A 288,358-nucleotide genomic window follows, 5' to 3' on the forward strand; every position below is an offset into this window, starting at 1 on the left:
CGGACCTTTCTGATGGTATGGATAATGAATGTGTTGCAGCAGCTTTAGATGCAGTCAAAGAGGGTTCTCTTATATCAGAGAAGTCTTGGCTGACAGCTTCTGACAAAGACAACAATTTAAAATAAGTCAAGGAGTTAATCATAAAGGGTTGGCCGGAAAGTAGGATGCTGACTGGAGAATTAAAAGCTTTCGCTATGGTTGCCTCAGAGTTGTCACTTGTCAATGACATGGTCATGCGTCATGACTTGTTTGTCCCTCCAGAAAGTCTTAGGAGAGACATTATCAAGTCAGCACATTGTGGCCATCTAGGTATTTCTAAAAAGTCCCAACTTATCAAATCGTATTATTGGTGACCCTCTTTAGAGGCTCAAGTCAAATTTTGTTTAAATTCCATTGCAGAATGTCTTCTTTCTGATAAAAAGTGGAAACTGATGGATACACCCTTGCATCCTGTTCCTTTTCCAGTCGAACCTTGGATCAAGGTTGGTCTGGATTTTTCAGGTCCTTATAATGTTTTGCCTAGGAATATCAGGTTCCTAATTTTGATGATTGATTATCATTCAAAATGGATATATCACACATTTTTGACTCACCAAGTACGGATAGTGCAATCAAGTTTATGAAGAGGGTTTTCACGATTGAAGGCTCACCCTGCATTATTGTTACTGATAACGACACACATTTTGGTGCCAATTACGATCCTGTAAAAAAATTCCCCGAACGACTTGTATCCGGTCTTTTTACCGTACGAATCGTACAAGTGCCGTACAAACTGCCAACTACGATTTGCGTGGGAAAAAGACCATACGAATCGCATTGGGAATTATTCCCCACACGTCCTCGGGTCGGAAAATGTGTCCGACACGTCCTCGGACGATTTACCGTACAAATGTGAAAAGTGAAGTCCGACCGCGGAAGTACGATCCATCCCGTGCGTCCCATGTTACAACCGTATGGAAAAAACACCGTCCGCACCGAACTCACATAGCAACCATGGAGACATGTGCCCGCATACGTGCCCAACACTCACCCCAGCCCTCCTATGTACGAGTCGAATCCCCACCCGTGTATGTACACCCGTGTATGTACGAGACGTACCCCCACCCGTGAATGTATGGAGCGTACCCCCACCCCAACCGTGTATGTACGACCCGTACCCTCACCCACGTACGTATGGAGCGTACCCCCACCCCAACAGTGTATGTACGACCCGTACCCCCACCCGCGTATGCATGGAGCGTACCCCCACCCCAACCGTGTATGTACGACCCGTACCCTCACCCATGTACGTATGGAGCGTACCCCCACCCCAACAGTGTATGTACGACCCGTACCCTCACCCACGTACATATGGAGCGTACCACCACCCCAACAGTGTATGTACGACCCGTACCCCCACCCCAACCGTGTATGTACGACACGTACCCCCACCCCAACCGTGTATGTACGACACGTACCCTCACCCGCGTATGCATGGAGCGCACCCCCACCCCAACCGTATATGTACGGACCGTACACCCACCCCAACCGTGTATGTACGACTCGTACCCTCACCCGCGTATGTATGGAGCGCACCCCCACCCCAACCGTGTATGTACGGACCGTACCCCCACCCCAACCGTGTATGTACAACACATACCCTCACCCGCGTATGCATGGAGCGTACCCCCACCCCAACCGTGTATGTACGACCCGTACCCTCACCCGCGTACGTATGGAGAGTACCCCCACCCCAACAGTGTATGTACAACCCGTACCCTCACCCGCGTACCCATGGAGCGTACCCCCACCCCAACCGTGTATGTACGACCCGTACCCTCACCCACGTACGTATGGAGCGTACCCCCACACCAACAGTGTATGTACGACCCGTACCCTCACCCGCGTATGCATGGAGCGTACCCCCACCCCAACTCTGTATGTACGACCCGTACCCCCACCCCAACCGTGTATGTACGACACGTACCCTCACCCGCGTATGCATGGAGCGTACCCCCACCCCAACAGTGTATGTACGGACCGTACCCCCACCCCAACAGTGTATGTACGGACCATACCCCCACCCCAACCGTGTATGTACGACACGTACCCTCACCCGCGTACATTTGGAGCGTACCCCCACCCCAACATTCTAAGTACGGAGCGCACCCCAGGCCCCAACACCAGCACCATCACACAACATCGCGCATGTACGAGTCGTACCAAGCCAGACACAAGGACAGCACTGTACAACAAAATTCCCGAAGTACACACCGTACACACGCTAAAAACGCACGTACACAACCAGGACAAAGCAAAACAACATAAGAATACACCATTCGAATGGCACAAAGCCACAAAACATGTCCAACAAGCACAAAAACAACACATTCACTGACCTGCAACTGCCAAAATCCCAAACAGAGGCCCAAAACACAACCACTCCTTATAACACACCCACCCAAACTTCAAACACAGCCACACCCACCAATGGACCAATAAAAAGGGCCCACACACACAAACCATGAGCCTTTGCAACAGACTCACTGCTGCCAGACCCCACACACAACTCACAGCACCATACTTGAACCTTTACTACACCTTACACTTGCACACCTTCACACACACACCTTCACAAACACCCCCTCATCACATTCACACACACACCTGCACAACCACACCCACACACCCACACACCCACAACCATCCACACCCCCCCCCCAACCATCCACACCCACACCCCTCACCATGCCCACTAACAAGAATCCAAAGTTCACTAGCCGAGAATTGGAGGTCTTGTCGACGAAATCCTCCGAGTCGAGCCACACCTCTTTGGAACATTGGTCAGACAGACCTGCATGTCTAAAAAAACAGCCATGTGGCAGAGGATTGTCGATGCTGTGAATGCTGTTGCGGCCACCAGAAGGACCAGGCATGAATGCCAAGCCAGGTGGTACGATCTGCGGAGGAGAGTCCGAGCCAAAATGTCCGACGACCACAACCAGGCCAACGTCACTGGAGGAGGGCCGCCCCGCAGACCCGTACCCTACCATCCCTGGGAGGAGAGGGTGATGGCCATACTGCCGGTGGTGTCAGTGGACGGATTAGAAGGACTCCGAGACCCGGGTGAGTACACAAACAACTCACCTCACATGGGGGGAACGTCATCCACAACCAAACTCACAAACAGGCACGCAACCACCCCAAGCTATCGCATGACTCAACCACACTCCATGAACACGTACATGCCACTGGCGCCACCATGCCCCATGCACCCAGCTGGACAATGCAAAGTCACAGGCCACAGAAAACACCAACACAAGACACGGTAAGCCGGATGGCGGGAGTGTGGGCCCCAAAAATCACATAGTGCAACTCAGAAGCAGACAACAATGCCCCCTGCCCATATGGCCCAGGTCACAGCCAGACAAACAGTGTGTCCCCACACAGGAAAGACTTGCCAGCAAATGGCGGACGCCTTGCATTAACACATGGGGGTGACGGCACGTTTTTGCACATGACAGCAGCTAATGAACAGCCAACACTGTGAAAGAGTGGCAGCACACACTACCACAGCAGCAGCGCAGACACAGACACTACACCCAATGGGTGCCTGGAGATCACAAACAAACTCACATCAACAAGCCAAGGGCCATTCAAAGATCTGCAAAAAGTGTGTGCCTAGGAAGCTGGGCTGAGGTGACAGAGGGTGACACACAGAGGGAGGGAGAGGGGGAGAGAGAGGGAGGGAGACACAGGGAGACGGACAGAGGGAGGAGGCTGACACACAGAGGGAGGGAGAGGGGGACAGAGAGGGAGTGAGAAAGGGACACACAGGGAGCCCAATTCAGCCTTGGGGGGTGTGGGAATGTCTGCTCGTCAGCAGGTGGACTGCGTGCATGTAGACAAGGGTGGCCCGTGCCTGAACCCCCCCTCTTCTCCATGGCAAAACACAGGGCCATGTCTCAACCTGTGCACGAGCACAACGCCAGCTACCTGTATTATCTAAGTGTGTGGAACAACTCCATGTGCCCACGTACAGTGCAACACGGAAGGCACCAATGCATGGCTCGCCACACCTGCTCACTCCACTGCTGACTGCAGTCACAATTGATGCAGCAAGTAAGACTGTGCCACACATAGGTAAAGTCGCAAAAGCTGTGGCCAAGGGACATACCCATGCACAAGTGCACTGTGAGTGGAATGCAAGACATATCCAAATTCCCAGAGGAAATGTGCCAACTTAGAAACGAATGAAACATGGATGTTGCATGGAACAAAATTAACATTGTCTCTCTCACACACAGGTCAATGTCGTGGATCACCCCCCAACACTGGGGGGGAAGACTCACAGGACCCGGCTCTGCGGGATGACGGAGCCACCGGCAGCGACGACTCTCACCACTCTGTGGACGAACCCGACCCCGGCCAACCTGGCCCCTCTGGTGTCCAACCACCTGCAGCACCTGCGTCAGGTACGACTGGGCCAACCACCACCCCCACTCCTGCCACATCCCAGGAGACACCCAGGATCCCTGCCCCACCACCACAATGCAGCCAGGCTGGCCAGGAGGGACACGGTGTACCGGGCACCCAGGAGGAGGCAGGCGACAACGCCAATGCCACCCCTCAGGGGTCCCGGAGACCCGATGTGCCCACAAGGGCAGGCCAGGTGCAAGTGGGCAGGGGTGGTGGGAGTGGAGGACGGCGGAGGCGCGAGCCTGACCAGTTGGCTGCGGAACCGGTATATTCCCATGTCAGAAACATCCTGGACACATACCGGCAGGACACCACGGGCATGGCCCAGGTTGTGTCCATCCTCGAGGAGATCAAGATCCAGCAGGCCCAGCAACATGCGGAGCAACATGCCTGTCTACTGCGACACCAAGGGCGGATGGAGGACAGACAGGCTGAGCTCGTGACGGTGTTCACGGGAATTCACAGTACACTCCGTCGGATAGCCGACAACATGGTCAACCCTCCCTGTGCCACCAGGCGTAGAACATCACCACCCACAGGGAGGGATGAGGAGGAGGAGGAGACATCCGACGGAGCATCCCAAACATCGTCACGGCCTGCTTCTGAGGGTCCCCGCAGGAGGGCGGGTCGTCCACGGAAAAGACCGTGAGGGTCAGCGCAACAGCACCATCTCCCAGGACACCTGGCATGGCACCTGGCCCACTGGACCAACAGCAGCACAGCAGCAAAAGACATTCTCTGCCACATGGACTTGCTGGTCACTGTCTGACCAATGTTGACAAAGACTGTGGCATGGACTCTGAGGATTTCCAATAGCAAGGACACCAACTCCCCTAGTGAACTTTGGATTCCACACACCCGGAAAGCCCCTCATGTCATACCCCCCCATGTACCCCAACCAAAATAAAAAGTTACACCATAAAGAGAAGATGCCTACATTTTGCATTATTACCTTACATGTGTCTTGTAAAGTCTAACCATGCCTGAGTTCTCATTTGACTTCAACCATCCACACCCTGGGGCCTGAGTCTGGCACAGGACACACATGGGTCACATTGTATTAGGCAAGACAGACATGGAGCACCATACACACCTGTGATGGGCCCACCCAGCTGAGGGGGTGGCCGCACAACCGTGCCGACAGACATATTGAGTACAGCGACAGCCATGCGCAGAGGTCAGGGATCATGTGGAGTGTCCTGTGGGGCACCCAGTATGTGTGGACAGGTTGCAGAACCATGTCCTGCAAGCTTGAGTCAGGTGGATGCAGAGAATGGTGGCCTGGCCAACGTTGGATGCATGGGGATGGCACATGTCACAATACACACACAGTCATGGACATCATGCACAATACACAGTCTAATCCCACACAAACAGCTTGCATCTTGCTACTCTACACATAGACACATAGCCACTATCACGGAAAACCATGCCAGACATGCCGGATGCACCGTGGCAACACACCAGCATTGACTGAGAAGAGGCACCTTGGAGGCATAGGGACACCTTTATTATTCATGTATTCGGGAATGCAGAGGCAACTCGGAGTACACATGAACAGGTCATGTGGAGTAACATGTGGGTCCAACACTGGCACCCCCCTTCTGCAGCACAAATGCGTGATAGCCATGGAACTGGCACACAAGTGTCGGCTAACAGCTAAACACCCCCTGCTGCTCACGGAGAGGCTGCCATACACCATTGATCCTCTGATGTGGAAGTCCCACACCATGTCAAGCAAATGCAAACCGTATGTGTCCAAGGGCAGTGTAACACACATTGATGCCATCATCACAATCCACAATCCCATCACTGATGACTGTCAACAAGTCTGACCATCTATTCAGGTGTACCCAGCTGCATGTCATGTGTCCCATGGTGATGCGACATGTCTGCAGAGGAACCAAACATCGACAGGGGCAGTGTGCACACATCGTAAACAACTGCCACACCCAATACACCCCTGATGCATCCCTTACCCCAAGGAGACTTCCAAACTTGTCCGTGCGTGTAACGCTGAGTCAGCACACGATGACGTGTCCATGAGGAATAGCAGTGCCACAACAATGCAACCAGTAGACGGCATGCGCAAGTACCTGGGGATGAGAGACACACAAGAAGTCAGCCACAAAAAGCACAGCCACTTGCATGTGCATGTACTCGACACATGTAAGGATGACAACATGCTAGGTCACAATTATGACTGGGGAAATACACTCATCACTGGCACCATCACTCCAGTGACACATCCACACACACCTCTGACTCACGTGCCATACATGCAGATGGACACACACATCGCAACACATGCCACACGGGGACCAATGCGTGCACACACAGACACTGGTACTCACCACTAAGCAAAGAAGTCGCGTATGAGCCGACTCCGGATGTCCTCTTGCGGAACCACATCCTCCACATCACTAGCCCCATTGCCAAGACCTTCGTCCTCCACGGGTGGATGGTCCTGATCATCTTGATCCAGGATGAGTGGCACAGCTTTCTCAACTGCCATGTTGTGCAGCATGCAGCAGACCATGAAGATTTTGCAGACCTTCGCCGGGGCATATGGGAGGGCGCCGCCGGTCTTGTGGAGGCATCTGAATCAGCTCTTCAGGAGGCCAAATGTCCTCTCTATCACTCGCCTTGTCCGGCCATGGGCGGTGTTGTAGCGGAGCTGGGCCGGCGTGATGGGGTTGCGGAGAGGTGTGATCAGCCATGGCATGTTGGGATAGCCAGCGTCCCCTACATGGAAAGCACATGGACATAAGTAGGACAGGAGAAGCGGTCGTGCTGGAAGTCTACGCAAAATACAGGACAGACAGAGTGTAGCCACCAACAACATATGCTCGTTCGTTGCACAGCTGCATCATCATTTCAGGCACCCTGCTACGCCTCATGATGTAGGCATCGTGTGCTGATCCTGGAAAACAAGCACAGACATGTGAAATCACCATGTTGGACAGACACACCACAAGGGCATTGATGGAGTGGTAGTGCTTGCGATTCCTGTACGCTACCTCCTGTGCCTGTGGTGGTACCAAAGCCACATGTGTCCCATCTATGGACCCAATGACATGGGGCATCCCTCCCAGGGCATAGAATCCACGCTTGACCCCAGTCAACATTTCAGGAGTTGGGAAATGGATGAACTCATCCAGGTGAAGCAACATGGCCTCTAAGAAATCATGCAGCACACGGCTGAACATGCTCTGGGACATGCCACCAACATGAGCTATGGTATATTGAAAGGTACCCGTGGCAAGAAAATGTAGGGCTGCCATTACCTTCAGCTTGGGTGTCAGTGCCGTAGGATACCTGTGCAGCGGTTGCAGGTGTGGTGCCAGCCTCGCCGTCAACTCCTCAATCAACGGTTGGGGGAAGCGGTAGCACTGGATACAGTCATTCTCGCGCATGTCAGCCAAGTCTGGAATTGGTCGGGGAAGAGGCGGCGCTCTGCAGTAATTGGGAAGTGACAAGGAAGAGTGAGTGCACTACAACAACAATTTATTTGTACTGAGCACATGTTAATCTGTCAATACACATATGCGACATACGGAGTCAGGTATGTGCCACATGCCCTGGACACGTATGGCTGCCAGGTGACACTCCTACCAAGACCCAGCTACACACGGAGATTGTGAACCTCCACATGCCATGGCATGGGATTAGCTGTGTCCCAGTGTAAGTGAACAGCCAGATGCAACACAGGAGTGACATACATCAACACATCAGCAGAAGTAGGATGTCGATTTCAGAGACTGGTAGCGGAACACTAGAGCCACAGGTCACATGACATGACACTAGGACAGCCCACACACCTTGCCAATAAGGTGTACATGTAATGACTCACCACACATTCATTGAGAGGATGCAGACATGTCCTTGTTACGCTACTCCGTGTCCCATGCATACATACGCACCTCACATCGGATACCACATGTGGCCTGGTGTGCGTAACAGTGTGCCATGTCCATCTACACACAGACACATGTTGGTTGCTGCAACAGCTGATGCTTTTGAGGGAGCACCAACATCAAGATAATGGAAACACCCCACACATACATGACATAGACACATCGTGCACCGTGGGTAGTCACATGTCTGGTGTGGTAACCCCTGTAGCGGGCATCAGGGGACACTTGCGTGTGTTGTTGACTGTGCCATGCCAGTGACGCTCATCCCAAGTGTGCAGTACGACATGCACACATGTCAAAGGAGTTAAGGGCATGCCTGGCACACATTGCACCGTCACACATAACATCTGTACACATCTCATCATACATCTGGTGCCTTCTCGACTCAGGAGTAATGTGCCACATCACAGCCTTTCACACCTGTGCCCCACACATGTAGTACTGCCCAGACAATGCCTTGATGTCCATCCATGGACAAGTATGTCAGCCCTATTCCTTCCTGTGTGCTGCCTGTCACCACTGTGATGTGTGAAAGGCACCGTACATTCGCTCAGAGGGCCTGTGTACGTTCCCTATCACTATGGGAGTGCTGCCGTATGTGTACCTATAGTGATAGTGAGCGTACGCACGCGTGTACGGTCCGTATCACTATGGGTACGCATACGCGAGAACACCCATAGTGATAGTGAGCGTACGCACGCGTGTACGGTCCATATCACTTTGGGTACGCATACGCGAGAACACCCATAGTGATAGTGAGCGTACGCACGCGAGTACGGTCCGTATCACTATGGGTACGCATACGCGAGAACACCCATAGTGATAGTGAGCGTACAGGCGTGTGTACGGTCCGTATCACTATGGGAACGCATACGCGAGAACACCCATAGTGATAGTGAGCATACAGGTGTGTGTACGGTCCGTACCACTATGGGTGTTCTCGCGTATGCGTACCCATAGTGATACGGACCGTACACGCGTGCGGACGCTCACTTTCACTATGGGTGTTCTCGCGTATCCGTACTCATAGTGGTACGGACCGTACACGCGTGCGTACGCTCACTTACACTATGGGTGTTCTCGCGTATGCGTACTCATAGTGGTACGGAGCGTACACGCGTGCGTACGCTCACTTACACTATGGGTGTTCTCGCGTATGCGTACTCATAGTGGTACGGACCGTACACGCGTGCATACGCTCACTATCACTATGGGTACGCATACGCGAGCACACCCATAGTGATACGGACCGTACACACGCCTGTACGGGCCGTTGCTATGCATTTGGGGTGCCCTAGGGCCCCGGTACGCACCGTACCTGTGTGTGAAACTCAAAATAACATAGGGGACACATGAGGGACAAGTATAAAGGCCTACATGCATGCTGGTTGTCATGGAGACCAAGTTTAAAGTTTGAATTTTTTTCAGCAGGTGCACAGCAGTAGTCAGTTTGAATGAATCTACTTTGTTGCAATGTGGTTCTGGAGTTGACATCATGCTCAAGAAAAAAACACAATAAGAACCCACTGACTGTGCTAGGTTTGAAGGGATTGGAGGAAACATAGGATGCAAATGTGAGTGACCAATCACTATGTACTCCTGTGCATGAAACAGGCCAGCAAGGCAGATATAAGGCAGCCAGGTCCCATGAGGGAGCACTTGCCTGCACATCTTTGGATTCTACGACCCAGCTGCTGCTACTGATTCCCTGGAACCATGTCAAGGTCTGTGGAGAAGTCACAGCCTTTCACCCTGGAGGAGAACCTGGCTTTGCTGGATGTGATCCTCCCACAGTACCCCCTGCTGTATGGGCGACCAGGGTATCAGGTGAGTGCAGAGTCCACTAGCACAGACTGTGTCCCTTGTTTGTGACTGTGACTTCTGGCATTGTGTCTAGGTGTGACACACATGCTATGTACTGTAGGGGGGTCCCAGGGGGGGGGGAATGCCTGATGTCTCCCAGCCAGTGCATGCTGTGGTGCATGTCTGCCGTCCTCACTTGCATTGTGTTTACTGTGACAATCACTGCATGGTGCATGCCACATTCTGCCTGTCTTGTCCTCCTGGGAATGTAGCCTCTACAGTCCACATTTTATTATGTGGTCAGCCCAGTGTGACAGGTGACTTTACCCACAGATGTGTGTTAGTTCTGTGTACCTGTGCTGAGAGTGTCCACATGATGTGTTCGTACCCTGGACATCGGTCTGTGTGTAAGTCCCCTGTCATGTGGGTGGGTGCATATGTGGAGTGTGGCACCCGGGCTGCATGAGGGATGGATATACCCTGCCCATGTGATGTGAGCAGGGAGCAGTGCTGTGTGTCTGACGTGCAGAGCCAGCCCCACACCTGTGAGCCCCCCCCCGTCTAGTGGCACATGTGCAGAGTGAGGTTTGTCGCCTCATTTGGCAATGGCAGGTGAATGTCCTGTGCCTGTGTGTGTCTGTGCACTCTGCTGCGGTAGCGTCAGTGGCCTGTGGCATGTGACTGCTTAGAGGTGCTGCACATTATCCTGGTGTAGCTTGTGATGCACAGTGTGAGCCTGGATCATTGATTGTGTCGTTGCCCTCATTCCACCTGTGTACTTTCAATGGCACGTACTGCTTTTGCCCTTCCCCAGAGGATCATGTCCCTATGACAAAGGTGCAATGCGTTGGATGCATACTATGCCTTGTTGTAAACAGAAAATTTGTTCTAATATGTGTCTCTGTGACATGTGCCAGGTGTATTAATGTAGTGTCACTTGTTCATCCTCACAGGTAGGCGCCTCTGCCAAGAAGCAGATATGGATGAACGCCGTCAGTGCCGTGAGGAGGACAGAGGGTCGCAAGCGGCGCCTGGCCCAGGTGAGGAAACGCTGGCAGGATATCCGGTGCTGGGCGCGGAGGCTCGCACGGGTCCTACTGGGGGACTCACCTGAGACCCATAAGAACCGCGGGCGCCGCCGTCTGACCCACATCCACAAGCGTGTGCTGGCGGTGGTATTTCCAGACTTGGACAGGCGCTTACAGGAGAAGCAGCAGCAGGAAGGGGGTAGGTACATGTGTGTTTGTTGTGTGTCACCAGCATTTGTAAGTGCACAGTTGCATGGATACACTGCCAGGGTTAAAGGTGCTGTGCAGATCCAGTTACCCACAGTATAGCGGTGCTCTCCTGCCTCCCTTCCCCTCCTTGCAATGTGTTCCCTGGTCTGTGTGTAGTCACTCCTTCACAAGGTTATGTAGGCTGGCACTTTCTCCATGTGAACTATGCCTGTAGCATCATGTGTGGGGGTGGTGTGTAACAGGTTTTGGGACCTTGCCTGTGCCCTGTCCAGTTCAGTACATGTGGGTTCCATGTCAGTTGGCACTGATGCTGAGTCCAGACATGGGAGTTAGTCTCTCAAGTGTCATGCCTTACAGCACGCATGTCCTATGTTGTGGCCTGTGACATGATGTGCATGAGTGTGCGATACGCATAGTGCAGGGATGGTGGGGTGTGTTGCAGTCATTCCCATTCAGGACCATGGAGTTGTGTGGCCACTACTGTCCCCTGGGGCATATTTTCCTAGGTGTCATGTGTGTCATCACAAAACGTGGACACTCTCAGTGTCTACAGCATAGGTTGTGCTCTGTGCCATTGTCCCCTGGCACCATGTATATTGACGTAAAATGTAGTACAAGTGTCCACTGTACAGCCTGACCTGATTTTCCTTGTTCATACTCACGGTGGCCAGTGCCTGTGTGTCTTGTTACAATCATCTGATGATGACCATTTGTACATGATTATTTAGACAGGCGCACCTTGGGTATTTGGTGTCCAATCTTGCATTTATGCAGCCCCTGTGTATTTCACCCAGACTAAGAGATGTAAGTGCTTCCTGTGTCTCAACAAATTGTCTCATGTAGGGGGTGGTTGGTGCGGGCAAAGCCTACATGTCAAATCCTGATGTCTCCTTGCTAGGTCTGGCCAATGTGTGATGTTTGTCTGGACATACACTCAAGGTGCAGTGAGCCAGTCATGGTGGGCATGTTTTCAGTATTACCTATGCAGCATGTGCCTCAAGTTCATGGATATGGTCCCTGCTCATCCCTATTTTCGGCAACGCTGTGTGGTGCAGATGCAGTGCTGGATTGTCCCCAGGGCCTGGCTCCTCTGTCAAACTCCATTTCTTGTCATTTGCTATTGTGTCATGCTCTCCATGGTTTTTCAGTGGCATGGTGGGTCAACCAACTGTGTGTTGCATGCCCTACATCTGTACTTTGTTTTGTAGATGTTACTGATCTTTCTTTTCAGGCTATGCACTGTAACCTATGTAGATTGGACTCATGTGACATATGTATACAGGTGTATGATTAATTGCTGTCTCTTCACCTTGCCCACAGCATCGTCGGGGGACACGGAGGGAGACATGAGCACAGACGGAGCGGAGGGACCGAGCACCAGTGCCAGCGTTGACATCGTGGCTGGCACATTAAGTGGAACTGAGGTGGAGGAGAGTGAGGCCGAGGACCTGTCCACTGGCACGACAGAATATGAAGCTGACGGGTCCGAGGATGATCTCTCCGAGTGGGCGGAGGCTGCACCAGCAGCTGACAGTGGCACAACATCTCACCCCGCCCCCTCCATTGCCATCAGCCGCCTCCCACTTGCTCGTGTCCCTTCCCAGCGTGCCCGGTCACCACATGTCTCCTTCCTGCCAGGCACCGCACCCCCTGCCCCTGTCTCCACTGCTGCCGCCAATGCCGAGTCTGTGGACATCCAGCGGCAGTTGCAGGTTGGTCAGGCTGCGATGCTTAATGTCCACCATGGCCACAGCCAAGTGCTGAACAAAGTGGAGGCATACTTGGAGGGCATTTTCTCATCGCAGGCTGACCAACGCAACTTGCTGAGGTCCATTGACTCGACACTGACTGCAGCAGTGGGTCTCCTGCAGCGCTACGTCCAACCCCCTACCCCTGACCCATCCACACTTCCCACTCCCATGCCTGTCCCACGTACACCCAGACGTCAGCATGCACCCACCACAACAGACACAGGCACCACACCAGCAGGGAAGGTCATACGCACACCTCCTGGCACGCACACACAGGGTGAAGTAGGCACACCCACTGGGTCGGGGGGCAAACGTAAGCCACACAGCCAGAGTGGGAGTCCGCATTCCACACAATCCACTCCCTCCAAATCCCCTCCCCTCAGCTCTCCTGGCCACATATCCGGCAAAGACTCCCTCATGGCCGCTCTGTCCCTGAGCCCCACTGTGACACCAACCCGCAAGCGGTCAAGGGAGTCCCCGGTCAGGGTGGTTGAGTCCCCCCCCTGTCCACACCCTCCCCCAGTGGCGCTGCGACCCATCCCTCCGCCCCCCCCTCCTTGGGGCCTGTGGTTCCTTCGGGTGCAGGGGAGTCTCTGGAGGACCTCGCTAAGGTGTGCAGCGACATCCTGGCCTCCGCCTTTGGCCCTGCCCCACCCCCTGTGGTGGAGTCCTCCATCCCTGCACCCACGACGCCTACCCTTCGCCCTCATGTCCCTGCGGTGCCTGGTCCTTCCCCCCACATGATGCCCTCCCCGCTCTGGAAGACGAAGGAGTCTGACTGTGCAGGCAAGCTAGGGGACACGCGTCCCACTGTGTCCCCCACCTGGATTCGAACTTTGGATTGCCCTATGGGCATTGTACATTTTTAACTTTCAAGGGACAAACTGATTTTTGGATGCTGAATAAAGCAATTTATTTTTCCTTAGTACACTACTGTCTGTCTGGTACTGCTGTTGGTCGACCTGCCCCATTATTTTGGGTGGTGATAATGTGTTGGGTGTGTGGGAATTGTAGTCTTGTGCTGGTCATAGGGTGGATCCTGGTATCTGTGTGCCATCACAAGCTGTTGGCTACATAACTTTGTTCATGTAAGCAGTTACTGCATGGTGACATCGTCCCAAGGTGTGTTCCTTCCTCTGTGTAACCTGACATCTTCCCTGCAGGGTCTTTCCAATATGTGGTGCTGAGCTGTGTCTACATTGGCTGGGTGTGTGACGGACTCGTTAGACTTGGGCCATGCATGCTGAGCGATGTCTCCACATCATCATTTTTGGCGTCCTTGGTGGTCACTGTACTTGTGTATGTAGACTGTTGTCATGACTTCATGTGGACATGTTTTCTTTTTGGCGCTATGCATGTGTATACTCCCAGCCTCGCACACATGTGGTACATGTACTGCAGGATCTTTGTGCACCTGACTGACATTTGTGGGCAGTGGATCTGTGGGTACTCCACCCTTTTCTTTGCAGGGGCACTGCTGGGAGTGTTGGGCACCCACCCCTCCTGTGTCTGGGCACTGCTGGGAGGACTCTGCACCCACCCCTCCTGTGTCTGGGTACTGCTGGGAGGACTCTGCACACACCCCTCCTGTGACTGGGCACTGCTGGGAGTGTTAGGCACCCACCCCTCCTGTGTCTGGGCACTGCTGGGAGTGTTAGGCACCCACCCCTCCTGTGTCTGGGCACTGCTGGGAGGACTCTGCACCCACCCCTCCTGTGTCTGGGCACTGATGGGAGGACTCTGCACACACCTCTCCTGAGACTGGGCACTGCTGGGAGTGTTAGGCACTCACCCCTCCTGTGTCTGGGCACTGCTGGGAGTGTTAGGCACCCACCCCTCCTGTGTCTGGGCACTGCTGGGAGGACTCTGCACCCACCCCTCCTGTGACTGGGCACTTCTGGAAGTGTTAGGCACCCACCCCTCCTGTGTCTGGGCACTGCTGGGAGTGTTAGGCACCCACCCCTCCTGTGTATGGGCACTGCTGGGAGGACTGTGCACACACCCCTCCTGTGACTGGGCACTGCTGGGAGTGTTAGGCACCCACCCCGCCTGTGTCTGGGCACTGCTGGGAGGACTCTGCACCCAACCCTCCTATTTCACGATATGTACGCTTAGAACATACACGGGTGTGGGTTCGCTCCATGCATACGAGGTGGGGTTACGGTCCGTACGTACACTGTTGGCATGGGGGGTACGCTCCATGCATACGCGGGTGAGGGTACGGGTCGTACTTACACTGTTGGGGTGGGGGGTACGCTCCATACGTACGCGGGTGAGGGTACGGGTCGTACATACACGGTTGGGGTGGGGGTACACTCCATGCATACGCGGGTGAGGGTACGGGTCATACTTACACTGTTGGGGTGGGGGGTACGCTCCATACGTACGTGGGTGAGGGTACGGGTCGTACATACACGGTTGGGGTGGGGGTACGCTCCATGCATACGCGGGTGAGGGTACGGGTCGTACTTACACTGTTGGGGTGGGGAGTACGCTCCATACGTACGTGGGTGAGGGTACGGGTCATACATACACGGTTGGGGTGGAGGTACGCTCCATGCATACGCGTGTGAGGGTACGGGTCGTACTTACACTGTTGGGGTGGGGGGTACGCTCCATACGTACGCGGGTGAGGGTACGGGTCGTACATACACGGTTGGGGTGGGGGTACGCTCCATGCATACGCGGGTGAGGGTACGGGTCGTACTTACACTGTTGGGGTGAGGGGTACGCTCCATACGTACGCGGGTGAGGGTACGGGTCGTACATACACGGTTGGGGTGGGGGTACGCTCCATGCATACGCGGGTGAGGGTCCGGGTTGTACTTACACTGTTGGGGTGGGGGGTACGCTCCATACGTACGCGGGTGAGGGTACGGGTCGTACATACACGGTTGGGGTGGGGGTACGCTCCATGCATAAGCGGGTGAGGGTGCGGGTCATACTTACACTGTTGGGGTGGGGGGTACGCTCCATACGTACGCGGGTGAGTGTACGGGTCGTACTTACACTGTTGGGGTGGGGGTACGCTCCATACGTACGCGGGTGAGGGTAGGGGTCGTACTTACACTGTTGGGGTGGGGGGTACGCTCCATACGTATGCGGGTGAGGGTACGGGTCGTACTTACACTGTTGGGGTGGGGGGTACGCGCCATACATATGCGGGTGAGGGTACGGGTCGTATATACACGGTTGGGGTGGGGGTACGCTCCATGCGTACGCGGGTGAGGGTACGAGTCGGACTTACACTGTTGGGGTGGGGGGTACGCTCCATGCATACGGGGGTGTTGGTACGGTCCGTACATATCCGTACCCACGCTATGGAATGCTTGTGCGGGCCGTACCCAGGCCTTTGCCATGTGGGTACAGCTGTCCCGCCATTGTTGGGGTGATGTAGGTGTGGGCGGGGTACGACTCGTACCCACGCTCTTAAGGCGTGGGTACGGGACGTACCTGTATTGTTGTGTTGCCGGTTCGCGTCGTCAAGCACTTCCGTTATGGCGGACGCTGGCTTTGCTGGACACGCCCCCCCCCCCTCGTAGTGACCAGGGCCTGGGGGTCAGGTATGTCCAGGGCATGTGTGCTGTGTGACTTTGGTGGGGGTTTTGTGGCCTGTCCCTGGTCCTGCCCCCCCCCCTTTGTTGTTCTGACCTTCTGCGGCGTCTGCGTCGTAACCTGTAGAGGAGGTCGACTGCTATGAGGGCCGGGATGACACGTAGGTTCAGGTCCATGTCTGTCCGTCGCGTGCAGGTACTCCTTGTTCGCGTCGTCCTGATTTCCCGGCAGTTTTTGGCTGCCGGAAAATATTGTCCATGCGGGATGACGTCGGTGCAAATCGTAATGCCTGGTTCGTGAATGGCAGGCTGCGTGCGTCCCGACGTCACGTCGGCGCTTTCCCGGATCACATTTGTATGTTTATTTTCGTCGGTCGGGGTTTTGTACGATTCGTACGGAAATGGTATTTCCGTGCGAATCGTACTTCCATGTTTGTATATTTTGACGACCGGGTACGCGTCGGACGGAGAATATGCTCCATCCGACGGTTCGTACCCGGTTTTTACAGGATCGTGATCGGCACCCAGGTGTCTGATAAAATGTACACGTTCCTGGCAAGCAATGACCTGACACATTTCAAAGTTGTTTTATATTCTCCATCTTCTAATGGATTAGTCGAGAAGGCAAACAGACTAGAGAAGGAAGGTATTCAAGCAGCTCTCTCATCTTGCCAGGATGTTCAGGATTTTGTTGACACCAAAGTGTGGTCATATAACATTTCACCTCATAGTACTACAGGTGTGTCACCTTTTTCTCTCTTAAGAGGAAGAAAAGTACATAAAGATGCGTGCCCTGAATGGCTTCTGAACAAACAGTGTGTGGAAAAAGCAGGTAATGAAAGTAATGGTCTTATGGCTCATGTTAAACAAAAGCAGAAGACCATGACGTTTCGGCATGATAATGGGAAAAGTTTTAAAAATACAGATTTGAATATAAATGACTGGGTCCTCATTAAAAACCCCAGGAAGGTCGCTTAAGAACTTTCGACGTTTTCCTCACCAGTTGAAGTAACAAATATAAGCAAAGGCTCCGCCATTCTTTGTGATAGGGGTTGGTGGAACAAGAAGTCGTTGGTTCGCCTCTCAGATACTCAAGATTGCTCTTTGGTGAAACTCAACAAAGGAGAGATTGATACATGTGACTGTTCCAGTTGGTTGCAGGATACAACCTCAGTTGTTTCTCAGCCCTTGAGTAGAAATAGCAATATAGTGATTACAGATTCTCAGTGCGACACTTCTCCTAGGCAACTTGATTTGTTTCCTGTTGTTGAGGGATCCGGTCAAAAGGCTTATACATCTCCTAGAAGTGTTTATTCAAATAATGATGGTGTAGGCAGTCGCCTGAGAAGAATGCCTTCCAAGTTTAATGATTATGTCCTAGGTTAAGAAAAATGTTTTAACCAGTTGGTCATTTTATGTTTATGCTTTGTGTGTCCTCATTTTGTTATTCGTGTTTTCCACTTTGTAAAGGAGGGAAAAGTTGTGGTATGGGGCATCTCGTGCCATCCCGGCATCCTTCCACAAGCCCTCTGCATTGTTCAATTGTCGTTCCACGACTGATGCTGCAACGATGGGTGCGGGAACTCTGGAAATGTTAATTGACTTTCCAGAGGTATGACAAAATATACCCCGGCACTCTAAATATTTAAATTCCAAATAAGTGACCGTGAAAAGTTATTAATAAATGGACAATGTTTCAGTGTATCACAGGAAAACCACAGAGATGTGTTCATACAAAATTGCTTCCAATTAATTTGTACAAGTGTTTTGAAAACCAATTATGATGACAATTTCTGATAGGACTGTAAGTACCACAGTATCTAAAACAAATACAGAAAGAAAGATATTCTTTCAAATGAAATGACACAGATCAGTCCTTATCAGCATTCACGAGAACAGACAACACGTGTTTCTTCACATCCAGTGACTTTCTCAAGGCTCTCAAAGTAAGTTCAATAGTCGGGTTGTTAGCCGACCATCTTTCATCAATATATATAGAAAATGCGTATGGCTTTTCATGATCCAAGTATGTTGCCCATAAAGATTCGCTCGTGGTTCAAGCAGAATCCAAAATGTCATTACATTTGAAATAATGTCTTTCTATCTGTATTTATTTTAGATACTGTGGTATCAAAACACTTGTAAAAATTAAATGGAAGCAATTTTGTATGAACATATCTCTGTTATATCCTGTGATACACTGGAACATTGTACATTTGAAAATAACTTAACAAGGTCACTTATTTGGAATTTAAATATTTAGAGTGCCGGGGTATATTTTGTCATATTTTATCTCACATTGACTCTTGTTGGTCTCTGTGTGTCTTTGCACCCAAGGTAGTAGGGTACATTCTGCCCTTAGTGGCACCGCTAGATTTTTTCCTGTTGCTGGTTATATTTGGAGAGTTTTTATGTACTTGGTAGCCCAGTCAATACCTATAATCATTGATGTGCGACACCAGTATACACTACTACCGTCTTCTGTGTTGTCAGCTTCCAGAGGTCTTCGCAGGCATTGGGAGCCTCGGTCGTGGGTGTCTGGTTATTCCTCAATAAAACTTCTCTTTAAGCTTACATGAGTTTCTGAGGACTCATTCTTCAACAGGCCGCAGCACAGTAGCGGCTCCTGAGGCTGCTGGAAAAACATGATAACTCCGAGAAAAGTGGCAGATAGTCAAGGACAGGGGGTGGGCAACGGCAACTCATGGGCACCTTCTTCTGAGCCCAGGCTCGGTGGCGGGCGGGGTGGGGCCGCAGGACTCACACAGGGTTACCGCCTGGCCATAAAGCTATTACAGAGCTACGCTGTTTACCGCTAGCACTGTTGCTGCTCCAGTGCAAGTAACCACTAGTTGACAGGAGTCGTATTGAGCCCCAATGGTAAGATCTAAACTCTTATTACAAACTGGCTATTTCTACCTATTTTGTTTTTTTTAATAAATTTAAGATAAGTCAAATAGATTTCTTGCTTTGTATTAAATGTACGCTATCGTATCATGAACTTAAAAATGTATTGTAAATTGTGCCCATAGATATATATATATATTTATATGTATATATGTTTGTGTGTATATGTATGTACGTGTGTGTGTGTGTGTGTGTGTGTATATATATATATATATATATATATATATATATATATGCACACTCATTATTCTAGCTTTTTTGTGTTTAGAGATGAAGCCGCCCCAATCCACAAAGCCTCATGCATTTTTTTCAGCAGAATGATTGTCCTGCGTGTCTGCTTGTTTAGTCCACGTCCATCACCCGCCGCCCCGTGTTTCTCTGGTGGGGGTAGACCCCACTTCTTAGGTTTTCTGTATGTGACGTTTGCAGTAACGGGAGGCAGGTGCCACTTTTCACTGTTTACAGTGATGTGGGAAACGGGTCTGCTGTGCAGCCTGGCAGGGGAGGTGTCTGACGACATAAAGCTGGCAGTTCGAGAACGGAGCGCGGTGTCCCAGAAAGATAAACGCAGCTTGTTTATCAACATAAAGCGAGTCTCGTGTGTTTTGCTCAGAAGGCGCCCATAAGCTGGAAAGGCTCCACGTGTCCCCTATCCCTCGCGCAGCTCCCCGAGGCGGAACGCTGTAATGGACATGTAATGTCACACAGCAGCAGGCGCATTAATCATGGAGTTATGTGGCCCGTCGTAGAAACACGCTGCTTTTTTGAAGTATTCGGCGCAGTCTGGACAGGAGCTCTGGGCTGCTCCAGCACGCGGCTAAGCCCCAGTGTTGTACAGCATCCTGTGGGCAAGGGACGTCTGTCTGTGACGTGCTGTGAATAAAACGGGCTCACTTGGAACGAACTGACCCTCTAGAAACGGAGTGCTCGACATTAAATCGCCTAACAAAGTTTTGCAAGAGCCGGGGGGGAAAGCGGGCTTCCTTGTTTTGGAGGGGACCCTTCATCCCCCTTCCCCCCCCCCCCCCCCCAAGCCATGCCTTCCAGAATGCGTGCGATGGCATGGACTAAGACATAGGTAAACTCTAGGGAAAGCCACTCTGCTTTCCCAATCAGGGCACCTGCAGCTTGAGGGGGTAACCCTTCAGTAGGACCCCATTGAGCCCAAAACCAATTAATACCTGTGCTACCTGAGAGATGGCGGGACCCCTCATCACATTTCCCGGGGCTGTTCCCCTTTCACTTTGTGTGATGCCCCCAGCAAGAGTCCAACTGCAAGCGGTCAATTTACCAGCAGGCAAGAATTTATTTTTCATAAATAATTTCTCATGTGTGTTTCATTGTGAATGGCAGGGCATCTTTGGTGATGTTGGGTGGCAAGGACGTCTTGTCAACACAACAAGGAGGATCGGGGGAGATGTTAGACCTGCAGGTGTTCCCTCCAATTATTATCACTAGCACACAGCAAACACCTGGATCTTAAAGAGGTAAAGAGAGAGAGTAGCCGACCTGGATGGGGATGTTCCTTTTTAAGGACAAATTCCTCTTCCACCAGAGGTGGTCTGCTTCATCATTGTGGAAACTCCCCACCCTGTGACAGCTGATCATGGTGTGGGCTACAACTCCCTCACTTAGGAGTTCTTTGTTATCAGAGAGTTTGTAGAAACCCTGTGATGAACTTAGGGGGTGGCGAGGTATGCAGAGTGTGAAGAAAGTGAAGGGGTGATTAAAACTAACTCCAGCACAAGCGTACCACTTTATTCATGCATGCCTGGGTCGGGGGTAAAGAAAATACATTCAAGAGGTGTGTCACTGGAATAGGTCGACATGTTTCTGCCTTTTTACTCTATCAGAAGTGGTGTATTGGCCTTCGTAAGGACCTGGGAGAATTGCTTCTGCTCTACAAATGTACGTATAGAAGGGAAATACAAAACTACTCAGTGTTCTGTTGTAAGGTGCAAAGCGGGTCTACTGTCACTTCACCTGTGGAGGAATACATAAACAGTTAGGTTACGGTTTATGACAAAACGTGTAATCTGATGGGTCATGCCACCAAGTACCCACATTTGTGGTGCGTAATAAACACCTCAATGTGTGCAAATTTGAAAGACATTGTGATCCTACAAGATTCACTTGGAACAAGGTGAATATTTAACACCATGATATGTACATAATATGGTTAAGCAGGGCATTCATACATGGTACAACAATTGTGGCCACAATCGTCTGGTGTTTTGCTTAAGCTCGAGGGACCCTGGTGTGGCGCTCAGGGCACGCTCTGTCCGATAGTCAAAATACAGGGGAGAGTGGATGGTCAGGCTGTTGGGTACGAAAACACTCAAAAGGTACTGTTGAGAAAGAGGAAGTAAGAGAACAAATGTGTCCCTGTTGGGGGCAGAGAATGTTAGCCCCAGTAAGATTCTGGTCATCGTAGTAATAGCCAAAGATATGATGGAAAGCCTATGTATGTGGTATGTGATTATGTGCGCAAAAGGCATGGAGCTGGTGTGCGAAAGTGTAACCTGTCAAGGCATTCAGAGTAAATGATCTACTTCTTTTAAGTCTCGAGAACCTGTCGAACTTCTTTTAAAGGGCTCAAGAACCAGTCTAAGAAACTGAGATCTGCTGAATAATACACGCAAACTTTTGGGTGTCAGTAACTTGGCTTGGGATACTACAAAAAAGTTCTATTAAAAAAATAGAACCAGGCCACCTCCTTCCTCTGTGTGCTTTGATATGTGCCCCTCCTTACACACCTGTTTGTTCATGCTTGGCTCTCAACACCCACTCACATGCTGCTTGTCCACCCTCCCTATAGCTGCACCCCTGAGAGTGCACATGTCATTTGCATGTTGGGTGGGGGTAGATGGACGGCACGAGTGGCCCACGGTGTCGTTAAAATAGATTAACGTCCCAACATTGTTCCCTATGGCTAAGTGGACAGCTGCTGCCTTGGCTCCGGCCATTCATTCCTTCTCGCTTTCTGACCAATCTATAGGATTTTACTTGGCCTGGAAACTTTGACCAAGGCACAACATGAACATTGTTTTGAAATTTTTTATTTAGAATAATCCAGTCCCCATGTTTGGCTCCCTTACTTACGTGTGACATTTCATCACATCTCGTTTAGAAGTAGTGACCATGCAGGACGGGCCCAAATACCCCAGCTAGCCCCAACACCAAAATGGGTTTATTTTCATGATCGACAGTTTACGTCTCCATATTGCTTTTTAGGACCTATTGGTGGTGTACCCTTTTTATTGGGAAACGTGGAATGGTAGAATATTTGTTATGATATACTGAGTCGCTCCCTATTTCTGGCTTCTAAATATAAGATAGCATGCAACGAAACACATTTTTGCAAAATAACCTTCAGAATCATATGGTATTATGAGTAGCCCTAAACTCAGAGTTGTACAGATAACCACTTTTCCTACACTCAGTTTCTTGGACAGACTTCAAGAATGCATGTTTCTATCATACTCATTTTTCATTCATTAGATTTTACCAAATGAATTGTTCCACGGTCAGAACATAATGAAAAATCATCATAAGCTCTTGTTGGCTCTAGATATCGCACATTTTTGGACAACCATCAAACATTATATATATCCTTGTGACCAGAAGGCTATGACTGACATACCGGTACATTTAATTTGTAAATCAGCCATGGGGGCAAAGAAAGTATGGATGACAACATCACCACATATTTCTATATTTTATTGTATATTGTTTTTGCTCTTTTTGATTTCAACAATTAGTTTCTTTGAGAAAACCATGAGGCATCTACATAAATGACCTGTTGCTAAATTCTGAAATGTGTGTACTTTTTAGAAACATATAGGTTTCAGCCACAAACTGCAATTTGGTAGAAACCACAAAAAATAGTAGAAATCAGCTCCTACTTAGAAAAAAGCAAGATCTGTGCTAAAGATTTTTTTGCCATTCATCCCTTAACTCTGCCATCCATTCATCTACCCTGCAATTCATGAATCCACTCTTCCATTTATCCATCCACTGTCACCTCTCCATTCACTCACTTACTCTGCCATCCATCTAGCCACTCTGCCAGCCCATATCCATCCTTCATCCTTCCAATCTGCCATCCATCCTTCCTTCCATTCATCAACTCTTCTATCCATCCTCTCTGCCATCTATCCACACATCCACTCTGCCATTTACCCACCCATTCTACACTCCTTCCACCTGTCCACTCTACCATCCATCCATCCATTCATCCACTCTGCCATCTATTCACTCAGCTATCCATTAGTTCACTTGCCATTTATTCATCTACTCTTCAATCCATCCATTTACTCTGCCATCCACTCATCATCCATTCATCCACCCATCTATCCACTCTGCCACTCATCCATTCTGCATTCCACCCATCCACGCTACCATTCATCCATCCACACTAGCATGTATCCATCCATTCATCCACTCTGCCATCCTTCCATTCACTTTGCCATCCTTCCATTCACTTTGCCATCCTGCCATTCATCCACTCTGTCAAGTTGGAAGTTTTTGTCCACTCTGTCAACCAGTCATCCATTCTGTCATCCATCTACGCTGCAATCCATCCACTCATTCACCCCGCCACCCAGCCACCCATCCACTCACTCTGCAATTCATTCTTCAATCCATCCACTCTGCCATGCATCCACTCTGCCATGCATCAATCTACCATTCGTCAACCCTGCCATCCATCCACCTGTTCACCCACCTACACATTCACTCATCCATCCATCAGTTGACTCTGTCATCCTCTCACATGTCCATGGACTCATCCATCCACCCATCCCTTTACTTTCCCATCCTTCAACCTTTTCATCCACCTATCATTCACTCTTCCTTTCATTCACTCATTCAACCACCCACTCATTCATCCATACTTTTCTTTTCATCCTTCCTTCCAATATTCCTTTCCCTGTTCTATTTACCCATCTTTTGTTTTTCCTTGCTTCTGCTGATCTTCTATTGATGCTATATTCCAGCTTCAATGATGAACTTCTCTCTGCCGAGTTGCAGACAAAAGAGGCCCATGAAGATCCCAACCCCCGCTGTAGCAGCTAAAGCGGAGACTCCACGACGTCCATGGCTGGACGTGGTGGGATTTAACACCTGCATCTAACGTTGGTGGGCGTGCAACGTGGCCAAGCATAACCTCGAGCTGATGGTGTATTTTACAGTACAAGTCACAATTAATGTTAAGAAAACAGTGGTTCTTAAGGATAACTTGTTAATAGCCCTAAATTTCTGATTCTCCCCTGTATTTTGGTAGGTCTACCTGCACAAAGAAAATTGAGTACATTACTTTTCTACACAATTTCCCAAAAATGTACTAAAGCATTAGTATTGCAGTTGTTTAAAAATATAGGGGCCCGATTCACAGAACTAACTTAAGACAAAATCCTAAACTTACTACCATTTTGGCATTCACAGAAGGCACTTACTCATTTTGGTATTCACAGAAGGCACTTACTCATTTCAGTATTCACAGAAGTTAGGAGTCCTAACTTTAGGACTCCTAAATGCCTTCTGTGAATACCAAAAGTCTTAAAGTTAGGATTTTTCTCAGTTTAGGAGTAGTAAAGTTAGGACTCCTAACTTTAGGATTCCTAAATGCCTTCTGTGAATACCGAAAGTCTTAAAGTTAGGATTTTTCTCAGTTTTGGAGTAGTAAAGTTAGGACTCCTAACTTCAGGACTCCTAAATGCCTTCAGTAAATACCAAAAGTCTTAAAGTTAGTGTTAGACCTGGCACCTTGGCGTGAGTTTCCCTTCCACTTTTTGCTGATGTGCCTCATTGTGTTTTGTTGGTGTTAGCTGCTCAGAGCACTGTGCCACTGCTGATCAGTGCCACAGTGCAAGTGCTCCCTTTGAAAAGTGTATACATTGATTGGTGTCCATGATTGGTTCATTTGGTTTACTGTCAGCCCCTAGTAAAGTGCACCAGGAGTACCAGGGCTTGTAAATACAAATGCTGCTGGTGGGCCTGCAGCACTGGTTGTGCCACCTACAGAAGCGGCCTAGTAAAATGTGTCTAGGGTCTGCCACTGCAGAACCTGCGCGCGGTCTGGTACCGTCGCGCTGACTGCGCAAGTGCCCCCACTTGCCAGTCCCTAAACCTTCCCTTAACTACATATTAGTCACCCCTCTGGTAGGCCCAAGGGCAGGGTGCATTGTAGGGATAAGGTAGGACATGCCCTGATGTGTGTGGCATGTCCTAATAGTGAATTGCAGCCATTTTCGTTTTTCACTATTGAAGGCTACCTGCTCTCCATAGGCCAGAATGGGCTGCTGGAATTACTACACGCTGTAATCCCAGTGGACTCATAAAGCATGGTAGAAAGTCATGTTTAGTACGCCTGAACTCAGAATAATAAAATACTTCTTTTAGTAAAGTTTATTTTAATATCCTGCGTTTGTAAATACTACTTTTAGAAAGTTAGCATATACTGACCTGGCCATTTCAGCCCGCCTCTGCTGTGTGTGTGTGTTCTGCCTAGCAACAGTAAGGAGCAGGGCTGGGAAATTCCAAGAGACAGGCTGGCTGCCAGTTGGTGGGTAGAGAGATTACACCAGGATGGGTGGGAGGAGTACACCTTGACTCTTGAATAGACCTGTGCTCTGCCAGCACAAAGCCGGCTCCGCCCCCCGTGGAGCGGCTGATGTCTCTGCCCTGCTGCTGAAAGGAAAGAGCAGAGTCACCACAACAAAGTGCTCCAAAACTGGACTGAGCCAGGCCCAGGCCCCCTGGCGCTAACAAACAAAAGAATTGCACTATAAAAGTAGGAGCCTGGCTCCTAAGAAATCAGATCCTGTTTGCGCCAAGAAGAAACTCTGCCCGAAGAGAAGGACCTGGAGAAGCTGAAGGAGGAATACTGTCTCTGACCTGTGAGACTGGCCTGCAGTGGGTGCCTTGCTGCAAGAAGGAGAGGAAAAGACTTAAGGAAAAGACTTTTGCATCAACTTGTGCTTTAAACAATCTCCAAGGGCTTGCTGGTGAACTTGCCCCCTGATCTGCGCCCCAGGAACAGTGGGCGCTACCTTCCTGAAGAAGAGGAGAAGTGCCAAGGAGTGATTCTGCAAGCTGACTCCCAGAGAACCTGTGCATCCCCTGATCTCGCTGAGCACCGCGACTTCTGCTGCTGGAGTGGCTGTGAGCAACGTAAAGGCTTGTCAGCCTGAGCAAAGTAAACTGCTGCCCCCTCGAGCCGTAGCTCGCAAAGTAAGGTGGAGATCTTTGTGCCTGAGCGCCGAGCCCCTGTGACCCCCGCCGGGTTGTAGAGGCTGCTGCCGAAGACTCAAGTGCCCTGGTTCACGTCCCCGGCCGCACGGCGCTGTGATCTCACTCCGAGGCTGCCCTCCTGCTTTTGCCCCCCCTTCGTGGCAACCTGCATCCTGCCCGAGCGCCCCATGAAGCACCGCCGTCCCCTGGACACTTGGGACGCCAGCGCGACGTGGGATACCCCTGGACTGGACCGCGAGGCCGCCACGAACCTTCCCCGTGAAGCTGCAAGGTACGGTGCCGATCGCGGTGAAAGTACGATCCGTGCTTTCCTTTAAACATATTATCTTCGAGTGTACGGTGTCTGAGCCGTACTTGCCATTGAATCCCCCCTGGGTTCGAACCGTACTGCCCTTTGTACACCCTGGGTTCGCACCGTACTGCTTCACTGTTTGCACCGCACTGCTTCACTGTTCGCACTGTACTGTCTTTACAATCTTCTGGGTTCGCACTGTACTGCCTTTAAACTACTCTGGGTTCGCACTGTACTTTGAAAGAACCCGTGTTCGCACCGTACCGGTGCTTCAATCCATGTACGGCGCGTCCCTGGCTGTCCGGACCGTACCGCATTGAAAAACATTGCCGGTGCTCACGCGAGAAGCGTGGGACTCGGCAAGCGTACTCCGGCTCACACGGGAAGTGTGAGAAACGGCAAGGTACTGTCAAAACCTTGCCCAGAGCATCCCAAAGGCGCTACGAAGTGCGCAGAAGACCTAAGAACCTGAATTTAACGAGAACTGTGCTATATTGAGATCTGTGGACTGCCCTCAAGCATTTAAAGAGTAACTGGATTGATCTTTACCAAGAGAACTGTATTTGTGCAACCTGCCTGAAAGAAAACCTTTTATATAAAGACTTCTATTTTTGATAAATACAGCCTTGTGTCTTTTGTGTGGTGGGGTGGTGATTATTGTGTGGGACAACTTGAACGCTTAACCTTATGCCCTCTGGAAATCTAGCCTGACTGCTCGCGCCACGTTACCTAGAGGGTGAGCAGGGGTTATTTTTAAAGAGGTGATCCTTTGCCCTGACTTAGAGGAAAGGGTCCCTGCTTGTCGCAAGTGCATACCTGCGCCAACCAGAGACCCCGGATTCTAACAGTTAGGATTTTTCTCAGTTTAGGAGTAGTAAAGTTCCTAAAGCCATGCAGAGCCGGGCAGACGTTTTTTCATGCTCCTACAGCTTTGCTATCACTCAGGATGTGAGCACCCTACAGGGTCATGGCACCAGACAAACGACACTACTTTTTCAAAGCTGGGATTCTTTCAATAGTAGTGGCCATTGCGCAAAAGCTGGTAAAAATATATATTTTAAAACGTCATATTTTTGTTCCAAACACCTGCTTCAATGAAAAGTCTCCCATTTTGCTGTCAAATACAGCTTTTCATTTCTGAAAAAATAAACCGAATTGCCAAGAAAAGTGTATTCTTATGAAAAACAAAGCTAAAAGCTTTTCACACTATATATATATATATGTATATATATGTGTATATATGTATATATTGCAGGTTACTCCATTGGAAAACAGAATACATCCACAAACGGACACGGACCCAGGTTCAGTGCAAAACGGTATTTATTCCTCTGTCTTCACCATTACGCATTTCGGCTCGTCCGAGCCTTGATCACATGACAATGGTGAGTTGAAAATGTGCAATATTTAAAGTGACAGTGCTTGATTACCCATAGTATCACGTGATTTCGTCTTCATGAACATAGACAAAATACATATAATTTTAAAATATGTTGACGTTTCACAAATAATCTAATATTGTCTAAATGTTTTAACTTAAATTCATTTGCATATGATAGTATTGTTAATCTCATTTAACTTATGTCTCTCTCAACAATGCCTGTAAAATATATTATACTGTCAAACTATCGAGTATGCAATCTTTTCAACAATTTTTCAAAATTTAGGGATCAATCCTCAATATTATTCTTTTTAATCATGAGTTCATGTAATTTGATTTTTTAAAAACATTAAACGTGTTACATAACCCTGAAGTGCTTAGTGCTATAAAGTGCATGGCAATTATGTGCAAAAAAGATCTTAGATGAGATTGATGTGCTGTAACATATATTTTATACATATTTTAAATGGTGGCTTAGAATGTCTTGGTCTCATTACATAAGGTAGAGGCTGCTGTCCTCCTGAGTTAAACCACATATTGATTAAAGATTCTATGACAAGCTATCAAGGTTATCAACACTTTCCATGTTTTGCCACAATTGGAAGAATCCTATACCATAGCAAGTTGACAATTCAATTTATTTCAAAGGGTAGGAATATTGGGCAAAATGATGCTGATGTGTATAATTACATGATAAGTTCACACAGGGGGAGTTTATTTTTATATTTTGTTGACTTGAGGTCAGCTTTTGATTGTGTCAACCACCAGAAGCTATGGAGTAATTTAGAAACCATGGGGGTCGATCCACCTATCCTAAATTTTTTAAAGCAGTCCAACCTAGACACCAGGGCCCGGGTACGTTATGGAAAAGGTGGCAAGCTCTGCCACAGCTTCCCTGTAAAGAAGGGGGTAAGGCAGGGGTGCGTGCTAGCACCCCTCCTGTGTGTTATATCTTAATGTTGAGTAGTCTGAATGTTACCTTAGCAACAGAACTTGTATTATTCTACTGTATCCATGGGAGTGTATTGTGGGCTTGCTTGGGGGAGAAGAGGGCTGGCAGTTGTGGGTAAAAGATGTGCCTGGGGGTTGTTCTTACTATACTTGAATAAATACCTTAATCATCAATTCGGTCTGCGTTGTCATAAAAGTGGCGACAGAGGATGGGATTAATTCAGAAGCAGACTAATTAAGAAGAAGTGTGAATCATCAACCCCCAGAAGAAGAAGAGAGAGCACTCTATGACCGGCATTGCGAGCCCTGCTGCTGAAATTTCACAGATATTTCGAGGACGTCTTATCGGTGAGAACCTTCTGACTGAGTGTGGATTCGTACATCGTGAAACTAGTGACTGTATTGCGCTGGTAAAGTGTGGAGTAGAAAGAAATTAGCTTCAACGAAGAGACTCTACAGTGCCCTACTGTAAACTATTAGGGAACGTAACCAACTGAATGGCGAGTTGTACACAAGTCATGCAGTGTCTGCGGCGCATTTTGGCATGAAACCTGGTACACTGTGAAGTCGGTCAAGAAGCGTGTATGGTTTTGGATTGAAGCGGTTGCGGTGGATTTTTGCGAAATACAGTATAAACATTGTTTTCGTTGATAAAGCGGCGGTAGCGCCAAGACGCAGTGTGATTGATGTTGCGCTTAGTGTAATCAGAAACTGCATCAATCAAACATCGGTAGTGTTGACTTTCAAAACAAATGTGTAAACAACACGCGTGCTTACTTTTAGAAGCAACAGTTGGCCGCGGTCTCGAAGAGCTACCATAGTTACACATCGCGTGCATCAGCGTAGTCGTTGTTCCTGATTCACGTAACCCATGCGCGCAATGCACCATGGGAACGACAACGCGTCATGACGCATGAGTCGTCAAAGACTTGGTGATATTAACACAGCGTTGCTATAGCGACCATCCTACGCCGTGCGAAGGGATTACAAGAGAGAGACGAAGAAGATAGATAATTACACGCGCGAAGAGGACAGAAGTAAAACAAAAGATACATTGGTGGAATATAGTCAAATCAAATTATAATTTATACATTTTCAACGGTCTATACTGCCACTTGAAGAAGGTACTAGTAGAAAACCACAGGAGACAACGGTGACTACGTCAGTTTTGTTAGTTTGTTGTTTTATAACCTATATTATAGTGAGTGACTTTCAGGAACTAAGAATAAATAGACTATTGAATTTTATTTAAAAAATAAAAAAAAATCTAAGATAACATACCTAAGTGTTCCAAATACACATAAAATATTGAAAATAATTTAGCCATAAAATCTACACAAGCAAAGATGGACATATCATCCATCATTGCTCCGCCTAAATTTTTACAAAACCCTGGTGAACCTACATTAGCTTGGGAAGATTGGATAGAATCTTTTGAAACTTACCTAGAAGCAATTGGTGGGGAGGACTTTCTAGCATCGCGGAAAGTGGCGATATTAAAACATAATTTAGGTATAGAAGGTAGAAAAGTTTTTAAAACATTACCTATTGGTGTAGTTTCAAGACAAATAGTCATTGATGTAAAAACCAATGATGATGAGAATAAAGAGGAAAGTGATGTAACAGAAATACAGTATGAGGAAACAAGTATTACTGATGAATATATCAGTGTAAAGAATGCACTAGAGGAACATTTTGGAAAAAAACGAGCATAGTAGTGGAGAGACACAAGTTTTTTTGTGTTAAGAACACTTGCATCCACATGTAAATTTAGAGATCTTCACGAAGAAATTATAAGGGACCAATTCATAAATAGAACTAGCAACATAAAAATTCAGGAGAGACTTTTAGATATGAATAACCCAACATTAAAGACAACTATAGAAACAGCCAGAAGAATAGAAAACACTTCCAAATATGTTAAAGAACTAAGTTCAGACAAGTCGGCCACGGCCACGGCCAAAGTGTGTGTAGTAGACAAGAAAAACCAACAACCAAGTGTTAAGAAAGAAAACAACAGTAGTAAAACACACATTGTTCAAAAATATAACAAAGTATGTTACAGATGTGGTAGCACAAGGCATACTGCTGACTCGGAAAAATGCTATGCAGTAAAAGAAAAATGTTACAAATGCAAAAAAGTTGGGCATCTAGCACGCATGTGTAAGGCAGGATCAGTATTTAACCCAAAATGGAAGCATCCTGTAAATGTTATAGACGAAAATGTTGAGAATGATAGTTCAGGAAACGAAGGTGAAGTAGAAATAATGGTTATATGTGACAATGTTATAAATGAAGTCTCTGAAAATTACAATCCGCCCAAATGTGATTTAGGAATTGGTGGCACCAAAATAACTGTGTGGGCGGATTCATGTTCTCCATACACTACTATAGATAAGAATGCATGGAAAAAAGTAGGAAGCCACAAATTGAGAATACCTGATGTAGAACCTGTGGGATACTGCGGAGTCAAGCTTCCATTGTTAGGATATTTTGAATGTACACTATCCCACAAAGGTAGGACAGCTAAAAGTAAAGTATATGTGGTAGAAAAAGGAAGAGCGTTGTTAGGATGGTGTGAACAAAGGAAATTGGGTATTACATTGAATCCCAATCACCCCCAACAAGTTTTAACCACTGAAGATGCGGAGACTAGCAGATGGTCTACCAAATTTCCAAAATTATTTAGTGAGAACTTAGGTTGTTTACAGAAATTTGAACACCGCATCATACTTAAGGCACATAATGAACCATGTGTACACAAAGTAAGAAGTGTACCCTTAACTTTGAGAGAAAAGTTAAAGTTAGAACTACAAAGATTATGTGAGGCCCAAGTGATAGAACCAATTGAATCATCGGAATGGCTTAGTCCAATAGTTTTGGCACAAAAACCGGACGGAAATTTGCGCATGTGCGTTGATTTGAGGGATTTAAACCGCAACATTCTTATTGATCGATATCCATTACCACAGATAAACGAAATGGTGTCCTCAGTAAACAATGCATCATATTTTTCCTTGATCGACTTATCTAATGCATATCATCAAATCAAATTAAATCCGTCTTCTAAACACCTCACATATTTTATTACACCTGAGGGAGCGTTCCAATTCATAAGAATGCCATTTGGCTTAGCATCTGCGTCAGCGGTTTTTCAGAGAGTAATATCAAGGATTTTAACAGGACTGCATAGAGTATTGGTGTTTCAGGATGATGTATTAGTTTGGGGTGCTGATCGGTCAGAACGTGATATGACATTGACTAAAACTCTAGAGAGGTTGCAACAAGCAGGTCTAACTGTAGGAATTAAAAAATGCAAATTTGGTGTGCAAGAAATTGAATATTTAGGGCATACTCTATCCAAAGATGGGGTCAAACCAAAAAAGAAATTGCTAGAGGCAATAACAAACGCGCCACCACCTCATGACAAAGAGCAATTGCGTTCATTTCTGGGTCTTGCAGAACTTTATTCCAAGTTTGTCCATCATTTTGCGGACAAAGTACATAGATTTAGAATTTTAATGAAGAAGGGAGAAAAATTCAATTGGACAGATGAATGTCAAAATTACTTCACTTTTATTAAAGAACAAATCGCTAAGTCATCCCATTTAAAACCATTCAATCCTTCACATCAAAGCATTATAGTGGTAGATGCAAGTGCTTATGGCCTAGGAGCAGCTCTAGTGCAAAAACATTTAGATCAAGAACGGGTAGTAGCATTCGCATCACGAACTTTGAAAGGAGCAGAAGCTACCAATTTGGTAATTGAGAAGGAAGCACTTGCATGTTGGTGGGGCGTAATGTATTTCAAAAATTACATATGGGGCACATGTTTTGAAATTAGATCTGACCACAAACCACTTATAGAGTTATTTACCACCAAAGGGGCTGCAAAGGCGACTCCGAGAATAGCTAAATGGTTGTATAGATTACAAGGATACGATTTTTCTCTACAAAATGTACCAGGGAAACGCAATGTTAATGCCGACTGTCTTTCACGATTACCATTGGAAGGTGATGACAATGATATAGACTCAAATGAGGATTGTGTTGTGGCAGAGGTGGTTGAATCATGTAAGGGAGCTATAAATAGTCACGAATGGAAGGTAGCTATAACCAACGACAACACTCTTAGAGACTTAATGAATGAATTAGCTAAACCATCCGTTCCTGATGCCACACTTAAGAAAAAATTTGGAGAGTTTTGGACAGTATGGACAGAACTATCTGTGGTGGAAGGGGTACTACGTAGAAATGGTAGATTGGTAGTTCCAGGAAGTTTACAAAATAGATTACTTAATTTATTGCACGAAGGCCATAGTGGCATGTCTGGGATGAAAAGGAAGGCTAGAGAAACATTTTGGTGGCCTGGTATGGACAAGAATATAGAAGAATATGTACGTGACTGCATGGAATGTATGTGTAGCGACAAAACTCACAGGGTTGAGGAGTCACCCATATCTTCAACACAATTTCCTAGCAGACCATGGGAAAAGGTTGGGATGGACATTTGTGGTCCATTTTCATCAAAGGGAATTGCTAACAAATTTGCATTAGTACTAATTGATTATCATTCTAAATGGCCAGAGGTAGCGTTTACAAGTGACATCAAAGCATGTAATATTATAGAATTTTGTGATCAAATCTTTCGCAGGGAAGGATGTCCGGACAAGTTACTCACGGACAATGGGCCGCAATTGATATCAAATGAATTCAATTCTTATCTTAACAATTTGGGCATCATACATCACACCACGGCGGTTTATAATCCGAGACAAAACGGTCTTGTAGAAAGATTTAACAGGGTATTAAAGGAGTGCATACAACTAGCTGAGGAAAGTGGTGGCGATTGCAAAGAGGCAGTAAAAGAAATGTTATGGAGCTATCGTACCACACCTCACTCAGTAACAAATGAATCACCATTCAAACTTCTGAAAGGTAGACAACCAGGAACTAAGGTTACTCCAGGGTGGATGTTCAAGGGGTTTTCAAAACCAGTGTGCACAAAGAGTTTAGAATGCAGGGTAAAGGAACAACAGAATAGGTATGTACAAAGACACAATGAGAAATTGAAAAGGAAGGTGCGTCATTTTAATATTGGGGACTGGGTGAGGACATATAGTGTGGGATCACAAAGGAGAGGATTATCAAAATGGTCTATACCAAAACAAATAACTAAGATTCGTGGGAACAGTGTGTGGTTAAATGATGGCAAGGTGTGGAATATCCGAAGTATTACTTTATGCAATAAATTGGAAGTAAGAACATGTTCACCAAAGAGTGGTGACAACAATGTCATCAAGGGACACGATGAAATGTGCAAGGATAAGCGTGTCCGGATGACTCCAAGATGGCTCAGTGATTATGTGACTTATTGAGTATTATTGTTATGTGTATTATAATGTAAATAGTGAGTATGTTTTTAGGTATCGTGGTTGATGTAGACTTAGTATTTGGTTAAAATTTATTATTGCATTGTAAATGAAGAGGATGTGTTATATCTTAATGTTGAGTAGTCTGAATGTTACCTTAGCAACAGAACTTGTATTATTCTACTGTATCCATGGGAGTGTATTGTGGGCTAGCTTGGGGGAGAAGAGGGCTGGCAGTTGTGGGTAAAAGATGTGCCTGGGGGTTGTTCTTACTATACTTGAATAAATACCTTAATCATCAATTCGGTCTGCGTTGTCATAAAACTGTGCACTCTTTATATTAACAGTCTGGGAGTAAATTTAAGTAGTGACTGTCAGGACTTACCATGTATAAACAGACGGCCAATAGGAGCATTGTTATATGCGGACGATGCTGTCCTATTGGCCTGTACCCCCTAGGCCTACAAAATGTGATCTCTAGCTTTTCTGCCTATATGTTAAATCTCGACCTACATGCAAATATAAACAAAACATTTACAATGAAATGCTGCAAGCCCAGCACTGAGTGCCGAGAATTCTTTATTTATAACAGGAAACTCGAATTTACAGCTCACTTTTCATACCTGGGCATTGTATTCGAAAGAAGGAGTCTCTGGGCTAAAGCTATAGAATCTAGAAAATTACTATTTTGTAAAACAACTGGTGCATTGATTAACTTTGCCAGGAAGTTAGGGAGGCGCCCAATCGCTGATCTATTAACAATCTACAAAGCCAAATGTACACCCATTGCCATGTATGGAGCAGGCATTTGGGGCTATGCTAATGTCGAGTGATTGCAGCTAGTTGGTTTTTAAGATACCTTCTGGCAGTCCCTAACAGTACAGCCGTATCCATATGCTACGTTGAGCTGGGTTTGCCCTATCTCTCAGATTTGATCAAATTGCAGCCTATTCTGCTGTGGCATAAGGCCTGGACCGGTATTTCTACTGGCCTGAACAGGGAATTGATTAACAATTGCCTGTCCCTTGATGGGGCAGACCGTATTTCCTGGTTGACCTACGTTAAAAACTTCTTAGAGGATCTAGGACACCCCGAGTATTTTTCCAACCCTGACAGTATGAATAATGTCACTAGAAATAATTTAAAATCATTATGCCTAGACCATCTGGAGTCTATCAATTTAGCTAGTAACATTGCAAAACCGTCAGTGAGAGCACACCAACTACTTTTGAGTCACCCAGGAATACAACTATACTTATTAAATACCATAGGAGCTTATGACAGGCTGTTATTGACCCGCTTACGCCTTGGTATCTTTCACATCAGGGTCACTTTCCCAAAGCCTAATGACTGGTCTCGCTCCTTATGTTTATGCAAATGTGATAACATCTCTGCACAGTCGACAATTCACGTTATGTTTTTTTGTAAATTTTACACAATGCCCAGGAAAAAATGGATTTGACCTATTTTAAAGAGGTATGTCCTGAGACAATGTCGATCCGCCTTCCTAAAGCTGCAATATTTGAACGATGGACCTGTGACTGATTATATCGCTAAATACTTGAAAGGGGTGGTTAGACACCGGATGACAATGGATGGTCCCCCTCTTTCCTAAATTGTCTGAGTCATATTTTTTTAATCGATTTTATTCAAATTATCTTGATGCAATGTACGTCTTTTTAACATGTACTGTGCTTTTATGGTTTAATACTTTTCTAAATCGAATAAAGCGTATTCTGATCTGATCACACAGATAAAAATAGCTGTTAAAACCATTAAATATCTGTTAATAAATATGTGAAATAAATATATAAATACATCCATACAAATTCCTAATTTTATTACCCTTGTATAAAAATTATCTAAAATTGCCATAGAATAAATAGATTCATAAAAATTGTATATCAAAAAACTAAAACTTTAAGATAGCTGTATATTATTCCCTTACTGTCCATAGATCTGTAATACATTGTTTTATGTTAAGCACGTGTGCAAATCCTCTGTGGCATTCAGTACCCCAGGATGTTTGGAATCTAGCTGTAATATATACCTAGGTTCCAGCTTTCTTAATTTGTTCTCTCTATCACCCCCTCTCCTACTGGGGGGACTGCGTCTATTACATAATACTTTAGGTGCAAGATGTTAGATTCAAGTTTTTCCCTAAAGTGACGCGCCACAGGATAAGTATTGTCCTGGTTTGTGATGGCTCTAAGATGTTGCAACACTTGCTTGTGTACCGGCAATTTTGTGCTGCCTATGTACTGCAGGCCACATGGACACAACAGCACATAGACAGCAAACTCCGTTTTGCATGTTAACAGTTTAGAAATTTTACAGACCTTATCACTGAACGGTGTATTATATGTACTTTTGTTGATGCCATGAGAACATGCTTTGCAGGTTTTGCATCTATAGAACCTTTTGTTCGATTGTATCCAGCTGCTGTTGTCTATGACGTCCGGGCTAGTTTTTACTAAAATGTCCCTCATAGATGGCTCTTTACTATAGGTAATGGACACCCTCTGCGGTAGCAGGGGTCCTATTACCGGGTCATTTCGTACCAGAGGCCAATTTTGCAGGATAATTCTATTCAATGACTTTTGCTGTTTGTTATATTTCATGATCAATCTGAAATCTTCACTGCCTTTGTCTCTTGTTCTGCCATTACTGTTGGTATCTGCATTTGAGTCTTTATTTCTCTCTTGTAATGCTTTCTCTTGTCATTAACATTGATTTAGTAATGGCCTTCTCAATTACTTTAACTGAGTAGCCTCTCTGTTCAAATCGTCTTTTACTCTCCTGTTGAGCCACCCTCAAATCATCACTATTGCTACATATGCGTCGTAGACGCAGCATTTCCCCGTAGGGCATGCTGTTGATGAGGTGTTTGGTGTGCGAACTACTCGCATGGAGAGTAGAATTACCTGCCATTTTCTTCCTAAACGGGTTTCAATGTTATTGTTGTTAATGTAAATCTGAGTATCTAAACACTCGACACTTGTTTGGCTAATTGTGGCAGTGAAATTCAGATTGATACTGTTGTCATTGATGCTATCAACAAACATGTTGGCCTGTTCTGGGGTTCCCGGCCATACCACGAACAGGTCATCTATGTAGCGTAGCCACATACTGACATTGTAATTTATGCTTTGGGAATGTTTTTCCATGAGGACCAGCTCCTCCCACATAGCCATATGTAGGCAGGCATAACTGGGTGAGAAGCTGGCCCCCATGGCTACACCTCTGGTTTGCTGATATAATTGACTATTAAACTTAAAGATGTTGTTGAATAAACAAAATCTGATCATTTCAATCAGCATGTTACTGTGCTTCTTGTATTGTACAGACCTGCGAGACAAATAATATTCAATTGCTGAGATTCCATAAGTATGTTCAATACTCGTGTAAAATGCAGTTACATCCAAACCAATTAATAACATATCGTCCTGCCAAAAAAACTCAGACATTTTTCTTAAAAAGTCACTAGTATATTTGACATATGATTTAAGGTCCTCGTCAAAACTTTGCAAAAAATAATCAATATATTTTGTAGTATCCTCTAATAGTCCATCCCTTGCTGAGATAATGGGTCGCCCTGGAGAGTTTATGACATCCTTATGGACCTTTGGGATAAAATACAAGTCGGTGTAGTAGGATTATCATTTCTCAAAAATGTATACTCATCAATGCTTAGCAAATTTGCTCTTTTCCATCTGGACAGTTTGGTATAGAACTCTCCCCAGGGCCCAAAAAGTGTTAAGTGAAGGGGGACTACACAGACCTCCTTCCAAAAAGAATACAGAAAAGAGAAGCCAGCATCTCGCCGGAGGACCTGCCCCCTCCCTGCACCACTGTGCAAACACACCTCCTGGCGCGTTCTGGTTTGGGGGATAAGTCCCCTTGATTCCTAAAGGTCCTTAGAGGCCAACTAGCCCACCAGGTACCTCTAGTAAACTCCACACAGTAGGATTGCTGAGAGGTGGTGCGAGGCCGCGCCCCTTTTTTACACCTCTTGGCGCCCTGCTGGTGGGGCAATGAGGTCCTCTTGTGTCCTGTGGACTGCAGGACTAAAGTCGATTTCATCACCCAAGCAGCAGTGCACCAGGAGGTACGTTTGCAGAGTGGTGTAAAAAGGGGCGTGGCCTCTGACCACTCTCAGCAATCCAGCTGTGTGGGGCTTACTAGAGATAACAGAGGGGCTAATTTGCCCCCAGGGACCCTCAGGAGACAAGGGGACTTCATCTCCCAACAAAGAGCATGCTAGGAGGCATGTTTACAGAGTGGTGGAGAAAGGGGGCATGGCCTGTGTCTACCTCTCAGTAATCGCACTGTGTGGGGCTTACTGGAGGTAAGAGGCAGGCTAGTTGGTCCCTAAGGACCCCCAGTAGTGAAGGGGACTTCAATCCCCATCCAAGAGTGTGACAGGGAGTACGTATGCTGAGTGGTGGGGAAAGGGGGCATGGCCTGCGATGATAACTGGGCAATCCTCCTGTGTGGGACTTCCTGGAGGTAATAGGAAGGGTCATTGGACCCCAAGGATGTCCCCAACTACCCCTCCTGTTACCTCCAGTAAGTCCAACACAGTGGGAATGCTAAAAGGTCTTCAGAGGCCACGCCCCCCCCCTTCTCCACTACTCTGCAAATGCGGCTCCTGGCACACTAATGGTTGAGGAATGATGTCCACTTTACTGCTGAAGGACTTTGGGGGCCAGTAAGCCCTCCTGGCACCTCCTGTAAGTGCTATGCAGTGGAATTCCTAAGCTCTGTTCAGAGGCCTAGCCCCCTTACTCCACCACTCTGTAAACTCGACTGCTACTTAAAGAAGCATTTGCAATATAATAGATCTCGCATTTTTGAAACTTAGGGCTATTGTCGTTGTAAATGTAAAAGTTTTTTACTAATGTTTTTGGAAATGGAGTGGATGTGCGTTGTGTGTAGTCGAATTATGTGGTATGGAAAGTAATTATGTGGTACGGTAGTCTGTGTTGTGGAGTGGTAACCTCAGGTTTAGTCTTCCATGTTTCCATAGGAGCTATACTATAAACTCAATGAGACACAAAAAGAAGGAACCACTGAGAAGCACTTTTGGACCTAGTCGGAGGTATGAACAGGGCCACTTGAATTATGTGACTGTTCGGCTGCACCAATTTTGGCATAATTATACATTTTCCACATCTGCTGCATAATCTGCAGATTTGAAGAGAAATAACCTTGTTTCTAGCTCAAATGGCTCTAACGTTACCAAAAATGCAGCAACAAGTGTTACAGCGTGGTGGAAGGCCCTTTGCAATCCTGGAATAGTCACATGTTACTTATTGCTAAAGGTGTGTGTTAAAATAGTAATAATGGTGCACAAACCACTCTTTCTTCTTTCTGCGCCTCTCTTGCCTCTTTCTGCATATCTCTTGCTTTTTTGTGTGCCTTTCTTTTTTTGCACTTCTCTTGCCTCTTTCTGAACATCTCTTCCGCTTTTTGCACCTCCCTTCTTTCTGCACCTCACCTGGTTCTTTCTGAACCTTTCTTGCTTCTTTCTTCTGCATTTCTCTTACCTCTTTCTGCACCCTCTCCCCTTTTCTGCACCCTCTTCCCTCTTTCTGTACCTCTCTTGCCTCTTTCCGCTCCTCTCTTGCCTCTTTCTGCACTTCTCTTGCCTCTTTCTGTGTTTTTGAGTTTTTGTCTCATTGAGTTTATAATTTAGCTTCTATGGAAAAGAGGAAGACTAAACCTGAGGTTTCCACTCCCCAACACAGAAAGAGGCAAGAGAAGTGCAGAAATAGGCAAGAGAAGTGCAGAAAGAGGCAAGAGAAGTGCAGAAAGAGACAAGAGATGAGCAAAAAGAGGCAAGAGGAGCTCCTCTCTTGCCCCTTTCTGCACTTCTTTTGCCATTTTCTGTACTTCTCTTGCCTCTTTCCGCACCTCACTTGCTTCTTTCTCCACCTCCCTTGCTTCTTCCTGTACTTTCCTTGCTTTTTTCTGCACCTCTCTAGCATCTTTCTGTACCCCTTTTGCCTCTTTCTGCACCTCTGTTGCTTCTTTCTGCACTTCTGTTGCTTCTTTCTCCACCTCTCTTGCTTCTTTCTGCACCTCTCTTGCTTCTCTCTGCACCCTTCTTCCCTCTTTCTGCATCCTTCTTCCCTCTTTCAGCACCTCTTTCCTCTTTCTGCAGTTCTCTTCCCTCTTTCTGCACCGCTATTGCATCTTTCTGCACTTCTGTTGCCTCTTCCTGCACCTCTGTTGGTTCTTTCCGCACTGCTTTTGCTTCTTTCAGCACCCCTCTTGCCCCTTTCTGCACCTCTCTTCCCTCTTTCTGCACCTCTCTTGCCTCTGTCTGCACCCCTGTTCTCTCTATCTGTGCCTGTTTTGCCTCTTTCTGCTCCTGTTTTGCCTCTTTCTGCAGTTCTCTTGCCTCTTTCTGCACCTCTCTTGCTTCTGTCTGCACCCCTGTTCTCTCTTTCTGCACCTGTTTTGCCTCTTACTACACCTGTTTTGCCTCTTTCTGCAGTTCTATTGCCTCTTTCTGCATCTCAGTTGCCTCTTTCTGCAGTTCTCTTGCTTCTTTCTGTACTTCTTTTCTTGTTTCTGTTTTTAAATGGGAAGTGCAAGCTGTCAAGTTTGAAGATCTGCGCGCTCTCATGACTGAGGTATCTGTCTACTTGTAAATGTGTTCTTGCGTTTTATGCAGCTGAAGATGGTAGCTTAAAAAGCGGTTAGCTTCTCTCATAGGTGGTCAAATCTTCTTAGTTCTACAATGTCATTCGGTAGCACAGGTTTTATGTATTTAGGTGTAATAGAGCCCCTCAAACATACTATTGAATTCCCATGTGCACTGTAGTACATACTCCTTTTTGTACACAAATTTACAGAGTATGCTGTTTGAAACACAGGAATTCAAGTATTTGTATGTTTATTTTTTTGTAACATGTCACTAGGTAAAAGCACAGACACACGCATTCATACATTCACAAACTTGGGGGACTTACAACAGTGATATGGTTAGGATTGCTGTTTTACGTTTGGTACACCTAACAATCTGAGCAGTCGATGAATAGTAAACTTTCAAGAGAAAAATGAGGTTTAAGACATCTTGGGAAAAGGATTAGTGATTAGACTAGTTTTTTTGAGTCTGTGGAAAGGTACAGTCAAAGTAGGCCTCTTTCTGCACCTCTGTTGCTTCTTTTTCCATCGTTCTTGCTCTTTCTGGACATCTGTTGCTTCTTTCTGCATTTTTCTTGCTTCTTTCTGCACCTTGCTTCCTCTTTCTATACCTGTTCTACCTATGTAGGCATATTTAGAAATTAGCATTTAAAAAACCTTAGAAATCCACTAACGTTATAGTTAGGGATTATCATGTAAAAAACCTTTGAAATTCATTGAAAAAACCACCGGTTTCAGGGACGTTATAGTTAGGCTGACATTTCACTCGTGCAAGACCAGAGAAATTTGGCCGTTATACTTAGCTGAGCTAACTATACACTGCTGATGACCTCTCAAATGACATCACTGATGACATCATCCACTTAATATCTGATGTACCTCCTCACCCTCTAATATAACCTTTATTACACCTACTATAAAATACAGACTACCATTCTTGAAACCATAGACACACCAATACCAGTTAGTACATACACGCTCACTGATTCATAGGTCTGCACACACACCCACTCACTAACCCAGTCACTCATACACACATTCACTCATCAATACAGCATCTGATATATGCACTTATACACCTGTACAGACACTCACACACTGCCACTCACCCATAAAGTTACTCAAACACATAGTCAGTCACCCAAAAAACTCAATTACACCGCCATTTGTTCACCTATACAGTTATATACACAGACCACCTCACTTATTCATACAGATATAAACACATACTTACTCTCTTATACAATCACTGACATAAGCACACACTCATCCATACAGCCACTCTCACAATCACTCACTTTCACATATAGTCACTTATATACTCCAACACTCACATATACTGCCTTTCACATATATAGTTACTTACACATATACCACTGAGACATCCATTCACAGCCATACGCACACTCACTCGCCCATACATCCACTTTCAGATGCACTCATGAACCCATACACCCAGTAAATCACGCACTCACACATCCATGCAGGGAGTCACACCCCCCCACCCACCCCCACAGACAGTCAGGCACCCATACAGTTACTCAGACAACCAATCATTAACCCATATAGACACTCATGTAGCTACTCACCAATTCATACAGCTACGTACACACCAACTGACAGACTGATACAGACATTCACACAGTTTAGTCATTTGCCCATGCATTCACTAAGAAACGTTTAATCACTCACTTATACAGTCAGCCACGCACCTACAAAATCATCCATTCAGACACTCATACACCCACTCATTCTTCAAGATGCCATGGCGCATATATATATATATGTATATATATATATATATATACATATATATATATATATATATATAACCTACTGGTAGTCGCCAGTAGGTAGTAATAGTTAGGACCTATTTTCCAAAGGAAATCTGCAACATTCTATTTGGAATAACGTTGGCGCCGATTGACGTTCGCAAAATTTTCCAAACTTTTGGCCAGCTCCGGTCTGCTCCTATCCTGAAAATTTCACGGTGATTCGTAAAGTGGGGGCCAAGAAAAAAGCGGGATCCCAAAACGCGTTTTCCTCATGCATTTTCCCATAGGACCTTTTGACGCCACTACAGCCCAAACTGCTGAACGGAATTACACCAAATTTGGCAAAGAGGTAGTCCTCAGTTCAGACTCGTGCCTTTTGCTTAAATGGTGTAAATCTGTTCAGTAGTTCCTGAGAAAATTAGAGTTAAAAAGATAGATATATCTGGGCGGATCCTAACCACACATCTCATTGTGAGATCTGATTGGCTGTCAATACTTCATCCAAGAAGTGTTGGCAGCCATCTTGGGACCAATATACATGATAGCACCTCATTAAAAAGCATTGCAGTTAATAGAAGGTTTTAAGACTTTAGTTACATTATAAATCATTTGTTGATGGTACCATACTCATTTTAGGAATTGTGGTGTGTTCTAAGGTGATTTTACCATGTGAAAAGCCTTCTGCTGTGATATTATGAATCATGTTTGAGAGAAAACTATTTTCTCATGCTTTTCCCACAGAGGTTTGGAAGGTGATCTATAAGCTAAACTGAGAGCATATTTTCTGTAAATTCACATTCTCTTTCTCAGTCATGTGAGAATGAAGTGTGACATTCTCAGTAAAACATGTACATCCAACAAGGGCATAGACTGTCAGTTGAATCCTTTGTGTTCTACTGCAGCTTCCCAGAGTGTTCTGAAGAACAACTAGATTGCTAACAGTCCTCCTTATGACAAACGTATTGCACACCTGAAGCCATCTTGATTGGAATAAAGTGGTAACTCTTAAAACATTTAATTTAAAAAGGAACAAAATTAGGGGGTTAATTTTGCCATAGAAAGTATGATTAGTGCTGCAGAAAGAAAAATTAGGGCACATTTTGAGTGACTTCTCAAATCCTCTTCTATTTCATTAAAACATTCTGATATGCAGACTGAAACATGCACTTTCAATACCAGCAGCAGACTTCCCTGGCGAGCAGTAGCTTTACTACAGTGATCTAATGAGCAACTAGAGTGCTAACATTCAGAATTTATGGCAAATGTGTGACACATCTGAATGCCTTCTTGATGGAACCAAGTAAAAAACTGAAAGTATTTCCTACTGAGGAGACTGCAGTAAATGAGGAAATTAGGAAACTTCATAACAAATAAATCTCCCAAGATGGCCACCAGAGACAAAAGAGCCCAAATGTCGCCCAAATATCACCCAGATGTAGCCCAAGTATAGCCCAATGACAGAATGTTCCAGAGTGTTCTAACTAACAACTAGAGCGCTAACAGTCTTACTTATGACAAAAGTATGGCACACCTGAAGCCATCTTGATTGGAATAAAGTGGTAACACTTAAAACATTTAATTTAAAAAGGAACAAAATGAGGGGGTTCATTTTGCCATAGAAATTATGATTAGTTCTGCAGAAAGAAAAATTAGGGCACATTTTGAGTGACTTCTCAAATCCTTTTCTATTTCATTAAAACATTCTGACATGCAGACTGAAACATGCACTTTCAATACTAGCAGCAGACTTCCGTGGTGAGCAGTAGCTTTACTACAGTGATCTAATGAGCAACTAGAGTGCTAACATTCAGAATTTATGGCAAATGTGTGACACATCTGAATGCCTTCTTGATGGAACCAAGTAAAAAACTGAAAGTATTTCCTACTGAGGAGACTGCAGTAAATGAGGAAACTAGGAAACTTCATAACAAATAAATCTCCCAAGATGGCCACCAGAGACAAAAGAGCCCAAATGTAGCCCAAATATCACCCAGATGTAGCCCAAGTATAGCCCAATGACAGAATGTCCCAGAGTGTTCTAACGAACAACTAGAGCGCTAACAGTCTTACTTATGGCAAAAGTATGGCACACCTGAAGCCATCTTGATTGGAATAAAGTGGTAACACTTAAAACATTTAATTTAAAAAGGAACAAAATTAGGGGGTTCATTTTTCCATAGAAATTATGATTAGTTCTGCAGAAAGAAAAATTAGGGCACATTTTGAGTGACTTCTCAAATCCTCTTCTCTTTCATTAAAAAATTCTGATATGCAAACTGAAACATGCACTTTTAATACCAGCAGCAGACTTCCGTGGTGAGCAGTAGCTTTACTACAGTGATCTAATAAGCAACTAGAGTGCTAACATTCAGAATTTATGTCAAATGTGTGACATATCTGAATACCTTCTTGATGGAATCAAAGTAAAAAACTGAAAGCATTTCCTACTGAGGAGACTGCAGTAAATGAGGAAATTAGGAAACTTCATAACAAATAAATCTCCCAAGATGGCCACCAGACACAAAAGAGCCTAAATGCAGCACAAATATCACCCATATGTAGCCCACATGTAGCCCAATGACAGAAGTGTGCAAAACACTTATTTTTTGTGTATTTGCAGTTTTATATAGTGCAGACTTGTCAGGTATTGGAGTGTTTTACATGAGCATTGGTTACATCACACAAGATCAAATTCATTTCGGTTGTAGACATGGGGAGATTAAGTGACCCTCTCATATATGTAATTTCTAAAGGAAATGCTCTAGGTATTACAGTTTTGATTACATCAAGAGGACGTCAGGCGTTCCACATTTTTGTAATAAATATAGAATGTTAGCAATCTAGTTGTTCATGGGGATACTGTTGAGAGGCAGAGGCCAGGGGCACGGACTCTGAAAATTGAAGGCAGGTAGGAGAGTGCAGAGGCAACAATTTGACCACACTGGGGAGGCAGGAGGGCAGTGGCAGCACAGCAGACTATGGAGGGCAGTGGAAAGGGGGGCAGGGGCAACAAACCAACAATACAGGACTGGCAAGAGAGGCTGTGGCAATATTATAGACGATTGTGGGCAGAAGGAAAAGGCAGTGGTAGTACAACCATACATGCCAACAGACCCATTTCAGCCAGGAAACGTCCAATGTTTTTAAGCTCAAATGGGCTTTATTTGATCTGTCTCCTGTCTACAATCTCCTCTTTTTCAATGTAACTCAAAGGGGAAAATCAATATCCCAGTTTTTTTTCAAAATCTCCCTCTTACCAAGTTCAAAATGTTCGCAAGTATGGTACATTGGATCATGGTAGGTAGGAGGAATTGGGGTAGGGACATGGACTCGGATAACAGAGGACAGGAGGGACATGGAGAGGTGCACCAAACTGACCCTACAGGGCAGGCATCAGGGTTTGCAGCAGCACAATACACCACACAGGGCATGCGGGACGGGAGTGCAGCACAACAATCCATAGAAAGCAATAGGGAGGGGACAGGACCATGCACATGGACAACAGAGAACAGAGGGGAAAGAGGCAATGGTAGCTAGCACACCATAATGGACAGACAGGAGAGAAAGCTGCAGCATAACAGACCATAAAGGGCAGGAGGGACGGATCAGGGGCATTACAATGGAACAGACAAGCCAGGAGGGAGGGAATAGGGGTCTGCACATGGAAACAGAGGGCTGGGGGCAAGGGGGCAGGGCAGGAGCAGCAAGATGACCATGGAGGTCAGGCAGGATGGGCACTAGAAACAAGACACAACATGGAGAGCAACAGTAAGACTATGATGGCATACACACAGACCATGGAGGGAAGGTGGGAGGGAGTCAGGGGCAGCTAGCTGACCACACAGGGAAGGTGGGAGGGGCCATGGCAGCACAGAAGACCATGCATGGCAAGCGGGAGGGTTAGTGGCAGCACAATGGCTATGATGGGCAAGAAGGAGGGTGCAGGGGCATGCACAAAGGACCATGGAGGATAGAAGGGAGGGTCAGGACCTGGGCACAGACAAGAGAGTTCAGGTGAAGGGGCCTCACAACAGACAGCACGGGGCACTCTGGAGGAGCAGTTGCAGCACAACAGACCAGGGAGGGCAAAAGGGTGTGGCAGTAAAATGGACCATGGAGGACAGGAGGAAGGGGTAGGGGTATGGCATGTGGACGGGCAGGGTGGAGGTGGCAGGGACAGGTTACAGTCATCTGACAATGCTAGGCAGGTGGGAGGGGAGTGGCAGCTATCAGAGTAGATAGGAGTGGCAGGTCCATGGATCATGATGGACAAAAAGGATGGAGCAGGGGAATGCACAAAGACATCGGAGGGCAGGGGGGAGGAGAATAGGGGTAGCAAGCTAAGCACAGAGGCTAAGCAGGAGGTCAATGATGGGCCATAGAATTGGGCAATGGAGGGCAGGAGGAGTGTACTGGTACATCATGCTAAATGGAGGGCAGTGGCAGCACATCACACCATGCATGGCAGGAGGGAGGAGGCTAGTCCATGGATTCAGACAACAGAGGATAGGGAGGAGGTGGATGGGGCAGCAAGCTAACTGTTCAGAGAAGGTGGGTATTAGGAACTTTATTGTTTTTAAAATGTGTGTCTGTGCGAACTACTTAAAATATGAACAAGTATGCAGCATAATCTCACTTTAATTCAGGAAGAAGAGGACGTTTGTGACTGTGACTCCGGGCTCACTTGGCAGAAACACCCCCTGACCCTCCACCCCCCATCGCAAAATGCAATGCCCATGAAAAGGGTAGGTGGATGCAGTGTTATATATGACATAGTCCTGAGAGCACGATTGAAAATGAAAACTAGATATAGTATATGGTATAAACAATGCACCAAAAAGTGTGATATAAGATGAACCGGGGCGTGAAATATGATATGCAATACATTGTGCGCAATGACAGGTTCATTGGAGAGTGCGAGATAGCACAGGCACTAGCGCGTGCTATGCGATATGCGCCTTGGAGTGTAATATGCACAGGGCAGTGTTGTGTAACCTAACTAGTCTCTAAAGTTATAATATAAAATATGTGCTGGGGAGTGTAACGTTGCATATGCACTGTGACAAAGATATGGATCCCAGATTGTAATATGTATGGCATAGCGCTGTGCGTTATAACATAGGCATCGAGGAAGGCACGTTAGATGGGGCAATATAACCCATGTGAAGTCAAGTGTGGCATGACATATTCAGGGGGTGGTGTTACAGTGGTCATGGGCTAGAGAGTGTCATAGCATACGCACTAGGTGGTGGAATACAGCACAGAGGTGTGTGGCACTCGGCGGGAACTGGTGGGTGTAACACAGCATTGGGCTCAGCCAATAGCACGCTGTGACTCTCAAGTGAGGTTCGTCTCCTTTCCAGAGAGTAAAATAAAAAGTATTACACATCCGGCGGTGGATGTGTGTTTTATTAACCGTGAGGGGGGTTTCTTGCATAGTTTGGTCGAATTTTTGTCGAATCCCCTTTGAATGGCTTGGTGTGCGTGTGTATTAAATGTGCCCGTCAATAGCTACACATGTTTGTATAAATAAACGACAAGGGTGTCTACTTGGAGAGTACCCACCGGCGGGGGTGCTGGGATTAGGCATGGTAGGGCGTCAAACATGTCAGAGCTTCACTAGCGGTGTAAATACATTCCACGTGGATTCATTGTATGCATAGCCGCCTTTTAATGAATACAAATCGTCATGGTGATAGGTACATACGGTTTGTCCAGCATGTCCTAGGTGTTTCTATAAATATATATTTTTTTAAAATAATAAAAAACAAAGAACGGCCCGGGCCATAAGTGGCCTGAGGAGGCGGGCAACGCAGCCCCCCTCCTAAAGAATAATAAAAAAAAAAGGCCATGACCCGGGGGTTGGGGTCCCGGGGCTGATTAAGGCCTTGTGAGGGGGGCCGTGCGGCCCCCTTCCAAATTAACTTTTTTCAACAAAACAAATTAGGGTGCAGGCCCTGGGGGATGGCGTCCCCAGGGCCAATAAATGAGAAAAAAAGGGGGGCCACACAGCCCTCCTTCTTAAAAAAATGAAATAAATAAAAGACCGGCATCGCGCCGGAGGCCACGCCCCCTCCTTGCAGCACTCTGCAAACGCGCCCCCTGACCAGTTGTAAGTTGGGGAATTAATTCCCCTTCAATACTGAGGGTCCCTGAGGGCCAAGTAGCACAACAGGTATCTCCAGTATGCACCAGGGAGCTGCGTTGCATACAGGTGTCCTGAGGCCACGCCCATTTCTACACCTCTATGCAACACAGCTATGTGGCGCTTACTGGAGGTACCTAGTGGGCTAGTTTGACCCTAGGGACCTTTAGGATTCAAGGGGACTTAATCTCTCAACTTAGGACGGCCACAGGGCGCGTTTACACAGTGGGGAAGGGAGGGGATGGGGCCTGAGGTGACGTGTGCAAACATGCCCTATGGTGCGTTTTAAGTTGGGGAAATAATTCCCCTTCAATCCTGAGGGCCCCTCGGGGCTAACTAGCCCACCAGGTGCTTCCAGTAAGCGCCACTGAGCTGCGTTGCAGAGAGGTGGTCCAGGCCGTGCCACTTTTTACACCTCTCTATAAATGCAGCTCTGTGGCGCTTACTGGAGGTACCTAGCAGGCTAGTTGGACCCTAGGAACCCTCAGGATTCAAATGAACTTAATCTCCCAACTAAAAACAGCCACAGGGCGTGTTGACACAGTGGTGAAGGGAGGGGACGGGGCCTGAGGTGACGTGTGCAAACACGCCCTGTGGCGCGTTTTAAATTGGGGAAATAATTCCCCTTCAATCCTGAGGGACCCTGGGGGCCAACTAGCCCACCAGGTGGCTTCTAGTAAGCGCCACCGCGCTGCGCTGCAGAGAGGTGGTCTAGGCCGTGCCCCTTTTTACATCTCTCTGCAACACAGCTCTGTGGCGCTTACTGGAGGTACCTAGTGGTCTAGTTGGACCCTAGGGACCCTCAGGATTCAAGGGGACTTAATCTCCCAACTTAAAACGCCACAGGGCATGTTTACACAGTGGGGAAGGGAGGGGACGGGGTCTGAGGTGATGTGTGCAAACACGCCCTGTGGCGCGTTTTAAGAGGTAGTTTTAATCCCCTGCCCTATTATATACTAGGGGCTTACAGAGGAGGTCATGCTAATCACAGGGGGACCCCAACACATAGTGTTCCCTAGTGTATGTAGGTGTTTTCACTGTATTCTGAGTGTCTTTTAACATAGCACTGGCTCTAGGACTGGTTAGTCAGACTCACTTACCACCAGTATCCGTCTGAAAAAGTTGAGGGTACAGGATGATTTTGCAACAAGGCTTCTTTCTGCTCTTCTGTTTGTTCTTTCTGCACGTTATCCTTCTTCCTGCACTTTTCTTCATCTTTGAGGACTTCTGTTGCTTCTTTCTGCATTTTTTTTTCATTCTGTGCGTTTTTTCTTCTTTCTTCACATGTTCTATCTCTGTAGGCATAGTTAGAAATTAGCATTTAAAAAACCTTTGAAATTCACTGAAAAAATCATAGGTTTCAGGCACGTTATAGTTAGGAATTAGCATTTAAAAAACCTTAGAAATTCACTAAAGAAACCATAGGTTTCAGGGGCGTTATAGTTAGCTGGACTTTTCGCTCGTACAAAACCATTGAAATTCCCCCGTTATAGTTAGTTCAGCTAACTCTAACTCGCGCGCCCACAATGCACTGCTGATGACGTCACATATTACATCACTCATGACATGGTCAGTGACATCACTCATGACATCACTGATGACATCTCAAATGACATCACTGATGACATCATCCTTGTGATAGAGTGGCAGACCTCCTCTCCCCCTAATATAACCTTTGATACACACATTCAAAAATAGAAACTAAAATTTTCAAAACAATGGACATACTAATACCAGTTACAACAACCTATTCAGTAATTCTAAGATCCACATCCACTCATTCACCAACGGTCCTATACAGTCACTCATACATATACTCACTCATCATATGTACTCATACACCTATACATCCGGTTACGCAACGCCACTCATCCATAGAGTTACTCACACACATAGTCACTCATGCTAATAAAAAATCAAACATCCATTTACTTGCATATACATTTATACACACACCACCACACTTACTTCTACAGAAACTTACACATACTTAGTCTTTTAAACAATCACTTATAGAAACACATACTTATTCATACAGGAACTCTTCCAATCTCTCACTCTCACATATACTCACTTATATATAGCAATAGTCACATATACTAGTTTAAAACATATGTAGTTACTCATAAAGACACTATTGAGACAGTCATTCATTCACTAACACACCCATGCACACACTCATCCACCCATACAGTCCTGCACACATGCTGTCTTCAACACATACAAACAGTGAGTCACTCATTCATGCACCTATGCACTACGTAATACCCCCCACCGAACCATACAGACACTCAGACATTCATACTGATACTCAAAAGACCAACGAATAACCTATATAGACACTCATGTGGCAACTCAACAAACAATGCAGCCACTTATACACAAAGTGAGAGACTAATACAGATATTTACATATTTAAACATTACTCACTAAGCCATGTATTCACTAAGATACACTTAATCAGTCAGTTATACAATCAATTTTTCAAAATAAAATCATCCATTTAGACACTTATATACCCATTTATTCTTCCATCGACCTTGAGATATACATATAAAAACATATGTAATTTTCAGAAAATCACACACTCACTGGATAATGTCATCAGTGATGTCATCAGTGATGTCATTTGAGATGTCATCAGGGATGTCATGAGTGATGTCACTGACCATGTCATGAGTGATGTAATATGTGACGTCATCAGCAGTGCATTGCGGGCGCGTGAGTTATAGTTAGCTGAACTAACTATAACAGGGGAATTTCAAGGGTTTTGTATGAGGGAAAAGTCCACCTAACTATAATGCCCCTGAAACCTATGGTTTATTTAGTGAAATTTCTAAGGTTTTTTAAATGCTAATTCCTCTATAACGTGCCTGAAACCTATAGTTTTTCAGTGAATATATATATATATATATATATATATATATATATATATATATAATCCACTGGCGGTCGCCAGTAGATAGTTATAGTTAGGACCGAGTTTCCATAGGAAATCTCAAAATTCTATTTTGAATAACTTTGGCGCCGGTTGAAGAATCCTTGCTAAATTTTCTAAACTAATGGGGCGCTCCGCTGAGCTCCTACCCTGAAAGTCTCGGAGTGATTCGTCAAGCGGGGGCCAAGAAAAAGGGGGGGTCCCAAAACGCATTTTCCCCATGCATTTTTCCATAGGACCTTTAGTCGCAGCTACAGCCCGAACGGCTGAACAGAATTACGTGAAATTTGGCAGAGAGGTAGCCATAAGGTCAAGGAAGTGCCTTTCGCAGGTCTGGTGTAAATCTGTTCAGTATTTCCTAAGAAAATAGCATTTAAAAGCATATCAATATCTATACGCGCGCAGGGTGCGCGCACTGTGCAAGCCCTCTGCGCGCACCCTGCCGAGCATGAGCGTAATTCTGATTGGTTGTTAGATGTCAGTAAACATTCGAATCAGTCGAAATCAGGAAGTGTCGGCCGCCATTTTGTCTGTCGCACTGAAAAGGAAAGGTGGAGAATGTGAATAGGGGGCAGAGTAGGGAGTTCTTGACCCCCTAGCCATTGTCAGGGGGTCACAGTAGGACCACGAAGGGCCAAAAAAAAGATTTTAATTTTTTTTAAAAACATGGCATGGTGCGCGCACTCTGCACGCACCTGAAAAAACAACATTAAAAAAAATAGAAATAAAAATCAAGTTTAAGTGTTTAGATATTAGGTGGCTCTAAAAAGAGCCCTTGTTTTTATTGAGTGTTTTTCGGTACCTACAAGTAAGTACCGATGCAGAGTCTAAAGTTCAAGAGGAAGACTCTGTTCCCTTCATCATTGAAATGTACACCATCTCTTTTTTAATTACTTTGCCACTCCCCTCTCTTTGTGAGGGAGTCCCTGAAGGTTTACTAAAGGTGAAAAAAATGATTATTTTTTTTAAAAAACATCATTGGGTGCGCGCAGGGTGCGCGCACCCCAAAAAAAAAATGACAAATAGATTCAAAAAACAAGTTTTTGTGTTTGGATTTTAGGTGGCTCTTAAAAGAGCCCTTGAGTTAATGTAGGGACAGAGGAAGAGAAAAACGAAAAACAAAAAAAAAAAACTATGGCTCACTGCAATAGTGCTCCTCAAATTTTCTCTGAATGAGATCAACACTGCTCTCACCCATAGTAATAAGAGTACCACAATCCATGCAGTGCGTACTCATCCTCCCAAAACAAGGACGAATATCCAGAGGTGTGTAAGAAGGTGAAGGCACCATCGCAGAAGAAGTGCTCGGCTGAGCTGCCAAAGATGTGCTCGGCTGAGCTGCTGCAGATGTCGTCGGCTTAGCAGGTGGAGGGTTTGCTCCAGAAGCTTGACGAAAAGTCACAGGATGCATTTTCTCAACGTGCCTCAACATTGTGTGAATACTAAAAGAGTACTTCTTATTAGCATTCCCACGTGATAAGGTGCGCTGACAAAGTATGCAGGTGACTTTTGGTGCATTCACCTTCTTTTGTCCCTGAGGAAAAGTGAAAAACTGCCATATAAAGAAGTCTTTCTGCTTCCTCTGCCTCTGTCTCTCAAGAGTGTCATGTTCACTCTCAGAAGGTGGCTGGTGCTCTGCCATTGTCTCACAAAAACAGAGTAGCTCCTTCTCCAAGGGAATCAGAACTAACAATGAGTGATGTTTCTTGATCACATGACTTGCCATGAGGGGATTGGGTGTGGTGTTGAAACAATCTGAAACTGAAAGTAATGACAACCAATTAAAAGTGTTGTTTTATTAATCACATAACCCGAGGTGCGCGCACGGAGCAAGCTCAGAGCGCGCACGGTGCAATTGCGCATGCACAAACGCATACGTGCGCATGCGCATAAGTATTATGCGCATATGTAACGCGCATACGCAGCACGCGCGCATGCGCGAACGTCGGCGCGCGTACTCTGCGTGTATACGCGAGTGTAGCGCGCGGAGCACGTACGAGCGCGCACTAAAACGTATGTATGCGTACGTAGATAACGTACGTCTGCATACATGAAAAATGTACGCAAACGTACTAGGTGCGCGCTCTGTGCGCGCACCCAAAAAATTTATAGAAAAAAAAAGAAGAAATAAGGTGGACATAAGTTAATAGAAGATATTAACTATGCTGTTCAACTTTATCCAAATTCAAAGTAAAAAAAAAATGAGGCACACCAAATTAAAGGATACAGATAATTTATAAATGTATACATAGGGAAATTTTTGTAAAAGAAATATATACAAAATATATTAAAAAAATTCTAAAATTAGCATTTAAAAAACCTTTGAAATTCAATGGAAAAAACCATAGGTTTCACACACGTTATAGTTAGGAATTACCATTTAAAAAACCTTGCAAATTCACTGAAAAAACCATAGGTTTCACACACGTTATAGTTAGGAAATAGCATTTAAAAAACCTTACAAATTCACTGAAAAAACTATAGGTTTCACACATGTTATAGTTAGCTGGACATTTTACTCGTAAAAAACCAATGAAATTCCCCCGTTAAAGTTAGTTCAGATAACTATAACTCGCGCGCCCGCAATCCACTGCTCATGACATCACATATTACATCACTCATGACATGGTCAGTGGCATCACTCATGACATCACTGATGACATCATCCTTTTGATAGAGTGGCGGTCGCGCGAGTTATAGTTATCTGAACTAACTTTAACGGGGGAATTTCATTGGTTTTTTATGAGTAAAATGTCCAGCTAACTAAAACATGTGTGAAACCTATGGTTTTTTCAGTGAATATATATATATATATATATTCACTGAAAAAACCATAGGTTTCACACACGTTATAGTTAGGAATTAGCATTTAAAAAACCTTGCAAATTCACTGAAAAAACCATAGGTTTCACACATGTTATACTTAGCTGGACATTTTACTCGTAAAAAACCAATGAAATTCCCCCATTATAGTTAGTTCAGCTAACTATAACTTGCGCGCCCGCAATCCACTGCTGATGACGTCACATATTACATCACTCATGACATGGTCAGTGACATCACTCATGACATCACTGATGACATCTCAAATGACATCACTGATGACATCACTGATGACGTCATCCATTGAGTGTGTGTTTCTTAACAATTTTAATATGTTTAATATATATAGGGAAAGGCCTGTTGAAGAATGAGTGGGTGTACAAGTGTGTAAATGGATGATTTTCTGTGGTGCGTAACTAACTCTATAAGTGAGTCATTAAATGTATCTTACTGCAGACTAGTGACTGAACTGTGTAAATGTCTGTATGTTTCTGTATGTTGGTGTATAAGTGGTTGCATGGTTTTGTGAATAGCTATATGAGTGTCTATATGAGTTATTGATTTCTTGTCTCAGTATCTGTATGGGTTCCTGAGTGTTTGTGTGGGTAGGGTGTGTGTGACTCTATGCATAAATGTGTGAGTGGGTGATTCTATGGGTGCATGGTTTTAAGAGTGCATCTGTGATGGACTGTATGGTTGAGTGAGTGTATGTATGGGTGTGTTAGGGATTGAATGTATATCTCAGTGGTACATTTGTGACTAACTACATATGTGAAAGGCAGTATATATGCGTGTAAGAGTATATAAGTGGGTAGATGTGAGAGTGTGTGATTGTGAGAGTGACTGTATGGATGAGTGTGTGCTTGTATCAATGATTCTATAAGAGCGTAAGAATGTGATACTATTTTTATGAGTAAGTGAACTTTAGTTTGTATAACCGCATAGGTGAGTAAATGGGAGTCTGATTATTTGCATGACTGAGTAGGTGTGAGAGTACCTCTATGGATGATTGGTAGTGTGTGAGTGTCTATATAGGTGTATAAATGCATATGATAGTTTTGTATGGAGTGACTGTAAGTATGAGTGACTGTACAGGTGAATGAGTGGAGGTGTATGTAGGCCTAAGAATTAATAAGTGGGTATGTAGTTATTGGTATTGCAGTATGTATGGTTTTGAGAATGGAACTCTTAAATTTTGAGTCGGTGTATCAAAGGTTATATTAGGGTGTGAGAAGATGTGGTAATTTATCACATGGATGACGTCATCAGTGATGTCATCAGTGATGTCATTTGAGATGTCATCAGTGATGTCATGAGTGATGTCACTGACCATGTCATGAGTGATGTAATATGTGACGTCATCAGCAGTGGATTGCGGGCGCGCAAGTTATAGTTAGCTGAACTAACTATAACGGGGGAATTTCATTGGCTTTTTATGAGTAAAATGTCCAGCTAACTATAACATGTGTGAAACCTATGGTTTTTTCAGTGAATTTGCAAGGTTTTTTAAATGCTAATTCCTAACTATAACGTGTGTGAAACCTATGGTTTTTTCAGTGAATTTCAAAGGTTTTTTAAATGCTAATTTTAGAATTTTTTAATATATTTTTTATATAATTCTTTTACAAAAATTTCCCTATGTATACATTTATAGATTATCTGTATCCTTTAATTTGGTGTGGCTCATTTTTTTTTTACTTTGAATTTGGATAAAGTTGAACAGCATAGTTAATATGTTCTATTAACTTATGTACACTTTAATTATTTTTTTTTTCTATACATTTTTAGGGTGCGTGCACTGAGCGCACACCTAGTACGCATGCGTACATTTTTCATGTACGCCTGCGTACGTTATCTACGTACGCATACATACTTTTTAGTGCGCGCTCGCAGCACGCACCTAGTACGCATGCGTACGTTTTTTGTGTACGCATGCGTACGTTATATACGTACGCATACGTACGTTTTAGTACGCGCTCGCAGCGCTCACCCAGTACGCATGCGTACGTACGCGTGCGTCGTACGTGCTCCACGCGCTACACCCGCGCATACGCACGGAGTACGCGCGCTGACGTTCACGCATGCGCGCATGCTGCGTAAGCGCGTTACGTACGCGCATAATACTTATGCGCATGCGTGCGGACACGTTCGCGCATGCGTAATTGCACTGTGCGCGCACCTCGAGTTATGTGATTAATAAAACAACACTTTGGATTGGTTTTCATTACTTTCAGTTTCAGATTGTTTCAACACCACACCCAATCCCCTCATGGCAAGTCATGTGATCAAGAAACATCACTTTTCATTGGTTCAAAGTACTTTCAGTTCCAGATTCTTCCAAAACCACACCCACTCCCCTCATTGTTAGTTCTGATTCCCTTGGAGAAGGAGCTACTCTGTTTTTGTGAGACAATGGCAGAGCACCAGCCACCTTCTTAGAGGGAACAGGACACTCTTGAGAGACAGAGGCAGAGGAAGCAGAAAGACTACTTTATATGGCAGTTTTTCACTTTTCCTGAGGGACAAAAGAAGGTGAATGCACCAAAAGTCACCTGCATACTTTGTCAGCGGACCTTATGACGTGGCAATGCTAATAAGAAAGACTCTTTTTGTATTCACACAATGTTGAGGCACGTTGAGAAAATGCATCCTGTGACTTTTCGTCAAGCTTCTGGAGCAAACCCTCCACCTGCTCAGCCGACGACATCTGCAGCAGCTCAGCCGAGCACATCTTTGGCAGCTCAGCCGAGCACTTCTTCTGCGATTGTGCCTTCACCATCTTACACACCTCTGGATATTCGTCCTTGTTTTGAGAGGATGTCTACACGGTGCATGGATTGTGGTACTCTTATTACTATGGGTGAGAGCAGCGTTGATCTCATTCAGAGAAAATTTGAGGAGCACTCTTGCACTGGGCCATAGTTTTGTTATTTTTTTTCGTTTTTCTCTTCCTCTGTCCCTACATTAACTCAAGGGCTCTTTTAGAGCCACCTAAAATCTAAACACAAAAACTTGTTTTTTTAATCTATTTGTCAATATTTTTGGGGGGTGAGCACACCCTGCGCGCACCCAATGATGTTTTTTAAAAAAAAATAATCATTTTTTTCAACTTTAGTAAACCTTCTGGGACTCCCTGACAAAGAGAGGGGAGTGGCAAAGTAATTAAAAAAGAGATGGTGTACATTTCACAGATGAAGGGAAGAGAGTCTTCCTATTAAACTTTAAACTCTGCATCAGTACTTACGTATAGGTACCCTAAACCTATCAAAAAAGATAATAGCTCATTTTAGTGCTGCGTTTGAATTGGCTGTATTTACAAGGAGAGGAAAAGACACACAGAGTGGCTTATCCTCTCCTTGTAAGTATGGAGGAGCACCCTGTGCCACTAGTACGTCAAGAAAAGTGACGTAGTGGTGGCGCAGGTGTATTGTAAATCTGCCCCAGAGATGTTAAGGAAATTAAGGGTAAAACAGACAAACAGAGAGTGACAGATACAGAGACAGAAAGCAAACAACTGAGAAGGAGTAAGGCAGTTAAAAAGACTAAGACATATGGATACAGAGAAAGAAACATGGATGAAAAATTAGTGATGGAGGTAGTAAAGGTAGGGGAGTAGTAGAGAAGGAGTGAGGGAGTTACAAAAGAGTAGTAAATCAGGAAGAGAGAGTGAGAAGAGAAATGAGAAAAGCAGAGTAAGGAGAGGTGAAGAAAAGGAAGCATGAAACAAAAGGAGTGAGACGTACAGATATTTTAAACTTACCTGACCATCAAAGTAACTTAATTAGAAATAAATGTTTTTATTTAATTGCAAGAAAACTGAATTACATTTTCTAAATTTCTTTCTAGTTCTGAAAAAATATTCAACAATACATTTTATTAAACAGTACATGTTTTTTCATATTTAGCAAAGCAATTTTTTGCCCTTTTTTGCTGTTTTCAGAATGTTTTGATTTTCACTGAAAATAGTGAAATCAATTGTATTCATCATTTAACAGCGGGCAAAAAAAAAACAATCTGAAAGATTGTTTAAAAAAGCCCCAAATGTATCCACACTAAAACATACCTTAATAGAAATCTCACATATGTATTAAAAATACGTTTTAAGTACAATAACAATTTTCAACAAATAACGTCTGTAAACCTTGTTGCAAAAGAACATATGCCAAAATAATATCTGTCAAAGAAGTCCACAATTGTTTGTTTTACCTTTCCTTGAGGCCAAATGGTAAGTTTAAAATCCTTTTTGAGTGAAATATTCAATTTTAATCCTTTATAATTTAAATAATGCTTTCTTCAGATGCTGAATTTAGTATTTAAAATTTGGATTCCAGAAAAATTAAGTAACAATTGGGTAAATCATAAGGCAAACGTTGCTTGAAAATCAATTGAGAATCATTACACAGTGTCCACCCTTTTTCACATTTAAGATAAACTGTGTAATGACCAGAAGTTATAGAAGGACCGTCATGAAAAATTATTGCAACTGCTACAAAAGTTTTTCCAGATATAGATAATTGATTACCAACAAACTTCTTTAGTAAAGTTTCCTATTTTGTTCCATCAGCTCTACAATGTTGTACCATTAAAATTACATACTGTCCATATTTCTTTAAAAATAACGTTGACAACATTTCAGATTTACATTCAGAACATTCCATGTTGTGACTAGCATCTTTAACTAATTTACTAAAAGTCACTGTTTTACTTTCTGGTAATGGTAAATATATGAACCTTTCAGAATCAACATTACTACTGCATGTGTTCATACAGTTTTCACAACAATGTTCCCATTTATAAGAGACACCAAATAAATGTTCTACTTCTACCCCTTCATCTTCCAGTACCATCAGCATATACATTAAGAATTCCTGTGCATCTTGCTGGACATTTTGTGTAAACTGTGTACATCCAGAACATATATCTAAAAGATTTCTAACATCAGAAGCACTTTCTATTTTATTTTTATCATTACTCAGCTTCTCATAAAGGAGACTCAGCAAAGAACAGAATCTTTTTCCCTGATTTACTATTATCTGCTCTTGCAAAAATTCAAGATAAAATACAACATTCAGCACTACATTTGCGTAGCAGTTGACACCAGAGCTATTTTCAAAATGACAACCAACAACCTCTTCCACACTGTCCTTTTTCTTTTTGCTTGCAGTCACATCACTGTATTTTTGTTTTCTCTTCTGTACATCCTCATTAGAGATATTCTCAAATCTCCTTTTCCGACAAACAACACGTTTTTCAAACACAGGATACTGACCTAAATGAGGAGCATAGCTTCTTCTTAATCTATTATACTCCTTTACACAGTTTGCATCAGCACTTACTTTTGAGTCATCAAAGTCTATCATGAATAAACCAGATAATTTTTTCACGCGTGACAAAGCAACATATGCCATACCTTCTTTAAACACAGTAGATCCAATGTTTACAAAAGCACTATCAACAGTTAATCCTTGAGACTTGTGAATAGTTACAGCATATGCTAGAGAAATCGGAAACTGCTTCCTACGTACATATAAGTCTTTCACTAGCAAAAAACGAACTGAACAACGACTAATGACTTGAACCTCTTCAATCTGATCAAATTTTATTTTTAAGAATTCAATTCCATCTTTTTTCTGGTACTTTACAAAACCCACAACTTTACCCATAGCTCCATTCATTAAACCTTTTTCTACATCCAAATTACGTCTTAAAATTACTCTACAGTTCATACACACATAAAGATTCTTTTCCAAACTAGCTGTTTTTGAAATGTTTTTCTCCAGAGAATCCAATTTAGTAGCCAATTTGTCTGTCAATATAATAGTTATTCGTTCATGTTGAATTTTATCCACAGCTTCCAGTTTTATGATCTCTTCATTTTCCAATTTCAAAAGTTCTTGATTGAATACAGAGCATTCATGTAGTGTTGGCATTAAGCAGATTACAGTATTTTTTTCAGCAATTTTCTTGTATATTTTCTCTGGAACTATTTCTTCTGTTGTAAACAAATTACTCAGCAATCGACTCTGTAATGCTTTTCTGCCATGTTCTGTGCGTAGTCCAATTTTTATATCTTTCAGAATACTTGCATAATCCTCATCATTGGCTTGCCTCATATTTGTAATGAGTTCCTTATACTCAAAATATGTCCAAATATTTACATTGCCTATACTTCCTAACGACTTTTTCGTGTCTTCATGTGTAAGTGTATGGAATACCGGTTGTCCTTTAACTGGAGTAAGTTGCAAAAGATCCCCAAAAACTATGACGTGTTTTCCTCCAAATAACACGTCATAGTCTGTCTTTAGTATTTGCTGCATTCTTAAGTGCACAAAGGCAAGCATTAAGTTTGATACCATGCTTACCTCATCAATAATGAGTAATTTCATTTTCTTCAATACTCTTGAAACTTCCAAGCATGCTTCTCCTGCTAGTTTGTGGTATTGTATTTTGTTCTCATGCTCTACTGGTAACATTAGCAAACGTTGTAAGGTAACTCCTTTTATGTTATACGCTGCTAACCCAGTTGGAGCAGTAACAACACAAGACAAAATGGAATCCGTTTTCTTCTGTAGGTAGCTTCTAATTACATTAATTAAGAAACTTTTTCCAGTTCCTGCTTGTCCACTTACATACATTCTCATTGGTTCAAAAGATGTGCATGAGCACTCTTTATTTTCATGTAGTAATCCGTGATCAATTTTTTTCCTGACTTCTTCATAAATTTGTTGTTGTTCATCATTCAGTTTTTCTTCCAAATTCGGTAAGTTCATTAAATCATCCTGAGCTTGATTCATAGCTGTTTCGACTTCAGTCATGGCTATTGCTGCTTCATTTTCTACGCTTGGTTGTCCTAGAGGATCTTGACTGAATGTCCCAGAACTTTGACTGTCTTGAGAACTGTCTCTAGCTACTTCAGCTGCAATTGTTGCTTCTTGTTCAATTTCTTCATTTAACATTTGAACATAAGTTGTGAAAGTACTGCATTCTATGCTGTCTTTGCTAGCATTGAAGGAATCTTCATAACTCTGGAATTCTCCAAGTAGTTCGTCCTCTGAACGCCATGGTTTAAACAGCTGCAAAAGTGCCAAGTAGTAAAATTCCTTTTTGTCAGGAGTGTCGCAACTCAGCTTCCGGTGATTTATCAAACTTCCTCTTGTTTGCTTCACCAAACATCCTTCCTCACCACTGACTTTATATTTTCCATTGTTGATATCTTCTGTGGCATTCCGTTTAAAAATGAAGTTCTGCAGCACTTCATAGAGACACATGTTCTCAAGGTGATGACTTCTTTGTGGGTAATATGTGTCCAACATGTTTGTTCTTAAAATGTCTGTACTTTCTGGTTCGAACTCTGCTAAATATTCAATTTCTCGAATAGATTTCAGTACCCGATTTCGCATTCCTGCAAGGCCTAAACTTACCCAAATTATTCTTCTTGATTTCGAGTACAGACTTGCAGATGATAACCTATCTGAGCATTCGTAGGATCCAATTTCTCGATGCGATAACATCTTTCAACTGAAACTGTATAGCTTCTTACTGACAGTCTTCTCGTGAGAAATCTCTTCCCACATTTCCTTCAATTCCGTTTTCTCTGATTTAGTGATGTAAGATGTGACATACCGAGCAACAGCAATAGAATTGTCAGCCACATACTGTATATCCATGTTAGCATTCCACATGGATAAAATGACTGGGTTGTAGTCATTTATATATTTTGACCCTTCTTTTCTTCTTAGGTTGTAGGTATTCTTAGGCGATTTTCTTGTAATAGTATGTCGCACAGCTGACATAAAACTGTTTACTCTTCCTTTTGAAAGAACAGGTCGTGGAAATCCAAATCGACATTTTGTGTAGAATTTATCTTTACTCTTGTACTTTCGTCGACAGTATTTTCCACACTGATGACTTTGGAAACGTAAAACTTTCTCTTTTAAGTTTTTCTCTTCTGTGCTTTTAGGTATAGCACACGTTGCATATCCTTCAATGAAAGATAAAACTGCTTCATCAGCATCTGTTCCAAATTTTGGGGCATCCTTGAATCACAACAGCATATGAATATGAGGAGCACCTCTTGCTTGGTACTCTTTTCTCCAAAAGAAATCCACAACTTCTCCAAGAGGTGGATTTTTTTTATTGCAGATGAAGGACATCATAGCCTCAAATCTATGATTAAAATATCTGCAAACATTAACCGGATCCAATGAGCACAATTCTCCTGCTGTCTTGTATTGTATGTTTTTAATGTTTGAATTTGCCTCTCGAAGAAAATCTAGAAGATCATCCCAAGCGTACTCAGCACAGCTTAGGGTAAGGAACCATGTAGGAGTTCCTAAATTCCGTAACATACACTTCAATTCTCCATGGCGTCGGTACCAATATTCATTAGTCCCACGCTGACAAGCCATCAAATTGATCAATTAAGATTCCAAATGATCATCTCGCTGTTGCACTTTGTTGATAAAGTCCTTTGCTGACACAATATGTAGATGTACTCCAGTTTTCAAAATGTGATTTACTGCATAAGATAGTGCAGAAAAGTCACTTTCAAATAAAAGATGGAACAAATAAGGAATACTTTGACGAAATCTGGGATCTTCTGCATATAATCTTGTAGTCCGATACTCTGAAGCAGGAATCTGTACTGGACGTTCATCATATCGTCCACCTTCTCCTGTAGGAAACAGTTGGGGAAAACAACGAGCTTCCAAGCTCTCCTCCCATACACTCACAGGAGTTCCTTTTGCTTTCTTCATCTGAAACAGATCAATAGCGTTTCCCATAACTTCTTTAGAATGAAGAGGATGTATGCTGAAATGTTCATAAATTTCTTTTTCTTTTGACTTATCCACTTTTTCAATTTGCCCAGTTGGTATTCCTGTGTCTTCTAGTAAAACTTCTTCATCTTCATCCATATAAATTGCTTCATACCATTTAATATTTTTTTTCAAATACAAATTTGCTCTTTGTACTTTTCGTAAACCCACCAGCTCCTGCCAAATTTTCTTATTCTTTGTAGGTACACCATTAACCAGAATAACTAATGGTTCAGTTTCCAAAGTATCTGTATCAATTGTTTCCATATTTTTTTTCAAATCCAATGGCAAATAGACAACTCTTCCTTTTAAACCTCTTTGTAAATCCGAAGGAGGTAATTTACCTGTTTTTGGCTCCATACGCACTATGGTCTGAAACGGATGGACACATTGAATAAGTATAGACTCATACGTATTTAAATCAGAAAGTTCTGGAGGAATATCAACCAATTCTAATTTATCATGTACAGCTCTTGCTGGCATTCTATTTTCTTCTATGGTCTATTTCTTTCCGGGTGAATTCACAGCGGACACCCGGAAAGTTCAGTGCGGGGTCCCCCAAGGTTCCTCTCTCTCTCCCCTTCTGTTTAATCTGTATATTGCCCCTTTAATTTTTTCTCTTCAACAGATGGAGGTCACCGTTTTCAATTATGCGGATGACCTCCAGCTGGTCTTTAATCTCTCTTCTCCCTCTGCTGTCCTTAACTTCCAAACTGTCATGCTTCACATCAGGGACTGGATGAACCACAACCACCTGAAACTCAACCCTGATAAAACCGAGTTGGTGCTGACGGGCGGTTCATCCAGCCCCTGGTCCCCTCTTTTCTGGCCCCCCGCCCTTGGTCCCTCTCCTGCTCCCTCTTCCTCAGTTAAAACTTTAGGCATAAAACTTAATTCTCAACTCACCCTTCACTCCCAGGTCAGCTCTGTGGTATCCTCTTCTTTCCTCTCTCTGCGCACTATACGCAGGGTGTCCCGCTTCTTCACTTTTTCTGCCCTCAAACTCATTATCTTGGCCATGGTGATGTCCCGCCTGGACTATGGGAACGCCCTGTATGCCGGTATCCCTGCATACAGTTTGCGTCGCCTACAACAGATACAAAACCAGGCGGCTCGCCTGGTCTTCAATCTCCCTAAATTTCACCATTCCACCCCACTTCTGAATTCACTACATTGGCTCCCCGTGCGAGCTAGAATTCAATTCAAGCTCGCATCCATTACCTTTTTGGCCCGATCGGGCTTGGCGCCAGCCTTCATTTCTTCTGAAATTGCCTCTTATATCCCCACCAGGACTTTACGTTCCTCCTCCCAGTTCCTCCTCACCATCCCACGCTTCCGGAGAAAGAAGTGGGGAGGATCTAAATTTGCTATCCTTGCCCCTACCCTCTGGAATTCCCTTCCCCTTGAACTTCGTTCCATCACCCTCTATTCACAGTTCCGCAAATGCCTTAAAACCCACTTATTCGCTAAATCTCTTGTATAAACACTCCCCCTTCCCTCCTTGTTTTTTAACCTCAGTTTTCCGTCAGCCATAGCGCCAAGAAACCGCTGGTATACGTGCGCTCTATAAATACTTTCAAACTCAAACTTTCAAACTCATAACAATATTTACAAATACGCTGATCTTCACCCAATTCAAAACAATTTTCCAGAAATATATATGTTGCAAAATCTTTCCACTTATAATTATCTTCATTTTCACTTTTTTTATACAGATCAACATTCCTTGTTTGAATTTTATAATGGCTTCTCCGGCAACAAATACAAGTAATATTTGGTCTTTCATTAGAGATGATAGTTAATTTTGTCATTTCATCTTCAAAATTTTTACTAACAGTAAGTTCTACATTCTCTTCCACATTTTCATCAATAACTGTGTCATTTTCTGCACTTTCTTGTTCTGGACCAAAGTAACAAAACTGAATCTCATCAGTAACCTTCACTACATCTGATACAGATCCACGGAACAGAGCATTATTCAACTCATTTAACTTTAGTGCTGGACTTTTAGCAAAATACAATGTTCTCACAAACTTTCTCATTTCAGTATGATGTACTGCCAGCATCCTAAAATGGTGAAAAACACTTTGACACACTTTCCTAGATAGACAAGCCAGAGAATGTCCTTGCAAAACAGTATTCTCTCTCACTCTGCATGGATCTAGTCTTTGAAGCACCTTAATCTTCTGTTTAACACTCTTTTTACTATATTTTCTTAGAAAGTCACGTAATTTATCAATAGATTCCTGACGCACAGTACAAATACTACTACAATTCCAAGTGTACACTGGGGCTTTAGGACGTCTCCCCATAACCTCATCAGCCATCACTTCTTCCTCATTTCTTGGAACCATTTTCTCCTTTTCCATTACACAACCATCTTTAACTTCATATGCTCTACCATTGGTGTCAACTGCATGCAACAAACTATTACTTTGAAGATAACTCTCTTCATTAAAAAATGGTTCAGTACTTGAACTATGCTTCCATTCTCCTAAGAACACTTTACAAAAGTTATTTTATTTCACTTCTCTTTTCCTTTTGCTTTGTGACTTCATTGCATTGACTAATTTATCTAATCTACGCATCCTGTTCAAAATTAAAATGAATAGTTTTTGTTTTATTTCTAAAGCCTTCGTAACAATACTTTCAATAAATTTCTTTTTCTTCTAAAATTTGGTTTTCTTCTTATATTTTTTCACATCCTTTAGCAAATTTAACATCACTCTTCTCTGAAACATTTTTCGACGAATGTTTTTAAAATCTATTTTTCGTGTTAAGTCACTCTTTCTTACTTCTGAGTCTACATTAGCATTTTGTTTTTGCTGTCGACTCTGTTGTTGTTTTGTACTTGAAACACTGCTTGAATTTATCTTTCTATCATTTTTTTTTTTTGAAGATATTTTTTAAAAATTCTTTAGTCTGCTTACCAGAAGACTTTTTCTGTTTTCTAACACGAGCTTCTCCTCCTTTTTTTTTTTACCAGTTGTCTTCAAATATAGTTGTTGTTGCTTTTCTTTTCTCTTTCTTGACTTTATAGGCATCTTTCAATTTTTTCACTGTTGCTCAGCAATACCTGCAAGAAACTAAAAAAAAATACCTTTATGTAATTTTAATTCATTACAAATTTTTTTTGAGCTTTTCAAATCCTATCACATGAGCTGACCCTTTCCTACGAGTCCCAGTCTTACAAAACAAGACAAACATGAATTAAATCTCTGACAACAATTCCTGTGTGCACACAGACTCATGGTGTGATTCTAGGCAGAAAACGATATTTGATTGGCAATTTCAAAGCACATTTACTACTGTGGAGGAGCAAGTGATAATTACTGTGACAGCCTGACACATTTTTCTTATATTTTAGAGAAGCAGAAAAGAGCACATGTCCTTACAGCTACTTGAGACCATGACCATGTGTTACAGGGTGAGTGATTAGACTAGAGCAAAGGAAATGAGCCTTGGTGACGTGGAATATGTTTGTGTTACACACTGCTATCTGAAACACCACACAGAGCTGAGTAGTACGCACGGGAGTGTAGGAGAAGCTGCTGCGTGTGCGCAAAAAGTGTGTTTCTGGAGACTGTGTATTGTCAGTTGCAAGAGAGATCTGCATGGAAACTTGCACAACTGCATGAAGACTGCAGATATGTGTGTAAGAGTACATGTGTGGTAAGGGTTAATTGGACTTTTGATCATGTAGGAACAACCTCAGCCATTGCAAGATTTGATGGAAAATTTACTCCTGTTGATTTGAAATGTGTTAGCATTTGCCTCTCATGTTTGAGATAGTGATTTCTGCTGAGTGCTAACCAACACAGTTGAAGAAAACAAGCTGGCCCTTTCCTGAAAGTGCAAGTTTTACAGAACAACAGCAACACAAATTAAATCTCTGACAACAATTCCTGTGTGCACACAGACTCATGGTGTGATTCTAGGCGGAAAGCGATATTTCCTTTAGCATTTTGAAAGCACATTTAGTACTGTGGAGGAGCAAGTGATAATTACTGTGACAGCCTGACACATGTTTCTTATATTTTAGACAAGCAAAAAAGAGCACATGTCCTAACAGCACCTTGAGACCATGACCATGTGTTACAGGGTGAGTGATTAGACTACAGCAAAGGAAATGAGCCTTGATGATGTTGAATGTGTTTGCGTTACACACTGCTATCTGAAACACAACACAGAGCTGAGTATTACACATGGGAGTGTAGGAGACGCTGCTGCATGTGCGCAAAGAGTGTGTTTCTGGAGACTGTGTATTGTCAGTTGCAAGAGAGATCTGCATGGAGACTTGCACAACTGCATGAAGACTGCAGATATGTGTGTAAGAGTACATGTGTGGTAAGGGTTAATTGGAGTTTTGAACATGTAGGAACTACCTCACCCATTACAAGATTGGAAGGAAAATCTACCCTGTTGATTTGAAATGTGTTAGCATTTGCCTCTCATTTTTGAGATAGTGATTTCTGCTGAGTGCTAACCAACACAATTGAAGAAAACAAGCTGGCCCTTTCCTGAAAGTGCAAGTTTTACAGAACAACAGCAACACAAATGAAATCTCTGACAACAATTCCTGTGTGCACACAGACTCATGGTGTGATTATAGGCAGAAAGCGATATTTCCTTTAGCAATTTGAAAGCACATTTAGTACTGTGGAGGAGCAAGTGATAATTACTGTGACAGCCTGACACATTTTTCTTATATTTTAGACAAGCAAAAAAGAGCACATGTCCTAACAGCTCCTTGAGACCATGACCATGTGTTACAGGGTGAGTGATTAGACTACAGCAAAGGAAATGAGCCTTGATGACGTTGAATGTGTTTGCGTTACACACTGCTATCTGAAACACAACACAGAGCTGAGTATTACGCATTGGAGTGTAGGAGAAGCTGCTGCATGTGTGCAATGAGTGTGTTTCTGGAGACTGTGTATTGTCAGTTGCAAGAGACATCTGCATGGAGACTTGCACAACTGCATGAAGACTGCAGATATGTGTGTAAGAGTACATGTTTGGTAAGGGTTAATTGGAGTTTTGTACATGTAGAAACTACCTCACCCATTACAAGATTGGAAGGAAAATCTACCCTGTTGATTTCAAATGTGTTAGCATTTGCCTCTCATTTGTGAGATCATGATTTCTGCTGAGTGCTAGCCATCACACTTTAAGAAAACAAGCTGCCCTTTTCCTGCGAGTGCAAGTTTTACAGAACAACAGCAAGAAAAATTAAATCTCTGACAACAATTCCTGTGTGCACACTGTCTCATGGTGTGATTCTAGGCACAAAACAGTATTCCTGGGTGATACCAGGCCCTTTCCTGAAAGTGCAAGTTTTACAGAACAACAGCAACACAAATTAAATCTCTGACAACAATTCCTATGTGCACACAGACTCATGGTGTGATTCTAGGCAGAAAGTGATATTTCCTTTAGCAATTTGAAAGCACATTTAGTACTGTGGAGGAGCAAGTGATAATTACTGTGACAGCCTGACACATTTTTCTTATATTTTAGACAAGCAAAAAAGAGCACATGTCCTAACAGCTCCTTGAGACCATGACCATGTGTTTCAGGGTGAGTGATTAGACTTCAGCATAGGAAATGAGCCTTGATGACGTTGAATGTGTTTGCGTTACACACTGCTATCTGAAACACAACACAGAGCTGAGTATTACGTTGGGAGTGTATGAGAAGCTGCTGCATGTGTGCAAAGAGTGTGTTTCTGGAGACTGTGTATTGTCAGTTGCAAGAGACATCTGCATGGAGACTTGCACAACTGCATGAAGACTGCAGATATGTGTGTAAGAGTACATGTTTGGTAAGGGTTAATTGGAGTTTTGTACATGTAGAAACTACCTCACCCATTACAAGATTGGAAGGAAAATCTACCCTGTTGATTTCAAATGTGTTAGCATTTGCCTCTCATTTGTGAGATCATGATTTCTGCTGAGTGCTAGCCATCACACTTTAAGAAAACAAGCTGCCCTTTTCCTGCGAGTGCAAGTTTTACAGAACAACAGCAAGAGAAATTAAATCTCTGACAACAATTCCTGTGTGCACACTGTCTCATGGTGTGATTCTAGGCACAAAACAGTATTCCTGGGTGATACCAGGCCCTTTCCTGAAAGTGCAAGTTTTACAGAACAACAGCAACACAAATTAAATCTCTGACAACAATTCCTATGTGCACACAGACTCATGGTGTGATTCTAGGCAGAAAGTGATATTTCCTTTAGCAATTTGAAAGCACATTTAGTACTGTGGATGAGCAAGTGATAATTACTGTGACAGCCTGACACATTTTTCTTATATTTTAGACAAGCAAAAAAGAGCACATGTCCTAACAGCTCCTTGAGACCATGACCATGTGTTTCAGGGTGAGTGATTAGACTTCAGCATAGGAAATGAGCCTTGATGACGTTGAATGTGTTTGCGTTACACACTGCTATCTGAAACACAACACAGAGCTGAGTATTACGTTGGGAGTGTATGAGAAGCTGCTGCATGTGTGCAAAGAGTGTGTTTCTGGAGACTGTGTATTGTCAGTTGCAAGAGACATCTGCATGGAGACTTGCACAACTGCATGAAGACTGCAGATATGTGTGTAAGAGTACATGTTTGGTAAGGGTTAATTGGAGTTTTGAACATGTAGGAACTACCTCACCCATTACAAGATTGGAAGGAAAATCTACCCTGTTGATTTCAAATGTGTTAGCATTTGCCTCTCATTTGTGAGATCATGATTTCTGCTGAGTGCTAGCCTTCACACTTTAAGAAAACAAACTGCCCCTTTCCTGCGAGTGCAAGTTTTACAGAACAACAGCAACACAAATTAAATCTCTGACAACAATTCCTGTGTGCACACTGTCTCATGGTATGATTCTAGGCACAAAACAGTATTCCTGGGTGATACCAGTACACCTTAACTTATGTTGAAGACATACTCCATAATATCTAACATGTTCAAGGCACTTAAATATCTTCCTTAAAATAAAATGTAAAACACAACTTTTAAAGTGGTAGGAAAATGTACCATGCTATTTTCAAATGTGTTTGCATTTGCCTCTCATTTTTTAGATAGTGATTTCTGCTGAGTGCTAACCAACACAGTTGAAGAAAAGAAGCTGGCCCTTTCTTGAAAGTGCACGTTTTACAAAACAACAGCAACACAAATTAAATCTCTGACAACAATTCCTGTGTGCACACAGACTCATGGTGTGATTCTAGGCACAAAGCGATATTTTCTTTGGCAATTTGAAAGCACATTTAGTACTGTGGTGGAGTAAGTGATAATTACTGTGACAGCCTGACACATTTTTCTTATATTTTAGACAAGCAGAAAAGAGCCCATGTCCTAACAGCTCCTTGAGACCATGACCATGTGTTACAAAAAACAAGCTGCCCCTTTTCTGCGAGTGCAAGGGTAAAAGAGCAAGAGCAACACGAATTAAATCTCTGATAACAATTCCTGTGTGCACACTGTCTCATGGTGTGATTCTAGGCAGAAAACAGTATTCCTGGGTGATACCAGTACACCTTAACTTATAGTGAAGACATACTCCATAATATCTAACATGCTCAAGGCACTTAAATATCTTCCTTAACATAAAATGTAAAACACAACTTTTAAAGTGGTAGAAAAATGTACCATGCTATTTTCAAATGTGTTTGCATTTGCCTCTCATTTGTGAGTAACTGATTTCTGCTGAATGCTAACCATCACACTTTAAGAAAACAAACTGCCCCTTTTCTGCGAGTGCAAGGCTAACAGAACAAGAGCAACACAAATTAAATCTCTGACAACAAATCCTGTGTGCAGACAGACTCATGATATGACTCTAGGCACAAAACAGTATTCCTCAGTGATACCAGTACACCTTAACTTACAGTGAAGACATACTCCATAATATCTTACAAGTTCAAGACAGTTAAATAACTCCTAAAACACAAAATGTAAAACACAACTTTAAAAGAAGAATGACAATTCTAATATTTATATCAAAAATCACCACATACATCCCCTCTCAAACTCATAACTCACCTTTAAAATTAGTTAGTTGAGAAACAAATGTGGCACTCAAACAGCAGATTATCAGAGCCAGAATCTCAGAGCTGTACACCTCTCTCCTCTCACCACAACCAGTAAATGGCAATGTTCCCTCTCTTTTTTCACACATATACATGTTAATGTAAAATCACAGTCCTTCCCACATTTTTTCAAATGGAATCACACATTTCAACCCCTTTCCAAATCATCCCTTCCCCCGCCATGACTTCTGCCTGCTACCATAGCAACAGGTCATGGAACACTGGTGTGAGCAGAGAGGTCAGAAGTTCAGCACACAATGTTTCAAATCGAAAAGAGCAAGAGTGCTTGACTTTTCAAACCTAACAGCAAATCCAAAGTAATGTTCAGTGGGAACACATTTTTCTGTACCAATCCAAAACATGCTTTTAAAAATGTAAACATACAGCCTAGTTTTAACTGTAAAATGGTTTGAATCAGCCAATCAGTTCTTTTTATTAAAAAAAAGTATGTATGCCTCCATTTTTCAACTGTCTTTCTTTTCATATTGCCATTCTACTGAAAGACACCTCCTGAGTGCATCCAGTTCTCCTTGAAAGATGTTCACAGTGTGGATTGTAGGTCACAGCTATGTCTTCTGGAGTGAAAAGTTTACAAAAAAAAGAGGTATTGTGAAAGACCTTGCTTTGCCAAATGTAGATATTAAATGGATTGGTCAGAGAGGGTTAAAGTGGCACCAAATAATGCCTTTGGTGAAAACCTTTCTACATCTCCCACAGCCTAACCTTATTATTGTGCACTGTCTTGGAAATGACCTAGGCACTTTAACTGGGGTAGGTCTGGAAATGCTTATTAAGGACACCTTTGTGCAATTGATGTCACTTTTTCCACAAACTGCCTTTGTATATTCTAATATATGCCAAAGGCAAAAGTGGAACTGGTCCAACCAACATTGTCCACAGATTGCCAAAGCAAGAAAGCACGTCAATAAGTCTGTTTCTGCTTTCCTCAGAGACTATGCTATGGGTTCTATATACCACAACAACTTGCGTTACAATATGCAAACATTTATAGAGGAGACGGTGTACATTTCAATGATGAAGGCAACAGAGTCTTCCTCTTGAACTTTAGACTCTGCATCGGTACTTACTTGTAGGTACCGAAAAACACTCAATAAACACAAGGGCTCTTTTTAGAGCCACCTAATATCTAAACACTTAAACTTGATTTTTATTTCTATTTTTTTTAATGTTGTTTTTTCAGGTGCGTGCAGAGTGCGTGCACCATGCCATGTTTTTAAAAAAAATTAAAATCTTTTTTTGGCCCTTCGTGGTCCTACTGTGACCCCCTGACAATGGCTAGGGGGTCAAGAAGTCCCTACTCTGCCCCCTATTCACGTTCTCCACCTTTCCTTTTCAGTGCGACAGACAAAATGGCGGCCGACACTTCCTTATTTTGACCGATTCGAATGTTTACTGGCATCTAACAACCAATCAGAATTACGCTCGTGCACGGCAGGGTGCGCGCACAGGGCTTGCACAGTGCGCGCACGCTGCGCGCGTATAGATATTGATATGATTTTAAATGCTATTTTCTCTGGAAATACTGAACAGATTTACACCAGACCTGCGAAAGGCACTTCCTTGACCTTATGGCTACCTCTCTGCCAAATGTCAAGTAATTCTGGTCAGCTGTTCGGGCTGTAGCTGCGACTAAAGGTCCTATGGAAAAATGCATGGGGAAAACACGTTTTGGGACCCCCCTTTTTTCTCAGCCCCCGCTTGATGAATCACCCCGAGACATTCAGGGTAGGAGCTAAGCGGAGCGCCCCATTAGTTTTGAAAATTTCGCGAGGATTCGTCAACCGGCGCCAAAGTTATTCAAAATAGAATTTTGAGATTTCCTATGGAAACACGGTCCTAATTATAACTATCTACTGGCGACCGCCAGTAGATAATATATATATATATATATATATATATATAGATATATAGATAGATAGATATATAATTGTTGGACTTTTTAAAAAGACCCAGTCACTGGATGATCTGTTCAGTGATGTAATCAGTGATGTCATTTGAGATGTCATCAGTGATGTCACTGCCCATGTCATGAGTGATGTAATACGTAAAGTCATCAGCTGTGCAGCTAACTATAATGGATGAATTTCTCTGGTTTTGTACGAGTGAAATGTCAGCCTAAATATAACGTCCCTGAAACTTGTGGTTTTTTGAATAAATATTAGGCCTGGGCAAAATTTCCGTTCCGTTCGCGGAATTTGCGATAATTTGGCATTTCCGCGTTCCGCGGAGAGCGCGGAAATGTCAAAATTTCCGCATTCCGCACCTTTGCGATAATTTGGTTCTTGCTCGCGCTGTAAAATAATACATTCTCGCGGGCGCACGATCGCCTTACCTGAATCCCCGCGTTCGCCGACAAGTTTTCCCGATCCGGTCGCGTTCTCCATGAGATGTTGTATTGTTTTAGCCATTTGCGCTGTCTCGCGACAGTTCGCGTCCGCAGTGACGTCATGCGTCGCGCGATCACGTCTTTTTTCTCGCGATCATGCACCGCGAGACAACTGAAAACAAGATGGCCGCGCCCGCAAGCAACCACATGGGTAAGTTGGCGACCCGCAACCATGCAGAAAATCTCGTGAACATGCCGGAAAAAAACTTCCGCATCTTCGCGATATTTCCGCTTGTTTGCGGAGATTTTTAACATTTTCGCGATAATTTGCGAAAGTCGCTTCCGCAAATTCCGCCCACCCCTAATAAATATATATATATATATGTGTATGTATATATGTATGTATATATATATACAAATATATATATATATTACCAACTGGCGGTCGCCAGTAGGTAGTTATAGTTAGGACCAAGTTGCCATAGGAAGAGCATTTTTGTTTTGCTTATAACTTTGGCGTCTTTTGATGAATCTTCGTGAAATTTTCCAAACTAATTCTTTGTTCATATCAGCTCCTATGTTGAAAGTCTTGGGGTGATTCGTCAAGGGCGGGCGAACAAAAAAGGGGGTCCCAAAACGTGTTTTCTCCATGTTAATTTCCAAAGGAAACCTTAGACCAGGCTACAGGTCGAACGGGTGAACCGAATTACCCCAAATTTGGCAGGGAGAAGGGTCTTGGTCTAGAAAGCACGCTTTTGTTTATTTGGTGTAAATCCGTTCAGTAGTTTTGGAGAAATATCGAAATTTGCAGATATCGATTATTTGGGAATTCTGCCATCTGATTGGCTGAGGCGTTACGATCACGAGCTTGATGCTCATTGGCTGCGAGCTGTTGCAACTAGGAAGTGTTGGCTGCCATTTTCTGATTCTGTTGAAACGAGTAAGGGCGGAAAAGAGCAAAAAGAGTAGGAAACAGGAGGATAGGAGCACTGTAACCTCTGTGGGGGAGTGCGAAGCGAAGTAGTCACTCCTACCGGACTGAAAGTGCGGTGTTGGTCAGCTGAGATGAGATGCTGCTACACTCGGGTATGAAACCAAGAGCCTAAACCGTGAGGTTTTTGCTGTAAAGTGATGTGCTCTGGTCTTTGTGGCATACCTGTGGAAGTAGTGTTAGTAGGCGTTTATACCATACAGGGAGTGGAAAGCGAACTACTGACCTCTACTGTGCGTTTATATTATACCGGAAGTGGGAAGCGAAGTACTCATGCCTACCAGTGTGAAGACTCGTGGATGAAACCATGAGCTCATTGCTGTAAAGTCATGTGCTCTGTGTAGTATTCCAATGTAAGTCATAATAGAATGTTAGTATTTAATGCTACTATAATGTAAGTATGTAATGTTAGAGTGTAGGGCTTTTATGAGGGGAATCTTGGGGAGTTTGTACATGGTGCTGGAGAAGACGGTTGCCTTGCTGTCTGGTCCTGTTGGTGGCTGTTTAAGCTGTCTTCTTTTCCTTCAATAAATCTACTTATCGGATCCACTGCTGTCTTCCTCTTCACTACATAAATTTGGCAACGAGCGGGAGAAGGTAAAAAGAAGGCAGCACTCACCAAGGTTTTGAGCTTGCTTGCGTTCTGCTGAAGAACCGTTTTCTTGGTGAAGCTGTTTCTTCTCATCCCAGGGTCGTCAGCTCATCGAACTATGTGATTCAACCTCTGGTAGGATTTATATTTTTTGATTTTGGGCTTCCTCTGCCTCTTGACTACACTCTAGTTGCTGTACTACACATGTGCAAGTAGTGTTAGTATGCGTTTATATTAATTCTGTAGTTATGCAGTAACCAATGCATCATGGCCCTATGGAGCGCTACCTCCCAGGCGCAGCTCGTACAATGTCCCGGGGTGTGCATCCGCGGGACATTTATGTTTGCTATTACAGGGCGGGAGCATGGTTTCCACCCTGTGAGAGTAAATTCTTGTTTGCCTCATTGAAGCGAGAGGAGGAAATCCTCGTATCGCTTCAATAAAGCGGATCGGGATGGTAAAAATGGAGAGCGGGGCTCACCCGTTCATTTAAGTGAGCCCACTGGTGGGTAATGTTCCGGGGCCAATCCTATTATTATATTTCGGGGTCTCTACAGCACTGGGGACCTTAATCTCACTTGTAAATTAGGCGTGGGAGGGCACAGAGACGTTTCGCAGCCTAGGGGATCGACACCTCCCCGGGTATTGTTTACGAATTGTTCGGAGGTCTTCGAGGCCAACTCAAGACCAGGGATCGGCAACCTCCGGGGCTTTACTTAAATATGCAGGGTGGGCCTCGCCAGTCCTTGGAGCCTCGGTGGCCCTAGGCAGTGCCTTATTAGTTCTGTAATCCCATGGGCAGTACTCATGGTGTTATAAAGTGATACACTCATAGAACCCTTGCCGTTGTAGAATTACCAAGGCTACATTTATGTAATAGTCTGTTGGTTTATATTTGGTAGGTGCACCTTAAAATTACAATTTTTTTACCTCATAACCTCCTATCAACCGCCGATTTTCACAATAAACTACAGACAAGTGTTCTCAGAAAAAGAAGACCCAAACACTCACTTATTTATTGGTACAAAAAAATAACTTTTATTAAAACAACACAAGTAAATGGAAACATAACTTTATTCGAACAAACAACAGTAAAACATGAAAGAAATGGGTGGGACTCCTCCGGAAGCAGCGTACAAAACCTGCAAGAGAAAAAAGAAACATAAGTATGTGTGCCATGTCCAACAGAAAAAGAAAGGTAGTCAGAATGATAGGAAGAAAGTGAGAATGGGACAGAGAGCGAGTGGGTGGAAGGGAGAAGGGGAGGGAGAGTCAAAAGAACAGAGGGAGGAGAAGACAGAGCGTTGGTCTACTGCACCCAGCCCTCACTGTTAACCTCCCGTCACCCGTATGTCTGCGATGCTGGGGTCTGCGAGAAACAGTGCGGTCCAGCAAGTCTTTAAAATGAAACAGAGATATGAATGAGGCCAGAGATTATATTATTATCTACGGCAACATCGTTTTCCTGCACCTGTGCACCCAGGCTGCTGCACCCCAGCCCCTTCCCCGCACTGTACTCAAATGCAGCTCCTGCGCACCGAGGCCTCACTGCTCACCTGCCACAACCGGGGTGTCCAACGACCTGCCGGTGCAAGCTCCAACTCCGTGGTGCCTCTCAGGGTGACACATCAGGTCTCCGGTGTGGGATGGTGTCTTGATACCACGATGGAAGGCATCAGAAAGGCCAGAGCATCATCAGCGGTTGAGCACCTGCTGCATGCTTTTTCGTGCAACTAACTCAGTGTCTGAAAAGGGAGAAATAAGATAAGGGTGGAAACGTCTTAAGGTAAATGAAAGTTTATTTCAAGCTTAAGAGAGATAACCAGTTGAGTGCATCCTTCCTTCTTGAAGTACGATCTACCAACTGTTAGTGGTAATCGTGATTGAAAGAGGAGTTGGAGTGCATGAGAATACACAAGGGTAAATAATATGTTATGCCAACGTTCACATACAAAGGAACAGAGCGCATGCTAGAAGCATAATGTGCACGTGCAATGCAGTGGCGCAAGCCTGTGTGCATGTCCACTTAGTAGTCAGCTCACTACAGTGCCCCAAAAGCCAACTCCACGTGTCTGTAGGGCAGCGCTGCCCGCTGGCTCAGGCCCACAGAACGGTCCAGCAGGTCCTTAAAATGAGACAGAGACTGACTGAGGTCAGAGATCACATCATTACGCATGGCAACATCGCTTGTTTGCACCTGTGCACCCAGGCTGATGCACCCCATCCCTCCCGCCGCAATGTGCTCAATTGCAGCCCCTTTGCACCCAGGCACCACTGCTCACCTGCTGTCATTGGTGTGTGTCCAAACATGACGGCCAGCAGGGTTCACGATTCAGATGCAGTTTTGATTGCCAGGATGATGTACACCTCATGGATCCCTTTTTTTTATTGCGCATTGTGATATGTGAGGTGGATGCGGCCATATCACCTGAAGCAGTGTAGAAGGGCTGGGCTTGCATATGCCAGCCCAGCGTAGGGGTGTGAATAATAATTTTTCCATGGACCTGGGCGTTGTTCAGTTCCTGCCTGGGCAGTAAGTGTACTTATGTGTGTGTACCTGTTGCAGTTTTGACGTCGTACAATCCGCAATTTACATTAATGTAGCATGTACCGGGAGGGCGGCAACTATCGCTAATAAGATGCTGTCTGAAAACATTGAATGAACAACATCACAAGTCGTTGTCAAGCTGGTGGATATGCGCAGACACGCATGTCAATGGTGTGCGGTATTATTGAAAATCTTGCTATCGCGAAGCGCACACATGTGAATGTGCTCGGATGGAGGGAGGATCAGCAGTGAGGTTACGTCATACACAGTGATAATGCTCATTACAGTCAAGCAATGCATGTCAAATGTGAAGTTGAAAGTCTCACATATGACACAATACTATACTGGTAAAGCCTGACAACAGAGCATACTGCAACACAAATCTACACATTACTCTTTACTGTTTGTCACATGTGATCTATGATGTGCACTATGCCCATGGCTGATGATACCCCTTCGAGCGACCAATACCCAGTCCGAAAGGCAGCACAATAATGCGCGCACACACACACACCAGGGGCATCGTGTAACACACATTTGTTTTTTGATGTAACGTTTCAAATGCATGGCTATCACACGTGGAAGGCTACTGTACAGAGCATGATTATTGATCAAGATGATAGTTGCATGTTGTGTGTACTATAAGATGTGTACACAGCAAAAAACCTTTCAAAAAAGCTCTGTAAGCAGCAGAGGTGTCTCTCATCAAACGGTGCAGAGAAAATAACTAAAATGGGTGGGGTCCTCCAACTGTTACAATGGGAAATGTTATAAACCAATAAAGGTCGCACCCGACGTGATTTTGAGAAAATATATTTACCATAATATAAGTTTATTACAGTTAGAAAGATATAAATGTGGAAAATATTTTAGATTATCGCTTGCTCTCATATACACTTTAAACCTATTTAGATATAGTATGAGACATAAAAAAATAAATGAGGGAATGGCGCAGCCGGCGCGACCCTATGCATATATTACGTAACACGCGTATTGGTACCGCGCACCCATCGCATACCAAACTAGGAGCTGGCGCGACCTTTTTACGTATATGATGTTAGGCGAACATGGTGCTACGAAGCTGTCGGATATGAAATGCGCATCCTTAACGAGTTTCACAATATGGCGGATAGGATTCGCTGGGTGATGGAGGTTGGTACACTACCAGTACAGGAGTCTAGTTTTCTAAAACAAAAAATATATATATATACATACTTTTTTTTGAAGATATAAAAAGTTACATCATTTTTCAAATTTTAAAAAAGAAGGATAATAGAGTTCCAAAATATTACAAAAAAAATTGAAAAAATATAGGTTTCATAAATATTAAAATTGAAATTACACTTTAAAAAACCTTTGAAATTCACTGAAAAAACCATAGGTTTTACAGATGTCACAGTTAGGAATTAGCATTTAAAACACCTTTGAAATTCACTGAAAAAACCATAGGTTTTACAGATGTTATAGTTAGGAATTAGCATTTAAAAAATCCTTAGAAATTCACTGAAAAAAACATAGGTTTCAGGGACGTTATAGTTAGTTGGACATTTGACTCATATGAAACCAGAGAAATTCGCCCGTTATAGTTAGTTGAGCTAACTATAACTCGAGCGCCTGCAATGCACTGAGGATGATGTCACATATTACATCACTCATGACATGGTCAGTGACATCACTCATGACATCACTGATGACATCTCAAATGACATCACTGATGACATCACTGATGACATCATCCACATGATAATCTGATGCACATATTGATGCCCTAATATAAACTTTGATACACGCACTTTAAAATGCAGACTACTATTTTTGAAACCATATACACAGATACTACAGCCAGATACTACATACCACCCACTATTTCCTAGGTCTACACACATCCAGTCACTTATACATGCAGTTAATCATCAATACAGTACTATAATATGCACTTATACACCTATACATACAGTCACACTCCGCCACTCATCCATAGTTACTCACAGTCCTAGTCAGTCATGCAAAGAATCTATCACATACCCATTTACTCATGTATATAGTTATACACACCAACTCCGTTATTTATACACACACCACATCACTTATTTATGCAGATACTAACACATAATTACTGTCCTATACAATCACTGATATAAGCAGACACTCATTTATACACCCACTCTTCAAATAATTTACTCTCACGTATAGTCATTTATATACTTCAACACTCACATATACTGTCTTAAAACATATCTAGTTACTCACACATATACCACTGCACTTTTTAATCCATACAACCAGTGAATCACCCACTGAGAAATCTATGCACATAGTCACATACACCCCCACCCACCCATACAGACACTCAGGCACCCATACAGATACTCAGACAACAGATCAATAACCCATATAGACACTCATGTAGCTACTCACCAACCCATGCAGCCACTTATACACCAACTGAGACACTAATACAGACTTTCACACAGTTTAGTCACTAACCCATACATTCAGTAACACATGTTCAATCACTCACTTATACAGTCAGTCACACACCTACTAAATAATCCATTCAGGCACTTGTAAATCCACTCTTTCTTCAATACATCTTGGCATAGATATATATAAAAAATATTTAAACTTTACAGAAACACACATTCACTGGATGATGTCATCAGTGATACAACAAACAAATGATGGACGGAATGCCGACAATGCAGACATTCTCCCCCAGTCAAGAAATCTGGGTTAAATCCATTGTTCTTTTGCCCACTATGCCACCCCAGTTCAGACATGGCCATATGCAAATCAGTCTTGACCCTGTGCCTCATGGGAACAGTCCAGCCCGAACTGCCAAGCCATGTCTTCCCTGGACCGGAATCAAGCATCCTAGGACCGGTTTCTGGCTATCAGCCGTCATCAGCCAGGATAGCTTGACTCCAGTGGCGTAGTGAGCACGGGACCCACGTCTGGGCATACCCATCCCACTTAGGGCGAAAAGCGCTACAACAAACAAATGATGGACGGAATGCTGACAATGCAGACATTCTCCCCCAGTCAAGAAATCTGGGTTAAATCCATCGTTCTTTTGCCCACTACGCCACCCCAGTTCAGACATGGCCATATGCAAATCAGTCTTGACCCTGTGCCTCATGGGAACAGTCCAGCCCGAACTGCCAAGCCATGTCTTCCCTGGACCGGAATCAAGCATCCTAGGACCGGTTTCTGGCTATCAGCCGTCATCAGCCAGGATAGCTTGACTCCAGTGGCGTAGTGAGCACGGGACCCACGTCTGGGCATACCCATCCCACTTAGGGCGAAAAGCGCTACAACAAACAAATGATGGACGGAATGCTGACAATGCAGACATTCTCCCCCAGTCAAGAAATCTGGGTTAAATCCATCGTTCTTTTGCCCACTACGCCACCCCAGTTCAGACATGGCCATATGCAAATCAGTCTTGACCCTGTGCCTCATGGGAACAGTCCAGCCCGAACTGCCAAGCCATGTCTTCCCTGGACCGGAATCAAGCATCCTAGGACCGGTTTCTGGCTATCAGCCGTCATCAGCCAGGATAGCTTGACTCCAGTGGCGTAGTGAGCACGGGACCCACGTCTGGGCATACCCATCCCACTTAGGGCGAAAAGCGCTACAACAAACAAATGATGGACGGAATGCTGACAATGCAGACATTCTCCCCCAGTCAAGAAATCTGGGTTAAATCCATCGTTCTTTTGCCCACTACGCCACCCCAGTTCAGACATGGCCATATGCAAATCAGTCTTGACCCTGTGCCTCATGGGAACAGTCCAGCCCGTACTGCCAAGCCATGTCTTCCCTGGACCGGAATCAAGCATCCTAGGACCGGTTTCTGGCTATCAGCCGTCATCAGCCAGGATAGCTTGACTCCAGTGGCGTAGTGAGCACGGGACCCACGTCTGGGCATACCCATCCCACTTAGGGCGAAAAGCGCTACAACAAACAAATGATGGACGGAATGCTGACAATGCAGACATTCTCCCCCAGTCAAGAAATCTGGGTTAAATCCATCGTTCTTTTGCCCACTACGCCACCCCAGTTCAGACATGGCCATATGCAAAACAGTCTTGACCCTGTGCCTCATGGGAACAGTCCAGCCCGAACTGCCAAGCCATGTCTTCCCTGGACCGGAATCAAGCATCCTAGGACCGGTTTCTGGCTATCAGCCGTCATCAGCCAGGATAGCTTGACTCCAGTGGCGTAGTGAGCACGGGACCCACGTCTGGGCATACCCATCCCACTTAGGGCGAAAAGCGCTACAACAAACAAATGATGGACGGAATGCTGACAATGCAGACATTCTCCCCCAGTCAAGAAATCTGGGTTAAATCCATCGTTCTTTTGCCCACTACGCCACCCCAGTTCAGACATGGCCATATGCAAATCAGTCTTGACCCTGTGCCTCATGGGAACAGTCCAGCCCGAACTGCCAAGCCATGTCTTCCCTGGACCGGAATCAAGCATCCTAGGACCGGTTTCTGGCTATCAGCCGACATCAGCCAGGATAGCTTGACTCCAGTGGCGTAGTGAGCACGGGACCCACGTCTGGGCATACCCATCCCACTTAGGGCGAAAAGCGCTACAACAAACAAATGATGGACGGAATGCTGACAATGCAGACATTCTCCCCCAGTCAAGAAATCTGGGTTAAATCCATCGTTCTTTTGCCCACTACGCCACCCCAGTTCAGACATGGCCATATGCAAATCAGTCTTGACCCTGTGCCTCATGGGAACAGTCCAGCCCGAACTGCCAAGCCATGTCTTCCCTGGACCGGAATCAAGCATCCTAGGACCGGTTTCTGGCTATCAGCCATCATCAGCCAGGATAGCTTGACTCCAGTGGCGTAGTGAGCACGGGACCCACGTCTGGGCATACCTATCCCACTTAGGGCGCAAAGCGCTACAACAAACAAATGATGGACGGAATGCTGACAATGCAGACATTCTCCCCCAGTCAAGAAATCTGGGTTAAATCCATCGTTCTTTTGCCCACTACGCCACCCCAGTTCAGACATGGCCATATGCAAATCAGTCTTGACCCTGTGCCTCATGGGAACAGTCCAGCCCGAACTGCCAAGCCATGTCTTCCCTGGACCGGAATCAAGCATCCTAGGACCGGTTTCTGGCTATCAGCCGTCATCACCCAGGATAGCTTGACTCCAGTGGCGTAGTGAGCACGGGACCCACGTCTGGGCATACCGATCCCACTTAGGGCGAAAAGCGCTACAACAAACAAATGATGGACGGAATGCTGACAATGCAGACATTCTCCCCCAGTCAAGAAATCTGGGTTAAATCCATCGTTCTTTTGCCCACTACGCCACCCCAGTTCAGACATGGCCATATGCGAATCAGTCTTGACCCTGTGCCTCATGGGAACAGTCCAGCCCGAACTGCCAAGCCATGTCTTCCCTGGACCGGAATCAAGCATCCTAGGACCGGTTTCTGGCTATCAGCCGTCATCAGCCAGGATAGCTTGACTCCAGTGGCGTAGTGAGCACGGGACCCACCTCTGGGCATACCCATCCCACTTAGGGCGAAAAGCGCTACAACAAACAAATGATGGACGGAATGCTGACAATGCAGACATTCTCCCCCAGTCAAGAAATCTGGGTTAAATCCATCGTTCTTTTGCCCACTATGCCACCCATGGGGCACAGGGTCAAGACTGATTTGCATATGGCTGGGTTCAAACTGGAATGGCATGGTGAGCAAAAAAACGATGGATTTAGGCCCAGATCTCTGTACTGGGGTGAATGTATGACATTGTTCTGCATTCTGTCCATCAATTGTTGTTTTTGCATTTGTCACCCCGAGTGGGAAGGGTATGCTCAGACGTGAGTCCCTTGCTCTCCATGCCACTGGAATCAGGCTATCCTGGCTGACGAGGGCTGAAAGCCCGAAACCGGTCCTAGGATGCTTGTTTCCAGTCCAGGGAGGACCTGGCTTGGCAGTTCGGGCTGGACTGTTCCCATGGGGCACAGGGTCAATACTGATTTGCATATGGCTGGGTTCAAACTGGAATGGCATGGTGAGCAAAAAAACGATGGATTTAGGCCCAGATCTCTGTACTGGGGTGAATGTATGACATTGTTCTGCATTCTGTCCATCAATTGTTCTTTTTTGCATTTGTCACCCCGAGTGGGAAGGGTATGCTCAGACGTGAGTCCCTTGCTCTCCATGCCACTGGAATCAGGCTATCCTGGCTGACGAGGGCTGAAAGCCCGAAACCGGTCCTAGGATGCTTGTTTCCAGTCCAGGGAGGACCTGGCTTGGCAGTTCGGGCTGGACTGTTCCCATGGGGCACAGGGTCAAGACTGATTTGCATATGGCTGGGTTCAAACTGGAATGGCATGGTGAGCAAAAAAACGATGGAATTAGGCCCAGATCTCTGTACTGGGGTGAATGTATGACATTGTTCTGCATTCTGTCCATCAATTGTTGTTTTTGCATTTGTCACCCCGAGTGGGAAGGGTATGCTCAGACGTGAGTCCCTTGCTCTCCATGCCACTGGAATCAGGCTATCCTGGCTGACGAGGGCTGAAAGCCCGAAACCGGTCCTAGGATGCTTGTTTCCAGTCCAGGGAGGACCTGGCTTGGCAGTTCGGGCTGGACTGTTCCCATGGGGCACAGGGTCAAGACTGATTTGCATATGGCTGGGTTCAAACTGGAATGGCATGGTGAGCAAAAAAACGATGGAATTAGGCCCAGATCTCTGTACTGGGGTGAATGTATGACATTGTTCTGCATTCTGTCCATCAATTGTTGTTTTTGCATTTGTCACCCCGAGTGGGAAGGGTATGCTCAGACGTGAGTCCCTTGCTCTCCATGCCACTGGAATCAGGCTATCCTGGCTGACGAGGGCTGAAAGCCCGAAACCGGTCCTAGGATGCTTGTTTCCAGTCCAGGGAGGACCTGGCTTGGCAGTTCGGGCTGGACTGTTCCCATGGGGCACAGGGTCAAGACTGATTTGCATATGGCTGGGTTCAAACTGGAATGGCATGGTGAGCAAAAAAACGATGGATTTAGGCCCAGATCTCTGTACTGGGGTGAATGTATGACATTGTTCTGCATTCTGTCCATCAATTGTTGTTTTTGCATTTGTCACCCCGAGTGGGAAGGGTATGCTCAGACGTGAGTCCCTTGCTCTCCATGCCACTGGAATCAGGCTATCCTGGCTGACGAGGGCTGAAAGCCCGAAACCGGTCCTAGGATGCTTGTTTCCAGTCCAGGGAGGACCTGGCTTGGCAGTTCGGGCTGGACTGTTCCCATGGGGCACAGGGTCAAGACTGATTTGCATATGGCTGGGTTCAAACTGGAATGGCATGGTGAGCAAAAAAACGATGGATTTAGGCCCAGATCTCTGTACTGGGGTGAATGTAAACATTGTTCTGCATTCTGTCCATCAATTGTTGTTTTTGCATTTGTCACCCCGAGTGGGAAGGGTATGCTCAGACGTGAGTCCCTTGCTCTCCATGCCACTGGAATCAGGCTATCCTGGCTGACGAGGGCTGAAAGCCCGAAACCGGTCCTAGGATGCTTGTTTCCAGTCCAGGGAGGACCTGGCTTGGCAGTTCGGGCTGGACTGTTCCCATGGTGCACAGGGTCAAGACTGATTTGCATATGGCTGGGTTCAAACTGGAATGGCATGGTGAGCAAAAAAACGATGGATTTAGGCCCAGATCTCTGTACTGGGGTGAATGTATGACATTGTTCTGCATTCTGTCCATCAATTGTTGTTTTTGCATTTGTCACCCCGAGTGGGAAGGGTATGCTCAGACGTGAGTCCCTTGCTCTCCATGCCACTGGAATCAGGCTATCCTGGCTGACGAGGGCTGAAAGCCCGAAACCGGTCCTAGGATGCTTGTTTCCAGTCCAGGGAGGACCTGGCTTGGCAGTTCGGGCTGGACTGTTCCCATGGGGCACAGGGTCAAGACTGATTTGCATATGGCTGGGTTCAAACTGGAATGGCATGGTGAGCAAAAAAACGATGGATTTAGGCCCAGATCTCTGTACTGGGGTGAATGTATGACATTGTTCTGCATTCTATCCATCAATTGTTGTTTTTGCATTTGTCACCCCGAGTGGGAAGGGTATGCTCAGACGTGAGTCCCTTGCTCTCCATGCCACTGGAATCAGGCTATCCTGGCTGACGAGGGCTGAAAGCCCGAAACCGGTCCTAGGATGCTTGTTTCCAGTCCAGGGAGGACCTGGCTTGGCAGTTTGGGCTGGACTGTTCCCATGGGGCACAGGGTCAAGACTGATTTGCATATGGCTGGGTTCAAACTGGAATGGCATGGTGAGCAAAAAAACGATGGATTTAGGCCCAGATCTCTGTACTGGGGTGAATGTATGACATTGTTCTGCATTCTGTCCATCAATTGTTGTTTTTGCATTTGTCACCCCGAGTGGGAAGGGTATGCTCAGACGTGAGTCCCTTGCTCTCCATGCCACTGGAATCAGGCTATCCTGGCTGACGAGGGCTGAAAGCCCGAAACCGGTCCTAGGATGCTTGTTTCCAGTCCAGGGAGGACCTGGCTTGGCAGTTCGGGCTGGACTGTTCCCATGGGGCACAGGGTCAAGACTGATTTGCATATGGCTGGGTTCAAACTGGAATGGCATGGTGAGCAAAAAAACGATGGATTTAGGCCCAGATCTCTGTACTGGGGTGAATGTATGACATTGTTCTGCATTCTGTCCATCAATTGTTGTTTTTGCATTTGTCACCCCGAGTGGGAAGGGTATGCTCAGACGTGAGTCCCTTGCTCTCCATGCCACTGGAATCAGGCTATCCTGGCTGACGAGGGCTGAAAGCCCGAAACCGGTCCTAGGATGCTTGTTTCCAGTCCAGGGAGGACCTGGCTTGGCAGTTCGGGCTGGACTGTTCCCATGGGGCACAGGGTCAAGACTGATTTGCATATGGCTGGGTTCAAACTGGAATGGCATGGTGAGCAAAAAAACGATGGATTTAGGCCCAGATCTCTGTACTGGGGTGAATGTATGACATTGTTCTGCATTCTGTCCATCAATTGTTGTTTTTGCATTTGTCACCCCGAGTGGGAAGGGTATGCTCAGACGTGAGTCCCTTGCTCTCCATGCCACTGGAATCAGGCTATCCTGGCTGACGAGGGCTGAAAGCCCAAAACCGGTCCTCGGATGCTTGTTTCCAGTCCAGGGAGGACCTGGCTTGGCAGTTCGGGCTGGACTGTTCCCATGGGGCACAGGGTCAAGACTGATTTGCATATGGCTGGGTTCAAACTGGAATGGCATGGTGAGCAAAAAAACGATGGATTTAGGCCCAGATCTCTGTACTGGGGTGAATGTATGACATTGTTCTGCATTCTGTCCATCAATTGTTGTTTTTGCATTTGTCACCCCGAGTGGGAAGGGTATGCTCAGACATGAGTCCCTTGCTCTCCATGCCACTGGAATCAGGCTATCCTGGCTGACGAGGGCAGAAAGCCCGAAACCGGTCCTAGGATGCTTGTTTCCAGTCCAGGGAGGACCTGGCTTGGCAGTTCGGGCTGGACTGTTCCCATGGGGCACAGGGTCAAGACTGATTTGCATATGGCTGGGTTCAAACTGGAATGGCATGGTGAGCAAAAAAACGATGGATTTAGGCCCAGATCTCTGTACTGGGGTGAATGTATGACATTGTTCTGCATTCTGTCCATCAATTGTTGTTTTTGCATTTGTCACCCCGAGTGGGAAGGGTATGCTCAGACGTGAGTCCCTTGCTCTCCATGCCACTGGAATCAGGCTATCCTGGCTGACGAGGGCTGAAAGCCCAAAACCGGTCCTAGGATGCTTGCTTCCAGTCCAGGGAGGACCTGGCTTGGCAGTTCGGGCTGGACTGTTCCCATGGGGCACAGGGTCAAGACTGATTTGCATATGGCTGGGTTCAAACTGGAATGGAATGGTGAGCAAAAAAACGATGGATTTAGGCCCAGATCTCTGTACTGGGGTGAATGTATGACATTGTTCTGCATTCTGTCCATCAATTGTTGTTTTTGCATTTGTCACCCCGAGTGGGAAGGGTATGCTCAGACGTGAGTCCCTTGCTCTCCATGTCACTGGAATCAGGCTATCCTGGCTGACGAAGGCTGAAAGCCCGAAAACGGTCCTAGGATGCTTGTTTCCAGTCCAGGGAGGACCTGGCTTGGCAGTTCGGGCTGGACTGTTCCCATGGGGCACAGGGTCAAGACTGATTTGCATATGGCTGGGTTCAAACTGGAATGGCATGGTGAGCAAAAAAACGATGGATTTAGGCCCAGATCTCTGTACTGGGGTGAATGTATGACATTGTTCTGCATTCTGTCCATCAATTGTTGTTTTTGCATTTGTCACCCCGAGTGGGAAGGGTATGCTCAGACGTGAGTCCCTTGCTCTCCATGCCACTGGAATCAGGCTATCCTGGCTGACGAGGGCTGAAAGCCCGAAACCGGTCCTAGGATGCTTGTTTCCAGTCCAGGGAGGACCTGGCTTGGCAGTTCGGGCTGGACTGTTCCCATGGGGCACAGGGTCAAGACTGATTTGCATATGGCTGGGTTCAAACTGGAATGGCATGGTGAGCAAAAAAACGATGGATTTAGGCCCAGATCTCTGTACTGGGGTGAATGTATGACATTGTTCTGCATTCTGTCCATCAATTGTTGTTTTTGCAGTCATCAGTGATGTCATCAGTGATGTCATTTGAGATGTCATCAGTGCTGTCATCAGTGATGTCACTGACCATGTCATGAGGGATGTAATATTTGACGTCATCACCAGTGCTTTGCGGGCGTGCGAGTTATAGGTAGCTCAACTAACTATAACGGGCGAGTTTGTCTGGTTTTATATTAATCAAAAGTCCAACTAACTATAACGTCCCTGAAACCTATGTTTTTTTCAGTGAAAATATATATATATATATATATATATATATATATATATATATTATTCACGTTCTCCTGCCACTAGCTTCGAACTCAGGGTGGGTGCTCTCTCCCACAGCGAGGGCAGAAACTCGCTTGCTTATCAGCAACCTCCAGGAAAAATCGGGAGCACTCACGGGGTCACTTTTGTTAAAAATCTTTATTCCGCCACAGCTATTCCCTCCACAACATGTTTCAGCATCATTGCCTTTCTCAAGTGCTGGAAATAGTCATGTCTCGGCATCATCGCGTCTTCAAATGCTGGAATTGCAGAAAAATGAAACACGGAGTCTGGTTGGCTAATAAAGGTGGAATCACTGTTACCATTGGTGGTTTGTAAACCAATGGGAGAATAGCACGGTCGGGAACTCCTACGGCTTTCATGCCGTTTGCGCACCATGTTTTCCCATCGCAAGCCATGTTTAATCCATATGGTGACAATTCAAAAATCCATTCCCCGATGGGAATATCAGGGGATCACGGCGTCCGCATCTCTTCCCGATTCAGGCCAAACCAGTCCTCCGTGAGCTGAACCCCTCGCCACAGCCCCTAGATGTAAAGCCACGACGTCCCAGCAGGTGTCCATTACATAACAGCGGCACCACAAGTTCAATAACTCGCACCCCATGGGCGACTGGGAAAGTCCTTTAGCGGCGGTTCACAAGCTTTCAAGTTACATTATTCACGTTCTCCTGCCACTAGCTTCGAACTCAGGGCGGGTGCTCTCTCCCACAGCGAGGGCAGAAACTCGCTTGCTTATCAGCAACCTCCAGGAAAAATCGGGAGCACTCACGGGGTCACTTTTGTTAAAAATCTTTATTCCGCCACAGCTATTCCCTCCACAACATGTTTCAGCATCATTGCCTTTCTCAAGTGCTGGAAATAGTCATGTCTCGGCATCATCGCGTCTTCAAATGCTGGAATTGCAGAAAAATGAAACACGGAGTCTGGTTGGCTAATAAAGGTGGAATCACTGTTACCATTGGTGGTTTGTAAACCAATGGGAGAATAGCACGGTCGGGAACTCCTACGGCTTTCATGCCGTTTGCGCACCATGTTTTCCCATCGCAAGCCATGTTTAATCCATATGGTGACAATTCAAAAATCCATTCCCCGATGGGAATATCAGGGGATCACGGCGTCCGCATCTCTTCCCGATTCAGGCCAAACCAGTCCTCCGTGAGCTGAACCCCTCGCCACAGCCCCTAGATGTAAAGCCACGACGTCCCAGCAGGTTTCCATTACATAACAGCGGCACCACAAGTTCAATAACTCGCACCCCATGGGCGACTGGGAAAGTCCTTTAGCGGCGGTTCACAAGCTTTCAAGTTACATTATTCACGTTCTCCTGCCACTAGCTTCGAACTCAGGGCGGGTGCTCTCTCCCACAGCGAGGGCAGAAACTCGCTTGCTTATCAGCAACCTCCAGGAAAAATCGGGAGCACTCACGGGGTCACTTTTGTTAAAAATCTTTATTCCGCCACAGCTATTCCCTCCACAACATGTTTCAGCATCATTGCCTTTCTCAAGTGCTGGAAATAGTCATGTCTCGGCATCATCGCGTCTTCAAATGCTGGAATTGCAGAAAAATGAAACACGGAGTCTGGTTGGCTAATAAAGGTGGAATCACTGTTACCATTGGTGGTTTGTAAACCAATGGGAGAATAGCACGGTCGGGAACTCCTACGGCTTTCATGCCGTTTGCGCACCATGTTTTCCCATCGCAAGCCATGTTTAATCCATATGGTGACAATTCAAAAATCCATTCCCATATATATATATATTCAAACCACCTCCAATTTCACCGCAGAAATCAGACTCCGACACTCGGGTGAGCTTCACCATTCAGCTTGAGTTTATTTTATCAGCTTGACGCGTTTCGGCACACTTGCCTTTCTCACACTGGGAAGTCAATGAAAAACACCAGTTTTAAACACGCCTGGAAGGTCACATGATTTGTTTGATACAATGGATATAGTGAACAGACTGCACAAATAATTATCAACATTAGCATTGCTCAGACCAACTTACAATTCATTAGTTAAAATCACTAATAAATCCACATACATAGTATTTAGAATTCCATATTACATATGTTAAAATACTCTATAAAATTGTAAGACTTAATTCATCTGAAAAAAAATTTATTATTTTTGTTTTGACATGACTAAAATCGTACAATGTCCACAAAATATAAGATTTAAAATTCACACAATTAATCGCTATTTCCTAATAGGCTCTTAGGATAACACGTAGTTTCAAATATCAATCATGATATACTATGAATTGCCTTAATTTTTCTTTTATAGAGTCAGTCCTAATATCCATTTGCAAAGGAATATCGGGCAAGTGCCCAAAGATTCAGTCATATTCAATCCATGATTCTGTTAATGAATAAAAAACAGATTGTAATTTAGTAAGAGTCATTATTAATAAAGTGCAAGTGCATTACAGTACATCTGATTTATAGTGCAACATTCTTAATTTCTGTGCAAAATAGCATTTACAGTAACAAAATCTTTTTGTTACAAGATTTTTTTAAAAAAATGCTACAAGTTAAAATATTTGTATAATTTTTCGAAATGAGTTGTATAAAAAATGCTTCAGTGCCTATAATAATAAGTATAAGTATAATTATTATCACAGTATAACTCCACGGAGTTGTATGGGACATAAATGAATACATCATACTGCTAGTGCAAATATTTATATGCTCCACTTCCGTTTTGTTGTAGGCACATAGCATTAACATTTTGAAAAAAGATTTTTATTATTTATTTTCATCAAATGACTCAATATACCACTTTAGTTTATCATGATGGTACAGACTTATTATTCAGTAAAATACAACTGTTATGTGACCTATATGTTGTTTCTAGGTGTTTACTATTTGGTGTTAAAAATTAAGAAAAAATTATAAAATTCAAGTAAAGAAATGGATAATTGACAAAATTCTTCATATCAAATGTACATGTAAATCCTCCTCAATATTTAAACCATTCGGAATTTTGGTATTAAATAAGAGTATGTACTTAGACTCTAATTTGCGCAACTTTTTCTCTCTATCGCCTCCTCTCAGATTTTTGGGAATTTGATCTATTGCGAAATAAGTCAGGTCATTGATGTTCCCCTTATGTACTTCATTAATGTGGCGAGCTACCACATAGTTTTTATCATTATTTTTAATTGCTCTCAAATGTTGAAGTATACGAATATGAACCATATGTATGGTACTTCCAACATACATTTTCGGGCATGAGCATTGTAGTAGATAAACAACATATTCACTTTTACAGTTCAGTGAGGTTCTTATCTTCCATGGACTACTCAACAGAGGAGATATTACCTGTCTTTCATTTTTGCCATGCTTACAGGCCTTACACTTAAAGCATTTGTGGAAACCTGGGGTGGTTTGTAACCAACTCTTTCCTCCCTTCTCCACACTTGGACTTATTTTAAATAAATCCTCTCTCATAGATCTTGCTTTATTAAAGGTTATCATAGGCCTTCTCGATACAATATCATATAATACCTGATCATGTTTGATTAGGTGCCAGTGCCTACACAGGCTATCTCTCACATTAGCCTGGTAGGCACTGTACCCTGTAATCATTCTGATCTGATCTTGTGTTCGTTTTTTCTTTTCAATTACCTTCACTTCATCTAGTTTTAATAGTGTTTCTCTGCATATCCTGTTTACTTTTTCTTTAGCCTGATTCAAGATTTTAGGAGTGTATCCTCGTTGTAGAAATCTCCTAGTTAGAGCTCCCTGAGCTTCTACCAGCGATTCTGTGTCACTGCAATTTCGTTTCATCCTTAGATTTTCTGCGTAAGGGATACTCATTTTAAGACTCGGAGGGTGGAAGCTCTCTGCATGCAATATCGTATTGCCTGCAGTTGGCTTACGATAAGTTTGTGTGTGTATTTTACCCTGAGAGATAAATACCTCCAAATCTAAATATGTGACACTAGTATTACTTATGTGCTCAGTAAACTTCAAATTGAGATTATTTACATTAATTTGGTCAATAAACTCATGTGCCGATTCCCTGGAGCCGTTCCATATTATAAATAGATCGTCTATGAAACGTATCCATTTAATTACATGGGTGTCCCACTCACTAATGTAGTCAACTTTGAGCACCTGCTCCTCCCACCAGCCCATATGCAAATTAGCATAGCTGGGGGCGAAGCAGGTGCCCATCGCAGTCCCTTGTAGCTGCCTATAGGTGTCGCCACCAAACAGGAAATGGTTGTTACTGAGACATAGTCTACACATTTCAATCAGCATGCTCGTGTGTTGATACATGTTGATAGGTCTTTGATTTAGAAAGTGTCTAATTGCCCTTATGCCATCATCATGGGAGAGACTGGTGTATAAACTGACCACATCCAAAGTGATCAATAAATATGACTCACTCCATTTTAGGTTTGCTATATTGTTCAAAAAATCTCTTGTATCTTGTATGTATGCGGGGAGTGCCCTCACAAAGGTCTGTAAAAACACATCGAGATATCTGGAGGTCGGTTCAAATAAGCTGCCAATCGCTGAAATGATAGGTCTCCCTGGGGGTGTATCTTTGTTCTTGTGGTCTTTTGGAATCAGATATAAAATTGGTACCACCGGATTGTCAACTTTCAAAAACAGAAACTCTGTCTTACTGATTAGGCCTAAATCTCGCCATCTGGTCAAATCCTTTACATATTTATGTTTAATCTCTATTAGGTTACTCTGTGGGACTTTCAGATAGCATTCTTTGTCGTTAAGCTGTGTCATGGCTTCACTGTTGTATGCCTCTAACGACCACAAAACAAGGTTTCCTCCCTTGTCTGCCTGTCTTACAACAATATCTTGTCTATTTTGAACCTTGGTTATCACAGCCTGATACCTCTTTTCAAACAGACTCTCATTTTTAAAAAATTCTTTACTAGACAATACCGATAGTTGCTTCAAATCCTTCACCACAAGCTCAGAGAACATGTCGATCGCATCTTTTGGGGTGTTAGGTATGAACGTGGACTTTGTTTTAAAAGTTGTAGTTGGTCTATCAAATACATTTAAACAAAATAAGTCATCAGTTTGACTAATTGAATCTACCACATCCAACCCTTCTGCTTCCCTCATCAATTGTTGATATGCAAATTGTACCTCCATATCACCGACCTCCAAATTAACTGGATCCTCATTTGGCATTTCCATATTCTCTTTACGAGTAATACTTTTCACACTAAAAAACTTTTTCAATTTTAGCTTTCTAATGTATTTAAAGAAATCAACGCGTGTCTGAGTATAATTAAAATTAGTGCGTTTGCAAAACGAAAATCCCATTGAAAGTACCTTGGTTTCATCAGGTGTTAAAATCAGGTCAGTCAAATTAATTACTGTTGCTGCTTCTTCCAATTCTTGCGTTGGTATACCTCTTTCTTCTTTTTGCCTGATCGCAGCTCCATGCCCACCCCTTCTGTTCTTCCGTTTCCGTAATTTTCTTTTCTTTGACCTTGAAAGTTCGTTCTGGCCCCTTGGGTCCGCTCTTGATATAAAAAACCAAACTCCTCAAGAATTGATGGTGGGTTGAGAGTTTCAATACCAATAGCTCCGCCATCTTCTGATGCTGTTTCAATATCTGAGCTAACCACTGAGCTTGTGTCTGATGTTTCACCATGCCCACTCGCCCCTCTCGATGGTTGCGTTGCCAAGTTACTGCTGGCTTTCGAAAGCCTTTGTTTCCTTATGTTGTCAAAGCAGCGCGCAAACGTATAAATTTGCCCTTTTTGGTAGTCTTGGCGATCCCGCTGAAATTTTATCGCTTTTCTTTCTGTTATGGATAGCTCATATTTGGTCAGGCGTGTACCTAGTTCTGTTTGAAATGTTTTCATGCCCTCATCACCCACACGTTTTTTTAAATCTTCCTCCAATAATATTATTTCAGCCAGAATTTTGTCTCGATCTTTTGAGGCATACTTTATCAGTATTCTCATCATGTTTTCAGAGGCACAAGCATTGTTCAGAGCCCATTCCCCCAACATCTCCGGATCAGGGTTTTCATATGTTGGGGCTGTTAGTACTCGTAAGCCTCGGGGGATTCTCCCTACATCAAGGTATTTCGTCAGGGATTTCACTTCCCACCACTTCGATATTTCATTGCGCCGCAGCTTTTCTAGCCTCTTTTTTAATATTGGCACATTATTTTCACCTTCTTTCGTTTTAGACTCCACTCCACGTTTTGATTCTGTTACAGTCTCGTTTTTCTCACTAAAAACTGAGTCGGCGGCTTCCTCCCGCAGTTTCATCAACGTATCCATTTCAAACTTTGTATCAATTGCAAGATATAAATGCTTCCCACATCAAAATTCCGCTTGAATAAACTATAAGCTGTGTTTAGTCTCACCCGCCGGTGAACAATGTCCCGGTATCCTCTCCCCAATGCTGCCCTCGTGTTAGCCAATGGTGTTACCTTTTGCTGTGTTGTTCCCGCGTTCCGCGTTCCGTTTTACGGAGAAAGCTCACGGTCACGATCAGCAGTCTCGGCATACCGTATTCTGGCACATTTTATCAGGAGCAGGGGGGGCCAACTTCGTAGTGCTTGCAAACACGACTCCAAAAAGCTGCCAGGAAAATCGAAGAGGCACCTAAGCGAGGTCGCGTCGAAGCTGCCACTATCCCATCGTTTAGTGGCTTAGTATTCAAACCACCTCCAATTTCACCACAGAAATCAGACTCCGACACTCGGGTGAGCTTCACCATTCAGCTTGAGTTTATTTTATCAGCTTGACGCGTTTCGGCACACTTGCCTTTCTCACACTGGGAAGTCAATGAAAAACACCAGTTTTAAACACGCCTGGAAGGTCACATGATTTGATTGATACAATGGATATAGTGAACAGACTGCACAAATAATTATCAACATTAGCATTGCTCAGACCAACTTACAATTCATTAGTTAAAATCACTAATAAATCCACATACATAGTATTTAGAATTCCATATTACATATGTTAAAATACTCTATAAAATTGTAAGACTTAATTCATCTGAAAAAAAATTATTATTTTTGTTTTGACATGACTAAAATCGTACAATGTCCACAAAATATAAGATTTAAAATTCACACAATTAATCGCTATTTCCTAATAGGCTCTTAGGATAACACGTAGTTTCAAATATCAATCATGATATACTATGAATTGCCTTAATTTTTCTTTTATAGAGTCAGTCATAATATCCATTTGCAAAGGAATATCGGGCAAGTGCCCAAAGATTCAGTCATATTCAATCCATGATTCTGTTAATGAATAAAAAACAGATTGTAATTTAGTAAGAGTCATTATTAATAAAGTGCAAGTGCATTACAGTACATCTGATTTATAGTGCAACATTCTTAATTTCTGTGCAAAATAGCATTTACAGTAAAAAAATCTTTTTGTTACAAGATTTTTTTTTTAAAATGTTACAAGTTAAAATTCCCTTCCAGTACCTGGACACCGACACAGGGACTCCGGTTTTAATTTAAAGAGATTCTCTTTTTTTTTGCTTTTTCTGGTAATGCGTTTCACCTGTATCCACAGGCTTGCTCACACCAACAACGCTGTTGCCATTTCCTCATTTTTTAATACTACAAAATCCCGATCACGTGGGTCACTGTTTCCATAGCCATGGAAGACAGACTTTATCCCACCTCCATGTTTAATCCCAGTTGGAACATATTTGAAATCATTCAAAATAATTCCAATTAGTATTTTACATTGTACAGATGTATACCCTAAGTTTGTCTAAAATTAAATAAATTGCCATAAACTGTTGTTTGCACATACTCTTTTCCATTGTTCTTGTTAAATTTGACCAAACGGATTTTTGACAAGTGTCTTCTTTATCCTCTGCCATATTTACACAACTATAAATAAAGATTGTACAAATAAATCACATATATAATCATATACCAATTCCATGCTTTAAAAATTCATATTAAATTCATACGTATTTTCAATGTTTACACTATTAAAACCTCTACAAAATCCTTTATCTTAAAGAGATTTCATGTGTGTTTCGGCAGCACATTTTATAATTCCATCAAGGTCGGTCCTTAACAATATGAAACCAATAAACAGCTATAAAAGTAAATATATACTAAAATAGACCGTCCACTGTAGAGCGCTAGTGCGTTGTGCAAAATACAATGCAGTACAGTACATTTGATAACAATGCAGTGCAAATAATAATAAAATGCAAGTGCTTTGACCGAAAGTTACTCTTAATTAGTTTCAACTTGTATAGACCATTCAATGTTTGAATAAAGTGCCAATGCATGTCGAACAAAAAAACCTAAAAAAATCCAAACGCTAAACTTACATTGTACCAATGTTGCTACATGATGCAATCTCCACATCAATATAATCTTTTTGCTTTTCTTATATATCCTAGCACCGATACATTTCTATAATTATTTTCACTGTGGATTTTGGGGACTTAATTAAAATGAGCCATTTTACTTTGGATACTGCTACTGCCTAAGGTGCAAACCATTTGCCAGTTCAAGTGCCTGTTGCTGCTATACATGGTTGGATTCTACCTATCAACCCTAGGAAGCTTGTTTCTGGTCCAGGGAAGGCATGGCTTGGCAGTTCGGGCTGGACTGTTCCCATGAGGCACAGGGTCAGACTGATTTGCATATGGCCATGTCTGAACTGGGGTGGCAGAGTGGGCTAAAGAATGGTGATGGATCAAACCCAGATCTGTTGACTGGGTGTGAGTGTTTGATTGGTTCTGATGCTCCGTCCATCACCACCCCCTTTTGTACCGCTTTGTTCGCCATAAGTTGGCAGGGTATGCTCAGACATGAGTCCCTTGCTCACTTTGCCACTGGATTCAAGCAAGCCTGGCTGAAGACGGCTGAAATGCCAGAAACTGGTCCTAGGAAGCTTGTTTCCGGTCCAGGGAAGGCATGGCTTGGCAGTTCAGACTGGATTGTTCCCATGAGGCACAGGGTCAGACTGATTTGCATATGGCCATGTCTGAACTGGGGTGGCAGAGTGGGCTAAAGAACGGTGATGGATCATACCCAGATCTGTTCACTGGGTGTGAGTGTTTCATTGGTTCTGATGCTCCGTCCATCACCACCCCCTTTTGTACCGCTTTGTTCGCCATAAGTTGGCAGGGTATGCTCAGACGTGAGTCCCTTGCTCACTTTGCCACTGGATTCAAGCAAGCCTGGCTGAAGATGGCCAAAATGCCAGAAACCGGTCCTAGGAAGCTTGTTTCCGGTCCAGGGAAGGCATGGCTTGGCAGTTCGGGCTGAACTGTTCCCATGAGGCACAGGGTCAGACTGATTTGCATATGGCCATTTCTGAACTGGGGTGGCAGAGTGGGCTAAAGAACGGTGATGGATCAAACCCAGATCTGTTGACTGGGTGTGAGTGTTTGATTGGTTCTGATGCTCCGTCCATCACCACCCCCTTTTGTACCGCTTTATCATGCCAGTTATGTCACTTAAATGCCAATACGTGCCGCTGATGAGCGCATTCATGGCTTGGCTGCCCATGGCATATCAAGAGTTTGCACATGGATGGAAGAGTTCTTCTACTGTACAAATCAATTTGTGAAGCAACAGAGTGCTATTTATGAGTCATGGGCCAACACTGCAGTTGCGGGTAGGGTTCACTAACTGCGTCTTCAGGCTTTATTTTTTAACTTTGCACACTTTGCAGGAGACCCAGAAAGTGTTGTTGGTGCCCATTGGCTCCTGCATTTTGGAAAAGTTACCTAGTCAGGAGGAAGAGGCCCTCTTGACCCCATATCACTCCCAAACTATTGACAGAGACCTGGCCAGTTAGTTAACTACCCAGGCCTGTGGTAGATGTAGAGTAGGGTTTGGCCACAAAGCAGGCAGACACCTTGGCATCGGGAATTTGTGCAGGCTAATTCTTAATACATTTGACTTTAAACCATAGCTCAAGTCGGGGCAGTAGTACTATGGTCTGTTGGGCAGGACTATGGCAATTGCCCTTTGCCCTCTGGGGTACTCCAGTTCACTGCCCTGGGATTGCTGGGAGTTGATGCTTTACACAGGGCCATGTCCCAAAGGGTGCCGGAAGTCTAGGGGTTGAACCCTCATTTGGATTGACTCTGGCATGGTTGCTTGAGGCCTCAGCATACATGTTGGCCCTGGCTCCATTCCCTGTTAGGGAGCGGATGAGTTCTCCTTGTGACGTTTGCATCTGGTGGGCCCAGAAGGTTTCGCTCGGGCCCAAGGCACTGAGCTGGTGCCAGTGTGGGCAACCACGATAAAAAAATGTTAGTTAAGAGATTGCAATGTTTAGCTTTTCCTCAATTTGTCATATTAAATGTAAACCGGAATTAATGTACACTATGTAAAAATGTGTGAAATCGCGTTACTACGGCATTTAATGAAAATATGTAATAAGTATGACCTGAGGTTTGTTTTCTCAAACCCAAAAAGTGACTGGCTCAGGTCAATTCTTGCATGCCTTGCATGACATATAGGTGGTCCTTAATTGGCTTGTAATTAAGGTTGGCTACTGTCCGGGCATCGGTGCACCCCCCAACACTACCTTTGCCAGGGCCAGTATTATAGTCTGAGTGTGCACAAGTATCCAACTAACATGTTTAGGCTCACAGACGGTCATACAGCATCAACATCTGGGGTATTTCATTTAATACATCACAGGGTGGCTGCACGTGGTCCCACACTAGCGCTGCGATTCTATCTGGCTGACGTCTTTCTCTGCCTCTGATGCTCTTCTCCGTAATTGGTGCATTTACCATGAAATGGTAGCCACTTTGCGTGAAGTCTGATTATCCAAAAAGGTCCTTCTTATGACATGCATGGCCAATCGCAGTATTGCTGTGATGCAAGGACTGCCATTGGATTTGGAGTTCTGACATGCAGTGCTCTGCTGGAGAGGAATAGGTCGTGTTTTCAGACCCTCCTCAAGAGAAGCATGCATCAGCCCTCTAAGCAGTGCCGGTTCTAGGATTTGCGGGGCCCTGGGCCAAAAGGGAATGTGTGAGGCCCCTCTAATTTACATAAGTGACCCCACTCGGAGACACTGCGGGACGCCCATTGTCCAGCATTTTAGCACCCCCACAGTTTTAATTTTCAGCCCACAAGCAATTTTTACACCTTCAACCAGATAGGTGTGAGAATTGCTTGTGTGCTAAAAGTTAAAACTGTGGGGGCGCTAAAATGCTGGACAATGGGCGTCCCGCAGTGTGTCTGAATGGTCTTCTTGCAATTGGGACAAGAGAAAGCGTCTCCCTCCCCTAAGCCTCCAGAAACCATCCCCGAGGCCCAGGGAGGGGACCCCTCCCATGGACCCTAATTGCAAGGAGACACCTTTCTTTTAGTTGGATCGGCAGGGAAACAACAGGACACATGGTCGGTGTTGGGCCCCATGCTGGTAGGCTGAGTTCGAGGCCCTGGGTAGCTGCCCACAATGCCCCTGCCCAGCACCGGCCCTGCCTCTAAGCCATACAAATGATGGGCCGAACATGGAATATCAGCTCATTGGTCCTCCAGTTTGTATTTTTCCATATCACTGTAGGGTCTTGAACTGTGTGTCTGAAGTAATACTGCACTCTTCCCCTTTTGAGTGATTTGAGGGAGCCGAGGAGTTTGTTGGCTGTGCAAACACACTGATTGACGATTCAAGCCTGTAAACAGTGCCACTTGAATTGTGCAACAGCAGCAACAAATTAGACCCCATAGATGGCTAAATGATGTGGTAAGGAGAAAGGCAATTTATGAGGTGTGCTGTGGAACATTCTGAAATAGTATTAGGTAAGTAATGTCATCATTACGCATATTAACACTGTTAGTGCAAAGGTTGTACCTCATTAGCACAGTTTAAACACTAAATACAGCAATCAGCAACTGAAAAGCGAACAGTCAGCTTTTACAAAATGCCCTTCACTGAGTGGCAACATGTGGTGTTTTTAGCAACTTTTGTTCTGTTTGAGATAGAGACGATTTTTTAAAAATGAAAATCTGCAAACTCGACAGTAGAGGGTGGATTATTTGGCAATTGCAGCAAATCCCTAATTATGTGATGAACGCTGGCACCGCAGCTCATATAATTCCAGCATATAAGAAGAGAACATCGGTTTGCAGATGTGGAAGAAGGAAAAATGAGGGTTTTTAAGAGTCTGGAGGGAACACTCTGTGTGCATCTCGAGAACACAAGCAAATAATAAAAACACACATCTGTAGTGAGCCAGCATTCATTACACAAACAGTAAACTCATCTCTGCATCCATTTCTGTCAGTCTCAGTCAAATGAGGAATTGCCTGTGCTTGAAGCACGCAGCGAACCTGCCCGTGCAAAGTATACCTTTTTTAGGTCGAGCCCTGAGCCAACGCGCAAGCGCTGCTCTGGGGTTGGTCTTGGGTAGCTCAATACGGAAGAGAAGCCCCGCCCACTACCCCACTCATATTTTTCATTGGCTTGTGTGTTTGTCGTTCTAAATGCTGTCTTCTGATTCATTATGACGCTTGTTTGCCCCTCCTTATTACAGCCATGTTGTCATCTGTACTCTCCCACGGCTACTGGCGCCTTGACTTGTTTGTTACACGGGCGTGTGCTATTTTCTTTATTGTGTTTCACTAAGTTAGGCACAAAGACATGCGTGCCGTGCGTTCTTTTTACTTTGTTAGAAGCTTCCTGCCAGATGTCTCGGCATCCGGGTATGACTGAAAAGCTCCTAAGGACTCCGCGTCCGCGAGAAGAAACCAGAGTCTAAGCTCAGGGAAGAAGAAAGGAGTTTGTGCTCTTGAAGAAAGGAAGGAAAGTGCAAGAGCGGTCGTGGAAGGTCCGCCAGAAGGGAAGGTGTGTGTGTTAATGCTGTTCACCGGACGTGCTTGCTCGCATGCTCTCCAAATGGGTCGCAGCGCAAGAGCTCCCTCGAGTGCGTGTGCGTCATTGAAAAGTGAGCACTGGCGCTTGGCTTTTTCCCTGCACTGTGGGATTATCGGGGTAACGTGGGGTGCTTGCTGACAGATAATGCAGGAAGCGCAGGCGTGACAACGCTGATTCAATGCCCTCATCCTGACATTGGATCGGGCCCTCCCACACCGGGTACCTCCTTTCTTGTTCACAGGTGGTGACAACTGCCGTCAGCACAGCTCTGTAAAACTGCTCAGCCCAATGCACCCAGTGCGCAGCTCTGAAACTGTTCCCACTGCCATTGTCCTCTATGAGGAAAGACCCTCCCACCGAGACCCGCACTCTCATGTGGAGCCTGGCCTCCTACCACACTCCTCGCTTACTGGCATCTCCCACTGAGCGAGGTTCGCTCGTCGGAGCATACAGACCCCTTGCGCTGGAAAGTTCTGGCTGCCGGCGCAAGTGGTGCGGTGGGCGCTGCTTTCCTCTACCATTGCGTGGTAGACAAGGGTGTTTTCAGACACTACTTTTTTTATTATGGCGACTACAGCAGTCATGCTTTCAAATCAAAGAATGCAGTAGAGGGTACTTTTTTTTCAAATCACGATCAATATGGAATCAAAGATCCTCACATTTCTTGCCTTTGGCATCATCACTCAGCAAAGGTTCTGTAAACGGTTGCTACATGGATAATATAGCATTCATGGCCTCTAGGACTGAGAACCACCAGCTAAGTGACACAGTTGGGACGACTTTTTCCTTGATGCCACACAAAACATAAAATGAGAAATATTTGTGTTTTAGTTTCTGTGCACAACAAAAAAGTGCACCAGAATGGACTAAAAAGTCAATTAGCATTCTTCATTAACTCTGAAGATTATAAAGATGCTTTCAGCATACCATTAAATAAGGACAAGGATCTTTTACAGGGAAGCACTTCAGCTCAAGTATCGATTTTGACAGGTCATCACACAACTTTTTCATATACGTAGCTGAATCACTGAAAATACAAATAAAATCACTCCAATCTTTGTTGAACTTGGTTAGAACTTTTTGCAGTAGCATTCCAAGTGACACAGCGTTCCATGTTTTCCAAAAGACTGGTGTAATGTTTTCACCAGTATCCCAGATGCTTCGTGACTGCACTCTTTTCACATATACGAGTCACTATACTTTGCATTGAATGTTTAAAGCCTGGTTTGTTTGGCAATTCACCTACTATCAATACTGACTCACTAGAACAGGGGGCTGGTGTATCAAGGGTTTTTACCCATTCTTTGTGGGTAAATGTGATGGTACATATTAGGAAAGATTCTTATGAAACCTACATTTTTCCTATCAGTGAAAGACTCAAACGTAGAACAAAATATCAAATATGATTTTGATATTTCCTGATTCTCTACAGTTTCTCAAATAAATAAACACCTAAAACATGCTTCTAACCGCTGTATCTTTAGACCAAAGGCCACAAAACTGAAAAAAGGAAGAAGAAACAATATTTTAGTGACATCCCTAAACAACAAAACTCAAGCAGAATAATGTTAGCCCAGTCTTTCTTACTGATACCTTATATAACAAAGATACATTGTATTGGCCCCTTCAGGAAGAAATAAAAATGACTGTTTCACTCTCCTTTTTCTTTCTTTTAATGGCATTTAGTTTGTGCTTGTGCGTTTTTTTTTTTGTGTTTCTATGCTTACACTGGTGAGGGCTATATTCCTTACGGTGGGGTTTTATCAGATATTATAGGTTTAAACCTAAAACCGGAAACCCTATGTATTGCCTATCGCCCCACAGGGTTGTCTTCAGGGCAGTTTCCTGCACTATAGGTGCAGCAGAAGCGTGTGGGTCCAATATAAGGCTCGAATAATGCACACACTCTTAGTGATTCGAAATCTATGGTAATCAAAGAATTGTACCAAACACTTAGCAACATTTTGTAATTTATTGGCAACGTGCAATAATTGAACAACATTTTGTATAATATGCTTGTACATTCCGTTTTTTTTATTTTTTTTTATTGAGCAGAGGAGAGCAGGATATATAACAATTTTTAAACACTTTTACAGTTACTTTCTGATACATGTATGAATCTGAAACAACACATCGTGACATACCAATCTGTAAATGAGAATATAGCCTTAAAAAAAGGAAAAAAAAAAAAAGCAACCCCACATAAAGTAGCGTCATGCTTTCTTAAAGTACAAGCCATAAAAATAACCTAAAACAAAGTGTAGGGCTCCTAAAGTGCAGTGTGCAATACTATGGGACTTTCTACAACACTTCAATTTTATATTGATAGCAATTTATCTAATGGCCTCCATTCCACAGTAAGAAAAGCATCTGCTTTTCCACCCCCCTCATTCCCGCCATATTTTAAACTATTTCATCGAGTCAACAATAAATTGTGCAAAAATACAAATTTTCTTAAAGTGCAATATGCTAAAGTGCTAAGTGCTAAAGTGCTATACCATTACCATACTAAAATTCTATATAGCTTGATACTGTATGCATCACTATTAGACTTTCTACACAACTTCAAATTTATATTGCTAGCAATTTATCTAATGGCCTCCAATCCACCGTAGGAAAAGCATTGCTTTTCCCCACCCTTCTTTCCCGCCATATTTTAATCTATTTCATCGGATCACAATAGATTGTGCAAAATTACAAATTTTCATAAAGTGCAGTATGCTAAAGTGCTTGGTGCTAAAGTGTTGAACCAGTCCCCTACTAAAGTTCTATATAGCTTGATACTTATCCAAAAACCTCCAAACCAAAGTAAATTTTTTTACTGCCCCTACCCGCTTGGCATATGCTTCTTCATATCTCCTTGTCCTCCACATTTTAATTAACCATTCCGAATAAGTGGGGATCTCTTCTGTTCTCCACTTTTGTAGAATCAATGACCGTGCTATTACAGTGCCAATAGCCACGAACGTTGCTTCTGCTTTATTAAGGTCAGCTCTTACTCTAGAGATCCCAAACAATGCCACCTCTGTCTCGGGATCAATATTTTTATCAATTGCATAGCTAATTAGCTGATTTTTTTTTATTCCAGAACGTTTGGAGTTTTGAGCATGTAAAACAAATATGAAGCCAGTCCCCCTCTCCCAAGGCCTGGAACCGAAAGCAGTTATTTTCAACCCCGGCATGGCGCTTGTTTAATACTGCCGGAGTATAATATGCCATCCACCTTGAAAGAAAGGCCATCCTTTTAAAATTGGCCGCTCTCAATGCTTTACTACCTAATAGTGCAATCTGCTGCCATTCTTGATGGGAGAACTTGCAATTTGTTTCTTGTGTAATCTTTCCCAAAAAAGTTTCAACTATTGGAGCTGACCTTAGTTTTAAGAGTAGAGAGTACCAGTTTCCTACACCTTTCAATCTCATCTTATAAAGTGCATTAGCAAGTCCCCCTGGTACCCGATCTGGTAAAATATCATATTTTTTAATCAGATGCGAGATCTGTAAATATTCCAAGAATCCGGGCTTCTCCAGGTTCCCACATCTGGCTACCACCTGTTCCCAGGACATAAAGGTTTGAGCTATAAAAAAACTACCCAGCTCGAAAAAACCGTTGTCCTTCCATCTTGTGAAAAGGCGAGAGTGCATCTGCAGCCCTAAAAATCTACTTTCTTCGAGATTTAGAAAAATGTAGCCAGAAGAATTAATTTGTTTAAAAAAGCATAAAAGGCGTTTGGAGAAGTCGCGTAATGTCTTATACTGGGATTTCTTTGGCAGTTTGGTTGTTTTAAGAAAAACTAATAGTTGTGTTCCAGACTCACTAAGCAATTTTTCATAGAAAAAAATTTCTGTCAAATCGTTACTAACAAGTAGACGGGCAATTGTGTCCAGTAAGGCAGCCTCATAATAGATTTGGATATTAGGTAGAGCCAATCCTCCCTGATCTATTTCTAGTTGTAGTGAGGGGAGCTTGACTCTAGAAATCTTATTATTCCATATAAATTCTCTGAACATTGAATCGATTTCCTTAAAAAACTTAACATTTATCTTAAGAGGGACATTGATAAATAAGAAATTTAATAAGGGTAGTATAGACATTTTTAAAAGCCCAACCCGGCCTATCAAAGTCAATGGTATAATAGACCACTTATCCAATAAGCTTTTGATCTTACATTTCGTTGTCGTATAATTCAGGCTAAAAAGTTGATCAACTTGGTTGGAAACATATATGCCTAAATACCTTATTGGGTCTGTTTTCAGCGCCTGGGGTTTTAAATTTGGGGGTAAAAAGTTATAATCATTATTCAATATTAACATTTCTGTTTTGTTTTGATTTATTTTATAACCCACTATTTGTTCAAATCTTCTAAACTCCGCTAGTACCATGCTCCAGTTCATTTCATCCGGATACAAATACAAAATTATGTTGTCTGCAAATAATTTCATTTTTGGCATCCCATCAAAGGGAGCTCTAATTAAAAGATTATCCCTAATTCTACATGCCAATGGCTCTATAAAAAATGTAAACAAAATGGGTGACAGAGGGCATCCTTGCCTTGTCCCTCGTTTTATTTCTATTTCCCCAATTGATTCACCATTAATAATCAGCCTGGCGTGAGCTCCTTGATATATATTCTTGAGCATTTTTATAATTTGACTAGGGAACCCAAACTTTGATAAACCGATAAAAAGAGCTTCCCAATTCACTAAATCGAATGCTTTTTTCGGCATCGACCATCGTGATAAAAGTGTGTAATTTATTTACAGTGACACAATCTAAGGTACGAATTAAAAACCGGGTATTCGTTGCCATAGATCTACCTAAAATAAACCCAGTCTGATCCGGATGAATTAAAGCTTGTGCTATAGGTGTAAAGCGCTGTGCCCAAATTTTCATTAATATTTTAAAATCTGCATTCAAAAGGCTGATTGGTCTATAAGAGTTAACATCTTTTTCACTCTTTCCCTTTTTAACAAAGCTGATCAAGATAGACTCCTTAAAAGTTATGGGAACCTTCCCATCCTGCTTAATATAAGTAAATATTTTTCTTAGAAAGGGAGTTAGTGTCTTCTTAAAAGTTTTATACAGCTCAATCGGGAGCCCATCCGCTCCACAAGCTTTTGCCCCTGGAATTAATCCTATGGCCTTTTCTATTTCCTATATGGATATATCCATGTGGAGCTGTTCTACCATTTCTCTTGTAAGACTGGGTACCTCGACCTCCTCATAAAATTGATTAATCTGCTCTACTCCAACCTGGTATTGGGTTGCATATAATTTAGTATAATGTTCCAAGAATGTTTGTGCAATCTCTCCTTTTTCAGTTAAAAGGCCATTATTTCTAGGGTCAAAGATTTCAGTGATCATTGCTGACTCTTGCTTAGTTTTAGTAGAGCTAGCAAGCATTTTACCGATCAACTGGTTTTCTTCATATACCCGTTGCTGGTAAGCTCTAGAACAAGCTATCTCTTCCATGATAAAAAATTCTTTAAATTCATATTTAACTTTGATGAGATGCCTTTTATCCTCCTCTAACGCCACAGACCGATTATTTACTGCCTTTGTTGCCTTTTCGACGTTCTGTTGAAGATTATTGATTTTTTCTCTCCTCTGTTTCGTTTGAGCGGCGGAGTAGGCTATTATTTGGCCCCTTAAGGCAGCCTTGAACCCGCCCCATACAGAGAATATATCTGCCGTGTTCTCATTTCTGTTAAAAAATTCCTCGATCCATTCCCCCGTATTATTCACCCACTGAATGTCTTGCAAGAGGAGACGATCCATCTGCCACTTGGATCTTGGTTTCACCTTCTCATTAATTCTTATCTCCACTTTGATTAGGGAGTGATCCGAAAGAGGGGTTGTCAATATTTCTGTATTATTTTACCCCAATGATTTAGTTATTAAGAAAAAGTCAATTCTCGATGCTGTATTATATTTATTAGAGTAACAGGTATACTCCATCTTAAGGGGATTAGCGTCACGCCAAGGATCTATTAAAACATGTTCTGCTATTAAGCCTTCTATCACTTTTTTGGTTTGGGGTTTCAGCTCTTTTTTTTTCCTATTTGAGGTATCCTTTTTTAAGTTTTGGATAAAATTGAAATCCCCACCCCAGATAATTTTCCCCGGTATCCCCCTTAGTGTTTCCCCTATTTTAAGTAAAACTGCATTGTCATCCATTACAGGAGCATAATAGTTCACAAAATTGAATTTAGCACCCTTTAATCTAGCTTCAACCCAGATCCATCTGGCCTGAGGATCTCTTACTATTTGGCCGAATTCCCAAGGGAGGTTTTTACAAAAGTATATAGCGACTCCTCTACAAGCCAATCCAGCAGAGGCAAAAAAAACATGTGAAAACCAACGAGGAAGGAATAGATGTTGGGAGTTTGTTTTTAGATGTGTTTCTTGTAGAAACAAGACTTGAGGTGTCAGGGAGGTAAGCCATCTAATAAGGCCCCCGTATTTCTGCTTATTTAAGGTCCCATTAACATTTAAAGAGTATATACTACACAAGTTAGTCATATCTTATACAATTCAATCTCCCTTCCTCCAACTACTTGAGAAACATATTGTATCCATAGCCTGCCTAACTTAACCGACCATAGCCTGACTAATTTGACCTTTTCTACTCCTGCTCTGCTACTGCTCATTTTTATTTTGCTTTTATACCCCCCCCTACTGACCCGAGGTCCTCCCTGTCCCCACCACCACCTACCACTTGCCCTCCCCTTGCATTGTGGGAAACCCCCTAGCTGCCACGCTGCCCACATTGCACCCCTCCCAAAAACCTTATGGGCGTCTTGGAGTTACACCCATGGTGAGCTTGCCCTTATCCCCAGATCCCGCCCATTCTAATTTCTTTTTTGTCATTTTTGTCATTTTTATACATATATTTATTTATTTATTTTTTATCCTGAATCCTGTCAGTGATATAAAACCCAGTGTGCTCAGCTCCCTACTTAATCTAGCAGTGATATTAAATCCCAGGCCTGTCCTTAAAATCACAGGTGTATGCAACAACACTTTTTCGCCTCACACCCAGGATCTATTACAATCTACCTCCCGGCTACCATCATCTACTAGATCCTTCTGAAATTTCCTTCAACAGGGCCTGAGCCTCTTCCAGGTCCGAAAACAAAAAAAACTTTCCTTTCACCAGCACTTTGAGTTTAGACTGGTGTGCAATTGTAGCTTGGGCACCATGAGCTTTAAATAGATGGAGAATTTTAACAAATTCTTTTCTCCGCCGAGCAGCGGCTGCTGTCATGTCTGAGAATATTCTACATTTAGAAGTCTCCGTAACTGGAAACTGTCTCTGCTGGAACGCCTTTGCTAAAATTCTCTCCTTTATTCTGTAGTCCGCAAAGTTTAGTAGTATTGTACTAGGATATGTAGAGTTGGGAAAGGGTTGTGCTGGGACTCGATGAGCTCTTGTTATTGTAAGATCTCCGTCATGTTCTGGCAGGACTTGCTTTTTAATGAATGAGCTCACCCACTGGATTGTTTGGGCTCCTTCAAGCCCTTCCGGAACCCCAACAATTCTGAGGTTCGATCTGCGAGAATAATTTTCAAGTTCCTCCAGCTTAGCTTCAACAGTGAGTGTCTTTTTTTTTACCTCTTTCACCTCTCCCATAACAATAGACACTTGGTCCTCTATCACTGAAACCCGTGACTCCACCTCCTGCAATCTATTCGGGAGCCCTGCCATTGTCTCTTCCATCTTTCCCAACCTTGTGTGCAGAGCAGCAATCTCTGCTTGCTGTGTATTTTTCATGTCCCGTATTTCTTCGAGGATTAGGTTTAACATATCCTTAATGTCTAATTGATACGTTTCCTTAATCTCAGCAGTCTGGCAAGCGTTGGTAAGTTGGTCTTTCATGCCTTTCATGCTATCATTTACCTCTCCTGCCTTAGGATCTACTTGGCTCAGGAAAGTTGAGGGTAGAGATACAGTCTCAGCTGGAACAGCTCTCCTACTTTCCATTGGAGTGGCAACCGCCATCCCTATAGGCGGAAGTGCCGGTACCTCTGTCATAAACTCACAGCTTTTATTAAGTAGCTCCTGCAGCGAATGGTCAGTATTCTGTATTTCTTTACCCATTATATTCGGCGAATTGATGGAACTAGATGTCGACCGATTTTGCTCTGATTGCTCTGTTCGTGGTTGAAGCTGAAGCTGAGCTTGCGGTTGAGGTTGCTTCTTTGAATACTGTGTTGTTGATGTGGGAGAGCCACTGAGCCAGATGTTTCGATAATCTGTTGCGTCATCCCGGGGAGACTATCTGCTCCGTCCATGCCCCTTTCTGTAGCTGATATATCAGCCGGCCCAAGCGTAGATACACCTCCGGAGGAGGGTGAAGGATGATGAGGTTTAGGGGTGGCTTTAATAGTGAATAGCGGAAACTCCTTGATTTCCTTTGATTCTTTTTTATCAGATCCTAGATTTGAGATCGCCGCTATAGAGGCTGATATAATTGTTTTAGGCAGGCCTACCTCTGTGTCCACAGTGGGTAAGACCAGGTCGAAGAGTCCATCGTCCTGCAAGGGTGCAGAGCGGCTAATGAGAGATTCTTCTTCAGAGCTTTCTGAAGTGATCTCTGCGCCTGGTGAAATGGGATTATCTCCCCCGTCCTTAGCCTTAGCACCACGCAGTATCGCTTTCTTAGCTACAGTCTGACGAGTTTTTTAAGACGGGCTATAGTCTCCTTAGTGGCCTTATTAGGGATATTGCAGTCTTTTAATTGTTTCCCCATCTTTTTCTCTCCTTTTACGCCGAAGTATCTTTCTATCTAATATGTGCCACTTGAGTCTTTTATTCTCCTCTTCCTTAGAATAATTCTTCTCTCTTTTCTCTTTGTCAACCGGGCATGTTTCCCAGCCTCCTGCCCCCTTCAACCTCGAACCTTTTCCACCACCACTCCTCACCTCTCTCCACAGTTCACGATGTCCATTCCATGGCTTCTTGACTCCTTTTAACCCTTTTTTATCTTCGCCTTATTTCGATCTTGTAGAAACAGCCGTAGATCATTCCATCCACAGACAGTGTCCTCAATGCCCCCACCGCCTCCGTGTATCAGCTGGAGCAATAGAGGTACAGAACTGCAAACCGGGAACCGGAGCGCCGAGATTTTGTTTAATGAGCTCGTGTTACATCTCAGCGCGGCTCCCGGCAGCTATGTTCATCCTCGCGTCGCTGCATCTCCGAAGCGGGAGCCCATCCGCTTCTTAGCATGAACGCCGAGTTTCCATCACCATCGCCATTGCCGTTAGAGCCTGGGGGCGGGATCCGGGTCTCAGGTCACGGGATCACCTGCCGCTACGTGGAGGCGTGGTGCTCCATCCCCGGCCTTGTACATTCCTTGCTGCATTGATATACATGTAATAAGTGGCAAGGTCCACTGAAATTCTGGGTTTCCCTGCATAGGCTCCTGTGAGCATTAATCCTTTGTATAGTTGATGCAAAGATGCTATTGGTATCAATCTTAATTATTGAGATGCCTTTTTAAAATTTAACTTTGGGTAAAAAAGAAATAGCAAACCACTTTGGTGGTTAACGAAACCCCTTGAAACATTTGCCTCATTTTAATCATGCAGCTGGGAAAGATGCCCAAGTCATTTAGCACCCAAAGTATCTCATAGGGTAATGGTTATTAGTAAGAAAAGAGTTGATGTGTTGTATGGCATCATCTTCATACAGATATTGAAGAGCAATGTCGGAGAACTTTGCAATGCTATGGCAACATTTGACTTACTGCAGCAGTACCATCACCTGTGGGTTAACCAGTATGTGTCTCTTGATCATGGTGAAGATAGATGTGATTAGGTCGAGTCTGGGCAACACATGCGCTGATCTGCTATGCATACTGTATTCAAGTATGGACTTGAAGCCCTGCCCACTCTCCGCCCCTATTTGTCATTGGCTTGTGTCATTGTCCTTTATAAATGCTAGCTTCTGATTCGTTAATAGGATTTTTAGTCCCTCCTTAGAACCGCCTTGTCTTCAATTGTAACCTCCCATGAGGACTGGCCCTTCACTTCGGTTGTTACACGGTACATCTTATTTAGTCTGTAAGCACTACTTTCTTTAATGAGTTTCTCCTACTGCAGGCATGACATGCTTTCCTGCAACATTCATCGCGGCATGCCCGCTTTAACTTTCCAAGCAGCCTGGGACAATGACGGCCTCTTATTTGAAAAGCAATAGGTCTCGCATTTACAAGAGTATGAGCTATGCGAGTATGAGTAAATGACAATGTATTTTATTTATATGTTAATTATCTAAACAGATAAATAAAAGGCATTGTCAGTTACAAGGCCAGTAGCTTAAACTCTCGCAAATGCGAGACCTATTGCACTGCATATGCTTGTTTATACTGATTCTGCATGTATTTGCACATTTCACAATTGAGGTTGGAACAAGGATGAACGGATGCACCCTCCATGATTCACTCATGGGAAACACATCCTCTCGATAGATGTGAGCACTCTGAATCCAAGACTAAGGACTCTGGTTCGCCCCTGTCTGATGCCGACATGCTTCCAAGTGCCCCTGTTTTGGATAAACTGGGATCCTAGGCATGCGGACACCTCCTGCAGGCCCCGAGCCACGGTGGTGGAGCGGGTGGCACACGGCTGGCGAGCTGGTTCTTCAGATGCGATGTGGGCTCGACGGTCCCCCCCTGTGATGCAGCTCGCATTCTGTCTGGTGCGCTGGCTTGTCAATGCTTACTGGCAGCGCTTCTGTTGGCTTTTAACGCGCCTTGCATGAACCGTGGTCTTTCGAAGCACAAACCTCCTGGTTGAAAACTTTGCTGAAGTCTCCTGCAGGTTTGTGCTTCTTTCCTGCAGTAAAACTGACGTATTCCACCCTTGCCAGCTATAATCATAAGGTCAGCTATAGCACTAGTGCTTGATTTTGTTTAATTGTGAAAGTTGTAACCCTTTTTACCCCCCACCCCCTTAATTGAAATAATTAGACTGCATATTGGGAAGAAATGGTTTGGCAGTGTACCCGCTGCTAGGAGCCCAAGTGCAAGGAAGTAACTGGGTTCTCTGCTCTTGGACTTATCAAATACAGCAATAATCAGGGTTCAGTGGGGCCCTTCCGGTCTCTGGGCCTGGTGCCACTGCACATGTGGAAGCTAGGTCCCTGTTTGTTGTAGGAAAGACTAGAATGAGATCTCTGAAGACATTGATATCTCTGGTTATCTTCGCTGAGGGCTGAAGTGGATGGAAGCTTTGGGTCTCCTCCATTTGAAGACCTACATATATCTCAGGCAGTCTGTGCACCTTCCTCGAAAACCTCAAATAATGCACGTGGCCTTGGAACTTACTATAGTTTGCCTGTAGATCTGGGCTAAGGTTAAAGCTGAGTCATGGTTGTTTGACAATGATCTGAATTCACACAGGTTCCAAAGTGTATATAGTGGCTGAGTTGTGTAGGTCACAGATGTGTGTTTAGTGCAAGGCTTTTCAAATTTCTTCCTCCAATGGCTTCCTCTTGAAGAAACCAAGTTATATTTTCATTCTCAGTCTAGAAAGTGATTTTGTGGTTAATTTCAACCGGGAGATGTTAGGCACTTTCTTATACAATTTTTCTGCATGCAGCACAAACAGTCAAGAGCACTAACCTACAGTTCTGTGAGTGCTACATAAATTTAAGATAAGGTTTTACTGTCCCTTTAGCCAAGAAATTAATATAGAGGTTACAGACCTTTCCTCAGTGGTCTTCTGCCACGTGGTGAGCAAAATGAATTTGACTTATTGCAAACCTGTGTAGGCTACACTAAGACACCACCTTGAGTCACTGGATGGAATGGGCAACTCAATATTATTAACTTTAAAAAAAAATGTATTCAATTCACCATCTTCTAGCCAAGCTCAACTCAGATTGGAGTTTTATCTTGTCAAACAAATTTAGATTGTAATGTAGCAGCATTTATTGCTTTGCTTCCACTTGAGGCAGTCTCAACTCCCCACCCCACCACTCCCGCCCTCAATTCATTGAAGGAACTCATTTAGTCGGAAATCCCTGTTGGCTATTTTTAAAATTGAGTTGGTCATCCCTTCTCACGGAAGCATATTGGGCATAGGAGAGTTCCGGCTCTCTTTTTAAAGCTGCTAATTGGACCAGGAGATGGATTTTGGTGAAAGTAAAGTTACAGCATTTTTAAAGATGGCTCTGAAGCATGAAGGCGAGTTTGCTTCATTATCGAATGACTCCACTCGACAATGGAATAAGAAAGTTCTTGTGATGGTTTGTGGTTAACTCAAATTTATGCAATGTGATTAGACTAGGCCGCATATAAATTGCAGCATAATATGTATAATTGCATGTAAATTGCAGTATAATATGTATTGTAGCTAAAGAAAGCCTATTTGAGTTACCTGTAGCTTCCCAAAACATTTAACACACTGGAAACTGTGGCTAAAAGCAAGTTCAAAGCAAACACAAGGAGATGATGGGAAGAGCACTGACATTTTGCAGACACTCACCCCCATCACAGATCTGGGTTGAATCCATCATTATTCTTTAGCTCACTTTGCCACCTCAGTTCAGACCCAGCTATAAGCAAATCAGTCTTGACCCCGTGCCTCATGGGAACAGTCCAGCCCGAACTGCCAAGCCATGTCTTCCCTGAACCGGAAACAAGCATCCTGGGACCAGTTTCGGGCTAACAGCCCTCATCTGCTAGGCTAGCTTGAATCCAGTGGCAAAGTGAGCGAGGGACCCATGTCTGGGCATACCCTGCCAACTTAGGGTGAAAAAAGCAAACACAAGGGTTCCTTCACATTCTAGGGTTTGTTTCTCTCCTAGCACATAACATCTTACCATCCTTTAATTGGATGGGGTACGTCCTTCCACTGCTCCACACCAGGGAACTAAATTTTTCATTTGTTTTTGCACTCCATGGGAATACACACGTTTTCTTACTTACTCTTTCATGTGCAACTTTCCCCTCAAATCCCCTCTCCCCCACACACACACCAGCTGTTCAATTGCTCACCATGCTTCCCCTATCACTTTTTAAAGTTTGATATGATTTTTTTTTCATTTGGAGATCCCTGCAGTTTGCTGCCAGACTGTGCTTTTATCTATGTGCGTTTTTCCTTTTTTTATAATTGCCTCCGACTGGCATCCCTCATGTATGAATAGTAAATTAAGTTTAAAAAAAACAAGAGTTACACATGTGTACGCATTTTCCATTAACGCTGAGTTGGCTAGTTTGGTTCTGATGATGTTGTTAATTGACATGCAAATATATTCTTTTTCCTTTGATGCATGGCAAAAACATTGACCAACAAATTCAGAAAACAACGTTGAAACGCATCATCCCTACTAACTTTGGCAGTGCTTCTTATATTACAGGACATACCCTCACCCAGTTTCTGCCCCATCTTTAGTCTGTCATCTGTTTCAGTTCTATCCTTGATTGCATATTTTCCCTTACCTTGGCTTTGGCCTTATTTCACCCCCAGTCTTTGCTCCCCTCAATTCCACACCCATTCTTCATTAGCTCTCAATTTATTTTTATTATTTTGGTCCTCCCCATCCCCAGTGAACTTTCTGGTTCTGACACACTAAACTGGAGGCCACCATAGACATATTTCAGCTTCTGAAACACATTTCCTGGTATCTTCTTCCTTCCTTCCTTGTTCTTTTTTGTTTCATTTCAAGTTTTATTTTGGAATAGTTTGAAATTTTGATTTTACTTATCCTGTACCAAGGAAGCAATTCAGGATCTAGTTTTTTTTCCACTGAGTTGGTGCTCAAATGCAGCAATTATGTTAGTATTTACAAGCGCAAACTGAGAAACCATTTGGAGGAAGTTGGTGATCCAAATTTCACAGCCTACAGTAAGTGTTGCAGGTGAAGACACATCTCTACTTATTTCTTTTTTTAATTTGACAAAATGTCACACACCAAAAAAAACATATAAACCACTATACCCTCCGAATAAGTACAACTAAAACCTCTTGGTACACCATAGGTGCATCTTGTAGGCCTTCTCTAAAACATTAAATAGGCTCTACTCATCACCAGAAAGACTAAGGCCCGCATTCCAAGGGCAGTGAAAGTACCCTTGCAGCTTTCCACCCCGTTATAAATCACTTCGGGATTTGTGAAGGGCACTGCTCACCCGGGAGGGCTACAGTGGGATATCGGGCAGCTCGGAGTCATCCGAAAAGCCAGGTCTAGAGGCTCTTCCTGAATGCTTGCCGTCTGGGGGTTCATCTGATGCTGAGGGGGAGTTCAGTCTATGTCTTGGCCGCGAAGTAGGAGAAGGCTCTTCCTCCCATTCTGGCTGTCCGGATGCGAGGGATTTCAGCCAGGGCGAGGTCGACGGGGCAGAGGTTTCTCTTGGGGGCTTGGGAGATTCTTTTGTTGAGGTATTGGGGACCGGTGTTGTGGAGGGAATTGTAGACATGAGTGAGCAGCTTGAAAGTCACTCTCTTTTTCAACAAGGAGCCAGTGGAGGTCTTGTAGGTGCTGGGTGATGTGGTCTTGTCGTGGGATGCAGAGGACGAGTCTGTCTGCAGCGTTCTGGATGGTCTGGAGTTTGTGGAGTAGAGATTTGTTGATTCCGGCATAGTGGGCATTCCTGTAGTCCAGTCTGCTGGTTATGAGTGCGGGGGGATCCACTTGAAGGTCTTGCGGAGTATGCAGAGAGTGCTGAAGCATGTAGAAGATATGGGCGTTGACCTGTCGGTTCATGGTGAAGGAGGAGCAGAGTATGATGCCGAGGTTGCAGGCGTGGTCCATGGATGTGGGAGGGTTGCAGAGGGCGCGGGGCCATCAGGTGTTGTCCGACACTGAGGGGGTGGATCTGAGGACTTCTGTCTTCTCCGAGTTGAGCTTCAGACAGCTGCTGCTCATCCAGGATGCAATGTCCTTCATTCCTTCCTGGAAGCCGCATCTGGTGATGTCGAGTACTTGGTGAGGGAGAGGATGAGCTGGGTGTTGTTGGCTTAGGATACTATGCTGAGCCCGTATTTTCTGACGATGGTTGCGAGAGGGGCTATGTAGATGTTGAAAAGCGTGAGGCTGAGTGAGAATCCTTGGGGTAATCCACATCTGATATCTTTGGGTTCGGAGAGGAAGGGCGGGAGTCTGATTCTTTGAGTCCAGCCGGCAAGGAAAGAGTGGAGCCAGTCATGGGCAGTTCCCTTTATGCCGGTGTCCTGGAGTCTGGCGGCTAGTGTGTGGTGGAAGATGGTGTTGAAGGATGCTGAGAGGTCCAGTAGAATGAGTGCTGACTTGTGGCCTCGGTCGAGGACAGTGCGGATGTCGTCAGTGGCGGCTAGGAGGGCGGTCTCGGTGCTGTGGTTGCTGTGGAATCCTGATTGAGAAGTGTTGAGGATCAAGTTGGATTCTATGAAGTTTGTGAGCTGGTTGTTGACTATTTTCTCAGTGACGTTGGCGACGAAGGGGAGGAAGGAGATGGCTCTGTGGTTCTTAAGGTCCTTCGGGTCTGCTGAGGGCTTCTTGAAGAGGGGTTTGATTTCTGTGCATTTGCAGTTGTCGGGGAAGGAGCCTGTTTCAAGGATGCAGTTGATTGTAAATCGTAGTCCAGGTGCAGTGACGGAGGCGGCTCTGTGGAAGATATGTGGCAGACAGGGGTCGGTGGGAGCTCCTGAGTGTATGCTCCTCATGGTCTTTGCGGTGTCTTCTGTGGTGATAGGGGTCGAGGCGGTGATGGTCAGCTGGGTGGCGTCACTGGTGGCTGGTGTTGTGTTGGTGCCTTGATTCTGTTCATGGAAATTGTCGTAGATAGTCCTAATCTTGTGATGGAAGAAGGAGCCGAGTTTGTTAGGGCATGGAGAGTACCCTTGCAGCTTTCCAGCTCCTGATAGGGCAGGGAGAGTACCCTTGAGTTTTCCAGCTCCTGATAGCGCAGTGAGCGTACCTTTGCAGCTTTCCAGCTCCTGATATTGTGAATAAGGACCGCACTGGAAATTCCGGCATGTGTTGAATACCATGGTATTTAGAGTTACACCCATTGGGTGCTATAAAAAGTGAGAATTGCTGCTGGAATTAGGGATGCCCCATCAAAATCCTGGAGAAGGGATTTTGCATTTTTCTGGTCTTTACCCAAATGGATGTTTCCCCGGCTTCTTTTAGCTAAAATACAAAAACACAGTAACACAGCATTCCTTGTAATTGCCAACTCGCCGTGAAAACTTTTCTGGAGTAATCAGGAATTGCACAACTGGAATGGGGACCAAGTTGTTGATGTGTTGCCATCTTGAGTAGTCCCTGCCACAAACCTAGCTTTCTTGGCTAAGAGCCTTCACACTCATGGTGGAGGCCTCCACATTAAGAATTCTCATTGCAGAGATTTTGCCCCAAGTGTGGAGACTCCCCCACAATAATGGGGCCTCAAGTTTCGAGGCCCCTTGTGAATCAGGCCCCAAGTTTCTTTCTCGTCCTAGATGCATCAGGTTTTGCTAGTATATCCGGAGCATGTGGCGTGGGTACCAGTAGAGTAGTCACACCAGGATCAACCCCACTTATGGCTGCATTTTACTACCAAGTTTCCTTGTATTCATTAGGGTCCTTGGCTCCCTGCGTACCCGACGCAAGGACATGATTGCTGGCTCAACTGCTGTGCCAACTACTTGGTCACTGATGGCTGCTGAATAGATTAGAAGTAGTGCATTATAACCAATTGAAATGTAGATGTGCTGTCAAAACTAGCAACAGCAGTGGTCTCAACATGTGCATCTGTAGAGCGCAAGCGCACCTTCACTCTGAAGGGTATCTCGGCTGCTGAAATAGTTAATACCCAATTCCACATACTGACCTTGGAAGAATGAAAGGCTGAGGGGACCCTCGAGAGTCGAACCTTTAACCATGAGGTCAATGCACTAATTTCTGCAGTGGACACATCTGCCCACTGTGCTGCCACACCCAGCCTTGTGCTTGCAGAGTGAAAGGAAGTGATAATGGACAAAGGTTGAGTAAACTTCCACTTGGTTATCAGATTGCTTTCCTAACTTGCTGCTTATTTGGCGATTAGGCTATTATTTACCGCCTCCCAACTTAGGGTTTCCGGTGCAGTGTGTGCAAAGGCCTTTCCTGGCTGACTTACACTCATGTCAGTGATGAGGTCATGTAGAAGTTTACAAACATTTTTGCCACAAAATGTAAAACCCGCTCATACAGTATAGTTTGAAAAAATTGGTTTCAACCCATATTTTACTCTTAGCATGATGTTTCAAGTAACCTCGTTTATGGGAAACAATATAATCACCTTCATGTCTCGTGAAAGGAGTGACAATATGAAGATTGATACTGTGAATTTGGGGCAATTAAACCCCTACTCATGTGTATGATGAAGACTATGTACCGCGGTGTGAGTGGCTCCTTTCAAGAGATCTGTGTAACCTGCACGTCTTTGGCTGTAACCCTTCCCTTACAGGGCCGACTCCTAGGTTGTGGGTCAACCTCAAGCAAGTAATGTTTTTTAAGTTGGTAAATAAACGTAACTTCGTTAGTTAGCAATGGGTGCTAAACTGTACTAGAACGGTGGAATGCTGAGCACTCCATTGAAAACAATAGAGTGTTCCAGGCTTCTAAAGGCCAGTAGAAGCCTGGAGCATCAACATTCCAATGTGTATTCACAGCTGTTCCTGTGAACAAGGTCTCATGGAGCCCAAGGTGATTTCAACCCCGTTTGGCTCCATGAAGCCTTTGTTTACAAATTAGAAGATTCTGCCCTCTAGCAGCGTAATGTTCTGATAGCCTTGGAGCCCGCCGTAGCGGGCTCTACCGTCCATTAAAGGCCCGCTCACCCGTTAAAGGCTCTTGCCTTTGTCTCGAGCCTTTAACACTGTAGCGTGCCTTTAATGTCAGTGGAGCCTGCTACAGAGGACTCTAAGGCTGTATGATCCATAGTTTCATTGATTCCAGTATCTTGTAAAAGACATAAAGCGTTTGCTTTACAGCGTTGCATGAGTGATTTATAGAAGATTTGTTTTCACTGGGGTACATAGACCCTTGAGTTTGACAGTATATCTACATTTCTGCTCTCCTCGTACCCATAAGGAACGGAAGGATAAAGAACACCCAGTCGCGATTCCTTCGCTGGATGACATGAAGAAGCAGCCCTCTGAGACCACCGGTACCACCAATGTGTGTTTGTGTGGCATTACTAATGCAATCAACTATATCACTGGAGACATGAGCGCCTTTGGGGACTGGCTGAAAGGTAAGTGAATCCTCACTCTTAGTTAGGCGAAATTCTGTAGTAATGCAATTCAATAGCATTCCTTAAGCACATGGCTATCCGACAGGCTTTCCAGGACTAAAAGGTCAGCCAGACTCCTGGGAAATCATGATTACACAAATAAGTATTTTTTAAGCTGTTTCCTCAAACTGAGTAATTTGCTATTCTGCCTGCGCACTAGAGAAGGGGAATTCCATAATTTGGCATCAAAGTGTCGAGACGAGTATCCCCCACTCCTGAACCTTATTCGCCCTTGGGACGACCAGCACATTTAGGTTCCTGGATCTTAAATCTATTGTGGGATTAATCAAAAGATGTACATTTTGCAGCCACTTCCTAAATAGAGCATGGTGAGCCAGGCACAAAGCTTTAAACTGATTCCTTTATTGTATTGACACCCAATGTAGCGAGGCTAATGCAGGCAAAGTATTCTGATGCTTTGGAATTCCTAAGAGAATCAGGGCTGCAGTATTTTGGATCACTTGGAGTTTCTTAATCACCAATTTTGGACAACCTAAATATAGGGAGTTTCCATAGTCCAACCAGGATAGCATCAAGCCCTGAACAACCACTCTTAGTACAAGGCTTGGCAACTACCTCAGCAGATTCCTGAGGGTTCTCAGAAGACCAAAGCAGGCTGACTGCTTTCTAGCCTGGGCTTCCATTGTAAGTTTGCCGTCAGTGATGATATGCGGACTTTTTACTTCGAACATGGAACATCTCCTAGAGACTTGGGCCAACTGAGATCGCCCCATAAGGAGAGATTATTCCCAACTATTAGTACCTCTCTATTGCCATTAATCTTTAGGAAGAAGGCCACCATGGCCGCAGACCATTGGAAGTCTCCATATTGTAATGTCCAAGAATGCTGTACAGGATGGCTGGGACAGTGACGGTGTGCTACTTTAGGGAGCATCGGTGCCTGGCTTCTACAACTTTCCACCCTCACTTAAAAACCTCATGAGCAAAGGAGATACTGAGGTCACTGGACCTCGGAGCGACGCTTAACTTCTAATTTGGCCATCTGGATTTACTTCTAAAATGATAGTGTTAAGTTAACTATATGACGATGGGGCTCTGTACAAGTGTGTAGGGGGGTACTGATGGCTCTTACAAATCCTGGCTATCCTACGGTTTCTCTTTACATCCGTTCTGGCAGGGGTGCTATAAAATATAGTGAGAAAAGAATTACAAAGCTCAATAAAGGATTTATTTTGAACCAATCTTAGATTTGTGAACAGCTCACATGCTAATAGATTGGTATAAATGTACATGTGATGGCTGCATTTCTGTTTTTAAAAAAAAAGTTCATTTTGAATATTTTAAAGTATATCTATTTCTTCCGGTATGTGCTTTTTTCAGAAAAACCTCTTATTTTCCAATTCATTGATTGGATCCTGCGTGGGACGTCCCAGGTGATTTTGGTCAATAACCCCATCAGTGGACTCCTAATCCTTATCGGGCTGTTTGTCCAGAATCCGTGGTGGGCCATTGCTGGCTGCATGGGAGTGGTGGTCAACACAGTGGCCGCTCTTCTCCTGAGCCAAGACCGGTAAGGGAGGCATCCTGTGTGATCTGTGCCCTAGCTCAAGTATTTTGTTTGGAAAACTGAATGTCTGTGTAAGAATGCCTAAACTAGTCAAGAACTAACACGAACATTCCTGGATTCTTTTTTGGTGTACCTCAGTGTTATGTACCTGTTTTAACATTTTGTGTACACTTTTAAAAATTGATTGTGCTTCACTCCAGCTGTTCTGTTCCATTTCAGACCACAATCTATCTGTAGAGAGGGAAAGTAACTTGGTAATCTATCAACATAGCCTATTCATACAAAAGCCCAGTTAATACCACGGCTCTCTTTGCTGCTGCACATTTAGGGCTGTATGTTCTAACTGGCGATTTTACATACTGTACTTATATGTACACATTCACACGCCAGGTATACAGTGAAGTGGATATCCCTATAAAACCACTTTTTAAAAAAATTTAGGGGCTCACTTCTGGTGCTGACAATTATTTTTCCCTTGCTTCAAAAGTGCTGATTTGAACGTTTATTTAGTGACTTTTAAAATGTTTGTTTGCAGAATGCCCAGCAAATGTGCACAGATTTGTGAAGTGCTAAAGTAAAGAGATCCAAACTGAGTTCTACATTTATGTGAGAGATTACATTCCCCACCTCCCCCAGCAACTGATAATTTAAAACTTTGCATTTTTCACCTCACCTATCGAAATTCTTTAAAAAAATAATAATAATAGACCTGAGTCTTCTGTGTAATTTTTACTTTTATTCAATCTTTTTGTTGATTTAACACTAAGTTGTTTTTTACTATTTAGCTATTTGCTCAGTCTATTTCGATTGTTGAGCCTCAACTAATAAGAACCACTGAAAAAACCATTTTAACGGTCATACCGCTCTACCAACTGCTTTCCCCCCAAACTATCTGAATGCAAATGCTATTGGTGACCTATGATTTGCCTCATTTTTCTTACAATCCCGGTAACGTCTCTCTCCATTGTGGACCGCGCTAGACTCCCCACAATTTGTCAAATCCTGATAGGCCTCCATGTTTATAATTACTTTTCTTGCTGCAAAGTTAACTCCCTGAAGTTCTAAACATCATTGTGTTCCCTGTATGAGTCCAAGTCAGGAAAGTCTAGAGTGTGGCACTAACCCTATGTCCTATGACAGTCGAGTCTGGTGGCTTAGTAGACTACTTCATCCACTGTCGGGGGCTGTGTTTGAGCTCATGGTCACAGGTTCAAATCCCAGCGGGTCCACTCAGCCTTTCATCCTTCTGAGGTCGATAAAATGAGTACCATTGAGTTTGGTAACAATAAACATCTATTATTCAGCCTCAAGATACCCTTCGGTGAATGTGCACTGTACAAATACACGTTATGTTATAATTGATACCTTTCCTTCGACAGGCCCGCAATAGCAGCAGGACACCACGGTTATAACGGAATCCTAGTCGGCTTACTTATGGCAGTGTTCTCTGACAAGGGCAACTGGTACTGGTGGCTTCTACTGCCCGTCATCATCATGTCTATGATCTGGTAAGTTACACATTATAGTACATCCACTATATTATAATGCCAGCTAAGCAACTATTTTTAGATGCTCTAGTTTATTCTCTGAAAACCATTAATTTGGTGATGAATGATAGATTTGAAGCAATATTTGCTGTGAGGCACGAGTGTACCCTTTTTAAACTTTCCTGGAATAAGAAAGCAGTCTTTGTGTAAGGGGGGTGTGCTTGAATGTGCCATGAGTCTGAGGGACTTGCATTTCAGCTTGGACTGTACCTGCACTGCAAGAAAATTGTAGTATTTTCTGACATGTGATCACCACAAAATGGTGGATTGAAGAAGCACCCAAACAACTAATCACTTTCAACCAATTCACTATCTTTACATTTTAAATGACTAAAATGGCATGTCTTCAGAAAATTGGTACCATCTGCTTCTCCATTGCATCATTTTCTGGTGCTGCTTCAAAGGACCACATGCAAGTAGCAATCCTATTGTTTGTATTTTCCACTTAAACACCAATGTGGTTTGAAAAGATCAGGAATGCATCACATTTGAGATGTGGCAATAACTGGAGTTGAAATATTGTGTCCCTGGTAGATTTTGCACCTCCTCATAGCCCTCATCCAACTGATGAGTCTGCCTGGCATCTGCACACCAGCACCATTGTTGCAGAGGAGACACACCTGCTAATGCATTATAATTAATTGGGAATTTAAAAATAAATGCCCACTTTCTTCTTGGCGGAAGTATCAAATCTTCAATAAGAGCAGAATAACCACAAATGTAGGCAGCATGCTTGGGTCCTCCTATTGCATATGTCCTTTCAGGAAGTTGTTGACCTGACTTGAGACCACTGGTTTGGGGCATCCTGGGATACGGTCAGCAGAAGGCGCGCTTGAATGCCCTTTAACTAACTGGATTACCTGAGTGGGGACTCATCTACAGCTCATAACCTGGTGTAGCTTCTTTCCTGTAGACTGCCATTGGATTCTTCTCCCTGTGTACATTCTGGGTGTTCGGATTTTGCAATAGGTAAAATAAACCACTTGGACTAAAGAACACTGATACAGTAATACATGTTGTAAAAGGAAAGCTTCCTGTTTGTGCTTTGTCTGATTTGGAGTCATCTGGTGTGTCTATGAGGAAAACAGATTTGTACTATCAGTTTTACAAGTGGAAAATTGTATGCACATAAATTAGAGTGTTGCTATAAAATAACTTTTCCCCCCTCCTTTTCAGTCCCATTCTGTCAAGTGCCTTGATGTCCATCTTCAGTAAATGGGACCTCCCTGTGTTCTCGCTGCCTTTCAACATCGCATTGTCCCTGTACATGGCCGCCACTGGGCATTACAACGTGTTCTTCCCAACTGTATTGTTGGAGCCCATCTCAGATGTGCCAAATATCACTTGGTCTATGGTGGAAGTTCCTCTGGTGAGTGACAATTTCTTATTCATTGACTTGGAGCATTGTTTTAAGTTTAGCTGTGCCGATGCCTCACTAGTCATAGATTCATGGTGGCTTCTAGGGAAACTTTCACTTGCTTAATCCTGTCCTGCCTGAGAAACTGAAGAGCAAAAGGTGTGCCAAAGTCTTGCTTTTTTCCTCTCCGCAGAGGTCCAATTGAACTGTGGGGTGCCCAAGGGTTCCTCTCTCTCCCGCCATCTTTTTAATATCTATATTCGACCCTTGGTCAATTCCCTTAAAATGATGAAGGGGAACATTTTCAATTACACTTACGACATGCAACTGCTGTTTACAATCAATGATAGCTCTACGGCCAGGCAGCATTTTCAAGATACTATGCTGTTCAACCGGGATTAGATGAACAGCAACCATCTGAAATTAAACTCAGACAAAACCGTGATAGTCCTCACCAAGAACAAAGTGGTCCATTGGAATCCTACCTTTAGGCGCAGTGAGATTGGTGCCCCACCCACTCCCAAAAAGGCAGTAAAAAGCCTTAGGGTCATTATTGATGGGGATCTTTCACTCAAGCAGCAGGTCAGCGCAGTAACCTCGGCCTGTGTTTTTTCAACTGAGACATATAAAAAAGATAAGGAAATTGCTCACAAGGGAGTCCTTCGTGCAAATAATCATAGCTTTAGTGATGTCGAGAATCGACTGCGCTAACTCTCTCTATCTAGACCATCCGAAATGTCTTGTGCACAGGCTCCAGCTAATTCCAAACCAGGCCGCTCGGCTAATATCTCACCTGCCCAGGGAGGGGCACATTTCTTGGGTAACCAAGGACCTCCCCTGGCTGCCAGTGGCACAAAGAACTAGGTTCAAGGTATGCTGCACGGTATTTAAGGCATTACATCTGAGCATCCCTGCCTTCATAAAATCTAGGATTACTAAGTACTGTCCCACTAGAGAACTGAGATCCAGTCACTTAAACTATTTGATCATCCCCACTCATAAAAAACACCGGCCTGGAGGAAGAACGTTCTCCGTTACTGCCCCTCAAGCATGGAATACCTTTCCATTGGAGATCAGGCAGAACCCCAATTACATTAGATTTAGACGACAACTCCTGAAGACTTGGCTCTTCAAACAGGCACACCAGTAACCAAGGATCAAGGACAGGATCTACTACCTAGCGCCAAGAGAACTTTCGGTGAACGTGCGCTCTAAAAATACTCAGTAACATAACATAACATAACATAATTTATGTGAAAGTAAATTGCGCTGAGCTCTCCCAAAGAACTGGTCTTATAAGGGACTTAATTCATACATCTGGTAGCTTAATCTTCTATAAAATGAGCTAATAAGCAAACCAGATTGGTAGTGGTGAAGGGGGAGGGGGAGTTACGGAGAATTTGTCCTGGCTTTCAAGTGGTTGAGGATTACTGACTAAACAAATGGTAAACCTTTGTACAGAAACTTTATGGTCAAACATGAGCCCATATGGAATGAATTTGAGGAACCTAACTTTGTATATTGATGCCAGAGGAATAGATTTGGTTTTACTTGGCCCATCACCTTGACTTCATCACCGCTACATTGCGTTTTGTAGAGCTCCTCTTTCCTTCCATTTTTTTAATTCCTGTTTTTAGATAGTATCATTGAAAAAGTCGCAAGATATGGTTTCTGTCGATGACATTGTGATTAAACACGTTATCTTTTGTTCAGTCTCATGGAAATTGTGTATTTGAAGGGAATGTCATTCGCACAGAGGTAATATCCTCAGATGTTTCTGTAAAGGTTTTACATGCACACTGTATGATTTAATCTGCATGTATAAAATAGATCTATTGAAGTAGGTGAAAGCATTTTATAATACTGAATCTGGAGTTTTCAAATGAATAGGCTACTTTTTTTTTATCCAAGCTGATATGGTTCTTTTTAGAATAAACATAGAAAGCCTTTTTTTTACTGTTGAATCTTTTTCGTCTAGGTCTGATTAAGCTAATCCCACCCCTCTATTCATTTAATCATGATGTAAAATCTGGCCAATACTTGTTCTTTAACTGCTAAAAATTGATCTTTACTATCTTTATGGAAACTCTGATTAGTCCATCAGTTTCAAGGGTTAAGAGATGACCCCAGCAGCTTACAGTACTTGGAAGAAAAGGCGCTAAACCCTTTTTATATTCGCGGGCTGCACTGTTATCCTGTGGCCAATAATGTCAAAGCTTTTAGAAAGAGGACCGACCTACAGTGGGGACTTCAGTCAATGTCTCAAAAGGCTAGAGAAGGACCTGAATGAAGTACATCTTCCACTGCCTGAATGAGTTTCATTGCAAGGGCATGGGGTTTCAACTTCTGAAGTGGTTTTGAGAAAAACTATTCATTGGCACTGACCACCCAGAATTTGAAACTGCCTCCTCCACGGTGCTTAAAAAAATATTCTATGTTGTCCGCCAGAGCCAGGCCACTCCAAGAGTTTGGCAAAAAGGTTTTTCCATTATTGTTCAGGGAGCCACTGATACCAAGCATGATTGCAGTAAGCTCATTGCTTCATAGTCCTGTTTCTTGAATCACTAGCCAGTCGAATGCTTCCAATCACAACAATTGCTCCAATATTTGGGTGTTGGGGGTAGTTGAAGAGGGTCTATGAGGGCTGGACACCATTTAGTAAGCTGACCGACCTATTGAGAAGAACAAACCTTGGAAGATTATCAGCAAATGTTCATTTGGGCTTTGATTTGTGCTGCCCGTCGACGGACATTCCAAACGTAGTGCACATGTTGTCAAGTATAAGAATCCAACAGAACTCATTGTAGCTATAGGTGATCCCCGCTACAAATACAATGCACTTTAAGTATGATAGGGTCCGCTCGTACCATTTAAATAATCTTATGCACATGGCACTTTTTGGGAAGTATATTTGCTGCTAGATTTATATGCACTTTACTCTTCTGCACATTGTCCTTTTCTACATGATTAGAGGGATATCCGTTGTAAGAATTGCATGTATTTTAATCAAGCAAGAATGTTTCCCATTGGGGTATATGCAATGAAGAAATTATAGGGATTTTGTACATCTTTTAGCTGTATTATAATGTAGACCTTTTTGAACTATGTTTTCTCTAAAATTATTCGGATAAGCTGTACTGTCTATTTTTTTTACAGGAGTGAGTCTTATAGCCATCATTAAGTGAATTTGTAATCATGATGTTTTGGTTTGGTTTGCATCTTGTCATTATTTATGCACTATGTCTGGTGTAATATAACTTGACTGTCTACTCTTGATTTGGTGTATTTTCCTGTTCAAATAAAATAACAAATAAAAAAACATTGTAGCTCATAACATTATACACCTAGGTTCTGAGGGACACAGGGTAACCCCATTCTTTTTGATGGGGCAAGTATAAGAAGGCATGAAAGACCAGTGGGAGCCCTTGTGCAGGATAGATCCTGGGCTCCTAGTGGGCTGAGAATGTATTCCTACCCAGCAGCCAGGCAAAGGTGAAACTGCTATGGAATTTGAGGTGCAGGAACCAGGGAGACAGTTTTAATGCAATGGAATTCAGTAGATCATTATTATAATATTGGGGTTCTTGTGAAGGATACCATACAGTATCTTCAGGCAATCTAAAACTTTGCTCCAGTACAGCAAACACAATGCAGTACTGCCAAGTGTCCTACTGGTGAATGTACTTAATAAAATCTAAACTATCCAGTCCTATGCAGCTGGTTAAATTAGTTCTTCCAATTATGGTACCCCTTGAGTAACGTTCTAAATGAGTGTGTACTGCATGAGTCCTCCTCATGCATCTTTAGGGGGTGGGTGGTTTCCTGGGGGCAATGGCAACCTCGAATAGAAGCACAATTAAACTTCAGGTCTTGCAAAACGCTGCGGCTAGACTTTTGTTGAAAATTCCTCAATTTTGTTCAGTATCACAAGTTTTGAAAACGCTGCACTGGCTTCCTGTTAAACAAGGAATCACCTTTAAGGTGTTGTGTTTAACCTATAAGGCAGTCCATAATCTTGGTCCTGACTTTTTGAATCAAAGTTTTAAACAGTATGTCCTTGTTAGAATGCTTGCTCAGCCACTGCAAATCTATTGGTACAGCCTAGATTCAGACGAGTACGATGGGGCGGAAAAAGCATCGCAATGGAAGCGTCCAAAGTATGGAATACACTTTCTCTCTGTATAAAAAAAAGCATCCAGTCTCCTTGCTTCTAGGAATGCTGTAAAGACATGGCTATTCAGGTCTTGGTAACTCTTATGACAGTCCCAGTTTTGACACTTGCAGCCAATACTGTACAGCGCTTAGACACCTCGGGGCAGTAAGACATTTTATAAATCCAGCTAACATAACATAACAGTGACTCAGGTCTGCATCTTTCCGTTTTGGAGTAAAACTTCTCAAAGTAATGCAATGGCTTTAGCATTTGTAGCAAACGTCTAAGTGATGCAAGGGGTGATTGAATTATCTACCAAAGACAACAGCTCTTAGCAGCATCTAAGTCCAGGAAGAGAGGTGTAAGAAGTCTGTGAGCGTGTATGTTAACAAGTGTTTTCCACCAGCCAGCAGGTTATTGAATCGCAGAAGTCTGTGAACATAAAACATTCGAGTTCTTAGTTTTCATATTTTTCTTAAGATTTATTTGGCCCTGGATAAAGCTGAGATTCAGAGTATTCAGAGTATGTTCCTCTCTAGGTAGAGGTTAGAGAGGGATACTCCCTAAATCAGCTTGTACAAGGCAGGAGTTTCTTCACATGGAATTATTTGCTTATGGAAGTTCTGAAGCACAAATGTGCCTGTTTGAGCTATTTACTCATGTGTAAATATACATGTGCTACAATCGTGAAAATGCTTCAGTGTATCCTAAAATTCCAATAATTGAAGAAAAAATCATTACCACAAAAACTTCACTTCTGGCGGTAAAGATTTTCAATACATCTGCACCAGCTGCAGATAGTGTCCCTCATGACCAGAGCTGTGAGCCGGTCGCTCCTTGCCTGCACCTACTATGTTATTTTTGGCTGTCTTTTGTTTTTTGTGGACTTAATAGCTATTGATAACCAATGTTCCTCGTAAGTCATGGATGTGAAAGTATTGGGAGCTGCTCCCTCGAACCGCCCCTGAGAGCAGTTTATGGGAAACTAAAAATACAAGCAGAAGTGTTTGCACTTGATCAAGGGTGTGATTGGTGCTCAGGTCAAGGTTTGTGCAAAAAGACCTCTGGTAATCCCAACAAATACGATGATCAAAGCCGTCTGCTTACAACGTCATCTTGATTCATTTTTTTTGTCACTTGCCTGAGCCGTTCGCTATTTTCACCAATTTGAATACATTCTATTTTTACCAATGTGAGCACACTCCAAATACGGCCAAACTGTTGTAGTTGGGTACGGAAGCTCTTGTAGGGCACAAAAGGGTAACATTAACTGCAACACTCACTGGTCACTAGCCTTGACGTGGGCTCCTCCTTAACAGGCAATGCTGATGGACTTCTAACCGCAGATTCCTCACCAGGTGCCAGACTGGATCCAGAGACTTTTCTCCACATTGCTTCTTGTTGGAAACGGCCCTTTTTGCAGGTTTATCCCCAAACTTTTTGCTTCTTCCTCCTTTATTTTTTCTGACCCGTGGTTGTTGGCAATAGGACTCTGGGCACTTTACCACTGCTGAACAGTGCTAAAGTGCATATGCTCTCTGTATAAATTGTTATATTGATTGGTTATCCATGATTGGCATATTTGTTTCACCTGTTAGCCCCTAGTAAAGTGCACTGGGTGTGCCAGGGCTGGTGATTCAAATGCTACTAGTGGGCTGCAGCACTGATTGTGCCACCCACAGGAGTAGCGCTAAAATGATGTCTTAGGCCTGCTTGCAGTGCCTATGTGCAGTCCAGGACTGCCATGTCGACCTGGCCAGTGCACCCACTGACCAGGCCTTATCCTTCCCTTTCTGTACATGTCAGGCATCCCTATGGTGGCCCTAGGTACCCCCCTGGGCTGGGTGCAGTGTATCTGAAAGGTAGGGCATGTACTGAGGTGTGTAACATGCCCTGGTAGTGAATTACAGCCATTTTCGTTTTTCACTGCTGAGAGGCTATCTTGCCCATAGGATAGAATGGGGGAGGCTGTTTACATGCCTATCTTCCCATAAGGGCAAGATAGAAAATCCAAGTTTGGTATCTGTGTGTTCAGAATTTAATTATACATCTTTTTAGCAAGATGGTTTTTAAATTCACTGTGTGAGAATAGCACTTTTTAGAAAGTAGCTATTCTCCTGTTTAACCTTCCTGTGTGCCTGTGTGCTGGTTGGCTGACTGGTGTCATGTGATGGGCTAGGTGGCTCCAGGAGCCTGGATGAGTCAGCAGCAGGGTGAATAGGGAGATCTGCTTTAGATGGGTGGGAGGAGTAGTCCCTGGGTTTGAATAGGGCTGCCCCTGCCAGCACAATGCTGGCTCCACCCCCTGCTGGCCAGGCTGAGGACTCTGCCTCTGCTGGCACAAAGAAGGCTCCACCTCCTGCTGAGCGTCTAACGACCCTGCCCCTCACTCTGAAAGGAACCAGGTGCTCCAGGGCAGAGCACACCCAGGAACCGGTTTGAGCAGGGGAATCCCCCCACTGGAACAAAGAGAGACAAAGACTTGGAGGGGTATAAGAAGAGGACCCCAGACACCTAAACTTTAGATCACTTTGGAACTAAGAAGAAACCTCTGCCAAGGAGAAAGCTGAAAAGGACTGAAGAGGAGAAGACTGCCTGCTTGCTGTTTTGCTTTGCTGCCAAGGAGAGGGGAAGGACTTTGCTGTGTCCCCTTCTTTTGATTCTGATCTCCAAGGGCCTGAGAAGAGCTGGCTCCCTGTTAAGAAGTCCCAGGAACAAAAGGACTTCACCACCAGCTCCCTTGGAACTCTGCTGAAGGAGTTCTGACCTGCCTTGGAGTGCTTGCCCAGTCTTGGGGCCTCAGGAGGTCGTTTTGCTGTGTTTGGGAGCTGGGAAGCAGAAGCGTGAAAAGAGTAACTGGTACCCAACGCAGCATCCGATTGCGTGTCGCAAGAACGAGAGTGCGTGGAAAATTTCATCGCGGCACCATCGCAACACGCAGGGTCCCCGCATCGCCGAGTGCGTTGAGCATCGTCCCGAAGCGTGAAGATTCCTGACATTGCGAGGGTCGTCGCAGAACCAGTTTGCGGGCCGCACCACTGCCAGTGCGTGAAAAGTCTCCAGTCATCGTGTGCGTCGACGCAGAGTCCCGTTCCGTGGCGCATCGAGAGTTGCAGCGCCGGAAGTCAACGCTGCACCGCACATCGTGCCACATCGAAGCGTGTCGCATCGAACCTGTGCGTGAAGCTTCCCCCTAAGAAACCTACGCAACGAAGGCCAAAGTCATCGCATCCTCCCCTTACAGATCGGAGCCGGCGCATCCACCTCTGCTGCGTGAAGCAGGGCTGCTGCAAAGCCTCCCCAGGATCTCATGAGTATCGCATCGCCTTTGCAAGCTTCCTTGTTATAGCTTTTGGGAACCTTATCGCAACTATAGGTACTGTTGGGCACGAAAGTGTCGCATTTTGTGCATTGAGAGTCGCATTGTGCAGGACACTGACTTTTACATCCTGGAGTACTTTCTGCAAACTCTTGAACTATCTTTAAAGTAACCTTTTTGAATTATATGTTGGTTTGTCTGTAGTATTTGGTCTAGTGAAGTTTTTAGTAAAGATACCTTATTTTACTAAAACTGGTGTGGAGTAAATCTGTGGTGTTTTCACTGTGTTACTGTGAGTGTTGGTACAAATACTTTACACATTGCCTTTGATAGCCTAGACTGCTCAGGCCAAGCTACCTAGAGGGTGAGCAGGGGTTATCTTAACAGTGTATCCCCCTTTCCCTGACTAGAAGCAAGGGTCCCTACTTGGACAGTGGTACCTACCCTGCCAACTGGACACCCCCAGATCTAACATTGGTGGTCAGCGGTGAGGATTGAACTTGTATTTGTACTTGACCCACAGTAATTGGTGTACATCACTAGTTTAAGTGCAGACCAATACGCAACCACATACTGTGTTTTTGGTTCTATTTTTGAGTAACTCTTCAAGAGCATCATGTCTCAGGTGGCAATAAGTGAGAGGGCAGAATTGGAGTTTTCCATTGAGGATCTGTATTCGTACGAAGTTGAGGAGCTCAAGCAATTCTGCAAAGACCTTGGTTGCCCTGTGAAAAGCGGATCTAGAAAGGATGTGCTACAAAGATTCTTGAAGGCCTGTTGGGAGGCCCAAGAGGAAGATGATGCAGATGAAGAGAATGGTTTTGTTCCCCCAGACCTGCCCGTGATCGGACCAGTCTCAAGGGCTGGCAGCTCCCATTCCAGTAGGAGTCTCACCCCAGAGGAGTTGGAGGAGAATCAAAGGGTTAGAGATCATGAGTTCGAAGTCATGATGCTTGAGTTGAAGCTGATGGAAATAGAAACCCAGAACAAAGTAGAAGAGAGCAAGAAGATGTATGCTTTGGAAGAATTGAAATTGACCTTGGCACATGAATTAAGAATGAGGGAGCTTGATTTGGAGCTCGAGAGGCTTGAGGCCATGAGTGTCTCAGCTGAAGAAGAATGGTTAGCTCAAGAAGTGAGCTTTGCTGAGTTGGAGGTGGAGTCCAGCTCGGATGGTGGCAGCAAGATTGTAATATCCAGTGCTGAGGGAGAGGTACAAACACCCAGAGATGTGGCGCCTAACTTGAAGGAGGGGGTTGACATACACCAGGGGGTTCAGATTTATGATGTTGTTCCAGTGGAGTGCAGTGTCCCTGAAGTAGATTGGGGAACTGGCACAGGGGACCATATTCCTAGTGGTGGGAGGGACACTCTACTGACCCTAGATGAGAGGTACAGAGAGAGGGGTTCCCCCATGGTAGAAACATTGGTGTGTGAGTGTGGAGACCGCCCAGAAGAGTGTGAGTTGTGTGACAGAGACAGTCAGATACTGTCTTGCCAATCTCAGGAGAGTGGTGTGGGGTACTTGTGTGAGGCACTGGAGGGTGAGGCAAACGGTAGCTTGGTTAACAACTGTGGGGGGCTGTGTGATTCATTTGTTGGAGAGCATATTTTAAGTCCCTGTTTTCCAGAGCTATGCCAACACCCGGTGGAGTGTGAGTTCTCTGGTTCCAGAGAGCTTGCGTTGGAGGCAGACCTTTGGTTGGATGTCAAAAGGTCTGGAGAGGCATTGGGGAGTGATCCCAAAAGGAGTGGCCCGGATATCTTCCAGACCTGTGAGGTGGAAGAGGTTCAGTGTAGCCCAGTTAGGTCCCAGTGTAGTGGGAGGGGTGTAGGGGCTCACGTCCTGTCTCAGTGGAGAAGGGGTGAGTGTGGGACTGTGGGTCCCAAGGTGCCTGAAACCCAGTCTCAGGACCTGGTGGGTTCCTTAATGGAACACCAGGTTGGGGGCCTAGACAGTGCTAGTAGGCCATTTGAGGAGGATCTCCTAGTGTCAGGAGAACCTGGAGCCTCTGTAAACAGAGCTCCAGTGGTTCTGGTGTCTGGCGGTACCGCTCCAGTTGGGAGGGTGCAGAAGTCCAGACTGAGGGGTGAGAGGGGGATGTGTTCCCCAGTGGGAGAACCAGTGGGTCAGGGACCGGCCAGAAGGGCTGAGTCCCCTAGGAGTGACCATGGTGAAACCACTTCTGTCCTGGGGGATCTTCGCACACTGTCAGGTGGACAGGGGCCGGGAGATCTGCGCCAGGCAGACTGTCACGAGACACATGAGTCATGTGTCACCCTCGGGGAGATACTGTGTGAGTCCCCAGAAGTCCTGGCATGCCAGGCAGGTGTGCAACTGCAGGGTTTAGTCGAGGGGTTGGGAGGCCAGGTTCAGGATCTGCCTGACCTGGAGGGAAGGACATCTGTAAGCTGTGTCCTGACCGGTTTGTCTTTGAGGTGTACCGCTCCGAGTAGGAGGGTGCAGAATTCTGGAAGGGGGTGCAGAGGGAGGGAGTCCTCGCCTCTGACCCCGGTTCACCTGTAGGGTGTAGAACCTAGGTTGGAGGGCCAGGTCCGGGGTGTCCCCCCTGACCTGGGATTCCAGTTGCAGGATAGAACCCCTGAACTGGTGGGCGAATGGTGCAGGACACCTGCCACAGGTGCCCTGACTATTCTAGAAGGGGGTACCGCTCTAGGTGGGAGGGTACAGAGCCCCAAGTAAGAGGAGGACCGGGTATGGAAAAGCCTCCCCCAGCCTCCTGTCCAGCCACCGGATACAGGCCCGGGGCTGGTGGGTCAGTGCCAGGTTGTCAGACCCGACCTGACAGGAAAAGAAGTGGACAAAGGGTGCCCAGCACCTGGGGCTACTGCCCCCCACCTTCTGACGCCACAGGGGTTTGAGGGCCCTGAGAGGCATAAGGCCTGGGTCTCATCCCTGACCACTGTCACTGGTCACTGCGGCTTGTTGTCTGTCTGTTGGGACACACCTGTGAGCAAGTTAAGGCTAGGTGCTGCACAGGTGGTGTCCACAGGTGAAGAGAAGGGTTCCACATGGGTTGGCTTGGTGGACCCTGAGAGTATGGATGGAGAGATCCAACCGGGTTCAGGAAGGTGTAGAACAGGAATAGTGCCCTGCTGTTTGGGCCAGTTTCCGTGTTCTATCGCCCTAAGCAGGGAATCCCATCGAGGTATCGCTTGGTCTACCCTGGCTTTAGGCTGGAAGGGGGTTGTGTTGGAAACGGCCCTTTTTGCAGGGTTATCCCCAAACTTTTTGCTTCTTCCTCCTTTATGTTTTCTGACCCGTGGTTGTTGGCAATAGGACTCTGGGCACTTTACCACTGCTGATCAGTGCTAAAGTGCATATGCTCTCTGTATAAATTGTTATATTGATTGGTTATCCATGATTGGCATATTTGTTTCACCTGTTAGCCCCTAGTAAAGTGCACTGGGTGTGCCAGGGCTGGTGATTCAAATGCTACTAGTGGGCTGCAGCACTGATTGTGCCACCCACAGGAGTAGCGCTAAAATGATGTCTTAGGCCTGCTTGCAGTGCCTATGTGCAGTCCAGGACTGCCATGTCGACCTGGCCAGTGCACCCACTGACCAGGCCTTATCCTTCCCCTTCTGTACATGTCAGGCATCCCTATGGTGGCCCTAGGTAACCCCCTGGGCTGGGTGCAGTGTATCTGAAAGGTAGGGCATGTACTGAGGTGTGTAACATGCCCTGGTAGTGAATTACAGCCATTTTCGTTTTTCACTGCTGAGAGGCTATCTTGCCCATAGGATAGAATGGGGGAGGCTGTTTACATGCCTATCTTCCCATAAGGGCAAGATAGAAAATCCAAGTTTGGTATCTTTGTGTTCAGAATTTAATTATACATCTTTTTAGCAAGATGGTTTTTAAATTCACTGTGTGAGAATAGCACTTTTTAGAAAGTAGCTATTCTCCTGTTTAACCTTCCTGTGTGCCTGTGTGCTGGTTGGCTGACTGGTGTCATGTGATGGGCTAGGTGGCTCCAGGAGCCTGGATGAGTCAGCAGCAGGGTGAATAGGGAGATCTGCTTTAGATGGGTGGGAGGAGTAGTCCCTGGGTTTGAATAGGGCTGCCCCTGCCAGCACAATGCTGGCTCCACCCCCTGCTGGCCAGGCTGAGGACTCTGCCTCTGCTGGCACAAAGAAGGCTCCACCTCCTGCTGAGCGTCTAACGACCCTGCCCCTCACTCTGAAAGGAACCAGGTGCTCCAGGGCAGAGCACACCCAGGAACCGGTTTGAGCAGGGGAATCCCCCCACTGGAACAAAGAGAGACAAAGACTTGGAGGGGTATAAGAAGAGGACCCCAGACACCTAAACTTTAGATCACTTTGGAACTAAGAAGAAACCTCTGCCAAGGAGAAAGCTGAAAAGGACTGAAGAGGAGAAGACTGCCTGCTTGCTGTTTTGCTTTGCTGCCAAGGAGAGGGGAAGGACTTTGCTGTGTCCCCTTCTTTTGATTCTGATCTCCAAGGGCCTGAGAAGAGCTGGCTCCCTGTTAAGAAGTCCCAGGAACAAAAGGACTTCACCACCAGCTCCCCTGGAACTCTGCTGAAGGAGTTCTGACCTGCCTTGGAGTGCTTGCCCAGTCTTGGGGCCTCAGGAGGTCGTTTTGCTGTGTTTGGGAGCTGGTAAGCAGAAGCGTGAAAAGAGTAACTGGTACCCAACGCATCATCCGATTGCGTGTCGCAAGAACGAGAGTGCGTGGAAAATTTCATCGCGGCACCATCGCAACACGCAGGGTCCCCGCATCGCCGAGTGCGTCGAGCATCGTCCCGAAGCGTGAAGATTCCTGACATTGCGAGGGTCGTCGCAGAACCAGTTTGCGGGCCGCACCACTGCCGGTGCGTGAAAAGTTTCCAGTCATCGTTTGCGTCGACGCAGAGTCCCGTTCCGTGGCGCATCGAGAGTTGCGGCGCTGGAAGTCAACGCTGCGCCGCGCATCGTGCCACATCGAAGCGTGTCGCATCGAACCTGTGCGTGAAGCTTCCCCCTAAGAAACCTACGCAACGAAGGCCAAAGTCATCGCATCCTCCCCTTACAGATCGGAGCCGGCGCATCCACCTCTGCTGCGTGAAGCAGGGCTGCTGCAAAGCCTCCCCAGGATCTCAGGAGTATCGCATCGCCTTTGCAAGCTTCCTTGTTATAGCTTTTGGGAACCTTATCGCAACTACAGGTACTGTTGGGCACGAAAGTGTCGCATTTTGTGCATTGAGAGTCACATTGTGCAGGACACTGACTTTTACATCCTGGAGTACTTTCTGTCAACTCTTTAACTATCTTTAAACTAACCTTTTTGAATTATATGTTGGTTTGTCTGTAGTATTTGGTCTTGTGAAGTTTTTAGTAAAGATACCTTATTTTTCTAAAACTGGTGTGGAGTAAATCTGTGGTGTTTTCACTGTGTTACTGTGAGTGTTGGTACAAATACTTTACACATTGCCTTTGATAGCCTAGACTGCTCAGGCCAAGCTACCTAGAGGGTGAGCAGGGGTTATCTTAACAGTGTATCCCCCTTTCCCTGACTAGAAGCAAGGGTCCCTACTTGGACAGTGGTACCTACCCTGCCAACTAGAGACCCCCAGATCTAACACTTCTGTACACCAGCAGGTAGCATCTTGCTGCTGCTGCAGGGAGCATCTTGCTGCTGCCACAGGTAGTATCTTGCTGCTGCCGCAGGTAGCATCTTGCTGCTGCCACAGGTAGCATCTTGCTGCTGCCACAGGTAGTATCTTGCTACTGCCGCAGGTAGCATCTTGCTGCTGCCGCAGGTAGTATCTTGCTGCTGCCGCAGGTAGCATCTTGCTGCTCTGCATCAGCTCCGTCCCACCCTGGAATTGACACTGGCGCTGTATATAAGCACCACCCCAGCGCTCTGTCTGTTGTTTCTTTAGGCATGGATACGGAGCTCCGTGACAACCTTCATGTCTCTGACACATTTTCTTCAAAAACGTTCTTCCACAGTGTGGTAAGCTATGTGCCCCACATTAAAACTGTAGGGTTTAAACCTTGTAGGGACTGTCACAAGCAGATGTCTGTGACAGACCGTGGTCGAAGTGCATACAAAAAAAAGAAAAGAATGGGAACGGTATTGCGAGCAATGAGGTCTGGGTGAGTGGGCGTGGTAAAAGGCATGGCTAAAAAACAAAATTTTCTGTAACTCTTTTTGTTTTAGTCTTTCACCTTCAGGTAACTACATATAAAATTGCACACAACCTAAATGACAATTAAATGCAAGTTATGTTTATTAGTTGCAAATGCACTATGGTACATTATGAAACCTCTATTAGTTAATGCACTGTACCAAAGAGCCAGAGAACAGAATCCTGGTTGGTGCAGTGGAGCACAGACACTTGTGTATGTTTGGGGCTACAAAGTCCCAGGCTTTGAGAGAAAGCACTGTGAACATGTTACTCATTTAAACAAGCGTTACACAGAATACAAGATAGGCTGTTACAAAAAGCGTAAACAGGTTAAGATTAAAAAATGCCTCTAAAATACAAATTTTAGAAAATCCCAGACTGTACGAAGTGCAATTTGTGGTGTGTGTGTGGTGGTTCTTTTTTTTAACTGTCTTTCAAAAGCACACACTTCACAGCTGAGGTGGTGGCTCCCTCACAATACCTCTCAATGAATACATTTGTGTCATCAGGTAACTTAAAGTGATTCCATCAATTAAAGCCAATTCCGGCTTTGAAGCACCCCTTACATTTGAATATTGGCCAGTACAGCACCTTTACATTTCTTTCAGGGAAGCAGGCACCCTGGTTTGTTTAGCTGTCTGCCCCTCCTCAGTTCACAGCTCAGGAGATTCCCTGCCTTACATTTCACATGAAGCATTTCAACAGTTTTTCTAAAAATTAGAAAATTATGGGCATGTTGTGCCCCTCAGATTTGCCCCCTCATTTGACCATTGGTGACAGACTTCCGCCAGGTCAGTCTCTAGTGCCTAAGGTTCTCACATGCCTCAGTCTTGATGGAACTGCACCTGGATAAACTCCAAAGTGATTCAGGACCTCAAAGCCAATCTTAAGGTTGCTAAACACCATTGGAAGACAAAGGCTACTCCAGGTCATCGTTGGGAATGAGGACCCATTCCTAAGGTTGTTCTGTGAAAGATACTCCTTGCATTCCAGGTCATCTGGTAAATTGAAGTCTAAAAAGAAACACAAGAAGTAAAAGCGGGACTCTACCTCGTCCCACAACTCTCGACCATGGAAGTCGCAGGGGCATCAAGGTGCCTCTGTCTCCTGCTATGGAACTGATTCCACGGCATTTCGTGATGCACTCAGTTCCCTTGACAATGCTGCAACAAATAAAGGTTTCTAAAAAAGCCATGCTGCAGACTGCAGCACCTTTCTGGCTCCCTCTGGTATGCCTTTGGGCCCCAAGGGCCTGGGGAGGCCACTATTTGGAACACCATTGACCGATCCATCCTCAACACTGTCTGCACCTAGTGACTCCACAGCAGAGTCCACTCCAGTTCCAGTGCTAATGCCCAAATCTACATCATATCTGACACCATGGTCCTTGTCTGTCCATCGTGCGTAGACACAGGTACTGTTAGTAGAAAATCACATCCGACAGATGGGTACTCCAAATAACCAGCACGGATATACCCTTCCATTCTTTTCCTAACCACATGCGCCACATTGACTATCAAGACCATTTGTCCATCTTGCAGGACGAAGTCAAGGCTCTTTGCACAAATGAGCCATTTGGAGAGGAGGTCCTCGAAATTAGAAACTAGTTGTTACTCTTATAATTTTCAGGTGCTGAAAATGATTGGAGGTCTCCATTTTATTTTGGGTCCTAGCCCTCTCAATTACTTACAGAAAAAGGAAAAAATCAAGATGCTCTTGTGTATACTCTAGTCGCAGGTTCTATCTGCCCTGGAATGAGGAGACTCCATGGTAGCGCTGGACCTGCCGGACTCCTGTTTCATACTCCTGTCCTGCAGTCACACAGGCCTTACCTGCAGTTCAAGGTAAGCCAGGAGCATTCTCAATTTTGTGTGCACCCTCCCACTTTGGCCTTGCAAGTGACTGTTGGGTGTTCACCAAAGTGTTGGCAGCGATTGCAGCACATCTTCTGAGGTTAGGGATACCAGTCTACCCCTACATTGGCGACTGGCTGTTGAAGGTGGGCGCCTAGACCACCTCCATCTGAGTGCAAACTTTCTAAAATCTTTGGGGTTCTCTATCCATGTTCAAAAGACACACCAGACCTCTTCACAGTGGCTCCCATTCATCAGAGCCATCTTTTATACTGTGCAATTTTGAGCCTTGCCTTTGCTTGAAGTCTAGGACATTTGTGGATATTATCCTGATGTTTCAGCCTCTGTCTTTGGGCTCCATGAGAGTTGCCATGAGACTTTGTGGCCCCCTGCATCCTGCTTGTCAGCTATGCCAGATGGCACATGTGGGATCTGACATATTAGTGGGCTCAGCACCAAGGGAACCAGTCAGATTCTGTTCCAGTTTTTGAGGAGACTGCTAAAGGCCTGCAATGGTGTCTGCTCAACCGCAGTTGGACTGGCAACCAATGATTCTCTCCACCCCACCCAGATCGAACTGTGGTAATTGATGTGTTTCTGTTGGGTTGGAGATATCATCTAGGAGAGGTGGAGATCAGAGTATCTGTGAGTGCTTTGATTGGTGTTGAAGGCCTTCCTGCTGCCCATTAAAGGTAGGCTGGTTCATGTCCTTAAGGACAACACCACCAGCATGTGGTACTACAACCAGCAGAGTGGAGTGGGGTCCTTCACCCTGTACCTGAAGGGGCTGCCCCTTGAACTGGCTGAGTGGGCATGGCATCTCCCTTGTCATAAACCAGTTGACTGGATCTTTGAACTCCAAGGTGGACAAACTCCTCCACAGATGCCTAGCAGATCACACATGGCAGCTATTCCTGGATGTGACAGAGAGTCTCCTAACAATGTGGTAAACCATGGGGTCTTCTATTTGCTATTACTGAGAACCAGCAAGTTAACAGTTTTGCACGCAGGAGTTCCCGAGTAGTCTTGGACTCATTCTGCTTGCTGTGGAGCTCAGTACTCCTGTCTTTCTGCCGCCTCCTCTGCTGCCCAGAGTTCTGAAGATCAGGAACGACCAGTTGTTAGACCTGTCAGCCTTGGAGTGGTCTTCCTCAAACGTTTTGCCTACTTGCCTCCAATTGTTGCCGGATTTCGTTTTTGTTGGTGTTAGAAATGGGATTCCTGGTTGGCTGAGATATGCACCCAGGCCAGGAAGGAACAACCACTCTAGTCAGGGTAAGCTAGATACACACTAAAAGATAACCTGTGCTCACCCACTTGTAGCTTGGCACAGAGCCGTCAGGCTTATCTAAAGAGGTAATGTGTATAGTATTTGTATATATTATTTGTGCAGCACACACAAAGTAACGTATTAAATACACCCAAATACTCTACACAGGTTTATCTGAGTAAAACAATACCACCATGACAAAAATCCAGTCAGTAGATGGCGAGATGATTTTTTTAAAGATTAAATGCAAAAACTGTGCATGGAAGTCAATAGCACTAAAATGTTACTTGAGGTTGTGCTAGACCGGGGTAAATCCCAAGTTCAGGCCGACTGCGATGGAGGGCAAGCCAGTTACAGGAGCCATGCAGGGCCTGCTGAGAAAGTACCTTGGATGGAGAAAAATGTTGACGCCGAGTGCACGATGTGTGTATCTTTTCCACAAGCCTTAAACTCTCCTTTTATTAAATATGTCACCCCAAGGTAGGTCCTAAGTAGCCCATAAGGCAGGGTGCTGAATATTTAAAAGGTTTGACATGTGCTTTTAAGTTCTGCAGGTCCTGGTAGTGGAAAAACTCTTAAATGTGTTTTTCACTACTGAGAGACCTACCCCTCCCATAGGATACATTGGGGATTCCTTTTTACATTTAATAAAGTGTAATTCCCAATTGGTAGCAGTTAGATATGTCATGTTTGGTAGTTATGATATTGTAATGATAAATCCTCTTTAATGGTAAAATCAGAATTTTTTTATTTCAATTTTGGAAATGCCCCTTTTACAAAGTTGACATTTTCTGCCCTTAGCCCTTTGTACCTGCATCCTGTCTTGGTTCACATGACTGGGTGAAGCTGCTAATTAGACTTTGTGAATTCCTCCTAGATATTTACACATTGAAGGATTAAGTGTGCCTAGAATGCTGCTGTACCTGGAAGCCTTTGCTGCCTGGAGCCTGCCTTGAAACCTTGGAGGCCAGTCCTGCTGTTGAGGCCTGCATCTTCACTTGCACACAGGACTACCAGAAGTAACTCCAACCAAGGGCTAGTTGGCTGGCCTCCTGCTCGGAGCCACAGGGACCTAAAAGGCTCCAACCCTCTTGAATCCGCACCTGGACTCAGCCTGAGTGAGTCCTGAACTCCTCCCAAGATGTGTCCTAGAAGTCCTGGGCACATGGTACTTGTGCTGAAGGTGCCCAGATGCCCAATTACCAAAACTGTGGACTTCCACTAAATATTTGACCAAGGAGTGCTCTGAGAACCAGGAGGAGACAAAGACCAACCTGCTAGCCTATCCACCTGAAGTGCATTGCTGATCAGATCGACTTTGTGGCTTTTCTGCTATGTTTGTCTCCGCAGCAGCAAATCAGTTTCAGCGGTCCTTTGGCAAAGGGTATAGTCTTCGGCTATAGCCTTTTGTCTCATCCCGCTGAGTTTTTTGCCTTCCGTTTCGGCGCCTTGGTCTGAATGTAGAAATCTTCACCACGGATTTGACCCAAGGCCATCCAATGCCAAATTGCCCTCCTTCAGGAAATTTTTAAGTCTAGAGGTAAGCACTGACTGGGCCCAATCCACTTCTTGTATCAGAACCGTGCTCCATGGAGATCAGCCTTAACTTGCACTTCGACCCGGTCTCGTGCGACCATATGTCCATGGTTGGGGCTTTGATCCTGTAAGCAGTAGTGTTCACTAAAAACTTATATTCATAACTCCGGTTCAACTGATTGGATTTTGTCATCTTGGTATCAAATAATTTATAAAAATGTACTCTATTGTTCTAAATCGGTTTGGGATTTTTATCCTGGTGTTTTCACCTTATTACTGTTTGTGTGCTTCATACATACTTTAGGGATTGCCTCCAAGTTAAGCCTGACTGCTTTATATGCCAAGCTACCCAGGGATTGTGGCTGTTGTGTGACCAGGGTTCACACCTCTGTCAACCACCATCCCAATTTTCATCATACCACAATTTTCCTCACACCAGGCAAAAGTCATCCTAGTTGATCTGAATCAAGCTACAAGAGTGCGGTACAAAGAACTTATGGGCATGGGCATCCGTCCTCTGTTCAGCCCTTGCTTTGGGTGGATTTTCTGTAGCAGCAGCAGCAGAACAGGGTCCACCAATTAGGCCTACGCAGTCTGAACCTATATGCATGGAGATTGAACCGCAACAGTTGACTATGTGCAGTTGACTACTTTTGGCCTCCCTCCAATCTAGCAGCCAGGCATCCATCTACGAAAACGGTGTATGATACATTTATGGTCTGCTGTCAATCACGCCATACAGATTAATTACAGGCAAAGTTGCCAGATGCTGTTTTAGCTTAGCAAGGACTTGCCATGGACAGTGTTCAAGTTTTTTTTTGTATTTACCAAATCAACCATTTAAATTGCTTGTTGGGATGTGTTTCTTAAAGGCCTGATTCATTTGTTTCCACCTAAGCCTTTTGTAGTGCCACAGTAGGACCTTAACTTGGTTCTCACAATCCGAATATGTACGCCATTTGAGGTAATGCACAGCTTTCCTGCACCTAAACAGCCTTTCTCACGGTGATAACTTCAGCTTATTGCCCAAGTAAGCAGCTAAGGACTCTGTCCCTTCATCAACCATAAACCTTGTTTCCCATACAAATTGGTGTTGCAGATTAAGGCGGCATTCCTGCCGAAAGTCGTGATGCCCTTTCATGTTCAAAAACTGAATCTCAGAATGTGCCAACAACTTGGCTCCCCTGAAGAAAATTGACGGAGTATTGGTAGATGCACACTTTTAATAACTATGTAATCCGTAAAGTTAGTGGTAGAAAAGTTCTGCATGCCGCTAGGGTATCGCTGGACAATCACCAGCATGAAACAAAGACATACAAAAAGGCGTTATCCAGACAGGTAACGTTCCCCAGATGCATAGCCCACCTCCAGGTGAGGTAATTAATCCAATAAGCAAGGTAAATTTCTTCAGTAAGTGAAGCTTTAATGGAACTTCATAGTCAAGGCTTCCAATTCATTTGAAAGGAAACATATCATCTGCAGCAATAGATGAATTTATAAATTCCAATCGTATAGATTAATGGGAACCGACCCAATGCATTTCAGTTGAAGCCCTTCATCACGGGAATATGATCTAAAAAATGAAACGGAAAACAGAGGTTTTGGTAAATGTCTGCAAATGGATGCAGAATGATGCAAAGTGTAATCAGGGTGAAAAAACAGGCTAAGGGAAAGTGTACTTATTAACAAAAAACATGCTGAAAATAGAAATGCATGCCCAAGGTGACGGAATAAAGAAAGGTAAATTCGATAATGCGCTGAACTGAAGAATATGTCTCCATAAAGTAAAACAAAGGAGGTAATTGCGAAAATAGTGAAAAAGATTTCAACTGGAGGTGTGGTAGAACAAGATGGAAATACAGTGATGGAAGTAATACTGAAAAGAACCGCCATGAGAGCGAGTGAATCAAGTGCCAACAACGTAGTTAAGGACGAAGAAGAAAGAAGTCCTTTTAACGTACAGACAGAGTACTAAAGTAAACAGTGGTGAATGAATAGTAACGGGAGGTGACCGCGGTGATAGATGAGGATTACAATGAGGTGCGTGAAGAAAAATTACATGCAAAAGGAAATTTCAAAATGAAAAGTTACCACTATGAGAAAGTGAAATGAACGAATCCGTCCGCGGGTATGCCGCAGCGGTACAGGAAAACGGCAAGCGAGTGCCGGGAGCATAAAGCTCCTGGATATACTAAAATGTGAACAAGAAGTAAATGCGAGAATAAACTCGAATGTGAACGAAATCGTAGATAACATTACAAATAAAAAAAACAAGTAAAAAATATGACACTGTAACAGAAGATATGATGGTGTGTGATGTGAAAAGCAAAAGTAAGGAAACAGGAAATAAAGATGCAAATCTGGTAACAAAGAAACACGTAGTGGGTGCCATATTGTAATGTGTGTGGTGTGGTACATCGTATATGCATTAAAGAAGAAATAAGACCACAAATGGAGTGTTATTCAGATATGAGCGAAAAAAATAAACAAAGTATGAAAATTGAAAATGGAAAGTTAATAATAAATAAGAAGTGATAGTAAGAGGGATGGAACTATAAAGTATTAAAAATATAATTTTATGGATGGATATGAAATTATAAGTGAAAAAATCAGATTAACATTGGTTAAAGAGGTGAAGGAAGTATAATGATAGGCAAAACATGAATAATGAAACAGGTGGTGAAAAAACAAAAGGTGAAAGACGAGTGAAGTGGATGATAAAAGAGCACAAAGTAGGAAAATATTCAGATACTTAGAGAAAACAGCCAAACTCTATCCAGTCATTGAGACCGTTGGGCACAATGGTATCCAAGAATTTAATCCAAAACAGTTTGCGTTGTAATAAATATTTTCGATTGTCTCATCCTTCTTGGGTAGTGACAGTTTCAAGTACCAGGAACCGAAGCTGACTAATGTTATGTTTAGATTCTGCAAAATGCATGGCAATAACCGATTTCTGATTGAGAGTTCTGATATTGCTTTTGTGTTTATTAAGGCGAGTTTTGATCTTGCGTTCAGTCTTGCCGACATATCCAATTCCACTAGGACATTTCAAGAAATACACCACATTTTTAGTGTAACAAGATGCTGTCATTTTCAATTTGATCTTGTTGCCTTTGCGTGGGTGAGTCACATATGGTCCCTCAATTATGTTGTTACAGTTATTGCAGTTTACACATGGAATCGTGCCTTGGTATTGTATAGAGACAATTAGGTTTTAATAAGTCTTTGATGTTCTTGCTGCGTTCATACGCAAAAGGTTGTGGGGTGGAAAAGATACCTTTAAAGTCAGGTTCTGACTGAGGCAAAGCCCAATGCCGTAGAATCGTATTTTTGTATTTGCCACTCTGTTGCAAGAACTTGGAGACCAAGACCGCGCGGTCTTTTTTCTCATGTTTTAGCCAATTTGGCAAATATCTGGACAAATATCTCCTACTGTTGGTCCAAGAGATGTCGACACATGTTAAGGGCACTAATGACTTCTTGCAAAAAATTCACTCTCTCAACATGCAGAACGTTCGTAATACGTGTCTTTGTACCAGTGACATGAAGTCTTTATACACGTCTATTCCTCATGACATGGGCATAAATGCCGTCAAATATTTTTTGAATTCAGCTGAATTAGATCAAGATCTAAAAGTCTTTTTGCTGGAATTACTGCACTATACCTTATACCACAGTTATTTCAAGTAAGGCAATACATTTGTTCTCCAATTGGATGGAACTTCAATGGGGAATTGTGCAGCCCCCTGTTACGCGAATCTCTTTATGTACAAATTTGAGTTTGACCATATCCTATTCATGGATTCCTGTGCCAACAATTTGGTACTATATGTCCGATACATTGATGATATCTTTGTATTATGGTTGGGTACACAGTCAGAATTATCAAAGGCTATATAGGACCTCAACAAAGTTAATGACCGCATTGAGTTTACTTATACCATCAATGATTCTATGATTAGCTTCCTGAATGTATCCATAGTGAACACTGTAGGAGAGTAGGATCTGCTTCACATGTTTACCCCCACTTTTTGCTGGTGTTTCACTGTTTTTCGACTTTAGTATGGCTGGGACCCTGCTATTCAGGGCCCCAGCCTAGCTGCTTCCTCTCTAAATTGATTGCTTGTACTTTAGATACAGCACAGATTGGATCCCGAGGTACCCTTGTGAGTCCCTAGTATATGGTATACTATGTACCCATGGCATAGGTACCCCAGAGGACTACCAGGGGCTGAAGCATGTATTATGCCACCCCTGGATAGCCACCCAAAATGACACCACAGGTCTGTTAATGCGGCCTGGTTAAGGTGGTGCATGCACCCCTACTGAGGTATAGATTCACTATACCTCACCTATCACTGCACATAAAAACCTATAAGTCACTCCTTTGACAGGCCTTAACAATCCTGAAGGCAGAGTGCTTGGTTATATGTGAGAGGGTGCCCAGGCATGAGCTGAACTCCTCTGCAGCCTTCGGAATCTCTTTTCCGGGTTTGTCAGTGGTGCAGCCTGACCATATACTCTTAAGTGCATTATAACCAAACTGTAAATGGTAACTTTGGACTGGCTGCACGTAAACATGCATGTTGTGTTTGGTGTCAAACACCTTGGAATGATACCCCCACACCAGTAGCTGTTGTGGGAGTATGATCCTACCTTTCTAGAGGGAGAGACATGGCAGCACTGGTATACCCGGTAGAAATATAATAGAGCCCTGGCATCACAAAATGGATGCTGCAGCCACCAACACAAGTCTGGCCTTCTGCTGCTGACCGAAACTCCGGCAGGGGAGGCCTGGACAATAGGTTTCCTGTCACAGGGAGGTGTAACCACCTCCAAGACAGGCTGATGTGTATTGGGGCTAGGTGGGAGCACTCTCAGAGTGCTTTGAAGTCCTGCACTGGGGGCACATTTGGTGTCCCTGTGCACAGTCCAGCTCAAACCAGTTTTGAAACTGGACAAAGGAAATGGGTGTAGCCACCCCTCTTTCCAAACCCTCCCATAGGTGGGTCCCCAGAGTTAGTCCAACCCCTTCCTTAGCTACAAGTAAGGAAACCCTGTATCCAGAACTTTAGATATCCCTGGACGAAACTCTGAAGCTGAATCCTGGAACTTCGACGCTCTACTCAAGACTAGAGGACTGAAGAAATCTCCCTTGGGGTCAAGGAGTGACTCCCCTGCTTGGCAGGCACCAGCAAAGCAGTTTGCCGGTCTGCATTTCCGAAGCTCCTGCCGGACTCCGAAGTATTTGCAGCCCAGGAAGAGGATTTCCAGACATTTCAGAGGCTGACCCGAGTCCCCAGCAAAGCTGAGACCCGCAGCCCTCGTGAGTAGCGTGAAACCGGAACTCCTGGTCACCGTGCGCTTTTGCAAGTGCATTAACTTCTCTGCGTCTCCTAAAGTTGTGTTTGAGCTGACTTGTAGCCCCTACCTCGAGCACTGAATCCACTGAAGATTGTTGGCCTGGTCACTTCGAGTGACCCACGGGCCACCATTTTGTGTTTCGTCTCAAGGTCCCTTTGTGATGCTTGGTCTGTCAACTGGTGGGTCCCTGAGGGGGTAACTTTGCATTTCCTTGGGCTTCCCGGGTTGCTCCAGACATGCCCTGACTCCCTACCAACTGGTGAGTCCCACAGACCTTCCTGGTCTGCAATGAAGCATCTTTCTTGTTTCTGCGTGGGTTGCTGTTGCCAAGGCTTGTTGCGTCCAATCCGGACACCAACACTGCAGCACTCGACATCCTTCATGGAATAGCTCAAATTCAGCTCCTGGTTGTCCTCGACGCCTCCTTGTCCTCGTGGATGAAGAGTCAAGCTTCACCTTCTTCACCTGAAATCACCCGACATCGGTGGGCATCTGCCTATCGCCTTCCTGGTAACTGGCTAGTGACCCAGACTCTGTCCCCTCTGCTTTCAGGTTCTTCTCATCTTTGATCCAGGCTTGGATCTCTTCGGACACTTCGCATCTTCCCGGCAGCAGCACTTCTTCGCCAGTTCCCATTGAAATCGACGACGCGACCCGACGCCATTTGACACCTATGCACCCGGCTTCCCTGGGTGAGGTAACACGAGTACTCTGGTGCTGCTGTGGGTGTTGACCCTAGAACTGCCTAAGTCCACAAGGGTTTGGTCCTGACTCAATTCTAAGTGTCCCTAATCTTTAAAAATCTAACCGCGATTTTTCCCATAGAAGCTAACGGGAGCTCGCGGCTGTGTTCTCACACTGCACACGGCCCCCGTGGGTCCCCTGTGTCACTACCTTGGGTGATTCCTTGGGGTCCCAGCGATTCTACAGGCTCTAGGCATTTTGTCTAGTTAAGTTGTGGTTCTTATACCACTATTTTAGTATATGGTTTGGCTCGCCCCTAGGGCCTGGCATGAATTTGTGCTATTTTACTGTCATATTTGAAGTGTAACTTATGTGTTTTGACCTGTAGTCTGATAAAGAGACTAGGAGGGTGTGTTTAGTAATAAATACATATATTGTATATATATATACCTGGTGTGGTTGTCTTTCATTTAGGCACTCAAGAGATTATAGACTGGTAAAACAAGCTGCTTTACATTCCTTCAAGACTTAGCCTGAAGGCTGCTCTCCATAGCTACCACTAGGATAGCTTTCAATAAAGGTTGTCTTTAACCTATAACCAATAAGGGGTTGTTTGGACTGGTACAAGGTGCCCACTATAACTAGTGGACAGCATATACCAGGCCAACTTCTCACAAACACTGGTACTACACTTGAAACCAATACCTATAGGAAAGAGACTGGTCATAACAACGTATTACACTTTCAAAGTTTTTGTCAGTATTTCTTGAAAAAGCATCTGCCCTACTCCCAATTACTCAGAGTTAAACGCATCACTTCCAATCCATCCAACTTGGCTAAAAACACACAGATGCTATGCTCCAACGTTTCAGATATTGGGGTTACCCTTCTGATATTTTTGATCTTGCCAAAACCAGAGTGACCATTAAAACCCAAGAAGATCCCTTGACGACCCCCAAACATGAGAAAAAAGACGGCACGGTCTTGGTCTCCAAGTTCTCGCAACAGAGTGACAAATACAAAAATGCGATTCTACGGCATCGGGCTATGCTTCAGTCAGAACCCGACTTTAAAGGTATTTTTTCCACCCCAACACGTTTTGCGTATGAACACAGCAAGGACATCAAAGACCTATTAAATACCAACTTTAAGAGACAACGGTCCCTTTAAAACGAAAATCAATGCAATTTCAGCCAAATTATCACAATCAAGATTCGCTCTGTTGGTGTCTAAATCAACAGAATCAAAAAAAATTATTCATAATTAATATAGAACACAACAATATATACAAGGTGAGTGAGCTGGATGTGACAGGGTAATGGGAAATCAGCCGATTTCCTTACCACAGGCAAGTGACTTAAAAGTGACTTTTCGGGAGAAAAATATAAATATGCAAAAGTCACAATAGAAAATACATATTTTACTCCACATATATATTGATTTACAGTATAGAGTTAAGATGTAGCTGTCGAGAATGTTTCAATCTCAAGAACAGTTCTGGGATCATCATCAGGACTGAGAAATAGAGCAAATGCCAGGGAAGTAGCCCTAATGGGGCGGACCCGAGGTCTGTTCAGTTGTGATGGCGGTAGCCAGCCAGCAATGGCGGGATAAGGGCCACCGAAGGAAAAAAGTGTTCCTAGCCGAAACGTCCGCGAGTGATGAGGCAACTTGGTAATGGTGCGTCCGCACCAAGGATCCAACGCGGTGATAGCGTTAAGAAGGCGTGACAGATGTGGTGCCGGTGTTCAGCCGGAGATCCAGTAGGTATTGGAGCCTGCAGGTGGGGAGGAAGGCCCGGATTGAAGTTAAAACATCCAGCGGGCAAGTATGGGAAAGAAGGAGATTGCAAGGTACTGGCTTACCGGGATACGGCAGTCGGTGTGTGTTTGATAATCCGCAATGAAGAGTTGGCCAAGGTAACCGGTCGCTCTGTGTGATGCACTGCTCGAGGATAAGCCAGTGCCTTTCAACCTCATTCTTTCCCATACTTGCCTGCTGGATGTTTTAACATCAATCCAGGCCTTCCTCCCCACCCACATGCATTTCTATTTTCAGCAAGTTTTTTGATAATGAGTACACTTTCCCTTAGCATGTTTTTTCACCCCGATTACACTTTGCATCATTCTGCCTCCATTTGCATACATCTACCATATCTTCTGTTTTCCATTTCATGTTTTAGATTATATTTCCATGATGAAGGGCTTCGCCCAAAATGTATTCTGTTCCCATTAATCTCTATGATTTTAATTTATTAATTTATCTACTGCTACAGATCATATATTTCCTTTGAAATGAACTGGAAGCCTTGACTACGAAGTCACATTAAAACTTCACTTACTGAAAGAATTTACCTTGTTATTGAATGAATTACATCACCTGAAGGTGGGCTGTGCAACTGGGGAACGTTACCTGTCTGGATAATGCCTTTTTGGACTCCCTTGAAGAAAGACAGACATACTAGACCTCGGGCTCAAGCATGCTGGTACACTGAAGACCTAAGACTCAGTACGCTATTGCAAACAACTAGAAAGAAGTTGGACACCAACCAAGATAACAACTCTAGAGACTCCTACAAATCCACCCTCCAAAGTACCAAACCCAGATCAAAGAAGCCAGGTAAGCTACCCTTGTACTAAGACTGGAATCCTGCTCCAACACCGGCAAAGGAATTTTCATCATCCGAATTAACCAATGTAACTGTAGTCACCAACACCATTACCCTCTCACAGGAACTCTGCAATAATCTGACGTCTTCCACAACAAAATACTTAAGATCTATACAAACATTGCACCACAACCCACTGCAGATGACCCATCACGCAACCACCCACCACAACCAAGAATGCACATTATCAAACAAGTTGGAGCCCACTCACCACAGAAGACACCACCGCAATTATGCAGACCATCCATTTGGTGTCCCCCACAGAGCCCTGCCCTCGTCAACTTTACAGCCTGGGACGAGCACTGATCAGCACCAACCTCATCACCACTTCTTCCTGCATTGCAGCAATGTGTACCTCAACACTCTCAACCCCTTTCAATCTACCTTTAACCTGTTCCACTATTTCTTTTCCATGTTATCAAGCTGTTTTTATGGTTTTGTCAAGATCACGCTCTACGTCTGCATCTCCAACCAGCTCTCACAAAATTTTCCAGACCCTCCATAGCACTGGTGCCAGACTCATCCTAGATGTCCCCAGGAGTGCTTGCATGACTCCCAAACTCGCTGATCTACACTGGCTACCCATCCAGAAACGATGCCAATTATAGCTTTTCACTCATGCATACAAAGCCCTCCACAGCACCAGACCAGCATACCTTAATGACTGACTTCAACTCTACCAACCATCCAGAGAGCTGCAATCTACCTCTCTCACCCTTGCAACGGTCATCCACAGAAGCACTTCAGGAGGGGGCGCCTTCTCCTTCATCAATGGACTGAACGTCCTCGACACACCAGGAAAGCCCCTTCACTTCTTAACTTCCACAACAAACTGAAGACCTAGCTGTTTAACTTGGAGCTTTACCTGACTTCATTCTGCTCCATTGCTTGGATACCCTCAGGGATGATAAATGGCACCATACAAATCAACATAACATGTTGTCCAATCCATCACCCTTTCAGCATTTTATTTCTTCCACCTCACCTCTCGAAAGAGGATCGGTTTCACTGCCAAAAAGAGCCTAGAGCTTTTAAGTTGATCAAACTGAACTGTCAGGAGGACTAATGGCTCTTTTCGGGGTTCGGTGTAGGGTGGTGCAGAAAAGAACCATAATAAGGTGGATATCACTCTCTATATTAAGATCTGCTACACTCTATTGCGGATACTCTATTAACAGACTCCTCACCGTCCTTAACCTACCTGTTCCATGGAATTGACTCTGATCTATGAAAAGGTCCTTATTTAGAGATCTGCACACTATTATCTGATCATTTATTGAGCTCCGCATCAGACGATGCAGACAGTCAAAGACTAACATCGGCTCCTAGTATCATTGCTTATATGTGACTCCATTGTCACTTTTGTGGTGGGACTGAGTTAACATGGAGCTGCACGACACCACCTGCTGGTGTGTGCGGGTAATGCTAAGAAATCCCTAGATCCATTCTGGTACCTATGGATATTCACAAAGTGAGGAATCTCTGGTTAGAGTATCCATTAAAAGGAGTGTTACTGAAGGTAAGTAGCTTGTTCGTATTGGCCCTTAAGCTGAATTAGTTACTAAAAGAGAAGATACAGCTAGTATGTTTTAACTAAAATACTGCATGTCTAGCTACTAAACGCTCAGTAAAACAAAAAAATGCACGGTTGATGGTGTCCAAACAATGGTTGAGGTTTTAGATAGACACATAAGGCATGTGGACTTATCTTGATTCTTTTGGAAGGGAGAGGAAGAAGATCCTGCGCTCTTACTTTTTGAACAGTGGGATTCTGGAATGAACTATGCCCTTAAACCTAATTATTTTGCTTCCTTTGGCTGAACTAACTTTTACTATTGGTCAATCCTTTTTTTTTTAAGATGTCCCTTCAGGGGGAAATAAATACTTGTTCAATATTAGCATTGCTGCGGGCTTACTGCTCATCTTATATTTGTTTTATTTTTACTTGATCACAATTGACATATATATATATATATATATATATATATCAAGCTCGGTGGGGGGTGACCAACAGGTGAGTTGCACTCGGACAAAGGGAAGGTTTTCCCCAAACAACCTTTATTTTCGAATCAGCCAGCAACCCTCGTCAGCAAATGAGACTGCAATCCTGACGCGTTTCGAGGGATTCTCTTTTTCAAAGGATGTTGCAGTCAGAAAGCGCATGATTGGCTCACCTTCAAATTTCAAGCCGCATAGCATGCCCCTGATTGGCTGCTCTGGATGAGTCTATGCTTAGCTTTATGGGAGGTGTAGTCTTTTTCTTTTCCTGGATGGATGCGCTTTCAAAGTTAGATGCAGGCTCTCACATGAGCCTCTGGCAAGCGTGGCTGGCGCATTTCATGTCCCTTGTCCCACATGTAGAGCCCCTCGTATACGAGCCCAGTGGCCTCCAGCTTCAGGAGTGGTGCAAACCCGGCGGCAGGACGGCCGCCAATATATCAAGCTCGGTGGGGGGTGACCAACAGGTGAGTTGCACTCGGACAAAGGGAAGGTTTTCCCCAAACAACCTTTATTTTCGAATCAGCCAGCAACCCTCGTCAGCAAATGAGACTGCAATCCTGACGCGTTTCGAGGGATTCTCTTTTTCAAAGGATGTTGCAGTCAGAAAGCGCATGATTGGCTCACCTTCAAATTTCAAGCCGCATAGCATGCCCCTGATTGGCTGCTCTGGATGAGTCTATGCTTAGCTTTATGGGAGGTGTAGTCTTTTTCTTTTCCTGGATGGATGCGCTTTCAAAGTTAGATGCAGGCTCTCACATGAGCCTCTGGCAAGCGTGGCTGGCGCATTTCATGTCCCTTGTCCCACATGTAGAGCCCCTCGTATACGAGCCCAGTGGCCTCCAGCTTCAGGAGTGGTGCAAACCCGGCGGCAGGACGGCCGCCAATATATCAAGCTCGGTGGGGGGTGACCAACAGGTGAGTTGCACTCGGACAAAGGGAAGGTTTTCCCCAAACAACCTTTATTTTCGAATCAGCCAGCAACCCTCGTCAGCAAATGAGACTGCAATCCTGACGCGTTTCGAGGGATTCTCTTTTTCAAAGGATGTTAGTCAGAAAGCGCATGATTGGCTCACCTTCAAATTTCAAGCCGCATAGCATGCCCCTGATTGGCTGCTCTGGATGAGTCTATGCTTAGCTTTATGGGAGGTGTAGTCTTTTTCTTTTCCTGGATGGATGCGCTTTCAAAGTTAGATGCAGGCTCTCACATGAGCCTCTGGCAAGCGTGGCTGGCGCATTTCATGTCCCTTGTCCCACATGTAGAGCCCCTCGTATACGAGCCCAGTGGCCTCCAGCTTCAGGAGTGGTGCAAACCCGGCGGCAGGACGGCCGCCAATATATCAAGCTCGGTGGGGGGTGACCAACAGGTGAGTTGCACTCGGACAAAGGGAAGGTTTTCCCCAAACAACCTTTATTTTCGAATCAGCCAGCAACCCTCGTCAGCAAATGAGACTGCAATCCTGACGCGTTTCGAGGGATTCTCTTTTTCAAAGGATTTTGCAGTCAGAAAGCGCATGATTGGCTCACCTTCAAATTTCAAGCCGCATAGCATGCCCCTGATTGGCTGCTCTGGATGAGTCTATGCTTAGCTTTATGGGAGGTGTAGTCTTTTTCTTTTCCTGGATGGATGCGCTTTCAAAGTTAGATGCAGGCTCTCACATGAGCCTCTGGCAAGCGTGGCTGGCGCATTTCATGTCTCTTGTCCCACATGTAGAGCCCCTCGTATACGAGCCCAGTGGCCTCCAGCTTCAGGAGTGGTGCAAACCCGGCGGCAGGACGGCCGCCAATATATCAAGCTCGGTGGGGGGTGACCAACAGGTGAGTTGCACTCGGACAAAGGGAAGGTTTTCCCCAAACAACCTTTATTTTCGAATCAGCCAGCAACCCTCGTCAGCAAATGAGACTGCAATCCTGACGCGTTTCGAGGGATTCTCTTTTTCAAAGGATGTTGCAGTCAGAAAGCGCATGATTGGCTCACCTTCAAATTTCAAGCCGCATAGCATGCCCCTGATTGGCTGCTCTGGATGAGTCTATGCTTAGCTTTATGGGAGGTGTAGTCTTTTTCTTTTCCTGGATGGATGCGCTTTCAAAGTTAGATGCAGGCTCTCACATGAGCCTCTGGCAAGCGTGGCTGGCGCATTTCATGTCCCTTGTCCCACATGTAGAGCCCCTCGTATACGAGCCCAGTGGCCTCCAGCTTCAGGAGTGGTGCAAACCCGGCGGCAGGACGGCCGCCAATATATCAAGCTCGGTGGGGGGTGACCAACAGGTGAGTTGCACTCGGACAAAGGGAAGGATTTCCCCAAACAACCTTTATTTTCGAATCAGCCAGCAACCCTCGTCAGCAAATGAGACTGCAATCCTGACGCGTTTCGAGGGATTCTCTTTTTCAAAGGATGTTGCAGTCAGAAAGCGCATGATTGGCTCACCTTCAAATTTCAAGCCGCATAGCATGCCCCTGATTGGCTGCTCTGGATGAGTCTATGCTTAGCTTTATGGGAGGTGTAGTCTTTTTCTTTTCCTGGATGGATGCGCTTTCAAAGTTAGATGCAGGCTCTCACATGAGCCTCTGGCAAGCGTGGCTGGCGCATTTCATGTCCCTTGTCCCACATGTAGAGCCCCTCGTATACGAGCCCAGTGGCCTCCAGCTTCAGGAGTGGTGCAAACCCGGCGGCAGGACGGCCGCCAATATATCAAGCTCGGTGGGGGGTGACCAACAGGTGAGTTGCACTCGGACAAAGGGAAGGTTTTCCCCAAACAACCTTTATTTTCGAATCAGCCAGCAACCCTCGTCAGCAAATGAGACTGCAATCCTGACGCGTTTCGAGGGATTCTCTTTTTCAAAGGATGTTGCAGTCAGAAAGCGCATGATTGGCTCACCTTCAAATTTCAAGCCACATAGCATGCCCCTGATTGGCTGCTCTGGATGAGTCTATGCTTAGCTTTATGGGAGGTGTAGTCTTTTTCTTTTCCTGGATGTATGCGCTTTCAAAGTTAGATGCAGGCTCTCACATGAGCCTCTGGCAAGCGTGGCTGGCGCATTTCATGTCCCTTGTCCCACATGTAGAGCCCCTCGTATACGAGCCCAGTGGCCTCCAGCTTCAGGAGTGGTGCAAACCCGGCGGCAGGACGGCCGCCAATATATCAAGCTCGGTGGGGGGTGACCAACAGGTGAGTTGCACTCGGACAAAGGGAAGGTTTTCCCCAAACAACCTTTATTTTCGAATCAGCCAGCAACCCTCGTCAGCAAATGAGACTGCAATCCTGACGCGTTTCGAGGGATTCTCTTTTTCAAAGGATGTTGCAGTCAGAAAGCGCATGATTGGCTCACCTTCAAATTTCAAGCCGCATAGCATGCCCCTGATTGGCTGCTCTGGATGAGTCTATGCTTAGCTTTATGGGAGGTGTAGTCTTTTTCTTTTCCTGGAGCCAATCATGCGCTTTCTGACTGCAACATCCTTTGAAAAAGAGAATCCCTCGAAACGCGTCAGGATTGCAGTCTCATTTGCTGACGAGGGTTGCTGGCTGATTCGAAAATAAAGGTTGTTTGGGGAAAACCTTCCCTTTGTCCGAGTGCAACTCACCTGTTGGTCACCCCCCACCGAGCTTGATATATATATATATATATATATATATATATCTATATACTAACTTACATTCGAGAAATGCTATTGCTAGCTGAGGGTATCCTTTTGGGCAATACAGTGTATGGTTTATATTTTTTCTCAAGTTATGCAACTAGTGATATAATTACTCATTGTATTCTTTATTACTAAGTCACTTTATTACAATTGCCTTGAACACCTGCCATTGCTGATGCACGTTACTATTCCCATCTCTATTCTTGAGAAAACAATGACCTAATGTTAATTGCAAATACGGAGATCTGAATGAGATTGTGGTACACAGTTTTAAACATGTTTGTATGTTTTGAAATGTATTATTATAATGTTTTTATCATAAAAATATTTTTTAAAACATTCTAGTTTATGAAATAAAGCGAACTCAACATGCCTCTATTTGTTCTTTCAGCTGCTGAAAGCTATTCCGGTTGGAATTGGGCAGGTATATGGGTGTGACAATGCATGGACTGGTGGAATCTTCCTGGTTGCTCTCTTCTTATCTTCTCCAGTGATCTGTTTGCATGCAACTATTGGATCAACAATTGGAATGTTGGCAGGTACAAAGTTTTAAGGCAATGGCAAAGTGGGCAATTGTCCAGGGCTCCTACCTTCCAAGGGACCACTTGGGAAAGTGAACCATCTCTCTATTTGATCAGTCTATTCTTTAGCTCTTTCTAAACTGCACTGCCTCTCTGCCTACCTCTAACTCTGTCCATCTAGTGCTTTATCATCTTAAAGAGATTTGGAGTCACAGGCATGACCTATTTCAATTGTTTTGGTTGGACTCTGTTAAAGTTTAACCTATCATTTTGTATTATTTGGCATCAAGGGTGCTTGAATTAGGAGGAATTGGGTAATGAGATTCAAGTTTGTTTGCTACAGTGCTCCAAAACTTAATGCCTAGGTTCCCTAGAATACTTAAGATGATATTGGGCAGGTACTGAAGCAATATGCTTAACCTAGATGAAGAAATGGTGTAATTGTTGCCCGATTTGGAGAATATTTGTGTTTCTTTCATGATTTATAAAGCCCCATGGGCGCACTGCTGTTATGACCTTAGTGTGAATGGAACACGGTTATTTTAAATGCTAATGACAGGGGTCACAAGTTAGAAAAACGTAATAATTAGGAATGGGTTTAGGCCTATTGCTTGTTGAAGACTGAGTAGGGTATTCTAGTCTATTCCAGCCTTCCTTGGTTGAGTCTGTACTCTGCGATATCAGGTATATGGAAAAATGAATGTAATTCTAGACTGTTAAATATCTTTCATTTAAGAGTAAAGATGACCGAGCCCTTGGGAGCTGAAATATTCCATCCAAATGATGCCTTCTAGAGCCAGCCACTCCTCTATATTATTTTAACAATCTCTTAAAGCTTGGGGTGAGTATGGTAAACTGGCCAGGTAAAGAATGTTGGAAATGAGGCTGTATTTGGAGAGGCTTGGTGGGTTCTATTAGGTGGCTAAATAGTGTGATGTAACTTAGCATGTTTTGGTTTGAACAAACCTTCATTGAACCAAGAGCGCCAAATAACTTAAACAATAGAAATAAAAAACAGCTTATGAGTTCATTTGTAAAGATAGACCTACTTAATGTACATTTACTTTGTAAGCAAAAACAAATCTGCATATTGTTCCCCTTATTTTTACATGACTAAATTATTTGTCAAAAAAAAAGCATGGTACGCCATTTCATTCACCACTAATAAATATAAGGACTGTTTTAGAAACAGCATCTGATACACTGAACAAGTTTTTTTAAATAACTCCTTTTTCCAATGTTTAAATAGTTTAAACATCCTTACTAAATAACGTGTACGATAAAGTGGTATACAAATATAGAACCACCAATATGAGCTGTCCTGGTAGCATATACAAAATGAAGCCTCAATGTGTATACTGATGCATATGATTGTAGAAGACTCTTCTCATTAAGGAATCATATAATGGGAGCTTGGGCTGTAATCAATTTAAACAAAAAAAATCCAAATTTGATTATCCAATCTAGAGTAAACCATTATTAAATCTCATAATTTGAGAGGAGCATAAAAACATTAATCATAAAATGCGGAGCTGGATTTATCAGTATCCAATATCGCCTTGCTTATCGTCCTTTTTAGAAAACAGAAAACTGTTTCTGGACCAAAGGGGAGTGTATTTCTTGCATTGTTCATGTGTAACTATTAGTTGAGATTAGCAATCTAAAATTCATAAAGCTCCTGTGAGCTAAGTATTGAAAATGATCTATCTGTACTTGAGACAGTTCTTAAGAACAAAAGATAAAAGCCAATATTCACCTTTAATTTCCTAATTAAGTCATCAATGGACAAGATAGTGTTGGAAACTAATGATGTATACCCAATTGTGGAACTGAAGAATCTCTTCTGAGAGCAACATGGATTCACTTATGCTATTTAACTTAAGAAAGAAAACAAACTGAGAAAGATAATGTGCTTGCTAAATACTCTATAATGAATCTTTGGTGATGCAACCAAATCCTTTGTAAAGTACATTTAAAAAAAGGCATTAATCTATAGATTGGGTATGAATTTAAAGTGTACTGCTCAGCAGGAACTGGGAATCAAATTACTTATCCACATTTAAATGTATATTCAATTCTTCATCTCAATTTAGCCCACTCAGGTAGTATGTTTCTAATATGTTTGGATTCTAATTTGTAAAGGGTAAGTGGTCTGTTACCTCCGCTGATGTTTTTAGTGTCTATGGTGACGTAGCATAAAAGGTCTGCATCAGCATTGTGCTTCTGACTGAAGAGATGTGCTAATGTCACTTTTTTTGGTAAATTGTATGATTTATGCTGTGAAATGCATTCTTTCACAGGTCAAATTGTGCTGCTCATATGTCTTTTCTGAGAAGGGAATTTGAAGACACGAGGTGAATTTGGTCTATCATATAGTAAAATCTGGGTCTTTTTTGGATAGAGGACTGTGTATTGTTTCTTATCTTTGCTGTTCTCACGTGCCTTCTTTCACTAGTGGGTAGTCACTGATGGTCAAGTAGTCAGGTGACTCCACTTCAATTGACCTCTCAAAGAATGTGACTTTCTTTGCATTATGTTGACTCTGGTATTTAAGGGTTTGATTAGGTTATCGCTTTGTAATATAGGATTTAGTAAAACGCTAAAAGTAGAGAAGGTCTTGTTAATTTCTATTGCTGTACATTTACTTTTCCTGGTGCAGCCTTTTTATTACTCATTTATGATCAGCTATAGGAATGTGGGGCAGTTCATTTAAATCCTAGCAGCCAGTGTAGAAGAGACCATGGGCTTTGCCACCCAAGAGAAGCACCATCATAACTTGAACTCTTCTTCGCCCAATACCTGCTGTGAAGTGGGCCACTGCTGCAGCGGCTTCTTTGACAGCACTGAATGTTTGCAGAGCAGGCACCATATTTAAAGTGAAAAACATTTTGTTTTTTTAAATCCCGAAACCAGGAGTTTTTCTAAATACAAAACAATAAATGGCCTGACCACCCTGCCGGAGTCTGCCATGGAAGGCTTGGAGGACATGAGAATGGAAAACGAATAATGGTCATCCCACCTTCAAGAGGCAGGACAACACTCAGCAGCCTGATTGCCCTTTGGCAGACAGGCTGCAATGTCAGGTTTACCTTAGCAGAGCCAGTGGACACTTTGCCGTGGTAAACACAGCACTTCTCATGGGTTTAAAGCAAGGGACCCTCAGTTTTCATGGAGCAGAAGCACCATTGACTTACTTTGGGGCTCACCAAATGATAAATGAGGTACCCAGGTCTTCTTTTCCAAACCGAAGGCGTGGAAACAACTAAACATGCACCTCCAGGATGATAGTAACCGAAAATTCTGAATCCTTTTAAGTTAAATGTCTAATTGGTTTGGACTACTTACTGGCTCTTAAGGCAGTATCAGTTTCATAGCCATGAAAAATCTATTGGATACTTGTACCGTACAAGCCTTCTATTAATTTACTAGCATAAAATGTTGCTTTAGAGAATTCCTTGATATTGGTGTATCAAGCATGTAAATTTCTGTAAATGTACCTGCAGAGCTTGATATGTGCTAAAATTTTAAAGGGCCAACTATGCACAGTTACTGCTTGCAAAGCTTAGAGCTTACAGTGACTTGAAGTTATGATGACTGTTTGACTTGAGCCACCTTCTTTCTTTCCAGGTTTAAGTCTCGCAGCTCCTTTCAAGAATGTATACACCGGATTGTGGGGCTTCAATCCTGCCCTGTCATGCATTGCAGTTGGAGGAATGTTTTATGCTCTTACCTGGCAGACTCATTTACTGGCAGTTCTCGGTGGTATGTGGCATTTTAGTAATAATATCCTGATTTTGCCTTGAGGTTTGAAAGTCTATAGTGCTAGTGGGGAAACAGTGGGCAGCAAGAGTTCCTCATCAACCTCACTGAGGTTGACTGTCCAATGGAGGCTCAGAGTTGGAGTGCGGGAACATTTTGAGTGGGGATCTTAAACCAGAGTTGAATGAGTGGGGGACATCAGCAATCTATGTACATTTTATTTGGCCTCATCGATGAAGTGCAACTTGCATTCTTAGGTGAACTTGAGTATTTTCAAACCATAAATCTAGGTTTTGGCCTCCTATTTTTTAGGTCGAGCCTGAGACAGCGTGCAAGCGCTTCTCTGGCGATCTGTTGTAGGTAGAATATGGAGGAGAAGCCCCACCCATATTTTTCATTGGCTTGTGTCTTTGTCCTTTGTAAATGCTGGTGTTTGATTCCTTAATAGGCTTGTTATTCCCTCTTTAGTGCGGCCATGTCGTCATGTGTATCCTCCCATGGATCCTGGCCCCTTTACTTGGTTGTTACACGGTACATGTCCTTTTTTTTTTCTTTATTGAGCCGGGACAATGGCTGCCGCTTGTTGGCAATGCCATTGGTCTTGCATTTAAATGCGAGACCTATTGCATTGCAAATATTTTTTAATATAGCGCTTCATATCGAAGATTAACCAGTTTCTAAGTGCTGTCGGTTTTGGCAGGTGATGGAACCGGCACACCATACGACAAAAGGATAAGCCCAAGGTCACACAGTTTTGGGGGTCAGGGGAAGCCAAGATTAGAGGTTTACGGGTTTGCAGTTGACAATTTAAAACCTAGGTCAGCCGTATAAGGCACAGGAGTGGGCAAACTATCTCGAACTGGCGGTAATACAGCATGCCCTGGCTTGTGAGGGCACCCAGGGTAGCACCCTGCAGAGCTGGGCAGTTCAAGTGGCCTTCAGTTCTGAGCTGCTTCGACCACAAGGATGGCAGACTGGGTTGATTGCCACCCACCCAAACCTCCCAACACTCTTCAGCTACCGCACCTCCTACTTCCATACTACCCCAAATGTTAATGCCACCCCAAATGTTAAGGCCACCCCAAATATTAATGCCACAATATGAAGGTTGCATTTCCAGGCCTTGGCAGCAGAGCGAGCTGACGATTCCTTTAAAGGTTGGTAGCAGTGGGTAGGCCTCTTTTCAATCACAAAATGTACACCTCCCCGACATAACTCTCAGTCATCTATTACCATCCAATAACATTTCTCAAGAGGCTAATGTGTGAACACATGTTCAAAATCCCTGTAGGTCGGCCTCGGTATTCTGTGCTTCTAAGATGGATAAATAAGCATCACCTTTATTTAGCACTAATGTTAGTCCCCCCCTTAGTACGGCCTTGTGTTCATTTGTAACCTCCCATGGTTACTGGCCCCTTTACTTCTGTTGTTACACAAGACCTGTTATTTAGTCTGTAAGCACTATTTACTTTATTGAGTTTCTCCTACTACAGGCTGGACATGCGCTGCTTCAGCTGAAACCACTTTCGTTTTTTTAAGCAGCACGGCCGCCCCAGTAACACGGGCGCCCGCTTTCAATCACTTTAACCCGGCATTATCTCATGTCTGTTTCAAGACCCCAAGTAAAACGGATTTAGAAATGAGAAGCGAATGAAGTCATGTGAATTCCATGTAGCACATAATCGTGTACTAATGGGATGAAGCTGACAACAACACATCTGTGTTACATGGCATCTGCACTAAAGCCACCTGACAGGTTGTTTTCAAAAGCCTGTTGTATTAACAACAATACCATCACCATCACCAATACCACACCACCACCACTAATACCACCACCACCAATAGCACCACCACCAATATCAGCACCATCACCAATAGCACCACTACCAATAGCACCACTGCCATCAATACCACCATCACCAATACTACCACCACCAATACCACCACAACCACCACCAATACCTCCACCACCAATACCACCACCAATACCATCACCAATACCACCACCATCACCAATACCACCACCACCAATACCACCACCACCAATACCACCACCCCCACCAATACCACCACCACCAATACCACCACCAATACCACCACCAATACCACCACCAATACTACCACCACCACCACCACCACCACCAATATCACCACCACCAATACCACCACCACCAATACCACCACCACTAATACCACCACCACCACCAATACCATCACCACCAATACCACCACCACCACCACCATTAATACCATCATCAATACCACCACCAATATACCACACCACCAATACCACCACCACCAATACCACAACTACCACCAATACACCACCACCACCACCACCACTAATACCACCACCACCAATACCACCACCACCAATACTACCACCACCGCCAATGCCACCACCACCAATACCACCACCACCAATACCACCACACACACCAATACCACCACCACCAATACCACAAATATCAATACCACCACCACCAATACCACCACCTCTTCACCTCTCACTCACTAGTAATAGCAGGGGCACTGTACGAGGCCGGAACTGCAGCCGATACCATCCCTCCCTCCTTCCATGCCTGCCATAAAGCACAGCCCACCCTGCACCAAGAGGGGAAGCCGGGCCCTACTACAGATGGAATGTTTTGTTATCAGGCCAAAGATAGCAATGACATTACGCAATGCTACACTGCACACTCAAATCACAGAGAGGGCAGGAAATAGCCCCCTCCCGCTCTTCCTTCTGAGCCACGACAGTGTAATCACAGAGCAAAAGGTGTTGGAGCGCTTTGTTAGTGTTTATAGCTTGGATCATATGTAACTCTCACTTCACACTTTGTGTCTGTTTAATTTACAACACTTTTTTTTTTTTTTTTTTTAAATTTTCGAAAACCTTTATTTCAGCATTCCACAATCATACATCCTCTTGCCTACAACCTCACGGGCCGGCTATAGTAGACAGTTTATCAAAATATCAAACCACCTTGTACACAGCCAATCTGCCGACAACCCGGGGGTCCGGCGGCACACCTATATATACCGTATCGAATGTCAGTCATGTGAAATACATTGCAATCACAAGCCGTGAGATGAGTGTTTGCCCATTAGGCACATCCGTTCTATGTATCACCAGCTATCAACAAACATGGGGCACGAACGCACAGGAACACATCAGCCCACTAGAGGTCATTTGAGTCGCAATCACTCTGGGCATGCAAACATAGCACCCTGCGAAACTAGTCCCCCCTTGTCTCTTCTCCACTACAGCAAAGCCGCACCGAGCACCTGCTAGTCGGATGCAATACCAGTCAGCACTACACTCGCTGGTACCTGACTCTCCCCCTCCGCGGAGTTGGTCTGCGCCGCCAGATATGCTCTAAACGGATCCCAGATGTCTTTAGCCCTGCTCTTCAATGGTTGCGTTTCAGCATAAACCGCGTTCTGGTCCTGGCAGTACAATACATCCTCTATCCACTCCTTGAATTTCGGTGCTCGACCCCTACCCCACCTACATGCAACCCGCCGTTTCGCAAGTAACAGTACAATGCTCACAAATTTACGGTGCACCTTAGGTATCGACGCTGTATGGCCCAGCAGCATCATGAGCGGGTCCAGTTCAACCACAGCCCCCACCATTGCCGTAAGCGCCGTATGGACTTTCGACCAGTAGTCAGCCACCCCCGGACACATCCAAGCCAGATGTAAAAAACCAGCCCCCTCCAAGTGACACCTTTCACATTGGTCAGTATCCGAAATCGAAACTTTCTAACAGGAGTGTAGTACCAACGCTGCAGAAACTTATAATGAATAATACGCAATCTGCAGCTGGAAGAAATCTGGGAAGTGAGCTCACAACAATACGCCCATTGTGCCTCCGTGATGTCCCTACCCAACTCTACAATCCAACTTCTAAGCGCTTTACGGCTTTCATTCCCACCATACTCTTGAATACTGCGGTAGAGCTGAGAGACTAAGTGCCTACCATCCGTAGAAGTAAGCAGAACCTGCAACGGGCTCATAACTTCAGGTTCCTCCGGATAATGCGGTATCACCAGTCGCATCCCCTGCCTCAACCGGAGATAATAAAAGACCTCCAGCGGCGTAGGCTGATATCCCCCGAACAATTGCTCCTTCGTCTTGAACTGACCATTCACAAAGGGATCTCCCCAATATCGAATCCTTATCTTAGCACATAACCCACAAAACCCGCCTTCCTGCAATAGAGAGAGGCTCGGATGATAAACCAGCGGCAACGTCGGAGCATATAGGAGACTGAATGTCCTCCTGCGCATTATTCGCTGCCAAGCATCAATCGTACACGTCACGGTGGTGAATGGCGTCTCAATCGCAGTGACGGGACCGTGAATGATACCCTGCAATGGCAGAGGCCTGACTATCCAGTCCTCTACCGCCAGCTGCGGCATGCATGGCGTAGGGGTAAACCAATGATAAGCAAAGTGTGCCTGCGCGCTCAAGTAATACGCATGGAAGTCGGGCACATCAAATCCCCCCTTACTGTACGGCTGGGTGATAGTCGACCAAGCCAGTCTAGGCTGTTTACCAGCCCAGAACAATCGCAGTAACTCCGAGCGCAATGTCCAGAAGAAAAACGCACCTGGATAGTACGGAATGTTCTGAAAAAAATATAAGAAGCGAGGCAGCACCACCATTTTGATCAATGACGCCCTGCCAGCCATGGTCAATGGCAACGATATCCAGCGCGTAACATCCTCCGCCAACTTACTCATGGCTGTGCCATAATTCAAACGTAAGGTCTCTTCCCGGACCATCGAGATTTGGACCCCTAAGTATCTGAGATCCGACTCACACCACTCAAGCGGGTAATCCAGTGAGTATCTCCTCACTGCAGTCGTCAGAGGAAAAAATTGCGATTTCTTCCAGTTAATTTGAATTCCCAACATTCTCCCGAACACCACGAATTCGCGGAGCAGTGGATTTAGGTTAGTCTGCGGATCCACCACATATAGTGTTAAGTCATCAGCATATAAGGACACGTCAATCTGCCTTTGAAAACATTTGAAGGCACTTTGCTTGTGCAGTTGTCGGATACGACATGCCAAAGGTTCAATTGCTATAGCAAACAACAGTGGGGACAGCGGACACCCTTGTCTGGTCCCCCTGGTTAATGGAATCGGATCCGACAGCTCCCCATTGATCAGCACTCTCGCTTTAGGGTCAGTATAGAGCAGTTTTATCCAAGCGACAAAGATCTTGGGAAAACCCATCCTGTACAGAATAGCGAACAGGTAATTCCACTCAACTGAGTCGAACGCCTTGGTAGCGTCAAGGAATATAGCCGCGACAGGTAACTCCGGCGCTATTGTTTGAAGCAAGGAAAAAAGAGTTCGCAAATTACTAGTGGTGGATCTACCCGGAACGAACCCTGCCTGATCAGGAAGGGCAATTTTTGTCATTAACAGAGAGAGTCTAGTGGCCAACACCTTCGCCAAAATCTTGGCGTCACAATTTATCAGGGATAGCGGTCTATAGGAGTCGCATTCCGCCGCGTCCTTATCTGGTTTCAGCAGGGAGGTTATCACCACCTCTCTCATCGTTCCCGGCAGCACTCCCACTTCCAGGGACTCCTCATAAACCTCACGAAGCACAGGGGCCATGATATCAATATAGCATTTGTAGAATTCCGCTGGCAAGCCATCCAGTCCGGTCGCTTTACCATTATTCAAAGACATAATCGCCTCCCGTATCTCATCCAGTTCAAATGGGGCTCCCAGAAATTGCCTGTGTTCATCACTCAGCCAACATAATGCAACGTCGTCTAGGAAATCCCCAAACGGAACATCCCCACCATCCCCGGCAGTATATAACCCTTCATAATGCTCAGTGAATTGCTTTAAAATCCCCTTTGTGTCTTGATATATAACACCACTCGATGCACGTATCTCTAATATGTGCGAGGTACCCCTTGGATGCCTAGTGATCCCCGCCAAGGCCCGACCTGGTCTCTCTCTCCCTCACAATATCGACGGGCCTGCCAAAATTTACCCTGAATTTGGCCTCTCTATCTGCCTCCCGCTCGTATTGTGACAATTTTTCCCGAAATTCCTTGTGGATAGGGCCCATCGGCTCCTGGGACATTCTAGTTTCCAGCTCCTTAAGTTCGGACTCCAGTTGGTGAGCGAGCCACGAATGGCCTTTAATACACCAAAGCTTTTAGAGATGTAATATCCCCTGACCATCACTTTAAACGCCTCCCAGATGGTCTCAACACTGTCTACCGAGCCTTTGTTGCGCGGAAAAAAATCCGCTATCTCCTCCCCCAATTCTGTCTGGAACAGGGGATCCAATAATGCCGTGGGTTGCAAACGCCATGGCAATGCTGCCCTACCGTACCCCGGGATAGTTACCTGAGCCAGCACCTGACAATGGTCCGAATAAGACCTCGGCAAGTGCGTCACTCTACCTAGGTCTACCGCTAATCCACGGGACAGTAAGCAATAATCAAGTCTAGCCCAAGTGTTGGTATACGTTGTGAAGTGTGTCCCCTCACGGACTGGGGTGGCGTAGTGGGCAAAAGAACGATGGATTTAACCCAGATCTCTTGACTGGGGGAGAATGTCTGCATTGTCAGCATTCCGTCCATCATTTGTTTGTTGTAACGCTTTTCGCCCTAAGTGGGATGGGTATTCCCAGACGTGGGACCCGTACTCACTGCGCCACTGGAGTCAAGCTATCCTGGCTGATGACGGCTGATAGCCAGAAACCGGTCCTAGGATGCTTGATTCCGGTCCAGGGAAGACATGGCTTGGCAGTTCGGGCTGGACTGTTCCCATGAGGCACAGGGTCAAGACTGATTTGCATATGGCCATGTCAAAACCGGGGTGGCGTAGTGGGCAAAAGAACGATGGATTTAACCCAGATCTCTTGACTGGGGGAGAATGTCTGCATTGTCAGCATTCCGTCCATCATTTGTTTGTTGTAACGCTTTTCGCCCTAAGTGGGATGGGTATTCCCAGACGTGGGACCCGTGCTCACTGCGCCACTGGAGTCAAGCTATCCTGGCTGATGACGGCTGATAGCCAGAAACCGGTCCTAGGATGCTTGATTCCGGTCCAGGGAAGACATGGCTTGGCAGTTCGGGCTGGACTGTTCCCATGAGGCACAGGGTCAAGACTGATTTGCATATGGCCATGTCAAAACTGGGGTGGCGTAGTGGGCAAAAGAACGATGGATTTAACCCAGATCTCTTGACTGGGGGAGAATGTCTGTATTGTCAGCATTCCGTCCATCATTTGTTTGTTGTAACGCTTTTCGCCCTAAGTGGGATGGGTATTCCCAGACGTGGGACCCGTGCTCACTGCGCCACTGGAGTCAAGCTATCCTGGCTGATGACGGCTGATAGCCAGAAACCGGTCCTAGGATGCTTGATTCCGGTCCAGGGAAGACATGGCTTGGCAGTTCGGGCTGGACTGTTCCCATGAGGCACAGGGTCAAGACTGATTTGCATATGGCCATGTCCAAACTGGGGTGGCGTAGTGGGCAAAAGAACGATGGATTTAACCCAGATCTCTTGACTGGGGGAGAATGTCTGCATTGTCAGCATTCCGTCCATCATTTGTTTGTTGTAACGCTTTTCGCCCTAAGTGGGATGGGTATTCCCAGACGTGGGACCCGTGCTCACTGCGCCACTGGAGTCAAGCTATCCTGGCTGATGACGGCTGATAGCCAGAAACCGGTCCTAGGATGCTTGATTCCGGTCCAGGGAAGACATGGCTTGGCAGTTCGGGCTGGACTGTTCCCATGAGGCACAGGGTCAAGACTGATTTGCATATGGCCATGTCAAAACTGGGGTGGCGTAGTGGGCAAAAGAACGATGGATTTAACCCAGATCTCTTGACTGGGGGACAATGTCTGCATTGTCAGCATTCCGTCCATCATTTGTTTGTTGTAACGCTTTTCGCCCTAAGTGGGATGAGTATTCCCAGACGTGGGACCCGTGCTCACTGCGCCACTGGAGTCAAGCTATCCTGGCTGATGACGGCTGATAGCCAGAAACCGGTCCTAGGATGCTTGATTCCGGTCCAGGGAAGACATGGCTTGGCAGTTCGGGCTGGACTGTTCCCATGAGGCACAGGGTCAAGACTGATTTGCATATGGCCATTTCAAAACTGGGGTGGCGTAGTGGGCAAAAGAACGATGGATTTAACCCAGATCTCTTGACTGGGGGAGAATGTCTGCATTGTCAGCATTCCGTCCATCATTTGTTTGTTGTAACGCTTTTCACCCTAAGTGGGATGGGTATTCCCAGACGTGGGACCCGTGCTCACTGCGCCACTGGAGTCAAGCTATCCTGGCTGATGACGGCTGATAGCCAGAAACCGGTCCTAGGATGCTTGATTCCGGTCCAGGGAAGACATGGCTTGGCAGTTCGGGCTGGACTGTTCCCATGAGGCACAGGGTCAAGACTGATTTGCATATGGCCATGTCAAAACTGGGGTGGCGTAGTGGGCAAAAGAACGATGGATTTAACCCAGATCTCTTGACTGGGGAAGAATGTCTGCATTGTCAGCATTCCGTCCATCATTTGTTTGTTGTAACGCTTTTCGCCCTAAGTGGGATGGGTATTCCCAGACGTGGGACCCGTGCTCACTGCGCCACTGGAGTCAAGCTATCCTGGCTGATGACGGCTGATAGCCAGAAACCGGTCCTAGGATGCTTGATTCCGGTCCAGGGAAGACATGGCTTGGCAGTTCGGGCTGGACTGTTCCCATGAGGCACAGGGTCAAGACTGATTTGCATATGGCCATGTCAAAACTGGGGTGGCGTAGTGGGCAAAAGAACGATGGATTTAACCCAGATCTCTTGACTGGGGGAGAATGTCTGCATTGTCAGCATTCTGTCCATCATTTGTTTGTTGTAACCCCTCACGGACCCCAGCATGCACAAACCTCCAGCTATCTACGAGTTCTCCTTCCTCCATTATGCCGGCCACCGCATCCCTCGCACCTCTGTTATATTGGGGGCTACCATCCAATCTATCCAGTCCAGGTGTCAATGTAAGATTAAAATCCCCACCCCATATGATATGCATGGATCCTGTATTCAGTATCGCACCCCACAGTTTGGTGTAATACGCAGGCGAGTCCACATTTGGCCCATAGCAGTTTACAATCGTAACCATTTCAGTACCCAATCTACCCCACAACAGTACAAATCTACCCTCATCATCCGTGCGTTCTCCCAACCGCACAAATGGTATCGTATTTTTAATCAAAATCGCCGTACCTCTAGAGTACCCAGAATATGAGGAGAAACCACGCACGGCTGCCCATTTGCTTGCAAAAGTGTAAGTAGCCCGAGGTCTAAAGTGCGTCTCCTGCAGTAGTGCAATGTGCACCTGATGCTGTTCTAGATAGGCCACCACCCTCCGACACTTCCTCGCATCATTCAACCCACGAACATTCCAGGTCATGACCGTTATTCTGGAAATCCGTTCTTGTTCAGTCATCCTCAGTCGACCTCACAGGTTCCGGATAGCCACCCACCCTCCAATGCGCCTTCTGCCCAGTGAACTCTTTATACCACACCTGACCCCAGCAACATCCTGCCATTGGCAACTCATCATCACCCGCGGCCACAGCGCTTTGCACTTCTAGCCACTCCCTGTTCCATAGCCCACCACCACCGAGCCCCGGCGTTACACTCATCTCAATGTTCAAACTCCAAACATACAAACCATTACTGTAACTCTTGTACCCACCCCCCTCCCACTGGAGCAATCCCCAACCTGCCAGCAATGTACCCCCCCATCCCTCCCACACCGACCCCGATAACTAGGGCTAAAGCACCCCACAACCCCAAAACCGAATGCTAGGGTAATTCCCATCGGGAAACTCGTCTAGGTGGCATCACTAATACCCCCCCATGACCGCTAGCCCGAACCACACAACGTGTAGCTCAACCCGGCTATCAGGAGGGGCGTCCGGTGCTACAATCAGAGGCTTCTGGGACATGCCATCAGCAACTAGTGGTTTCAATAACCCTGTAATATCAAGAGACCCCTGCAACGCAGCCAGCGCAGGACCCGGCACCACAGGAGCCCCCAAAGCATCCATCCATCATGCCACATTCTCAACCCCCACAGCAGCCATACCAATACAATGAACAGTACTATGCCCTTCAGCAATAATTCACAGTCTGCACTCTGGGGCAACGCTCTGCGGTCTACATTAGTTCTGGATGCAGACCAAGCACTCTCCACTCACGGTGCACCATCCTCCAGCATCTCCTGACGAGGGTCCACTTCATCCTCCGCTCCAGCCCCCAACCTCTGAGTCCTTTTATGCTGCTTGAGAAAATCCTCCACCTGCTGTGGATTTGTGAAAAACTTCTGTCTCCCCTGGTACGTGACCCGCAGGCGCGCCGGGTAGAGCAATGCGTAGTCTATTTGCAGATTTCGCAATTTTGTCTTGACTGAAAGGAATTTTCTACGTTCCTCTTGGACCAGTGGAGTAAAGTCCGGATACAGCGTGAAGGAGTTACCATCATAAGACAACGACCTCGTACTTCTGGCCGCTCTTAAGGCCGCATCCCGATCGCGATAATTTAGCATCCGGGCTATGATCGGCCTAGGCGTCGCTCCCGGCTTTGGTCTGGGACCCAGGGCTCGATGCGCCCGCTCCACTATAAAGTGCATAGAGAAAGCGTCTGATCCAATCGCCGCCACCAGCATCTTCTCGACGTACTCTTCCATTTTGCCCACATTGGTCATTTCTGGAATACCCACGATGCGTACATTGTTCCGCCTGCTTCTCGCTTCTAAATCCTCATTTTTAGCCGCGATGACACGTAGGAGATTGTCCATTCTGGATAACTGCGAAGTGTGCTGTGTCACAGTATCCTCGGAGTCCGATATGCGCTGTTCCGCCTCTTTCAAGCGATCCTCGTGCGCGTCCAGCTTGCGTACCACCGCATCCATACGCGACAAGATCCTATCCACTTTCTCCGCAATGGTCGCAAACCCTTGGCGCACCTCTCGGAGAACGTCTTGTAAATTCGTCGCCGTATCCACAGCTCCCCCAGGCGCTGCAGCCGTCTCCACCGGGTTGCGCGCTGCATCCACAGGCACTGTCGTTTTTTTACTGGCCTCAAACGTGAGTTTGGGCTGCCTGGTGTCCGTCCTGCCCATCACTATCACAGGGCCGAGCTCTCCGCTACTCCCAGCCGGCAACCACTACAGAGACCCCCGTCTTCAGCAAAGGCACGGCGACAAAGCCCCCTCCAATCCTCCTTGAGCTTTCACTGCACCAATCTTCCCAACCCGGCGGTGACTACTTATAGTCTTAATAGTGCTCGTCCCCCATTGCATGCAGCCGCATCCGCACCCAGTTTAGGATATTATCGCACATACAGCTGCCCCCGCTCTACATCGGTACCTCTGACCACGTGAACTCTATCCGCTACCAGCACGCCTGACAAATCCACGCAATCCAGGCACACCAGCCATGATCTTCACTCCCGGGGGGACAGGACGTGTGCTTCTCCGTTCTCCAGCGGTACCGATCGTATCCCCCACCGCTCCTCAGCCCAGTGACGTCATACCATGCCACTAGCGTATGGTCTCTTCCGTACCCGAAGCACTTCTCTCTGCTCCTCTCGCAACGCCAGTGGCGGGGGGATAGACACCCCGTGCCCCGTCCCTAGTTCAAAAATCAACAGCCTGCACCGAGGTCCCCTCCAAGTTCCCGGCCGACTCCTTACCAACTCCCGGCCACAGAAAGGTCTCCGGCCTCCGCAACCACTCCAGGGGAGGAAGGGGGGGGGAGGGATGCCCTCCTGCACAACCGCACCCGGCAGTCCGCTCCGCTAACCCGCAGGTCTTACACAGCCAAGTCGCGGCGATCCCGGGGGCCGTCACACGCCGTCTCCCTTGATCGCGGCCTTCCGCCGTTTCCTCCGCCACGGCCTCGCCTCCCAGCCCGATCCAGGCCGTCAGCCCAGCGTCCAAAGCCTTCACCTCCGCCGCAGCTTGCGACTCCTCTCGCGTCGGCCTCACAGCAGCGAGGGTCCTCCACAGCCGCCTGTACACTCCTGCCACCTTGCTGGACCTCCGCACACGATCACGGTACCCAGGTGTGCCCGGTAAGGATTATTAAGCGGATTTTTGCCGCCGGACAGCGGGAGCCCTACAGGAAGGCGTCCATTCGCTAGTGCGCCACCTAGCGTTCCCGTTTAATTTACAACACTTACACATCTTCTTCACTGCACCATTTATCACTACTTTGAAGACAATCTAACAAGCTGTCAAGAAGACCCTTTATTGCAATGCAGTAGGTCTTGCATTTGCTAGAGTTTAAGCTATTAGTACTGTAAATGACAATTCCTTTTATTTATATTTTTAAACCCAAAAGATAAATAAAAGGCATTGTCATTTACAATGCCAATAGCTCAAACGCATGAATGCGAGACCTATTGAATTGCAAATGCTTGTTTTCTTTAGGGTTTGCAAATCTAAATCCATAAGAAAGAATATCCATCCCAAACAATGGAATAGCTTCCATGATCCGTAACCCCCTAAATTTATTTTAATGGTTAACGCCACCCAACCAGTTCCTATTATTTTCTTTCCATGTCTTTTCTTGGAAATTAAAATTAATAAAACGGTAAGTATTATGAACGTCAGTTCTGTGTTGGATAAATATTTGTAGAAAATGTATTTTTGTTGAAAAAGCACTAGAATTCTCGATCCATCTTGGTGGATTAACTTTCAGAGATCAATTTGTGGTCAAGTAAGTAGCAATGGTAAAGACTGTGGTGGAGGCTGGTGAATTTAGAAATTGGTAGGGTCTAAATTACTGCCTACATTTTTCACACAAATTAGTGTAGTAAGCAGGTTTTACCCAAATGAAGAGGTTTCCTCAACCCTGTGACATTTTGTGAAGTAGTAAATATGGACATTGACGGCATTAGATAGCACATTTGCAAATGAATTGCCTAAACAGGTCTCAGCCTTAACAATTCTGAGAAGGGACCTTTCGGATTATTCCAATACGCGCGTTATGGTCCCAAAGAGACTGTGGTGTCTTTTCTAATCCACCAGAAATCTGATCAAATGGAGGCAAACTACCCAATTTCTCTACTACAAAAGTTAACTAGGTCAGTTCCTCATGTTTTGACAGCAGTAGTGTAAGCTTTACTTGACCCACAGTTACAGCATGTGCTGCAATAAAAAAAGTGTCCTTCACCCACACAACCATAGACAGACGCTGTACCAGTTCAAGCTTCCCGTGCACACAGGACAAGGTTCCTGCAGGCAGCAGTGCAAGATTCCCTCATGCTAAGTGCAGATCTGACAGAGACCTAGTAAGCTTCACTCACTTATATAGGAAGCTTTGCAGAGGGAAAAGCAGAGCATGATTAACTAGTCTTAAACAGAAAAGTAGGGCAGGGTTAGGTTAACATAGGTTGTGAAACCACATAGTCTTGGAAGGAGATTTACTTTCAAGCGCAAAATGTTTTTTGCACTGGAATGGTTCCTTTGCCTTGGTGCGAGTTAAGCTGCATTTGACCTTTTTGCCGCAAAGGGGAGTTACAGGGGGTGGTACTTGGGTGTAGCAGCAGAAGCATCCAAAGTTTTGACAGAATCGAAATTTGTGAAACCGGGTTTTGCATCATAAAGCAAAACTTTCTTGAAGCAGGTGCAAAGCTGAAGAAATGTCCTTATTTCTTCAAATCTTTTACCCATTCCACGTGTGATGCACTGTACAGAACCCATGTGTGCAATGTTATTAAAAAAAATCTAGACTTTGGAACTTGTACTTTCAGTACAAAAGCAGTGCTAGACCTCCTGAAACACATTTGTAGCATCGTGCAAAGGTTGTGTGTGGAGCTAGGCAGACTGTTTCTGCACAAGTGCAGGGAAAGAGCTCAGCATCAGGCGATTTTTAGTAAACGCGCCCGCCCCCAGACCGCTGAGGAAATCAGTGCTGCATTGCACTTAGTAAATCAGCCTGATGTAGTCAGGCAGCAGTGCAAGGACACCTGAAAGTCAGAGAACAAATACTGTACAGCAGGGGTCTTCAAACTGGGGGGACGCCCCCCCCCCAGGTGGGGCCTCGGGTGATCCCAGAGGTGGCTCTGTCCAAAAGAAGTATTTTGCTCTGCAATGGCCCATCACTAACCTCCTTTGTCATTTATATCCTAGCTGAGAGTATGTGTCAAAAGGGAAGGCTCTCCAAATATTCTTCAAATCCCGCAGCCACACCCTGTGGATACTTTTAATGTATACAATTTGATCAAATAAATGTGAAAAATGACGAGGGGGGCCTGATTTCATTTTTTTTTCCAATGGGGGGATGGGAGCGGCATTACAGTTTTGAAGATCACTGCAGTACAGGAAGCTTCAAAGTATGCTTCGCTCACTAGTCGGCTGCAATCCAGTCAGCTGCTGTGCAACCCTCCTCAAACATACAAGCAGCAGGGGTGGAAAGGGAGCAGTAAGGCATGCTACTGCCTACTACAAAGATCCGATCCTGCTGGGGCACGAGGACAGCAAGATGACAATGCACAAAGACCAAGTGCAGCATGGGAAGAGCATGCGGTCGATACAGCAAATAAAATATTTTTTGCAAGGGGTACTAACTAGCTTTCAGCAAAATATAATCATATATTGGCAAATGTGTTTTTTTTTCACAGACCTTAATTGTTTTTTGTTTTTTTATTTTACATCTCCAGTCAATTGCCTGCGGGCCTCAAACCATGGGCCCATACTTGCATCAACAGCACTTAATTTGAGTTGGTGGGTGCGGGTGGCACCCACCAGCACTTGCTTTTCTTTATCATACTTTTGATTAAAAGCAAGAGAAAACAAAACACAATGGTGGGAAGGAGAAGGAATTACAAATAGAAAAGCAATGACAAAGCTGAAAGCAGGGATGAAAAAGAATCTGCAAGAATGAAATAAAGAGCCGGGGAGTGTATGGTGGTGAGAGAAAGCGGCATCGAGCGGATTGAAGTCTCAGCCTTGGCATCCACCAACCCGGACATTCATGAACGGCTGCGACCTTCTGAGAAACACATTGTTCACTGGCACATATGGGCAAATTAAGCACAGCACTTTAAGCCAAACAAAAAGCCCCAGAACGAAACGTGCTACTTAATGGTTAAAAAAAAAACATGACAGACTGATAGGGAAACGCATGACTGAGCAGGGCCTCATTTCCGTTCATTCAGACTGAACATGATGATTGTAGGACTTTGTAAGACCAAACGGTCACGTTTCATCTTTCGCTTGCCTTGCACTAAAGCTCAGTCTTGGGAGGCCCTCGCTCCTTTCTTGTGAATTAATGCAACCCTGATTTCTTAAAGATAAAAAAATGGATACCCCGCCCAATTCTACTTGTAATCCCTTTCCATCCCTCCCATTCGGAGTTGTTAGTTATTTGTGCATCAGTGAGGCCGAGGTCGGTAAAGTTTGCTGTATGCGGAACGTTACAATCTATAATTTAATCTGCGTTCTTTGCCCTCACTCGGTGACAGTTCAGTAAAATAGATGAGCACTCCCGCACCACATATAAACATGTTTATAAAGGAGAACTCAAAATAGTGACGATTCAGGGTACAACCTCGTAATTTACAAGCGGGGTATAAACTCTGACCATGAGGGCGGAGAACCCCTCTGAAGGTGCCCTTCATTTTTAAATCCAACATTAATAACTCGTCATCCACCGGCGTTCCTTCAAGTTCCCGGTCAGAACCCCACATACATGCCAACATTTTACAACTAGGAAAAGGGGGTTTTCGAAGGGGGAAAAAGTCGTGAGACGTCATTTTCTCCATTAACGCACATTAAAGCAAAAGCTATTTTAGGCGGGCGACGGCTAAAAGCAAAGCATTTTTGGCTTAAAAACGGAGAGCTGGCTGCTGGCATGTATGCCCTTTGAAGGACGTTTTTTTTGGCACGCTCTCGAACCAAGTGCACTGCGGGTTACAGAAGAGGCCGAGCTCCGTGGAACCGCAGGAGAAACTAGGTGGGTGGGAGGAGGGGGGAGACAGCCATTTTACTGAAGTCCCACACTCCAACTCGGCCGGTGCTTGGTTTTTAAATCCAGAGCAAGTCACTGGCGTAACGAAAATTAAGGGGGCCACCCTACAAGGTACTTGGAGAGGCCCACTCCGGACTCAATCTGGGGCTCTCGTAGTGTAGGTGTGTGGTGGGGCTGGGGGTTTCCTTACACGTCACATTTAGAGGCCGAGACTGCGCCATGGAGATGGCAGCACACGGAGGAGTTTACGAGGCGCAAAAAGGGCTCTTCATACGTCTGGCATGGGAGCTTAGCCTTAGTCCACGAGATGGCAGCACACATAGGATTTAAGGGGCGGAGGGGGGCATGTGGGGAAATGTCGGAGCACTTCATGGCCAGTATCATCAGTATAGCCCACCCCCCTGAGGTCAATACACAGAGAGGCAATGGATAATCTGCACACGTACCACATCAGCCTTTCAACTGGCTTCGGCGTTCCCCGAATCAGTGTTTGACTCACACCTGGTGACCTGGTAACTGGGCAGGTGAAACACAGGCGGGGCCCTCAAGGTCATGAGAGAGCTATTTGCCAGAATACACATTTTGACTGACAATTGCAAAGAATACATTTTGCACCAAGTGCTAGGCCCAGATCTCGGTGAAAATGTCGGAAACAACACTGTACAGGTACCACTCTGCGGGTGAAATAGGTGCAGTGGCACCAGGTCACTCTGGACCGCAATTGTGGATGCATTTTGCAACCAAACTGTGGCGACGAGGGCCCATTTCCCTTCCTTGTATGAGGGCCCAATGCTAGGTCACCCTTGTCACTCACAACTGCCAGTGAATTACATTTCATCCCACCCGCCTGCCTTAGTGGCACCTACATTCCTCCTATAGATTTCCCAAATTGTGCTAACTGATTACAAATTTGTGGATTCCAGAATGTGGTCTGCTGCTGCCAGTGCATTGGCTGAGGTATTTCCGTTTGACGATGGGACTACAACCCCTTATTGGCTGATCTGGCGCTATTAGTTAGCCAATGTGAGTTAAGAGTTAAAATTCTACATCCAGCGCTGTCTACAGGCTTCCTGTCCCAGTCTGAGCGCCGAACAACAGCGATCAGACCAATCACAATGCTGCATTGCAGTGCTGTAATTGGCTATGGGGAGCCTGTGTGCTTCCAGGCTCTTCAGCAACAGGGGAGAAGAGATGGAGGCGGCCGTGGCGCAAGAAAGTATGTTTTTTCTCTCTGTTTTTTTGTCTAAAAATATGTTGTCCCGCCCCTGTTCCCTGCCAGCTGCCACGGGTGAAGAGTGGTACTGCTGCAGAGTTAAGGTTTTTTCTTCACCCTAAGGGTGAGGGCAAAATGGAGAGCCCGATGGGGACAAGACTCAGCACATGCTGTAACAACTGCCAGTGATGAACAATGGCCATACCTGGCCCACTTTAAAGCCCTGGCTGCACTGTGAAGCCAGACCATAATGAATGTGAGTTACAGCTATCCACTTTCTTTTCCATACAGGCAGTACTGATTCGCGGACTCCTGTCAAGCAGAATTGAGAGGGCGGGTTGTGGCCCGACACCTTTATGAAGCAACCACCACAGGAAGACTGAGGGCCTGATTACGATGTCGGGCGGAGTTTCCTCTGCCCGACCTCGCTTCGGTCACAGGACTCACCGACACCCGGTTGGTGGTCCCGACCGACTAATTATGATGAGACCGAACACTGTTCGGTCGCACCACTATACTTTGCAATGGGAGCATGCATTCCGGCTGGAATGCATGCTCCCATTGTAAAATGTGTGGCTCAGTTCATTACTGCGCCTGTGGCGGGCACTTCAAGAGGCCTGCCACAAGATGCAGAGATCAACAGGGGGGTACCATAGGTGCCCCCTCGGCCTCCAGCCTGTCGGAAGGCAGTCGGAAAGCCTGTTCAGAGTCCTTTCCAACCAACTACATCATAATGGGCCGGTCGGAATGGAATCCAACCGGCATATTACGATACGGTTGGAGCTGACCACATCGTAATTAGGCCCTGAATGTATAAATTGTTAATGTGCCTACAAATCGTAGCACCATAACGAGTTTTGAAACCTAGATTTGTGACAAATGTTGGATGCGCACACTTGTGCTCTTGTCTACAGAATATTGCTTGAGGCTGTGTAGAGGGTGGGTGAGGAAACGGAGTCCACCCCACTTAGTAAGAAAAAAGACTGAATTACCTGCCGCCCAATATTTTTACATTGCTGCACTTCCTGATTCTGCTTGGCATTAGGCACAGCATCACCACTGCCTTTTGTAGTGCAGTAAAACTGTCTTTGATTAGCGAGAACTAACGTGCAGCCCTTTGTCACGTTATTTCATAGTTGCTCTTGCCATTAGCTGCAATACTAACCTGCATATTGTTTGGATGCAAAAAAAATACATGGCCATTGGGCTTCCGGCTAAACTATATTGCAGTATATTGTGTGTCGCCCACTTATCTCTCGTCCCTCCTGCACTACCTAATGTTTTACCACAAGCTAAACCTATAAGGCCATGATCTTTCTTGGTAGGTCATACTTCCTTACCGTAATCTCATTTAATTAAAATGACTCACATGAGTTTTACATATTACTGTGCAACTTGTTAACTCATAAGAACCGCCTTGTATGTAAAATGTATTCCAAATAAGTCGCAGGTTTACATGTTGACATATGCATACTTCTACAATGCGTATTGTCTATGCTAGTGTTCCGTGTGTGGCTTGTGCTAGAGTTGTTGGGCTTACTTTCTTCTCTGTATTTGTGTTAAAATACATTTTAGAACATAATGCTTCTCCAGTGAACATTCGGTATGTTGTCATGTAGTTCTGTCATAAGAGGGCAAGTTGCATTTCCATGAAAATGTTCTAGACACTAAATTGACTGTGAGATATTGCAAGCACATATTAATGACTAGAGTTTATGGTTAGCCATAGCAATATTGTTAAGTTACTAACTTAGTTTTTTTGTTGGTTTTAACAGCTATATATTGTGCTTATCTTGGAGCAGCTCTCGCCAATATGATGGCAGTGGTGAGTATTTTGGGGTTATGACCATGTATTTTACTTCTGTTCAAAGGGTCACCATGGTTTCTGTGAACATCCACCCACTTGTGAATTAAGTATGTGAAGGTTTGTACCCTTCCCAGTGATTGAAAGCTGCATACCATGTAAAAAAAAACTATTTTCAATTTTGGTGACCCCATTGCTAGAATTCAGAACACAACGACTGCAATACTTTGGAAGAGCGAAGTTTTAGAGTAAGGGTGACTAACGTTGGGCAAGGAAATTGAAATCCATCATCTTATCTGCAGAATTAGTCTTATTAGATCAATGTTCAAAATCCCATTTTAATATTGCTACTTTTAAATCCACCATTTCGTCTAAAGTGCGGGATGCTGACAAATCAGCTTTTGGTCAGATGTGCACACTACTTCATTTGAACAGAGGAAATACAGTTTACTAAGACACCTCGGGCTGCCACTAGAGGTTGCCTTATGTTCTACTGGGACATTATAGAGTCCATAGTAGCCCTTCTCCATGGCTATGCAAACAAAATTAAAGATTGGTTGACCATCCCAGATCATAGTCTTGTTTAAGCAATTTTTTGCTGTAACTTCTTGCAGAGGTTTTTGGCTTCTTCTGCATGAACACAATAGCATTAGAATGGATGATTGGCATTGTTGGAAAATGGCCCTCCCTGAAGGGTAACCCTCACATTTTTGCCTTTGTCCTCCTCTTTTTGGTGAACTTCTTTTGTTGGTGCAAGGACTCTGAGCACTTTTACAGTGCTGAAGTGCATGTGCTTCTTCCTTAAACATGTGTGCAATTGGTGTATACCCGATTGACCTATTTAATTTAATTGTGAGTCCCTTGTAAGGTTATATATCATATACAGGGGCGCTACAGGGCGCGCGAGCAGAATGGCCGCACTGCTGTGAGGCTCCTGCTGCCTGGACGACTAATCCTAAATTTATCCTACTTAACCTACCGATCCCCCGGCAAAAATCGCTGCTGGCTGTTGCCGCTGCCGTGGAGATTACTCGGTGAGAGTCTGGCTCGGCTGCCATAAGCGCTGCGGAAGTTATCCCCGGAAGAAGTTGGAGCGAGGAAGGCGCTTTGCAGCGGTGCAGCGTGGTCCCGGGTGTGCAGGTCACGGCAGCCCGGGGCGCCCCACGAGGCTGGTAGGCCTCACTGAAGGCCCGAGTCGCCCTGCGGTGCGAGCTGGTGCTACTGGCGGAGGCTGGGGAGACGGGAGACGGTGCCGCTCCCCCCCCCTCCCGCCCCCGCTGCCCTGCTGTTGTGCCCGTAGAGACGAGAGGAGAAGGTGCGGACCTCTGGCGGCGGTGTCCGCGACGGTATTTGCCTGGTGGTCGTGACGGACTCCCCCCCTCCCCCTCCCCCCACGGTGGGGTCAAGATACGGAGCGGGGCTACGGAGAGCGGCGCTGTACGCTTGTACGGGGCGGATCTGTCGGGAGGCTAGGTCGGCCTCGGGTGCCCCAGCGACTGACCGGCTGTGAAGGTGTGCAGGAAGAGCGGAGACCGGGACGCCGTGGTGCTCTGCGTTGCGCAGAAGAGGGCTGGCGCGCCGATGCTACGGAAGAGGCGAGGTGGCCTGCGGAGGTGACGCTGGGGCGCCGGACATATCGCTGGTCTCTCGGGGACGGGCTTGACTGCTAACGAGGCCCCTGATTTATGGCTCGTAGCCCCCCTGGGATATACTGTCCACTCCCCGCTGATCCGGCTGCCCATTAGCTGGTGGGTCTTCGTGGATACTGGAGGGCTTAAGTGACGCGTAAGCGACATCGAGGGGACCTGAGGTGCAGGCGGACCGCCCTCCCCCCCCCTGGAGTATTTCCTTTCGTGCTGCATGCACTGTGGGAGCAGGTACGCCGCTTGGCCTCCTTGACCCTGATTTGGACGGCGCCTGTGACTCGCACCATTGCACGTTGCTGGGGGCCTGCGCTACCGGCTCCTAATGGGTAAACACGACAGCCGCCAGTCCAAGCTGTCGTTCGAGGCCCCTGCAGCGAAGAAAGATGCTCGTACTACCCATGATCCGGGACGAGCTGACGTCCCACCCGCCGATGGGGCTAGCGCTGACCCCCCGACAGCAGATTTGCGACAGCTGATGCAAGAAATGAGACAGGGGTTTGCTACTGTCGTGGACAAGGTGGATCGCCTGTCGTCGAGAGTGGATGCGTTTGCGCAGAAACTAGATTCACATGAGGAGCGTATCGCAGAGGCAGAACGGAGGATCTCTGACCGCGAGGACTCTGCCGCATCCCAGGCTGCGCAGCTCACGAGAATGGATAACGTGCTGAAGGTCATAGCGGCAAAGAACGAGGAGTTAGAAGCTCGCAGTCGCCGAAACAACATCCGTTTAGTTGGTGTGCCGGAGTCCACCAATACCGGACGCATAGAGGACTACGTCGAAAAGATACTTCTGGCCACGGTAGGAGGTGAGACGCTGTCGCGCCAGTTTATTGTTGAGAGGGCGCATCGCTCCCTGGGACCGCGGCCTAAGCCTGGCGCCCCGCCTCGGCCCATAATTGCCCGCCTGCTGAATTATCGCGACCGGGATGCGGCTCTACGGGTTGCACGCACGAACAAAACGATGTCATGTGATGGGGTCAGCTTCACGATATACCCGGACTTCACTCCTGTCGTGCAGGAACAGAGGCGTAAATTTCTCGAGGTCAAGCGGAAGCTGCGTGCTCAGCAAATCGATTATGCACTTTTGTACCCGGCAAAATTGAGAATCACGCACCAAGCCAAACAACATTTCTTCACCACCCCGCAACAAGTGGATGATTTTCTTAAGTCTCTTAAGAAAGTGCGGAACAGGGATCTGGACCGGGACGCAGAGGACTGTGTGCCTGACGCCTAGTGGTTGCCCCTGACATTTGTTATTTCTTGCACGGCCGGCGGCTGGGGGCGGAGGTGGCGGCACCGTGGCACTTCGGATGGAGCCATGGCACCGGCTGATGCCTCTATACAAGGAACTGCTATGGCCGGCTTTGGGACGGTGGTGGTAATGTATTCCAGGCACCTCTCCCCCCCCCCCCTCGTTTCTCTCCCCTGCTGATGGGATGGGACGGGGCTTGGGGAGTGGATACGGGTGCCCTCTTGATGTACCCCATAGGGAATAACCCGATGACTGTTTTGACTCTTTTGCTCACGTTGAGCATGTTGCGGGGAGTTCTGGGAGGGGGGTGGGGTTGGGATGCTGGCAAGTTGGGGACGTTCAGTGGGTGGGGGGTGGGGACGGGGCCTTCCTGAGGTTTTCTGCCCCTTGTGGGCGCTGGGGTTTCTTTGCGATAGCAACATATTGCTTGTTGACCGTCCAGGAGCATATACCTGGGATATGGATAGTGGTTGTTGTTGCTGCCCTGAGGACCACTGGACGGGGAATGGGTCTACTTGCGATTTGTTCATTGGCGAGACTTGGGTCAAGGTGGGGCATTATACTGTGGCGACTCTGTACCCCCCTTAGTGCTATGACTCCCATATGGGGGTTGCCCTCCCGATTGGGTAGATGGGGAATGCTGGTGATGGAGGGCTGTTCTGGGAGGGACTCGTGGGTTGGAGGCGGGGGGGGGGTATTGTTTTGCAATGTTCTTGTTATGTTTAGCACTGTGTATCTCATAGTCCTCTTACAATGGGATTGTACACGTTTGCATACTGAGGTCATACGTAGCAGGATCCTCCTAACACTTGGGATGCAGGCGCACGCCAGCGTGCTAGTGGGTGGGCCCGGCAGAAAGGTAGTAGATTATGGAGCACGACGTCGCAATAGTCAGGAGGCAGGATTGAGTTTCCGCATGAACACACCTGCTGTTTGCGGGAGGGGGAATATACTGTTTGTAAGGGATTCCTTTTGCTACAGGCATGGTTAAACCAGACACTGACTTACACGTATTAACTTGGAATGTACGGGGTTTGGGGGACCCCAGAAAAAAGAGGCAGATATTATCCTACTTAGATCGACATAATGTCCACATAGCCTTCCTACAAGAGACGCATACACGACCGCAGGCTTCGCATACCTTTGCTTGTCGATGGGCGGCTTGCACTTTGTTTTCGTCCTATTCCTCCTACTCTAGGGGTACAGCAATCCTGGTGAAACGTGGGGTGCCCTGGATCATGGAGGGGAAGTATAGCGATGATCGCGGGAGACACTGCATTCTGTGGGGGAGACTGGGGGGGGTGGCAGCTGCCCTGATTTGCTGTTATGGACCTAATGTGGATGATCCACAATATTTCGTGGACCTAAATGCGATCATTATGGGTTTGGGCCCTCGGAGCCTTATCTGGGGGGGGGACTGCAATCTCACTCTGGATCCAAATACGGACAGGTTGCATCCGGCCCCGCACCACTTCACCAAGGCGCGCACATTGTTCTCTGACATATTAGCTGACCATGCACTGATAGACACATGGAGAAGCCTTCATCCTGATGTTCGTGAGGGCACACATTTCACGGCGCATGCCGGATCCTGGGCCAGACTGGATTATGTTTTCATCTCGCCCCACTTCTATGCGGCTCTCACTAACTCGGAGCATCTCCCTAGAACCTTGTCGGACCATTCGCCAGTCCGCGTCACACTAAGAGCGGCTGACTTGGCCCCCCCGGTGACGGCTTGGCGTATGCAACCGCGAATGCTGCTTGATGCGGTATTTCAAGAAGAACTACGAGAAGAATGTCTCGATTTTTTTAAACGTAATAAAGACTCGGTACAGGCAGTGGAAACTATATGGGAGGCGTTTAAAGTGACCCTCCGGGGCATATGCATCGCGAAAGGTTCTGGTGTGCTAAAAAGCATACTATCATGCTTGCATACGCTGGAAACGGAGCTTAAGACACTAGAAAGGTCGCTGACCGACATGCCAGATGACTCTACGCTTGCGCTTCTCCGCGAAAAACTGACGGACTACTCGACTGAGGCCCAGAGGGAACTGAAGTTTAGGGGGAAACATTGGGTCGCCAGGCGTTATGGAGAGGGTGAGCGGCCTGGGAAAGCTCTTGCGGCGACGATCCGATTGATGCGGCCTCCAACCACCATTTTCGAAATCAGGGAAGCTGAGGGGAGAGTCTATAACGACACTAAGAACATACTTAATGCGTTTGTGGGGCATTATCATCAGCTATACAGGTCAACGCGCACGGGGGCGTTGCAGCTGCAGGAGTATCTGGAGGACGTCTCCCTGGGGTGGCTTAGTGATGCCCAGAGGGAGTTTCTGAGCACCCCCTTTACGTTGGATGAGGTGCGGGAGGCCATCATGCGCATGCGGTCGGGCAAGGCGACTGGTCTAGACGGCATACCAATCGAATTCTATAAGACCTACATTGACTTTATGGCTCCAGTCTTGCGCGAGGTATACGAGGACGCCCTTGAGGCGGGCCGCCTCCCCCCATCGATGCGCATGGCCCTCATTACGTCCTTGCTTAAACCGGGGAAACCCGCGACTGATTGTGACTCCTATAGACCCCTCTCGCTGCTTAATTGTGACGTGAAAATATTGGCCAAATTAATCGCTACTCGTATTAATCTGCTCCTTCCCAACCTGGTTCTGCCCGACCAGGCAGGTTTCGTGCCCGGCAGGGCTACTTCCCATAACCTACGCACCTTCTTCTCGATCCTTAATTCCGTGCACGAGGACCTCCCCATGGCAGCTGTATTCTTAGACGCCTCAAAGGCTTTTGACTCCCTGGAATGGGATTATGTCTTTAACATACTGGAGCGTATGGGGTTCCCACTCATATTCATTTCGTGGATACGACTTTTGTATACGTCGCCAAGGGCCAAGGTATTGGTCAATGGTACGCTTTCTGAGGCATTCCCCATCTCAAGGGGAACTCGACAGGGTTGCCCCTTATCGCCCCTTCTATTCGCTATTGCTATGGAGCCCCTTGCAGCGAAACTTAGGCAACACCACAAGGACAAGGCTTTGAGATGCTTTCAGAGGCAGATCCTGATTTCTATGTACGCGGATGACATCACGCTGTATATAAGAGACCCCAGCACTAATCTCAACCCGATTCTTAGGGAATTCATCCGCTTTGGTAAATTGTCAGGCATTCTTATTAATTGGAATAAATCGCGGATCTTCCCTCTTACTGCAGCTACTGAGCGTTTCGAGCTTGATTACCCCCTTGCCTGGAGTGAGGGAGACTTTAAATACCTGGGTATTCATATTGAGAAGAGCAGGGATGAGTTGATGAGAGCAAACTATGGGACGACGATGAATCGTATCTCTGACTACGTTACTAGATGGATAACGCTGCCCCTCTCGATGGCGGGTCGAGCGTCACTGGTAAAAATGGTGATACTACCACAGCTGCTTTATCTCTTTTTAAATATACCCTTTTATCCGGGCAGTTTTTTCTTCCGGAGCCTTCGTACTGAGCTCCTCCGACTAGTTTGGGGAGGGAAGTCGCCCAGAATCAAGTGGGAGGTCCTTACTCGGCCATATATCCAGGGCGGGTTTGGGATACCTGATTTCGAGCTCTATTTTCAAGCAGCACAGGCCCATTACGCCTACTTTTGGACTCATCAGCCGAGATATATGCCCCAACTTGCTGCGGAGCATTGGCTATCACACCCGATACCCATAGAGGGTGCGTTATATAGCTCGCTGAAGGGGACGGAAGCGCAGGCAGCGACGGTGGCGAGCACTGTGCTGGCCTGGAATAAAATCACTGCTAAACTGCAGGCCCCTGTGCTCTATGCGCCGCTTCTGCCCCTTAGTTATCATCCTAGTATGCCACTGTTGCAGGAAGGGGGGTTCCGAAGATGGGCTGGCTCTCTCAATGTTAGGACCTGGGGAGACCTATACCATAATGGTGCTTTCCGCACGCTGGAGCATTTGTGTGGCGACACCCGCCCTTCTCCTCTAGAGGTGTTTTTCTACATCAGACTTCGGCAGGGGATTAAGGCATTAACACCTGATTTCCCGAATGAGCCCCTTGCTGTAGCTCCCCTACAGCGCATTCTATTTGACGAGGCCCCCACCAGGTTGGTCTCTAGGATCTATAACTCGGTACACAACCTGGTCACTGCCCCGCAGCTAGCGGTGCGGGACAAGTGGGACCGGGAGCTGCCGGCTCCCCTAACGGACAAACAGTGGGAGTTCTGCTTGCAGCAGACAGATCGCATCTCTGCGAGTAGTCGCCTCAGAATAATTCATTATAAATATATCCACAGAGTGTACTACACCCCAGCTCGGCTTTATAGATATCGCCTCCGTGATGATGACAGATGTGATAGATGTCGCGCCCCTATGGCGGATTTTCTACATTTGGCGTGGGAATGTCATGCAGTGAATCAATACTGGAGGGAGGTCTTTGAGGCTCTATCCATAATGATTAATACACAGGTTGTGCCCTCGCCTGTTCTCGCGCTCCTGGGGTATGTACTGCCAATACAAGCTGCACACCGTAAATTTGTGGCACTCGCCTGCCTGCTTGCAAAGCGGAGGGTTGCATGTCGATGGGGCAGAGGAAGGGCCCCCAAGTTTAAGGACTGGCTGCAGGACCTCACTTACTGTCAGGAACAAATTGCTACGTACTCTGAACTCCTACCACCTACATCAAGACCTGCTGATATATGGGCTCCTCTGCAATGTTACCTATTGCGGGCGGGAAATGCTGATGTACCTGTATCGCCTGACTAAGTACCTTCTATGCAATGCAACGCCGGGAGGGGGGAATGGCCTTGGTAAATATGAGGATGTGTAACTGTGGAGCTACTTTCCTTGCTGTGCCCTATGTCCCTGTTACCTGCCTTTTCCTACACCCTAATTACTCTGTACGTCTCTCATATGCGCAATGAAACCAATGTATACTATGTGCAAGGTGCTATATGTTCCTATGTTGAAAATGGAAAAAATAAAGTTTAAAAAAAAAAGGTTATATATCATATACCTGTAAGTTAAAAGCTACGAGTGGACTGCAGCACTGATTGTGCCACCCATTGTAGCCTTTTAAATCTGTCTCAGTACTGCCATTGCAGTGCCTGTGTGGGGCCAGGTCGCTCCCCTCCTGCCGCACAGCTCCACCTGTGTGCCAGCGCCTTTCCCCAGCTGCCTGCTCCCAAACGTGAGTTCGATCCTGCTGTCCCCCTAACTGTTTGTTGACTGTGCCCCGTTGTTAATTTCACTGTCTCTCTGTTTTTTGGCTTCTGTACTGTTGCGTCCTCGTTTGTAGTTCTGTATTCTGCTTTGTTGTGCCCTCGTTTTGCCCCACGCCCAGCTCGTTCCCCCCTCCCCCCCTTTTCTCATCTGTATCCCTCGCTCCTTCCCGCCGCTGCTCCCCTGCGGCCCCGCCCCCTTGCCGTCCATTCGCCGCCCCACTCCCACCTCCCAGCTGCTCCTCCCTCCCTCACCGCCTTAAATGGCGGCTGCCGCCCGTCTGCGCCTGGACCGCGCCCAGCGCCAGACCCCCTGGACCCCACGAACACCACAACGCCAGACTCCAATACAAAGCCAGTACTCTCCACGCACTCAACGCCGGCCGAGACCACAGCTGCTTCCAGGCCGCCCCGAAAAACACCCACGGACAATTCTCTTGCCGCACCTGCAGCTTCACCTGCGACAGAGTCACCAAACCACCAAGGACCGGTCCCAACCACCTCCGCTGCATACTTCTAAACACACGCTCCGCACGCAAACACGCCGTCGAGCTCTAGGACCTGCTCGACACCTCCGCCCCAGACGTTGCCTTCCTGACCGAGACCTGGTGGGAGGAATCCTTGACCCCCGACATCACCATAGCCATCCGCACCAACGGAATCGGAGGAGGAATAGCCATCGTCTACTAGTCCACCCTCAAGGTCTCCACCCACTCAGACGACACCCTCAGCACCGCCGAACACCTGCACTTCCGGATCCACACCGACCCCAACACCACCCTCCGAGGGACCGTTGTCTACAGACCCCCAGGACCCCGGGCACAGTTCAGCGACTCCATCGCTGACCTCGCCAGCATGCACGCCATCGCCTCCACGGACTACATCCTCCTCGGGGACCTGAACTTCCACCTCGAGAACAACAACGAAGCCAACTCCGCCACCCTGATCGACAACCTCACCAACCTCAGCCTCAAACAACTCGTCACCGCTCCCACCCATGCTGTCAGACACACGCTCAACCCCATCTTCTCCACCTGCGCCCACGTCTCCTTCGACCACACCACCGAAGTCCACTGGACTGACCACCGCTGCATCCACTTCACCTACAAGAAACCCACCACGCACCACCGCACCCAACAGCTACCCCGCCGCTGCTGGAGTAGAGTCACCGAAGACCAGCTGACCACCACCCTCGCCCAGAACCCATCCACTGACGACACCGACCCAGACGCCGCCGCCCGCAACCTCAGACAATGACTCAACGACTGCGCCAACACCCTCGCCCCGCTCAAAAAACCCTCCAACAGCCGCACCAGCAAGAAAGCCACCTGGTTCACCGAAGAGCTCCAGACCTCAAAACGAGTCTGCTGGAAACTGGAGAAGAAATGGCTCCACGAACAGACACCGGACAGCCACGCAGCCCACAAGGACGCCACCCGCAGATATCACCACCTCATCAGATTAGCCAAGAGAACAGCCTTCAAAACCCACCTGGACAACAACGCACACGACAGCAAAGAGCTCTTCAGCATCGTGAAGGAACTCTCCAACCCTAGCGGCAACGACATTCCGCCCTCACAAGAACTGTGCGACTCGCTGGCTGCCTTCTTCCACCGCAAGATCGCTGACATCTACGAAAGCTTCAACACCACGACCGCCCCGACAACACCGAAGCCCACCGGCCCTACGAACACCACCCGCATCAACGGCCTGACCTCTTGGATCAACGTCAACGACGACGAGACATGCAAGGTCATGAACTCCATCCACTCAGGATCACCGTCAGACCCCTGCCCACACCACATATTCAACAAAGCAGACGCAACCATCGCACCCCAACTACAGAAGGTTATCAACACCTCCTTCGAGACAGCTACATTCCTGGAAATCTGGAAGCACGCTGAAATCAACGCCCTTCTCAAGAAGCCCAAGGCGGACCCCGAGGACCTCAAGAACTTCCGGCCCATCTCCCTATTCCCATTCCCGGCGAAGGTCATCGAGAAAGTCATCAACACGCAACTGTCCAGCTACCTCGAGGACAACAACGTCCTAGACCCGTCCCAGTCCGGATTCAGAAGAAACCACAGCAGCGACACGGCCCTCATCACTGCCACAGACGACATCTGGCTCCAACTAGACAACGGCGAAACATCAGCCCTCATCCTCCTGGACATGTCAGACGCCTTTGACACGGTCTGCCACCGCAACCTAAAAACACGCTTTCAAGAAGCCGAAATCCAAGAGAAGGCCCTGGACTGGACCACGTCTTTCCTCTCCGGCAGAACCCAGAGCGTCCACCTCCCACCCTTCCGATCCGAAGCCACCGACATCATCTGCGGTGTACCCCAAGGATCATCCCTCAGCCCGACGCTGTTCAACGTCTAGATGGCCCCCCTCGCACACGTCACCCGCCAGCACGACCTCAACATCATCTCCTATGCTGACGACACCCAGCTCATCCTCTCCCTCACCAAGGACCCGCACACCGCCAAAACCAATCTCCACGAGGGAATGAAGGCCGTCGCCGAATGGATGAGGAACAGCCGACTAAAACTGAACTCGGACAAGACGGAGGTCCTCATCCTCAGACCCACCCCCTCAGCCTGGGACAACTCCTGGTGGCCGACCACGCTGGGAACAGCACCAACACCCACCAACCACGCACGCAACCTAGGAATCATCCTCGACTCCTCCCTCTCCATGTCGAAGCAGGTCAATGCCATCTCCTCCTCCTGCTACAACACCCACGCATGCTCCGCAGGATATACAAGTGGATCCCTACCAAAACAAGAAGAATGGTGACACAGGCCCTCGTCAGCAGCAGGCTGGACTATGGCAACGCACTCTATGCAAGAATCCCGGCCAAACACCACTGACAACAGGCAACGCATCCAAAACACCTCCGCCCGACTGATCCTCAACGTCCCTCGCCGCAGCCACATCACCCCCCACCTGAGATACCTATACTGGCTCCCCATCAACAAGAGGATCACCTTCAAGCTCCTCACCCACGCACACAAAGTACTCCACAACACCGGACCAGCCTACCTCAACAGCAGAATCAGTTTCTACACCCCCACCCACCAGCTCCTCTCTGCCAGCCTCGCCCTCGCCGCTGTCCCCCGCATCCAACGAACGACCTCCGGCGGCAGATCCTTCTCCTTCCTCGCCGCCAAAACCTGGAACACCCTCCCTACCCACCTTCGACAGACCCAAGACCTGCTCACCTTCAGAAGACTCCTCAAGACCTGGCTCTTCGAGCAGTAGCAGCACCCCCTCCCTCAGCGCCTTGAGACCATCACGGGTAGGTAGTGCGCTCTACAAGTACAATGATTGATTGATTGATTGATTGATTGTGCAGTTTACTGTCACTTCGACTTGGCATTTAAAACAACTTGCCAAACCCTAAACTCCCCTTCAATGACATATTTCACCTGTAAGGTAGGCCCTAGGTAGCCCTAAGGAGAGTGTGCAATGTAGAAGGTAGGACAGGTACGGTTATGTTTTGCATGTCTTGGTAGTGACAAATGGCTGAATTCATTTTTCACTACTGTGAGGCCTACTCCCCTCATAGGTTAACACTGGGAATTCCTTAACATTTTTAAGCTGTAATTCCTGATCAGAGATGAGTAGCTTTTTCATGTTTCAAATGTTTGGAAGGGTATTGATAAATCCTCCTTACTGGTGAAGTTGGATTCAACTTTACTGTTTTATAAATGCCACTTTTAGAAAGTTGACATTTCTCTGTGCTTACTGCTCTGTGCGCCTTTCAGCCAGTCTGCAATACGTCTGGACTGAGTGACAGCTACATTTTGTGCATTCCCTCTAGACCACCAAAACACAGAAGGCTAGGTGTGTCCGAGTACCTATCTGCATTCTGTTGGCCCTGCCTGGGCAGGATGGAAGTGAGGGGTAAACATTTCACCTGAATAGGCTGTGTCCTGTTTCCACACAAAGGACTGAATACACCCCACAGATAGCTTGGCAGACAGAACTGTATTGAAAGGGATCTTTGTGCACTTCAGAGTTGCTTTGAAGTCACCCCCACATCAAAGGCACTTTTCCATAGAAGTACTGGGTCTCTGACCCGCTAAAATCAGACACTTACAGATCTGGAACTGAAGCTCTGCCAAAGGAACTGCTGTGTTGCTTGAAGGGCTTAACTGGACTGGTGATCGAGAAGGCCTGCTTTTCTGTTTGTCGCCTTGCTGCCTGCTGCTCTCTGACTCTGCTGAAGGAGAGCTAGACTCTGCCTTCTCCCAAGTGTTCTCCAAGGGCTTGCTGGCTTGCCTCTTTTGTCCCTGAGACTTCAGAAGAACAGAAGATTTCCAAATAATCACCTACAGCTCCTGGGCCCATCTTCAACTCATTCCTGGCCCCAAAGAGGTGCCTCTGCAGTCCTGTGACTTTGGTTGTGGTTTTTGGACTCTTGAAATCAAGCTCTGGAACTGCTCCACTTGCTGGAAGGATCAGCAAAAGCCACTGCAACATATTCTCACCGCACAACAAGCATTAGCACCTGCAACCATGCGGCCCTGTCCGCGACACCTGGCCGACTCTTCGTGCCCACAGCATCATTACTCGTGACGCTCTACTTGCTCCCGGCGACCGTTACTCCTGCCAATGGGACTCTTAGCTCAACTTGAGAAGGTAAAACTTCAGCAGAATCTGTTTGGAACAGTATCCGATCAGAAGCTCCATCGCAGTCGGCCTTCACTTTGGACCTTTTAGTTCCATTGACTTCTAAGCACTGTTCTTGGTTTATACCTTAAAAATTCATAACTCCAGTTCTACTTATTGGATTTTTGTCATTTTGGTCTTATGTTATACATAAAACTATAATCTATATTTTTAACCCTGTGTGAGTATTTTGTATTGCGGTGTATTCATTGTGTTACACTGTGGGGCTAATTACGATGTTCGGTGAACTTAAGCCCAACACAGTCTCGGTCCTGGGACCGACTGACAGACCTCTGGTCGGCAGTCCCGACCGCCTAATTAGGATGAGACTGAATACTTTTTGGTCAAATTCCTACATTTCCCTATGTGAGCAAGCATTACGGCCTTAAACCAACCGTAATACATGGTCCCATTGGGAAATGGGGGGTGCTGTTCAACCCTGCTCCCCAAGGTGCCTGCCACGGGACGCATAGATCAACAGGAGGGCACCTATGGTGCCCCCGTAGCCCCCAACCAGAGGCCACACACACGGGGGCCCTGTTGGAGTCCCCCAAAAATGCTTTCCGACATGGTTTACATGTCTGACAGGCCAGTATGGAAACCATTCCGGAAACCATTGCATCGTAATCCCAAGGGCAGAGAGGCCCACCCTTTAGAACAACGGCCGATTCTGACTGGCCGATGGTCTACTTGAGCCTGTTGGAATCCACCCGGAATGACCGGCCAAGTTCAATTTCGACCGGCTGATACATAACCAGGCGGTCTGAATTGAAACCGATGATAGGGCTTGAACAGCCTCTGACCGCTTTCCGACCTCCATCGTAATCACCCGTGTATGTGTGTGTGTGTGTGTAATACTTTACACATTGCCTCTTTAAATGAGTCTTACTGTTCTGTGCCAAGCTACAAGAGCATGAGCCCAGGCTATCTTTTAGTGTGGACTTAGCTTTCCCAGACTAGAGTAGTGATTCCTCTCTGGCCTGGGTGCATACCTAAGCCATCCAGAAATTCCAGTTCTTACACACATAAATTAGCGTTTACTTTAAATTTCGAATTTGTAGGTGGATTTATTTAACATTATTGGTAACTACTCATAGGAGTTGCTTCATAAATAATTTTTCTTTTTTTTTTTCTTTTAGGTTGGTTTGCCTTGTTGCACCTGGCCATTCTGCCTGGCTGCAATTACCTTACTGTTACTTACTACAAACAACTCTGATATTTACAAGTTGCCCCTCAACAAAGTCTCTTACCCAGAAGCAAATCGGCATTATTACTTAATGATGAGGAAAAAAGAAAAGAAAGAGAAAGATATGAGCAACTTGTGAAAGTAAAACACCTTTGTGTTGTTATGGGGCAACTTTTGGATTGTGAATTATTGTGAAATTAACATGAGCGCTTAAAGTGTCTTATTCATCGGCAATAACTTATTTCATCATTACGCTTGGTGCTATATATTTCTGCATTTTAAAATGATCAATAGTTATTCTTCCTACCATTAACCATTGGCTTCAGTGATGTTCAACAATTTCAAAGCTATATGAACAGTCAGTCTCTGACTCTGGCACTTAATTGGCTTTTCTGCACTTGCCTATGATGTATAATATGGCCTCACTTTGCCTTTTCCAGGCACATCTTGTTTTAACAGCCTTAAGAGTAATTGATGTTTCTAAAAAACCACCCTCTTTCCACTTGTTTAGATGGTTTTTAAAATCCTTTCCCCAAATAATTGCTCTTTGGCCTTGATTGAAGGAGATCAATGTAAGAAATGTGCTGTGGTCTTCTTCCATTATTATGGCTCCTTAAATAACAATCATTGAAAATGCAATTGGTCTCATATTTGTTTGAGTTAAAGCTGTTAGCATTGTAAATGGCAATGTCTTTTACCTATATGTTATGGAATGTATATATGTGGTGTGAAGTGGAATCATGTGTGTTGAATTGGATTAGTTGTGTAATTGTGTGGCATGGAATTGTGTGGTGTGACGTGGATTGGAATTGTGTAGTGGAATTATGTGGTATGGTGTGCTGGGGAATTATATGCATAGTAAATATGAGGTATTGAGTGTACTGGAATTATGTGGAGTGGGATTGTGTTTTATGAAGTGTAATTATGTGGAATGGTATTTTGTGTTGTGGAGTGGTATGTAGTGGAGTTTAATTATATGGTGTGCTGTTGAATTTGTGGTGTGGGTTAGATGTATGTGGTGTGTTGTGTAATTGTGTTGTTCAGTTCTATTATGTGGTTGTGTGTCGAATTATGTGGTGTGGGTTGCAAAAGTGTGGAGTTGAATTGTGTGGTGTGGAACTGTGTGATGAAAAAGAGGAAAATAGGTAGGAGCTAAGCTGTGTGTGTTTGTGTGTTAAAAAAGGAAAAAGACTTAGAGCTATTGACGTTATAAATGTAAATGTCTTTTACCTATATGAATTGGAGTGGATGCGTGTGTAGTGGATTTATATGAGTTGGATTGGAATTGTTAGTTGTGGCATTGTGTTAGTGTACAGTGTATTTGTCTAGTGGAATTATGTGGCATGGTGTGCAGTCTTATTATGTGGATAGTAATTATGTGTTTTTGAGTATTGGAATTATGTGGAGTGGGGTTGTGTGTAATGGCATGTAATTATGATGAATGGTATTTTGTGTTGTGGAGTGTTATGTAGTGAAGTTTAAACACGAGGTGTGCTGTTGAATATTATGCTATGATTTTGAATTATGTGTTGTAAATTCGATCTATGAGGTGTGTAGTTTCTCCCTTCAACTGTGCCACCTCAGGACCAAAACTATAAACAACATTTCAGGTCGGACTACCCAGTGCAGTAACCAGCTGAGTAGTCTATGATCTTAAGAAACAATATATAGGCACCTGTAAAGCTGCTAGTTTACAGAAAAAACACAGACAGCTCATCTAACTCTCACAGCTCCTCATCCACCAGACTGCTAAGCCCTGGGGCACCACAGGTCCCTGCCCTGCCCTAGCTAGGGAGTGAGGGGAGCACAGAAGGAGCCAGGACCCGCAGATGCTCCTTGGCCTAATCACGTGCATCCCTTATGGGCCTGTGCTCTGTTTAAAGCCAGCAGCCTCCCAACCACACACCCGACATGGGTAGCTTGCTGCCCATGTTGGCAAGAGCATCAGTGCCCCAGATAGGGGTTGTAAGCGCTGTATAAGTGCAGCAATACAACAGCAAGTATGTCTAGCTACAGTCCCAGAACTGAATTGTGCATTTGTAAGCTATCTTGTTTGATAGCGTGAGGTAGCTTCTTACTTCAAGTCTAAGGCCCTGGGATTCTTAAAGAAATCCCAGTTGATGTGTTAGAAAAGGTTTTTACTGGGTCCCATTTCAGCATGTGGGTTTTTGACATGTATCTCTCGGTGTGTAGAAGGAAAGATAAAGGCAATTTCTGCAGCAAAATCAGTTAAACTGATATGATTGTTATACGTAAATAAAGAAAAGGACATTTGGAATTTTTTAGCAAAATTCCATTTACGTCCAGGATCAAGAGGGTGCATCTGAAGTTCGTAGAAAGCATCTGTAACTGGTCATTTGCCATTTCTTTTGGTGACTTCCTCACCCAAAAGTTAAAATCTTGAAAGAGGCGCCAGAAATTGAAGAGTGCTCTCTAAATAAAATGAATCAGCATAGAGACGCAGTTGTCTATTGACCCCATTTTATAAGGGGGATTTTTCCCTTTGCTCGTGTCTTTACCATAGAGCACTAAGCGTGCTGGTGCCTGGAGGCCCATTCTTACAGCTGAAACTGCAAGTTCCAACATGCTTAGGGCTGCATTTAGAAAAGGCAGCTGCAAAGCGCCCTCATGACGTGCACAGCCAGTTTATGCTGAACACCTCCCTGGAGCTGCCTCTGTCTGTATACATGCGGCTTCAGCACCTTCCGGCCCACAATGATATTGGGAGATTTCCGGCATCGAGTTGCCATTTTACTCTCTCTGTCCTCCCTAGTTCAGAGGTCCCGTCCCCTCAATAAATAATAATAATTGTATGTTTATATGCCGCTTCACGATGTCCTTCTACCGTTTCTAAGCGCTGTATGTAAGGGGTTCATTCTGTGAGCAGCTGGGAAGGCCAGGGTCAGATGAGCGAGCCACAGGCCCCCCTTGTGTTCTCGAAGTACATGTCTGCTTCCTGTGAGGCACCGTTAGCGGCGTTAGGGGGAGCAGCCAAGAAGCTGTGAAGTGTTTCTGATAGCACTAAATAAATATTGATTAGAGTGTTTGCTTCGAAGAAGCCTCAATGCAAGCTTGTGCTGGTAAATCCTGATGCCCATTGCTGGCACTTTATTAGGCGCGAAACCCCGATCGTGCTCTCCATTATGGTGAAGGACCCAAGTATCGGGCCGTTAAAGTTCAATAATCAGGCTGCGTGCACAAGAGTACAGTCTGCCTCCGAGGCATTTTTAAACCACTGCATTTCAGTGTGCGCGTCAGTGCACATACATAACAGGTTAGATAGGACATCCGCCACTGGTACTCGACATCTCTGTGTCTGCACCCACAGGGTGGTGCGAACGGAGTGCTCAATGCCATGATAACCCCGTAGCTGGCCATTACAGGAGAGAGAGCATGGCAGAGTGTCTGTAGAATCTACAAACTGCACAGTGAACCAGTGATACACCCCTTTCCAAACAAGCATTTGCAATGCAATAGGACTCGCATTTACACAAGACCTATTGCATTGCATCACAGACAACAGGAGGGGGGGAGCACGGACAACAGGAGTGCGGGCGGGGGGGAGAAGGGGGCAAGAAGGCATGGGCAAAGTAGTGCTCATAGTCTAAATGACATGTGTATTGTACCGTGTAACACTCAAAGTAAAGGGGCCAGTAGCCATGGGAGGGTACAAATGACGACATGGCCATAATAAGGAGGGACTAACAAGCATCATAATCAATCAGAAGGCAGCATTTACAAAAGACAATTACACAAGCCAATTAAACACATGGGCGGAGAGTGGGAGGAGCTTCCACTGCACACTCCATTACTGAATACCTCGAGCAGCGCATGCGCGCAGCAACTATAGGCTCGACCTAAAAAGGAGCATATAAATATCTTAAATCTTCCAAAGTATCTTTTGACCTAATGTGTAACTTGTCACATGGTGCATTTCACAGTTCTCTATTGTTGGTGCTGACTGGCTGAGTTATATTCACACTGGTTTCATTTTAAAATGTTGAAGCTAATACTGTGGTTGGTTGAAGACTACATATCTCCTAAATGAAACATAGTGTACTCCCACTCAGCCCCTCAGTCTCTTTATTGATCATTGTGAATCTTCTGTTGCATATTGTCAACTTCTTCCAGAGGCAACGCATTTCTAAATCTGGTGTCCCCTCATTCCTGTAGGGAATTTTCCATTATATCAACTCGCACCGAGCTGTGATGTTCAAGTCTTCCTAACATGCCCCCACAGGATTGCCCATGTTGGACTGCCTTATTGTATGTCTGACTACCAAAGTTAAAACTGACTAATAATTCCTGAATGGTCAATTCCTTTGTAAACTTGAGATTTGTGGAAATGCACTTTGTTTGCCAAAATATTGTTACAGGAGATGTGCATTATGTAATCTATAAAAAACATGTCTATGTAAAATGTTACATATGTGAAACTTATTTATTTACTATGCTTCCTTTTTCTGTGTGTTTGTAACCATATGGTGCGTTTTAATCGACGTTCGTAAATAACACGTATTTTGCAAGATTATCTAAACGAGTTTGCAATTTACATAAAATAAACCAGAAGTCTTACATTTGTTTTGTGTATTTGTCTTGTAAATTAAACAGCATAATGTTATACAGCAGGGCGTTTCTGTGCTCCAGCAGGCGGCAATTAGTTGAGTAATGTACTCACTAAATTATTAATATTTCAATAACATTGGCCATGGAGACAACCTGGTTTGTATATAGTCAAATTAAAGTTAAATATTTGAAGAAACCCTTCCAATTTCTTTATTTTTTCTAACACGAAATGTCTTGGCAGTGACACTTGCTTGACTATCTGACTGATTGCATTTTTTTAATACTGTATTGCGAAAGGTATATCTAAATCAACAAGAAAGTGACATTTCTCGAGTCTGTTCTCATTAAGCAGCAGTCCCTCGTTAATATTTTATATTTTTTAGTTTTACAACACAATGCCGTCATTGGAAAAATTTTTCGCCTTCAAAAATATTATACCGGAAACATGCTCTTGTCGATTACGGATTGAAACACCGAGCCTGTCTTCTTCATATAAAATGACGCAATTGTGTGTGGTTTCTCTTATCACTAATGCGAAAGATATCCTTTGTGTTCCAAAAATATTATCTGCTTCAGTAATTGAAGCTAACTAGCCGCTTGTAACCTTTGTGCACCATAGATGGTTAAATACATTCTGTAGATTAAATTGGAGGGGTGGGGGGTGTGCATCTGAAATCTTGACTCCGTCACAAGAATTACAGGTCTGTCTCCATAATGGGGGAGTCTGGGGTCCTGGGGGAACATGAAGGCTGCAACTTGCCACATAGATGAATAAATAACCCAGGTTGGTGGTACAAGTCGATACAAACTAAGATGAAGTAAGATTCCCAAATTCCCTTAAATCTATGAACAGGCCCTACCTGCTTGGCAAAGGCCTCTTCAAAACCATGATTCCTGGTTATTTTACTAAAACATTGATGGTAGGATGGAACCATGGCTGTTTTCCAACCCAGCAAAAACCAAAGGAAATGATGGACGGAGTGTTGAACATTGCAAGCACTCACCCCCAGTCAACTGATCTGGGTTTAATCCATCACCGTTCTTTAGCCCACTCTGTCACCCCAGTTCAGACATGGCCATATGCAAATCAGTCTGAACCTGTGCTTCATGGGAACAGTCCAGCCCGAACTGCCAAGCCATGTCTTCCCTGGACCGGAAACAAGCTTCCTAGGACCGGTTTCTGGCATTTCAGCCGTCTTCAGCCAGGCTTGCTTGAATCCAGTGGCAAAGTGAGCAAGGGACTCACGTCTGAGCATACCCTGCCAACTTATGGCGAACAAAGCTCCGCTGTTTTCCAACCCTGCAAGATCAGCGAACGAGCTACCGTGATCTGCCAATATTTACACAAGGTGGTGTACCTCTTGTGATGAGCCAAAAAGTCGCAACATTGGTGTCTGGGTAATCATAGCTTTAGTGCTACAAATAATTGCATGAAAGACCTCACTCAATTGTTGTAGCCTGGGGCAGTCGAAAAAAAAGTGTGTACCCATCCACCCCAACTGATTGCATTACACTTAAAGCACTGGTCAAGAAGAGATGGAAACATTCTATGCAACCTGTGCGGTGCATGATATGCTATGCATCTTGATGAAAATGCCATTCTTTTAGTATTCACAGCTCTTATTGATCTGTGCCCAAACTCACTAGGAAAATGCCATTCTTTAATATTAAACCTGCGATTAGTTTCCCGAAAAACCTTTGGCAACAGTTCTAGAAGTAGTTTCTTATTGGTTTGGTGGCGTAACAAATGGTACCAGTTCCCCATTCCCTGTAGCTTGGTTCCACTTATACGATGGACTAATTAGCTAGAGTCTTAGTTCATTACCACATAGCTGTTTTTAAGAAAACTACAACTTTTCTTGAAGCTAAAGTGAAATGACGAGTTCTGGCTACCATATTGTTGAATTATAGACTCCCATGAAATCATGATTGCACTATTGTAGAAATCCCCCGATTTCATGAACCCCAACGCGTTCATAACTGTAGACTTCCTTACATAGTACCAACCCACAAATTTCGCAGTCTTGTATTGGGGTGCAGGCATGGCAAACCGGGACGGCCCATGATTTAAAAAAACCTGAGGGTGTGATGATAAAGCCAGAACTACCTTGTACCTTGTTTTCTGGGGGAGTTTTGCAGTTAATAAGAAAACCAGTAGTCTTTTTTCACTTTCAGTATTGTCTATAGGTGTGGTCGTGCTACCCCCGCCCCCCCTCCAGGTTCCATTGAGTTGTAAAGTAGACATTTTCACCCTGGGCTGTTTATTGGACCAAACAAAACGTCCAAAGATAGTATTTATTTAATCAATATAAGCACTGGCATTTTAAGGGGGAGATTGAAAGAAAAAGAAAGAAAAACAAAGGGTAGATAAACATTTTAATTAGACCAACCCTTCCAATTTCAGACAAAGGCAAAAGGGTCCATCTCTCTAGAAACCTTTTTACCTCAGTGAGCATAGCCCATAGTTAAACTGTAATAATTGAGAGAAATTATTTATAACATAAATTCCTCAGTATATAATAGGACGTTGCAGAACAGTCTGTTAGACAGGGAGCTCGGAGTGCATTGAATTTAAGAAAAGGAGCTTTGTTTTCGTTTGAATGACTTTGTAGCCCCCTACGCATGTGAAACCAGTAATTTCATTGATGGCATTCTGGATATTTGAGCAATTGGCCTTCAACTATAAAATCATTAATCCGCGATCAATTCATTTTCCCCATACCACATATAGGTGGCAAAATCCTAACTGCTACGTGCTCAATGAAAAAGGCAAAAAGAAGCGGGGACAAAGGACAGGTACCACACTTTATCCTTACAGCCCCATCCTCCTTAGTGTTAATAATGAATCTTAGCCTCTGCTCAACTATAGAGCTCCTTAAGTATATTTATAATTGGGGCTGGAAATCCAAATTTTTCCAAGATAAAAAAGACCCTGTGTTTTCCAGTTAACAAGGTTGATTGCCTTTTCTGAGTTGATCATTAATACCACCTCCTACTCCTTTAACTGTAAGATAATGAAATGCTTGGGTCAAAAAATGTATATTGGTAGTCAGTGATCTTTTGGGCAACAACCAATTCTGAATCTCCTGGATCATCCTTTAAGCACACAGTACAATGCGTCCACCCAAACTTTCCTAAATAATTTATAGCTCACTACCGCCAACTCTTTGGAACTGGTACCCCATCCTTGATTTGATTGAAAGCAGGGTCTGGTGGCTCAGTGGACTAATGCGTTTACTGCAGGGGGGCCTATGTTCAACCTCATGGTCACAGGTTCAAATCCTGGTTGATCTATTCAGCCTTTCATCCATCTGAGGTCGATAAAATGAGTACCATTGAGTTGGGTAACAATAAACATCTGTTATTCAGCGCCAAGATATCTATGGGTGAACGCTTGCTTTACAAATACACGTTATGTTGTTAAAAAAGAAATCAGCTCCACTTTGAAATCCTAATAAATTTCGGTGTTAATGCCATTGCTCTACCTGAAATTGACATTAGCCATGTTTTTGAGGGCAGCATCTACTTCACAGAGCTGGATTTTCTTCATAAATGTGCTTTTTTGGTTGCTGGAAACTTGCAGTAGCCGCACTGAAGCAAAATACTGCGCTTACTCTAGCACCCACTGTGACCCTCTCAGTCTCTTCATAAATTCACCTATATGGCGAATAAATATCTTGGCTACCCCACTCACTTTCAACCTCTTTGACACCTGTGGCAGGATATCTAACTTGGGTGATTAATTGCCTACTCTTCTGAGTTTTAATCGCCCATGCCAAATATTTCTCTGCATGCTGACTGTCCTTGTAGAGCTTCTGCTGAAAGGCTTTACTTCCTGCAACATTTTCTACCAGAATGAAGACCCTATGCTCCTGTTTTGCCTGGCTAACTGATCTTGTGCTTTGTTGCGAGCTGTTTGAGGATAAGAACTCGCTACTGCTGCTTGGAGGTTCTGAGATTTTTGAGACCGCACCCTAGTTGATTTGGCTTTATAAGATATCGTCTTCCCCCTGAATGTAGCCTCGAATGCTTGCCATATCATTAAAATGGGAGCAGTGTGTGTGTTTTCAATAAATCCACAAATAAAATGCCTCGGTTAACTTAACCAGATTTGAGCTACAAGCAAGGATTTATCAAATTGCCATGTAGGCCTCTTTTCTGGGCGAAACTATTGAATGGTCTGATAAGGGATTGGCCAGCATTTCTATCCTCCCTCTTTTCAATAGTTTGGTCAAAAGAATAAAATCTAATTGAGAGGCTGACCCTAACGTAGGAGAATATAAAGTGTATTGTGTGAAATTGGGAAAATGAAGGTGCCAAGGATCCACCAGGGCAAGGCCTTGCTTTATTATATTTAGATGCTTGGCTGTTTTGGGCTTGAGCTGCCTCATGGTTTATTAGAGGTATCTAGAGTAATATCTTGTATTAAATGAAAATCGGCCCCCATCATTAATGGTCACTTGGCCTGGTTTGCAAGATTGTAAATTTGCTCCAGAGCTTATATTTCATCTACTATGGGACCATAATAATTCAGAAGATGTAATGCATTACCTGCTACCTTGACCTGTATCCAGATCCAACTACCCTTGCTATTCCATAATACCTCCTTTATCTCCCAATCCACTGTATTAGGAACTAATATAGAAACCCCTGCATTGCAGCCCTTGCTGAGGCAAAGTAGGCCTGCAAATATTTTGCTGGGATAGATATTTTGGGGGTATTACTCTTTAAATGAGTTTCCTGGAGGAAAATTACCTCTGGATTAAAAGAAGCTGCAACTTCAACAAGGCACCACACTTTTGATTGTTCAAAAGGCAATTCCCATTGCAAGTGATGAATTTTATATACTATAACCTCAACCTAATAAATTGGGCTTTCCCACTACAGGCCCACTCATCGTAACATCACTCCAACTCTGGTTTCGTTCAAACACCAGGGAGAGCTCACCATAGCCTCCTGAGATTTCTTAATCATATTTTCCCTTAAGCAGAAACATTTTAGAAACCTGTTCCCTTCCCTCAGCCTGCTATTTCGTTACTTCATCAACCCCCGTCCCCCCACAGGCTATCCCAAAACCCTACCCCACCCTCGAGACTGTGGACTATCCTAATCCCCCCCCCCTCAAATGATCCCTCTAAAAGTGGGTGCAATGACTTAGCACTTAGTGCCCCACATGTGACTTCCCACCGCCTCCTCCCCCTTTGGAATGAACATCCAAATCTTGACCAAGAAAAGCAAACAAGAAGAACATACCATAATAAAATGCATTTTCCCACAACAACCAAAGCAGAGCCCTTGCCTTATTCTTTAACCATCCATGACATAAGGGCCATAACCTGCCTTTTTAATAGACAGGGGTGATTAAAAAGGCGGGCTTATGCCTGGCAAACATTTTTATTATGCCAAGTCGAAATGGCAATTTAAAACTGCACCACAGTCTGCAGTGACAGGCCTCAGTAAAGTTGTAAAAGGCTAGTTAGCAGGGTGGCACAATGAATGTTGCAGGCCTACTAATAGCATTTAATATACAGGCCCTAGTTACAGGCAGTACCACTTTGATGGGGATTTTCAAGTAAATTAAATGTGCCCATTAGGTATAGGCCAATCGTACCATTTTTTAAGGAGAGAGCAACAGCACTTTAGCACTAATTAGCAGTGGTAAAGAGCGCAGTGTCCTACTGGCAAAAAAACTAATACAGCAAAACAGGGGGGGGGGGTGAAGGCAGTTTGGAGGCATACCACACCAAATATCTCGGATCTGACAGTATGGGAAAGAAAGCTTATTCCAGGTAGGAAAAACCCCTGCTGGAGATTCCAACTAGTACTGCAATGGCCAGGCTACTCAGTGTTGCATAGTTGAAATGAGAGGTTTCTAGCTCTGATACTAAATTAATTCAAAACCAAGGAGTTCATATGATGCTAGAGTACCCATAACAGACCAATGGAAAGATGTGACATGAAACTTGCTTTATTTAGCTGTAAAATTTCTTATATTTCTCTAAGTATTCTTCAGGCTGAGTATATTTTGGAAGATATCTTATTTCACAGAATTAAGCCTAGAAATTTGCCTGGATAGGAGCTTCATTCCCTTTTAATCAAAATACATAGCTGAGCCTGAAAATGGAGGACATTTTACAAAGAAATTAATTAAAGAAAATGTTGTTTCAGTACTAATGAGAACCTAAAAAATGCAGGAATGTATTTTTAAACTAGTAATGATTCTCAGAGAGGCAGACAAATGGCAATGGCCCTGGGAGCAGCACTACAAAACATATTGTCCCATTGGGGCACGGACAGCATGCCTACACACCAGGGCTGGTTGGGTAGGCTATGGAATGTGCTAGGCATGGAACGCATTACGCTTACACTGCAGAGCGACAAGGCCTCGTTTGCGGACCATTGGCGCCCATTTTTGTCTATACTGAGCACTGAGATGAGAGAACTAACCTGCCCCAAGTACTTGCGACTGCTGCGGCATTCAGAAACCAAACAGGATCCCACCCCACGTACCGCTCTGGATACAGAGGCAGAGAAGCCACGAACTGCCAGTTGAGCTGCCATGACGGGTGGACTTGGGTGAGGGGGCGAAGGGGGGGAAGTTGCGACATACACTAGATCTTGACCCGGGAGAGCGTTTTCTTTTTCCTTAATTCATTTGTCAAGGGGGGGGGGGAGGGAGGGATTTGTGATTTCCTTTGTACAGTTTATGTTCTTTTTCTGTTAAATGCCATACAATGTCCTATTGCTATGTGTGATCCTTTATCCACTGGCACTGTTTGATTAATAATAACAACAATAAAAACGATTTAAACATAAACTAGTAATGGTGTCAAATTGTGATGTTGAGCTTGCGACCAGAGACAGGGTTGAGGTTGTCTGAAGGATTGGATTTGAACTAATGCTTAGGGTTCTAGTTATGCTTAGTTGTTAGGGCTGCATTTGTGGTTGGTTGAAGACAACTGTAAGATTTTACTCCATTTTGTTTTCTTAATAATGTGTTCTTCATAATTGGAACTGCAATGTAAAATGCATTTTTCTTCACTGTGAATGCGTAGTGGTCACTACTTCATAAACATATTGTATTTATGTCCATCACTTTTTGCATACTGTTAGAAAGGGGATTATTAGTATTGGCAAATATGCCTCGACTACTGGTAATAATGCCACTAACACAATATAGGGCTCAGAATAAGTCTCAGAAAATTATTACCATTATGAACTGATGGAGCAAGGTTTCGCATAAAAAGAAACTTGCTCGTATGCAATCCTCTCGAATAACCTGTAACATTATAATCAACCTGTCTGTGTGTACTAACAGTGCACCACATTTTAGATTTGTATCCAGGGGAAGGTTTCCTATGTGCTTCACTAATAAATAATCAGAGTGTCCTAAAATGGCTGCTAAAACGCAGGAACTCTTCTGCGTATGCGTCTACTACATCTACGTAGTATGATGTTTTCTGTCGCATGGCGGGAAAACTTTGCAGCTGCGCAATAGCTTCTAAAATGGCCGCTTTAAAGTAACGCACTAATGCACATGCCGTGCTGAAACTAACCTATGCAAGTTTTACTAAGCCATTAATGCAAAATATTTATTAAGTAAATGGGGTTAGAGTAGAAGTAAGTGGTATACAGTGAATTCATTTAATTTTGTATTCTAACATGTTATTCTCTGACTTTATTAATAGTTCGTATTTGGGCCTTGGAGGGTGACCGCGTCTCTGTTTCCTTGTGGCTTCTACGCATGCGCAAACATCTGCTTTTCTTGAACAAGTGAAATAATTGACTGGCTGCCAAACCCTAAGCCCAGCAAGGACATGGGAAACCAACTCTTGACCCTACCAGAGGAAGAAGAAGCAACATTGTAAAATAGAATTATCGATCCACATATGAAATATTTGTTGGAATAAAGCTTGTGGGTATTAAAATTAAGTTGTGGGGAGCTAGACAATAGACTAAAGAAAAATAGTGCACTTAGCATGGTGTGATGTCCTCACCCCACTGCTTGGCCCAATCAAAAATGCGGGTGAACATGGACTTGAAACATTTGGGGGTGGATCATGCATTTGGATTGATATAACAGAGGTAAGTTCTAGATAGTAAGATACACTTGATTCTGAGATGCTAATGCTATGCTGAGATGCTGCCTGATTTTGCTGCCATCTGACTGAAGAATCCAACACTAGGGAAAAGTCGCGGAACAACCGGACGAGCCCGAGCCAGAGAGAGTAGCACCAGAGAGGGGTGTAACGCTGGCGTTACACTAGAAGAGATCACCTTTCCCTGTCCTGAACCTGTCCTGAATCCTTGATTCTCTGATGTCGGGGTCCTCACACCATTCTAGGTAAATATATCGGTAGGGCAAATGCTCCGTACTTGCTCTCTGTCCTTTCTCTCCTCAGGTGCTGTCATTGAAAGAATGTATTAATGCAAACTGATTATGAGCTAACTGTACTATTTTCCTGATGGAGACTTCTGGTACATCCATGTGTATTCTGATTTGACTCACAAAATATTAATTCAGATACACTTTTAAATATCCTTCTGAGTCTGTAGTTCTTTGAATAAAAGTTAAATGCATTATTGTATTTTCCTCCCTATTCTAATCTACTACTAGATCTTTCAAACGTGCATTTACTCAGGAGACAGGAGTGGTAAGAATACTGGTATAAGGGTTTCCTAGGGTAAAATAAAATTGATGACCAGTGGATATTTACTAGCTCATTGAGTGTATGAATGTATATGGGCCCAAATGAGTGTTGTGTGTATGAATGTGTAGAGCTGGTAAACTCCGCTGCATCTGTTTTACTTGGTAGCAGAGGCATGGTTAGTATAGTTAGTTAGGTGAGGAGTGTATTTGAAATTTGAATTATTGACCTATGTTTTAACCAAAACCCTCTATGTATTGTTTTATGTTGTCTGGAAATTTCCGGGAATATTGAATAGCGGGTGGCGAGTGGAAGCCACACTGCAGTGAGGTTATGGGTCTGAATCGAGAAAGTGCTGACAGTTACACAGGACAGGAAGCACTAAATTAGGGAACATTTCTTGTATGTTAGTGAGAATAATTGGTAGGGAGGAGTTTCCTGGTGAAATATTGGTATTATACCACCTAGAAAGGGTAATACTGAAGGAGTAGCAGGTTCTCTGATGCTTGTGTGAAGAGTGAGCGGAAAGGTTTTACTCTTACTGTTCTTTGAATTAGTGGGTCTGACACAATAGCGAATGTTATACGTTGTTAATTAATGAAATTTGTGTGAAGAATTGTGAGAAAATAAGTTTTCACATTACCTTGTGAAGGAGGGGTCAGTTGCGGGTGCTGCACTGACGTCACTGAGAGCCACGCTGGAATTGGTTGAAACAGCGGGCGTGTAGTTGATGCGAAATTTGTAAAGGAGGGGTCAGTTGTAAGGAGTGATACTGACGTCACAGAAATGTCGCGCAAGCATTGGCTGAGTTGTGGAAATGTGGATTTTCCTGATCAGTTATGTCCCCTATCTTGGACCCCAACGGTTCTATATGCATGTTACAAGTACATGTATGTTCCCTCCAGTTCCAGTTTCTAAGACGCAAACATATGTGTGTCTACCGTCGACATGTTCTCTGTCAGATCCGCCATCAATGGGCTGGATATTCGATTCCTAAGTATAAAAGACCACCGACTTTATATGGCTAAGTTACTTCATTTTTACAGTTCAGGCAAGTAGGCCCGATTCTGTCCTCAAAGCCTTTCCCTGCTCTCTGTCTCTGACAGCTTCAGCTTGAGCTCGCATCTGTATCCATGAACTTTGTCCTACTCCCTGTGCAGCTAACGGTGCCTGCCTCGGCCAGTTTTCGCCTGCCTGCCAAGAAGTTGTATTTCACCTTCGAATTATCTATTTTGCTCTTCAGCCGATGCATTCCTGTCTAGTGATTTAGGTAAACATTTCCCTTAGCTCACAAGCAAGGACTCAGCCTTTCCGTCCTCCTGCAAGTGATTCATAGCCCTGCTGCCATGGAAAGTTTTCTATCCCTCGCATCTCATATAGACACTTAGACGTTTGTGCACGCACACAGTCAGTATAGACTAGATTCTGTTCGAGAGTCCTTCCTTGTGGATAACATAGTTCTTTAAACATAGGATGTTAGATATGATTTGGGATTAGGTTGACTTGACCCCCCAGACTTCTCGTCTCCACATGTAGAGCTAAATGTCAAGTCCCCTTCACCCCCTAGTTGCACGTCTATCACACGTCATGCTGCTGCGCGCGCATCTATGCCAAGTATTATCTTATAGATCCACCTATGTCTGATAATCCTAACCAATCATGTTTCTTTTATTCCTTATTACGCCTAGTTTCGATTACGTACCTGTCATGTCACTCTTCTTATCAAATGTTACGCCTTCTACATTCGTTTCATTGTAATGTACTTATTATAAAAATGCATGTCTGGCAATAAAGTATTGTACTTCACTTCCTGAACCCTCGTGGTGACGGAACCTGAAGGCCGCGACTCGAGTCGGCCATTTTGAATGGAATAAAGCCCATTTAGAAACCTCTTATACCACGGATTCTGCCTCTTGTTATTCTGAGCTATTTTACTTTATTTTAAGATTCCGTATGAAATTCAGTCCGGTAAAGAAGATTTTATTTACCACATAATGGCGCCCGAACAGGGACACTTTCTCATCTCACGCGCCGGCGGTGCGTTGCAGGCCCGGTCTCCTGCCACAGCTGGACGGACCATAAACGCGTACCAGCAGGATTTCCTGTAAGCTCCCTCCGGTCAAGCGGGGGCGACTGAGGCTGCGATCAACCCAGACGAGGCGGTGAGAAGTGCGAAGTATCCCGACCAGAGCCTAGCTGAGAGAGCAAGATCCGAGGTATACAGAGGCCCACCAGGTCTTTCGAAATGCCGATGTCCAGAGGGTCCGCTGTCCGCAGTTATCGAGTCCTGTCCATTCTCTGAGGCCTTCCGTTTCAAGGAGCTACTCGGTGAGTACCATCGCCGGGGAGGCGTGTTGACGCGCACATAGGTTGTGCCGGTCAAGACGGATTTGGGTACACAAATCCGGTCTGCACTGTTTAGCAGTGTATATGTACTGTTTAGCAGTATATCAAGTATTCCGAAGAATTCAGTTATTGTCAAGAATTCAGCGTGGTGATTAGTTAGGCAGACTGTCATCATTGTCGATCATTGTTACAATGTTTAATGTTTAATGTTTAAAGTGTTCAAAATATTGTAGTATGAATGACTGTTCATTGTTCACTGTTCATTTATTGTGTTTTTCGTATTAAGAAAATTCAAGAGTAAGTATCAGATCAGTTGTAAATATGCCGCTCTTCTCGAAGTTAAGACAGATTACTACCAGAAAAGGGGTGCTTGAAGAAGCAGTTCCTATTCCTCCTAGGGACACTCCAGGGCATTTTATGTACCATAAACATGGCTTAGATGCCATATTGTTTCTTGATCTATGGGTAGATTATACCAAGGGATTGCCGGAAAGTCAAAGGTGGCCCGTAGCGGGAACCTGGGATGCAGAATGCATCATGAAAGTGGAGGAAGAGTTATGGAAAAGAAAGGTCAGACAGTCACAGAAAGACGCTGTTGAGTTATGGCGTAAAGAATCTCATAGACGAACAGAAAAAGCACGTAGACAAGAAGAGAGGAGTAAAGAAAGTTCAAATAAAGTTCAAGAAAATCTATTAATTAAGGAAGGTATCCGAGTGAAATCAGAACAAGTGAATAGACAAAGAAATGCTCTTATGAATGGTATGTATCCCCTTCTAGCCGAAGGACTACCTAAAGCTGTTACAGAAATACCAAAAGACTTGCCACCCCCATTATTTCCAATTAAGGTACATCCAAAGGGGCTTCCCAGAACCGCAGAAGATGTTTTTCTTTCCTCATATCTAGATGACGCAGCTCCCGAGTATGCTAACGCCACACCACATAGACCGTCTGGCGGAGGGGTTCAACGTCAGGATCAGGTATCTGTCCCCGTGCAACAGCAAGTCCCGACACAAGCTTCGGCAAGCACATCTGTTTCCGCATCTGTCTCCGCAGTCGACTCTACAGGGGTATCGACACCCATAGTTGCTGTGTCACGTTCAACGAACCCATTCACACCCGACGCCCCAGATGGGGCCACGGGAGGGGCTAGCAATACCTTCACACCACCTAGAATAAATAAACTTGTCTTTCAAGAGTCAGCACATTCACGTACACCTAAATTCGTAAGTGAACGTACGCTTAAGGAACTCCTTGTAAATTGTAGATATGACCCGGTGGTTGGTAAAGAGGACGAAATGGTCCTGGCATCATTACGTATCAGGCGAGCCGCAGAGTATTTAGCGAGGTTACCAGGGATGACTACGCATCTGGATAACATATATCATTTTGTTCAAACAGGACGAGATCCAGGATGTATTAACAGAGCTATGGAATTCCAGAAAGTAGAGATACAGGGGGAACTGTTACGTTTCCTCATAAACTGTGTAATCAGAAATCAAGATCGTCCGGGGGTAGACCCGAATGCAATGCTTATTCTTACAAGATGGAGTCAGAATATATCAGAAGGGAGACACGATAAGCAAAATTGTATAATAGCCATGTGCCGAAAAATACGTAAAGAAATAGAGCGTATTCATGAAGAAAGATTGGGAACAGACGAGTTTGAGCAAGATGAAGTGTCCGAATCAGGGAATTCCGCAAGACAGTCAGAGACCATAGCCTATGTAGGCAGAGGAAGATCCTGTGAAAATACTAGATGTTTTTCTGATCCCATACACTCTGTATGTCCAAATAATAGCAGAACGTATCCGACGCCTGTAATAAATCTGAAATCTCCTGAACATTCGTTTCAAGCCGCAGATAAGATACTACGAGAACGAAGGGGTTACCACCTCCTCGATTCCATGGATGAGCAAGAATTAGCCAGATCAGCCGTTCACTGGATTGACAGTCCTGAAAAATACGGTGATGAGACCGTAGCACACACGTTTTTTTAATCTCAGTACAGATGAACAACGCTTAGCTGGAATCTATATGATTCAGCAACTCCTCATATTATATAAGAGCCAACATGCTGACCCCGGTCCTTTACCTGATATATTAACGGAACTACTCACGAACAGATGGAGAGGTTCTAGTAACAAGCTAATTAAAGAGATATTAGTGTCACGTAAACAGTATGTCCTTTTTGTAAATCCAGATTCTCTCTCCCTGCCCCGCAGAGAAAGAGCACCGTACTATATGGATAGACAAAATCCTTTACGAGAAGTGCACCCAATAAAAGGCGAAGACAATGAGTTTCACCGTGTATTTGTTTACACACCCATATCAAAAATGGAATTATTAGAAATGAAGAAAGTAGTACCTAGTCACGACAAGGACCCAGCGGGTTTCCACCGAGAAATTAAAGACATGTTACTGATGGGAGAGTACACCTTTCCTGATATTATGACGATATTAAAGGTGCTTTTGCCTGCTGGCATTTATGAAAAACTGAAAGAAAAAGAGTGGGAAGTAGGAGACCAAAAGATAGACTGGACAGCATTAGCAGAGGAAGAAAGGGGCCGAACTGCAGGTTCGGGGCTCGGGGATAAAGTTAAACTGTTACCAGGTTTACTAGTACAGGTACTGCCACGTTTATTAACTACAAAAAAGGAAGATTGGGGTGCAATCACAGCCTGCAAACAAAAGCAAGATGAAGACACAAGCGATTATTATGCTCGATTTGAAAAATGTTTTGGTATAAATAGTGGTATAAAAGCAAGTAGTGACTCATATCCACATTTATTTGTGACAAAATTGGTGGAAAATGCATTGCCTCCAGTGAAGAATAGAATATTGAAATTCGAGAGTACCTGGCAAAGTAACACTCCGTCGCAAATGCTACAAATGTTACAGTATCATCACAATAGAATTAGGGATGAACAAGAACATGAGCATAGACGCATGAAGGATACAAAAATGAAAATGCTAGTTTCTCAGACAGTACCAGCAGATGGTCACAAAAAGGGTGTGACACATTCTGGTGATTCTGCAGTTCCTGTAAAAGGAACCTGCAATTACTGTAAACAACTAGGCCATTATGTACATGATTGTCCAGTCCTGAAACGTAATATAGCTACAGGTATTGCAAAAGAGAGACCACGATTAGTTAGACAAGATCAGAATGAACAAGGAGCTATGCAGCATGGACAGTCCATGCCAGTTCAGCAACAGGCAATGCCAGCCTCACAGCAACCCATACAGTTTGTGCCAGCTGCACCACCGTTGCCTGCTACTGCCACACAAACCACAACACGACAAATGTATCAGACTGCACAGTATGAATACCCTGAATATCAGCATTACGCATGAACCAGCCTAGAGAGGGAAGTTGACTTACCGCTCATCGAGATTCCTGTAGATCAAGAAGGACCTTATGTACATAGTGAATTATTAGGTCAAAATAGAAAATTCTTACTCGATACAGGGGCAAGTCGAACAACAATAAAACGTAGTGAAGTTCCAGGGGCACCCCTCTCAGGCTCTCAAAATGTTTCCCTTGGTTTTTCAGGAAAACCTATTGTTAATGAAGTATCACAGCCTCTACCACTTACGATAGGACCTTTGACACGAACTACAGATTTATTGCTTACTAAATCATGCCCAGAAAATCTGTTAGGAATTAAAACTCTGAAAGCACTAGGAGCCATAATATGTTGTTCTCCGGAAGGAGTAAGGTTGTTTTTACGTGATTTTAAAGGTCACTATGTGTCTAGAGACATGGATCCCCGACTACAGACTTTACCAGTACATCTATGGGCACAAGGCCCTACGGATGTTGGCTGCATGAATATTACACCCTATCGAGTTACATTGAAAGCAGGAGTGGTACTACCACGAATGCGACAATACAAGTTACCGCATGATGCTGTAGTGGCTTTGCTGAAAATCATTGATGAGCTGATTGCCCAGGGAGTAGTTATAGAAACAGACTCCAATATATGTAATTCACCGATAATTCCGATTCTTAAACGAACTGACCCTACTGCCCCACCAGTATACCGATTGGTCATTGATTTGCGTGAACTAAACAAATGCATTGTACCACAATTCCCTGTGGTCCCTGATATATCATCATTGTTGACAGCAATTGATTCCGAAGCAACATTCTTTACTGTAATCGATCTCAAGAATGCCTTCTTTAGCGTCCCAATAGATCCGGAAAGCCAATACTTGTTCGGATTCAGTTTAAATGGGCGCAGCTTTAAATTCTCACGCGCTCCCCAAGGATTCACAGAAAGCCCCAGCATCTACAGCCAAGCACTGAAACGAGAACTTGACAGTATCCGCATGCCAGTCAATACTGCACTGCTTCAATATGTCGATGATCTGCTGATCACCGCAAGAAGCGAGCCAGAATGTGAAAAGGCTTCTCTGACAGTTTTACATTTTCTAGCCGACAAGGGGCACAAGGTGTCTCCTTCTAAGCTGCAATTCTGTGTCCAGCGAGTTATTTATCTTGGTCACTCGCTGTCCAAGGAGGGAAGGCAGCTTACACCAGATCGCATCCAGATAATTGCTAACATGTCAATACCCCAGACACAAAAGGAGGTGCGGGCTTTCATAGGCCTCACTTCATATTGTAGGCAGTGGATCCCTCAGTACGCATTTCTAGCAAAACCACTCATTCAGTTAACCACACAGGAGGCAGCCACATCGACTGTTCTCCCTTGGACTCAGGAACATACACAAGCTTTTGAAAGCCTAAAGGAAGCTTTATGTCAAGCACCTGTTTTAGCAACGCCATGTTATAGCAAACATTTTACACTCTTTGTTACAGAACGCGAAGGTACTGCCTTGTCAGTACTCACTCAGGATCAAGCAGGATCACGCAAGCCATGTGCTTATTTTTCCAGTACATTAGATCCCGTAGCTCAGGCTTTGCCTGCATGCCTGAAATCAGTGGCAGCGACAGCCTTAGCTATCAGACAAAGCGATGCCATAGTATTAGGACACCCATTGACAGTACAAGTACCACATGCAGTAGAGGTTCTTGTGAACCGAACACAAACACAACACTTGACCATAGCAAGACTTACCGGTTATGAACTGACATTATTTCAACCACACATAGAGATCCGACGGTGTAATACATTGAATCCTGCTACACTATTACCTGTAATTGGAACAGACCCACTAGCTCATGATTGTGTTGAAATCATTGAAATAAAGACGAAACCTAGACAAGACTTGACAGACGTTCCATTGTTAGATCCAGACCTGACGTTGTATGTAGACGGATCGTGCATGAGAGCAAGTACAGGAGACTTAGTGGCCGCGTATGCAGTCACAACAGACACTGAAGTTATTGAGACAAATTGTATAGATACTTTGTCAGCCCAAGCAGCAGAACTTATTGCTCTAACACAAGCCTGTATTCGAGCCACAAATAAGAAAGTTAATGTATACACTGACTCACGTTATGCATTCGGAGTTGTACACGACTTCGGCGTGCTGTGGCGAGAGAGAGGTTATTTAACCTCCCATGGTGCCCACATTCAGCACGGACCCCTCATTCATGCTTTGTTAGACGCAATACATCTACCCACTGCTATATCGATTATGAAATGTAAAGCACACACGAAGGTTACTGATACCATTTCTCAAGGCAATGATTTAGCTGACAAAACAGCTAAACAGACTGCTCAGAATCGCACATTAGACATGACAAAGCCAATAGTTCAGACACCAACACAGTGTATGACAATTAAGGATCCCGCACTTGACGTAATTGACATACAGACACATGCCACAGCAGAAGAAATAAAGAAGTGGACTGAACTAGGAGGGATCCAGACAGATCAAGGATGGATGACGAAGGAGAAATCTGTATGGTTTCTCCCTGATTCCATGGTTCAAGCCATTATAGCTACAGTTCACAGTCCAGCACATTTAGGAGAGAAGGCTATGCTAGACAGCATTCAGCACATTTGGTTCAATAAACATTTACGAGCAGCAGCTAAACAAAAGGTTCGTACCTGTATGATATGTTGTCAGTTTAATCCAGGAAAGAGTGTTCCCGTAGAGCAGGGTGGATTTCAGCCTCCTGACCATCCTTTTGAAGTCCTCCAGATGGATTATATTCAGATGGAACGTTGTCGAGGATTCAAATATGTTCTCGTAGTTGTCTGCGCTCTCTCCCGTTGGACAGAGGCGTATCCCGTATCAGATTACACTGCCCCGACTACTGCCAAGCAGCTAATTAGAGAATTCTTCCCACGGTACGGTTTACCACGTGTTGTATATTCAGATAACGGTCAGCCTTTCTCATCCGAATTAATGAAACATGTCTCACTCTTGTTGGGATATCAGTGGAAATTCCACTGTGTCCGACACCCCGAGGCAGCAGGTCTCGTGGAACGACATAATCAACTTTTAAAAATCAGATTGTCTAAAATATGTCAGGAAAAGGGTGTGGACTGGATAGTAGCCTTACCAGTTGCGCTATTTTACATGAGGATGGTAGCACACTCTCGAACAGGGCTATCGCCTTATGAGGTGATCTTTGGTAGGCCACCGAATATGTGGGGGACGCCTATACCCCGTAAAATAACTGATGTTGACTGTAATATGCTGACAGATTACCTGGCTTCCTTGATGTCTGCACTACAATCTTGTCGTTCACAGGTAGTCGCAGCTTTTCCTGACAACACCGAGGTGAAACCTCATGACGTAATTCCCGGCGATTATGTTCTCGTCAGGAATTTTGATCGGAAAACCCAACTGGAGCCAAGGTGGAGGCTTCCTAAGTTGGTCCTGCTGACGACCAGAACAGCTGTGAAGATCGAAGGGAGGAAAGGCTGGGTGCATTCCAGCCATATAAAAAAATTTCATGGACTTCCTCCTGACACAAACAGTACTCCCCGTGTGTCTTCCCCCATTGACTCAAAGCTACCTTTGGCTGAGGCCAGTAGCACCGAACTCTATAAACAGAAACTCAGGTCCAGATCTAAACTGTCGGACGATTTGATTGTTTAAGTCCTCTCCAAGGTGAAGCGGTTGAATCTGTCCCGACATGTATCCCTTAGGTCTGAATCATGTAGAGTCCAGAATCATAATGAAACGACATGCTTATTGTAAATCACTGCGTAGCCACTGTATTGTGACTTTATTAATTTTGTTTTTCTTGAGTTTTTTAATAGTTACTGCAAGTATATTGTTGCATATGTATTATCCTGTTTCTAAACGTGCTTTCAATATAACTGGAGAACATTCTTTTAGAGACCTACCGCCACATGAGTTGTCCTATAGACTTGCGCTGCGCAATAACACATTCATTAGTATGTTACATCATTCCCATCAGACTAGTAATGCCACCAATTGTTGGGTATGTGGCCGACTTCCTCCCTATCAGAATAACAAAGGAGTTCTGCCTTTCTTTCCACATCCGTTCACACACAATGGCTCCTGTGGAGCATGGTTTAGTTTATTAAATTCCATAGACCCAGACACAGCAGTTTATCAACAACATTGGATATGGGGAAATCTGAATCTAGTTTTATTCAAAGTCTGTCACCCTAATAAGGAGGGTCACCCCAGTAGAACAGGAACTGATTTAGAAAATGAAGTGTATAAATTAGGTAATTTTACGCCTAATCTTATGATTTTGAATGTCAAATCCGAAGTTGAACTAATTCTGCCCACTATGTCAGTATTTCCAGTTAAGGGTGAATTATGTGTGAGAAAAGTTGGTTCCATACATATGGGCCATAGTAAATGTGTTACTACAGTAGAATATAGTGATCAAGGTAAATCTTCATTTAGAGCTTCTCGCCATTCTTACTTCATATGTGGCCAGACGGCATATATGCGTCTGCCTCTAGATTGGGATGGTACCTGTTACATAGCATTCCTTTTGCCACCTGTTTTCCTAGCTCCCCCTGATTATTATCGAAATGTTCATTTAGTACACAATAGAGAGCGAAGAGATCTCCCAGTTGTCGATTATACTGAGACAGCATGGGACAAATATGTAGATTTCAATAAAGGTATCTTTCCCTATATAGGTACAATATCAAATAGTAAGCTGATACGCAGACTCACCAAGACTCTTGAAGCTGTAGTAAACGAGACTATAGCCGCCCTAGGCAATCTGACAGAGGAACAATCAGTGATGAGAATTGTTGTTCTCCAGAATCGTCTTGTCCTTGACGTCATCCTGGCCGATAGGGGCGGAGCTTGCAGGGTCATCGGATCCAGCTGCTGCATATTCATACCAGAAAATTCGCCATCTGTATATAAAGCTATAACACGCCTTCATAAGATTGTAAGCCAGATACACGAGAATCCAGGCACTTGGACGTGGTCCGGGTGGTTTTGGAGTATGATATCAGCCTGGGGATGGAGAGTTTTATCCTTCCTAGGTATTGGCCTTCTTATGCTTTTCAGTTGTTGTTTATGCCTGCAATGTGGACCAGCGATTTGTGGTCTGTGTGCCACATCATGCATCCCATATCACAGGTCTCGTTCAGAATGCCGGAAGAAGAAGGAAGAAGAAATGATGCTCCATGAGCAAATCGATGGAATGATGAAGATTGATGTCTCTTGAAGGGCAAGAAGGGGACAAGGAGGGAATGTGGAAATGTGGATTTTCCTGATCAGTTATGTCCCCTATCTTGGACCCCAACGGTTCTATATGCATGTTACAAGTACATGTATGTTCCCTCCAGTTCCAGTTTCTAAGACGCAAACATATGTGTGTCTACCGTCGACATGTTCTCTGTCAGATCCGCCATCAATGGGCTGGATATTCGATTCCTAAGTATAAAAGACCACCGACTTTATATGGCTAAGTTACTTCATTTTTACAGTTCAGGCAAGTAGGCCCGATTCTGTCCTCAAAGCCTTTCCCTGCTCTCTGTCTCTGACAGCTTCAGCTTGAGCTCGCATCTGTATCCATGAACTTTGTCCTACTCCCTGTGCAGCTAACGGTGCCTGCCTCGGCCAGTTTTCGCCTGCCTGCCAAGAAGTTGTATTTCACCTTCGAATTATCTATTTTGCTCTTCAGCCGATGCATTCCTGTCTAGTGATTTAGGTAAACATTTCCCTTAGCTCACAAGCAAGGACTCAGCCTTTCCGTCCTCCTGCAAGTGATTCATAGCCCTGCTGCCATGGAAAGTTTTCTATCCCTCGCATCTCATATAGACACTTAGACGTTTGTGCACGCACACAGTCAGTATAGACTAGATTCTGTTCGAGAGTCCTTCCTTGTGGATAACATAGTTCTTTAAACATAGGATGTTAGATATGATTTGGGATTAGGTTGACTTGACCCCCCAGACTTCTCGTCTCCACATGTAGAGCTAAATGTCAAGTCCCCTTCACCCCCTAGTTGCACGTCTATCACACGTCATGCTGCTGCGCGCGCATCTATGCCAAGTATTATCTTATAGATCCACCTATGTCTGATAATCCTAACCAATCATGTTTCTTTTATTCCTTATTACGCCTAGTTTCGATTACGTACCTGTCATGTCACTCTTCTTATCAAATGTTACGCCTTCTACATTCGTTTCATTGTAATGTACTTATTATAAAAATGCATGTCTGGCAATAAAGTATTGTACTTCACTTCCTGAACCCTCGTGGTGACGGAACCTGAAGGCCGCGACTCGAGTCGGCCATTTTGAATGGAATAAAGCCCATTTAGAAACCTCTTATACCACGGATTCTGCCTCTTGTTATTCTGAGCTATTTTACTTTATTTTAAGATTCCGTATGAAATTCAGTCCGGTAAAGAAGATTTTATTTACCACAGAGTGAGCGAGCAGAGTAGAAGTTAATTGGTCCTCAGACTAGAAAACGAGCTGGTATTGGAGAATTTTAGAATTAAAGCAAGCGTCTGATTGGTTGCAAAATAGAAATCCCGAGAATAATAATAGAGAGAGGAGATTGCATGTACGATCCAACTTTAACAGGGACTGGACCAGATAGAAGGTTTGTAGGGTTTGCTCACGAGCAGTACCTTAATAAGCACAAGCACGCAATGTACGGAGAAAAAAGAAAAATTACATTTATGCAAAAGGTTAAGAATTATTTCAGAAAAGGTATTCTCATTCCTCCTCCAAATACGCCTGCATCTTACATGATGGTGGAGAGAGGCTATCATACTTGTGTATGGTTAGAAAATTGGGTAGAATACACAAAAGATGACAGAATATTAGCCTTTCCAGAGTATGGAAGCTTTAATGGAAGAATACTGTACAATTTAAGAACACGAATGAATGAGTTAGAACCCAGACCTAGATTGACTCAATATGAGGCTTTAGAAGAATGGAAAATGGAAGCCTTTGAACGTGACGTACCCCGAAGCAACAGGACCTTAAGCAAATATTATCCGAAATTTCCCTGGGAGACTAGAGACAGTCAAATGAAACAATGGAGACAGGCCATGGTGGCGGAAGGTTTATATCCTGTGTTAACATCAGAAGAGCAGATATGAGGTAAATGTACAGAGAAAACCAAGCACTTAATCATGTTAGGTAGCGGAGAAACAGAAGAGGAATACCTGGAAGACATATTGATGAAAAGTCCTCCACCTTATAATGATGGATTCAATAGAATGACCCCTAGTGCCCCAATGACAGGAAAACCTTTGGTTCCCCAGATAGTCCACAACACCACAGATAGGGTACTTCAAGAAAAAGTAAGGGAAGCAATGAATAAAAATAGAGACAAATTGATTCAGAGAATAGCTCGGATAAACGCACATCTTGTAACATTGACCATACTAGTGACAATAGGTCCAGTAGTTCCATTGTATGGAGAAAAATCAAACTGTCCTAAAGATCCTGTGATGCCTACTCCAAGTATAGAACCTAGAAAAGAAAAGGCAATGATAGATGATCAAGCAAGTGAATGTGAATCAGTAATATCATTGATGGATTTGCCCATACGGGAGCCAATGATTGAAACCACGAAAATAAATTTGCCCAGTTGTTCGAAGGAAGTTAGACTGGAAACATCATCAGGAACTAGAAGTGCCACAGTAGTAACCCCAGAAGATATAGAGAGATGGTCTCAAGAAATAGAGAAGCCAAAGTCACAGCCAAAATTATTAGACATTTTTAAATTGAGAGTAGAATTAGAAGAAATGCTTGCTGGAAATGTGGGTCTGGACAGGTTAAACAAATACAGTGAAGAAGAATTACTGTTTATCTGTAGAAGCATTACACAAAATACAAAGGCATTCCATGAAAAGCTGACAAATTTGGCATCGGAAATGGGAATTGACATAGGGAAATCAAAGGTGTTGCAGAAACCATATGGAGCAGAATTCTCTGATAAGGATTTGGAAAACATGAATGCGTCTGAAAGAAAGTTGCAGATCAGGGAATTGTTATTTCTGTTACAAAAGTGGGGAGATCTTGAAAGATGGAAAGTTAGATGGGCAAAGAAAAAGGAAGAAGCACAGGTAAATCGAACAACATCTGAATATGTCATGAGGGAAACAGAAAAAGCTGAAAGTTTGTATCCGATGAGAGAAGTACCCAGAGGGGGGTACGTACATGTGCCATGGACTAGACAGGATATTTTGTCTTTTACGAATGATTTCCCAATATTGAGAGATAAACCAGTGGAGTGGTACAGACAAGTGGAGAGGTTTGTGAAAGTACATGCAGATTTGTGGATAGAATGTAAGATTACTGTGGATTGGCCTAGTGAGGCATATCCAAGAGACTCAAAAACAGGAGCCCCGTCAGAGGATGTAATGAAAAAGTATCATCAGGTAATCACCTTTCTAAAGAGTAAAATTCCACCGAAAGAAACCGATAGACAGAACAACTCAAGAAAAGGATGAGTCTGTACATGCCTACTACGAACGTCTTTTACAGGTGTTCAAACAGTATAGTGGGTTTGAAAGTTTAGAAAATAAAGACATGACTCATTTTGTGTATCGATTTGTGTCTGGGCTGAGATTGGATATATCTTAAATGATTAAGCAGCACATGGTGTGCTGGCAATCAAAGCCCATTGACGAAATTTTAAAATATGCAAAATATTGTGGGGACGAAATTGATAACAAGAGAAAAGCTTTAGAAGAAAACAGTAATGTGGGCTCAAGTAAAATTAGCTGAACAACAAGAGCTACAATTAAATAAACAGTCAGAAAATCAAAGAAGAACACAAGGTCAAAGTGACAATAATGGGCAAAAGCCACAGGGAAGATTAAATCGGGAAGAGGCAAAGAAAAAGTTTCCCTCTCAATGGCTCGGGAAGTTGGGGCATTGGAAGAACAGGTGTAAAGCTATACAAATTAATAATGCCCCGAATAAAAATTTAAATCCACAGACGCAGAGTGAGGTGTTAATGAGCCATCAGCAACAGGGTATAGATCTTCAGAGTTAATTGCCACCTGCCCCTAAATCAAATTTTGTGAGGCAAGCCAAGTACAGTGTGGACGTGGGATTTCCAGAAGGAAATGGTAAGAAAATTTTTGTAACATCCCAATTTCTTTTGCAGGATCCACTGATTGAATATGATCAGGAATGACGGTGCCTGAGGGGGGAGGCAGGGGAGTGCGTACTTGGCTCATCCCTAACGATAGATCAGTCAGGTCCATATGTGGAAGGTAAAGTGGAAGGAAATGATATTACTTTTCTGTTGGACACTGGTGCTACCAGATCTATTGTGAGAACAGCAGCCATTCCTAACCTGCCCCTCTCAGGAGAGGACATCCAAGTTGTAGGCGTTTCAAACAAACGGATTAGATCCCCAATCACAGAACCCATTAAGGTGCGAATTGGTAATTTTAAAGAAATGCATAAATTTGTGGTCTGTGACTGAAACCCTGTAAACTTGCTTGGGAGAGACCTGTTGTGCAAAATGAATTGCGCTATATTTTGCACACCGGATGGTGTTGCAATACAAACCCCAGATGAAGATGGAGTTTATAAGTTCATGTTGGCCAAACAGGGGACAGAAGTAATTGAATAATATTAAATGATGACACAAAATGAATTACCTGTCAAAGTCAAACTGACTGTAAATGTAGAGATATGGGACTTTGCTGGAAAAGAAATAGGATTAATGGCAAATGTAGATCCCGTAAAAGTGATAGTCAAAGAAGGTGCTGTTTATCCGACAATACTCGACAATACTAAATGAGTCCAGAAGTAAAGGCAGGTGTTGCAGCAGAAATAGAGCGATTGGTCGAACAAGGTATTCTGAAAGAAATAATGAGTAGTCCGTGTAACTCACCTATAATTGGCATTAAGAAACCTAACGGAACGTACAGGGTGGTTCAAGATCTTAGGAAAATTAATAAGATTATTGTACCATGCTGCCCAGTAGTGCCTAATCCAGCTGTGATTCTTTATCAAATACCATGGAAAGCAGGATGGTTCACAGTAATCGATTTATGTCATGCATTATTTTCTATTCCATTACATTCAGATAGCAAGTTGTTATTTTCGTTCAAATTTGAAGAGCATGTTTATGTCTGGAATCGTGTGCCTCAAGGGTACACTGAAAGTCCTTCAATCTTTAATCAGATTCTCAAAAGAAGCCTTGAATCTCTTGTATTGCCCAGAGAGTCAGTCCTGGTGCAGTATATTGACGACCTATTGGTGGCGTCAAACACCCGAGATGACTGTGTAACTGAGTTAATTGCATTTTTAAATCATTTGGAAAAGGGTGGACATAAAGTGTCCCCTGAGAAATATCAGTTTTGTAAAAATTCAGTTAAATACCTGGGTCATCAAATAGAAAGAGGAATTAGAAGAGTAACCTCTGAAAGAATCAGAATAATAAGACAAATGCCACGAACCCAAAAAGAAATAAGAATGTTCCTTGGACGTGTAGGGTATTGTAGGCAGTGGATTTTAGAGTTTGCTTTACTAGCCAAACCTCTGATACAAATGACCAGAAAGAGACCAAAGGATCCTATAGAATGGGAGGAAAGTATAGGATATTTTAGAAAGTTGCACGAGTATTTGTGTGAAGCACCCGCTGTAGGCATGCAATATTCTGCTACGAGTGGGGTAATTGTGCACTTTCAGTTCTGACACAGACACGGATTAATGAGAAGGCCAGTGGCATACTTTTCTGCTACCTTGGATCGTGTGGCCCGTGCATTACCAGGTTGCCTGAAAGCTGTTGCTGCAACTTGTGTAAGCATAGAACAGAGTGAGTCAATTGTGATGGGACACCCTGTCAAGGTGTATGTTCCTCATGCAGTGGTGATTTTACTGACCAGGACCCGAACACAAACGCAGTACCTTACTCTCAGTAGACTGACAAAATATGAAAGAATAATATTGGGAGCTGAACATGTGACAATAGTGAGGTGTACTGTTTTTAATACAGCTACCTTACTACCTGATCCTTACGAAGAAAAAGTGAGAGATGAGGTTGAGCATGAATGTCTTGATGTGACTGAACTTAGCACCAAGCCATGTCCTGACATACAAGAAGAACCCTTGAAAAATGCTGAGCATGAACTGTTTGTAGATGGCTCATGTATGAGACATGAGGAGGGAGGATTGAGTGCTGCTTACGCTGTATGTACACTAACTGGAATAGTCGAATCATTCTATTTACCAGAGGTCAGATCTGCACAAGTAGCTGAATTGATCACTTTAATTAAAGCATGCAAAATTGGGAAAAATTGGAGAGTAACCATATTCACTGACAGTCAATATGGTTATGGGGTTGTGAATGATTTTGGCCAACTGTGGATGCAGAGGGATTTTCTGACTTCTTCAGGGACCCCTATTAAAAATTGAATTTTTGTGAAAGAATTACTTGAGGCAATTCAATTACCAAAAGAGGTGGCCGTAGTTAAGTGTGCTGCTCACCAATCAGGAAATGACTATGTGACAGCCGGTAATCGATATGCTGACCAGATTGCCCAACATTGTGCAAGACATAAAATTGCCTTAAACAAGCAAATCGAAAATTGTGGAATCAGCTGCCAACTTATGCAACTTGCAGGAGTGGGACCCAGGGAGGAGGTGAACGATCTACAGTACGCAGTAGACAAGAGAGAAAAGGAAGAGTGGGTGAAAATAGGATGTCAAAGAAGGACAGAAGATGGTGTGTGGGTTTGTTATGATGGCAGACCAGTCATGCCAGACAGTATGCTTGCACCAATGGCTAGAATGTACCATGGAGACACACATGTGGGCAGGGACGCAATGATTCGACTTTTCAGACAAGATTGGTTTTAACGCAAGGTTCAGGAATGTAGCAGAGAGCCTTTGCCAGGGATGTTTAACCCTTTCGCTGCGGCGGGAATTCCGCCGCAGCGCTGGGGGGTGCGGGGGGGCAGCGCGGTGGCGCTGTGCTCATGACGGAGCCGCTCCGTCATGAGCCACTGTTGAGCTGTGCTCATGACGGAACGGTTCCGTCATGACTCCGCCCATTTGCGTTGTCCCCCCGCACAGGTGGGGAAACAGCACCGCATAGGCGGAGCGGCCGCGAACGGCCGTGACATGACGGAACCGTTCCGTCATGAGCACACGGCAACCGTGGCTCATGACGGAGCGGCTCCGTCATGAGCGGGGAAGGGGTTAATATGTCAACAAATGAACCCTGGCAGGAAAACTGTGGTCTGCATGGGAAAGATTGGAAAGGCAGAGGGACCTTTTGTGAGACTTCAGTTAGATTTCATTCAACTGCCTGCTTGTCGAGGGTTGAAATATGTACTTGTCATAGTTTGTTTATTTTCAAAGTGAGTGGAAGCATACCCGACCTGAAGAAATTACAGCTTGACAGTGGCCAAACTTTTATTGAGAGAACTCATCCCTAGATTTGGTTTTCCAGTAACGATTGAATCAGATAGAGGATCTCATTTTAATAATGAAATAATTTGACTAATTTGTGAAGCATTTAAAGTCGAACAAAAATTGGACTGCGCTTACCGTCCAGAGGCTTCTGGAGTGGTAGAACAATTGAATGGCACAATCAAGTCAAGACTCGGAAAGGTGTGTGCATCCACCCCACTGGAATGGCCTGATGCTTTGCCTCTTGTTCTGGATTGATTCCCCATGAAATACTCATGGGAAGAGCAATGAGACAAGCATGTGTACCAGGACACAAGTTGTTGAATATAACTGATGACTTGGTCTTGGAGTATTGCAAAGAGCTGGCTGACAGAGTTTGTTCTATCTCTCATCAGGTTGGGGAAGACGCTTTCAACAGACAGCTAAGCTACTCGCATGATCTGAATCCTGGTGACTGGATAGTTGTGAAGAATCACACTTAAGAATCGTGTCTATCGCCAAGGTGGGATAAACCGCATCAAGTTATATTGACTACCTCAACAGCTGTAAAGTGTGCAGGGTTGCAAGTTCAGGATACAGAAGAAAAACTAGACATCACTAATCCTGAACAGGGTTAGATTTAGGTAGATGAACCCATCCAGGCAGAACATGCTGAAATAATAAACCCTGGACATGGTCAGATAGAGAGGAAATCTGAAGACGAAGCTGATCAAGTGGTGCCTAAATCTAAAAAAAATAAAAGGAGTCTTGAAGAACCTGGCAGTGCAGTGAAGTTTAAGAAAAGTCGAAAAAGGTGATTATTGGCCGAGAATTATCAAGAGACTGAGATACCGTTTTAAGACAATCAGTGAAGAACCCGATCAAGTAAATGAAGTAACTAGTCAATCTGGACCTTCCAAAGTAATACCAAAGCGAAGGAGTCAAAGGTTGAAGACATTCAATAACAAGTTCAAGGGTCCAGAGTGGACATATGTTATTCTTGAAGACTTTGAAAACCTCGATTTAAATGAAGAAAGTGATGAAGAGCTGAATGCTGAACAAATTGAGGAAGAAGGGAGACCGACTTGAAAGAGAAAAGATGCTTAAGGTGTTATCTCATACCAGGTTCTGAATTAAAGAAGAGATAAATCTTCTTGGCTAAAAATGTCTGATGATAAAGTTACTGGAATCCCAAAACAAAGCTGTGTAAAGAAGTGTTGTAGAATCTGTATATGTAGTTTAATATCAGTCCTTGTAATATGGATAATATTAGCAATAACTATTCCCTACCTGATGGTTACTGACAAACAGAATAGTACTAATGCACATACAGAAGTTGCAAACATTAAGGGCAATAGAGTAGACTTAGAAATACCAGATGAGTTAGATTTACACCACACTGTAGATAAGAATGAAACTGATTTAAATGTATTTGCAAATCTCTTAGTACATTATGTAGAAACTATGGAAGTTAGTGATTACTATGTTTGCATGAAATTGCCAAATTCCGTAGCTGAAGGGGTAACTTATCATCATTTACCCTTGACATATGGTATTTCATGTGGTGTACTGGCTAGTTTATTCTATAGAACTGGAAAACTGCAGTATTATTACTCAAATGTAGATGTAATATTTTCAGAAGTTCCCATGCGAAAGAGCATGAACCCTGTCCTTAGTACTAGAGACTCACAATATAGGGGTGAATATTTCCTAACAATGAAGACAATAGATATAGCTGACGCACATAAACGCAACTTAACCTGTAAATTGCAAGAAGAAGAGAAAATATTTTTTAATTTAGTAGAAAATAGAAGACAAGATTTCCAAAGAAGGGCCTCTGAACCAAAACCTCAAATACCTAAATGCGCTGAAAGGGAAGACCTTTTAGTAACTGGCAAGACTCATGCTGCTAGGTCTCTGGACTTTGAGAAGAAAGGGAAAATCTGTCTCCATAGACTTAAAACAGAATATTATAACATATTTATTGGTTCCAGTGAATGTGAACATAATGTCCTTGTAATTGGGGGTTAGGGACTAAAAGGAGGAACTGATCCAGTATTTCCTGGAATTTATTATATTTGTGGAAACAAAGCCTATTTTAGGTTGCCTGATCACTGGTATGGGAGTTGCTATTTCAAAATAGTATTCCCTAAAGTCTATCATGTTAAAAGAATCACTGGAAGCAATAATGACAGTAGTGGACTAACAAGATATAAAAGAGCTAGTTTTTTGGAAAAAGTAGGTGATATATTTGGTGCATTGATACCTTCAGTGGGGGTTCTGCTAAATTCTCAAAAAAATCTGTCAATTGTCAACAGTAGTTGATTGGTTATCTACTGACACTGCTGGAGGATTTTTACTGATCAATGCAGAATTAGTTGCTGTTAGATCTATGTTTTTTTAAAAATCGACTTGCCCTTGATATCTTATTGGCAAAAGAGGGAAGAGTCTGTAAAATGCTGAAAGCGCAACATTGTTGCACATATATACCTGACAAAAGTGCAGAGATTGGAAAATATATTAAAAATATTACTCATTTGGAAGATGAATTGAAACCACTGGAGGTTGACAGTGTATGGAAGAAAATAACAGATATTTTTTCCACCATCAGTAGTTGGTTTTCTAATACAGGTAAAAGTATCTTAGGACAAATATTATTGCCAATCATGGGCATAACTTTGCTAGTTTTGATGATAATGTATTGCCGCAAATGCAGTCGGAAAAGAAAAAGGTACGAAGTGAATGATTGAAAAGGGTAGAAAAAGAAAATTAGAAGAAATACGACTTGAAGAATTGAAAGGGAATATCTACAAAAGAATGAAAGGATCCCAATTTAAGAAAGATAAAGGAAGGAATAAAAGATTTGAAGACATTGAAATGGTAGAATGCTAAAGTTGGCATCTGATTTAATAGAATTTAGTGATGGCATAAAATGCAATCAGAGAGGGGATTGATGGAGCAAGGTTTCGCATAAAAAGAAACTTGCTCGTATGCAATCCTCTCGAATAACCTGTAACATTATAATTAGGGCTCCCGGTTTTATGGTATTTATTTTTCTCACACTTCCGTCTGTATTTATCCATATTTATTTTTTGGTCATTTTATCTGTATTTATCCACATTTATTTTTGTCGCAAGAAAAAAAGAGGCTGAAACTAGTATTTTACCACATTTATTTAAATTGACATGCCCACTTGCACTAGGTTGTTATAGCTGGTTTTTTTATTGGATCCTATGCTAAATGCATTATTCACATTAGGAGCGTCCCTGCCTTCCTTTGAGAGTGCAGGCAAGTTTCTTCCTACCCATGCCGCCCTCTCACCCCAGATCGTTCCACCCCTATGGCCCTACTGAGGGAAAGCATGCTCTCCTGTCTGGTGGCTGATCGGCGAGGGGAGGCCCTCCCCATCACTACCCTGAGAAGTGAAACCTCTAGCACCCAGGGCTGGTGGCGCCCTGTACGACAATGTTTGATGGCGCCCCTACCCCCCCCCCCCAATGACCACCTCCACCACGGATTCTCTCACTAGCACCCTTTAACAGTGACCAAGTCACCATAACCACACTCTCTCAGATGCATTGAATTATTTATATAGCGCCACTCATACCAGTGTAGGGTGTCCGAGCGCTTTGCATCACACACACATTACACAGAGACAATCAATCATACAAGTGTAAATCAGTGTATAGGAAATGTTACTTAAGCCAAAGGACTGAAAGTGTAGGAGTCACATGTCACCCATACTGGTAGGCAGTATAGTTTAAGAGTGCTTGGTGTGGAGAAGCACAAACGCAGAGTCGAAAAAGAAACAGCATAGTTGGGAGTTTTCTTTAATAAAATAAGAATCGATTTCTAGCCAAATTAACCCTTTTTGCAACATTAATCAATGTTCTAATAATGTATACTTTGCAGTGTGAATGCAGTTCCGGGATGAAAGTTAATAGCTCACTGTTGTATATTAGGACTTTAAGTTATAAATTGCAAGTAACAAAAGGATGCCTTTTTTGAAAGCAGTAATCTGCTGACCTGTTTACATCATACGCACTCTGTAATCTACTTGATACAAGTTCTTTGCAGCAGGCATATTCACCCTCTGCACTAACTTCACCAAAGTCAAAACCTCAACTATACAAAACGCTGATCTCTCTCCAGGAAGATAATTAATCACACGAGTTTTCTTGACATTTATGTGAGGCCTGGTATTTGCAGGTGGAAAGAAACGCTGCAAAAGGTGCTTCAAAAGCTTAACCCCTTCGACGCGCATGACGGAACGGTTCCGTCATGCACGTTGGTTGGGCTGTGCTTATGACGGAACCGTTCCGTCATGGCCCCGCCCGCGCTCAGAACCTTCAGCGTGGCGCGGAAATCCGCGCCGCGCTGAAGGGGTTAGTAAACTTTCAAACGCGGCGCCCCCAGGAAGCCAGCACCTGGTGCGGTGGCACTGGTCGCACCGCCCTAAAGACGGCCCTGCTAGCACCTAGGGCCTATGGAGACAAGAGCAATATCCAATAATTATAGCCCGGAAATCCTGGAATGGAACCACCTATCTATTATACCCGCTGGATTTCGTTGCCATCACATGCCCCACTCTTGCTCACCCTGTGTGGTATGGATATGAGGTATGAATGTTGGGCTCACCTCGCTTGAAAATCGCCGGCGTTGCAAGGCATATCTGAGCTCACTCAATCCGTCTTGGGAGCCGCAATCTTGGGTTCCTGCCAGGGGTGCCTCAATCCCTCTAGGACCCATCCCTCTGTTTAAAGTGACCGTCGCTCCACCTTCAACAATCTATTATATTTTAAAATAAATGTTCTTAATGCTCTTCCCTTTGACCCCCTCCGTGCCCTGCCACATCAACCTCCTTCCCCCTCCCATACAACAACAAAAACAAAAGTTTGCTGGGGCTTCAGCCGATGTCCTGGGGTGTTTTCACACCTCTTAATGGACATCGGCTGCTTGCACTGCTCCTTCAATTTACACCTTGCCTGACCACCGCTGTGAGGGGTCCTGGAGGGTCTCTGTAGACACGGCGCTCCCAGCTGCACTTGTTCACCCCTCTTCGGAGTGGCAGTTTGAGGGCAGCAGTTTAAGATTTCTTTCAGCAGCCCCTGTGCACCTCTCACTCAGATTTTATAGAGGAGCACAGAGGCGGCAGGAGCATCTGTTTTGTAAGTATTTTCCCGTTTCTATATATAAATACAGACAAAAACCAAAAGGTTTTCCGTCTGTATTTATATGTAAAAATCTGTTTAAACAGAAAACCGGGAGCCTTAATTATAATCAACCTGTCTGTGAGTACTAACAGTGCACCACATTTTACATTTGTTTCCAGGGGAAGCTTTCCTATGTACTTCACTAATAAATAATACGAGTGTCCTAAAATGGCCGCTAAAACGCGGGAATTCTTCTGCGCATGTGTTGACTACATTTACGTAGTATGACATTTTCTGTCGCTCGGGGTGAAAAATTTGCAGCTGCGCAATAGTTCTAAAATGGCCGCTTTAAATTAACACGCTAATGCACATGCCGTGCGGAGACTAACCTATGCAAGTTTTACTAAGCCATTGATGCAAAAGATTTATTAAGTAAATGAGGTTAGAGTAGAAGTAAGTGATATGCAGTGAATTCATTTAATTTTGTATTCTAACATGTTCTTCTCTGACTATATTAATATTTCGTATTTGGCCTTAGAGGGTGACTGCGTCTCTGTTTCCTTGTGGCTTCTATGCATGCGCAAATGTCTGCTTTTCTTGAACAAGTGAAAAAATTGACTGGCTGCCAAACCCTAAGCCCAGCAAGGACATGGGAAACCAACTCTTGACCCTACCAGAGGAAGAAGAAGCAACATTGTAAAATAGAATTATCGATCCACATATGAAATGTTTGTGGGAATAAAGGTTGTGGGTATTAAAATTAAGGGGCGGGGAGCTAGACAATAGACTAAAGAAAAATAGTGCACTTAGTATGGTGTGATGTCCTCCCCCCACTGCTTGGCCCAATCAAAATTGCGGGCGAATATTGAATTGAAACATTTGGGGGTGGATCATACATTTGGATTGATATAACAGGGGTAAGTTCTAGATAGCTAGACGCACTTGATGCTGAGATGCTGATGCTATGCTGAGATGCTGCCCGATTTTGCTGCAATCTGACTGAAGAATCCAACATTAAGGAAAAGTCGCGGAACAACCGAGGAGGCAAATCTAGGAAGGGGTCCGGACGAGCCCGAGCCGGAGAGAGTAGCACCAGAGAGGGGTGTAACGCTGGCGTTACACTGGAAGAGGTCACCTTTCCCTGTCCTGAACCTGTCCTGAATCCTTGACTCTCTGACGTCGGGGTCCTCACAGCATTCTAGGTAAATATATCGGTAGGGCAAATGCTCGGTACTTGCTCTCTTTCCTTTCTCTCCTCAGGTGCTGTCGTTGCAAGAATTTATTAATGCAAACTGATCACGAGCTAACTGTACTATTTTCCTGATGGAGACTTCTGGTGTATCCATGTGTATTCTGATTTGACTCACACAATTATTAATTCAGATACACTTTTAAATATCCTTCTGAGTCTGTAGTTCTTTGAATAAAAGTTAAATGCATTATTGTATTTTCCTCCCTATTCTAAACTACTACTAGATCTTTCTAAAGGACATTTACTCAGGAGACAGGAATGGTAAGAATACTGGTATAAGGGTTTCCTAGCGTGAAATAAAATTGATGACCAGTGGATATTTACTAGCTCATTGAGTGTATGAATGTATATGGGCTCAAATGAGTGGTGTGTGTATGAATGTGTAGAGCTGGTAAACTACGCTGCAATATATTGACCGTTGACCCTGTCACCAGGCAGGTCGCTCCCCCCAGCCGCCACGCAGCCCCCTGTGTGATCGGACCTCCCTACTGCTGGTTTTGCCGCTCTCGCCACTGACTTCCTCCCTTCTTTTCTGTACCCCTGCGCTCGCATCACTGTGCCCCTGTGGCTCTCTTCTGCACCCCTGTGCCCCCTGTGTGATCGTACTCCGTTTTTTGCCAGTTTCTAGCCACTGGCTGCCTTCCTTCCTTTTCTGTACCCCTGCGCTCGCATCACTGTGCCCCTGTGGTTCTCTTCTGTACCCCTGTGCCCCCTGTGTGATTGTACTCCGTTTTTTGCAGTTTTTCTCACCACTGACTGCCTTCCCTTCTTTTCTGTACCCCTGCACCCGTACTCCTGTGCCCCCTTATTTCTTTCTGTTCTCCCCCTCCCTCCGTGACACCCGCCCTCTTCTCCCGCCGTTTTTTTCCGCCGCTGAGCCCCGCGGCCCCACCCCCTTCTCTCCCATTGGCTGCCCCGCTCCCACCTCCCAGCTGCTCCTCCCTCCCTCAGCCCCTCATATGGAGGCCGCGAAGCGGCCGCACAGCGGCCACGCGCAGCGGGCGCGCCCGTCCGCGCCTGGACCGAGCCCAGTGCCAGGACCCCTGGACCTCGCCGAAGCCAGCCAACCCGACAGAGATATGACGCGGCCACCCTCCACACACTCAACACCGGCCGACAGCCAGCCTGCTACCAAGCCAACCCGAAACGCACCCACGGAGCATTCACCTGCCACGCCTGCAACTTCACCTGCACCCGATCCTGCAGCGCACCCACCAAGCCAGGCTCCAGCAACGATCACCTCAAGTGCATCTTGCTCAACACCCGCTCCGTACACAGTCACGCCATCGAACTCTGGAACCTTCTCGACACAACATCACCAGACGTCGCCTTCCTCACAGAAACATGGATGAACGCCTCCTCAGCTCCCGACATCGCCATAGCCATCCCGGATGGCTACAAGATCGCCTGGAAGGACCGCATCAACCAAACCCGAGGAGGCATCGCCATCGTCCACAGAAACACCATCCGAATCACGACCAACTCCGACGATACCCTCACCGCCGCCGAACACCTGCACTTCCAGATACACACCGACCCCAAGACCACCCTCAGAGGCACCCTCGTCTACAGACCCCCGGGACCACGCACACAATTCAGCGAAGCCATCGCAGACTTCGTCAGCCCGCACGCCCTTACCTCCTCAGACTACATCCTCCTAGGAGACTTCAACTTCCACCTGGAGAACAACAACGACAGCAACACCGCCACCCTGCTGGACAACCTCGCCAACCTCGGACTCAAGCAACTGGTGAACACCCCCACCCACAACGCCGGCCACACGCTTGACCCCATCTTCTCCTCCAGCAAGCACATCTCCTTCAGCCACTCCACAGTAATGCACTGGACAGACCACAGCTGCGTCCACTTCAACTTCGGGAGAACCACGACCCACAACCACCCTCAACAGGTTCCTCGCAGAAGCTGGAGCAAGATCACCACCGACCAGCTCACCACCTCCCTCAGACGGAACCCTCCTGCCAGTGCAACAGACCCCGATTCAGCAGCCCGCAGCTTCACACAGTGGCTCCCCACTGCGCTGATGACCTCGCACCACTGAAGACCCCGCCCTGCAGACCCGGCAGCAAGAAAACCTCTTGGTTCACCGACGAACTCAAAAACTCCAAGAAGAACTGCCGCACCCTCAAGAAAGCCTGGCGCCACGACCAGGCCACAGGAAACATGACGGCCTTCAAGAACGCCACCCGCATACACCACCAGCTGATCCGCACCACCAAAAGGTCAACATTCAAAGAACGACTGGAAAACAACACCCACAACAGCAAGAAGCTCTTCAGCATCGTCAAAGAGCTCTCCAACCCCAGCTCCGGAAACAACGACATCACCCCCTCGCAAGACCTCTGCGACTCACTCGCCTCATTCTTCCACCGCAAGATCGCCGACATTCACAACAGCTTCGGCGCACCAACCACGCAACCATCCACCGAACCAACGCCCCCAACCACCACCATCTGCAACTGGTCCCCGGTCAGCACCGAAGACACCACCCGCACGATGAACACCATCCACTCCGGATCACCAACCGACCCCTGACCCCACCACGTATTCAACAAAGCCGACTCCATCATCGCACCCCAACTCCGGGACATCATCAATGTCTCCTTCACCACCGCCACCTTCCCGGAGAGCTGGAAGCACGCTGAGCTCAGCGCCCTACTGAAGAAACCAACAGCGGACCCCACCGACCTCAAGAACTCCCGCCCCATCTCGCTCCTCCCTTTTCCTGCCAAAGTCATCGAGAAGACAGTCAACAGACAGCTCGCCACCTTCCTCGAGACGAACGGATCCCTCGATCCCTCGCAATCCCGTTTCCGAGCCAACCACAGCACCGAGACCGCCCTGTTCGCAGCCACCGATGACATCAGAGCCCTGCTCGACAACAGGGAAACAGCGGCCCTCATCCTCCTGGACTTCTCCGCGGCGTTCGACACTGTCTGCCACCGCACCCGAGTACAGCGCTTCAGCAACGTCGGCATCCGAGAGAAGGCACTGGAGTGGATCATCTCGTTCCTCGCCGGCAGAACCCAGAGAGTCCGCCTCCCCCCGTTCAGATCCGAGGCCACTGAAGTCATCTGCAGCATACCTCAAGGACCATCACTCAGCCCGACCCTCTTCAACGTCTACATGAGCCCTCTCGCAGCCATCGCACGCCAACACAACCTCAACATCATCTCCTACGCCGACGACACCCAGCTGATCCTCTCCCTCACCAACGACACCGCCACCGCCAGAGCCAGCCTACATGAAGGGATGAAAGACGTCGCTGAATGGATGAAGAACAGCCGCTTGAAACTGAACTCAGACAAGACGGAAGTCCTCATCCTGGGATCAGCCCCCTCCGCCTGGGACGACTCCTGGTGGCCCCCTGCCCTGGGCACCACTCCCAAGCCAATGGACCACGCCCGCAACCTGGACTTCATCCTGGACTCCTCCCCCTCGATGACCAGACAAGTCAACGCCGTCTCTTCATCATGCTTTAACACCCTGCGCATGCTCTGTAAGATCTTCCGCTGGATCCCCACTGAAACCAGGAAGACGGTCACCCAGGCACTCGTCACCAGCCAACTGTACTACGGAAACACCCTCTACGCCGGAACCACAGCCAACTACAGAAAAGATTCCAGCGCATACAGAACGCCTCCGCGCGACTCGTCCTGGACATCCCCGACACAACCACATCTCCGGCCACCTGAGAGACCTGCACTGGCTCCCCGTCAGCAAGAGGATCACGTTCAGACTCCTCACCCACGCACACAAGGCCCTCCACGACCTGGGCCCCAAGTACCTCAACAACCGCCTGACCTTCTACATGCCCACCCGCCAGCTACGATCGACCAGCCTCGCCCTCGCCACCGTACCACGCATTCACCGAACCACCGCCGGAGGAAGATCCTTCTCCTACCTGGCCGCCAAGACATGGAACTCCCTCCCCTTCTGCCTTCGAACGACCCAGGACCATCGCTCCTTCAGAAAGCAACTCAAGACCTGGCTATTCGAGCAGTAACAGACCCCTTCCCCCCAGCGCCTTGAGACCCTTCCGGGTGAGTAGCGCGCTATACAAATGGAATGATTGATTGATTGAGATCCCTTGGTAGCTTGGCTGCGAGCAGGCAGGCATAACTTCAAAGACTGGTATGTAGAGCATTTAAAAACACCAATTAAGTAAATATTTAAGACACAGTGCACAATAAAAATTCAACATTAATTTATAAACCAGGCAATATTTTTATCTTTAAAATGACGGAATGAAAAAAATCTAATGTAGGGAACTGAAGATATGAATAGCATCTTGATGGATTTATCAATACCATTCTAGTAAGTCCTTCATGACATATTCTAGGTGTTCTGGTGGGCATTATTAATTAATAACTTTATGCCATGAAAACCTATGTGGCTGGGGATCTGAAATGGGGAAAATGAGCTGGGCAATTTTTCCCAACACCAGGGCTTATAAAACATCTTTTGTAAGGACCCTGCCTATATCTTAAGGACCCACACCTCTGGAACACCTAGGGGAGACTTTAGGCGTTCTGAATATATAAATGTTGCAGATACTCATTCCACAGTGCTCCTAGCACAAAAGTAAATTTTGGGAAGCACTTAACTACAATGTGGGAAGTGAAATTTCACTAAATCCTAGTCATATAAAACCTGAATATATAAGGGTCCTTTTAATAAGTACCTGATCCCCTGCCACTGGGATGCCTAGGGGAGACCCTGGGGGTACCTAATATGCCAAGATATTGTAGTTTATTAATTATTAAAAGCCCCAAACACCAAAGTCGAGTTTGGGCTCAATGTATATGTTAAAAGCAGTCTTTCAACACAGGGCTGCCTTTAAACTGGCCTCATGCCTCAGCAGTGCACACATGCAAGGGCAGAAAAGGGTGCTCGCCTCTAAACTGCCATGCCCTATCATATACTAGGGACTTAAAGGTAGTTGTGATCCCCCTGCCCTATTAGGTACTAAGGCCTTATAGGGGAGGTCATGCCAATCATAGGGGTAGCCTACCTCATAGTGTACCCTAGTCTATGTAGGTGTTTTCACTGTATTCTAAGTGTGTTTTCAGCATAGCACTGTCCCTACACCTGGTTAGGCAGAGCCCAGGGACAGTCTGAGTTAGTTTCCAGCAGTACCAGTCAGGAAAAAATGGGGGTGCCCAGGGTACAGGATGACTTTGCAACACATACATTAGGTAGTATTATAATAAAATTGATTATATATTTTTTTCAATGCCTATTGTGGCAGATTCCAAGTGGATTGCAGTAGTCTGGACACTGTTAACCAATGTTATTGTAAGTGCCATAGTTTTCTGTTTCAAAGTGATTAAGACTATGAGATAAAGTCTGTTTTATAATAAGTCATGTTTTTAAGGAGGTGGCAATTCTTTCATGTTTAAGAAGGCAATCTTGGACAATAACTGAAGCGGTGACATCGGTATGGAGAGAAATATTTTATTTGCTCTAATTCAGATGAGGTTATCTAGAAAACCAGACTAATAAGTGACTAGAAGATTCAAACCGAAGGCTATACAAAATAAAGAGGCCCATTGCGTCAGAGAAACAAAGATAGTTTTGAAGCTTGTGTGTTTTTTTGTGTAGACTGTGACAAGGTAACTGAAGGAGAAGATTGCAAATGGGTGCTTAGGTGCTGCTGTAGTCCTAAAGGGCTAGTGCTTTGTGTTCATACCATAGTGATGCTTGCATTAAAGCACCGAGGCCAAGATTCTCAAAGGTTTAGTGTTGGGTTAGTGTTAGAAATGGGTATCTCTAGTTGGCAGAGGTAGGTACCTTTGTCCAAATAGGGACCCCTGCTTCTAGTCAAGGTAAGGGGAATACACACTCTAGATAACCCCTGCTCACCCCCTTGGTAGCTTGGCATGAGCAGACAGGCTTATCCCAATGGAAATGTGTAAAGTATTTGTACCAACACTCACAGTAACACAGTGATACCACCACAAATGGACACCACACCAATTTAGCAAAATAAATATCTTTATCTAAACTCAACAAGACCAAAATGACAAAAAACCAACATACAATTATTAAGTAAAACTACTTTCAAGCTTGTAGGAAACAAATAGCACCAACTGGGGCTTTTGCAACGTCGTGATGGCAATAAACCTAAAGTACGGCACCGACCGCACGAAGCGTGGTGTTGGGCAAGGAGTCACACAGACCCCTAACAAACAGAACCTAGGAAACTAAGTCTGTGACAATGCACAGGGTCAAGAAAGGGAGGCGTCAGTGCCGATGTCGAGGCCGGCTGCCTGGCTGCCAAAGGGGAGGCAAGGCGTTGTGTCCGCGAGGAGGCGACCTGTTGTGTCCAGCACAGGGGAAGGCAGTTGCGTCGGCGATGAGGCGTCAGTTCCGGTGACGATGTGAAGTCGGCGAGTTCGTGGAGTCACCCTCAGCAGCTATCGGCGCCGTGATAACAAGATGCAGGTGCTGGCAATGACAGAGTCGGTGCAAACACAGGCGTCGGGAATGGCCGATAACTGCAGGCATCGGTAGGCGTCGAAGGGTGTCAGAGTTGCGGTGCAGGCCAGGCGGTGAGTCGTTCACTTCATGAGTGGTGCCCCGGGCCGCTGTGCAAGTTGCGGCGACACAGCAGCTTTGCTGACGTTGCCGGAAAAAGGATTTCTTACTTCTCTTAGGTTTCTTCTAGCTCCCAACAGCAGGACAACCTCCAGAGGCCCAACAAAGTCACAGGCAACTCTTGGCAGGTCAGAACTCCCAGCAAGGAAGTTCGGGGGGAGCTGGGGGGAATTCTTGTGTCCCTGAGACTTCAGAACAGACGGCAAGCTCTACTCAAGTCCTTAGAGACTTTCCTCAAGTAGAGTACACAGCAAACAGCAGAGTCCTTCTCCTTTCCTTGGCAGAAACAGCAACTGCACGCCAACCCCAGACACACAGCAAGGGCAGTACTTCTCCACAGTTTCTCCAGCTCTTCTCCTTGGCAAAGGTTCCTCTTGATTCCAGAAGTAGTCTAAAGTCTGGGGTTTTGGGTCTGATACTTACACCCCCAAATGTTTTTGTTCTCTTTGTGCAGAGCGCTCTGAGTCTAGTTCAAACCAGTTCTGCCTTCACTGGTTCAGCATGACCACAGGAGGTGGAGACAGCATTGTGCAAGGGAGACAGGCTCCATTCAGGTGCAAGGTAAATCTCCTCCCCCCACTTTATATGCAGCCAGGGTCTATACAGCTCAGGGCTGGGTCATCCAGGAAGGGCCAGGCCCACCTCAACCCCACCAGAGGCTGTCTACAGGGAATGCACACCCTCTGTCTCTGTCACGCTGAAACCAGACTATCACCCCACAAACAGGCAGAGGCACACAGGATGGTTGAACAAGAAAATAGCCACTTTCTAAAAGTGGTATTTTGAAACACACAATTTAAAAACCATCTTAGTAAAGATGGTTTTTAAATGGTGATATGTTATTAAATCCTGAGTTCAGGCATACCAAACTCCATTTTTCCATCTTATCCTTATCGAAAAATATGCTTGTAAAATGTTACAAAGCATTCCCCATTCTGTCCTATGGGGCAAGATGGCCTATCAATAGTGAAAAACAAAATTGGCAGTATTTCACTATAAGGACATGTTACACACACCAGTACATGTCCTACCTTTCACATACACTGCACCCTTTCCCGGGGGGGAGGGGTACCTTGGGCCTAGCATAGTGGTGTTCTATGTGTAAGAGAAGGGAAGGGTAGGGCCTGGCAAGTGGGTGCACTTGCCAAGTCGATGTGGCAGTTAATGAACTGCGCACAGGCACCGCGGTGGCAGGCCTAAGACCTATTTTCAGGGTTACTCATGTGGGTGACACAATCAGTGCTGCAGGCCCACTAGTAACATTTGATTTACCAGCCCTGGCACACTCAGTGCACTTCAATAGGGACCTACTGGTAAAACAAATATACCAGTCTATGCCTCCTCGGTCCACCACTGCTTGCCGTTTTGAGGGGAGGGAACCGTACCTCATTGTGTCACATTGTGCACTTACAGCTGGATTAGCAGCCTAGTGCACAACAAGGTACCGGCCATAAATTCCACTCTATGGGCCAGATGCGCAGCAGTTAAGGCTGCTGGTAGGATGCTCTGATATGTATACACTGTTTTAACAATACTTTGCAAGTCATTTTAGACTAACACTGCTGCTCATCCTGTCCTTAATTATTTTTCGTTTTAGCCTACCTCTGCACCTTGTGAGTAGCTCCTTGTGTATTTGTTGCCTCATTGGAGCTTGTTGTTTTCTGGAGTCTACGCCTCCTCGGTCACCGCGGCTTACCATTTCAGTGGAGGCAACCGTACCTCATTGTTTCACATAGTGCACTTCCGGCTGGGTTAGCAGCCTAGTGCACAACAAGGTACCGCCCATAAATTCCACTCTATGGGCCAGACGCGCAGCAGTTAAGGCTGCTGGTAGGATGATCTGATATGTATACGCTGTTTTAACAATACTTTGCAAGTAATTTTAGACTAACACTGCTGCTCATCCTGTCCTTAATTATTTTGCTTTTAGTTATTTTCATTTTAGCCTACCGCAGCACCTTGTGAGTAGCTCCTTGTGCATTTGTTGCCACATTGGAGCTTTTTGTTTTCTGGAGTCTATGCCTCCTCGGTCACCGTGGTTTACCGTTTCAGCGGAGGCAAGCGGACCTCATTGTTTCACATAGTGCACTTCCAGCTGGGTTAGCAGCCTAGTGCACAACAAGGTACCGCACATAAATTCCACTCTATGGGCCGGACGCACGCAGCGGGCGTGCCAAAGGCAAGCCTGTCTGCACCCGTCCGTGCTTGGATTGTGCTCAGTGCCAGAAACCCTGGTTCTTTTCTGTAAGGAAACCAACAGTCCTGTAGGTATTCAAAAGAATAACTTCTTGCCTTACGGGAGGATGGGAAAAATATGTATGGCTCCCTTTAAACTTGGAAGCACCTATTAAGGAGGGCACGTTTGTTTGCCCTTGAAGCCATTATCAATTTACTTCATTTAAATCAGATTGTATTTTAGCTCCGACCCCACCCCCTCCTCATGGTCAATGTGGGATCACCTTCACAGGGTTTCTAATCAATGCTAGATCTTTTATAAAAAATAAAAGCAAATTTTCAGACTTTGTTTCCCCCCAAAAAACAGTTTGGGTATTTATTACAGAAACTTGGACTAAGGAGTCTTCAGGGCGGGACCTAGTTGACGCAGGATTATACCCTCTCCAGACTGGAGAGACTAGGCAAATGTGAAGGTGGGCTAGCAAATATCTATAAGGATTCATATTCCTGCCATACAAATTCACTGACCACTACTTCAGATTCTTGTGAAGCTCTGACTTTCTCAATAAAAATGTTCTCTACAGATTTGTTTGCTGGAATCCTGGTTTATCGACCACTGCGACTTAGGTCCTCCTTTGTTATGGAATTTGTCAACCTTATAGAGCCGCACCTTAGAAAACATAACTTTACTCTTTTAGGAGATTTTAATTACCATATGGATAATGTTCCCTGCAATATCTCGCAAACCTTTAAAGAAACAATGTTGAGTTGTGGTTACACAATGACATATTCTTGACTGCATTTTCTCTAATGACCTTCATATTAGGTAGGGAAATCCCTCTCTCTTTGTTGGTCAAACCATCATGCAAAAAAAAATTCTCCCGTGCTCCCGGTTACCAAAGAGGTTGCAATGAAGGGTAACATTAAGATGCTTACAAGGAACTTCACAAACATTAACAAGGAAGCCTTCCCAAAAGCCCTTGAGGAAAAGCAATGGTCAGAATATAGTGACCCCAACCTGGCAGTCATAGAATATTCAAATGGATTGGGGAAGCAGTTGACTCTCTTTCTCCTCTTAAGAAGTTAACATAGGTAGGAAAACGCCTACATCCCCTTGGTTTTCAGAAAAGCTTAAGTTACTTAAGCAATCCTGTCGCCACCAAGAATGCATCTGGTGTAAACATTATGACCTATCGGTAAAAATAAAGAACGCATCTGAGCTGTTGGAATATAAACTAGCTATTAAATCAGAAAAATCATAATTCTTTAGTCAGATGGCATCATCCCTCAAGTCTCCTAGAGATCTTTTTAGTCTAATTAGCTCATTATCAAACCCTCCCGTGTCTATCCATCACAAGAGCTCACAGGTCTTTTGTGATGGAATGGCTAACTATTTTCACTCCAAGATTGCCAAAATGTATTCCTCCCTGGAGAATTTTAATTCCAAGCTTCTAACTCTGATCATAATATTAATTTCTCCTTTCTCAGTTCTTCTCCTAACATGGAAAGGAAAAACTCTCTATCTGCCTTTCTCTCTCTTTCAAATGAACAGACTGACCAGTTTTTAGAAGGGATTAAATCAGGTTCCCCGTTTGAACCTTGCTCCCCAAAGGGGATGAGGTTAGGTAGGGAAATGATTTTCCCTCATCTTATAGCGACGCTCAAATTGGCCATCAATTTGGGATGTTATCCACTTAATTGGGAAACAGATAACATCAAGCCTCTATTAAAAAAAGACAACCTAGATTCTACAGAATTTAAAAATTATCGAACCATTTCCATACTTCCAGTTCCTGTTAAGATCTTGGAGAAACATCTTAATGCACAAACAGTATGTATCTGGAATAAAACAGAAGCTACTGGATCCATCTCAGTACGGATTTAGAAGTTGCCATGGGTCGGAAACTATATTAATAACTGCAGTAAATAATATTTGCACCTTAGTAGATGCGGGACAAACAGTGCTGTTGATTTTATTGGATTTGTCTTCAGCATTTAATACCATCTCTCCAAGCAAGCTGATTGACCTGCTTCGGGAATTTGGGGTAACAGACTCTGCCCTGAAGTTGCTTGCTTCCTTCCTAACTAACAGAACACAAAAAGTCAAGATGGACCATTTCTATTCGGATCCGATTCTTAACTGCTGTGGAGTTTCACAGGGGTCCTCTTTGAGCCCCACCCTTTTTAATATATATGTCTCCCCACTGGCACAAATGGTCAGATCCTTTGGGTTGAAGGTAATATCCTATGCAGATGACACACAATTAACCGTGTCCAATACAGAAGACATAGTGGCCTCAGCTGCAAATTTTGACAACTGCATGAAGTCAGTGGCATTATGGATGGAAAGCAACTATCTTCAATTAAACTGAGACAAAACGGAGTTTCTAATGTTTGGAAATCAGCATCCCCATGGACACATTCATGGTGGCCTGAAATGTTGGGATCATGTCCCTGCCCAGTTGACTCAGCAAAGAATCTTGGTGTCATAGTTGACATCAACCTATATTTTAATCTCCAGGTTAATAAGATTGTGGCATCTTGATTTTGGGTCATAAGAACACTTAGAAAGATATTTACGTGTCTTTCATTGGCCGCAAGGAAGCAAGCTGCAGTAGCATTGATCCTATCTAGGATGGACTATTATAATTCCCTTTACTTAGACATACATAGGGCCTCCATCAGTAAATGACAACTGGTGCAGAATGCGATGGCAAGACTGGTCTTAGATATTCCTAAATATCATTCAGTATCGGCTGCCATCAAGAAATTACACCGGCTCCCAGCAGAGAAAATAATTCTGTTTAAAGCCCTGTGCATTGTGCGCATGGCATTACATAATTCAGGACGAGAGGAAATAAGGCATATCTTTCTGTGATGTGTCCCCACAAGACAACTGTGGTCAGCTAATAAACACCGGCTTGTTGTCCTCAGGTACAGGAGGTCACGATGGGGAGGAAGGGCTTTTTCGGGTGCATCGGCTAAGCTTTGTAATACTCTACCTCCTTCTATCTTCTGTGTAGAACTACATCTTCCTTTTCGAAAAGAATTGAAGACCTGGCTCTTTGCCTTGTAAATATGACCCATGAAGACTCTTTGCTCTTATCAGATAGTAGAACTGTTTGCAGCGCCTTGACGTCTTCGGGTATTTGTTTGCGCTATATAAAATGGTCATTCATTCATTCTGACTGGGAGCCAGTGGAGGTCTCACTGGTGGCTGGTGATGTGGTGGGGGATGTTGAGGATGATTCTGGTGGAGCCATTCTGAATGTTCTGCAGTTTCTTGAGGAGTTTCTGGGTGATGATGGCATAGAGTGCATTGCCTTAGTCGATTCTGCTATTGATGAGTGCGTGGGTGACTGACGTTCTGGACTCAGTGGGGATCCACTTGAATATCTTTTGGAGCAGGCATAGTGTGTGGAAGCAGAATCATGAGCAAGGAGTCAAGGATGATGCTGAGGTTCTGTGCGTGGTCTGTGGGTGTGGGGGGTCCAAGGGCTGCGGCCACCAGGAGTTGTCCCAGTCAGAGGGGGAGGAGCCCATGATGAGGACTTCAGGATTCTCTAAATTGAGCTTGAGGCAGCCGGTAGTGACAGCCTTCATCCCGTTGTGAAAGTTGTTTTTGGAGACTTTGGGTACGTTGGTGAGGTAGAGAATCAGCTGGGTGTCATCGAAGTAGGAGACCATGTTGAGTCTGTGGTTCCTGATGATGGCTGCGAGCGGGGCCATGTAGATGTTGAAAAGAGTGGGGCTCAGGGAGGAGCCCTGAAGCACTCCACAGCTGATCTCTGTGGGTTCAATGAGGAAGACTGAATCTCTGTGTTCGGCCGATGACCAAGAAGCTGATCAATTCCAGGGCTTTGCCGTAGATGCCGGCATTGTGGAGTCTGGTGCATAGGGTGCAGTGAAAGACAGTTTAGAAGGCAGCAGAGATGGTCCAAGCGGATGAGGGATGCCATTTTGCCTATGTTTAGGAGGGTGTGAACATCCTCTGTGACAGTGAGGATGGCGGTTTTAGTGCTTTTGTTGCTTCAAAGCCAGTTTGGGAGAGGTCCAGGATGTGGTTAGCTTCGATGAATTCAGAAAGTTGGGTGCTGATGCCCTTCTCGATGACTTTGGTTGAGAAGTGGAGAAGAGAGTTGGGTCTTAAGTTCTTGAGGTCCATCGGGTTAACAGAGGGTTTCTTTAGCAAGGGGTTGATCTCAGCATGTTTCCAGTCTTCCTGGGAGGTGGAGGAGTTGATGGAGCAGTTGATGGTGTAGCAGAGTTTGGAGGCGACGGTGGTGCCTGCTCCATTGAAGATGTGCTGTGGGCAGGGGTCCAAGAGGGCCCTGTGTATATGCTTTTCATGATATTGAGGGTGTCAGTGAATTATTTGACCATGGTGAAAGGTGCTTTACTATTGAGAGCGTTGGTGTTGATACTTTTATGTAGGGCCGCTTTTTTCGTTGTTCTGATGAGGTGGTGATGTGCGGTGACAGCGGTCTTGAAGGCTGAGTGGTCTTCCAGGTTCTTGCTGCTCCTCCATCTCTTCTTGAGCCACCTACAGGTATTTCGGAACTCATGAAGGGCGGGAGAGAACCAACTGGCTTTCTTAGAGTGTTGCTTGCTTGGGGCTTTCATCAGGGGAGTCAAAGAGTCAGCGCAGTTTTAGATCCATCGGTGGAGGTTGCGTACTGAGGTGTTGGTGTCTGTGGATGTCTGTGGAGTTTTTTTTAAGGAGGTGGTGTGCTGTTCTTCAGTGACCTTGTTCCAGCTTCTGCATGGGTAGCGGTGGGCGTGGTGGTGTCAGGAACCTTAGGAGGATTCCTGCTAGTGATGCTGTATTGGCCAGTAAAGTTGTGCATAAATCGACGGGTCGGTGGCAGAGGAGAGTCGGGACTCAAGATTGGAGACTCTCCTTGCTGCACACTAGTGGTTTGCCTTTCCAACAGCAGTTGGTAAGTGAAGCGCACACTGAGAATGAAATGAGCTCTTCACCTTTGGAGAAGAAGGATTCCTGCAGATTTCCGCCATTGTGAAAGTCAGTCAGGGTAGAGGCATAGTGGGCCGTCTTGTAGTTCATCAGTAGTGTTTTAGTAAGGAGTTTGCTCAGTTGGATAAGAGCAGTGTCTTAGTTAAAATACGCCCTCTTGAGGACTAGCATCTCGCTTTGGAGCTAGTCCGTTCCCGATAACTCATGCTGATGAGGAGCATTGAGGGACACTATTTAAAATAGCGTTTGTGAGTCAGTAATTTTCTTCATTATGCATTGTTTAAAGCGAATACAAGAATAATAATTATAGGAAATACTTAGACATACGGGGTCTCTAGTCGGCAGAGGTAGGTACCTTTGTCCAAGTAGGGAGCCTTCTTCCTATTCATTGTCAGGGGGCTACGCTTCTAAAATAACCCCTGCTCACCCCCTTGGTAGCTTGGCACAAGCAGACAGGCTTATCTCAGAGGCAGTGTGTAAAGCATTTGTAAACACACACAGTAATACAGTGAAAACACTACACATGGACACCACATCAGTTTAGAAAAATAAGTAATCTTTATCTAAACCAAACAAGACCAAAATGACAAAAATCCACAGTACAGTAATAAAAATATGACTTTCAAATGGTATAAATAGTTCAGTTCAAAGCAAATTTCAGATGTAACACATTTCACACAAAGTACCTTGGATGCGTCGCACACACAAACAAAAAGGGTCGTAGTTAAGGTGATGTGTCAGTTCCTTAGATGCAGGGAAGTGATACTTCAGTTTCTTGCTTCGGGGGAGGTGATGCGTTGGTTACTTACTGCTGCGCAGGGGAGGTAATGCGTCGGGCTCCTTACTGGAGAGAAGGTGATGCATCGGTTTCTTACTGTGTGGGGAGGTGATGCGTTGTTTTCTTACTGTGTCCAACAACAATACGACAGACCTGGTGCTTCAATTCGACAATCAGAGATGATGCGTGGGTGCTTGCAGCTGCACAGCAGGGCTTGCGTCGGAATCGTTGCAGTGATCTCTGACTTCGGGAATCGGTCCACAGGATGCGGTGTACGTCGATCTCTTGAGCCGCGGGCAGGCGCTGCGTCAGTTTCTTCTGCGATGCATTAGAAACCGGTATGGATGCATCACGCTTCTCGTCGTTGCGCTGCTTTTCCAGCTCCCAACAGCCAGAACAACCTCCAGAGGCCCAGAACAGCTACAGGCACCTCTTGTCAGGTCAGAACTCCCAGCAAGGAAGTTCAAGGGAGCTGGGGGTGAAGTCTTTGTGTCCTTGACACTTCAGAACAGAAGGCAAGCTCTACTTCAAGCCCTTGAAGATCTTCCTCAAGCAGGGGACACAGCACACAGCAAAGTCCTTGTCCGTTCCTTGGCAGAAACAGCCGAAAGAAAAAAATAAAGAAAATATTGTGCTTACCTGCAGAAGTATACCTCTCCTTTCTCCACACAGACTGGACTCCTGGGTCACGCAAGCATTTTCTCTGGAAGGAAAATATATTTTTAAATTAATACCTATTAAATAAAAGGTTATTAGAATACAGCATAAGAACAAACTGTATTCATTATGCTATGTAGGAGAAGGAACAAAGAAGTTAATAGGAGTACAGTCACACATATAGAAGAAGCATTAGCTAGAACCGTCTAGCTAGAGTTCTCAAATGTTAGTAATAATAGTAATTAAAGTACAAAACAATCAAGTTAGAGTAGGACAATATAGAACTCTGTTGTATTCCCTTACAGTTCAATGACTTCATGGATGGTCACCAATACTACTGGGTGCTGAAGCACAGAGAGCCTTCCAAGTAGGAACTACTGTAGCTGGCTGTCTCTTCTTTTCTCCCCATCCCCTTTGCCCCCTTGGAGCACCTCTCTACTTAGTGTAACAGTATACTTCAGAGCAGTTGGTATTCTGGGAGGGCCATTGGGAAAGGTCATCATTCTGCTCCTGTTCAAATCTGCCATCTGTGGAAAGAAATATTCCTGACAGTTCCTGACAGGTAGTGTGTGGTGGGTTTGTTGATAGAAAAGTAGACGCAGCTGTTGTCGGTCCACTGGAGCTCGGTGGTGCGCCTTAAGGAGGTGATGTTGTTGCTGGCATAGAAGATGGGGTTGAGCGTGTGTCCTACTAAGTGGGTTGGTGAGATGACCTGTTGTTTGAGTCTGACAGTGGTGAGGTTCTCCAGCAGGGATGAGGTGTTTTTATCCTTGGAGTAGTAAAGGTGAAAGTTGAGGTCGCCGAGGAGGATGTAGTCTCTGGAGGTGAGAGCTTGGGGTGCAATGAAGTGTATAATGGACTCCCTGAAGGGTGGGAGGGATCCTAGGGGTCTGTAGATGAGGATGCCTCAGAAGGTGGTGTTCAGGATGGTCTGGACCTGGAAGTGGAGGTGCTCCATGTTGGTCAAGAGGATGTATGCCTGGATGGTGAGGCAGAGGGTCGTTTTGTGTATTATAGCCATGCCTCCCCTTGGTTTGTTGACACGTTCCTTGACGATGATTTTGTAGCTGTCCATGATGGTGGTAGCGATCTCCAGGGTGGAGGTGGAGTTCAGTTCGGTTTCTGTGAGGAAGGCGATGGGGTGACGGTGTCGAGCAGGTCCCAGATCACCATGGCATGTTTGTGGAGGGATCGTGTGTTGAGCAGGATGCAGTTGAGGTGGCCAGGTCTGGTGCTTTTCAGTTGTGCAATGGGTGGGGCTGGTGTGCAGTGGCAGGCGAAGGTGCAGCTGCAGTTCAGGCAGGAGAAAGTGCTTAGGTGTCCATCGGTGATGTCTGGTGGCAGGCGGTGTGGTGTCCAGTGTTGGGGGCATAGAGGGTGCTGGCATTGTAGTGGTGGATGGTCTGAGAACCAGGGTCTGTGGCGCTGGGTGCGGTCCAAGCACAGACGGGCTTTCCGTTGGCTCACGAGTGGTGCGACTGCTATAAGTAGTGTGAGGGGGAGGGCTTGACAGCTGTGAGGTGGGAAAGCTGGAAGCAATGCTGGAGGGGGCTAGGGCTGCGGGGGACAAACAGCAGCAGGGACACAGAGGCAAAGGCACAAAAAGAGGCAAGAGGGAAAAAAAGAAAAAAGTGAGACAAGCAGAGAAAAGCAAAGAAAAATTAAAAGGAGGGAAAAAGATCACAGAGCAGAGCGACAGAGTGCAGAGCAGTGGCAGAGCAGAGAAACTCTACTACTGGACCACCAGGGATGAGGCGCAGGTGGGAGTCTGCAGGTGGATGAGGGCCTCGAACCACTGACTAGAGGGTCAATAGCAGTTATGAGGGCAGCATCTACCAGGTGGAGCTGAGCAGGAAAGGGAGCTGTCCACTGACAAGATAAGTGGTTTGCACCTTCACCACGCAGCGGCCACCATAAGTCCCAAACCCTAAACCTGTTTTGGGGATCACAAACCCCAACAAACACCCCCGCAGCCCCCGCGGTGCGGGTGCCCCCAGTCTTCAGTACGTGAAGGGGGGCCGCCTCAGCTCATCTATAGAGAGCTGTGTGTGTTTTGCTCTAAAGCAGCTGCAGTGTTCAGCCTGCTATGAGGTCCTTGCGCTGACCCAGGACTGAAGAGAAACAAAGTAACAACTTACATTGTTTCTCTTCAGTCAGAGCCAGGCCCGGAACAAGGATGGGGGTGGGGCCCTCAGAGAGAGCATTCTCCATAGGGCACTGCTCATATGAGAAGGGACAGGCAGCACAGTGCTAACTAGGGCAGCAGAATGTTTCCAGCTCCATGAACAGGAGAGAGCAGAGGGAAGGGCCTGGGTGGCAGAAGAGCAGGAGAGTTGTGAATCCCAAGGGTCGTCGGGGACACTGAGACATGCAGGCTGTGCATTCATCCTTTTGCCTGCTGCAGGGCCGGACCCTGCCTGCCTGTCAGAAATGTCCTGCCAAAGGACTGCCCTCCTGCTGCTGCTCTGGGCAGGGGTGGTGCGGGGCCAGCAGCAAAGAGCTAAGAGTGGACAGGAGCAGATGAGATGGGTGCCTGCTAACCCAATCTATTTTTTGAGGGGAATAACGAAGTTTCTCCAACTTTGCTTACAATTCAATGTTTTTTTTTGTTATATAATAAGACGAAGAACATTTATTCAAGGTGTGTGGTCCAGGTGTGGATCACCAGTCAATCATCTTTGTGACCAGTCCATGAATAAGGGAAGCACCGTGCAGGGCAATGCTTCTCTTAAATGCCGTTTTCATTTTATGGTGTTCCGTTCGAAGATGTTATAGATTTGACGAGGCACGTTATAAAGCCGTTCTTTCCGTGTAATTTGGGAATCCGCACATTGCTCTTAGGGGCTGTCCTTGCGCAGTCCAGGACTGTAAATGCACTGGTTGCAGTTGCACAAAGTGCAGAAGGTTCCAGCAGTATGAGGGCCCCCTCTACCGCAGTTAAAGCTGTGTTTTACTCCCATTCCAGATGGTGGGGGCAATGCTTGCTTGCATTTAGGCACATGGCACCCTTGTTGCTCTTCTGCAAATGCACATAGAGTGACTTGAAACAGTGCATAACATTGTGAATCCATGAATGGTAGAGTTATAATTTTAAGCATTTACATCTTCTGAAGAGTGGTGTGGTAAGGAGACTATACGGAGCTATGCCTAGGATCACACCATGTTTCCAAGTTGGGTAGTCATGCTAAAAAAAAAAACATGTCCATTAATTTAACAGTCAGTGTCCTCTAATTGCTCACCTGACTTTTTATGGCAAAGACATAGGATTGCCTTACCTTGTCGGCTAAATAGAATACCCATTGCAATTATATGGGAAGTAAAACCCGGTCACGCATTTTGTCCCATTATAACCGTCTTTTCTACTTGCCCACACATGGGGTAGAGAGTGTAATAGGATTGAATTCCAGGCCGCCGGGTTTCACAGTCTGGACTTAGCCACCGAATCGCATCTGACTTCCTGTGACCGTTCTGCTGCTGGGTGACTCTAGTGGACAAGGGTCCGCTTTGTTGAACATGTTGCAGATGTTTCTCTGCTGAACAGGGACCACTGCTATCGGTACATTGTGGTGCAGATGTGCCCCTTCCAACTTCCCCAAACCCCCTTGCAGTTTCGTATGCATGAGATGGGCCCAGCTGGTGTGCTGAGGAATGGGATGTGTTCGCAGGAATCCGCTACAACTCCACAAGGTGCATGCAGCCTGCATAACGCGTCTCTTTTACTGCTTTTCTTACCCGCGTATGCACGTGTAACATTTACTTATTTTCACAGATGTTCAGTGGCAGTTTCACAGACAGAATTTAATTCTGCTGAATTACGACAGATTTCAATTTAAAAACACATATCTGAAGAGAATTGCAAAAAAACAAAGTATTCTAAATTCTGTACGCTCGATTGCCGCAGTGTCCCTAAAAAGTGCTCCCTGAAGATTTGTGTTGTGTTGTAGTTAGGTGAGTGGGCACATTTATATAGCACACCCCGAGTGTTTTGGTATTAGCTGCCTGTCTGCAATGAGACAGGAAAGTCATTCACGTTGTAAAGCGTAGCAGGACATGTGTTTCCCTCTCACAGTAGAGTCGCCACGGGGGGCGGGTGATGCGGCCCACCACACATGGTTATCAGAGTGGGATTGCTAGAGTTCTCCAGCCAGGAGTGCAGGATTCAATGTGCTTAGGAAGATAAAAGAAGCGTGTGGGTTGGAGTTGGAAAATCTGAGCCCCAACACACTAGGAAAAGACACTTTAAAGTAGGGTGACCAACCGTCCGTAAATTTCATGGACGTTCGTAATTTGGATCTCACGTCCATTATCTGTGATGATCCCTTTTACGGACGCCCTTTGTCCGTAATTTTAGGCATTGCAGGGAACAGAGCTGTTCCCTATGGGGGGCCTTAGCTCCCTCATGGGGCCGCCTCACACTTCTCCTCGGAACCCAAGAGCAGCCCCACCCTGCCCATTGTAATTCTGTATGTGGCTGATGATTGCCACATACAGAAGGACAAAGAGCCAGTCTGGGCTGCAAAGCTTGTGGTGCACCCTCCAGCCTCTGTCTAGGGCAGGGCATTCTGTCAGATGGAAGACGGTGAAACAAGTTAAAAAGAAGGGGCTAGAGTTTTTTCACAGTCTCATCATTTTAGAACTGATGAATTTGCAATATTATATTCAACGAAGCCATGGTGGATGCTTTTTTTTATTTTATGCAACTAACAACCATTGACAAAGCCAATGGCTTGTTGTAGGTGTAACGTTACTTGTTGCATTATGTATCTGGATACAATGACAGAAGAGGTAAGATACCATTCTGGTGGCACACTATACTAAGCACAGATTTTTAGATTAGGTGTTTTTAGCCACACCCTTAATTACATCGAACACCCCCTTTGGAGAGACTACCCAGTTTTTTCATCCCACTTAAAGCCCTGGAAACAACACCATGTCACAGTGGCACTGTTCATCATGCATGACTCATGACTTCCAGTTTTTCGGATTACCTAAGTACAGGGGCATAGTGAGCCCTCCCCCGCCCCACCCCTTGCTTTAGGAACTACAGCAAGGTTGTAATTCCTGATGGGCCTCTTCTGTCTGCAACTCTGCAGACAAAGGCTTAGCTCATAATTAATATGTAGGCTGTCCGGAAATCGGTTAATGGATGGAACCAAAGCATTACAAACCAACAGCAAATTAGGAAGGAAGCAGCTCGGAACCTGAGTCACAGTAAGGATACCATAGGCACTAATGCAAGCTAAGAAAATTCCCTCTGTAGCACCTACTTTGGAAGTAAAAGCAACTATAATTTCAACATAGTAGGCCACTGCTCTTCTGCACTACTGCCAGCTAAGTCCCCACAGCTACCTACCGCTGCGTCAGATTAAAAATACAATCAACCTAGGGGAGGGAATAATCAATAGTTTTCAACAATTAAAGAGATTCCTATCATTTGTATGCTTTCTTATTCTTTTATTCCTGAGCACGTGGTCTCCTGCTTGAAGTATTATGAGTCACACTTCTTTAGTAATTAGTGGGTTTTTATCTGACACATGTTTCGCTGATGACCACTTTTTCTATGCTTAAAATCTTTGTGTTAAATATTTTGAAACCAAAGTCCAGCTCTGTGTCTTATTTCTCAATGATGTAAATGAATCCTTCAAGAATATCAGGGCGCTGCTCCTCTGTGGTTGTATTATATGCAGTTTTTCCTGTTCAGTCTCTAAACTTCATAATGGTGTTCGCTTTTATGAAAACGAGCAAGTTCTGAATATTTGTACGCTATATTATGGGTTCTGAGCCCTATGTGTGAGTCTGTAGAGTGAATTAACACTCCAAATGAAGAAAGTTGCTGTGGGTGCATCTGGTGGGTTCTGCTGACTCGGGTATGGCTGTTGGTGAGATGATGTCTTCTTTTGTAATTTGCGTTGTTGTAGTTTTGAAGCAATGACCAGCTGCCGAGTTGTCAGTTTTGCAGTGTTTCCTACTGTTAGGAGTTTCATGGTTCCATCCGCGTGGCCCATGCCCTCATGGTATGCTGACAGTGGATTGGTGCATCAGTATGTCTCGGTTGTGTCCCGCCCGGTCCCGCACATGGGGAGCCGAGGCGTGAATGGCCCAAGTGCCAGAGCAACACCAGGCCCCCTGCCTGGCTCATGTGGGGGAGAGGAGCTGTTGTGGTCTGCCATCTGTCTTACTGTAGCCGCACCCGAGCACTTCACAGGTCTTTAAAAAGACCATTAACTTAACGAGGCTTTGTTGTTCTTTCACCTCTTCTTAGAGCCCCTGCAGCTCCCCTCTGCCGATTTTGACTCTTGTTGCGCCTCCAGGAGCTGTGTAATGTGTACTGGTGGGGGCTCTGTCTGTGAGGGAGTGATTAGTGGTAAGAGTGAAAGGATGGTGGAGCTGGGCCCGTAGATGAAAGGGGTGTCTCTTTTACAAGGAATTCATCCTTATCACTTGTAGTTCTGAAGAAATGGCGTTATTTTATGGTCATGGCAGTTCTAACTTTCATATCCGTTTCCATAAAACATTACTTGGGAACGGCATAATTACACTCCACTGGGAGTTTAGTCATCTGAGGGGTATCGCTGCATTATATTTGAGAACTACCTTTGCCTACATTCCTGACCGTGTGTAAACATTTCTTTAGAAATGCTGAAGATTGTACAGATTACAGGAAGCAACAATGCAAAAAAACAACACATCTCCTAGGACAGGGACAGAGGCAGATAGAGACAGAGATAGATGGAGACATAGACAGAGATCGATGGAGACATAGACAGAGACATATAGAGACAAATAGATATAGAGACAGAGACAGAGATAAATAGAGAGAGAGGGGAATATATATATATAGAGAGAGCGATTGAGATAGAGAGAGATAGATAGATAGAGAGAGAGAGAGAGATAGATAAAGATATAGATAGATAGAGAGCTAGAGATAGATAGAGAGATAGAGATATATATATATATAGAGAGAGATAGAGATAGCTAGAGAAAGAGAGAGATTGAGATAGATAGATAGAGAGATAGATGGACAGATGTTTGTATGTCAGGTCTGGTGGCTCAGTGGACGAATGTGTCCGCTGCAGGGGCCTGGGTTCAACCTCATGGTCACAGCTTTTTTTTTGCTCTAGCCCCGGCTCCCTCCACTGCTGACCCCACCCCCACCGGTGCGGCCCTCGGTCACAAACCACACTGTAAATTTGGCCCCCGAGAGAACGTTTGCGAGTACCCATGTCCTAGGAGATGGAGCACATCTAAATAATTGCAGAAATAAAGGGTGTTGTCCTAATGGTATTGTAGTGAATGTCCCAATCAAGCAGCTTAAGCGGGGGCTGCCACTGGGACTGGTGTACTTGTAAATTGGGTCACAATAACACTTTAATTATTCACGTGGAGGCTTCTCTCGTCCGCATAGAAAGGCTAATTAATGACAAGGAATACCATGGGAGCGGGGTGTGGGTCATTGGCTGACCTCGAGAGTAAAGAAGGAAATAGAGAGAGATATGATGGATTGATGAACAACCCAGAGAGAGGCGGAACCTTAAAAATTGTGCATGAGAGAAATATAAGAAAGGATGGAAGACAAAGATGGCTATTAATAGTGAAAAAAGAACTGGAGGAAAAATGAAGGATGAACAGTGAAATAAAATGAAAAAGAAAAGTGGAGGGTGTTGGGGTGCCTTCGGTGTACTGGAGAGGTTGTCAGAAGCAGACTAGGAAAGGCCAGTGAATTACACTTGGTGCTCCAAGGACTTCTGGTCCTCGACTCGAACGTGTCTGGCCAGGGACGTGTCTCCTCTGACTCTCGGGGTAGAGCACCTGTCTTGAAGTCACACGAGCCTTGAGGGGACAGGTCTCAGGTGCGCCAACATTACTCCGGAATCCATAGGAACATTTGTGGACGCAGTTCCATTTCTCTGCAGCCTCTTGCAGAGTCCACTGAGCGGTGAGTGTTGTTTTGTGTATCATTTTTAACAGGCTCCTGCGAGCCCCAGCTTTCAGGACTCCTCCATTCAGGCCAATGTCATTTAATATTTGTGAAATTTAGGAGACTAGGGTGTGGGGGTTATTTTATGCAGGGAGACCCATCGTTTTGTGTTACCCCACTGGCCTGTCACTCCCTGGGGAAGGAGCTGGTGTAATAACCATATTTGCATGATTCCTGTCAGTAGTAGAAGCGAGGCATAGAAATACTCCCAGATACTCAGAAGGTGGTTCACTTTATCAAAAACGGCCTTCAAATATTTGGGAAATGTGTACTTTGCTGCATTAGACACAGTCTCAACAAGCGGAAAGCGTGAAAATGCAGGAAGATTCCTTGTTTTTCTTCAGCTGTCTGTTCCTTCTTTCCCTTCACAGAGTAGAAGAGAGCCTTGTTTCCCTTTCAGACTGAGGCAGCCGAAAGTGGCCATTAATGTTGCAGGAACGGTTGTTTTTTGACACTAAGTATAGCTACTGATTTGGTGAAATTAAAAAAGCTTGGGGATCTAGTTACCAATAAATCCTCCCTACTTTAACCTCTGGAACTAGTTGTCATATACACCTGTATAACCTATTTGCAGCTACTGTAACAATGTCACTCAGGAATTTTCTTTTTGCGTTTTCAGTTTCACATCACTACCATGCATTGCGTTCTGCCCCCACTCATCCTAGCTCTAACTCTTCCTCTCTACATACCTTTCTGCATGCCTACTATCTTTTTTAACAGGTCCACATGCTAGGCCACATGAAGATCACCCAACTAAAAAGCTCCATTGGAGCCTGCTCCTAACAAAAGCCACTCACCTGATGTGAAAAAAAGTACACTCTACTGCATTCTTAGATTTTCACAAGAAAACATGACAGCTGTAGTGGACATAATCAAACAACTAGAGTCTGAAACTCCCCTTGTTTACCAAGTGTTCAGCATAATTGGTGTAGATGTGACACATCTCCTCGCGAGTAAGCTAGGCGACACTTTTAGTGACTTTGGCACTGCAACATGTTCTCTATCAGAATGCTTGCCAGTTGGTAAGCAAAGAAGTGATGAGGACCAATTCAAGAAATTTTATTTTACAATGCATGAGAAATGGCTAGCAATGATGCATAGAAATGTCCCTTCACCAACCACGGCGTTTGAAGTCAATGACTCCTCACTGTGGTACTCTGCACAAGTGTTAGATCTCTTCCGTAAAGGGGGATTTTAGCCAGACTTTGAAAAGTACAGCTTCATTTTTGACCGCTTTAATACCTCTGGGGGCATATGTACCCAGTTCAATGCATATGTTGCAGAACCTGTCCCAGAGAATGTCAACCTTCAGGTGCACCAGTATTGGCATGAAAAGCTACGTCAGTGGCCAGAGTTGGCAAATTGTGTACTGGCTGTTTTGGCGTTGCCAGTCTCAAGTGCCAATGTCGAGAAGGCCGTTTCACAAATAAAAGTTTACATGGGAAGGAAAGAGAGAGCGCAAATGACCAAAGACTCACTGAAGAAATATTGTATGGTGTACTACAATAAGTTTGATTCGTAAAAATGTATTTGGACCTCATATACACTGTACGTACACTGTCTATATACCATGCATCAATGAAGAAAGCAAGCAATAATACAAGCAAAGCGTTCCATAAACACCGGTAAAACACAGTTTCAATTGTTTTTCATTGCGCAAAAATGAGTAACCTCTGAAAAGCACTGTTTTTTTGAGGTATTGAAATCACTGGAAACACTGAAAAAACACCACCAGAATTTACCAAAAATAGAAACTGAAAACAGGAAAGCCTATTAATATGAAAAGGTGGGCAATTGAGTAAGTGAAGGGATGGATGGATGGCTGAATGGATTAGTGAAATGGTGAATGGATGAATAAAAGGGTGAATGGATGGATAATGAGAGAAAGGATAAATGGATGGATGAGAGAGTGGAATGATGGATGACAGAAAAGGTAAATAGATGAATGTAGGGGTGGAAGGGTAGACGGATGGGTAAAAGGGTGGGTGGATAAGTGAAGATGGATGGATGAGTGAAAGGGTGGATGATGGGCGATAGAATGGGTGGATGGATGAGTGAAATGATGGATGGATTGATGAATTGATAAGTGAAATGGTGAATAGATGGACGGATGACTGAAAGGGTAGATGTAAGGATGGATGAGTCAGTGAAAGGGAGGGTAGATGGACAAAAGAATGGATAGATGAGTGAAGGAGTGAAATGGTGGATGGATGAGAGAAAGGATGGATGAGTGATAGGGTCAATGGATGGATTCGTGAGTAGATGAGTAGATGGATGGGTGGGTGGATGGATGGAAGGAAGGATGGCTAAGTGAAAGGGTCGATGGAGAGAGGAATGGAGGATGAATGGATCACTGAAAGGGTGAATGGGTGGAAGGATGAGTGACTGGGTGGATGGATGAGTAAGTGAAAGGATGGTTGGATGGGTGAAAGGGTAAATGGATGGATGGGTGGAAGAGTGGATGGATGAGTGTATGGACGGATAGGGTAAAAGGGTGGATGGATGGATGGATGAGTGAAAGGGTGGATGGAGGGATGGATAAGTGAAATGATGGATGGAAGGATACATGATGGATAGGTTTGTAAATGGTTTAATATGTTTGATATGGATGGGATTACATATATACTATTCCACGTCCTCCTCTGATGTGTCTGTAAAGCTTACCGTTTGTCCTGAATTTTGACCTCCTGTCCTGAATTTTTGTCCTGAATTTTGACGCTTTTTCCTGAATTTTTACAGTCACCATCCTAAATTTTCACCCATACCAGTTGGTCACCCTACTTTAAAGGGGCCATCTGATGAATGATGTCACAACACATCTTAAACCCCATCTGACGTCATCACACATAGCAACATTTTGAGATGCTTTTATGAATGTTATTGACACTGGATTGGGTAAAGTGAACTGTGTTTGTTTCTTAATTGGATGTCTCTTCAAAGAAATCAGTTGAATCGGAAATAAAGAGCAGACCGGCGAGTTAAGTGATGTAGGAAGCTTGTGGTGCATGCTGGGAAGTTAGGCCCCTGAATATCAGAACAGGAATTCTTTTAGGAACGTGAAATGTAGAGCAGGACTTCTTGTTCAGGGAGGTTTGCCATCCCAGAAGGTTACTCCTTAATTCAATGCTCATCTTCTCTAACATAAGCTAGTCGATGCAGCATTACACTACGGCAACAGAAATTATGAGGCAAAGGAGGACCAAATTCTGAGGCAGGGTTAAATCCATTATGTGGAAAAAGCAGCAAATGATGTGGAATTATGGGGCACAGTCTTTGGCAGGACTTTCTTGCCAGGAATCCCTTCTGTATGCAAAATGCAAAGATTTTTATCAGAAGAAAATGTATGGAAATTGACTTGATCCTGTTAAAGAATGTATTAAACAACACACGTTGATTTAGTCTTAATTAAAGCACTAATCAACATTTTATTAACACTCATAGAGTAAAGTAGTTTGTGTAAAGCTACTGAGGAGAGAATGTGGCCTAAAGGCTAGGGCGGTCGACCTCGGAGCTGGGGAACCGGGTTCGCGTCTCGGCAAGGACGCTCAACATTCTGTGATTCTGGGCAAATCTCTTAATTTCCCCGTGCCTAACAAAGAAAATGAATGTGTCTTTTGTGACTAACTGATGCTCATGTAAAGCGCTCTGATACCTTCGAGTCTAGTTTGCTCTATATAAACATTCACAAAAAAAAAACAGGGTCTGCTGGGATGCATTGGTAAAAAATCGGGGGCAGAGCTATCAGTGGTGCAGCCAGTGCAGTGCTGCTCATCTTGCTTGCCTGTGGAGACTGCTATTATTTTACTCGTTGGCTGCTCAGATCAGTGTTTTTCCTTGTATCTGCCCTGCACCAACCTCTCTTTTTCCATTCGCTGGAGAGAAAGAAACTGGAAGGACAGGTAGAAAAAAAAAACAGACCGGCAGCAGATAGGCATCAGAAATGAGCAGTGGTTTAATTTGTAGATTATTTCTTAGAGGCTGTATCGCAATGGTGCTCTGGCTGCTTGTCAGGAGTTGTGACTCTTTATTAGTGAGTGGCTCGGCATCAGCCATCCAATGACAGAGCAGTTCATAATCAAGACACTTTAGAAGAAGTGCTGAGAAGGCAGGGTAAGCACTTTTAGCACATTCATTGTTTTCAGTTCGTCACTCACCACCAGGGCCGGTTTTAGCTCTGATGGTGCCCGGTGCTACAGTCTTTTTTGGCGCCCCTCCTCCAATGACCTTCTCCTCGGATTCCCTCACTATCATCTGGCAAAAGTGCCCCTCATCTCTCCATAGCGCCTTTCTCACATTTCATTTGTTTTAAAGCACTGTTAAAGGCACGTTTTACTAACACACTCACCGCCTAATAAAATACAGATCTGTTCTTTGCAGCAGGCATATTAACGCTCTGTGCTAGTTTATGGCGAGTTAAAAGTGCCACTAGCCACAACTCTGATCTATTTCTCTAGCAGGAACATTAATTACAAGAGTTATCTTGAAATTTTTAGTGCTGCCCGAAAGCTAGAGGCACAATGAATTCTTCAGCAGGCGTTTTTAAATTGTAAGAAGCTGCTATGCACAGCAGCCCTCCTGAGTACAGTGCCCCTCTCGAGGTCAGCACCTAGTGCGGCCGCACCAGTCACACTTCCCTAAAGCCAGCCCTGCTCACCACTCCCAAGCGCAATTGCTATATGCATATTTTCCCTTAAAAGCTAAGAACTTATAAAAATGAACCACTAGTGGAAAGTTGAAATAAACACATCTAAGGAAGACAAAGTGATTTTCCAGGGTGAACGAAGGTGAGTGCTTCTGTTCTAGTTCTATAAACTTAGACATTTACTTGGCATTAAACTAAAGTTTGTTGTCTGTACAGACAGGCCCTCCTGGGGTGCAAAGTCTTTTCCACTTTTTGGGGGGGAGGCCAGAGCTCATTAACAGAATGATGTAAATGTGCTTAGATTCAAAGCAGTCCATTTAGGGCCAGCACTTGTGCATATTTGAATGCAGGGGCAAAAATGCTGCAATTTGTATTTTTCAGATGGCATTATGTTGTTAAAACCTATATGCAGAGCTATATTAGAATGCTGCCTATCCATGAGGTGATGCAGCCCTTGGAGTTATTTAACATATTACTCCGGTATGGGATTATAAACTTATTTTATAGTTTCATTCTCAAGTGCCAAGTGAGACGTCTACACATAAAAAAGTCTGAACTCTCAGAGAGAAATATTAGGGACAAAGTGGAAGATAAAATTAGAGCTGAGAGCACGTCCTTCAGAGCAAGAAAATGAGAGGGAAGCATGTGATTGAGAAGTGTAACAATATGAGGGGAAACAAATGTGAGTCAGAGAAAAAATTAGGAGACAGAAGAAGCAGAGCATAAGGGATGAAGAACGAGAGAGGGAGGAAAAACAGAACATAACAAAGAGGAGGAGCAAGATAATGAGAAGGAGATAAATCAAAAAAATGAGAGTAAGTGAGGCGGAGAGAGAGAGAGAGAGAGAAAGAGACAAAGGGTGAGAGAACTAAGAAGAGAAGAAGACTTTGAGAGAGGGAAAAAGTGAGAGAGAAGATACAGTGAGATTAAAAGAGAAGATATGTTTTGTAATCTGTTGTTAATGAATTTGAATCTCAACTACGCCAAGTCATAGTTTCATCTTTTTAAGGTTGGTAAATTTGTACATTAATGCCTTTGAGACTGTCGAAATACAGAAAACATAAACATTTTATTATAAGAGGTGCCTTCAGGTGAAGAGGGTTATCAGAGAGTTCTGCAGACCAAAGGAGAGTGAAATAAGTTTACAGTGTTTGAGAGTAACAGCGAAAATATAAGACCACAAATCTAGGAAGGCGGGGCCGGCCGTGCCCCCGTCTCTAGCCCGTCCCGTTGCCCCCCGCATTGGTCAGGGGGCCGTGCCCCTGAAGTGATTGGATCATTTCCGGGTCATGGTAGGCTCCTCCACGCCCCGGAAGTGATCCAATCGCTTCCGGGGCGCGGGTGACCCTTTGGCAAGAACCAGTTCCAGCTGGTAACTGGGTAACCCCCTTTAAAGCCAGGGGGAGCGCGTTCTCTTTGCACTCCGCTCCCCTCGGCAGCACACCCGTCGCGTGTGCCTCCTCCCTCGGGAGGCCTTTAACCTTTTTTCTTTCTTTCATGCTGCAGTTGGCGGTCGGTGATCTTCGTGTAGGATCCTCGTGGGTTGCGGAGCGGCTGGAGTTCCGGCGTGGTGATAGAGTCGAGGAGTTGGGCATTAGTGCACTCGCCGGTACTCAGAGATCTCTTGGGCGCGCCACACGGAGCATTCGCTTGCTCGGTTTTGTAGAGCGGAGGTCTGTATTGCGGCTGCATCCTCCCTCGGGAGGTTTTTTGCTGTTGTTACTTTGCCCCTGTGCCTACAGGCAGCGTCAGAATAACAGAAGAAGGTGTAGTGTACCTGAAAGGTCAGCTCATGACGTTGAAAGGCAGGTCCTATTGACTTTGCCAATACTCGAGTTTTATTATTGCCACCCTATAAACAGAGCGAGATAATGAGGGCACAGATAAATCTTTGTTTAGTCGGTGCCCTTGGTAGATGGTATTGCTCGGGAATTCCCACTTTGCCATCCCCTAAAAGGTCACTGCTGAGGGCAAGTATTTGACACATTCTCGTCTGTGGATGACATCTTAGTACTGAATTTTCCAAACGCAATCTAGAATAATGTCCTTATTTATATACAGGTAGTTATTAAGTAAGGTGTTTTCCATTCCAGCCTGGCACTTTCATAGCACTCAAAGTAAAAGTCCTACTCCATCATCGAAGGGTGGTTTTACAAGGGGAGACTGTGCCATTGTTTCGTGTGACTAGAGGGAGAGGAATAATTCGAAAATGTAAAAGGGCCATGAAGGTTTGGATGCCAAAAGCAGAACACTGATGCACACATTGAAGGCAGCCTTGTCCAGACCCATTACTAGCATGTGTGTATTGCACAGACAGCCAGTGGCCCCTTAGCACGGTTGGCTATCCACATGGTTCTGATGTTTTCTTCACAGATTGGGGAATTCGATTTTTCACAATAATATGCCGTCCACTATGTCCATGTTACTCCTTGAGGTGTACGTGGGAGATTTTGGTGACCAGGCTGTTAGGCTGGAAAGCTTTACTGATTGGTTACGTAACTCCTAGATCTGAAGTTTTCCAGTTGCATGCAGTTTAGATAGATTAAATGCTGTGTTGCTGGCTCTGCGGCACGTCACAGCTGTATTGAATATTTGCTTAGTGTTCTGATTGGGTTTTATTAGGTCTGTAATGCATGTGGGTGATTTGTTTCACTCTAATGTGACCATTGCGTTGGAGGCAGACATAGTGGCTTGTGCTGCTGTGCGGTGCGTTGGTGATGTGTAGTGAAGAAATGTGCGTGGAACATTTTGTTTAATGTGTTGAAGGTGCTTGGGTGCTGTCGCATAGTGGTTAGTGGATTAAGTAGCACTATAATAACCCATATCTTAATACCAACTGCCTTCGTAACTAAATGAGAGCTTACAATGAGGCTTATCTAGGCCCTGTTAAACATTATGCAGTGTGCTCTGTTTAATGCTTTCAGCTGGATGTTGGACTGTCCTTCAGGTCTAGTGCAAACAATACAAATGTTAGTTAGGCTGATTAGATGAGATGCCCATGGCTTAGTAACCACAGGGATTGAATGAATGCCAGTAAAAAGTTAATAGTCCTTCAATGTAAAGTAGATTCATGTGAGCATAGACTAAGTCTCCCTCAACGAGGATACTCAATGGCTATCGCTGTTCTGGAGCTGGGTCAGAGTCTCGGCATGGCTCGCTTCAGGTGATTTCTTACAGGTGAGGTAGATGATCCAGAAACGATCAAACGGTTTTTGGGGTCTGTAGCTCGTTGGTGCGGGTTGTTATAGCACTATATTACATGGGCATTGATACTGGGGCATTCCTTAAATGGGTATAAAAAATTTAAAGTATCTGCCGCTATGCTGTACACTTATTATTGGCTATGATGGGCATGGCTGACTTTCCCTTCTTGATTTTAGCCACAACTTGGCTTTAAGTATTACTTCACAGTGAACTTTGTGCACCTCGAACAATGGGTGATCTTTCCACCAATATTTCACGCATATGGTTCAAAGGCTATGTACAATTTATCTCCGGGGGGTGCGTCGTGAGTCCTACTGACTTTCGCCGTAACATGGGAGCAATTGTGGGGAGGTTCCTCTCCGGCCTGGTTTTGTTATTCTGGCCTGTTTTTTCTGGTCACTTGTGCCTTTTTTGTCATAAATGGCAGGGCCTTTGCATCTTCCTAGACTATATATTTTCCTGTCTTAAGCTATCTACGCAAGGAGAGTCTTGTTCAGCTGACGGGCCGATGTTAGATCTGGGGGTGTCTGGTTGGCAGGGTAGGTACCACTGTCCAAGTAGGGACCCTTGATTCTAGTCAGGGTAAGGGGGATGCACTGTTAAAATAACCCCTCCTCACCCTCTAGGTAGCTTGGCCTGAGCAGTCTAGTCTATCAAAGGCAATGTGTACAGTATTTGTATCAACACTCACAGTAACACAGTGAAAACGCCGCAGATTTACTCCACACCGTTTTTAGAAAATAAGGTATCTTTACTAGATTGTACGAAGGATTTCGAGCTGCTTATAAGTGTAGCTTTTCAATTAAACGAAGGCCTGATGTTAATAATTTAAACGTGTAAAAGAGCTGCAACTGGTGGGGTAAGAGGAACGTCCAGTCTTATATAAGCACTTGCCTACACCTCCTTCCTACATGAGTGAACTGGCTTGTGAATACGGTTATTGCACTTACGCATTCGCATGCATCCCATAGTGGAAATAAGGTTTTCACCTGGTTTGCCACAAGTGTTTTCTCTAGAGTCCATCATTCCTCATGTTATTGAACTGGCTCTATGCTGAGTGCTCCCACTTTACATACCAATTAGATTTGTTCAGCGTGTAAAACAAAGGGTGCCATAAGTGTTGTGAATGGTAGAGTGGGGCCACTATAGTGTCCTGTGTTTGACCTCATGGCCACAATTTCCGATCCCTGTGAGCCCATCCAGCCGTGTCTCATTCAGAAATGGATAAAATGAGTACCATTGAGTTGGGTAGCAATCAATAACTATGATAAACAATAATTTTAGATGGTTGCTCAAGTGAGGCAGCCACGACTAAATCTCACGCCGCCTGGTGCGAGAAGCCCACATTCAGCCAGCGATCACACTTCCTACCTCTGAGAAATTCTCTGGTCTGTGCCTTAGCTGTATTCCATGTGACTACAAACACAGTGATAGGATTAGATCCATCACTTTATCATGTTACTGTTACGCTTCAGAGAGAATGCGTTTTGACGCAATTATTGCTTTTAGGTTTCCCAGATGGTCCTAATTATTTAGCAGCATTATGCGCAGATTCTGGCATTCCATGAGCTGTAGTCATACAAAACTTTAACTGAGCATGTCCTTTAATACAACTGGTGCTATGCTAAGCACTCTCAGCGGACAGTCCTATGTTATTGCACTTGGGGCTATGCTAGGCCTCATTGAAAAGTCTGATTTCAGGGTTCTGCACATTACTTTATTTTCGGAATAGGAAACTAGGAGCCAAAGGTTGGCGCTCCCATGATGGCTTGTGACATCACGCATGAAAAAGGTGCTTTGGCCGCTTCACAGGGAATGCAAGTAGGGAATCGGCGTGGGTAGGTTACAATTGAGTTGGGCCGCTTTACAAAATACAAGTGATATGATGCCGCCACATGGTATGTATTATCTGTACGTCCCATGCCTTGCTGTCAAGCATTATTGAGTACTTAAGCACGCCGGTGCAGTTACACATACAAGGTGGGGGACGGCCCAAAAGCTCAGACGCCCATTGCAACGGCACCTATAATTTAGAAACCTGTTAGGTCACAGGGAGGGTGCAGCAATATATGCCGTTGGTTAACATGGTACCGGTGCACCCATGTGCTCTACCGGTAGGTATGCATACTGCTAGGTTATGGTGTTATACAATAGCTCTGCGCCCAGGTGCCAGCACACTGGTTCATGGGATATTGGTGTGGTGGCACTCGCTACCGGTCCACCCTATATACCAGATCAAGCATTAGAGGCTTCTTGTTTGTCACGCGGTATCTCTGGACTTGGTTTTCTGCGATGCACTGTACCTACCGCTCATGGCCTGTGCATGTGTGTGCATTTATAGTGCATTGGGTGCATATGATATCTTGCATTTCGTTTTGTGTCACACATAATATCACGCTGTATTTTTTACCCAAAGACAAAAACACTAATCAACTGTTTTGATCCTCATTTATGTATGGCTGGATCCATGACTGTTACATGGGAGGCGCTCCACACCACAAGGTCTGCAAGATGCGGGCAGGCATGGGGACCGGTGGGTCCAGGACGGCAATGGTAAGCAGCGGAGTCAAGGCTGTTGGGCGATCAAAGGAAAAGCTCAAGAGTTCCCTCGGCCTGTCACGCAGGAAGAAACAGCGACACCTCACCAAGAAGAAGACACAACCGCGACGAAAGTCAATTCTCTGGACGCCAAGTTGGAGCGTCATGCGTGTATCTGCGGCCATTTGTATGTCTACTGTCTAAGTAACTTTTATTGCAGGAAATGGGGCACAAAGCGGTTAGGTTGCAGGGTCTCCTTTTTGGGCGCGGGGGGGTGACGTTTCAACAAGTGCAGGGAGCGGATAGGTCACACGCTTGCTTCCATTGGCACCCCCCCATCTTGGTGGTAACAACTTGGTGCACCTAAATAGGAGGATCCTGAGTGAGACAGTGCTGTTAGTCAGCATGGCTGGCCAGGCGCTGCCCAGGTGTGGTTATTGTGCGATGGCACATGCTGCCTAAGGGTCAGTGGCAGGGAGGGAAATCAGTGAGGGCTCGCAGTCACTCGGTTCAGAGGATCAATAGTAAAATAGGCAGGCTGTTTAGGACTCCCCAGATTAAGAGTTATTGCTCATGGGTGCATAAAAGGGGGATGTCTGCTACTTGCGGGACGGGGTTCACCTCTCTAGGTGGGGGAACGAGATATTCCTGGGCGACATTTAAGCTTGGCTGGACCAATTTTCAATGGTGAGTATGACCTTGGGTTTTGGGGGAGGCCTGATAGTCGGTCAACTATGCAGGCCTGTGCGGTAAGGTCATCGGTTGGACAGACTAAATTTACTAATCTTTTGGGGCGCCTTACTAAGTGGGGCGCCCAGAGGGGAGGGACATGTGGCTCTCACCAGACTCCAGGGGCAGTTACAACTGGTTGGTTGCAACGGGGCGGGGCCAAAGGGGGTTTACGCTTTCCATTGGCTGGTTGGCCACCCCGCCGAGGGCGTAAGTAAGCTGCGCTTTGTTTACAAATATGTGTGTTTGTTAAAAAATACGATCGGGGTCGACGACCCCCTATTCCAAACAAATGTCTAAATTGGTTTCTGTCACAGCAGAGGGGAGGAGGGGGCGGTAGGCCGTACTCGACCATAGAGGGAGGCGGGGCCGATCCATTATGGCGGTCGGCCGTGCCCCCGTCTCTAGCCCGTCCCGTTGGCCCCCGCATTGGTCAGGGGGCCGTGCCCCGGAAGTGATTGGATCATTTCCGGGTCATGGTAGGCTCCTCCACGCCCCGGAAGTGATCCAATCGCTTCCGGGGCACGGGTGACCCTTTGGCAAGAACCAGTTCCAGTTGGTAACTGGGTAACCCCCTTTAAAGCCAGGGGGAGCGCGAAGTGCATTCTCTTTGCACTCCGCTCCCCTCGGCAGCACACCCGTCGCGTGTGCCTCCTCCCTCGGGAGGACCTTTAACCTTTTTTCCCCACCCACCATCCCTGAGATAGATGTTTTGAAACAAAGTATGGTTAATGTGTTTTTTCCACAGGGTGTCAATTATGAGGAAAGGTCGAATGTAGTGAATGTAAATGCCTTTTTTGTCGTGTTTTTAGGCTGTATTTCGAGTCAGGCGGTAAGGTCATCGGTTGGACAGACTAAATTTACTAATCTTTTGGGGCGCCTTACTAAGTGGGGCACCCAGAGGGGAGGGACATGTGGCTCTCACCAGACTCCAGGGGCAGTTACAACTGGTTGGTTGCAACGGGGCGGGGCCAAAAGGGGGTTACGCTTTCCATTGGCTGGTTGGCCACCCCGCCGCAGGCGTAAGTAAGCTGCGCTGTCTGCATGGCCCCTTTATGGAGGAAGTCTTGAACGTAGGGGGGTTGCCTGGAAGGAAGTACTTCCGGGTCAGCTGGGCCCCCTGCGCATGCGCACTCTGGTTAGGGTGCGCGGGACAATTTGGATTAAAGGGGGAGGGGCCAGTGCTTTGACCTTCCAAAGGAATACGCAGAAATGTGATCAGCAATATGCTTAGACTAGGATAGGAACATTATGTATTAGAGTCTTGTTCAAGCTAGGAATGAATCAAATGTACCGAATCCTGTCTTGTCATTTCTGCGTAATTATATATTTGTTTGCAAATATGTGTGTTTGTTAATAAATACGATCAGGGGTCGACGACCCCCTATTCCAAACAAATGTCTAAATTGGTTTCTGTCACAGCAGAGGGGAGGAGGGGGCGGTAGGCCGTACTCGACCATATGAGAAACCTTAAAGCACTCCGAGATGTGAATATATAAACAGAGAGAAAAACATTAATTTATACAAAGCACGAATGTGTGCATGTGAGAAAGAAAACAGGATTAGAGCTATGGAAAATGTATTAATTTGCACTTGGGGAAAAAATACTCTTGCGTATGAAAGTATACAAGCTTAAAAGGTGAAAGAAAGCCCCAAAGAGAAAGTATAAAAGGATCCTGAGAAACCCAGAGAGCCACATAAAGAATGAAAGAGACCCACAAGAGCAAACGAGGCACCCTTGAGAATGAGGGAGAAAGGCAGCTAAGCCACGAGACAGAGAGCATATGAATTTTGAGTTTTGTAAGGATCACTGAAAAACAATACGTTCTCTTTCGATTGAACATCATCAAAATATGTTGTGCAGAGAAAATTAAAGAAGCCAGAGATGGTAGATTGTGCTGCGTGGACTGGTGTCAGGGGATAGATAAGGAGAGGGAGAGGGGGGACGGATGAGCAAAGAGAGAAAGGTAATGTTATACAACCTAGGAGAGTGAAAGAAATCCCTTCAAATAGATCAAGTGGAGGGGCGAAGATGGATGAAGTAGGGCCTCAGGGAGCAATAGTATGGGCCCCAGGGAGGCAGAAAGGGTGAAAGAAATAAGCCCAGAGAGAGTGATAAGAAATGTTGAAAAAGAGAAAGAAAGAAAGAAAGATAGAGCTCCATAAATGTAGGGTAAAAAGATCCCAAATAGGAAAATAAATGGAAGAGACCGGTAACCCACAAAGAGAGTGGAAAAGTAAAAGAGAGACCCAGTGAAAAACAATGGGAAAAGGGAAAAGGGAGAAGGCTTCGGAAAAGTATTAAGACTTTGCAAAAGAGAGAGAAATATGCGGAAGGAGAAATCCACTGAAACAATGGTTTGAGGAGACACACTGGAAGAAAATTAGATAAAGGAAGCACCGGAGGGTGAGGAGAACAGTATTCCCTTTACATGAGTTGGTTGTCAGTGTTCAGTGCATGTGTGATGTGCCGGATTGTGAGCGCAGAGTTTGAAGCTCTCTAGTTAAATGTAAATAGCTCAGACTGGTCTGATCAGCCATTGCCGTATCCCCCAAAGGTGCTTCCTTCTCAGACTGCTCAGTGGGATCGAGGTTCATTCATTAAGGCTCATGGACCACTTCTGCACATTCCATAATTAAAATCCAACTCTGTGTCAGGTATTAAACTTCCCAAGATGATAACTCTTAATACACTGATGATTTGACATTTAAGGCTCACATTTACCATCACACTAATCAAGGTGAATGTAATTTTTTTTAATAATCTTGGTGCAGTTAGAATATGTTTGTTTATAAAATATCTAAGTATTTGGTGGCATATTCTATTCTGCTTGATATAATGGGGTCTTGGCTTTTTCCCTAAAAAGTTTTAATTTGCTTTATTCTCCTTGTACATAGTGCTTCTTATTGACGTACACCACTTTGAATTTTACTTGTGTTGATGGAATATTATATTAACAATGTTAACATTTAAATAAGTTGCAGACCCATTGATCTTTTATGGTTCAGATCTTTTTATTAATTTATCCAGGAACAAATACTCTTACCTAAATCCAAAGGCTGATTAAATAGAACAGTGGGACATAACAGTGGAAGAACAGAAGAAGGAGATAAACAGCGTGGAAGGGAGGATACCAGGGGGGACTGGGAAAGGCAGGATGGGAGGGATAAAATGTAATGTAGTGCTTATATAAAATGTAATGTAGTGCTTATATAGCGCAACCTATCACCCCCAAGGGGGTCTCAAGGCGCTGTACACATACCGCTGTGGAACCCTTCCTGGCCTTTCCCTGTGAAGTGCCCACTCCTTGGCACCCCCAGGGTGAGGCTAGGCATCCTAGCGCTGTTGGCGCGGTTAAGCAAGCTATTGCCCAGAGTTGCAGCGTGGGACCCATGATTAGAATAGGCACCGAGGCGAGAATTAACAGGTCCGAGGAAATTAAGCCCAAGACCCACCGAGGCAGGAATTGAACCCTGGTCTCGGGCCAGAACTCTGCATCAGGGTCTGCCGCTCCAACCATTGAGCCACACTCCTCCACATAAGGGGATGTCCCCCAAGGAGCATTGCCTCTCTCACCAGAAATAGCTCTTTTGAAACGCATTCTGTGTCAGCAGGCTGGGCTTTTTAGTGCGTCGTACCCACTGCTGTCAGTCTTTGTCTTGCTGATCAGGCGTGCCTCCTCGTCCCGTAAGCTGGTGTACTCATTAGTAAAGAGGACTAGTAAATTCCCAAAAGTCCTGTGCCAGAGATTGGATGCATGGGCCCCTCATTTTGTCAAAGTGCAGCAACTTGTTCTGCAGGGAACCATCCCTGTAAGGTCCCACAGATTATGCAGCCAGTCAAAGTGAGACGACAATCTATCTGTGCCCCATTTGGCTTTGCTGACATGTTTAGCCCTATACAAAGGCAAAAGCCATTATTATTGCCATCCCTTTGTTAGAGTATAGAGGGTGTGTCCGGCATTGGAGAGTCCCAGTAGGACATAGCTTGGAAGACAGGGTATATCTGTTGCAAACATTTAATTGATGTCTTTCAGCACGGCCTACCAGTAGTGTTTGAGTTTGGGACAGATCCAGAGGAGATGAGTCAGTGTGTCTGGGTGGCCGAAGTTGCGTTAACAGCTATTAGGACTGTTGAGTTTCCATTTCACCTTCTGGCTGGGGTGTAGTACCAATAGTGTGTTACCGTAAGCATTGCTTTTTTTCTGAGGCACAGAATGAGGAGGTGTGCACTTTGTGGAGGATGTCAGTCCATTTCCTTTGGATGAAGTGAAAGTCCAGCTCAGCTTCCGAGCTGCAGGGCTAGAATAGTTGCACAATTCCCATGTTTTGAATCGTGTACCCAGACCCGCCTTATCCAGTATTTCCCACAGAAAAAGGCCAGTGCACGCAATCAAATGCCTTGTCTCTGCCAATTGACAAGAGAAGTGCTGAGACTCACTCTACAGTGAACTAGTGTCTGTCTGTCAGTCTCTCAGACACCCTGGAAGAGAAAGCTGCACAGTGTGAAAGGTTATGTTTGTGACTGATTGTCTTTGTCTTTATCGATTTAGTGAAATTTCGGGAAGACACCTTGGATTGTTTCTGCAGGACAGTCGGTTGGAGAAAGGTGTTGGTCTTAGTTTTGGGCTAATGATCAATAAGTTAGGAGTTGGGGAATCTAGTGAGTCTTGAGTAGCGTCATCACATGTTGGTAGGTTGGGTGTTGGCAGGAGATCCTTGAGTTGTGCTCTGAACAGTAGCAGGTTGGATGGGTTGAGATGCACTACAGGAAGTCTGTTTCAAGGGCTGTTGTCAAACATTAAATGGATCAGCCCTCTGTGGAGTATTTTAAAGTGAGTCATTGGGAAGATGGTGTGGGGTTGGAACACAGCTTATTTTTTGGGGTGATTTTGTCCTTGATCGATAGTGGTGTTTATCAGTAAATGGCTTTGTGAGGTAGTGGCATGAACGTTGAAAAAGAAGCAAGAGCGAGTTGTTAGCATCCAGGAAATACAACAATGGACTGTTTAAATACATTTGTCCAGGAATGGTAACAGACAGCTGCATGTGTTAAAAACCTTAGCTCTGCCTGGTCTTTGCAATTTATTATCAATGTGTGGACAACAATGAATTAGTCAAATTAAAAGACAGCAGCGAGAGATTCCAAGACCAGGTTTACTGTTGTCACAGCTGATGGAAAATGTTGATAAATTTACTCTGACCACAAGAAAAGTGTGCATCCTCTTTAAGCAAATGTGATGACTTAAATGATGGATCTCATGCATTATACTCCTTTTTGACTTATTCCTATGTTGGAATATGCCTCGGGTTTTTGGGGAGTTGTGTCAATGTGGATGTCTCTGTACATGAGGTGTTGACTTGCTGGGGGCTTTTTCGTTTGCATAAGAGTCCACAACAACATTGCTATGTCACTGCACAGAATACAATTAGAATGCTGTATGAGTGATAAGGGAAGTGAAAGGGTTTGAACAAGGATATTATACATGGTTCATAATAAAAAGTGCTTGTGGTGTGTCCCCCATTCCAGCAAAATCCTCTCTTCCATCAGTGGCCTTTTTGTGCGTGTGTGAGTATGTGTGCATGTGTGTTTATATGTAGATGGAGATAGAGCGAGAGAGATTCAAACATTTTAATCAAACAACACTGATTTGCTACAAAAGGTATTTGGACAATTTAATGTGTGTGGCAAGGTGCAGTGTCTGTTTTTTCATCACTCAATACATTGAGCAGCTGTGGTGGTGGGCACAACGGGAGCCAGGACAAATAGCAATAGAGAACAGGCACCATCTGGACTCTCTAGAGACACCAGTAAAGACTCTGGAGTAAATAAATATAACCTTAGAGGCTAGGGGTTCTGGGAGAGTATGAGGAAGAAGAAGGGCAATAAGAGCTCAAGACAAGAGATCCAGGGTCCAGGTCTGTACAGGATTGATGAAGAGCATAGTGATAGATAAGAATGCACTGGAAGCGCTAATCAAGGGACACAGTGAGAAAGCATGCAGGAAAGAAATCACGAGGTGCTATAAGGGCAAGGTCAGCTGGAAAGCTGGTAAGGAAAAGACGGTGGGGTATAAAAGAGGAAAAGAGAAGTAGGGAATGGAGAGGGTATGAAAATGATTGAAGCAAATACAAAGAAGATAGCATAAAAAGAGCAGAGAAAGGGAGAGAAATACTGCACAGGAGATAAGAAAAGCATAGTGGCATGATTTCAACAGGATGGGGAGAGAAATACTGCACAGGAGATAAGAAAAGCATAGTGGCATGATTTCAACAGGATGGGAGAGAAAGTTGGAGATAAATGATAAAGAATAAGGCTGGGATGAGAATGAAGAACAGATAGGATGCTCACAAATAATGGAAAGGATGAGATAGAAAGCAAGACGAAGGAGGTATGAAAGAGAAGGAGCAGTTGATTCACTTTTGTCAAAACTGAACAATGAGTGGGCCAGATGTTGTATATCATGACAGAAGTCTGCATCAAGAAACCCACCTAAAATAGGGCAAACTTCCCCGGCTTACTGATGGTAGGGACTGTGTAGTGGATCGACCACCACCTATGACAGACTGCTGGCAGACTAAGCCCAACCATTAACTCCACCATCCAGGGTTACTTATAACGGCTGTATTGGTAACAGTGGCATAACAATAGTCCTGCATCCCCTGCAGTATGGCGGGTCTCTGGCCTGAGAGCTCTTGACTGGTGCGGAGAATGGGGGGGCTCCAAGTACTTTCCAGGGGGGGCCCCCTCAACTTTCGTTACGCCCCTGCTAATTGGTATTATCGTTGGTTTGTATGTACAGGTAACGGAAAGCAGCGTGAAACATTGCTTTGCATTACTTGCATCAAGCGGGTGTTACATCGGTGGTACATGGGTGTTCTCATGCAACCACCCATGCTTTTTGATACCTAACCCTGTTCAATAACATTGGTAGAAAGGGTTTATCTCCAAAAATGAATGCTGCTGAAAAGCTGGTGTTAAAAGGAGAAATGTTTTAATTCATTCATGCTTTTCTAACTTAGCATGCATGCTGCACTGTTCAACATACTGCAAAGGAGGAACAGCTTTGAAACTTGTCTAGGCATAGTATTTTGTATGAGAAGGCTACCCTTCCTGTACGTACAAAACCTATGCTAGACTCTGGCACACACACTAGCTCCAATGTGTGTGCCTGGTGCAAGTCAGCTGAAATCAGTGCCAGGGGAGGAGAGTGCCATATCTCTGTGAATATGGTGTTTTCCTGTTCTCTCAAGTGTCTTATAAGACTAGATCAAGGTTTCCAAGCACATTAGTCTCTCAAGTACTGAAGGAACGGCTTTTGAGCAGGAAATGAGGGACTTTCTCTCACATGCACCAAGAGTAAGACATTTGGAGGTGCAAACCGCATCCTACATCCAGGGCCACCCATTAAGCTTTCTGTAGAGTACCTTTTTGTTGCATTTCCATCTTCTGCTGTTCTAATATTCTGAATTAAGATGCTATTATTTGTAAACGGCTTGTGAGGTTGGAGTTTGGGTACCTGAACTTAGTGACATGACCATTCTTGGTGTTCCTTGTTCCCAAGGCTGCCCGAAACATTGTTTTTTCTTCTGAATCAAAAATATTTTGCTAACAAGCCTCTTATGTAGCAGACCAGACTCTATTGCCCCCCTCTGGAGCAAATCCTGCACCTCTAGTGAAACTAAGGCCAAGATTTACAAAGGTTTATCATCGGGTGAGCATTACTTTTTTTAATGCTAAACCAACGCTAAAACTTTTTGGCGATTAACAAACCAATGCAAATTTGCCTTTGCGTTGATATGTATGAAAAAGTCATGTAAAGCAGCGTAAAACACTGTTTTGCATGACTTTACATCAAGGGACGGTTACATGAGTGGTACATTGGCACTCCCATGCAACCACCCATGCTTTTTGATGCTAAACGCTATTTAAAAACTGAACACCTCTGAAAAGCAAGCGTTAGTAGGAAAATATTTTAAACTTGTCTTGCCATAGTATTTTGTACAGGAAGGATGCCCTTCCCATACAAGACCTATGGTAGACTCAGTCACTATGGCGCTAAGGTGTTTGCCTGGCGCATAGCAGCTAAAAGCTGCATCAGCACTAGTGGGAGGAGAGAGCCATATCTCTGTAGAAATGGTGCTCTTCTGCTCCCTCCCTCTCATGCAATGCAGCACATCATTTTTGGCAGCTGCGCTCAGCCGCGGTGCGTCCATTAGGGCGCTGGGGTGTAGCCCCCCCGCCCGCAGCTCCCTCGGCGTCTTTGAACTTAAGTTCAAACGGACCTGGGGCAACAGGCAGCAGCACAAGTGCGCATGAGTGGGGAAGGTGAGCAAATTTCCGCACCGTGCCCAGTCATGCACACTAGTGTCTGCTCTGGCTGGCGCATGCCCATTAGGAGAGCGAGGGTTGAGCAAAAGCTCAAACCTCGGTCTCCTAATGGGCAGGCGGGTGAGAAGTAACCGTACCCTAAGCAAATCCTGGCGCTGCTGGCCGCGCCAGTATTGGCTGAGAGTCTGAGAGGGGCTGTTAGCGCCAACGGACCCGAGGCGGCGCGGACCTGCTCAGGACCTCAGGTAGGATAAGGATTTTTTTATTTATCCTAACACTCCCTCCCTCCCCCCTGGCCCCCACCCCCGCGCGACAACCCCCCCTCCCCTTTCTCACTTAAACCAGGGAACGCATGCACTCTATCCACTTGTCCGTGTTGAGCACTAGTTGATTTTAGAATGTAATCGCCATACACAAATTTAACACGCACATGGCATTTTAGAGCTTTCACTTTCAATCTGCCATTTCATAGTCTTGCACATTGCTTGTTTTACTAGCCTGTTTATCGTAAGTGCCTTAGTTTGATTGCCTTTCAGTTGATCAATGCCCAGTTTACTCAGTACAATATAACTGTAGAGTCACCTTCTGCTGTAATGTAAAACTACAGCCAGCAGCAACATCAGTGATTCCGGCAATTATTCAGAGCCTGACGCGCGTTGCAGATAAAAGAATGAAGCAAGTCCATTTCTCCTCGGCTCCTTGTAATTAGTGGCCATAATCCTTTACAAGTGCACGCTGTCACTGAGGACATGTATGAGGCCAGGCAGGGTGAACGGATGAGATTTCTTCCCTTGGTTCAGAAATGTCCAACCTTGCAGGCAAGTTACTTCGGTTTTACCTCCAAAGAGTCTTTCGAATCATAAGCTTCCTACGCAGTGGCGTAGCTAGAGCTTGTGGCGCCCGGGGCTATCCTTCAGATTGCCGCCCCCCTGGGGGGGTGCTGGAGAAAAAGGATGGCGAGCACCTGAAAGAGGTCAGAGACACACGTAGTATCGCCGCTAATAGTTACCTCGATCATGCAAGTTACATGCACATACATGACACGGTCCAGGGCTAGACAGCCCCTGTCCCCAAAATATTGCCGCCTGGGGCGGACGGCCCCCACCTAGCTACGCCGCTGAAGGAAAAGCAGAAGGAAACCCAAAACTTACATCAGTTCTACCTACTCTGCTTGTGACATCTCACTCATAAAATCACAGCTTGTGCAGGACCCTTGTCCCCTGTCCCCCTGTCCCCTATCTACCCCGTCCGTGACCTCAGCAATGTCTGCAGACCGGTCCACCAAACTGGGTTTGACCACGATTCCCCTGGCAGGACCTTCAGGATACTACAGGTGAGTCCAATGCACCTGATCACTAGACTAACTTGAGTTCTGTAGTTGGGGCAGTACCAGCCCTGCAGTGAAAGACTTCTCACTCCACCCAAGCCCCCCATGAGAGCTCAGTAGACGCCATCCCACATGCCCCTCCCAGGAGAGAGCAGTGGAGCCCTCCACTGCCCCAGCCGCAGAAGAACTACATACCCTGACCCCACCCATCCCAGGAGAGAGCAGTGTAACCATTCTACTCCTCCCTCCCGCCAAACAGAGAGCATTCAACACCAACTCAGGGTCGCCTACGGTCACTACAGTATAGTAATGTGAGTTTTTAAAGACTGTCAGTGCTCCGAATGAATTTCAATAAGCTGGAGTGTCAGGCCAGGGAATGCAGTAGAATGTGTAAAATTCCGTTTTTACCAGGCCAGAAGGGGGATCTGACCCGTGGCCCAGCGTAGAGACAGCCTTGACCCTGCACCTGTCACTACAGACAGCCCCATGCCCGCAAAAAAGATGTAAAAATCTATAGAAATATTTTCCTATTTTTGTGGGGGGAAAAGGGTATACTAGGAGGAGACAACCCACGGAATCTGCAGAAGGAACCGTGGCAATGTATACTAATAACAGTTTAGTTTCCCAATGTAATATTAAAATGAATTGCACCCAAGGTGCCTCGTTTCAATATTCCTGAAAGTTTAGAAAGGAAAGTAATTGAATGTGAGTCCTGATATCATGGTATGTGCCAGTCCTCACAAACATCTCTTGTTAGCACATGAGTAATGCCAAGGTCTCTGCACTTTCATATCGCCCGCGCTCTTTTTGTGTGTGTTACTAAGAACACGCAGGTGTTGCTTGCCACATTCACTCTTCAGCTGTAAATGTCCACTTCAGCACAGACTTACTTTGCTGAGCTGACGCTGTAATCAAAAACAAGCACTGGCAAAGCCAAAAGGTCTTGCTTCTGAGAGCTATTGATTTGGCAATGCTTTGTAGCCATGCTGTACAGCATTGCAGATGCTTTGCAGTGTGGCTAAAACTAATTTTAAATGGCACTAATACACAGCCAGGGCTAATGCACTTTTACCCGATACTTCCCCTTAAACTATCCCAACCATCAGATATCCCAATCTTCCCTCACACTGTCCCCTTCTACCTTCAATCTAGCACTTCTATACTCAAATGATCCCTCCCTTTCAACCTAACCTCCTTCACCCAAACTGCACCAAAACAACCTCTCCAAAAACAAAACTACCCCATCTTCTCGCTACCCCATACTTTTAGACCACCTCTCCACTCAAACTACTTTCTATTGTCAAATAACTCTGCCTACATTCAGAGTATCTCCACTTACTACCTTCTAGAACAATGTCACCCCTTCAAACAAACTACACCTACCTTCATGCGAACTCCACCTTCAAACTACCCCTCCAATGCTGAAACTACCTCCAGTTGTAAAGTATTCCCTTCCAACTTCCTCCCCAGCACCGAAGCTACCCTATATTTTGTCACATCCCTCCTGACCTCTAAATACTTCCAACTTTCAAACTGTCCCCACTTCCTACTACTCCTATACTCAGTCTCCCAGTATCAACTTACCCTGCGCACTCAGCATGACCCATTTTACCTGAGCAAATCTTCGATGTCACAAAGTCAGCCTCAATACCCCATGCCCCTTCCCTTTCACTATACCAAGGATTTCTAGAACTGGGCTTATTTACTGATATTGAAATTCTCCCTCTCTCCTCTTACATTTTATTATTCCATAAATTATAATATATATGTAACAACATAATGTTGAGTAATCTAATTCTAGTCGCGTAGCACACAACCCCTTAGAATTCTTGTAAAGTGGGTGTAATGGGGTAGGAACCACACCAACAGGCCTAGAACTCCAAACAAAGCCATATCAACCTAACTAAAGCCATACAAACTAGCGTAGCCCAGTACAAACAACAGACAATGGGAAATGCCAAAATATTTCAAAGCATATTAGGTGTGATATTTGCTAAAATTACACACAGTGCCTAATTTACCCTTAGGAGTCTGTCTGCACAAAAGAATTACATTCGAGGGTTTACTCAAAACACAAAACTCATACAAAGTATTGTTTCTCTGCCTTTGCATAAATTAAAAATCATATTTGTCACAAATAACAGAGTTATTTGCATGTGTGTGGCTGATGCTATCATTGTGGCACAATGCGCAGTAAATACAATGCAATGCTAATTTTGGTTGTGCAAGAGAGACTATTGCACATAGTTGCATAGTGTGAATCTTGGTAAATCTGCTCACAAGTGTACTGAATTTAGAACGTGCTAGATCAGTAAATGCACACAAACATAATGACCCCTTCAACACCCAAACTACTCCATACTCCTACTACCTCTGCCTTTTATTAACCCATCCTATATTTAAACTATCCAACCTTTAAATTACTCCTTCTACCCTCACATTATATCACCAAAACTCACACACTACACCAGGCCCGGCTCCAGGAACTTTTATTCGGGTGGGCCACTACAGGCCCGATTTGTCGCTTATATGTCTAGCCAGGCCTGCTTCCAACCCTCCTTTAGCTCTTCTTAGTCTACCAAGGCCCAGTAAAACACACTCTTTTCCAAATCTCTTTATAAATGTTATTACTCTCAAACAGTGTTTTTTTTCTCCATGATATGTCCCTTTGATGGGAAGAGGAGATTTCTAAGGTGGGAGTATCAGGCAAGTGACACTACTCAGGCTCCCTCCGTGTGACCTTCAGGAAGAATCCCTCTTCATTACTACCTCCACCTGACCCCAGACTCTGCAGCGTGCTCCCTTACAGGCTTGCTTATCCACTTTTCTACCACCCCTCTTCAGTACATCTTATCTCACAGCTGACCTTGGGCCCCAGCCCCATATGAGCCACCATCCAGTTGCATTTTCATTATTCCTGGTAAAAAAACATTAGTAAAATCACCTTCAAACTTGAAGCATTGAATATAGCAGTAAATGTAATTAGCATGCACTTTACAGTTTTCCTAATCACCCGACTGTTAATTAAATATACGAAAACAGAAAGGCCATGACAGGGTTGGATTTAGTGCTGGTGCAAAAGTCTTTTTTGGGGCCCTAACAATGACCTCTTTCTCTGTGGATACCTTTACTACCACCCTCCAACAGTGTCCTTCATCTCTCTGCAGCCCCTCCCCCTCATGACCTCCTCCTCAGACTCCATCACTGCCACCCTCCACCAGTGCCCCTCATCGCTGCGTAGCCCCCGTACCCCATGACCTCCTCCTCGCTTACCTCACTGCCACCCTACACTAGTGCCGCTCATCTCTCTGTAGTTCCCCCCCCCCCCACCCCATGACCTCCTTCTTGGCTTCCCTCACTGCCACCCTCTACTAGTACCCCTCATCTCTCGGTAGTTGCCCCACCCCATGACCAGCTCCTCGTATTCCCTCACTGCCACCCTTAACCAGTGCCCCTCATCTCTGTTGCCCCTCTCTCATATGCATTCCATTTGTTGTATAGCGCTACTCATATCAGTGTAAGGTGTCACAGTACTTTACATAACAGCACACATTATACAGAGAGAATGAATCAGTCTACGGGGAATGTCACATAGGCCAATGAGGATTACAAGTGTAGGAGTCACATGTCATCCATGCTGGTGGGCAATATATTTTACTAGGCTTTGGTCTGGAGAAGCACAAACTCAGGATTTAAAGAGTACTCCAGTGGTTGGGGGTTGGCTTTACTGATAAAAATGTATGACTTACCAAACAAACTCTTTTTAGCGACATCAGAATAATGAAAGACTGGAGAAGTTCTAACTATATCACAACACAAAAAAAGGTGAAGTTTGTATGCAGCTCTTTGATGACAGTTCTGAGTTCACTGTCCTATTTTAGGATTGTAACTTCTGAACGGCAAGTAACACAAGGATCTCTGTGACAAAGGCAGTAACCCACCGAGCTACCCACATAAAATACAGTTTATCTGCATTTAAAAACTAACAGACAAATGATTGCTCTCTAGCAAGATCATAAATCACCAGTTATCTGAACATTTTTTTATTATTGTTGTACATCGGTTGCAGATTCATTGCCATTGCCCAGGCCCACCCCCTAGAACCGGGCTTGCACTACACTCCAGTTTGAAAAACTGCCCATTCAGACGCAGACGCACACTGTGCTCTCCTACCTTTAAAGTAAAAGTACATATTGGTAAACGGGTCCCATCCAGGGGTGTCAGGCACCATAGCCGATTCATCCACGTCATCGGGGAATGGTGGTGGGGTGCAGGAATCCATCCCAACCCCTGCACGCGCTCTCCCTGGCTGCACCAGCGTTGTGGGCTGCTCGACGTCGTGGTGCACGCGCTGGAGGCGGAGCTCGTTTCACCGCGCGCCCAAATAGCCTAATCTGGCAACGTGGTGCGTGTTCTGCATGCGACAATTTGTTGCTTTTCCTTTTTTGCAAGCACGTGAGCAGTGCTTGTATGTGAAACGGCGGCCGCGCGGCACAGGCCCGTTGTGGCGGCCTTTATAATTTATTTGGGTACACTGACTGTCAGTGTCTCCAAATAAATTATAAAGGCCGCCACAACGGGCCAGTGCCGCGCGGCCGCTGCCGCCCGCAAAACAGTGCCGCCTGGGGCGGTCCGCCCCCACCGCCCCCCCCTAGCTACGCGCCTGTTCCTACGTGGAAGTGAACAATCAGCAGCCAAGCAAGAAGCAGCAGGCTTATGTGTTCGAGAAACGATAGTTTTGTGGTCACAGTATCATTATTGGTAAGAAAAGAGCACCGGTTAAGAAAAACACACACATCAGTTCACGTTGATTTCTAAGTTTAACAGTGCTACTAAATTCATTATCAAAAAGTAGCTTAATGAATCTTTCCAGGATGTGATTGAATTAATTACTCAAAGTTACCTTAAGATAACTTCACATGTGCGATTAATCTTTGCTCGAATTATGCTGACTGACAGCTCTGAAATAGAAAGATTGCAGCATCAATCGTTTGTAAGGTTGAAACACAGAATTAGTTTCTACTGTGTTTCTCTTGCTCAGACTCATACCCGTATACCCGTGGCTGAGTTTCTCTTTTATCCCTGCGCATACCTGGTACAGGAGCAGACACATCAGCCCCCCCTTCCCTTTGTGGATTTCCCATTGCTTAGCATTTCTACTTTTATTAAATTCAGTGAATGAACATTTAGAAAGTCTATGTTTCAAAGAGCGCATAAGAGAAGCTGAAAGATTGCTCATGAAGCAAAAGTTTCCGTCTGCATGCCCTATCAACACACCATTCATTTTGATGATCATTTGATGTTTACTTTTGTTAATGTTATAATATTATGTTTCAGAATTTTGACTTGTGCTGCATCCAAATACATTCTTGCCTAAAGTACAGACAAAACAATATACAGTAGTGTGGTGACTGAAATGATGGCTCAGTGAGCTGATGGTTGGACATCAGGAACAGCATTTTAACAGTCAAAAAGTCGTATCTGTTTCATAGTATGTTTCTGTAATACTTACAGTTAAATGTTTTTTGTATTCTACCTTATGATATGACCGTGGACGTTCTCAGAATTTAGAGGCGTTTTTATAAAAAAAACTACCAGAAGCGCCATAATATGCAAAGTAGTTTCAGCCTGTGTCACGCGTTACAGGCTTAAATTCTCTTGTGCCCTAATGATGGCCTAACTATAATTACTTTAATAACCTTCTTGCTTTATCAAACTTGTTCGAAAATGCACCATTTGCCCACTCTTTTAAAAAAATAATTCCCGGGGGTGGGGGCAACTCCCCCTTATGACAATCAGGTGCATTTGCTACACTCGCGCGCCACAGGAGACTCATCCTAAAACTTTACACCCACCACTTTCAAATGTCACCAGCCGCCCCTGGCTGCGCTGCATTCTGTGATTTGTTTGAAAATCTGAGCCGTAATCTTCTCCCTCTGTAAAAACAAGATCGGAGTAGGGCACCTGATCTCTCCTGGTGTGGCATAAAAATCAATTTGAAACCCTGGAGTGGAAGGGCTGTTTAAAATGAACTCCCATTCTTGGGCATACAGGGATAATCTCCCCCACACTGTCAAAATTGGGAAGGAGACCATTCTTACAGTGTACTCCCCGCTGCCCTTGTTTAATCTTCTGTCAATGGCAAAGTGTCCTCCCCGCCTCCTCTGAGGGAGGAGCATTGGCTGGGAGAAGCCGTACTGCTGGAGGTTCAAGTAGGTTGAGTGGCCAACAAAGTAACCCCTGTTTCTGTCAGCTCTGGCAGAGACCCCGTCAATACCAACTTATCAATGAGAAGCGGGCTTTACCCAGATAAGCAAAGCTTAAACATAAGGGCCAATCTCTCTAATCAAGTCTTCCCCAAAGATCCCTGACCAATCCAACTTTAAAGACAGCAAGCATCCCAAGTTTTGGGTCTATCCTCAGTAACAGCCTTTCATGCCTTTCATGTGGTATTCTGGTGTTCGCATTATTCAAAAAGCATACGACCCTTTGAGCCCACCGAATGGTAAAGTTGTAAATAAATTGGTGCCAGGGCTCTTGTCAGGAGGCAGCTCCTGTTAGAGCAGCTTGAAACAGAACCAACCACTAACCATGAAACCCAACAAGTGGGGGGAGGATGTGGCATAATGGCTAGAGCTGCGGATTACGGTGCTGTGGAACCAGGTTCGAGTATCGGTGTAGCTCTACATTCTGTGATTCTGAGCAAATCACTTAATCACCCCGTGCGAATCCTTTACTGGTGCTATAGGTGCCGGTGCTGAGCACCAGAAACCACCGGCTCAAATTAAGCACTGAGCCCGCCTAGACTCCACCTCTGAATCAAGAGGTTCGCCTGCACTCTTCACCTCGTCACCCAGGCAAAAAAAAATGTCAATGGATCTAAGGAGTACAATAGCTTGTCTGGCAAGATGCCCAGGCTCTAGCAACAGACCTTCTGGGATCTTCATTTCCTCTACTTAGAAAAGTAAACATTTTTGCATCTACAACTGGGGTTAAAGCTGCTTTTTCCATAATAGTTTGTTTAGGGCAATCTGACCTCATTTAGGCTCTGGTTGATTTGTCAATAAAATTCCTAATCCCGGATTTGATACAATCGCCCCAAAGGTGAAGGGAACAACTTTGCAGAGTTCAGGTGTTGCAACAGACCCGGATCAAACATGGGATTGCCTTCCACATACAGAATCAGTTTCCTGAGTCTCAGTAGTTAATTTTTCAGAATTATCAGTGGCATCATCGGTATACAATGCATCATCACAGAAGTCATCTGAAAATTGATGAAACAACTCACCTACAGGCCTTTTGATTGGGCCACCAAGTGTACTCTTATCCATAGGAACCGCATGTGCCTTTCACATTGTGGAATTAAACAATCAGAACCTACAGTCTGCTCCTTCCCTGAGCATTGTCCATGCTTAATGTAGGTTTATTTTCCATTAACGTCTTGCCCCCAGTGAGAGCAGATAAAGTGTTTGATACTGCTGGCACCACTGAAGTACTGTAGCCACATTTTTAAAAGATGAGGAGGTCTCCTTATGAATCAAACTAGATACAGAAGCATTAAAATGGAGATTTCTTTTGATTATTTTGTTATCCTTTGTTTATTATTAGCATTATGGGTACCAGTGTGACTCATGATGTAAAACCACACCTGACATGCAATTCAACCCCATAGACTGTACATTTTAGACACACATCGTCTTTTGTACAATGAAAGTTATTTCAACATAAATCGTAATCTTTGATTGGTACAAAACCTGAATCATGAACCCTTCCCTTTCCTTCCTACTTTTTAAGTCTCGCCAGAGAGAGTGTATGCCATGTCACTTTTGAGACATGTTTTACCTTACAGTGGACTTGGACTCCGCCCATTGCTTTTAATAAGCTGACGTCATTACCACTCTCATTTCTTGCTTCTGATTTTTGGCAATTACTTTTTTTTTACTTTTTTCCCATGTTGCACCCAGATGATTTTTTTTTTTTTGGTACTCTGTCAGTGTGTGTGCTCACTTGCATTTTTTGTAAGTGCGAACGGAGAGTAATTGAGGGCTGCGTAAAGAGAGCGTACAAACACACTGTACATTTGCAAACCTCGCTTTCAATGTCAGGGGAGATCATTGCTTTTCTATGTGAATTTGGCGCACATTGCGCTCCTTAATTTGAGATCTTCAAACAAATCAGTGTGTGAAGTCCTGCTGCTTTTCATCTGGTCCAAACATATGTAATGTATATCCGTGATTGAGGTTCGCTAAGTTGTGATGCATTTAACCAAAACACATAGAGTTGTGGTAATTGTTGTACTCTGTGGAGCCCATCGTGTCAAAGGAGGGAATGCAGATAGGTATTGCACAGGGGAAGCTAAGAGTGAAATGTGTTAGGGCCAACTCGACCGCTGATCTTCCCTAGGCTGATAATATCTGTACCTTGTTGGAAATATCACTGAATACTGTGAGGCGTTTTTGTTGTTAGTGTAAATAAATTGTGTGTTTCAAACATTACCCAGAGTGCTGGAAACCAGAGATGCTGTGGTGGACCCCTTCCCACTAAAGCAGCCCCCAAGAAGGAGTGTAGGCCATGACCACTGCATTGCATGCTGGGAGAGAAATATCTTAGTTCCTCTCCAAAGGAGAGATCTAAGGCCCTGCTCTATCGGCTGGACCATGTCAATCTGTAGGACACCAACTTTGAGTCTCAGTGGGCCTCACAAAACTCCTTAAACTGGGACCTAGAGAAGGCTTCCCTTTAACTCATTAAATACCTTTGGTCCTGGACCCTGCTGCTGGGGTTCTGTTCAAATGTAGAGTGTGGCAGCTTCTTCCTGTCTGGGAACAGGCCTGAAGCCCTCTGCTAGCATGGCCTGCAGGCCTTGCTGATGGTACTGGCACTGCCTACATGGAGGCGCCAAGTCAGCCCATGGAGTCCAGAGATGCAAGCACAGCACTGTGAAGCCCTCTGTACCCCGAAGTAGAAGTCAGAGGACGGCTGCTCATGAAACCTACTGGTCTAGGCACGTCGTTGAGTGGTGACAGCCTGGAGTGCACACTCCATCACTAGACAGTCACCACTGCCTGTTGTGGTGGTCCAGTGCATAGTTGGCTAACTATCTGGCCAGATCGAGAGAAGTCCATTGTGCCTTTGAGCTTGCAACCACTTCTATTATTCAGACAGTAGTACCCAACCTCCCCTGCCTAAGTGTGGGAGGACTGACCTGAAACCTCTAAACCCCTAGGTTGCGAGATGTTCTCAATGTCAAGGAGTAACACTATTAACTCATTTGCTTTTCCAGGCTTCCTCCTCCAGCTCCACAGGGTCTCTTTCCCTATAGACCTCTCCAGTTACCCAAGCTCAGGAACCCTAGAAGGTGTCTCCGTAAGTGTCCCCTCCAAGATGTCTTTACCCTGTGCCCTTAGACTGGGCACTTTATGAGCACCCATGCTCTGTCCAGCACTCGCTCCTCTCAGGGCCTTACACTTGTCAAATACTGCTAACACTCTGCCTGTGAAAACAGTCCTGTTCATTCTCTCTCTCTGCCTCCACTATTTCTGCTCCTTTCATTCCCTCAATCTGCGAACCCCCTTATCCACTCTTGGTGCCATACAAATGCCCCCTTTGAGCAGAGCTTGCAGGTTTCCCAGTTCCATATGGAAGTAGCTGACCCAGTCCCGGTTTTTGTTTGCATTCTGCTGCTTGTAGTCCATATTTTATTGAGTCCAAAAATGCAAAGAAAAATACAAAAAGTAGATGATCTACACATGGCCCCATGACCAGCGAAACTTGAAACTCTGCTTCAGTTCTTCTCAGAGACCTCCCAGTGTGCTTCAGTCTCTCTCACTACCGTGCTACCAGGATAAAATGGTGGCTGGCACACAAATGGCACCCCCTGTATATGTTGGGCTACGTGAATAGCACAAAAATAGCAAAAAATCCTTGTGCAGTCCTCTAGACTGCACCACTTCCCCAAAAGCCCCAGGGGACAGACCTCTCTGTAGTCGGCTGCCCCCCAAATCTCCCATTATCGCTCATTGTTTGGCCACACTCAGGGCACAAGTTGTGGGTGCATGTGGGTACACAGCGTCCACTCACTATTTTCAAAGGGTGGACACCATCCACCCTGTTGACAAAATTGGCCCCACAGAAATATGCTGAACTCGTCAGAGAGTAACTTTCGGACACTGGGACATGTTCAGCATCGCCTGCACGTTGTCTTCTTTCCATTCTCAGCAGCAACATGCAGGCAGAGAGGGAGCTATTTTATTTTCACCTTCAGCTGGGCCAAAGATAAAGGACGCAGTTAAGGGGCCATCAGGCCTCCCTTTGATCGAATATTCTTACTGTACGCAGTGGCATCCGGCACGGATCTGGGGTTGCGGGCGAGAGATTAAGGGGGCGTAAAAAAAGAAAAAGGCACTGACCTCCTCGCCTCTCTCTCCCACATCATCTCTCCTCCATGTTAGCTGAACAGGAAGCAGCCAGGCTCCTGTGAGCCAATCACAATGCTGCAATGTAGTATTGTGATTGGCTCCCCTAAGCCAATCACAACACTGCAATGCAGCGTTGTGATTAGTCTGAGCTCCATAGTTCAGCACTCAGATGGGGACTAGGGACCTGGGCATGTTCTCCACCTAGACTGTAAAGCAGCCTGGGTGGAGAACATGGTAAGTGCACATGACTGTTTGTCCGGCCGAGACGGCCAGCCAAAGCGTCATGCACGCTTTAGTGTGCCCATAACTCCCCTGCTCTGCTCTGTGAGCAGTGCAGGCACACCCCGCCCCAATGCTGTCGCAGCAAGAACTAATAAAATGATAATAGCATCAAGTTATAATTTTATTTTTTCTTTCTTTCACTGCTGCAAAGCAGTGAGGCGGCTCCTCCTTAGTGGAGGAGCCGCCACTGACTAGACGTGGTTTGGAACCTCATTCTTAAATGCAAATGCAATGGAGGGGAATGAAAAGCGCACTGCTTCTCATCACTTCACAGGTCCTTAAGAGAGGCATTCTTTGAACTTTGTTCAGTCCCTGTATGTAAGTGCACGCACTGTAAGAATGTCAGATGTGTTGGTCTGTCCTAGTATTTACATAAATAACAATTTAAATAGCACTATTTTATTTCATTTACAGCGCTACTCATCCCAAGGCAGGGTGTCAGGGGGCTTTAAGTAACATACACATTATACATTGACAATAAATCATGTGTGTAAATCAATGTACAAGATGTGTTACATAAAACTGTGAGGGTTACAATGAGTCACATGTCCAATCTCACTGTGCTGTATTAGAAGAATTACAGTTTATGAACTGTAAGTAACTAAAGGATCTCTGTGTTAAAAGCAGTAAACCACTTACCTATCTACATAAAATAAACATCTGCCATCTGCATGTTACATGGTGTGCTTTGCGGGAGACACAGTAACCTTCAATACTACTTTCATTCAAATCTTAGATTACACTAAACACAGATCTCTTCAGCCAAAGCGTTAATCTCCAGAGTTATTTTACCATTACTACTGTTCCATGAGATTTACTGGGCACACAAAGATTTCTGCAGCAGGTGCCTTAACCCCATAACAAATTTTTAAATGCAGACTTTGCAACCAATTAAGCATAACAGATCTACTATTATGCTTATCCTTGTTGCCAATTTATTTGTCCTA

At 45.1% G+C, this 288,358-nt stretch overlaps 1 protein-coding gene across 2 annotated transcripts; it reads left to right on the forward strand.

Annotated features, from left to right (window-relative positions):
- Window positions 1-19,477: 19,477 nt before the first annotated feature.
- LOC146863900 (urea transporter 2-like) lies at window positions 19,478-195,685 on the forward strand. Of its 2 annotated transcripts, XM_085629122.1 has the most exons (10): window positions 19,478-19,601; window positions 28,430-28,559; window positions 120,458-120,620; window positions 122,001-122,190; window positions 123,567-123,695; window positions 124,911-125,103; window positions 158,128-158,275; window positions 161,885-162,019; window positions 181,030-181,079; window positions 195,000-195,685. In XM_085629122.1, the coding sequence occupies exons 2-10, from the start codon at window positions 28,551-28,553 to the stop codon at window positions 195,183-195,185; spliced, it is 1,203 nt and encodes a 400-aa protein (XP_085485248.1). In that variant the 5' UTR covers window positions 19,478-19,601; window positions 28,430-28,550; the 3' UTR covers window positions 195,186-195,685. The 2 variants fall into 2 exon arrangements, with proteins under 2 accessions (XP_085485248.1, XP_085485257.1); XM_085629131.1 differs by lacking the exon at window positions 28,430-28,559 and having other exon boundaries at window positions 19,485-19,601.
- The last annotated feature ends 92,673 nt before the right edge of the window (window positions 195,686-288,358 follow it).

The sequence above is a fragment of the Triturus cristatus genome, chromosome 2_1, assembly GCF_964204655.1.
Source record: "Triturus cristatus chromosome 2_1, aTriCri1.1, whole genome shotgun sequence".
Classification (NCBI taxonomy): Eukaryota; Metazoa; Chordata; class Amphibia; order Caudata; family Salamandridae; genus Triturus; species Triturus cristatus.

Coding starts and splice junctions, on each gene's coding strand:
- LOC146863900 (XM_085629122.1), top strand. Junction 120,621..122,000: donor CTTTGGGGACTGGCTGAAAG/GTAAGTGAATCC, acceptor TGCTTTTTTCAG/AAAAACCTCTTATTTTCCAA. Junction 125,104..158,127: donor CTATGGTGGAAGTTCCTCTG/GTGAGTGACAAT, acceptor TTGTTCTTTCAG/CTGCTGAAAGCTATTCCGGT.